Raw genomic sequence first — 230,074 nt, forward strand, 5'->3', positions numbered from 1 at the left:
GGCATAAAAATATCATAACCATTCAACCTTATCAAAACTAAATCAGAACATTTCCCTATTATTTTTGAATCAAGTAGTGATTCGAACGTTAAATAAGATGAAATACACAGATTTATATTCATGTAAATTTTTTTTTCCAGTTATTCAACCCTCGCATGCATATTATAATAGTATGAATTCTATGGTCGATTTTGTTGAGATGAGGCAAAAACCTTTTCCACATTAAACTGGTCCCCATTATCTTTTGTCCAAACTGCCAGCCTATTGAAATCATTCCGCAAATTCTACATTGCTTTGATAAATATACCCAGATTTGCATCATCAAATAATTGAATATTGCTGTTTAATTTGATACACACAAAAACAAAAATGTAAGATGTTTATTACAAGCAGACAAGTCTCAAGAAGTTTTTACAGGTGCTTTCTTTTCATTATATAAAAGAATAGCTTTCGAAAGCTAGTAGTTAAAAAAAAAAAAAAAATTGCATAAGTAGTTATTGCAGAAAAACTATCTTCCACTGATTATAAATAAAGTTATCTTTTATAACTTCTTAACTTTAAACAATGTATTAATAAAATATAATCATTTCTGTTATTAATGTACAATTAAACATCTGTACAGCATATTAAAACATCTTATATGGCAAAAGCTTTGAATTGTGAATAACACTATCTTTAAAGAGTATTGCATTAATTTCAAGGAAAATCTGGAAAGCAAGAAGAATGTATAAAACAATTAAAATAAATTTGTGCATAAATATGATTATAAGCTAGATTAGATTGAAGAGAGAAAATAAAAAAATAAAATAAAAGAACCACAACCATGATATACATTTCAAACAAAATTCATACATTGAGTGACAAGAATTTTACAGGATCTACACACACACAAAAAAAAAAAAAAAAAAAAAAAAAAAAAAAAAAGAGAGAGAGAGAGTAGGTCACAGATTAAATTTACACCACAAATTAAAGTTTAATTTGATGCAGATATATAGTTGAAAACTTCTATATTCTCTACAGATCCCTGAAAGTTTCAGCTAGCATTCTTGCAAGCAACTATGGCTTCTTCTCCAACAGCTGCCAACACAGTCACCTAAAAAAAAAGCCTTAAAATATTTCACAAACTTCAAAATCTAGTTATCATGTCAATTTATTTACAATGGGTAAGATTTTAAGTAAAGTCTTCTCTTATTTTTTAAACCAAGTATTCATAATTATTAGCCCATTTTCTTTACAGAATTCCACTAGCCTTTCTCCTCTCATTTCCATTACATATCTTCTTACTACACTCCTATTCTCTTCTTCTCCTCCCACAACTTCATTCCAGTCTCCCATTATAATCATATAGTATAATCTTCTACTCTAGCTGGTAAAGGGCAGCAGCTCTACTAATGCTTGCTGGAGCACTGCAGTGGAGAAGGCAACGAGAAACCACTCAACTAATATCCCTAGAAAATGTTAGTAGCAATAAAGGGACAACTACCAGCCTGGCAAACCAAGGTATGTCTCTTGGCACAGAGAGGAAAAGAAGGGGCACATTGGAATGGATACAATACCAGGAAATAAGGATGCTTCAAGCGCTGACATTTCTCCCGATCAAACATCTAAAAAGGACTTAAAACAAGCTATAAACAAATTGAAAATGGCACAGCTGGCATGAAATTCTGTCATGCTGTACCATCCATTGTACATTGTCAGCTAAAGCCATTAAGAATAAATTGGGTCGGGTAAATCTTGATTTAACACTTGACATTTTGAGCAACTCTCAGAACTCAAATAGAATGAAGAACACGAAAACTTACCCAAAAAGAACTTGTGGAAATTACATTGGCTAACTATCAAAATATTTATAATAATAATAATTGGTCATTTGAAGGGGATTTTGCAGTGAATGATTTCTAACACACATTATTCCCCCATAATCAAAAAGAATTCTCCATATTAAATAACATTTAATGCTATGATAGGATTAATCCTACCTGCACTGTGCCGAATCCCTATTGCAGAATGAAACACCAAACTTTCCAGGAGGATAAAGCTTGTCACATTCATATCACACTGGTTGTCATGTTTACTGACTAACTATGGATGTTCACATTGTCATTTTCATATTGTTATTTTATCAGAACTTGACCAGCACACTAGGGTGACAGTGTTAATATTTCCTAATCTTGGTCAACCCAACTAAGCTACTGCACACTTTATTCAAAGCACTTACAAAATTAGCATAAGTCATAAATCATGCATTTTGCTAATTTTCTGTTGTAACCATATGATTTTGGTAATCTAGTTTTCTTTTTACAAAGCTCTTGAATCATTTCAGTCGTGGTTACATTAATCTCTGTGTGTGTGTGTGTGTGTGTGTGTAGCAAAACCAGTCCGTTCAATCGTGATTGTGTCATGGTAGATCTTAAATAGGTTTTTAAAAGCCGTAAGTTAGAAAATGACCTTTCACTGACCATGTTGTTACCGGAAGCTTTGCAAATATTTTTAATGATATATCCTAACATCTAATGTTAGGATATATCATTCTGTCACACTTGGAAACTGCATCAACAGCATTTTTGCATGAAGCTATTGCAAACGGTTTTTTCAAATTTCTTATACCACAACTTGAATTTGGCATTCAAAATTGTTGGATTTTGTATAAGGTAAATCACCGGCATAAAATTCACACAATTGACGAAAATCTTCCATTGCACTTGGAGCATCTTTTCCATTTGGAAGAAGAGAAAAAATATATTTCAAAAATGTTGCGGTGCCGAGTGAAACATTCATGAAGTTGAGTCAATATTTAGTCAATAAAGGTACAAACAAATGGTCAACAAACATTAAGGTCCAATGACCATTGGACCTTAATGTTTGTTTTGATGAAGTCCTCGGCTTTTTAATATCAATATTAAAATTATTGGCTTTTATACATGCTTCATTGTAAATATAATGAAGAATCTGGTGTTTCACGAACAGTATTTAATTGAGCCACATCATCATCATCAACAAAATTCAGGACAATTAAGAGGTCACTGTCAAATTTTTGCATTATTTTAGACAATGGTAAGGTGTACGCAAATATTTTTTTGCAAGCTAAATAAAGATATTATAAATCTTAAAAGATATTAATATTATAAACAACAAGGACGACCTGTCTTTTAGGGATATTGAAGAAATTGTGTACCTTTTCAATTATGTTAATGCAATTTCTTATTTGTCACAGATATAGCATTTCCAAGTGCCAAATTCAAACTATGTGATGCACAATGAACATATAAAGCTTGTCGATATTATTATTACATAACACCTCCAGATAGTCCAAAGACATATCGAGGATGGGCACATATTCTACAACTCTCCGTCTTCACCAACCACAACTACAATCACATCATTAACGGCCAACGCTGTCAACCACCGACCACTACCACTAGTATTTTCACAGACAATCACAAACATCCCATGCCCACTGCGGGATTCGAACTCGCAGCCTTTTGGCTGAAGAGTCAGCCAACCAGGCCGGATATATAGATAAAAAATTAAAACAAAGTTTTAATTTTTATTGAACAAATAAATAAAATGATATAATTATGTTACTATTTACTTTTAATCAGATGGATGAGCTTCTCAACCTTGCAGAGTTGCAGGATATCTGGCTCAATATTGGTCAACTTCAGTCGAAGATCGGCATACACACTAAGATGGATTTTGTATTTTGTTTTTATTTGAAGGAGTGATGAAAATCATTTCTCGCAAAGATAGGTTGTAGAAAACATGAAGATTTTCGACTTCTTCAAATAATTCAGGAAATTCACTTCTCACTGAAGCGAGAGATCAAGAATTGAGCCATACCACGATCACAGAATTGCATTTTAAGCCCACCGTCACTTGAAAGCTCAATTACCTGCTCTTTTTTTGATAACGAAAGGTCGTGCTCGTGACTGCAAGCCTGAAATGGATCGTAAAATCACAGAAATTTCTTATAAAAAGTTATTCGGAAAATGTTTCCAATTTCTGTTTCAGAGTTTTGAGGTGGACACAAACCCTTTCCCAGTAGTTAAATTTTAAACTAATAAGTTTCGTGGCCCCATACAAAATAACCAGTTGTATTTACCTTTTGATTACTATCCAGGGAAGCTCCAAACCTCCCTTTCACCACGCGTTTGTAATCAGGCTACTGTTGATAGTGACTTTATATACACATTCAATATAAACAATTGTTGAATAATAACACAATAATGTAAGCATAATTACCGTAAAGGGAGGAAAGTCACAAAACAGAAAAATGTTCCTACAAACTGACCAGTTGTATTTACCTTTGAATGCTACTCGACACTAGTCGAGTGTCCAGCAAGTCAGCAAATCTTTCCTATCATTAAGCGTATTAATGTTATCGCATTACAACTGATGGGAATTCTGTGGATTCATTACAGACCTCTTCAGAAACTGTCATTACAAACTCGTTTTGTATTATCACTGTCATCCGAGATATTTTTCCATTTAAAGAAGGTACCAAATTTACTTATCCATAATTGAAACACTGTACTTACTCGCCTTTAACTCTCACCCCGAATTTACTTTTCGAAAAAAGAAATTAAAGTTTTGCATATACCTCGCAAATGAAAAAAAGCTGAAACACGTTCAGAGCAGGGCGATAGTAACTTGCTCCTGCGGTAAACAACACGCCCTCCTCCAATAGCCACTATATTGCAGAGGCAAGAAAAAGAAGTATTTTTATTATGTCAGTAAATAAGGCATAAGCAGTCTGTGTAATATATTTCTCAATAAACAGAGCAATTAAAGACAACTGGGATAAAAAGGACACTAATTAATAAATCACGTCCACTCATACAGAAACTATGCTGTATATATACTCAAGCAAAACCAATGTTGCACCAGCAAACACAGTATTTAACTAAAAACCATTGTTATTAATTAGATTGTGAGAGTTTGCTCGGCAGCAATAAAATTCAACCGAAAGTGTTAAAATTTGTAAACGTGTTGAAACTAACAATAAAAATCAACCAACGACAAGCAATTGGTTGAAATGTGGCCAAGTGGATAACACATGTTCACTTCAAATCTGACAAAACAGCAAGGGAAGGTGGAAGCAATAAAACCATATTGTTTTTCACTTCACCCCTCTTTTATTACTCGTCATTCTGCCGCTACAAATGAAAATAGTGGCAGAATGTTCATTCCATGAACATTCTGCTGTTATTTTATTATTATTTTTTTTAAGTATTCATTTTATTTTAATAATTTTTACTTATTCAATTTTAAATTGTTTTGTTTGGATAATTAAAACATAATTTATTTGGTTAATTTAAGCGCCTGTAGACCATAGGTTGGGAAACACTGTTATAGGGTTCTCTCACCTTATGTGACCCCTAATTCATAAGTAGTATAGAAATAGAAAATATGACACAACATAAATAAAAAATGAATTTTAATTAGGAAAAGTATTTGGGAAAATTTTCTAGAAAACTCCCCCCCCCCCCCCCCCCCCCAGGTGCACCACTGAGCTATGATGTATGCTTTGGAAACTGTGGCCCTGAGGAAAAATAACATCAGCAGGATGGAGGTAGTGGGAGATGAGAATGCTTAGGTGGATGTGCAGTGTGACCAGAAAGGACCACCTGAGAAATGACTGTAAAGGGAACGGTGAGTTACGAACTTAGGAGCAAAGATTGAGTGGTTTGGTCATGTGATGAGGAGGGAGGAAGAGTATGTGGGAAGAAAGGTCATGCAGATGGCCAAAGAAGAGATGGTGGAGGAGGACTTGAGGATGAAGAACTTGGATGTGGCTACAGCCCAAGATAGGAAGTTGTGGAGGAGACTCACCACAAACAGCGACCCTACTTAAGTGGGAAAAGCTGCAGAAGAAGTCAAGATTTAATAATACAAAACATATGGTAAGTGATAAGCTTATTATTTCTTTGTTATGAATCCTGCTGTCATTACTATTAATCTTGAAATAAAAATTTCTCAAATAGTAACAATGAAAGTGCTGATATTTGTAAATATATTTACACAATTTACTTTTAGCCAGCAGCAGCATGCATATCCTGCTGTTGTAGCAAAATAAACCAATTCTGATCTTAAACTTAAGATCTTATTTGTTCCTAACAGAGAAATATAATGAAATTTTAATTCTTTCTCTTACTCTTTTCCGATTAACATCAAAATATGGTTGCACAAGTTTTATGTTAGTAAATCCAAATAATATTACACTATTATTTTGAGCTATTAGCGAGCCTCTGTAGCTCAGTTGGTATAGATGAAGCCCTTTGGTCAGAAAGACCTGGGTTCGATTCCCGTCAGTAACATGAGGAACCTTTATCTGGTCTCTTTTGACAAAAGGCGAGTTAACCGGTCATGGTTACAATACATACCTTGACACCGCAAAGGTAGAATAGGAGGATTAAGTAAGTTTTCAGCAACCAGAATCTGTTTAGTTGAAAAGCTTTCAACAAGGTGCAAATTTTCATAATGACATATCAAATTATATAAGTAAGCTTGGGCAGCTGGCAAATTAATCTGTGCATGCTAATATTTTTCCCTCCTTTAAAAAAAAGTTATACACATTAAAATTGTTGCAAATATACTTACAATAACTGAAATATCCTCTCTGAGGAATTCTTCTTTTATTTTTTGACCCAAGTCACCTTCAGGAATTCTAAGATCATCCCGAGTTTCACCTTTATCATTCATCAGAGTGACAAAGCCATCATCACTAATATCTATAAGCTGAAATATTAAGTAAGTGTCATTATGCAAAATTAAGTCACTACAGCTAATGAATGAATATTCCATTATGAGATGAAATCACAATTGTGCAGAAAGATGTAAACAACTGATAACTAAAACTGTTTGTACTTATGTGATGGCAAAACAAGGAAATATAAAGAATCAGAATTTTTTTTAAAAATCACTCCACATGTGAGAGGATGAAAAGCCTATAGGAACTAAATGCTGTGTGTTTGTAGAGGCCAAGAGAAAAGTAACATCTTGATATTTTTTTTTGAAGAGTTCAAGGCTATCAAATTCCAGACATATACCCTTAGAGCAGTGTTTCCCAACATTTTTTGGATCATGCCCACCTCAACTCAATGCCTCAAAGATTTTGATGCCCCCTCTAACATAATAGTCAACCAAGTTTTGAAAATAGTATAATATATGCACTTTTGGATTTTGGTATTTTGTTTCTGTCTCGTCAGAAAACCATGCCACTATTCCTTTTATGTTAAATAAATTTCTAATAGACTCATCATTTTGATTTTCTGAGAGTTCTTCTTGATACTGTATGTATGTTGACTGCTGTACTAGTGATGCCAGCTTTTTATCTCGGAAATTCAGGATCGCAACATCGACAATGGCAAATTTTTTGAGTATATCGGTGATGTGATGAATGCAACGTCATTTTCTAATTGCCCCGCGTTGGGAAACACTGCCTTAGAGGATGTACAGGATCTTATGATAGTACTATATGAAAAGTCATTACTAATTTCCTATCAACAATTTCCCTCCAGATTAGCCTTCATCTGTCAACATTTCAATATTATCAGATTATTTCTGTTTTCTAAAAGGCACTTTTTACTGTATCAATCCACCTACATTCTGGTCTTCCTCTGGCTCTTTTTTCTTGCTGTCCTGGGAAAGAACACTTGTATAGCTAATCTGTCCTTGACCATACCACCCCACCCGAGATTAGCTCTGTTAACAATATCAAGTTCTTTCCTAATATCCTCATTTTTAATATGATACTGCCATTAATGCCATCCGTTCAGTCCCCTAATCTTTGTCAGGATTCTTATCTGTGGTCTCCAGATCAAGAATTTTAATCCAGCATTCAGATCCATAAGTTAAAATTGGTTTGAACACTGTCTTGTTGAAACTTGTCTAGTTTAGTACTTTGACTAACCTCTCTCTTATTCCATATAAATTTATTTGCCACTTCTCTTTAATATTTATATTAATAATATTATAAGAGTGGAGGGAAAAAAGCAGTTTTAGCAACTTAGATACAAACTACTAGAATTCATGAATAAGATACTAAAATGTTATGATGATCCCCATCTTCAAAAAAAGCAATATTAATGAATGTTACAGAGGCATTAGGCTTTTAAATACCAGATATTAAAATATACTCAAGTCTCTTAAAGAACAAATTAAACAAATATTATGAAAATAGTTTTGGAGAGGAACAAAATGGTTTCCGTAAAGGCAGATCCTGCACAGATGCTTTTCATTCTCAAGCTTTTGAAAGAAAAAAGAATTCAATTTAAAGACCCATTTAGAGGGATGAATTCTGGATTATTGGAGTAGAGCTCTCAGAGTACCCATATATAAAAAGGGAAATTAAACTGAATGTGAGAATTACAGAGGCATTTTTCTACTGAGTGTTCCTGGTAAGATTTATGCAAGTACAAGTATCGCTCGATTAACGTGGTTAATTAATCCCTTGATGTTACCGTGTATATCAAAATCACATTAATCAAATCTAATAATTAATGGTAAAAATGACAATTCGTCCATGATCGATCACTGTATTAATAAAATTTGTTTTATATGGTACTCTTTTAGGAAAGATAAAAAATGAATGCAAAGTAAAGGTTTAATAAATGCGTGTACCTACATTATTTACTGCAATCTTTTTTTATCAAAAGTCGTTTGAACAGTTTGTTTTTTTCTTATCAACAAGCAATAAAACATTAAGGAAAAACACTGCAAATATAATACATGATGGTATAAATTAAGTGGATATTGAATCCAACATTATTTCATAGCCGAATATAGAAACAAAGTTTCGGCACATGCAAGCATAAGCAACCTTATGGGCAAATCGTAGTAATGGTGGAGTATGCTCCAGATCACTTTACATCATGGAAAATACTAATGAAAACGCATCTCCTAGAGGAGATGTATGATAAATAAGCCTATGGCTCTCTATTTCAATAACACATGATTTATTTATTTTCAGTTACAATCTAGAAATTATTGAACAAATAATAATAAAAAAAAAACGCAACTAAACCATACTATACTGACCTCGGAAGTTGCGGTATCTCTCAGTACAATTTACTGTCAAACCTTTACATAACACGTGTTAAACCCAACTGACAGCAAAAAACAGTGCGAAATATCACTTGTAACATATGAATGCATAGTCACTCATGACCTCCAAGTTATACACTGAATTGTATAAGGATATTTATATTAAACATTTTGCACGTATCTGTGAACTCCGCAGAGTTAAAGGCACGTTAATCAAAACTCTTGCCGCATATACCAAGGGATTGCCACAATTAATTTCGCTGCGTTAAGCAAGGGATACCTGTATACCTGAAAAACGGTTGAGAAGGATTGTGGAAGAAAAGCTTGGATTCAGGCCAAATAGGACTATTAGGATCAGATTTTCACTTTACAACAAATGGTTGAGAAATCATGGGAATATAACAAAAATCTGTATTTAGATTTTGTAGACTAGCAGAAGGCACATGACAAGGTGCCAAGAGGAAAGCTATTCAAATTACTACAGTTATATGGGCATTATACCTAGCAATAAATACTTATTTTGAGCTGTAAGTCAACAGTTAGAATTGAAAGGGGTATAGGAAGATATTTTTATGTCAATCTATATGGATCACATTATGAAGGAAAGTGGTACTAAACCTGATATCAAAATTGGAGATACTAATCTCGGCTCTTTGCTTTATGCAGACGATATTATACTTCTAAATAAATCTGCTCCAAGTTTCTCCTCCACAATTTTTCTTAGCAGTTTTTCAAGAATACCTGCATAAATCCTACCAAGAATACTCAGAGAAATTCATCTCATTTTCATATTCAGCTTTACCCCCCCCCCAAGGATATCCTTTTTTACAGTTTTCATTTATGTCTCCTTTATCATCTCTAATTCCTTTTACAGTACTCTTTCCTCCATTTCTGAGCTTTTTCAATAACCTCCAGAATATTTTAGCACTTTCCTGATATTCATTTTCTATGTTCTCACCAAAGTCTTCTCATGACTTCTGTTTAGTGCTCATTTACACAATGCTTTACTTTCTTACATTCTTGCAGATTACCTCACCACATGCCTATTAGGCTGAATCCAAGTTTTCTTTAGGGATTGAGACTATATCTTCAAGGTTTGGTTCTTGTTTTCAAGTTCTGTTCTTCTTGAATAATATTTGTTTATTTGATCCTACACTTCACATGTGATAGCTGTTCAACTCTGATTTGCTTCAAAAATCTTACAGACCCTTGTTTTCAATATGAAGAAGTTAAATTTTATCCTGCTCAACACCAAATGATGATCACTTCCTCTGTAAACTTGTGTCATGAACCAGTGGGAAAACATCAGTCTACAATAACAGTCTATAGGAATGATTCAAGTCAGTTCTGTTCAACAGCACCTGTGAAAATATCTCTAGAAGAGATACAATGCAGAAACTGGCTATCTAGGAGACAGTTGCCAGAGGGGAGGGGGGGTTGATTTATCCAAACAGTCATTATCTGAACAGAAGTAGTCTTATATGCACTACCAAAAATGTTAGAGCAATATTCTAAGGTCAGGTGGATTTGTGAATAGTAGCTGGAGAGATGAAAATAATGCATGAAGTAAAAAAAAAAAGAAAAAAAGAATAACCAAGTTGTTCTCAAACTAATGATGCTCTAAATGCAATGCAGTTATGGCAGGAAAGGCTAACTGTGTCAAGTCATAAATGAGATCTGGGCTTGACTTAAGCTGACAATTTTGAAAGATAAGGTGAGAACTAAGATCTTTTGCAAAGAAAAAACAAACTAATGTTTTGGAAGCATTAAATGTGACAAGGTTGTTATCACCCATCAAAGGATAGCATAAAGATCATTGCATAGGGCTAACAGTAGCTGGATCTTGAAGATTGAGATGTTTGACCCCTGCAAGGTTTGTTGTATGAGCTGGATGAGGAGTATGTTGTGACCAGCAAAACCGTGGATGGGGTTTGAAGTCAATAAGAGAAGATTGTTGTACAAAAGGAAGGTGAGATAAGAGGAACACCTGAAGACAAAACATCCTCTATCATTATGCAAAACAAAAAACCAAAGAGAAAACTGGAAATCCAATTATGAAAGGCAGACCATAAGATGACAATTTGCTGGGAAGTTGATGCCAAGCTAACAAATATCTTGGAAAAGTTAAGTGCAACAGCACAAATTTCTCCAAACCTTTCCACGACATGCATACAGATATGATGAGGACCTTGACTACCAGAATCTATATTGGTGGTCAGGAATTAGTCGACAGTTTTCCATGTGATGAAAAGGTTCATGACTTTTCCTATTACTTTAGACAAACGATGCGAATGCAAGAAATTCTTATCTCCTATTTTTGGAAATGGATATGAGCTTGATTTCATGCAGTTTATTTATTCTTATGGCAAAAGCAGCTACAGGTCTATGTCCAAACCAGAAAGGCCAATTGAGGACCTCATCTGCCACTTCATGGATGTCCTGGAGGCCACCATCATGAAATTGGTGCCTTGGGCAGTCATTCACAATACGAGTGATCCCCTGGGCCACAAGGGAACAGTCACAGTAAGGGTGGTCTGATAGTATCCATTTATGCAGCAGTTAGCCACATCTGCCCTGGTTAGTTCTGATCCTGTTGATAGATATGAAAAGCAAAACCAGACTGCACTGCACACAGATCTTCAACCAGGAAACATTGTTGAACCTTTTGGATTGTTGGAAGAATGTTCTCTCCACACGTCAGGTGTTGATGGTAAGGCAGCTGAAGAGAGTTCGTCCATGGACCAGAAAGGGTTTCTTGATTTTAGGCAAAGATTAGGTGGTGCAGGGGCAGGATGCTTATTACTCTACTAAATACTTTAATTGAGGCTTATCTTCCCCATATATTTGGGGGAGCAATGTTAGATAGGACAGGCAGCCAGGGGTGCTTCTCAGTGTCCTACTAATTGTGTGCATGGCAGAGTTTAACTGGGTGTCTATAATGGGAGGGGGGGGGAGGATTGAAACAGCCCCCCTACACACAATAATGTCACCCTTGTGGTACATTGCTGGTGCTTCAGACACATGAAGCCCCAGAGATGTAACACGAAGATAAACGTCTCAAACCAGGCACCAAAGCCTCCTGGACCACTTACAGCAACCATGATAAAAACTTTCATGCAGTGATGAAGGATGTGTTAGTTCAGGAGCACAACTGGCAGGATAACACCAGCACTAGACACTTTTTTTTTTTTTTTTTTTGAATCCCACTGGCTCAAGATTTTTCAGTGATGTTGCTATACTGCTCTCTGGGCAAAAATTGCACCCAACAGCTCTTGCAAGGGACTAAAAGGGATAACTTGTTTTCTTAGGGGAGTATTCTACATTTCACAGTCAGACTTAAAAATGTTTCTATTATTTTGTAAGCGTTGAATGCCCAACATAGGCCATGTATGAAGAGTTGCAGTTTGTCTCAAGCTACACTAGTGGCCAAAATTGTGGAAACCTTTTGGAAAAAGTGTATTTTTGAGGTTCGATGGCTCATAACAGCACTTTTTTTTTGGTATAATGGCATAAAATTATATATCAATGGAAAGATAATTTAATCAAAAATGTAATGCAATAACTTTTATGAAGGATTTTTTTTTTTATTAGAACAGCAGTTATAAAGAAGAAAAAATGAAACACAGAAAAAATGAGATATACAAAAGTTCTCACAATGCGAGTTAATACTTAATTGGGTAACCTTTAGTGTTAATTACGGGCTTACAACGCCTTCCCATGGAGTGAACCAAGTTTTTTAGTTCTGCAGCTGTTATTCATTTATGTATTTTGGGGCATTTATATTCCCATTAATCACGCAAATTCTGCCCACACCTTTTGATGTCATACAACCCCAGATCATAACATTAAGTGGGTGTTTCACGGTAGGTGTAATACAAACAGGATGCAAATCTTCTCCAGTTCTTCTTATGTATTTTATGCCATCACTACCAAACAGGGAGATTTTGGTCTCATCACTCCAAATAACATTGTCCAGTTAACATGGGTTTTAGCCCAGTTAATATAATGCAAAAACACATTATATTAAGTAAAATAACAGTATTCAAAATTTTCTGTAAACATTTTTGGAATGAAAGTAATGAAAAAAAAAAAATTTTTTTTAATTAAAGATTAATTTCTCCATCATAAGTTCCTGATATCTGGACCTATAAAAATACCTCCTTTCAATTTTGTGGAAGATAATTCCGGAATTTTATGCACAGATGTATTTAAAACACTCCTTTTTTCGACAAAGCCTTGAAAAATTGCTTCATTAATCCCAGCTTTATGTAAAGCGGGATGACCAGGTAAAAGGATTTTTTCCTGAGCAACCAAAGTTTCGTGTAACACATTTTTTACTTCCACGTTCTAATGTGACTCTTTCTGGCCATTCCTTCTTGATCGACTGTCCCACTAGCACAGGTATTTGGTGTATCCTCTTTGTTAGGCGAATTTTTGCAACCTCTTGAAGCCATTACAAACACCACTTAAAACACAGTTTTAAGTGGTGCTTGTAATGAATTTTAACAAATAAAATCCACACTATTACATGACACTATGTAAAAACATAGTGTCATGTAATAGTGTGGATTACACTAACTTCAGAAATATGATAACCTTAGTAGTCAAAGACTAAAGTTCAACTAAAGAATCACACAAGGAAATGTGTCTGTGACAAAAGGAAAGTCACCCGTTATCTCAGCGAATCAGATTCAAAGTAGCCACCTGCACTTTTATCTGCACCCCCCCCGCCTATCTTAAGAACGAGAAGTTTCATGGAAATTTCTTTATTTACCATAAAAAAGGCACTTATACAACTAAGTAGCTGTAAATAAAGGAGAATGAAAATAAATACGAACATGCTGAATTTAATCCAAATATTAATAAAAAAGATAAAATTAGAAATTGGTGGGTGATGGAAATTTTTTGCACTATTTTTTCTGAACTCAGCACCTAAAACTCTACAAGAATCAATTATTACTTATCAGACTTGTATATTCTGTTTTAAACACTGCTTGTTAGAATTTTAGGCTTCAATCCTGTCTTAATATCAGAAGGTTCAGATCTAGTTCCATTAGCCAATACCATGCTTTGGCTTTTGTATACAGCAGGCAACTGCTGTGGCTTCTTTAATAATTGGGGAGCGGAAGTCCTCCTCTATGTAAGGAATTGTACTTCTATCCCACTCTGTGATATGTGTCGTTCTTGAGAAACAAAAAGCTAACCCCGATTTTTCTTCTCTGTTATTATTGATCACCAATGTGTTCTTTTTGCTTAATTTCACGGCTACTTGAAGTCTGGCCGATGTAATTCAAGACGCACGAGCAGGGTATGTTGTAAACTCCAGCATATTTGAAGAAAGGATGGCTATCTTTTGGAGATCTTAAGAATTGCCTAATCGTTTCTGTGGGTTTAAAAGCCAGCTTCGAATAAGATTGCAAGACTCCTTAGACCACATAAAATAAGAGTGGCCTTTAAACCTACAGAAATGATTAGACAATTCTTAAGATCTCCAAAAGATAGCCATCCTTTCTTCAAATATGCTGGAGTTTACAACATACCCTGCTCGTGCGGCTTGAATTACATCGGCCAGACTTCAAGGGGCCTTGAAATTAGGCAAAAAGAACACATCGGTAACGTCAATAATAACAGAGAAGAAAAATTGGGATTAGCTTTTCATTTCTCAAGAACGAACCATATCATAGAGTGGGATAGAAGCACAATTATTAAAGAATTATTAAAGAAGCCATGCTTTGGCTGTCAGTAGGGCAAATTTTGATTAAACATTATCTTATGAGGTATTACTATTTCAAATACTCCCCAAATGCATTTTCTATAAATAAAATTTGTAGATTATATTCCCTCTAGTCTGAGTATAAAAATTTGGTGACCTGTCGATCTGTTTATTCAGAATCTTACTTGATATTCACCTATATTTTCTTCAGCATAAGGTTATATCCTTTTTAGCACATTAGATAAAAATTTTGTAGCTTGCTGACAGTAGCAATATCCACCTGTAATTTTTCCCCCCCCCATATGAAATCTACCAGCTTATACATGAGTGGCTAATTCACTTCCTCCATATTTAATGAGTTCAGCTACTATTTCATTGGTACCTGGTGCCCTGTTGGTTTTCAGCTGCTTTATACCTTCTTCTACTTCAAGCTAGTGAAGGTTTAAAATATTTCTGGGTGTATTCTGTTTAAAAGACTTATGATCATCACAATTTAGGAGTTTGTTAAAGTACTCTTTCCACCTGTTTGCTATTTCATCTCAGCATTAAAAAAAAGCTGCCATTTAATTACAGGATACCTGAAACCAACACTGCTAAAAGACCTGTATACTTTGGCTAGTATTGCACCCCCTTCAAATTTGAAGATCTGCATTCTCAGTTGACAAAAGAAACAGACAAATGAATGATGAACGCCACCCACTATTCGGCCAGACCACAGTACCCCAAAGACTAAGATCCTGACATAGCTTCCTAGCAACTGTTGAACCACTTAAAAACCCTCCAGAGACAAGACTTCAACAATGGCTTGCACTATATTCTGAGAACAATACTGGTATTCCAACAGCCGAAGATCTTCCACACGGTGCTCGCTTGGACTGGAATACTTGGAAAAGCCTCAACAGACTTCAAACAACAGGATGCTGCAAACAAGACCTCATCAAATGGGGCTACCTCACTGGACCAGACAATTGCGAGTGTGGGACAACCCAGTCCATGGAACACATTCTTTCTTGTCCCTTCTTCAATCACCTTGCACAAAAGAGGACCTTATATCCTGAACAGAAAGAGCAGTTGATACTGCTCTTTCTGTTCAGGATATAAGGTACTGGAGGAACATCTGAACATATTTACTGTATATAACTTATGTATAGTTTCTTTTTCTTCATATTTTATTTATTATTCCCTGTATAATTCACGTACCAAATTTAAGCTGTTCTCATTTGTAATGTATCCTAATTTGTTGTAAATAATGTTGTACTACTGTACCACTTGTGTTTGGATACGAAATAAATAAATAAAACCAGATGAATATTAAACTAACAAGTTTTTACACAGCATTAGTTACAATTTATCTTGTCGTTGCTCAGTTAAACAAGGCCCACGTTGCCTTCGCAGGAAAAACAATGAAAAGTCAGCTACTGGAAGAAATCCAGGAACACATCCCAACTCAACACCAGCAGAGTTCAAGATTGCTGCTATCAACATAACTAGCATCAATGGAATTAGCAGAAGAGTTGGATAAGTATCAGATCGACATAATAGGCATGGCTAAAACAGAGATGAAAACAGGCGAGAACTTTCTAAGCAACACATACAAAATGTTATATTCAGGTAATAATAATCACAGAAAAGGAGACACTACACATGAGGATAATCTTGAATGGCAGGCAATATCAAGTAGAGCGATGTGGGCAAATATCAGAATGGGGAACTGGACAATGAGACTTATGTTGCTATGGCCTGACAGAAGATTCTACACAGAAGGAAGACATGGAGGAATTTTTTGAGACATTAGAAAAGGCAGCTGTCACAATGAAAAAGTTTGTCCTTGTTGGAGATCCAAACAACAGAGTAGGAAATGATCAATAGAAATGTTTTGGGAAAATTTGGAGAAAAGCACGAAGCTAGTAATAACAGTAAATGCCTGTCAGATTTCTGTTCAGGATATGGATTAGTTATTACTAACACCATGTTCCAACATTATGTGTATAAATTCACATGGAGAGAAGATGCAAGAAATAAAGTCTCATTGTTGACAGCAATGTTTTTCCATTGGTTTCCATTAGTTTTTTTTTTTAAATCAAAGTTCAGCTGCTTGCTTTCAGAGATGAACTGCAGACTGAAATATACAAACATCATTAAAGAAAAAATGAAAAAGAGTTTGAAAACAAGAACCAAACCTTGGAGATCCAGTGGCAAATCCTGAAGGAAACATTAATTCAGCTGGAGAGGCATGTGGTGAGGTTGCCTGTAAAGATAGAAAAATCAGAAGTTCATGGCAGACTTGGGAAGTTAAAGAGGCAATCTAGGAAAAGAAGAAACCACATGGAAAATTCCTGGCAAGTTAATTTGCTTGCGCTCTTAGAGAATGCAGAGAAAAAGGTAAATGTCCTTATCAAAGAATACTTTGATAAGGAAAGAAATAACAGGAAGGTGGCAAAATATTTTGGAGGCTATTGAAAAAACTTAGAAATGGAAGAAAAAGTGCTATAAAAGGAATCAGCAATAATAAAGGCAACATGAAAACTGAAGATGAAATATATTCTATATGTCTGGAGTAATTGTTTTGAATGACTGCTAAAAAATAAGCAGTGCCAGCACGATGGTAGAAAACTCCCAAAAGGAATGGACTCAGAAGTGATAACCGTTTAAGTACTGAGCAGGACAAAATTGAATTCCACATTGAAAAGAAACATGTAAAAAAAATTTTAAAGCGAGTCCAAACTGAGCAGCTTTCAGTTGTGAACTGCAGACTAAAATACACCAATGTTATTCAAGAAAAAATGAAAGAGATTGAAAACAAAAACCAAACCTTTGGGATTCAGTCAAAAACCTTGAAGAAAATGGTTGTTGATTCAGCAAGACATGTAGAGTAGAAAAGTTACCAAAAGCTTGAAATATGGAAGGGCAGCTTAAGTAGATGAAATTCAACCAGAAATGCTCAAATATGGAGCTGTAAAAGAATTACAGAGGAATTTCTCTACTGAGCATTCCTAGTAAGATTTATGCATGTATTCTTGAAAAACTGCTAAGAAAAATTGTGAAGAAGACCAGGCTGGGTCCAAGGCCAAATAGAAGTGGTCAAGATTAGATTTTCAGACAAATAGCTGAGAAATATCACGAATATAACAAGGATCTGTTTTTGAGTTTTGTAGATCTAGAAAAGACATATGACAAGGTGCCAAGAGGGCACTTCAAAACTCTACAGTTATATGGTGTAAATAGGAAATTAATCAAGCAACCGTATTTAAGCTGTAAGCCAGAAGTTAGAATTGAAGGAGCTAAAGGAAGATGGTTTGATGTAAAATCAGGATTTTACATCAAAATTGAATAATTGCTGTAATAAATTTGGTAGCTAAACAAGTCATGAGAAGACTTTGACAAGAACATAGAAAATAAATATAAGGAAAGCAGCAAAGTCTCCGGGGAAAGTGTTTTCTGGCATGGCCAGTGGGGGCTTGTTGGTGGATGCTTTCCCTGGAATAAGAGCAGTTCTGCTCAGTGGTAGGATGATCCTGTTACCGAATGGAACCAACGCTCACTTGGATGATCTTTCAGTCATTCATAGGGAGTGGTCCGGGGTATCACCTATTTTTTTTTGAGAGGCCCTTAAACACCAGTCTCTGAAGAGAACCAACTAGTTTGAAACAGGTGTCAGGCCAGCGAAACCTTATCAAAATGGACCAATAAAAGGCAAATATATGGACGCTTGGGCAAGAGCTCATATGGTCTGCACTAGAACAACTCATAAATGCCGACAAGAGTATTTATTCCCATAAGCTCTCTGGTCAACTTTTTTTTTTTTTTTTTTTTTTAAAAACAACTTTCATAGTTTCCACATTTGGCTTTGAAATAATGCTGGATTTAATATCCATTTGATTTATATAATTTTGCATTACTGAACTGAAGCCTTTTGGCTCTTTATTTTAGTATATCAATTTAACATTTAATAAATGTTCAGTTATGAGTAGGTGGATCAAATTCATGTTTTCTAGGAAACATTTGTGTATAGAAAAAATACATACCTGAAAATCAGATCGATTGACATTTGGGACATCGATATTATGAGTTGATGGACATAGGTCTTCATATTTTTTATTTGTGAAGATATCCAATCCTACAAGATGTACCTATCAAGAAACAGAATAAGTTACATTATTCAGAGAAATACAAACAAAAGAGAACCATCACATGTGTAAAGCTTATCCTGCACACATTTTATCTCCATTGTTGCACATCTTTTCAAATTAGCAGTTTGCTTTCTGGCAGTACTTCATAAAGAAAATAATTAATGGCAGTTAACTGAAAATTTTATACTTCCCCCAAAGACAGCTATTTAACAATACAATATTGCTCATTGTTATAGTGAGTCATTATATTATACTCACAGAGATACAGTTTTTCTAAGCCGAGGATTCGCTGAAGTAAATTTCCTTCAGAACATTGATGTTAGGAATATCTGGCAAACAGCATATCTGCAATTCAGATATGCTGTTTGCATATCTGAATTGCAGACCATGGATTCAAATCCCATTGTTTGTGAATGTCTTTAGGCCAGAGACAATTTTTGCCACTCAATGTGAGACCAGCGCTTTGCTTACTGGGAAGTATCCAGGAAGCGGCACATTTGGTTTCAAAACAGTAGTTCTTAGATCATATAATCCTTAATTCACCTGCAGTACTAACAATAAGCTTACAACTTTTTAATAATAATACTTACTACCCATAAAAAATTAAAATTAAGGATATTTCGGTTCATTTGCTATAGCGAGCAAGTTCACTATAACTGTGGTTATTAGAGTAAGACTCGACTACTTACTTTCTCCAAACATTTGCATAAATTTAAATTCAAATTCCATCTGTTAAGCAACTGGCTGTAGGGTTGAATTTCACTGTAATAGGTATTCGTGAACATGCTTGGGCAGCAAATGGATTTCACTGTCTAATGTGAGACCATCACTCTTCTTAGTAGCTCCCCCCCCCCCCCCCAGTGGCAAAAAAAAAAAAAAAAAAAAAAAAAAAAAAAAAAAAAAAAAAAAACCTGATCACAATGTATTTCAGCACTGATCTGACAAAACTCTTCATTCTTTGAGCATTAGATTTGTCACACCAGTGCTGAAATACAGTGTAATCAGTAAAATAATGATGGAAAATGTAGTCAAATCATGATTATTGTTGTGCAAGAGGAAGAGAACATAACAAAATCCTGGCATGCCACATTAGTTGGAGAGAATGAAAATAGCAAACCATCTGTTGTTATTTATGCACTGTGAGAATTAGCAAATTAGCAACTGATTCCAAAAGGCTGAACATTGATTACAATATGGCAGCTAGCTAAGACTAGGACTCTATTCTAGAATTGATTGAAATTATCATTTGCTGGTGTTAACTCATGAGGTGTACAAGGTTATTTCCAATCAACAGGTTTTTTTAGTTTTCAGCATGAGATCACCTACCTATTTAGTGCAGAGATTCTTGAACTTTTTTGTGCCACTTATCAGAATAGTGTTGTTTCGAACATTATTCAAAATGCAAATTTCACACTATTACTCATCATCATCATCTATTGAATTTGCAAGAAAGTGACATTAAACCTTATATCAAACTTAGCCCTCTCCCCTCTCCTTTATCCAGATGTTTTACTCCTAAACAAATCCAGTGCAAGTCTTTAGAACTGTTTAACAAAATAAGAACATCTACAATGTTAAATCTTTATCCAACGAGAGACTTATCTCCTATTTAATTCTAGATCAGGCTCAACAACAGAAGAATGCAGTTTGCTTCCTCTTGTAACAAAAAATACTATCCTAGTTTCCCAGAAAGATGAAACTCCCTAAGAAATAATATCTTTAATTCTAATATTTCATAACCTACAAAATATTGCATCTATAGCTACCCTGGCTTGGCTTCTGGCATTAATTAACAATAATTTCAATGCAAACAATTCATATATTTTGATGACAGCACCTGAAAAATCACCCCTGGGGTGTTTTCTTTTAGCATATTAATAAGGATAATAATCAACATTATTCTGTGCCTGTCTTTGAAAATTAAATAAGTTACAAAAGTGCTCAAGAAAAATCCTAAATCACAAGTATTTATCAAAGGCAATATTATACAGGTTCAAGGCAAATGTTTGTATTTTCATAGATTCTTCATAACTTTCAAAACGTACACATTTTTCAAAATGAAAGTACTACTGCTTACCTAAGTATAAATGAATGATAGATATTATCCTTTTGTTACTTTACATATTTGCTAAGATGTATGAGCCATAAAATTTGAAAATAAGTAGAATTTAACTATAGTTAAGGAAGAATGATTATCACCTTGGCATGTCCATGTTTTCCAGTTTTTGAAGTACTCATTTCCATAATTTTACAAGCACGATTTTTTATCATCACAAAACCATTTTTACGAAGAGAAGAGCACTGCACTGGATATGTTGTCGATGCTCCTGCATTTGCTTCTGTGTAGTCTTCTTCGCCTTCCATTCTTTATTTAATATATATATATTTTGCGTCTGAAAGCAAGAGCTTATTTTGTTAAACATAATAACATCCAAGGAAAACATAAAAACAAAATGACTGTCCAGTAATTCCATTAAAAATTATACTTATTTTTATATTTGAATATCATATCCACAGTAAACCGATCAATAAATAAACATTTTTCATTTGTAAAACATGCAATAAGGTTTTATAAATTAGGTATAATTTGAATGAGACGAACATGAAATGAACATATTTATTTTGCATGTTTGGATTTTTGTCTCACTGTTAAGTACAAGCTGATCACAACGTAAATCTCCATTAAACCGCAATGTAATAATGTGGCCACTAAGACTGGTTCAAGATTCACAGTGCAAATGAAAACTTATTCATTAGCACAGGCAAGAAAGCAAAAATGTGAGAGCATGCAATAATGAACATTGACTTGAAATATTTAAAGAAACATAAGTATAACAGTGTAGTTGTGAACAATAGTGACAAAGGTTGCAAAACTGAAAGTGAGTCAAGGGAGTATACAGATGAAGGCATGAATGCTACTGCAGAGAACATAGGCAAATAATATGATGAGTTTGATAAACAGGTGACACGTAGAAGTGGTGGAAGGTAAGGAGAAAGACAAGGTAGTAGTGATGAAAGAAGCAGTATACTCAGTCTTACACAGTAAAGAATATGGGGTAAAACAAGTGGCATTGGGGTCACTAATGGGCAGAGATGCACAATACACAGCCTGTTTCCACAAAACAGGCGCTGGCATTTGCAGTGAGCATTCCTGTAGCAAAAGGATGTCTTCTTAGTTGGATAAAATCCCAACTAGATGGTGGTTGACATTCACCATCACACTGCTCATCGAGGGCCTATAGTAGCAAGTGTTATGTTTGGCCTCCACACCCCCACCTCCTTCTCCATGCAGTGTGAATAATACCCTTCAAGGGCATGCCTAACATACTTAGAAACCCACACCTGCCTCCATCTCAAGGGTACAGCAGCTAAAATGGTAATGCAGGTTGGGTGCCAGATAGTATCTAGGCTGAACCAGTCAGGAGGCTTTCTGATCAACTGGCGCATAATCCAACTGCCACATCACCTAGTGAAAGTTTGAGAAGTAGTATGTGGAAGGCATTGTCAAAGAGACTAGTCACTCTCTATGTGGGTGGCATATTTATGAGTCTACCTCACCCCCACTCTTACCTTGATCTTTTGAGACAGATAAACAACAATGATGGCAGCACTGTGAACATAATAAATCTCTCTCAATAACCAATTCTTCCAAATACAACATTTCGAATTTACCAGGATCCCTGCCAAACAAAAAAAATTCCACACCCACTTATGCCCAAATGATCCTCTTAATGATTCATTTTGCCACAAAGGAGGTACTTGTGCCTTTGTATGCTCTAAAATTACCTGCCAAAGAATGACAAATTTAAAATCCCCTGCTTTTGACCTTCTCTGACTGAAGGTTTACCATTTACTCCATTTACCAGTCCTCAAACTCGGAAAACCACAAAGACAGTTTCACCCTCCTCTCCTTTCCAACCATGCAAACAGCGAAGCCATCCTAAATATTCACAACTCCAACACTATAGATCAAGACAGACGTCATGAAAAGCTTTTGCTATGCAGATAGTGCAGCTACCCATCCGAATTCCAGATATCCCCCCCCCCCCCCATACACACTCCCAATACTCTTGATCTTTTAATTAATTATCCTTCCAGATACATTGTAGAAGTTACTCCCACCCACCCCTCTCTCTCTCATCTGGATGGCAGCACTGTTACAGCATGGAGGAGAAAAAAAAAAAGCTGACCTAGCATGACTTTTCCTCTAATTCCTGCATAAATAATGACGGCAAATCACCTCCTTCCAGACCAGCAACTCAGCACCACATCTCTCCTTTCGACAGAAAGACAAAAGAAGAATATTTATAACCTGAACACTACAAAGTCATCTGGTCCTGATGGCATCACTCCTATTGTACTTGTGCTCCAGAGCTAAACACTTGTCCTCTATAGTCTCTTTAATCATCTATATTCAGCTGGAACCTATCCATTCTCATGGAAACTAACATATATCCAACCCATTGAAAAAAGAGAAGACAAAAGCCTACTATCCAACTACTGATCAGTTGCCATTACCCCAATCCTCCCCAAAATAACGGAGAAAGTTATTCATGGTCAAATTCTTCACTACCTAAAAGTTCACCAGTGACCACCAGTATGGATTCTGCAATCCAGATCCATGGCTGATATTTTAGCTTACATCACTCAACCACAGTCCACACTGTTAGCCTGCTGGCTATGCACTTTACAACCATATGCCTGGGGAAGGAGTGTCCTAAGTTTGATTCCTGTTACAAGTTAGCTGGTCTTGGGCACGGACAGCAGAGTCCCCCCCCCCTTTTTATCTGGGGTTTTTCATCCCACAAACAGGCTACAGTCATAGGATATACTACTTAATCCCTCATTAGGAAGGCTCAACCAGTCCTAAGGGGTGGGCGAGGAACCGGGAGGGGGCTCCCACACAGGAAAAAAAAAAAAAAAAAAAACCTGGACACATGCCATGGGAAGGTTCGGGGAATTGCGTGCTGCTGCCCCTGACATTTCGAAGGCTTCCCATCATGTTTGGCATCAAGGCATGCTTTGTGAACCACCTTTGTTTGGTTTACCTGCCACGCTCTGTAACTGGATAGCTAGTTTTCTCTGTCTCTAGTCATTCACTATGTGTCATGATGGATAGCGCCCTTTCTTCGAGCTTTGCCACCAACGTGGGAGTACCTGAGTGCTCCATTCTCTCACCTACCTTCTTTCTCTTATACAAAAATGAGCTAAGCTACTTTCAATTACTGCAAATCCTATCCATAACACTGCCAACAATAGCACTCTCCACTCATCCTACTCCTTTGGCAAACCATGTAGCTCTCAGATATCCATTACATCGAGATCATCTGCAACCAGTGCCTTAAACACTGATCTCCATACCACCTGCCAGTGGGGGCAAGGATAACCTAGTTACCTTCAATGCACCAAAATGCAGTCCCACCTTTTCTCTCATAAAAAGGATCTCAGCTCGCCTTCCCTCATCCCCAGTAATACACACATCAGACAGGATAACTTTTCTTGGCCTGACATTTATTTCCAACCTCTCTTGGCACAAACACATCAAAATCAATGCATCTAAAAAACAGGCATTCTTTTCTGCTCATCTTCTGATCTTTTGCTAAGGCTGTCAGACGTAATTTCGCCCTTCCTTGTTTCCTCATCTCTGACAGTACCATGGTAACTACACCTAAGGATAAGACAAACCTCCTGACATCAGTATCTTCCTCCAACTCTTGTTTAGATGACCAATGCAATACCACAAACTGCCAAATGCATATGCCTCCTTTAATTTTCTGCTAGAAGGACATCAGGAAAATCCAAATTAATCTTATACTAAAAAGCTCCTATGTGTAGAAAGGATTGTGTTTGTCATACATGCTGACTAATTTCGATGGTAATTTCTGTGTTCTGATATATTACCATCAAAATTAGTCAACAATAAAGCTCCTAGTCTGGAATTCACACCCATCCTGTATCACTTATATAAGCTGTCATATTCATTTAGAATCTATTCAACAGCATAGAAAAATTTTTTATTCATGTTAAGGGAGATAAAAGCCAGCAATCAAACTATCATCTGATTTCTCTCACTTTGGTACACTTAAAAAGGTATGTGGAAGGTCATGAACAAGAAGCTTCTTCACTTCCCAGAGATCCATCAATTAATTAGTGACCACCAATATGGATTTCTATTCTCATCTACAACAGACCTCACTGAGTGAGATCTGTTGCAAATCTCCATGGAAAGATTTAGAGAAACTTCATATTGTCGCTCTAAATATTTCACATTTGACCATGCCACCATCTTATGTTACCCTCATCGTGCTTTGTGATTGGTTTGCTAACCCCCCACCCCTGGTTGTTTGTTGCATGTCACGATGGATGGCTTCATCTCAGATTTCTTTATCAATGCTAGAGTACTCCAGGGGCTCTGTACTCTCTCTTACACGTTCTTCCTTTAGAACTTTTCTTTCTGACTTCCAACACTATTCATAGTTTTGTTTATGATAGTACTCTCCATACAAGAAATCCTGTAGTACTCAATGATGCAGGATGGATAACCAGATGCCTCAAGGTCTTCCATAACCACTACATAAAACTGGAATGCAAAAAATAAATAATTTACTAACTGAAATTAATTGTTTACAAGTCGATGTTTTACTAGCTGAAGAGGCACTTTAACGATATACACTCAATGAAGAAGAATCTAAATACAAAGAACAAGGCCAGTCATCGCATACGTGCATGAAGTGCAATCTTCTGTTATTAATGCTGACAGGAAGATAAGGTGGTGCACCAAAATCTGCAGAACCTGTGCTGCTTTCCGGAACAGCATCTGATTTAAACTGGGATTTGTAAAACAGATGGGGTTTCTTTTATCTAATGAAATGGTCTTCTTCCAGGAAACATGATGAATTAGTCTGCATTCTGGTTATCCATCCTGCATGTCCAAAATTCCGAGGTCCACACTGGCAGGGGATTCTATAGCCACCTGGGAAAGAGAGAATCCTGGCAATTCTCTCCATAAATACGTATGGTTCTACAGTAGACAACACGTGAGGAATCTACCTGTGCTTGCTTTATAAAATTATCCAAGAAGGCTAGCTATCCAGTCTTTCATTTCCATTTCTAACTCATGCATGGAATCTTTTTAATGTCTGAGGTATATAGATGATGTTACTGCCATTTGGCTGCATGACCCACAGACTGGCTCTTTCTCTTTATACATTTCCAAAATAATATACGTCCCTGGCTTTTTAACTGTATGCTTACAAGTTTTTGTAAGCATACAGTACATTCATAATATGGGAGGGATAAGAATCACCCGATCCATTATTATTACACAGTCCAAAAAATCTCTAGAGACCAAAGAGAACTTTTTCAAGCCACTTCAAACCTCCAATAAGTGAGGCAGTGCTCTCAAACCAGGTGATGAAATTCATCTTTCACCTAAAGACAATCAATCGCAAACATCCATGCCCATATCAGGATTCGAACCCACAACCTGTTGATTGAAGAGTGGATATGCTAACCACTCAGCCAACCAGGCTGGTGCCTAGGTTATTCATTATATTTTTATTATCATTATAGCATAAGCACCTTCCCCACCAAACAGGCAGATACCTACCACTTCACATCACAATCCAGCCCAGAAACTTGAAATTTTCAAAAAAAATTTAGCCTACACAGCAAAACAAATTTCCTCCTCAGGTTAAACATCTGGAATAATAGGCTCTACTTACACCATTCCAACCAAAACACTTGCCAAACTCTTTAAAAAGAACACTCGACTATGCATACACAATTAAACATAACATGAGAACAGTATGCAAACTTCTGAACAATGTTTTCACATTCCTGAGACAAATCAAGGATTACCATGATCCTGTCCTTCCCAGATTTCTATAGCAGCATGAAACTCAGCATTTTTGAAAGACAAGATGGACCATCTTGGTTATAATAAAAAGTCCAGTAAGGAAAACCATTTCATGGAAGAAAGCCTGACTACTTCACAAATCAAAGTTTAACTCTGCGACTGTTTCTGGAAGTGGCACAAGTTCTACAAACTAGGTTAACTGCAACACAACTGATGGCATGATTGTGTGTAGATTTTGATGCATTACCTTACTGTCAAATAACAGAAATTACTCTTAAGAATACAACCATTGCTCTCCATGCATATGGTTGTCCTTGTTTGAAGTCACTGTACAGGGTATTCCCCAAGGCTGTCTTAAGTGTGACACTTTTTGCTATTAGAATTAACTCAGTCACTGAACAGCTTCCTTCCACTGTAGACAATGCTCTATATGTTGATGACTTCACAATTTACTGCCACTCCCGTAACATGAGGGTAATTGAAAGACAACTTCAGCAAGCAATTGATCGTCTTTCTGTGGTCTCTTAGTAATGGGTTTAGGTTTTCAACAGGAAAAAAGTATCTGGGTACACTTCTGTCTAAAACGCACTCTTCACCCAGATCCTGAATTAAGAATGGGATGCACTATTATTCCAGTAGCTACAGAAGCCAAGTTCTTGGGACCCATTTTTGACAGAAAACTTGCATTTCTAGCACACATTCGTCAATTAGGAGAAAAGTGCAAGAGCGCGTTGAACCTTCGTGATAATGCTAACTTGAGCTAGTAAAATGTCAGCTTGTAAATAATTACTTTCTCTCTTCTTGAGCTAACCACCACATCTGGCTTATTCTAACATATATATATCACAAGAGCAATTTTTAGCCTCGAAAAAACATGTTTTTTTTAATTTTGTTCAAAGCACTGCTTCTCTTCTGCTTAACTCCAACCAACCTTAAATATTGTGGTACCTCCCTAAGAATTCTTGAAATAATGATGGGGGCAACCCATTTAACATGCGATTCTTCTCTTAACGGACTCCCTTCAGTTACTATCCCACAGGTTCTCTCTCTCTCTCTCCACAATGCCTTTTCTATAGGTATTTTCACAACTGAACTTCATCAAATCATTACCATTTCTGCACCTTTTTTTCTACTTGCAAGAACTCGAGCAGGCAATGATCAACCTCCATATATTGTCCAACTCCAAACGTACCAAACAAACTTCTCATCTTCCTTCATCCCATGCACATCAGTTCTTTGGAATACCCCCCCATACTTTTTTTTTAAAGCCAACAAGTGCAATCACAGCACTTTAAAATGAACATATTAGTAGATTACTTCTTTCTCCTTTACCAATCATTTACCCCACTCATGGCACTGTTGTAAGTCTTCTGATCTTTGATGTGTGTAACATTATTAAAAAAGCTGAGATGAATTGTATGCAGCTTGAAATTTTAAAAAAAATTTAGCATACACAGCAAAACAATTTTCCTCCTCAGGTAATCTTCAAATGTGATATGGTTGCATATAATGAACACAATATGGTGCTGTTTTGTTCTATTTAACTAATTAGACTAATAACCCAATCCTCCACCTTGGTAACCTAGTCATATTCATGAGCACAAAGAAATATACCAAGCATGTGCATTGCAAGCACACTAGCATGAAGGCAAACAGACCAAATGTAAAAGACAGGCTCCTACAGTCCAACTTGAGCTCTTTATGGGTGCAATGATGGAATGTTGCTGAAGCTCTCAAAATAATTTTCAACCAGATTTTTATAATATGATGCAGCCAAATTTGTTTAGGTTCAGATTGTTATAATGCTAGTGTGCTTGCAATGCACATGCTTGGTATATAATCTGTTTTTTCTTCTTACAAGAGGGAGGTATTTCCCCCTATTGAATCTAGTGATCTGTATTGGTCTGCAATCCAAGAAATCTAATAGTGCAGATGATGAACAGTTTCTGTTCTCCTAAATAACTATTTGCTGTTCTTCCAGTTTGTCGAAGTATGTAAGTTTCCAGGAGCAAGTGATACCCCAAATACCAAGATAAACTTTCTTCTTACTAAACTTTTTTTTATTATTGAAACTGAAAATTTAAATTTTTTGTTTATACAGTATGTGTCTATTGGATTGATATAATGAAAAAATACATTTAATAACTGAAATATTTTTACTAAGTTTTACTTTTTTTTTTTTGAAAAAAAAAAAAAAAAAAAAAAAAAAACGGTGATGGACTGAAAACAAAATTTTCCTTAGAGTCAAAGCTGGATAACTGGGAGGAGACCACCACACACACCTTTTTAAAGAATGCAGCAAACCGACCAGAGCTTCTGACACAATGACCAATTCTCATCTTCTCATGTCTCATTAATTTGGAGGAAAATTGTCAATACAAAGTTAGCAATGATATAACCTTTACATGTAGTACTATCATAATATTCTGGACACCCCTGAGGGTACATATCAAGAATTTGATGGTAATGGATGTAAAATTTTTAGTTTTTTTTTTTGTTTTCAGTCCACATAAATGCAAGTGATGACAAACATTTGTGACAAGATTGTAAATAATATTTCACCTAGAATATATGCATAGAAAGGAGTGGTTGTCTAGACAAAGACCTGGCAATGCTGATGATAGAGCTCTTATTATATCTTCAGTGTTACTTACATATGCAGCCTGGTTGCCTGAGTGGTTAGCATATCTGCTCTCCAACCAACAAGCTGTGGGTTCAAATCCAGTCATGGATGTTTGTGACTGTCGTTAGATGGCAGATGAATTTCACTGTCAGGTGAAACATGAAGTGGCTTAAAAAAAGTTTTATGTTTGGTCTCTAGAGCAGGGTTTCCATATGAGGTAAAACATAACGATAAAAATATAAAATTATCTAATTTAAAACAGAATTCATGAATTTTTCACATATCCCACGCATTCTTGTAGGCACCATTCCAGAGTACCGTGCTCATTAAAGTCATCTATAAGATGTATAGATGACTTTAATGAGGCAACTGCAATATGATATTATCAAATTCAATCTGTGCTAACTCAGAAATCCCACTGAGGTGAATGGCTACCACCTAAGATAGCAACTCCTCCATAATGCACTGGTCAAGCCTAATCAGGATTATTCTGTTCAGATCCAATAATTAGGATTAGAAGAGTAGAAGCTAACCTTGGAGAAGGTACAGAGGCAGATAATAAAAATGATATCAGGATTCTAGAATGCTAGTTGAGGACAGAAATTGTATGCAAACTATGAATTTGGTGGATAGAAGACAAAGGGATAACATGAGACATTTAAAGTGTTGAGAGGTATTTACAGGATTAATCACAGGTATCTTTTCTTTATATTTTAAGGTGTCATTTTGGTTAGAATTTATTTATATTTAATGAAGCGACTGTTTATAAAGAATTGCAGATTATTTGCAATTCATTCTTAAGAGCTTGCTAACTGAAGAAAATGTATACAATACATAGTGTATGTCCAACGGATTAATATACTTTTACCACCACCCAACACAAACTAAATATTCCCATCCCAAAAAAGTAGAGCAACAACAGTTAGCAAGCTCTTAATGAATTAGAAATTAACAGCAAAACATTGGTAAACATTTATAAACAAAGAGGAAAAAAGCAGCATGCTACACAAAAAACAACCTTAATGCCAATACAGAATTAAATTTAACTCTCCCACAGATCCCCATGTTGCTCTATCACTCTTACTATATGGACTTATGCTAGGTGGCACAAGTTAAAACAGCAATCGCTGTGTGGGCTGCAGCAAGATAAGTAAATTTTATATTTAAATGTGTGTCGATATTTCAATGTGAAAAGCAGTGTTTGGAGAAATTTCTTAGGCGATATTATCATAAATTCTGTTTTTGTTAGCACATTGATACAACATGGCAGTGAAAGGTTGTATAGGTCTGCATGGAAAACAAATAAATTAAACAGCGTGGATTTCTAAAAATGGTATAGATTGTAATATGTATGTGTGGGAAGATGCCACAGATACTGTAGAGAGGATAAATAAGAGAAAAGAAACGAGTTACGTATGATATGAATTACGCAGCAAGAATTATGAATATGTTAGCAGAAATATGTGAAGAGAAAGGAGTGCAGTTTGTTAACGTGTGGAATTAGTTTGAACAAAGAATTGAACTGTTGATGGAGTGCATTGGAATAGTTCTGTTGTGGAATGATGCTAGAAGGTAGAGTAATGAGTGCAGAGAATCAATCTGAGCAATAAGTGATGTGAAAGCATGGGACAGTAATGCTAGAAGTATCAGAAACAAGGGAAATGAAATGCCTGCACTGATTGAGTTTGTTCACTCAAAAATTGTTAGAATAAGTGAGACATGGTTGGATAATGATGACATCCCAAAAGAAATAGAGGGAAGGGTATGATGTATTTGCTTAAGATATAAAGCTTGGTGAAGAAAGAAAAGGTAAAAATGGGAGGTAGAGTGCTACTGATGATAGAAAAAGGGTTATGTCCATACAAGGTAGAGATGCGAGAGGAAATAGCGGTAATAGTTTTGAGGAAGTATGGTGTGAGATAGATAAATAGAACGAAATACTTTGTTGGATGTTGCTATAGACCTGGTAATGTGGAGGATAGCGACCAGGAAATGAACAAACAAAGGGGGAAAGGGTGATCATTACGAATGATTTTAATTATATTCGGCATGAACCTCTTTGATTCCGATCTGCGAGTTTCTTATTCGGTTTTGAAACAATGTGGGATTTAATATCCCCTTAATTTAAATAATTTATGGGTGCACCTTTTTGACAACTTGTATAGCAGAGTATATAAGTTCTTTTCACTATACCCTTAGTATTATTTTTGGTCTAGCTACTCACTGAGATCTAAATAAAGATCAAAACCGGTCTGGGTAGTGACCTCCCACCATAATGTATAACATCATACATCTCATAGGAGATGGGTTTTACATAATGGAAAATACTAAGAATAGCGATCAGAACTTTCCCCATCTTTGCTACGAGTTGCCCTAGTTTGTACTACGTGCTTTAGCTTACGCTAGTAGTCGCCGATACTTTTATAGTTACTATATTCGACATGAAACTCTTTGATTCCGATCTGCGAGTTTCTTATTCGGTTTTGAAACAATGTGGGATTTAATTAGTTCCCCCAGAGAAAAAAAAAAATGCTACCTCCGTATGAGATCGGCTAACTCATCTTCGATTGAAAAAGTCCACATAAAGATTCCTCCCGTCATGACGAGAATCGAACTTAGGCATATTCCAATCGAAGGGCGCAATGCCCTGTCGTTCATCCAATTGCGCTACATAAACAAGAATATTCAACTTGCATGCAACCCATCACTAAACCTAAATTAATTTCAGTGCAACAAGATAGCAACTGTAGGTAAAGAAAATGAGTTTTTGAGGGACAACTACCTCAGGCAATATGTAACAGAGGGCACATGAGAAAAGAGGGTCTTGGATTTTATCATCTCATTCAGAGGATGGTATTATAAATGAGGTGTCAAATTTCTCTTCAGTTCGTGAGAGCGACCATGAAGTGATTACCTGGGTGGTTGCTAGCCCATGTGGGGAAAGGGCATATGTGCAACTACAAAGCTGGCGTTCACGAGAAGCTCAGAGCTGTAGAGTTACATAGTTGGGTTGAAAGGAGATCAATGCTGCTTGGGTGATATTCAAGAACTATCTACTGAAAACAATGTCTAAATGTACTCCAAAGGTCAGATGGTTAAATATGGTAGGTGTGAAATAGATGAAGAGATTAAGCATGGAATAGAGAGAAAAAAGGCATTATGGAGGCAACATAACAGGAGTGGTAATAATGAATTCCATGAGGAATATCAAGAATAGGAAAACAGGGAGACTCAGTTGGTAAGAGTAGCAAAAATTCAGTATCAGCAGCAGTTTCCTTTCGATATATAGCCAGCAAAAATAAGAATGATTATGGCAAGATGACCATGATTGCAGAAAATAGTAAAAGGACAACTGCTATAGAGGATGAGATATTTAATGAGCAGTTGATAAAGGTCTTTCATCTGTATGAAAGTGTCATCATGGAGAGTCTGAGAGCAGAGAATAAGAAGAAATGAAGTAAGGAAGAGGTATATGAGGAATTAAGCAACCTAGATATTAATAAGGCTGTGGGACTTGATAATATATAATCTATCTTGAAGGAATGTACCAGAGAGTTAACACCTGCCTTTACATATTTATTTAACGTCTTATTTTGGGTCAAGTTCCAAAGGAGTGGAAGGGAGGCAAGACACTGCTTCATAAGTGTTGTGGTTAAAGTGTTATAAAGGCTGGATCCAGAATCATGTTTTAGTAATCTACTTACTCAGCAACAATGGATGTGGGAGATGGATACACAGTTTTATATTATATTTAGCATTTGCAAAGGCTTTTGATTGGTTACCGCATAGGTTGATAGTCAAACTAGAGCCGATGGGATTGGATATTAGACTAGCGCATTGGATTGGAGATTGGCTGTCTGATGTATCAAGTTGTGTATGGGGGGGGGGGGGGGGAAGCAACATCCAAGACGAGGAAAGTCAGTAACTCCATGGGGTGTTAGGATAATAATAATAATGAATGGGCGAAATAGGGTACACAAATTCAATATGAAAAAAAAAAAAGAAGTCAAACAAGTTTGAGTTAAGGGGTAACAGCTAGATTTTTCTCTTAGTGCAGTGAGTGAGTAGAACAATTTACCCGTTGAAGTGGTGCATGTATCTAGTATGAATGATTTTAAGAGAAGGCATGACATTTGGGTGATGCATGGCCTCCCATAAGTTCTTGACTCCCTGGAGGTCTCATAATAATGATGAGATACTTAATTCAATAATTAAGGAAAATCTAGCTTTTCTGATCCTTATCTCAGCATACTCTAACCTAAGTTGCTTATATCAAAAGATTCATGTGCTTACACAACAAGCAATCAATGCTTCCAAGGAGCATTATGCAATATTTTCTTTAAAATCCTCGCTAGCCATACTTGCTGTCCATGGTTTGATAGCAGTCTCCACCACATTGATAATTCAAATGAATCAATTTACTTTGTTTTTCTTTGTAATTATCCATTTCACATCCATACATTAGAACGCCTATGTAGCTCAATGCAGGTGGCATGTCTTCCATGCGGTAAATCGCGAATTCCATTCTAGTCGCCAACTAGGGGAACCTTTTTGCCAGCCTGGTTGGGTGAGTGGATAGCGTATCTGCTCTCCAGCCAAAAGGCTGCAGGCTTGAATCCTGCTGTGGGCATGGATATTTGCGATTGCCTATGGAAATACCATTGATGGTTGGCGGTAGATGGCGTTGGTGTAGTTGCAGCCAGCAAGTGATTGAACGATGGAGATGTAGAGCAGGTGCCCTACCTCGATGAGTCCTTGGACGGAGGTGTCAGATAATAATAATACATCACCACTAAAATGCAATTAAGAATTAAATTTCATGGTCTATCCATTTTTCAAGAAGCCACCATCTTTGTTTTTCTGATATTTAAATGAACCAGATCAGTTCATTTTCTTAGTCCCAAACTTTCTTAGTTAATGCCATGAAGTTTGTATCAAATGCATACAAATTATTTTTCTCCCTTCTAATCTTACTTCCTGGCCATTCTCAACATATCACTATAAATATAACAGCAACATTGACTGCTAAAATGATTTTTCCATGTGAATCCTGTCCATATTTTCAAAAAATATTTTTACTGAAGTTTATCATACAGAAAAATGTGATGACAAATAAAATAGATGCTTAAGCATATTCTCACGATATTCGACAGTCACACATATTCTTATAAGACAAATACTTCATTTTTTGAAATTCCCTTATTGTTTCAATAATCCACCTCACATTCACTACATGATCTCCAGCTCTTGCTAGTTTTGGCATTTCTCTATTTGCATATGATTAGTCTTTTTTCTGATTACCTCCAACAGAACTTCAGTTGCTTCCAAAATTAAGGTGCAATAGTTTTTTTATGAAGAACTTGGTTGTGGTGACAGCCCAAGACAGGAGGATGTGGAGGAGACTCATCATCAACAGTGACCCGACTTAAGTGGGAGAAGCTGCAGAAGAAGAAGTTCTATAATTCTTGCATTCTCTTGGATTCAATTTTTTTTGTACTGGAAATGAATACTTATATTTTCCAATCTTCCTATAATGCAAAGCAATACACATGCCTGAAAAGAAGTGTGCTGTGCATTTTGAGCTGATACTGGGCAAACAAAGAAGTTATTCAAGTAACCTAGTCATTAAAATACTTCACATGGACTATGCTTATTCTTGGTAGAGGAAAAAAAAAAGTAATTTCTTGTGTATAATTTATGTTCTCATCTACAAACATGTAACTCATTACATGGCACAATGCTATTTGCTCATGGGGGTGTCTGTCTTCTTGCCCAAGAATTTTGTTTTAATAGAAAGAATGATTGGCAACGAGTACTTTCCTTTCTCCACTTCTAACAAGGTTGTTCCAGAATGGTGTGAGAAACAAGACAAGGAAAAAAAAATTACGGCAATGGAGAATGACCCAAAGTGTGGTTAAGATATGTATAAATGCCTCATCACATAACCTTGCTACATTAAAATTTATCTCTTATCTTAATAATATTCATCCTTGGACAAAATTCACTTTTGACACTGAATTCAACAGGTCTTGACCAATGTTGGATATGCTTGTAGAGGTATCTGAGCAGAGCAACATTACTTTGTTTACAGGAAACCTACTGATACAAAATAATACATTTTTTAAAATTTTATTCATCTTTTATATTCTGATGGTGTGAAACAGAAATTTCACAAAACTAGTTGAGAGTTAATAAATAACTTTAGTACCAATTGTTCAATGAGGTGAGAAACCAGCAACACAATTGCATATAGTTGTAGAAAATTTCTTTGCTTGGCTACAAAGTACATTATACTAGACAAAAAAATTATATTCTTGCTTTAATGGAAGCATAAACAAAGCATGCACACATCAAGTATCGTCACAATTATTCTACTTGTATATACATTATAAGCAAGTGAAAAAAACTCCTCACAGCTATTGCTAACCCAGAGTCATATTTTAAATTTCACTACTTGTATGTGAAAAATATGACTTCATTGATTTATTCTTCTTAGTATCTTCATAAGTATACCTCCCACTGATGATACCTCAAGTAGCTGCCAAAGCTCAGTTTCCTTCCCCTCCTTTTAGTATTTATATTTAAAATGTGGAAACTCTTTCATCCAAGGTAATTTTTTTTTTTTTTTTAAATCAATTTGTTTTTCTGGCTGGAATTTTACTTGAAAGTAATTGTATAGTTGCAGAAAATTTCTTAAGACACTTAAAATATTGTTAATAATATTGGCATTAGTATTGAAAAAAAATACTCTGCAACAATTAATCAGCATGTAGTAATTCTAAACAATCTTATTTCAATTTATCAGCACCTATAAAGTTTACCGAGTTTTCGAATTATGTTATATGAAATTAAATTTTCCCATTGGTCGCTAATTACTGAAAAAGCAACCCGACTATCTTACTAGCCGCTTGGTTAGGTTAAAAAAAAGTAAAACACCAATTAATAAACTAGGCAAAAGCTTTAGATATTGCCCAAATAATCATTTAACGGTAGACCTTTGTCAAGCTTTTGTTTGCTCACACGTGGCACTAGGAATGCGATGTCAAGGTACGTAATATTAAAACAATCCAACTATACTAATATAATTAGCATTTTATTATATATTTTAATGATTTAACCATTATTAACACAGTTGTCTGTTACACGTTTAACGCATGAACTTGAAAACTATTTTTCTTCTGAGCGAAATGACGGACACAATATGCTTTACTATCAAGTTTAATATAACCTAGTTTCAAAATGCTTTTAAAACTCATATTTTTGAGCTGTTTCTTGGTGATTATTAAAGCTTACTCAACAACAGAAAAAACACGTTTATGTATATAAATTCGCATAAATACATATATATATATAAAATTGTAACATTACTTTATTGCAGATATAACTATATACTTACATGTGACTTCAAGTGGCGAAAACTGGAAACGAGACGCGCACGCGCTAAACAGGCAACGTTGCAATGAGGTTTAGAGGGGTCCTAAAAATAATCTGCACCACTTCTCCAGCTCAGCAATTAAAAATAATTTTAGTAATGAATGAAAACGAACTATAATTTAATAACAAAAAATTAATTTAATTAATATGAAAGTTCTGAGTTTTTCCAACTTGTGTATCCTATTTCTTTAAAAAATGTGTAATGTATTTAGCATTGTGGAGTGCGTATATGATGTCACCACGGAGATCATTGACCAATGAAAGTCCTCTGTTGTTGATAGCATGCAATTAAAATGCGACCAATGTAACTGATGTATACCGGCGTTCTATGTGCAGCGTGAATGTGTACAAGAAGGGAGGAGAGAACAAAGTGAAGACGGTAAACATCGGAGTTGGAGGAAGGAGGACGGAGGTTGGGATTGAACATCTGAAAGTTAAACACCACCTTCAATAGTCATGTCGGAAACACAGGAAGCAGAAGAGCCAAGCACTACAGTAAATAATGTTGCAACGAAGAAGATTCTCGGTGAGAAAAAAAAAAAAAAAAAAATCTGTAAAGCTTGATGATGGCCGTATTTCCGAGTTATTTTTGTTTAAAAGATTCCTTAAAAAAATGTTCATTTGTTAGCATGATAACCAACTTAAGGATAATCATTTGGATATTTCTGTCATTATTTTCATGCCGTGTTTTTAGTGGACCAATTTTTATCATATACTTTAGTGAGTAATACCATTGCATTCTTGAGATTTTCGTAATACTCTTAACTGCGCGCTGATTCAGGCGGGTTGCAGTATTTATTCCAGCGCTTTTATTTATTTTATTATTTACGTTTGTTTGTTTATATAGATATAGATGGATGCAAATATTTCGGACATATCGTATGTCTTCATATTCACGATTCAAGAATTACAGGACCCCCCCCCCCTTAAAATAGTTACATTACAATTTGAATATTTTGTGAAATATTCAGATCCAAATTATGGTTTATAACTTAAAGGTTCTTTATCGTTAATACAACAGCATTTGAATGTTATAAAAATGTGCAAATCACGAAAAACAATTTTCGGGTATCGTTCATGAACAGATAAACCTCTTTAAACGATATTAGAAGCGAGGAATTCTTTACCCCCCCCCCCACACACACTATCACTACCAAAAAACAAAAAGAGCGAACTCCTTGTGATTGTGTGTTTTTAATATATTTATTGCCAGCAAAGGTTGGTCGATTGGTAGAGTCTCTGCTACTAATAGCTCACGCAAAAAGTTAAGCAAGTTTGAGCACGGTTAGTAGTTGGAGGGATCAGTCATTCGGTGCTGTTGCCACACTGACCCTCGATGAGTCTTTAGACTCCCTGGAGGTGTAACATTATAATATCTATATTTCTGTGTGTATATAGATATACGCACGCACGTGTATGCCATAAACTAATAATGGCAAATCTCTAAGTGCACCTGTTTTGTATGTCTAGAGAAATAGCAAACAGTGTACCTCCAAATACGTGCATACTAAAATGTTATTGTATCTGCCTTTAAATTCAGTTTTGAAGGTCATAACTTACGAAATTACGCCAATGGCATGAAATGCCTTGGTAAAGCCTACTAATAAAAAAAAAAAATAAGCCTTAGACTTCAACATAACACTGATTATAATTGTATACACCATTTGGAAGTTCCCTTATGAAAACTGCATTTCTTTTCAGTATAATAGCAGCTGCAATCAACAGTTGTCAGGTGGATGAATTCCCTAATCAAAAGCACTGATAAAAGCAAAATTCAACTTATGCCAACTGTTTAAGCTCATCTATTAAACATTCAATTTATTAAGAGGACAAACAGTACTGTTTGCATTCTGGGAATAAAATAGTCCAATATTTGTTTTCCCTTTTTTTTTTCCAATTTCAAATTAGCTTCATTGACAAGAAACATTTTAGGTTTATCAGTATTTATTGCATTCCAGTATTACTTCAACTTAATAAAGCGAACGTTTTAGTTTAATGGGTATTGTTAATCATGAACAACTTTTTGTGTTTATTAATTTTTGGATGTAAAAGGTTTCATTATTATTGAGACGAGTTCATTTTCTTCAATATAGAATGTTAAAATTTTGCCTCTTTTGATAACCAGATAAAGAGCACAATTTAGATTACAACTTGTAAGCATGCAAGAACAAAATGATTGCTTGTTTACAAATATACTTTTTTTTTCCTTTCTTAAATGGTAACTCCTGATTGCATTTTCCATAAGGAACGATCACAATTTTGGGTGTCTGAAATTATTTCAATTACGAATTTGTAATGAGAAAATATAGTCTCGAATATATTATTGTAAACATGGTTTATCACATGTAGGACTTCTTAGATTTTTCACTCTGAAATCAGCCATGTAATTTAACTTCACAATATGCCTGATTACCCAAGGCAAAATTATGGGTATACATACAACAATTTAATTTAAGAACTTAAAATGAAGAGAAACTAAATAATTTTGATTCAAATCAACTAAGAATTATCAGGATGAGAATTTTTTTTGCTTAGATAAGATTGGCTGGTATATTCCTTGGCCGAGTGGTTAGCGTATCCGCTCTCCAGCCAAAAGGCTGCAGGTTCAAATCCTGCCGTGGGCATGGATGTTTGTGAAGTACTAGTGGTCGACGGTAGATGGTGTTGGTGTAGATGAAGGTAGTTGTGATTGGTGTGAAACAGAGTTGTAGACTAGGTGTCCTCCCTCGATGAGTCATTGGTCTCTCTGGAGGTGTTATGTAATAATTCCAGTTATTTTGGTTTGGTTGCTTAAGGGTCAAAGCTAAGTAACTGGGAGGACACCTATTTTTAAGGAATGCAGAGAACTGATCTCATCCAATCTTCCCCATTCATGTTTTGTGTCTTGTTAGTAGGTATTTGCCTGAATTCTGGACAAACAAGGATGACTGTGATTTGGAATCTAGCTGACCAATATATGTGATGGTGCAATGCCTGCTGATCCATCACCTGGTTAATGAATACCCTGTTTTGCTGTTTTCTGTGGGCAAACCATCAGCTTGGTTGGCTGAGTGGATAGCACACTTGATCTTCAACTAATAGGTTATGGGTTCAAGTTCCAGCATGGGTGTTCATAAAAGTTTGCTGTATATGAGCTTGTTTAGCTCCTTGAGTTTATGAAGGCTTCTTTTTTTTTTAAAAAAAAAAAGAAAAACAAGCAGCTGACAAATAAAAATTTAGTCCTTGTTGGTGATCTAGACATGTAGGCTAGGAAAATTTGTGGACAAGAGCAGTGCTAATAACAGCAAGTACCTGAGAGGTCCTTGTTTGACAGGGAGCTAGTCATTACTAATACCATTTTCCAACTTTGCATTTGCACAAATTCACATGGAAAAAAAACAGTCTCATTGACTATTACTGTTGATGGTGATATCTTCATGCTATATGAGTGTATAGGGGATATAAAATAGGAAGTGATCATTTTTAGTTTTGAGCAGGATAAATTGAATGGTGGAAAGAAGGGAAAATAGTGCCATTGTGCAAGGACAAATCTAAGTCAGTAGTATCGAACTGTAGCTCAATGTTTATATTTAGTGTAGTGGTGAAGGTGTTTGACAAAAAGAACAAACCTGGATAGTTGAGAATGGAAATGTTTGTAACCTGGTTTCATTGCATAATATTATAAGGTGACTAGTGTATTTAAGAGAGATGCATACAGTGATTCATCTGGATTTTGCTAAAGCATTTGATCACATACTGCATGATAAACTACTGTTGAAATTGAGCAGGATGGATAGTCATTTGCTAGCTTGGTTATTAGGATGGTTTACTAATAGAAGCTAGCAAGTTGTGTATGGGAGTGGGCACTGCCCTGAAAAAAGAAAGTGACAAGTGGGAGTACCATACAGCTCTGTTGTGGGACCTCTGTTTAACATGTTTGTTGTTGTTTATATTATTACTATGCGACACCTCCAAGGAGTCCAGAGACTCGTTGTGGGGAGGGGATACACTCTACTCGACTCCATGCTACACATATCTAACACTCTTTCCTACTACTTAATTCTCCACACACAACTAGCATCAACACCATCACTACCACCAACAGTATTTTTTGTGTAAATTGCGTGTGTTCTGAAGGCCGAGCCTGTACACAGGATGAAAAACTCTGCCTTCGTATGGGATTAGCTAACTTCCCTTCAAATGAAATAGCCCACATAATGATTCCTATTGTAATGACAAGAATCAAACTTAGGCCTGTTCCAAATCAAGGAGTGCAACATACCATCGTTCTTCCAATTGCACTATGGAGACAGTATATCAGTTATATAGTTCATGGTATGAAAAAAGATATTCAGTTGTTTGTTGTTGATGCTAAATTAGGAAGAGTAATGTCAGGAAGTGCTGATGTGTTGTTTCAAGATTTGAATTGGTTGGCATTTTAGGCTGAATAATGGAGTTGTCATTTTACTGTTGCATAAGTGAAAAGTTGGGTGTCTTGGCCAGAGATAATGAAATGAGGCAATTTACCATATTGGAGAAACATTGCTTTAGGAAGTAGAAGAGACAATGGATCTTGGTGGATAGTAAACTGAAGTTGAGGGGACATATTACAAAATTTGTAAGGGTTACCCAGAAAATTGTTGCTATAAATGGCAAAGAATGCTAACATATGTATGTTTTGGATTTCTATGTACAGATATCTAGTCACCTGGCTATATTGTGATGAGGATAGATTGAGAGAATGTGATTTTTGGAGCTTGGCAGATAGGAGGGGTGATTGAGATGCATAAGTTGGTGAGAGGCTGTCAAATAGATATAGGAGAATTATTGTGTAGGGTGATGCAAAAACGAGAGGTCATCTCTGGAAATAAAGGTCAGGTGAGTAAGGAAGTGGAATAGATAGATATACATGCACAGTATATTCATTAGCCTTACATATGGCTCTGAAACATAGACAATAAATGTAAAGGAAATTCAAAAATTAAGAACAACACAATTTAATATGGAAAGAAGCATGCTTGGTATCATAAGACTGGACCACAAAAGGAATATGTGGATAAGAAATCAAATCAAAGTCTCTGACATCATAGGAAGAGTGAAACACAAAGTGGCAGTGTGCTAAGCATATTGTTTGAGGACGAGATCAACAATGGACAAAAGAAGTACTGGATTGGATTCCACCAGAGGAAAAACAACTATAATGCCAACTAAATCACAGTGGATTGATGATATCAGATTTGCAGGAGTGACATGGGAAAGGAGAGCCATTGGCAGACAATTTTGGAGTAATCTTGGAAAGGCCTTAATCCAGCAGTGGATTGACAATGGCTCATGATATATTTTTTTAAAAAAAATTATTTTAATCCTTGTAGGTGTTGAATGTATTCATGGCAAGATGAGTTATTGTTGTCCGAGTGTTTGACTTCTTGCAGTGGGTCTTCAGACTCCATGAAGTATTTTGAAGTAACACTAATACTAGAATCAAAGAGCAGCTTTCAGAAGTGAACTGTAGGCTTCTATATGAAAACGTTATTTAATAAAAAGTTTGAAGATAAAAATCAAAGCGTGGAGACTGTGGCAAACTGAAGAAAACTGATTCAGTGAGAAGCATGGGAAGTTGTGTGCAAGGATAAAAAAAAAAAAAAAATGTGAGCTTCATAATGGACTTCTATGTTAAAGGAGGTTGGAGGAGGGGATGTTATAAATTTTTAGTGTTGTCTAACTTTCATTGTTTGATCTTTCAGAAATAATTACTCCAGACTTTCAGAATAATCTTATCTTAGATTCCTTTTTTTCACAGTATATTCTATTGCATTTCTAAGTCCCCCCCCCCCTCCCCGAATAGCTTCAGGATCATTTTGCTAGTTTTTTATTCAGCAACTTGTACACAGTGCTTTGCTCTCATAAATTTTTCTGTATATTCTGTCAGAACACATGCTGATTTAATTACTTCTCAGATTCCTATATGAAACATTTTCTACTTTAGGGTAGAAAAAGTCATCGGAAATCAACAATGTAGAAACACAACTGGAGTAGATGATATTTGGTCAGAAATGCTCATGTGAAAGAATGCTTGCACTCTTTCATATGAGCATAGTCAGAAGGTAGAACTCCAAATGATTTGGAGTATACAGTTCTTTTTTTACTATTAGTTTATAAAAAGTGAAAGAAAATTCTTCCATAATTATTGTTTTCTTTCTGAGTGTTTCAAATAAGATTTATACAAGCATTCTTAAAAGGCTAAGAAAAATGGTGGAAAGGAAGTTTGGAAAAGAATAAGCTGGGTTCAGGCCAAATAATGGTTGTGAGGAACATATGTTTTAAGACATGGTTAAGAAGTAGTCATGAGAATATATCATGGATCTGTGTTAAAGTTTTATAGATGCAGAAATGACATGGCTTTGTCAAGAGAAAAACTGTTCGAAATGCTAAGGTGTTTAATGGAATGTTTATATCAAGCAATACATAGGCTATATATTATTATGCGACACCTCCAGGGAGTCCAAGGACTCGTCGTGGGAGGGCACACTACTCTACTTTTGCTAATACATCTAATCCTTTCCACTATTACTTAATTCTCCAACTACGACACTACCATCTATTGCCCATCATCTCCAACAACAGTAATTTTTATCTGTAAATTGCTTGTGTTCTGAAGGCTGATTTGTCTATATGTGGGATGAAAAATCAGAGTTTCTGGGAGAAAAAACTCTGCTACTACCATATGAGATCGGCTAACTTGCCTTCAACTGAAAAAGCCCATATAAGGATTCCCCTCGTCACTACGATGATCGAACCCAGGTCTTTTCCAATCAAAGGGTGCAATATTGTGCTATGGTGGCTTATATTATTTCAATAAATATACATAGTCTGTTATTTGGTGAAGATAGCAAATTTAAATATGCAAATAAACAAAGCTGGTATGGTGTAAACCAAATTCTTATGGAATGAGATAGATTGGTCAAATCATCAGTATAAAAGTGTTTTTAATCAATATTAACTTTATCTTGAGAGCTCTTTTTCTTTGGCACTACAGCCCCATGTAGGGCCTTGGCCTCCCATTTTTGGGTTTCATAACTCACTACGAGGTGGGGTCGTTACCCCCATGCTCAACCACGTGTAATTGTCTGTGAAGCATTGTGTTATTAAGACCAGTTTGCTTCTTTGTCGGAGGAAAAAGCCCAGATAAACTGGAAAGAAAAACTCTGCAGACTGGCTAACTTGGCTATGTCTGAGAATGATCCTTAGTTCTTGACATCAGCGACTAGAATCAAATGCAGGACACACCTTTCTGAGGCATATGGTTGTAGAGCGTGGAATTTATCTTGAGAGCTAGATTAGAAATGAAGTTAATCAAAGACTGGAGACTGCAGGTGATAGTGAACAGATAGTATCATTGGTAGAATCATTAGAAATTTATTAAGAAGCAACTTGACATTATTGAGCATTCAGAAATGTTTGAATAGAGATAATCTCTGGTGGTATAGTCATTCAAACAGAATGGCAGTGTAGGTTAGCAAAGTGGTTTTGGCAGAAATCAAAAAAAAAAGACCCAGAGGAAGACAAAGATCTAGATGAATTGATGCAACATGAAGTGCCTTAATCTAGTAATACTGGATTTCTGATAGGCTAATTTAGAGGGAAAAAAAAAACTGATGGGATATTAGTAATAATGTAAATGATGTAGTAGATTTATAGTATTGTGTACCCCTTGAGGGTGTATATCAGGAATCTGAAGTATTTATAGTTTCTGGAAAACATAATACATTAAAACAGTATTTTAAATATGCTTCTCTTATCTGGTATAAGTTGGTTCTTATATAGGACCGTATATAAGATGTAGGTCTGAGACCTGAAAGATTTACTTCAATTTCTTCCCATAAGATTAGGTCAGTGATGGCACCCAGGTGTGTCAAAACTTTTTTTTTTTTTTTAAATATTGACGTTGTTGATGTGCCACTTCCATATATGCATTATAAATGTAACTACATAACCATAGATGGTGACTTATCCTATTAGGCTATTTATTTAATAGGACATTGATATAAAATCTATGAATTCATATTATACAATTAATTTAATAAACTGAAATTACAAACTTGCATTACATTTAATGACTTTTCTGTTGCTGACTACTGGTAGAAAGTCCTTTCAATGAATGAACCTACCTTCATCTTAACTGAGAGCAATTTTGCACGATTTATCGCATTTTTTCATCAGAATACCAATATTTTTCAACATTCAAGGTGTGTCACCTGAAACCCTCAAGTGTGTCAGTGCTGACACGTGTGTCATAGGTTTGCCATCAGTGAGTATTTTAAACATTGTGGATCATAATATGAATGAAAATGAGGTCATACTTTTATATCAAGAGATTTAATCTCTGCTCTTTAGCTCTATTTTCATTATGAATAATTCAGGTTATTTAAAACAGTTGCAATGGTAAAACTAGCAAAACAGATTGATTTGTTAGATAAAGACCTATAAGGAGATAAATCTAGGTTTATTTAAGCCTTCAGAAACCAAGATGGGATCTTTATAATATTGAATGCCTGACAAGCGAATTTGGAGGAAAAGGTTGGTGGTAGATTAGTAATAATGCAAACTTGTCTATCATCATCTTATCCTATGCAGTACTTCAGAATACATATCAGGAAATGGTAATGAAGATGATAGTGAAAAGTTTTTTATTGATATGATTGGAGTTAATCTTTGTACCAGAAATTTCCTTTTAGAGAAAGAACAGAAAATGGTATAATTTTAGCATTTGATCTCAAATGCAAAGCATTTCTGGTAAACATGCTGCCATAAACTAAAAGCAAATTCACATCTAATCTGTGAAACGTTTTGTTTTACAGACTGATAACTAACTATAGGATCTCCTTCTAGCACCTGAATGACATTTGCTACTACTGACAGAAATCCTATTCTAGTCAACTTGCATTGAAATAGTCTTGACTTTTTAGTGGAAAGAAAGTAGGTATTATTTTAGCAGCAAGTGTTGGTATTTGATGTTTTGAACATCATTCATAGACTGTTAATCTAGACAAGTGGTTATTAACCTGTTACTCTGATATATTACTACTTGTAGCCATTGACTTCCTCTCCCAAACAATGTCTGACTTGTACTTCAAAAAAAATTTTTTTTTCATTCACAAACATATCATATGCACATGTGATACAGGTGTATAATTAAGTTTACATTATTAATAATGTAAACTTAATGTGAATGGTGATTTGGTTTGGTTTGGTTCCCAATATAGTTTTAATGTAATAAATTTAGTTTAATCCTTTATCCAAGTGTGAGCAAACAAAGTTTGCACTTGAAAGTATCTTCAGGACTGGGATAAGGTGGTACAACACCAGGGCAACTCCTTGCAAAGTTGGAGCAAACTACCAACACTCCTATCTCAGTATCTCCCATAATGCAAAACACATCTCCTTGCGGATATGTCTAATGTTATGCATTAAGGAAAGTGGGAGCCAGGCCCAATTAACTTGGGCCTGGCTCCCACTGAAGAGACCTCAATAAAGGTCGAAACTAGTTTGGGTAGTGGCCCTTTCCTTAATGCATATCATTAGACATATCTGCAAGGAGATGTTTTGCATTATGGGAGATACTGAGATAGGAGTGTTGGTAGCTTGCTCCACCTTTGCAAGGAGTCGCCCTGGTGTCGTACCACCTTACCCCAGTCCTGAAGATACTTTCAGGCGCAAACTTTGTTTGCTCACACTTGGATTAAACTAAATTTATTATATTCTAACCAAGTGAAAAATAAACCTTTCAACATAGTTTTAATGTGGCTACATCATACAGTTCAAACATACAGAAATTACTAAATTACTGATTACTTTTACAGTTATCTTTTCTCCATTTTTCAATAGCTTCCAGCATATTTTGTGATATGTATCTTCTATGTTCTTATCAGTCTTTTGCTATTTTTAGCATTCTTCTAAGGAATTTTTGAAATGATTTGCCTGGATTGTCTCTAACTTCTTGATTCCATCATAAGTTAAAATTTTTCTATTCATAAGAAATATTGTGAATATTCACAATATTTCTTATGAAAGGGGAACTTGAAGTGCAACTATTATAATTCAAGAAAAGTGTTTGTTTAAATATTTTATTAATTGATAATTTCAACAACGAGGAATATTAAGTAACTTTTCACACTTAGGGGAAAGTGAGTAATTTTTGTCCAGGTAGGAATGAAGAATGTAGGTTGAACAGTTTTCTATATTATTATTATTCGTGACACCTCCATGGAGTCCGAAGACTCATTGCGGGAGGACACCTACAACTGTCTCAACCACTACACCGAACCTCTATACAGTTTTCCTAATAAAAATTTTTTTGCTCCTTTGTAAAATCTTAATCCAGTGAATCCTGTGTTTAGTAGATATGTCCTGACTAGCAAAGACCACACTTATCGAACTTGTGGAGCTTGGATGCATTTGAGCAGACCAAGCTGTCTGTCTATGAGAGGCCTCGTGACAAACAGTTCTTTAAATTAGAAATATTTTATCCAGTATTTAATTGAAAACTAATGCCAGATAGAAACTATTTCTTATTTCAACTAGTTAAGTGAAATTCTTAGTTTTGCTTCATCAGGAAATATCTTATCCAGGGTATTAATCCCTCGCACTACTCGTGAACTAACAGCCAGCGTAATAGTGAATGTATGCTTTCCATTGTTTAAATGAGTTGAGTTCAAATATTTTCACTAGAGATATTCACTGTCTTTCACTTGCTTTCTAGTTTTTTTGTTCATTCATGTTATTTCCTGTTGAAGTGAAACTGCATTTTCATGAAACCAACTTAAATAAAATGAATAGTTATTTGGCATCCTCGTTTTTGTGGTTAAATACCAGAATATTTCTAATTCACAATAACATTCGGTAAACTTGAGGGAGATCCTGGTAACCCATTTAACTTATTCACCAACCACCAAGCAAAAAATATAACCCTAACAACCATGCAAACCACTCAATTACACAATTTCCTGGAGTGATTCCTCTTCATTCACTTCCTATCTTGCTTCCCCCCCCATGTTGGCCCCATATACGAGAGGTTGGTTGGCCAACCTATGGTACATTGGTACCGTACATGGGTAGTGGGTTCAGAAAGGAGAAACTTTTTTACGTTGGCTTTAAAAGCCCATATATTGTATTCCTTGGAAAACGTGTCGGGGAGGGGGGGGGGGGAGATTGTTCCACAGTACAGCAGTAGCAGGGATGAAGGAGGAGGAAAAGAAACTTGTTCTTTTTCTGTGGGTTTCAAGGTGTACTGTGAAAGGATGTTGGGCGTCAGCTGTATGTGTTCCTATGTGCTTAGTACAGAGTGGGAGAATTATTGATACTGTTTCAGATGAACATTTCCCATAGAAATATTTATAGAACATACATCTATGTGAGAGTGAGGGGGAGCGAATTGGTAAGAGATGGGTCATTTATCAGTCTAATTGCTCTCCTCTTGACTCTGTATTGAGTCAAGCATTTTGAAGGAGCTTTTTGGAGCCCCACTCCAAATGTGAGAGCAGTATTCAATAGCTGGGTGGATTTGTGATTTGTATAAGGTTAAGTTGTTTTAGATGAAGTAACGTCTTGAGCAAAAGAGAGAGCCTAATTTTTTGGAAGCTGAGGATGCAATGGTTGTGATGTGCTTATGCCAGGAGAAGCCTGATGTCATGGTAATTCTTAGAAGAGAGATTTCATCTCATCTGGGAATTTGAGCGTTATCAAAAATAATACTGGGGAAAAATGGTTCTATTTTTTGTGGAAAATAAAGACAGAACTGGATTTTACTAGCGTTGAAATTGACGATGTTATCTGAGCCCCATCGGAGGATGTCTTGGAGGTCCAAATTAAGGGAAGTTGTGGTTGATGTTCTGTGGGTTGAAGTGAGTTGCCTAGAGTAGGGTTTGTCAAATGAAAGGGAGGAGTACAATGTGCTGTCATCTGCAAAACTGTGTATTGGGTTGGAGGTCAATTGAAATAGATCGTTGATATACAGATGAAAGAGGGTTGGTGAGAGAACTGAACCTTGTGGGACCCCAGCATTAGTTGGATGGTGAGAGGATAGGGAGCCATCAGAAGGTTGGTTGGTCAACCTATAGTACATTAGTATGTATGGGTTGGGAAAGGAGGAATTCGTTTACATTTGATTTGAATGACTTGAAATTGTATTCCTTGGGAAACACAGCAAGTGGGAGACTGTTCCACAGTGCAGCAGTTGCAGGGATGAAGGAAGAGGAAAAGAAACTTGTTCTGTTTGTTTCTAGGTGAACTGTGAAGGGATGCTGTGCAGCAGCTGTACGTGTTCCAATGAGTTTAGTACTGAGCAGAGGAATTATTGATGATATTTCCGATGAGCATTTCCCATTGAAATGTTTGTAGAATATACATGCTGCAGAGACCATACGTCTATGTGAAAGAGGGGGATAGGGAGTTGGTAAGGGATGGATCATTGATAAGTCTAATTGCTCTCCTCTGTATTGAGTTAAGCTTTTTGGGCCCCACCCCTTATGTGAGAGCAGTATTCAATAGTTGGGCGGATTTATGACTTGTATAATGTTAATAGCTGTTCCGGGACGAAGTAACATCTTGAGCAAAAGTGAAATCCAAGTTTTTTTTTTTTTTAAGGCTGAGTTTTGCATCAAAAAAATCCTAGTTTTTTTGAGCAATGTTTGAGATGTTTATGCCAGAAGAGGTTTGATGTGAGGGTGATTCCAAGGAGTGAGATCTCAAACTGTCTGGCGATTTGGATATTGAAAAAAAAATCGTTCTTTTTTTTTTTATGGGAAATAGTACAGAACTGGGTTTTATTGGCATTGAAATTTATGAGGTTATCTGAACCCCATTGGAGGATGGCTTGGAGATCGGAGTTGAGGGTCGCGGTGGTTGATGTTCTGTAGGCTTAGGTGAGTTGTGTAGCGTAAGGCTTATCAAATGCAAGTGAAGAGTGTAGTGTTGTCGTCTGCAAAACTGTGTATTACTATTATTGGACACCTCCAGGGAGTCCATAAACTCATCGAGGGAGGGCACCTACTCTACAACTGTCTCCACCAACTGACAATATATTGGGTTGTGTAATATACAATTAGCCAAAAGGTGTTGCACCTTATTACTAAAATAATCTGGATTAGAGATTAGATGTTGAAAGTTTTTCCACTTGGTTATACTATAAATTACAATATAACAATCATAATGCTATGTATTATGATTGTTATATAATGCCAGCCTGGCTGGCCGAGTGGTTAACGTGTCCGCTCTCCAGTCAAGAGGCTGTGGGTTCGAATCCTGCCGCGGGCATGGGTGTTTGTGATTGTCTGTGGAAGAAATAGTAGTAGCGTTGGTGTAGTTGCAGTCAATTGGTGGATTGTAAATGGTGGAAGCAGAGTTGTAGAGTAGATGCCCTTCCTCTATGAGTCTTTGGACTCCCTGGACCTGATATGACTAATGATAATAATAATTATGGGAAGGGTACTAATACATGCCCATAAGGATATGTGCTTTGCATTATGGAATACCAAGGCAAGTGACGTGATGTCATTAGCCTCTATATATAAGAGTTGCCCAGTTGTGAAGTTATTTTACTCGCAAACTTTGTTTGCTTGCACTTCAGTAAAGGATTAAGCCAAGAATACCATTTCTTGGTATCTTTTTAATTTATAAGGCTTAAAGAGCTTGGCTAGAGGAGCTGATAACTCCCTTGCACATTCTTGTAATACATTGTCCAATTTTATTTATTTTTTTTGCATCAGGAAATGCATTAACACCTAGATCAGGGATCGGGAAACTTTTTTGAACCAAAGAGCCATTCCACCAAAAAAATTTAATTGAAACAAAATTTTTGGAGCTGCAACTTCAATTCAATTTTTCCTCGTGACTCAAAGTTGCAGTTAGTTTAAACTTAGGTAAATTTTGTTTTTAATTCAGTACTTCCAGATATTAAATACCACATGTTTGCATATAAATTTTTTATATGTTCAATAAATAAAACATCAAGTTTTTAATCACAAAACATGTTTAAGTATAATATTGCAAAAAGAATTAGTCCGAACAAAAACACTATGTATTTTAATAAATTTTTTTAATTTAAAATTCACTAATGAGAATTTGATTTTGCATCTTCTCAGCCAATTTACTTAAATCTAGATTGTATGTCGTGCACTTTAATAGTAATTCGCTTTCAAACTTTCATCAGTCAATTTGTTCCTATACTTATTTTTAATGTAATTCATTGAAGAGAAAAATTTGTTCACAATTGTACGTTGAACCAAAAAGAGTCAAAACCCCAAGTCGCCTGGCATTTGAATAATTAGTTGGGAAAGAATTCCAACATTTAAATATAATTTCCTGTGGTGTTTCTTCCATAGTTTCCTAATTTTCTTCAATTTGTGCTACCATTTCCTGAAGTTTTTGTACCCAGATACTTTTATTCTGAATTTCCAGAAGCTCTATTTGTAGTTTTGTAATTTGTATTAATTTTAATTAATATTAATTAAAATTAATTAATCTATTAATTTTAAATTGCAATTTAATGGATGTAACATAAATTTCATCTCCTGAAGTTTTTTAAAATCCTAAAATCTGCTTGTAAATGAATCTAAAATTACAGTAATCATTTCGGCAAATATTTTGCATTCAACTTTTTCTTGATTTCAATTCAATCTATAATTTTTTAGATTTTCAAAATATATAAATTTTTCTTCAGTAACATCTTCGAAAAACGCTCTTAGTTTCTGTTCAAAGGTAAGGACTTCCTCTAGTAATTGTAAGGCTGTGTTTCTCTTCCGTCGCAGCTTTAAATTTAGCTTATTAAAATGTTCTATCATATCAAGCAGAAAACAAAAAAAAATTGTATCCATTTGGGATTACTGAGAAGTTCCACATGATTTATGTGTGGAAAATTATAAATTTTTATAATTAAAGTGATTTTTATAATTTTTAGTGGTTAAGAAAACTATTACTTCTTTTAAGCATTGAAAAAAAAAAAAAACGTTTTGATGCTTTTCCTCTTAATAACCATCTTACAGATGTAAATGTCACTAAATCTTTATGTTGACTATAGTTCGCCCACCGATTTGAGGTCCCTCGACACTTCTGCGCATCTCAGAAAAAGAAGAATCCATTCCGATAATAGGGTGATCAGTCCGTATAGTGGGATGAGTTGTTTATTATTACCGGTCGGAAAATTAACTTCTCTTTTATGATTATTGTAGTTAACTATGTTGCTTGTATAACAGTTGGAAAATTTTACCTATAAAGCACGTGATTTCGCGTGTTGGCGACCAATTCGGACGTCCTTGATTTTTTTCTCCCCTTCAGCATGAATAGACTATTCTTGGAAAGACGCGAAGCAGGGACCTGGAAACGGTGGGCGAACTATACCTAGTTCCTCTACAAATGTGTCAAAAAGTCTCTTCTGATTCGACGCCTGAAATCGGATGAAATTGATCATTGGCACAACAACATCCATCACTCTTTTTAGTTGTGGTAATAATACCAAAGAATTTGCAACTAAAGCTTGATGCAGAATGCAATGAAATGAAATATAACTCCATGTGGAATATGAATGGAGAATAATTTACCAAACCCCTTTATTTTTTGCAATCATAGAAGCCGCGCCATCGGTCGCAATGCATACTATATTATTTATATTTTTATTCTGTAAATTTGTTAGGTTTTCTGAAATATCTTAACCTGTAGCGTGTCCTTTTAAGTGTTAGCAGATCAAAAAGTTCTTCTTGATTACCGAAAGATGTGATATATTTAACCATTACGCAGCATTGTGCCATATTGGAAATATCATTTGATTCATCAACCGCAATAGATATAAAATAGGCAGAATTAATATCCATAATTCATTGGATTATGGATATTATCGGTAACTCAAGGAACGGATTGAAATTGTTACAATCCGTTCCTTGAGTTCTAGCCGAAAGAGGTAAATCTTTAATTTTTTTACGTATCTTGTCCTTATTTTTCATATCCTTGAATAGAATTTCAGAGACATTGTACATGCAATTTTTTAGAAATTCATCAGTAAAAGGTTTTCCAGCTTTTGCTATTTCAATGGATAACAAAAAAACTTGCTTCAGTAGTATTCGAAGATTTCGTTCAAGTTGACAAATTTCTTTGCTGAAGTAATGTTTTCTTTTGTAATTCATCGATTAGCTTTTTTTTCTACTATCACCCTCAGGATATTTTTTACTGAGGTCTAAATGTTTTCCTCAAATGTCGTTCGACATTACTTGATTTGTTATTTTGAAGTCGTAGATGGCAAATTAAACATTGCGGATTTCCGTTTTGCTTCTATAAATACAAATTTCTTTATCCACATTTATGGAATCCTCTGTTTTCTTCGACTCTTTTTCGTGAACTCATATTAGGAGGGTTAATATCACAAATTTACCTTCAAGTAGAAACACAAATTTAACATAATAAAAATTAATTTGTGCATAACATTTCCTGACACTAAATTAAACAGCAGTTTAGTACCACAATAAATAGGTTAATTAACAGAATATTTATTTTGACAGTTAAAATCCGTATGTATCTAAAAACCGCGGTGTTTGACAGGACAGCTGATCAGTTAGTTCAAATTTTTGCTATGGTGCTAGTTACCTTAGGCAGGGTTAACATTTAGCGATATTTCAAATGTAACGTAGTTGTCAGTTGTTCATGCCATAAAATTTCATGCATAACGCATGTCACATGCATAGTATCTAGCGCCACAAACGTGCTGTATCAAAAAAACAATATTTAGTTGTTTGTATTAATTATGTATCTTTTAATTCAATATAAAAGAGCCGCCGGTTCCCAACCCCTGACTTTGATACACCTTTTTGTAAAAACGATTACTCGGTAAATTTTGTTACTTCTTCTCATCAGTACTTTTTAAAGTCTGCCTTCAGTAGTAACTTATTCTTTAACTTGCCAAATGGCGAAAGAACTCTGAACTTCTGGCTTCCTCTCGTAATTATCTTTTGGCACTCTTGCCTATATCTTGTACTGCTCGTGTGCATGCTGATCACCTTCTTCTTTACACTCACTGCAACTTTTCTTTTTTTCTGCAACTCCTTTTCAATGATGCTATTCATCCATCTAACTCCTTATCTGATTTCTGGGTACATAGTCTGATACCACTTTCTTTAAACTTCTCTTGATCACTTGCATGCACTATCATCTCTCTCTTCCTCCAAATTCTTATGACATTGCACTGCTGAAAGCTGACTTCTCTACTTTGTAATTATAGAATTGTCAGGGGTGAGATTTGAAAGTTTGTTTGACTAATATGAAATCGTAAAGGAACATGGAATAGAGGTATGATATGACAAAGAATTTTGTCATATTGGGTCTTTAAAGAATTGAAGCCTCCAGAAAAGTATATAACAAGACCACCTGGCTAGGTCTGGTGAGGCACATCAGGCATCCTTGTAGAGGTTATTGAACGGGAATCTGGTATTTACTATTTTATTATGACTTGCTTCTATAGTTGCCATGCTATATGGGAGGGCTTGCTCTGTGTTCAGTGTTGTATATTACTTCAGCAATGCATACCACTCATTCTCTCCCCCTTCCATATAAAAAAAAATGTTCTCTTCCTTCCAAAGGCTGTGCTGTAATATCCATTGTGAACTACTAACTCCTATATATAGTGGCAAATGTACCCATTTAATAAGTGCACATGTTAGACAAATTGATCATTTAAATTTCTAAACATTTAAAAAAAAAATCCTTTGTCCTATGCCATCAGGGGTTGTAAAATTTTGTTCTAGCTCGCCAGTCAGAGAAATGTCACATGCCATAATCATAAACTTTGTGGTTCAGTCGTGGATCTAGTCATTTTTTTAAGCTTTGTGCTGTGGCCAATTTTTATTTGTCTAACCACTGGTGAAGCAAATACGTTAACTAATATATTTAGTGTTTTTAGTTCAGGAGACAAAACTTCCTTTTAATTTAACTAGTTCTGTGTGTTTTTTCTTAATTCACTTAAATATTCTCATTTATCACAGATGAGGGTAATTTTCAAGCACTGTGTATGATAACAATTGTGAACTATATGAATTATTTACACGAAAACACAAGGCAAAGGTAATAAAACTTATTTGATTATAAGCCCGTATATTTCGGTCATCTTAAACTTTCAGGCTAATCTGAACCGAAGATGATTTGCAAAAACTATTTTTGCAACCAAAGATGGTCTATAAGTTTGGCCGAAATATATCAAATAAATATTACTTTTTTTTTTTTTTTCTCCTTCCTTCGGTTTTCATGTAAATAATTCATAACTATGGCACAAGAGTCGTATTATGAACTATTGATATATATATGCTTAGTTTCTATCCCTTTTTTATATTAATGCACAGATCAGATATTTTGATCATATAAATTTTTAAATATTTTCTTGAAAAGATCAAACATATCCTTATCTTGCAATAACAGCTTTGAAATCTGTTCACTATCATCCCTTTGCCTTATACTGTTTATCTTAAATATCTGAAGTTTTTTTCCTCCATATCTAGATTGAATTTGTAATGTATTTGGTTTATTTTTTAGCTAGGAAAGCCTATAAACAGAGGATATAGCATTAGAGCCCTCTGTCCCTACTTTTCACTAATTTTTAAACTGTCTTGAAGATCATACTATTTGTTCTTTATGGTAGATGTTAACAGATCTACTGATCTATCCAAAGTAGGCTAAGTTGCAGACACAAGAAACTTTATACACATTCAGGATGAGCAAGTGGATGTTAATCCTTTAGAGAATAGGATAAAGGGTGTTAGCTGCATATGTAGTTTAAAAACGACATGGTGATTTGGGAAGGAATCTGGATATCTTTGCAGATATTCACATCCAAGATATCCAGGGTGTGATTTTGCTGTGGTCTTGTGTGTTGATTGTAGGAGGGCAGTTGATTGCCAAAGTACCAGAGATCAGTAGTAAGGTCACTCGTGCTGGAGGCTTTTCAGTGCTGTTTTTCTTTATTAATCGAGTAACACAATATTGAAAAAAAAAAAAAAAGTTAAACATTATTAGAAAAAAAGATTAAATAATCTTCTAGTATTTCATCAGTCACAAAAATATTTTCAAGGAATACGGTATGAACTTTTTCTCATGTGAAACTTGGTTTCACATGAGACAAATGTTTCAAGTAATGCTTTGAAGGCTGGGCTTTTTTCTTCCCAGATATACCTTTTGGGTATATCTGGGAAGAAAATTGTGATAGCATTACTGGAATCCTTATAAGCTTGTGGAATTGGAGGAATGATTTATTTTATTTTTTTGATTCTGCTAGAACTGTAGCCATTAGACAGGATATAGTGGTAAAGTTCTGCTGAATACTTAAGCATTAACAATTATTCATTTGCAAGAGTTGTATCAATTGAAGTGATACAATTGATTTCCCCACTCTAAGCAAAAAATCTAGTCCTGACACCCTTCCTAACCACATTGATAATACTCTTGTGCATTCAGCATCATCAAATTCCTGCCATGTACCCTTAAGGGATGTACAGGATATGATAGTACTACATGAAAAATTTACATCATTACTAACTTCCTATCTACAATTTTCCTCCAAGTCGGTCTGTTACTTGTCAACCAACATTATCAGATCTTATATTTCTATCATCTTAGGCACTTCTTACCGTATCAATCCACCTATATCTTGGTCCTCTGGGTCGTCGTTTTCCTGCCAATCTGGCAGAGAACACTTGTTTTGCTAATCTTTCCTTGCCCATTCTGTTTAAGTGACCATATCACCTGAGATTAGCTCTGCTAATGCATTCCTAGATGCTGATAGTGTCAAGTTCTTTCCTAATATCCTCGTTTTTAATATGATATTGCTTGATGCCATCTGTTCATGTCTCTAATCTTTCTCAGGAATCTCATATCTGCAGTCTCTAGTCTTTCGTCAAGTGTTTCACTTCTGACCTAGCTCTCTGATCTATAAGTGAACACTGTCTTATATACAGTTAATTTAGTGTTCCAACTAATTTCTCTCTTATTCCATATGAATTTATTCAATTGACTTCTTACCATACCAGCTTTGTTGATTCTGTTGTCTATTTCCATATTTGATTTACCATCTTCACTAAAAATCGTGCCTAAGTAGTTGAAATGTTTTACTTGTTCCACAGGTTCTCTATTCACAATGCAGTTAACACTGTCAATGCTTCTGCCTATTTTCATTATCTTTTGTCTTGTTATTGTGCACTCTTGCATATTCTTGTAAAATATTCATTGATATGCCATCTAATCCCATGGCTATGTTTGCATTAGGGTTCTGCAATATCCTAATCATCTCCAATTCTTCAACCTCTTTTTCTCTCATCAGGGAGATATATCTTGCAAGGATATACCTAGATGGTATATCTTTGCAAAATGCTCACTCAGTAATTAAACTATTTAGTTTGCTTCTGTTACTTTCTATCAGTAGTTTTTTTTTAAATTTTTCCACAATAATTCCTTCTTTTACTTGCTACGTAATTACAAACTCCTTTTAGGATTTCTTTGATCTTCATCATTTAGCTTTCTCTCATTAGCTTTGGGCTTCTTTGCCAAACAACTTACCCTTTTAGTTTAGCCTTGTACTTCTCATGAGCATGCTGATCACCTTTATCTTTATATTGCCTTCAACTTTTTCTGCAACTCCTACTTAATGTTGCTATTCATCCAGTTAACTCCTACTTGATTTATCCTCCTGACTTGGGTTTATAGTCTGTTGCTTTTTTCAAACACCCTGTGACCACCTCTCCTTTCCAAATTCTTCTGCTGCACTGCTGAAAGCTGATTCCTCAGTTTGTCAATAATGCATTGTAATTTTACATATCCTTTAAGACGATTCTGCATGTCTGACAGTCTCCCAGATTAAGATTACATGACTGCACCCCCCCCCTTCCCAAGGCAGATCTATCACTCTCAAACCTCTTGGGCTATCTGTTATGTGTTGTTTCAGTAATTCTCTTGTGCAGCTCTATAAATTCCATTTCCTTCTCTCCCTGTAACCATTCCTTCTCCCAGTCTGTTTCCCATGGTCAAAATCCTGCATAACAAGTACTTGACTTGTTTTGCTAATACATGCCATCTAGATTTTCTCTTATTTCCTGGATTATATAGCTATCAATTATATATTTCATTTGGTCTCTATCTTGCACTAGATAGTCCTAAATAGATTGTCTTTTGCAATCCTATTGTTGAGATGCTCTACCACTTTTTTTGCTTCTTATCATTAAGAAAAACCTTTTTCCCTTATCCTGTTCTCTCTATCTTCTCTCTGTAGATACTAGATCTTTTGCATTTGATCCTTATCACCTACATCATCCACATTCAACCAAGTGTTAGTAATGACTAACTTTTTTAGTCTAGTTGAGCTAACCAGTGTGAAAGTCTCCTCACCCTTATTATGAATACTTTTGGCTATAGTATGCATAAACTGCAATACCCCTTTCATCCTATAACCTCCTTTTTATACCTTGTGCTGTTTAGCTCACTAAATTTAAGAACTCCAAGCTCTACATTCAGTATCATATAATTATTCTCCCAATTAATAACCTCTAACTTGCTGGACTCCCCCATCCCACACTCAGACATTTTAGCTTCCCTGGTTTTGAACTGCTGAGCAGTTACTTTCTTGGGACACCTGACTGCACATCCATTCAAATGCAAGTCATCTGTGTTTATCCCTCCTTCCATTAGAATTGCTCCACACATCCACAAACTCCACATCATTCCTTGTACACAATCTCTGTGCTGACATTGCTTACTAGTGTAAATGTTAATCTCAGTTTTCCTCTTATACCATGGCAACAGATTTGCAGCTATACTTTCTCAATTTTCTAAGTAAAGTGTATGGGATGTGTTTCCTGTTAATACCAAATGATAATGAATCATTTGATAGTTGTCTAGGAAGGAAAGACTCCTTTTTCTATAGTAAAATGTTGTTTTGGATGTTGACTGTCTTTTTAAAATACACTAAATGACAGTTATTAGTCACTGGGAGACTAATTGTTGTTAGTCTCTCACAGTGGTTATTTGGATATAGCTGGCATTCTGATAAAATCCAAACTTCTCCAAGAGCAATATTACATCTAAATAAATAGTAACTTTAAAGATGTATATTATTATCACCCCAAGACCTCATGGAGTCAAAAGGACCTCCCAGATGAGTCTTTATCACACATCTCATCATGAGTCTTAAACACACACAAACTCCTTGCAGACACCACACTCTCAGGCAAGGCATTCCAATCATTCACAACTCTGCACGAAAAAAACCTGCCTCTCACACCCTCTTTATACAGTTTCCAGGGATGACCTCTTGATCTCCCACTATTCTCTGTAGAACTTCTCCACCATTGATCTTATAACAATCCCTTACCAACTTGTAGGTCTCTATCATATCTCCCCTCTTCCTCCTCTCCACCAGACTCTGCAAATTACATCTTCTCAATCTTGCCTCATACTCAACATTCCAGAGGTCAGAAACCACCTTAGTCAGTCGCCTTTGGACCCTTTCCAACATCTCTTCATCCTTCTGAAAACCCGGTGACCAAATCTGGGCACAATAGTCCATGTGTGGCCTAATCAAAGCCTTATACAACAGAATAAGAATCTCCCTACTTCTACACGTCAGTGTCCTCCGCATCATTCCCAGAAGCCTTTGTGTTGTCTTCACAATTTTGGCAATGTGTCCCCTAAATTTTAGATCCTTATCCACTATCACTCCCCGATCTCTTATTTCCTCTACCTCCAACAATATATTCTCACCAAGCATAAATTCTGCATCCCATCTTTGTTTTCCAAATTTTAAAACCTTATATTTTGCAACATTGAACTCGCATCTCCATTTCTGTGCCCAATCACTCAATTCAAGTTTTCTTGCAAGGCACAACATCTTCACTAAACCTGATTGTAACCAAACAGGGTAAAGTAATGCAACTGTCATAATCAAAGGAGCCACTTGACTAGTGGCTATCAGAGATTTTGATACTCTCAATCCAGTAGATCTCCTTTTTTTTTTTTTTTTTTTTCCATGAGTAGTGGAAAATGTTTAGAGAACCTCATGATCACTCTTTACATTTCAAATCATTTCATTATATCTGTCACAATTGTCTACTTAAATATTACCTACTCTGTAATTGGATTACCAGCTTCCTCTTTTTTGTACACTTTAAAATGTTTTCTTACAGCAAGTTGTAGTAATTTGAAGATGACGCGTTTTCAACATGCCAGAACCTACCATAACAAAAACTTGGCCTGTTCACGTTTTCACTTCCATTTACCATAATTTAAAAGGAAATAGTTTCAAAGATATCTGATCTTTAAGTCAACCTTCCAATAACTGAACTTTAAAGTAACTGATCATTTGATAAGGTTAGTGTGCCAGCTGATATCACTAGGATAATTGATAATTAAGCCTTCGGTTATCCTACCAGCTAATTGATTTCCTGCTGCAGTCAGATTACTGTACTATTCTCCAACATTTTAAGTTGGAACTTGAATAAAAGCAGTATGTTTTTTTAAAATAGATTTTGATTTGCTCAAAACTACTGTAAAACCTCGTCTTTCACTTGTTTTGGTCTTCAGGCATATATTCCATCATTGCAAAATATTGCAGGCTCTTGGCTTCTATTGTGGATAGGAAATTTATGTAGAATGAAACTGTTGACAAGGATTTATGATAAATAGAATTAAAGAACAGGCTTCGAACTTAATCTGAACAACTTTAACTGCTTTGATTTCATTTTGAATAATGTTGCTTATCTTCATGAATTAGGTTTTTTTTTCCCCTTTACTATAAAGAACTTTTTTACTTGGGAAACAAAATTGAATTAAGCAAAAGAAATTGGAAAGAATAGTGAAAATCAGTTGTTTAGGACAAACAACCTCAGCCAGATTGAAGATGGCTACTGTTATATAAGGATTAGTTACCCCTGTTTTTTTTCTCAGTATGACTTTCACTTTTTTGTTTTTTTTTTTTAAGATTTATTTGGAACAGATACTACTAAAGCTATTATTCTGTGGAGACCTGGAATCATAAGACTACATGGGAAAACCCAATACAAAGAGAACACATTTCTTACCAATCCTTAACTCTCTCTCATTTATTGCACATTAACTCTTATTTTCAAGTTGGTATCAGGCAGTGCCATGGTACCAATTACCCTGCATGCAAAAAAAAAAAGCCACTTCTCACCCTCCTGTTTACCTTTTGCAACTTCTAGGGACTTCCTATGTTATACACTTTTTTGTCCAAAAAGAAACCGAACTTTTCCAAAATAGAAGAAACTAGTGGCGCCACCTGTTGTATCTTTTTGTCGTAGAAAGCAGCAACCTTCATTAGTGTTATGTCAACTTTGATATTTGTTTTATTAGAAGCAGAGTTAATAGTGCCAAGAGTTGACTGTGTGTTTTGACAAACTGTCGGAAAATGAATTTCAAACAGAGCTGCAATTGACTTTTGTGTTAAACTTGGTAAACGTTTTACCGAAACGCATCAAATGCTTAAAAAAGCACACAGTGATGAATGCTTATCTCGTACTCAAGTTTACGAGTGGTTTAAGCAATTTCAAAGTGGTCGTGAGACGCTTGACGACGACAAAGTTAGTCCATCCAAAAACTGGACTGAGTGAAGTTAACATCCAAAAAGTGCACGATTTCATCAAAGAAAACCCGAAATCATCCGTGAGATTGATTGAGGATTCCAAAATCAACTGTGCACAACATTTTGACTGAGAGTTTGGGCCTTCGTAAATTTAATTCGCTATTTGTTCCCTACAAGTTGACCGACCAAAAAATGTATCGAATTGAACACTGCAAGGACCTCATTAAAACCGCTTGTAAGGACTCAAACTTTCTTGAAACGATTGTTACTGGTGACTAAATATGGTGTTTTGAGTATGAGCCTCAAACAGGCACTAGAGTGCTGAGTGGAGACCATCAGAAGAGGGGAATCTGAAAAATGTCGCTTGGAGAAGTCAAATGTAAAGACGATGCTGATTTTGTTTCTACAATTCCAAGGGCATTATCCACAAAAAATTTTGTTCTGCCTGGCCAAATGGTCAATGGTGAGTTTTATCTCTAAGTTTTGAAGTGATTGATAGCAAAAATTTGTCGCATATGGCATGAATATCAAGATGCAGGTAGCTGGTCACTTTTGCACGATAATGCACCTCTCATCGTTCAAACATTGTGAGATAGTTTTTGAGCAATAACCAAGTTTGTGTGTTGGATCACTCGCCGTATTCACTTGATTTAGCAACCTGTGACTTCTTTCTCCCATCCTGATTTCATTTGCCAATGAAAGGAAAGTGATAAGACACCATTGAAAATGTTCAAGCAGCCAATAACCATGACCCTGAACAAACATATATTTAATGAATTAATTGACCCTGTCAAACGCTGTATCGAAGCTGAGGGAGAGTATATCGATTGAAATAAATAATTTGAATAATTATAATTGGCCTGTGTTTTTTTATTTTCTATCAAAAGTTTGGTTTCATTTTGGACAAAGGGTGTAGAGTATCTGTTTTGATTCTTAAGACCCTTTATATGACAATAGATTGGTGTTTTTTTTTTTTTTTTTACATACTCTCACTCCTAGTTTCCTTATTAAGACATTTGTTTATCTGATCTTTTTCCCATTCCTGTTTCAGTTAGCTAACTAACTCTATTGCATGTTCAGTTTTTATCAGCCTCTCACCATTTGGAGCATAGCTCCTTTTTGTTCTGTGTATTTTTGAAATTTATGCCAAATAATAAAACTATTATTTTTTTTTTGGTGTCGAGGCTAGCTGGTGAACGGACGTGCTATCAGAGAGCTCCTGAGAGATTTGTGTATTTTGTTGATTTATTGATGTTTTGGATTCAATTTAATGGACTTAAGTGTGTAATTTTGGTATATTATTGGAGCTTTATTAGCGTGGTTAGTGTACTAAAGTGTTTTATAACATAATCTATGTCGGGAAGTCGCCGCTAGATGAATTCGTAATGTGTAGTGTTCGTGCAAGCTCCAGATAAGTATCATTTTCAGTTATCGATACAAATTACTTAATATCGTGTAGTTTTGTTTTGTTTGCCTTGCGTATTTTAGTGCGTCTATTTTTGGTGTGTTATAACGTATAATTTGACAAAACATGTTGCAAATAAGTATGGCATCTGGGTGAAGGAAAATGGTGGCCAGTAATGAAGGTTCGCCATCGTTATCAAAGAACGGTAGCATAAAAGAAATGAGTCAGTGTACTAGCTGTGAAATGTACGCTTTGCAGAGTGTGGTTAGATGATAGTAAAGGATTGAATGTGTGTAGAAAATGTAGGGAGAATGAGGAATTGAAGTGTATTTCGGATCGTGAGTGTGATATTTTTGTCAACCTTCAGAATGAAGGAAATAGGGATATGACAAGAAACGGCAAGGTTGTACATGAAAATTGTGAGAGTGTGAATGATAGTATAAATGGTTTCTCAGAGAACAAAAAAGATGAGATAGATGCATTGAGTGAGATCGCGTTGTTAAATAGTGCGATAAAAAGAGCAAAACAGCAGCTAGAGTGCATGAACAAAAGTAGACTGAATGAACCAACCAATAATAAAAGGTATGACAGGAAAAATAGACGTATGAATGTGAACATGAACAAAATGAAGGATAGAGTGCTGTATGGAGACTCGTTAGTACGAGGTGTGTTAGTAGAGGATTTGACAAAATCGTACCAACCTGGTGCGACCATAAAGGACATAACTGAGTCTATTAGAGAGCAAAAGGAAAGGGTGAAAGAAATTATTGTTGTGGCAGGTACGAATGATTTGAAAGGAGATAAAATGGAAATGATAGAAGACCTGAATGAATTGTTTGAGGTAGCAAAAGAAAAGAGTGAGAGAGTTAGAATGATTAGTCTTTTGCCACGGTATGACAGTGAAATGTTTAAAAGGAGGGCTATAATTGCGAATGACTTTATGCGTGGGTTATGTATGACAAGTGGTGTGGAATTTGTGGATGTGTGGAGTGAGTTTGATGGGCGAAAGGATCTATATAAGATGGATGGCTTGCATTTGAATGGTTACGGTGTAAGAAGACTTGAGAAAGTGTTGCTGAATGTAGTGGATGTGCAAATTCAGGGAAACTAGATTTGTTAAGGGGGGGGAGTAGAGATACAGTCCTTATGGAGGCAGTTGAATGTAAGAATGAATATAATATGCCAGAGCAAATAAGGACAACAAATCTGAGTGGGATAGTTAATATAAGGCATCAAGGTAGGGTCGGGGCTAATGGAGGTCTTAAATTCATGTACACTAATACTAGGAGTATTAGGAACAACAAGGAAGAGTTTTTGGCCATGGTTGGCACTTCCAGACCACAGGTTATAGGTATTAGTGAAACATGGCTTACTGTAGATGATATAACTAGTGGGATTGAATGTGATGGGTATAGTGTGTTCAGGAATGACAGAGAGAATAAAATGGGGGGAGGAGTATTGTTGATGATAGCTGATGAGCTACAGCCAAGGAGAATAGAAGTTGAATTGCAGGATAGAGAAAAGAGCACATTTGAGGCCATTTGGTGTGAGATTGTGGCTAGCAGAACTAAATATACAATTGGGTGCTGCTATAGACCAGGTGATGGAAAAGATGGTGGAGACAGTATGCACAAGCAAATAGAAGAAATGGGTGGAAGGAGGGTGATTATTATGGGAGATTTCAACTATGGTCGCATTGATTGGAGTGAGGAGAGGATACACGGGAGGAAGGAACTGGATTTTATGCGGTTATTAAGGGATAACCATCTGCGACAGCATGTAATGGAAAATACTAGGGGTCAGAGTGCTTGACCTAGTAATTTCATCTGAGGATTTGGCTGTAACAAATATGACCACATTGCCACCAATTGGTGAGAGTGATCATAGGGTCTTAACTTGGGAGGTGGCTAAAGGTGTAGAATTTTCAATTAAGACAGGGTACATGTGGAATTATCGGGCTGGAAAGTATGACAAGCTTAGGAGTTTGATTGGTTCAGTGCCATGGCATGTACAACTGCAAGGACTAGAAGTTGATAGTGCATGGGAGGTAGTTAAGAAGTGCTTGCATGAAGCAATGGCTGACTGTATACCTAGAGTCCGAATAATAAATCAAGTAGGGGTTAAATGGATGAATAACACCATTAAGCTTGAGTTGCAAAAAAAGAAACAACTATGGAGGGAATTTAAGGAGAAGGGTGACCGGCAGGCACATGAACGGTATAAAGCGCAGGCCAGAAGGGTGACGAGTGTGGTAAGAAAAGCAAAAAAGGATTACGAAAGAACATTGGCCATGCAGGCTAAAGAGAATCCTAAACAGTTTTTTAGATATGTAGCAAGTAAAAGGAAAAATGTACATGGCAGATTGATTTTAAAGAATGCCGATGGTAGGGAGGTAACTGAATCAGTTGAGTTACTGAGTGAGCACTTTGCAAAAGTATATCATCCAGGTGGTGACATTGCAGAAACGAATAAACCAGTAGATTATACGGGAATTGTGGTTAATGAAGTGGAGGTGAGTAGTCTATTGCATAACCTCAATGTCAATACATCTGTGGGATTGGATGGTATACCAGCTCGTGTTGTACGAGAAGCAGCTAAAGAATTGTCAGTACCCTTGACCATTTTGTTTAATTTGAGTCTCGGGTCTGGGTTAGTCCCGAGCGGGTGGAAAGAGGGGAAAATAGTTCCACTGCATAAAGGTGGTTCCAAGACTGCTGTTGTAAATTACCGACCGATTATCATATCAGGAATCATTGTCAAGGTCTTAGAGAAATTTAGTCAAGAAAAGAATACAGGATTGGATAGATGAAAATGGGATATTGTATGGGGGACAACATGGTTTTGTGAAGGGTAGATCATGCCTCAGTAACTTGCTCACGTTTTATAACACAGTGACGGCTGAACTGGATAGGGGTAATGGGTTTACAGTGATACTACTGGACCTTGCCAAGGCCTTTGATAGGATACCACATGGAACCCTAGTCAGTAAACTGGAGCAGATGGGTATAGATATAGGGTTGGTGAGATGGATAAGAGGGTGGTTGAAGGAGAGATATCAAAGAGTGGTTTATTCAGGAGTGGAGTCTAAAAGACGTCTTGTGACTAGTGGAGTGCCACAGGGCTCTGTTCTTGGACCACTGCTTTTCAATTTGTTCATCAATGATATTGGAAAGGATCTGAGAGGAAGTGTTCACTTGTTTGCTGATGATGCAAAGTTGGGTAGAGCAATTGTGAGTGCACAGGATGTCAAAATTTTACAGGATGATTTGGATAGTTTGGAGGACTGGGCTAGGAAAAATGGATGTCAATTTAATGTGGCAAAGTGTAAGGTTATGCACTTTGGGGTGAAAAGAATAGCAGTAGTATATCGCATTGGTGGAACCATACTCCAGGAGATTGATGAGGCCAGGGATTTGGGAGTGTTGGTGGATAGGGAGTTGAAGTTTAGGGGCACATTGCAAAAGTAACTAAAACAGCTCGCCAAATCACTTGGCTTCTGAAAAATACTTTAACATGCAGAGACGAACAAGTTGTTGTTGTTCCTCTGTATCGAGCCTTGATAAGACCCCATCTGGACTTCTGTGCCCAGCTATGGGCACCAGGGTTTCTTCGTGATGGGGAGGAAGTGGAGAGGGTCCAGAGACGAGTGACCAAGATGATAGCAGGTCTGTGGAATGAACCTTATGAGAATAGGTTGAAGATTTGTGGGTTGCAGAAATTGGACGATAGGCGAAGGAGGGGTGATATGATTGAGACATTCAAATTACTGAAGGGTTTTTATAAGATTTATCCAGAAGATATTTTTGAAAATATGACTGGTGGTGGGAGGACTAGGGGCCATGCATGGAAGCTGGGCAAGAGCGTGGTTGACAAGGGTGTTAGAGCTAGGTTCTTTACTTGGAGAGTGGTAAATGAGTGGAATAAGCTTCCAGAGTCTGTTGTGGGTGCTACGACCATGAATGAGTTCAAGGCAAGGTATGATAGATACTGTGTGAATGTTGAATAGTTGTTCTTGACATGATGTTAGGGCCTCCCTCGATGAGTCTGTTGACTCCTTGGAGTTTCCCGGAACAACAATAATAATAATAATAATGATGATAATAATGATAATTACAAATTGTTTTTCAGTATCCTGAAACTTTTTTTGATAAGAGATTTCTTCTGTGTGAATTGCAAATATGTATCTTATAACAGTACGTTAATTTCAGTAACACTTAAATCTAATTATGCTGTTTATTAATAATGCTTACTAGACATTCCTATTGTAATCAGGGAATGTCCTAATTGATATTAGCTGATACCATATTTAATGGCGTTGCTAATTTCAGAACTTATTAAAATGTCCAGTGTGTTTTTGAAGAAATAACTATTCAGCGCTGTCAAATCCCACATTATGGAGATACATTATTAGTTGTATGTGATGCTAATTGGAAATAGAATACTAATGTGTAATCACTTCAAGGATTAGGATGGACTCCAGTAAGCAGCGTTTATGGACAGTGTGTCCCATTTGAACTTCAGCTGTCTGAGATATAACTTAGAATTGTTGCTCTGATCTGACACATATTTTCATGTTGGGTACTGCTGAACCTCTTATAGTAAGGATCAGACCACCTGTAGACTACCATATGTCTTGTCTACCTCTGGCAACCCACTCCACTCATTCACCACTCTCCAGGCAAAAAAACCTAGTCCTAACACCCTTACTAACCACACTCTTACACAATTTCTGCTGGTGATTTCTTATTCTCTTCCTTCTTGCTATGTATGGAAAAGTCTTCAGTGTCAGTTGTTGGCAGTTTTTCCACTTGGTTATACTATAAATTAATGATACCAAGAAATTATATACTTGGCTTAATCTTTTATCAAAGTGTAAGCAAACAAAGTTTGCACTGGTATTTTCATATATCAAAATATGACTTCTGTATTACTTCAACCTTAGTATCGCCCCTGGGTCTTGCTTCCACTGATTCGACCTCAGTAAAGGTTGAAACCGGTCTGGGTAGTGACCCTTACCATAATGCATAGCATTATGCATATCTGCAAGGATATGTGCTTTACATTATAGGATACTAAGGCAAGTGATGTGACGTCATTAGCGTCTATATAAGAGTTGTCCCAGTCCTGAAATACCTTGGACGCAAACTTTGTTTGCTTTCACTTGGATAAAGGATTAAGCCAAGTATATAATTACTTAGTATCTTTAATTTATAGTCTTCAGTCAATCCTATAAAATCTCTTTTTAATAACTTAAAATGCTTTCATCATATCTCATCTATCAGCTAATTTTTTGAAGCCTACAGACCATAATGAGCATTCCACAGACCTGCTGCAATCTTTGTCACTCGCCTCTGGATCCTCTCCACAACTTCACCACAGAATCTAGAGTCCAGATCTGTGCATTGTAGTCCAGATGTGGTGACCTTATTAAAGCCTTACGTAGGGGAATGGTAACCTCCATCTTAGCTTGATCGTGTGTTCAACAGCCACATAACCTGATGTGCTGTTTTGGTTACCTTCACAAATATGTCCTCTAAATTTAAACTCCCTGGCTTCATCGTTTTCCTGCCGTTCACTTCCATGAATATAATACACTTAAAATCGCTTCCCAAAGTGCATCACCTTACATGTGGTCACAATAAACTGGCACCTTTTGCTCATACTGCTAGTCTGTTTACATTTTCCTGCAGGATCTGTGCATCGCTTCATTTATCATTACTCTACCCAGTTTAGCATCATCAGTAAACAAACAACTAAATATTTCCTATATCACTGATAAACAAATTAAACAACAGATGACAAAGTACTGAGCCATGTGGTACACCACTGGTTACTTGTCTTTCTTCTCTTGGACTCAACTGCTCCATAAACCACTCTTTGATCTGTCTATCAGTCACTCTCTAATTAAAATCACCAGTTGCTCCAAATTATGCAATAGTTCTATTTGTGAATCTTGTCGAATGCTTTTGCAGAGTTTAGCAATATCATTGAGTAGCTGTTTCCCTTTTCTAACTCATTTGTTACTTGATAAGTCAGCAAATTTACTAAGGCAAGACCTACCCTTAACAAAACTGTTGTCCCTTTAGAGCATCATTTCTATCCACCCAGTCCTGAATTCTTTTTACCAATTTCTGCAATACCTTAACCATCATCACCACTCCTGAGATGCCAATTGGCCTATAATTTGCTACTTCTGTCTTGGAGACTCCTTTATGCAGTGGAACTATTTTGCTCTTTCCACTCTGTTTGCACTTTCCCACTACTGAGGCTTAAATTATACAACTTGGTCAGAGGAGCTGATAATTTCCTTGCACACTCTTATAATACATGGGCTAATATGCCACCTAATTCTATGGCTGTTTCTGGGAGGAATATTTTAAGCACCTGCTTTCTCCTATTAGCCTATGTCAAACCTGGCCTTTCAGTGTTGCCACCTAGCTTGTACACTACTGCAAAATGCTCAGTCAGTAATTCAACTATTTGGTTTGATTCTGTTACCTCGGGTAATTACCGTATTTGCTGGTATAAGACGCACCCCCTTTTTTGTACACATTTTTTAGGAAAAAAACTTTATCACTGAATATTATAATGAATTTACAGTATTTCAAATATAAAGTAATAAGTAGGTCTACTTTCAACAAATACCTAATCTAACTCGGAAAGAGTCCCATCTTTTAATCTTCTTTGTCAAAACCCAGAAATTCATCTCCAGAGCTAAATAAAGAGACACTTGAAACCTCTTCTAAATCAGAATCTGAGTCCTCATACATACAACGAACTCTCCTCTGTACCATCCAGTGCACACTTGTTAAATCATTTAAGCACTGTCTCGGTTTTCGCAGCATCCCATGGAACTTTGACCCACTCACAAACTTTCGAAATGCTAGGCTTCTTCCTGATGGCGAGACCTCAAAATCTGACGACTGCATCTAGCTGTTCTACTTCCCCTTCATAAACCTCTTAAATGGTTTATTAATACAGACATCTAAAGGTTGAAGCTGACTAGTTTGACCTCCTGGAATTATTGCTAACAGAGTTTTTAACATCTGTTCTGTGAGAATGAAACTGATCCCATACTAACAGGGCAGGCTTCTTCAACAGGGCACCTAGACCAAATTTTATCTATCCATAACTTTATTCCTCCTCCATCCATCCAGCCCTTTGCATGAACATGTACAAACACTCCTTTAAGCAGTTTTTTCTTTGGGTAGCTTCTTCTTTTTAAAAAATCAATAGTGGCGGCAATTTTATCCCATCAGCACAGCAGGATAAAACAACCGTGTAGTGAGTTTTTTTTTCATGTCCAGAAGTTTAACAGTAACACTTATTTGTGCCCTTGGAATCTACAGTTTTGTTTGAGGGCACATCAGAAGTTAGCGGAACCTTGTCCATGTTTCCTATTTGCGCAAGTTCAAAATTTTCTCGTTTCCTTGTGTTAATGACGAATCGATGAAATTCAATTTGTAGACACTGAAAGTCCTGCTTTTCTGTGGTCTAAAATCCAAGTATTCAGTTCTATCTCAAGTTCTGGCCATTTTGCAGTTCCACTTTGTAGATTGTTTATTGTGAGTTGCTTTTTTTAGATACTCTTCCTGATTCTGTCAAATTCTTATCATTTTCTCAGTTGGGGGTAGCCCGAAATGCCTCTCTGCAGTCCTGTTTCCATGTTCTTTTAGCATACGCAATCGCACATAGCTTGTATGCAATATTGTAGCAATGCCGACGTTTTTCAGCCATAATTTGCCAAGAAATTTTGAAAATTTAACAGCAGAAATTTATTGCTGTTCACAACAACCGTGACAACAATTGGAAAGTTTAAACGAACAGGAACACAGCTGTGATAGTCTAGTCTATGACAGCGCATGGGCATCCACTGAACTCCACATAACTGGAATGCTCTCGCACACCGCAAGGAAGCAAGAAATAAATTGCGTAACTCTGAACAGAGAAAATTTCTAGAAATGAAAGTGATAAAATACTGAATATCGGCATATAAGACTCTCCCTGTTTTTCGGACCTATTTTCAAAGAAAAAAAGTCTTATACACCAGCAAATACGATTAGCTCTTAATAGCTGTATAAATTCTATTTCCTTCCTTGCTTGTGACCATTCCTCCTCCCCAATTTATTTCTCATAGTTGAAATCCCCTATAATTATTTGCCCTTTACTCATCTTAATTTAAGAGTGCATGTCATCTGTGTTCTCCCATATACCCCATGAATAATAGCAGCAGCCAATTACATATTTAGTCCTGTTGGCCTTTATCTTGCAGATAGCCTCAAATGAACTGCTTTATGAACCCTTGAGATACTACCCTTTCTGGCCTCTATCATTAGCAACCCCCCCCACACACATACACACAAACCCATCCTGTTCCTTCTGTAAGACCCTATATCCCTTTCATTCTATTCTTATGATCATATCATCCTCAGTCAACCATGTCTCTCTAATGCCTATAATACAATTTTTGGCATTCTAAGTTGTGCTAGCCAATGCCAAAATTCCTCAGCCTTATGTGGAATACTTCTGACATTTAGTATACATAAACTGTAATACCCCAATTAGAAAATGTTGGATGGCATAGAAGCAAAATTGCATCAACATAGAACATTTCATCCTTTCGATCTTCATAACCAATTTGCAGTGCTTAGCAGAAATGTCTCGATCTCTGTTTCAAAATTTTAGAAGATCTCGTGAATTAAATGATGGGGGGGGGGGATGTGTCCTGTGGTGGGAAAACAGATAATCTCAGGAGGGCTCTTCAATGATCTTATGGATCATCTTCCTGCAAGCCTGGAATAGTAATATGCATGATATTTAATTGAAAAGAACACTCTTAGTCATGAATTCAGTATTTTGAAGAAATCAGTTTTCCACCATTCTTAGTCAGTTTATAGTACTGACATTTTCTAAATTTTCAGTGGCTTGTGCAAGGGAATTTGCTATTTTTTATATATATATATATATATATATATATATATATTAAACTGTCATAGGGAAGAAAAGCTGATTAAATTTAGATTTGTTATTCTTTATTAGTAATGTAACTAATAGGTATATAAATACCTTGGGTGAGAGGCATTCTTGTTACTTCAGAGGGAAGTTAACCAGTGAGAATGACTCTTCCATACCAGAAACTAACACCATAGTTTCTGGTTGGCAGGTTGCCTGGATGGGATGCTGTCAACATCTCCAAATTTTGGCTAGTATTCAAAATCTCAATTTCTATTTTGGGAATGGACATGAGTATTCTTCATGTTTAGCAGTGTGTATTGTTGATGTCTGCATTACATGTGCTCATCTTTCTTGATTTAAGGTATGCATGAATGTTTTGTACTCTTTTCTCTTGTTGCAAAGAATTTCATTTTTGCTTTTTTATGCAAAATACTAATAACTTGGTTCAGTAGATTTTTTTTTTTCTTTTTTTTGATTAAACATCTGAAGTGAAATGAACTGAATGGATATTTCCTGTCCATAATGTCGGACATTTTAATTCAATGTATAGTCATTTGAAAGACCTAGAGTGGAGAAAAAAAAAACTTTCAAAACGCCAGTGAACTCGTTTTTTGAAAGTTTGTTAAACTGATTGATGGTATGCCACTTTTATACCTTGTGCATCATCATTGTTGTTGCATATAATTGTATACTAGTTTTTACTATTATTTCTATTGTCTATTAAGGACATTTTAACTAACTAGAAGGTGGGAAGTCTAAAACTCGACAGTGCTCAAGTTTTCTGGATAAACTGCTGTAAATTATCTAACTTGCAGTTTTCCAAAAGGTATTTAAGTGGTTAATTTAAAATAAAGTATATTTGTTTTTAGTACTTGCATATTTGTAACTTTCTGAATTATAGAAATTTTATAAAATAAGCTATGATTGCTTTAGAATGAAATTGCTTATAGTCCATAATCTTTTTGTAGCACAGACAAGTCTGCCATTTGACAAATTCTGGTATTGAGTTATGGGATTAGGGATGAACAAAACATCCCCAATGCTGTATTGCAAAAGAAGAAAAAAAAACACCAGTACTGGATCCTTCTCTTACAGACTTGTTTAGGTTTCTTTCTCACAGATGTTTCTACCTTGTTCCTTTTTGATAGCTATTTTCATAGTGCTGTTCTACTGAACATTCTTATTCTAAATCTTTTAAAAACAAACTGAAATAGTGATTCCATTGAACTTAAACTAGTAAACCAACTTCTCATATTTGCATTTTTTTTTCTTTTAATTTGTCACAGGTTTGCAACTTGAGTGTAGAGTTTAATGTTAGTTATTCGTTGTCATGTTATACCATCATTATACATTGTAGTTTAAGTCAGTAAAAATAGTTTGGTCGGCTAAATCCCAAATTGCCAGATAAACCTCATCCATTCATTATCTGGATAGATACTTAACAGGATGCATCACAAAAAGGTGAGATTGGACATTAAGTCAGAAGTTTCAGTTGCTTCTCAGCCTTATAAAGCTACATGGAGGTCTCCACTCAGTTATATAGCTCAGACTCATAAGCACCTCATGTTAGTTATTTAGAACTTAAATTCATTTTTTTAAATGTTCAGAGTGCAAGTTGCTTTTGTGTGTGTGTGTGTGTCCCATAAAGTTAATTCACAGTACACTTTTATTGGTATGGAGTGGGCCAAGGTTTCTGGAAACCTTTCTCAAAAGGCTGACTTAAACATTTTCAGCCTTTTTTATGTAAGGTGGTAGTTTCAGATCAGGCAATTAAAACTGCATATTATCTAAATAGTGAGTTTTCAGGTGTCAATTTAAATGTTTTGAGGAGCATTTCTATGTGCTTCTCAAAAATAATTTCTATAGTTTTGTGTTTTGTTCATCCTTTATAACTAGTAAACTTGGATATTTACTATGGACCCACCTTTTATCACTTAACTGACTCTTTGAAAACAAGCTGATTTAAATCTAATTTCTTGTGGCTCACTCTCATGAATCATTCCACCTGAAATAATTCCATTGGTTGGTATAGATTCTCTAATCGAAATTAATCTTCACTAAAGAAATATCAATCAGAAATAGGAATATCTATAAAAATAAATGAAAAATCAGATTGTAAAGTTATACAAGTTTGTCCCAATTTCAAATAACCCAGATGAAGTTTAAGAATTTTTTAAAGCCAAAACAGAATCTTTTATAGTGAAGAATTTTATACAATTATCAATGATAACAAAAATGAAAAAATAGATAAACAGTACCTAAATTCAATAGGAAAGTTTAGCTTTGAAGAGAAATGAGAGAGAATTTGCTAGAATTTATTGAAGAGAGCAGGCTTTTTTAATAATAAGAAACACTGTAAATGGACAAGGAGAAATTCTAATAGCTCATCTTTAATAAATAGATTTTAGAATAAATAGCTAAACAAGTTTTTATATTTGGTAGAGCATCCTTCTTTGACCCTCTCTTTTTTGTTATAATTATATGAAATATGATCTAGTCTATTACAGAAATAGAAGCAGCTCTTTAAACTTTAGTGATAGACAACATGATGGGCCTAAAGTTTTGTGAGAATGTAAATTTCTTCTACTCATTCTAGTATATGAAAATATAAAAACCTAACCTGTGTAGTATACACTAAATTAGCTTGGTACTAGGAACACCAACCTAATGCATTTGGTCTACCTCTCTGTGTAGTCATGGCTTGCAGATGCCTAGAAACAGATTCCACAAGGTGTTTGAATATCCTCCATGCATAACTTGACATGAATTTCTGAAAGGGTGCTTTTTACCTTTTTCTGGTTACCTTTTATGCAATAGAGTAAAGAGCAGTGGATGAGGGTAAGGCAAACATTTTTTTCCCAAAAAATATTTCGCACAACAAATTGATTTTTAAGTTGCATCATGTGGTGCACTATCAGGATGTAGTAAGGTTACGAGTGAGTTCCATACGGTTCAATCCTTGGGACCGTTACTTGTCACATGACTATAGGGAGATGTTCAGTTGGATTTATTAGTGATAGTGCTGATGTTTTGGCTCTTCAAGAAGATTTGAATAGGTTGGAAAGGTGGGTCAACAAATGGGATGTCTGTTTAATGCAATTACAGTCATCCCTTGACTTACGTCCTGCTGGATGGAACGGAACCCAGACATAAGTCGATACATTAAATCAACAGAGTTTTATAGGGGTTAGGGACTTAAGTATACTGTCATTTTAATTTTTAAGCCTTATTATAAAACTGTACTGTGTGTTACTGCCACTATAAAACACGAGAATAATCACCTAAATCTTCCTCCACAATCACATCTTCATTACCTTCCCTGCGTGAACGATCAGGTTGTGGCTCTTCTGGTGTATTCTTTGTTTTTTTGATAAAAATGTCCAGTGTGCTTTGCTTATTCCTCTCCTTCTTTTCATCATAAATTTTGTTCATAGCAAGCAAATGCATCATGCACTTTTGTTTCTATTATTAAGTAGCGTTCAACATTGGGGTCCATGTCTTCAGCCATTTTGAGAACATCGTTAACTGCAAAGAACACTTCTGCAAGAACCTTCACTGTAAATTGTTTAACTACCTCTTCCAGATTCTCGTTTTGCCTCTTCTGTAACAGTTATTCCTCGAGTTCAACCAATTCTTCGTTGGTCAACTCTTCAGGGGAACTTTCTACGAGTTGAATTATGTTGTCATCATTCACTTTGCGATTCAGATTGTTTGCTAGGCCCACTATTACAAACCACAGCAATATTTTTAATAGCATGATAAATATTAAATGTTTTCCAGAATTGCATGAGTCTGGTCATTTTCTTCAGTGGCAGAAGTGGCTTGTGAAAAAGTTCTCTGTAGATAGCCTTAAACACTGCAAGAACTCCCTGATCCCATTTGTTGGATCAGTGAAGTAGTTTTTAGGGAGAAACATGACCTTGAACTTGGTGAAGATGACTGCTATAAGACGGATGACCTGGAGCATTATCTAGAATTAATAAAATTTTTAAATTCTACATTTTTCTTTTACATGATAGCTTTTTATTCACTCGCATAACAGTTGATTAAAGCATCCTTAAACAATTTGAGTCATCTACGACTTCTTATTGCTTCGATAATGAACTGGGAGTATGCTTCCTAATGTTTTTGAAGATTCGTAGATTCTCACTGTGCCATATCACATGGTTTCAGTTTATATTCAGCCACATTACTCGTAACAGAATCATAATATGGGCATTGAGGTTTGAAAGCTATTGAATACTGTTCTCACATTTGGAGTGGAGTCCCTTAAATCTCCCTCAATGTTTGACTCAATACAGAGGAGATCAGTTAGACTGATTAAAAAAAAGGAAAAAACCATCTCTTACCAACTCACTCCCCTTAGTTATAAATAGACATTTGGTCAGTGCAGTTTGTATATTCTATAAATATTTCCATGAGAAATGTTCATCTGAAACAGCAGCAATAATTCTCCCACTCGGTACTATGCCCATTGGAACACGTATACCTGCCACACAACATCCTTTCACAGTACACCTTAACCCACAGAACAAGTTTCTTTTCCTCCTCCTTCATTCCTGCTGCTGCTATACTGTGGAACAGTCTTCTCCCGACGTATTTCCCAAGGAATGCAATATACAAATGTCAAAGAGTTTTTCCTTTCCAACCCATATACGGTACTAATGTACTATAGGTTAATCAGCCAACCTCTCGTGTATAGGACCAGGGCCCAACATGAAGAAAAAAGAAAATTCGCAACTCTGCATGCAAAAAAAACTTGCTTCTCGCTCCCTTGTTCACACCATCGTTATACAGCTTCCAGGGATGACCTCTTGTTCTCCCCTGATCTTCCATTTAATGAAAAACCTCTTCAACATTGATCTTATAACAATCCTTTACCAACTTGTGTGTATCTATCATATCACTCCTATCCACTAGACTCTCTGTAAATTGCATCTTCTCAACCTTTCCAACATCTCTTCATCCTTGTGAAAACCAGGTGACCAAATCTGCACAGTAGTTCATGTGTGTCCTAATTGTGGCCTTTATACAATGGAACAAGAATCTCCTTACTTCTACAAGTCTGTCCTCTGCATCATTCCCAGAATTCGTTGAGTTCTCACAATTTTAGTAATGTTCTCTATATTTTAGACCTTTATTCACCATCACCCTAAGATCACTTATTTCCTCCACATTGAACAATATAACCCCACGAAGCATAAATTCTACATCCCATCTTTGCTTCCCAGAACTGGCATCTCCACTCCCATGCCTATTCACTCGATCTATTCAAGTCTTGTAAGGCACATCTGCTCTACTTTTCGTAGTTCGTCCCAACTTTGCATCATCTGCAAACATCTATAGATTACCATTCAAATCTTCTCCCAATATCAATAACATACAGGTTAAATAGTAATGGCCCAGAAGCAGATTCCTAAGGCACACCATTCGTGACTTTCCTCTTCTAGGATATTGCTTCCACTATAAACAACTTGTTGATACCTATCAGTCCAACTAGAGCATATCTGGTTGGATATTAGATTAGTGCATTGGATTGGAGATTGGCTGTCTATCAATCAAGGAGATGGATACACAGTAATCTATCAAAAGCCTTTGCAAAATCTAAGTATGCTACTGTGTATCCGTCTCCATTGTCCAATGAAGCTGCCACCTTATGGTAATAAGTGAGTAGATTACTAAAACATGACTCTTTTAGCAAATCCACGCTGTTCATCCAAGATAATAGCACTGTTGTCATCCCAATTCGGGATCCTGGTTCTCGCCAGCCTCTTCAACACTTAAAGCACAACTGACACACAGATAGGCCTATAATTTAATGCTTGAGTTCTGTCACCTCCGTTTTATGAAGTGCCACAATCTTGCCTTCCTTCCACTCCTTTAGAACTTGACTCAGTGTAAGACTCGTCATCGTCAAATTCCTGACATGTACCCACAAGGTGTGTACAGGATATGATAGTACTACATGAAAAATTTTACATCATTACTAAATTCTTATCTACAATTCTCCTCCAAATCAATCTGTTTACCTGTGAAGATTCATTGTCAGATCTTATATTTCTATCTTCTAAGGCACTTTTTATGATATCAATCTGCTATATCCATTCTGTTTAAGTGACCTTACCACCTGATATTAGCTCTGCTAACACATACTTGGATGCTAACAATGTCAAGTTCTTTCCTAATTTCCTCAGCTCAGTGGATGTGCCGTTGCACACCATGGCACTTGATCACATGGAGGAAGACTTCTTGGTTTCCGAATCTAGTCGGGCGTTAGAAGAAATTTTTCTAAGCCTTTTTTCGACCGGTTCCCGAGTTAGTATATCTCTGGCACAGGCAAGTGGGTTTTTCGTCCCGTAAACTCGAGAAAATCGAATGCAGTACCCACGTTATTTCAGACATTAAATAAGATTGTTAGGGACCACGAGATGGCTGCGCTTGTTGAGCCATCTCTCTTCACTGTATGCAGTTTAATTAATGATAGCCTTGGGCCAACTATTTTTGATTGGGTACCAGTGGAGATTGAACTGCCCACTCTGTCTCCAAAAGTTAGATGGGGCTAAATGGCCTCGCCTACTCCCTATATACAGGAATAAAAAGGCGTTAGCTGATTTATTGACTTTTTTTAAAATTGCCATTGATGCCATCTGTTCATGCCCCTAATCTTTCTCAGGACTCTCATATCTCCAGTCTTTGGTCAAGTTCTAACCCAGCTTTTAGATTCATAAGTTAAAATTGGTTTGAACACTGTCTTGTATACAGCTAATTTAGTGTTTTGACTAATTTCTCTCTTCTTCCATATAAATTTATTCAGCTGACTTCCTACCATACTAGCTTTGATTCAATTGTCTGTTTCCATAATTAATTTGCCATCTTCACGAAAGATCGTGCCTAAGTTGCTGAAATGTTTTACTTATTCTATAGGTTCTCCATTCACAATGCAGTTGGCATTTTCACTGCTTCTGCCTATATTCATTGTCTTTTGCCTTCTTATTGCTGACCTTCATACCATATCTCTTACAACAGTTATTCAGTTTAGTCAGGAAATCTTGTAGCAGGTTTATTTGGAAGTATAACATCATCCACAAAGAGCAGAGATCAACATCTCCAATTTTGATATCAGGTTTAATACCACTTTCCTTCATAATGAGATCCATATAGATAATGAATAACAGAGGGAATGATGTAGATGCCTTTCTGATACCAGATTTAACATTATATTATCTTCCTGTACTTCTTTCAATTCTAACTGCTGACTTACAACTGAAATAAACACTGAGCATTGCTTGATATAATCCCAATTTGACACCATACAACTGCAGCGTTTTGAATAGCTTCTCTTTTGGCAACTTGTGATATGCTTTTTCCAGATCTACAAAACTTAAATACATATCTTTTTGTTATATTCCGATGACTTTTCAACTATTTGTCATAAAGTGAAAATCTGATCCTGACAATCTCTATTTGGCCAGAATCCAGCTTATTCTTCACCAAGCTTCTCTTCCAGAATCCTTCTCAGCCAGTTTCTAAAGTATACTGGGATAAATCTTAACAGGAACACTCAGAAGGGAATTACCTCTGTAATTCTCACATTGTTTTATTTCCCTTTTTATATATGGGAACTATGAGAGCTCTACTCTAATAATCTGGAATTTGTTCTGTTCTCTGAACTATGCCCTGCATAGTTCAGAAGGCCAAATATCATCTACTCCTGCTACCTTTCCACATCTCCACACTTTTGATAGCTTTTTCTACTTCAAGTATGGATATGTATTCCTGACTGCATGTCTGTCGAGTGTTTTTTACCACTGTGCTATCACTGCTTGTTTCATTTAGCAATTTTTCGAAATAATTACTTCATACTTCAAGGATATCTTTTTCTCCAGTTTTCATATCACCTTTATCATCTCTTAATTCCTTTTTTATAGCACTCTTTCTTCCATTATGTTCTTACTGAAGTCTTCCCATGAGTTTTGTTTAGCTAGTTTTACAGTGTTTAGCTTTTTTAAATTTGTATCTATATTCTCTAAGAGCATAAGCTGACTTATTTGCCAGGAACTTTTGTTATGCTTTCTTCATTTCCTTCGCTGCCTCTTTAACATCCTGTTTCCACCATGGAGACAACCTCACCTCATGCTGAATCAATCTTCTCCATTAATTCCATCTACTTCCATTTCTTCTTCCTCCTTGTTCTTCATGTTTTTTTTTCAGGATTTGCCACTGAATTTCCAAGATTTGGTTCCTGTTCCCAAACTCTTCATTTTTTCTTGAATAATGTTTGTTGTGTATTTTAGTCTACAATTTGCATCTGAGACTGTTCAACCCTTTATTTACTTTAAAACTTTCTTATGTTCTTGTTTTCAATATGAAATATGAAATTCAATTTTATCCTGTTCAAGAATAAATAGCAATAGCTTCCAATTTCAAATCCTCTGTATTCTCTGGTGTCCTGCACCAGAGAGAAAACATAACTATCGACAATAAAATAGTCAAATGAGACTTCTTATTCCTCGTCTCTTCTCTCCATATGAATTTGTGTGCACATTTTTATGCTGGAACATGTTGTTATTAATAACTAGTCCATGCCATGAGCAGAAATCCAACAGGTATTTGCCATTATTATTAGCTTTGCTCTGTTCTCCAAATTTTTCCAAAACATTTTTGTATGTCTGACAATCATTTCCTACTCTGCTATTTAAAAGTTGATCCCCAAAAAGGATCAGCTTTTCATTTTTCATTGTCATTTGCTTTCTCTAAAGCCTCAAAAAAAAAATTCTTTCATTTCTACCTTTAGCAGAACCTTCTGTGGGACCATAGGCAAAAATAAGTCTCATTGTCCAGTTCTCCATTCTGATATTTGCCTACATCACTCTACCTGATATTGCCTGCCATTCAAGAATATTAGCCTCGTATTTAGTGTTGAATACTATGGGTACTCCTTGATTGTCATTGCCCGAGTATAACATTTTGTATTTATTGCTTAGAAAGATCTCTCCAGTTTTTGTCTTTTTGTTTGTCACCCCTATTTTGTCGATCTGGTACTTATCCAATTCCTCAGCTGGCTCCATTTCATTGCCATTCAGGCTTATCAGTGCAAAACTCATATTATACAAGCATGTCAAGGCAGATACCAACTCTCTGGCATATTTCTTCAAAATACATGGTTATATATTATCAAATCCCACAGCCTTATTGATATCAAGTTTGCTCAATTCTGCATATTCCTTTTGCTCGCTTATAGTTGGTTTCTTCTCATCAGCTGCTCTCCATATCACATTCCCAAGGATGAAAGATCTCTATGAACTGGTCATTAAATATCTCAGCTATAACCTCTACAGCAGTTGTTCTTATACCATTTTTCTCCAGTCAATGTCATCTCTCCTTTTTTATTAGCTAACTGCTACTCGTATTTCACTTTTGCTACCCTTACCAACTCTCCCTCCTTGTCTGTTCATTGTAATCCTCATGGAATTGATTATTATCACTCCTCTTATGTTGTGTCCATTATGCATTGCATGCTTAATCTCTTCATTCATCCATTTTACACCTGCCTTATTTAACCTTCTGACCCTTGGAGTACATTTAAACATTGCTTCTACTAGATAGTTCTTGAATATCGCATAAGCATCATTGATCTCCTTTCTACCTAACTCATTCCATTCTATGCCTTCCAGTTGTCTCCTGAGCTTCTAATAATCACCAGCCTTGTAGTTGCACATACATGATTGGTAACCACTTTATGGTCCTTCTTGCCAACTGGAGGGAGATTTGACTCCTCATTTATAACATCCTCTGAGATGATCACATCCGAGATCCTCAGTCCTTGTGTGCCCTCTGTTATATACAGCTTGAAGTAGTTTTTCCTCAAAAACTTACTCATTTTCTTTACTTCTGGTTGTTATCTCGTCTTCCCAGTCTATACTGCCATAATTAAAATTGCCCAGAATGATCACCCTTTTCTTATTTGCTTTGTTAATGATTATACATGTCATTATCATCCATATTACCAGGTCTATAATAACATCTGATTAAGTATTTCATTCTGTTCACCTCTATCTTGCACCATTCTGCTTCACAACTATTACCACTATTTCCCCCCCTTGCATCTCTACCTTATATGGACATAACTCTTTTTTTCTCATTAATAGCACTCTTCCCTCCCTTTTTAGCCTTTCTATCTTCATAAAACACATCATATCCTTCCATCTCTAATCCTGTCAGAATGTCATCCTCATGGTACTAGAAACTATGAAATATGCAAGAACTGTCCAGCAATTGCTGCTATTTCTTTACAGAAAATTGACAATAGCTCTAGAAAAGCAATACTGCAAAATTCAACAGATTGTCAAAGCAGTTCTACAGCCCATGGTCATATCTAGAAGCTCTTTAACGGACTCAACGACAACATGTCATCCTTATCCAACCATGTTTCATTTATTCCAACAATTTTTGAGTGAACAGACTCAATGTAACCATTGCATTTGCCTTGTTTCTTACACTTTTAGCATTTGTATACAAACCTAATGATTCATTCCTGGATCTATGACATGCTTTACTGATACCACATATTAGATGAGACTTCTCCATGTTTAACTCGAGCCATTTTTTTTTTCTCCTTATTCATCTTAGAACTTTTTTCAAATTCAACTGTTTTTCTCTTGTCACAGGTCATCCCCTTCCTTTTGTCTACACATGCATTGAGATGCTCTTGGAGCATTGACCTTTCTCATGCTATGTTCCCATGTTCACCCTGAGTATCCCTGTTTTGTCTTGCACACTTTTCGCTCATTCTCTATACCCATGCTACCCATTTCTTCATTCTACTGCTTATCAAGTCCTCATTCAGATCACACTTTGTGTGCACACACCCTCCTTCCATCAACCTTTAAATATCATAATTTATCTACATAATTGAATGAATCCATATAGCACACCTTGCATTTAATCTAAAACTGAAAGCAAAATTAAATTGCTGCAAAGACAAAGCCACTGCTATCTTTCATTTGTCGTTACTATACTCTGCTCTAAGTTTAGCAATTTCATAAACAGACTTAAACAAGCTTGCATCTTTTACTGCAACTCTTACTCATAAACACACTTATTTACAATTATTCAGAAAAACTTATTTGAAACAGTCTTATTAAAGGATTTGCATAAGAGCCGTCATATTGAGTAAGAGGGAAAGGTTGTTGGGAGAATGAGGATTTAGTTTCCTGGATAGTGGATAGATAATTTAAATATTGCTGATATATCTAATACTTCCTGTTCTCCCTTGATCTTTGGAGTTAGAGAAATTAGTTTGAAATTTTGAATCCTGCTGTTCTGAGTAATTTGTCTATTTGGAAAAACTCCTTAGATAATAAATTTGAATTTATTCAGTGATTTAATATCCAAAAGAGGTTTTCACCTCTTGAATAATATTCAGTCTAATTTTGACTGAAAATGTCTTGGCTTCAGCAAAATATTACCACTTAAAGATTAATGAATGTAAATGAATTTGACAATTATATTGCCAAAATAACTTCTCCGTTTTTTGCTAAAATTTATTTCCTTTTTTAGCTGCTTTGCCAAGTGGTTTATTAGATTCCTATTGGAAGATTAGCTTCTAGAGTTTGATATATCAACCAGCTACTAATGACTTCCTGTATCAAATTTGCATATTGCCTGTAAACACATTTCCACTTATTGTTGTGTTATTTTACCAGATATGAATTTGTGATTATACCAAAATATTGATGGTACTCTGTGTATGGTATTTCCATTTATGGTGAACATGCATAACAAAGAATGTTTTTATTTAAACCTATGCCTGTAAAATGTACTTTCCTTGATTAATAAAGAACTGAAGATTATTGTTGTCCCTCTAGTATTAAAAACATTGCCAAGCATACACTAGTTTAGAAGATTTCTTAATGCAAGTTTTAAAAAAAAAAAAAAAAAAAAATGTTAGTTAGCAGTCAGAGTATAGGATAAAGCTTTTAATGATCAGATCTGGCCACCAATTTAGTCTGATTATACTTTATGCCGGAGACATCTTGCTATGTGATCTGCAAAAAATTATGAAAACAGTTTCCCAGATTTCAGTACACATCTGTTCACCTTTTTGATTTTGTACATATTGCTACTCCCAATACTTACTGAATGTGACATGGTGGTTTGTACCATTCCTCCACTAAAATAGTTATTTTAGTAGAGGAATGGCATCCTCTCCTGTACAACAGTTCTGCAGGAGAGGATTCAGATTGAGACAGAGTAGTGGTCATTTTTTTTTTTTCCCCCATAAGTTTCCAAAACATCATGTATGGTAAGTTGCTACTGAATCTGATAATTTGTTGAACTTTTTCATATTAAATTAGTTAACAAAACATTTCTGAACATCTTGTATTGAACTAAAGAAAAGATGCAAATCTGACCTTGTAGAACATGGAATTAATAAAGCTTTAACCTCTGCATAGAAGCACTTATAATGATTAAATTTTTGAAATTTGAATGTTTCACTATTCGAGAAAAGTGCTGCAGTTAATCTAATTCTCGTGAATAAATCTTCTTGCTGTAAATATCTTTAATACAAAATAGCAGTCAGAGTAGTTGTTGTACTTGTTCTCCAACCAACATGCTGCAGGTTTAAATCCTACTATGGGCATGGCTGTTTTGATTGTCTTTAGGTGGAGATGAATTTCATTGCCTAGTGTGAGACTACTGCCCTGTTCATTGGTGGCCTAAAATGGCTTGAAAAAGTTCCATGTTTGAAGAGAGCAGGATTTCCAGACTTTCAAAAAAAAAAAATAAATAAAAAATACAAATGAATTAAAAAAAAAATAGCAAAAAAAAATCTTTAGCCTCATCTATGGTACAAAATGTACCATAGTAAATTTTACAAATCTTTTCTTGTCGGAAGCAACATAAATTGTGATGAATCAGTGCTGCAATTTCAGCTATGGGTTGTTTCTTCTACAATTAATTACCACTAAATCTCTAAAATTAACTCATTGTGGTTGAGTAAATGCTATGACAACTTGCTGACATTGCATTTCACTGTGTTAAGTCCTTTTCTTTTACCAACCCTCTTCTAAAACCTCTAGGGGTTGCTATTCCTTTTTTCTTAAGAAATATTTGAAAAACTTTTCCTCAGCTGGAAACAAGTTACTAGTCTTATACAGATTGTATTTTTAAATCTTAAATAGGTCAAAAGAACAAACACTTACTTACAATTCTGTTCTTTCATGTATTACGTGTTATTAGTGTCTGATTCAGTGCATATGCTGGCTTCTTATACTTTCATTAGTATAAGAAGTATAACAAATCTGTTAATAACATAAAAACATGTACAGATAGTAGTGTAAAAGTATTGTCTGTTGTTCCTTTATAATATTATGCTTTATTTTACTTTGTTCTCTTTTACTCTTTACCTTAAATTACTACAGGTTACCTAATTTCTAATACCTTGGGAACCTTCAAATTTATTTAATGTTACGACTGCACCACCAAGATTCCCCTCTATATGTATTAAATATAATCAAGATTACCTGCAGAATCTCTAGATCTATCTCAAGCTTTATTGACAGTCGTGGCTACTCTTATTTACCTTTGCTCACAGGTTCGTATTTATTTAGAAACAGTGCATCGGATTAAGGATCAGTGAATACACTTTTTTTTTTCCATAACAAACATTTATTTAACTACGATGCAGTTATATAGTATTTTAAATGAATTGGCTCTTTCTAAAAATCGGAAGCTAAGAATTATAATATCTCAATAATTGTATACACATTAAAACATGCATCAGTAACTATCATACAAAATCTATGTGCTCAACCAATACTAATATGTTCATGCAATATATACTTCAATTAACAAGTTTCTCATATATCTAAATTGTACAAATTAATCTTCAGCCTGTTTAAACTAAAACATATTTGGTCGTTTTATAATTAAAATACAAACTTATTTATTACTGACCATTTGCAAAACAAACTTACATTAGAGCCTACCAGTTTCGCCAGCAAACTGTCTGGCTTTTTCAAGGCGTTTACGGAGACATAAAAACTAGTAAATGCAAATTGAAAGGAACATAAAAAAACGTTTCAAACCAACTAGTAGCTAAGGTTGCACGTTCGCGTGACAGAGAGGACTCATTGTTCTTATTCGTTATCACGCATGTGTGTTTGTTGTAAACGTGTAATGTGACTACTGGCTAGCTGTAGTTCAGATTGATTTAGAGAGAGGATCAGGTTTTTCCACGAACTGTTTAGGATTGCACCCTGATTTCTGTTGAGGTTTACACCGGTTATTAACACTATTGTGGCTTCCTTGAATAAACGATGTCTGTAGTTGTCATCCAGATATGGCATGGAGCTGTTTTGCCACTCTATCGTGTGGTTAGATGTACAGAAATATGTGCTAAGCTGGAAGAGATACTTCTGTTGTGGTTTACATCGCCAACATGTTCTTTTTGTCCGATTTCTAAACTCCGTGAAGTTTGTCCAATGTAGGCAAGACCACAGGAGCAAGGAATGTAATATACTCCTGGGTATTTGTAGAAAGGCACCTTATCTTTTGGGGATCCTAAAACTTGTCTGATGCTGGTGGTTGGTTTGAAGACCACTGATGTTGTAGGCTCTTAGTATTCTGGCTATTTGATAAGTATTTGACTTGATGAAAGGATCACTACAGTGGAAATGTGCTGGGAGCTTGATTCTTCTTGTCTGGGGTTTCACCGTCTAGATATTTTTTGATGTTTTGAGGATATCCATTTTGTGATAATGTGTTGGCTATTAGTGAGAGTTCAGTCTGTGTATCCTCCTCTTCTGATATAAACTTTCTGGCCCTATATTTCAACATGTGGATAATGCTCAGTTTGTGTGTCTTGTGATGGTTTGAAGTATAATGAAGATATCTTCCAGTATCTGTAGGCTTTCTGTAAATAGATAATTTGACACTATTTGATTGTTTCTTTATCAAGATGTCTAAAAAAATGCAGTTGGTTGTTGTTTTCCACTTCCAGAATGAATTTTATCTTGTTTTGTATTGAGTTGATTTTATCCACAAATGATTTTAGGTTTTCTAAGCTGTCTTGCCATATAATGAAGATATTGTCAACATATCTCCACCATGTAGATGGTCTGGGGGAGATTGTGGAGAGAATTTTTCTTTTTCAAGTTTTTCCATGAGAAGGTCTGCACAAAATGGTGACAGTGGGCTTCTAATTGTTGGTATATGGTGTTGTTAACCTTGAAGAAAGTAGATTGAAGGCAGTGTCTAAACATCTGTATGATGTCTAGAGGAAATAGATCTTGGATGATGTTTGTTACCTCTTCTACTGATACAATGGTGAAAAGGGATATGACATCTAGACTGGCTAGCATGTCTATTGGTGCAATTTTGGCTTGGATTGGAGTTTATTTACAGACTATTCTTGATATAGGATTCTGTTGATCTTATTTTATTATTTAATAAGTTTGCAAGATGCTTTGCCAAAAGGTAGGTTGGTGATGATCTTTCATCAACGATTGGACGGAGAGGTATATCCTGTTTATGTATTTTAGGTGTCCCATATAGTCTTGTAGTGATAGGATTTTAGTGTTCTCTTTACTTCTGGCCAAATGTTACAATTTCTGATTAGTTGGTTTGTTTCATTATGATTTTTTATTGTGGGGTCTCTGTCTAGGATCTCATAGGTGGAGTTGTCTGATAGTAATACATTTAACTTATCATAATAATCTTTAGAGTTAAGGATAACTGTAGAATTTCCCTTATCAGCCTTTGTAATAATGATATCTTTTTGTTTTTCTTCAAGTTGAGAATTGCCTTTCTATCATAAGGAGACTTGTTGAGAATAGATTGTTTGACTTTGGCTAGGGTTATCGTACTTCTGAATCTAATAGTGTTGGCTACGTTTTGCGGTAGTAGATATAGGCCTTTTTCAATTCCACACATGAAATCCATTTTAGGAATGTGTTTGGGCATAATCACAAAGTTAAAACCTTTTTTGAGAATATCAGATTCATTTTTTGCGAGACTGTGATTTGACAAATTAAAAATCACTTTGTTGTCAGGGAGGTTCTTTTGTGTCTGATATTTTTTCTTGTGAAGTTCATTGAATTTCCTAATTTGATTGTCCTTATAAAGTTTTTATGTCTCCGTAAATGCCTTGAAAAAGCCAGTTTGCTGGCGAAACTGGTAGGCTCTAATGTAAGTTTGTTTTGTAAATGGTCAGTAATAAATAAGTTTGTATTTTAATTTTCAGCCTCTTAGTTTAGAAGAAACAATCACAATTAAACTTTTTAAGTGTCCCGTGGACTATCAATCTATCTTCCATAATGTTAAACAAATGCATAAAATTTTACTCGCAGTTCTTCTCTGACACATATCTTAACTGGCTCTCTTATCTCTTTACTGGTTCCACTGACTGCTTTTCCATCCTGGGCCTCAACATTTGTGCAGGCTTCTTTCCTTTAGTGGTGTCGCATCATGGACTCCCGGGGCTTCAGGCATGTTACACCGATGCACATGGCAGATTATTTTGCTGGCAAGGCATGTTGGTCTGACTTCTCTTCTCCTTGATATCTCCCGGTGCCCACAGCTTCTTTCCGAACTTCTAATGGACCTGCGTCCGCAATGCTGGATCGAGACACTACGAGAAGAGACTGCCTTCTTTCCTCGTTTCTGCATACCCTGGAGTTTTTCCTGATCCTTTCTTATACTTTTCCTGCTGTCCATGGATTAAGGGTTGAGAACCCCTAATATTCCTGTGCAAAAGGGGATGTGACCTTCAAAGTTGTTGATTACTTCTCTTTCCCACAGAACACACAAAAACAATCTTATTTACCAATCGTGGGACGTCCTCAGATGTTTGCCACCTTTTGTTGCACTGTCCTTGAGACTTGCATTTGGTTAAGCTCGAACACAATTGAAAGCTTTGCATTGTACAAACAAAGTTTCTAAGCTATTTCTTAAAAACCAGAACCACATCAAACGCTGGGCCGCTTTCTAAGGCATTGCCCTTGAATTATACAGTTTTAACATATACGTGCATGGTTTTTCATCAGTCACAAAATTATAATTATAGAGTTAATATATACCTTTTTTTATATACAAAATTCGTAACAAAAATTTACAATCAGTGTTAAATTACAATATCCTTCTTTATACAATATTTGTTACCTATGTAAAAGTCAATGCAAAGTTAAGAAAAAAAAATTCTACTACATCGAATTTTACAGTAGGAAGCAGTATTTCATCGTAGCAGCTGAACACAGGTGATACGGCAACACAATGTGAACTCGGCGACTTTGAGAGAGATGTCGTTGTGGACCATCACATTGGTGGCATGTTTATATGTGCCATTGCTGCTCAACTGGAGCATCTAAAATCAATGGTTGACGAATGTGATCAACAATCTAGATGTTCACTAGGATTGAGATCAGGGCTCTGTGGAGGCCAGTCAAGTGTGATGACATTCGTATCCATGTAGTTACAGCAGCCTCATGATATAGTGTGCTGTCTTGTTGAAAGAGACACTGGTGTTTCTGTAGAAATGCCACAAAGTAGGAAGCATTGCATTATCCAGAATGTTCAGATACCTCTGAGTTCAGTGTTCATGGCACCACAAACAAAGGTCAGAGACAAAACTAGAAAAAATGGACCATGAATTAAATAACTAGGGGTTACACTCTGTTAAGAGACATCTGCATGGTAGGTGTAGTGTGATTCGATGTTCCATAACACAACATTCCATTGTACGTGCTCTTTGTACCACTGAAGACGAAGCCACATGTTGATTTGGGTAATGTGCAGCTTGCATATTGCAGACCATGGAATACCATGTTGTTGAGCCTCAGTTCTGAATGTTTTTGTGCAGATCCATGTTACTGGCTACAAATAAGTGACTCATGTATGTACTTCGGCTGCTGAACCACATATGGTAGTGCTCTTTGCAGTCCAATCACCACAAAATTGGTATTGCCAATGTACATTTCTCAAGCTTTCTTCTGCTGAATGAGATCTGTTCTGTCAGCCTTTATAGCTATTCACATAACGAAGTGAAGTTCAAATATACCGTTTTTTCTCTGTGCTATGCTTCTTAAATTTTTAAAATTACCTAAGTTTTTTTCACATTCAGTTAGATGCTTAGACTTTTGTAATTACTCTCCCTCATGAGAAGCTGCAAAGATCATACACCGCTTAACTTGAAAGTTTCACAAATATGGCAGTTACTTTTTGTCTTCAAGAATATTTAGCTGTATTTTGGTTGTCAGTATTCTAATATAAAATTATAATAAATTTTCTTTCATTGCTATATGTAACCAGCTCCATTTCCACTAAGCTTTGGCTGTTATATATGGTGCATCTGTGGAAGACAATTTAGAAACTTCATTGGAGGCTGGAGAGTTTGTGAGAAAGGGTCATCAGTTAGTCAAACTGCCCTCTTCTGAACATCATAGAGTTAGTTTTGTTTTTAAAAATTTTAATGCAACTAGGATATAAAAACATGCCATGTTTTGTAAATCTGTTCTAGTTTCTACAGATCATTTTATTCTCATCTGCCTTATCAATATTTATGAACCTTTTTTTAAAATCTTAAATATTATTGGTATTTGGGCAGTACTACTTATGCAGTGGTTAGTATCTTCCAGTTCAAATTAAATCTGACTAGATACTTCTAGTCCATTCTGAGTTTTTTTTTTCCCTTTTTCTCTTAAAATATGGATGAAATTTATTGTCTGTTCATCTATATTAATGTTCAAAATACTTGTCTTTACAAACATTTACTCATTTCTGAACTGTTTTCATCAAGTATAAATTTCATTTCACTAGAATGAACTGTCTTATTCTTAGTATGAAACATCTCCTCCCGAAGAGTCTTTGGACTTGTTGCTTAACAGTACTCTACTTCAACCAGTTGCTGTCTGCACTTATGCAGGATAGAAAACCAGAGGATTTAAAAAAACCTGCAATCTCTGATATCAGCTAACTTGTCTTCATTTGAGAAAAAGCTAAAATAAAAATTGCTCTCATCATGAATTGTATTTAAATCTTTTCCAATCAAATGCTGCAGTATTCCATTGTTTTTCCAGTTGTGCCATGGAAGTACTTGCTTGATAGTTTGTTTTCATCCTTTTATCTATATGTAGACATTTTTACACCTGGGTAAAATGAGGATGAAAACAAATTTCTGCCCATTGCTGCAAAAAAGTCATTTGATATAATGATTATTAAATTGTTTTCTCATTTTATTAATTTCACCTTTCTTTGTACTTGTCATATTACTAGCTTTAGTCTTGTTGCACCTATAGTTACATCAGTACTGTAAGTGGGCTAATAAGGGTTTGAATAATTTAGGAATGCTGTGTAGAGGTTTCTTGATCTACTTCAGGCTTCCAGTAAGTGGTGACCACATGCTGGGAAACCAATTACCACAAATGGACTTTCATAAACATTCAAGCTTGTAGCAAGATTTAAATCCAGGGCTTTGTTGGTTATAGAATAAACTATTTGGCTAACACTAAGCCTGCATTGCTAGACATCATTATTTCCTAAATCTGAATCTTTAATAAATTCCCATAATTGGAACATCCTTTCTTTTAAACTAATAACCGTAACCATCAAAAACACCCTCATTATTCTGTTTGTTGTATACCTCTTATCTCTGATCATCTGTTCTATCCCTCTTATGGTGGCTTCTGTCACAGTCTCAACAAATCTGTTGATGAAACCTGTCTTCATGAGGAGTTTAACATCCCTGCATAAATTTCTGGACCCGTTATGAGCTGTTACATATGATGCACTTCTTGCCATAAACAGAATACATCTTTTTATGGATGTCCTTTGCTTGGAAGTCTTTATGCCCATAAATGACAGCATGCTGTTCAGTTTCCATTTTAGACTGCTGAAAATAGCTACAGAACATGCATGCATGCATGCATGCATGATAGTATACCTGTATCTTCTAGAGCAGTGCTTCCCAAACTCATGAATGTGAAGGAACCCTTTGGAAAAATTTAAATATTTCACGGCCCCCATCAAAAAAAAAAAACAAAAAAAAACATCGTAATACAGACATATTATTATAATATTTATTGTATTTATATTCAAGATTTTGCATTTAAGCTTTTTGTGCTTCTTATCAATACCTTTTTTTGAAATGAAACTTATATGAATAAGCATATATTTATTAAGTATCCAAATGCGTAGGAAGCAAAATTTGTGAACTAACACCAATGTGTGATTTTTTTTCCATTAAAATATAAAAAATAACAAAAAAATAATAAAAATTAAATACTAAACAAACACTTAATAACCACAGTAATAAGTTTTAATAAACAAAAAGTAAATATTTCACCAAATATTGGAAATATATATTTAATTTAATTTATATTCTAGTGTACGTTGTGAATTCCTTAAGTTAATTAATAATTCATCCTAAGTATATTAGGACATCGTCAGTACATTTAATTCAAACAATACTAGGAATACATTACAGTTAGGGTATGATTACTGTGGTTATATGTGTTTGTTTAGTCATGAATTCTCCACAGGTTGTCCCCCCCCCCCAACAAAACTTATTTTGTTGGGGGGGGACAACCTGTGGAGCATGCCCACCCCCCAGGGGGCTGCAGCCCACAGTTTGGGAAGCACTGTTCTATAGGTACTGTCATCATCCCAAACTGCGCTGCCAATATGATGACTTGAGTTTGCAGTTCATGTCGGAAAACTGCTCAACTTTTGAAACAAAATGCATTTAAGTTTAACATTTATATTGATTCTTTTTAATTCTTCTAAAAACTAGATAGATTTTGTATCATGAATCATCTTTAAAAAAAATATCAACAAATATCATTAAGCTTTTGTTTTCTGTGAAACATGACTGGACTAATAACTTCACATCAATTCCCAATAACCTCTGATGCAAAGTACACATCCTTTCGGGTGTGTAATGCTACGCATTATATAATAAAATATATAACAAAATAAGGCTTCTCTGTCATTCAGAAGAGTTCATACCAGCTCATTTTCATTAAGAGGATTCCAGTAATGCAGATGTTTAGTAATAGATTATTATTTTAAATACTGACCAGGATGAGATTAAATGAACACCATTGCTTTAACAGGTTGATATTCAGATTTCTGATGATAACCTATATGATCAGTAGCTAATAATCAGCATAACTAGCTGGCTTCAACTATTTGCATTGACTTGTCATATCTCTGGCATCAAAAGAGCGAAATACATTAATATTTCCAAGAGAAACTAGTTCTGCATGTTGCAGAATTTATCAAGCTATTAGAAACATTTTCTGAAAACACATCTGATTATTAAGTATATTTTACGTAATTTTTTTTTTCTTTTCACCCATGTTTTACCTTGGCTTCCCGATGTGTTGTCAGAAAAACTTTTCCTCACGAATGTTGTTTTTATCAAGGGGATAGGGAGTTGATCCTAGATGGTTTTTGGCACCAGCACAATAGAAATGTTTTAATTTGGCACCAGCACAATAGAAATGTTTTAAAGGAAAGGAGTGGCTTGTATTGTGATGTTGTAATTACTCATTGTTATGAACCACCTCTCACGTGAAATTGATATTCTGCTTTACGATATAGTCTTGTGTAATATTTTGTCTGTTAGTGCTGCATAGCAAGTAAAATGGCAAAACATTTTAAAATCTGAGGATTTTAAGCTTCTGATAATGATATTTAGTACTATATATATTTTTTTTAATGCATTTCTTATTTGTGGTATGTAAGCGGGGGGGGGGAGTATATATTGACAAATAAGTTTTATTTTTGATAATGCTTATATAGATTAACTGAACACTTTATACTTACAGCATCTAGAGTTCAAGGTACTGTGAAGTGGTTCAATGTCAAGAATGGCTATGGCTTCATTAATAGGTAATTCTCCTTTACCAAATCATGTTAAATTGAATTTCTAATTTTAAAAAAATGCAAAATAGATAATTGTGTAAAATAGTTTTAGTGAATTCATACTCACTAGGACAGAATACTAATATTTCAATGTTAATGACATTCACATATACATAGCCCACCATCCATTTTTACAAGCTGCTCCTTTGTTTCCCAAGAGTTCACTAAGATTGACTATTCTGTATTTTCACTGCACTTTAAGAGAATCAATACATAGCGCATACTTTTTTTTTTTGCAACTATAGTTTCTTTGATCTACCATGTGATTCTTAGTTCTGTCTTTGATATAAACTGGATTGTCAGGTATTATCATACTTTATTTATTTCTTTTTCACCCATCTTTTATCTTATCTTAATCAGTTTGCACGTGAAGTATCTTCATGAGTAAGCTAATTGTATTTATAGTTGATGTCATATATAGAATTATGCATTGAATCCCATAACAATGCATACATCCCTCCCTTAACTGGGGGGTGGGGTGGGGAATGTGTAATACCATACATGCCTTGTTAAGGGAGTGTCGAGTGACATTGCCATAATGTACATTATGGTAAGTTACAATCCAGACTAGTTTAGACTTTTCTTGTGGTAGGAGCTAAACCTGTCTAGATGCAGACTTCAAATTGGTGTTGGTCATTTCTCTTAGCACAGTGGTGTGTTACCATGTTATTACTATGCTTTGGAATTAAGAACCTTGTAGCAAGTTTTTTTTTTTTTTTTCTTGATTGAAAAGTGTATTACTAAATGAGAAATTTTGTCCTGCTGAAACCAGTGGATAAAAATCAAAACTGGCCTGGATAGTGACACTACCACAATGTCGTCCTTCTCTGAAGGAAGGTTGTGCTGTCCTTCATTTGTCATATACTTTCCAGTCTTCCCTTCCCCCTCTACCCCAATTGCTATAACTGTAAAATCCAGTATATATTAATATGAGCTATCATTTTGCTGATATATGAAAATCCATCATAACACTAATTATGGGTATAGACCATATTGGTCTGTTCCAGTCTCATTATCCATCCAGTATCCTTTTTTGAGGTCTACTTTGCCTTCTCTTTCCAATTGGCTTATATTTTAGTATTTGTTCAGGATATCGGGGTTTACATGTTCTATCCATTTTGCAAATCCTATTTCATTAAAATATTGCTCAATATTTATATTGGTCTATCCCAAATGACGACCACAATAAAAGCATCTTGAAGACATTGTCTGAGTAATAAGCTATATATTAAACAAGTGCTTCAGCTTTGGAGTTGCCTTAGGTAAGACTTTTTCTACAGGCCAGGTGCTTTCTGATTATCTGCTTCTTAGCAGTGATTTTTGCTTCTTGGTTTACAGTAGTTCTCTGCCGACATCTTAGATAATACCAACAAAATGCAGTCGCCATTTTATTGTTATTATCTAACCAATATAGAACTATCTTTGCTAGAGTTTGCTGCTGATATCATCTCTGTTCACTTTCACTAATTTTTCTTAGAAGAATGTTTTATTTCTAACCTAGATCCACAGGTTAAAATTGGTTGGAACACTGTCTTGTCTAGTAAATTTACAACTTTGATATTTTAGCTAATTTCTCCTATTCCGTATAAGTTTATTTAACTAACTCCTACCACATCAGCTTTGTTTATTCTGGTATATATTTCCAGATTTAATTTATATCCATTAAAAATATTTTACTTATTCTTGAGGTTCTTCACTGAGAATGCAGATATTTTCTAATATTGGGTTGGCAAATAAGTTCGTTCGGTTTATCCATTAGCACAAGTTTATGCCGCTTTGCCTGTCGCTATTGTTGCGCTACCACGCAACGCTATTGCGCAGTTGAAAGGCGACATTTCACATAACCTTTCCGTGAATTTTTCGTTCGGCCTACTTCAGTTGCGTGTGTGTAACATATTTTTAGAAATGGAAGGAAACAACTTACATTACTGGCATGTTTTGCTTTTTTATTTCAAAAAAGGCAAACGAGCTGCAGAGGCCCATAAAAAAAAAAAATAATAATAATAAAAATAAATAAATATGCAGCGTATATGGGGATGGTGCCTTAACAGAATGCGTATGCCAAACGTGGCTTGCCAAATTCTGTTCTAGAGATTTTGACGTCAGTGATGCGCCGGTTGCCCGACTGAGGTTGATTCAAGCGTTGTGAAGGATATTGTCAACAAAAATCCGTCGAAAACAGTGTGGGAGATTGCTGCAGAACTGAACATTTCCCATACAAGCATTTGAAAACCATTTGCACAAGCTGGGATATGTTTCAAAACTCTGTTTGGGTGCCGCATGAATTGACTGAGGCCAATATGACTGCTCGCATATCTATCTGTGATTTGCTATGACATTGGCAAGAAAACTACCCATTTTTGAAGCGGATGATTACGGGAGATGAAAAATGGGTTGTGTACAATGTTCTTTTACATACCATGTTATTGTTAACATGGTATGTAAAAGATCATGGGGGAGCACAAGAGCGAACCGCCGCAAACAACCTTAAAAGTGGGATTGCACCCAAAGAAGATCATGCTCTGTGTTGTGGGATTATAAAGGTGTTGTCCACTATGAGGTGTTACTGTCAGGCAGAATGATTGATTCAACTGCCTATTGCTCACAGTTAACATGACTGGTGTGTGTAATTGGCAAATCGGAAAGGAGTTATCTTTCATCACGACAACGGCAGACCCCACACATGGTTAACAACCCGGAGTAAATTGTTACATCTTGGCTGGGATGTTTTGCCGCATCCTCCGTATTCAATGCACCTGGCACCTTCTGATTACCACTTATTCCGATCATTGCAGAATTCTCTGAACAGGAAAACCTTTTCTAACGAGGAGGCTGTCAAAAGACACCTGGATCAGTTTTTCGCCAGTAAACCTCAGGAGTTTTATGAACGTGGTATAATGAAATTGGTGGACAGATGGCAAGAGGTCTTTGATAAAGAGGGTCAATATATAGCTGACTAGTACGTATTTTTTTTTTTTATATATATATATATATATATATTAAAATAAAACGTTTTTCATTCCACTCTGAAAAACTGAACAAACTTATTTGCCAACCCAATAGTTTTGCCATTTTTTTTAATGCCAAATTTTACTGCAGTTAAAGAATACCAAAGACTTGCACTTGATTTGTTTAGAAGTATGTCACCTGCATAAAGTCAGTATCTCAATTTGAACATTTTTGATGTCAGATTTAATTATGCTTTCTGTCATGATTTGATCAAAATAGAGTATGATGAATAACAGTAAAACTTGATTTTGCAGCGAATTGTCATTCTGTACCTCCCTCCTTCAAGTCTGACATATAGGCTGTATATATCTCCATATAATACTCCATTTATTCTTTAATAAATTCATGCATGCAAGATTTGTACAAAATCATCTCTTGTAGAATAGAATATGATAGGATATTTGTCTAATATTTTCTGTATCCGTGAGGCTCGCCACAAATTGTTTAACCAAACTTTCCATTTAAAACATGTGGTGTCTAGTTTGGATATGTAACCAATTAATTAAGAACTTATTGAAGCAATTACTTTTTTAAAATAGGCATTCATTTTTATGTGAAATAAGGAACAGGATTTTTACTCACTTAAAACTTCTACACTTTCAGGAGATGTATGAAACTGACTGTATAGTGGATGCCCCTACTCTTCCCAGTATTACAGAAATGTTTAAAACATTTTGTTGTAGCAGTAAACATAAATTTCTCACAGTAGTGTGTATGATTGAGTATGAGGCTGGCCTTTTTGGTATGATTGTGTCTTTAATTACATGTAACACATTTGAATGCATAAATTTATACACATGGTTACATTCATATATAATATAACTAAAACTTTAATGACTTTAATGAATATACTACTGATTATTCTTTTTCTTTAAGTGTCAATTTGAGTGAGAAATAAGTTTTTTTTGTTATTTTACTAACTTTGAAATTGAGTAATCAAGATTAATAATAGGAGAAATCTTTAAATATTAATTTAAAAATCTTAAGAGAGGAATCTTGATAAAACTAACTGTTTGGTGCACAAACAAAAATTCAAGAGTTAATAAATTTAATTTTAGAATGAAACAAGGGGACTCAAGCTGGAGAGGATCAAAAAAGAGAGGATTTTGACAATCACAACTCCTTTTTTGAAACAAAAATGGTTCATATGTATAATTGGGAAAAAGAGGGATAAGTAGTGGTTGAAGATGTTAATAGATGTGGTTTTAGAAATGAATATTAAGTTTAGAATTGAGACTTTATATCTGCAAGGTTTTAAAGCAATATGACATTTTTCTCACATGTAATATTAATGGATTTCTTTTTATGGTGAAATTTTAATAGTGAAACTAGAATTATTTGCTTGCTGACCTGGAAAGCTAAAATTACCATGTTTATTCCAGTTTATCTAATGGTGTGTACAAAATAGGTTTTTTAAAGCTGTTTTCTAGAAAAATTTCAGCTTCCTATGATGCTTGGCAACTCAGAAATAGCTCTCATACTGCACAGTAAAATTGTGATCCAAATAGTTTTTGGCAACTTCATCTTGAATGCACCAGGTGGTTTTACACTGAATTTTAATCGCTTTGTGGTTCCTCCATTGAATTGACTTTCTGTAAAGTGAATAGCAAACTTGGTTGTGTTTGCATTACTTTAATTTTGGGTTTCTCTAGCTAAGTTAGATAACCAGTAGCCTGAAAGTTAAATGCTTTTGTGGAATGAATTTCATTGCCACTGATGGGACTCACTGGTGTGAAAGTATACTTACAGGATAGCAAGCTATGAGTTTTATGGCATACCCTACTTTGACTATGATTTATTTAAAATTAAAACATGAAATGTTGTTTTAAATAAATTGACCAAAAGAAGGCATCTACTCAAAATATGAAATAATATGCAGGATGTTTATTTGGAAATTGTAAATTCTTTTACTCTTTCTACTGGATGAGCATAATTTAAAAAAACTGGGATACATAATATCAAAAGTTAGTAAGTTACCTAAGAAGTAAAAACCATCTGGGAAAAGTAAATCCAAGCTATAATATAAGTGAATTAAATTTGCATAATTAACAGTAATTTGTGGGAAAATAATGAACTCGTGAATAAGATACTATTAGTGATCATTTTACCAATAACGAAGGGAAAATGTGGAATCTTTCAAAGGAATAAATTGAGCTAAGTTAAGACTTTTTCATTGTTTGTCTTGGCGAAAACAACAGGGGCCCTTGTTTAACTGGGCGACGACCCAGCAGGCATGAAATTTTGTCATGCTGTACCATCATTTGTATTTTGGTTTAAGCCAATAAGCATACAATTTGTTCGGCTAAATCCCAAATTGCCAGCCCATCCTCGTTCGTTCAGTATCCAGGTAAGATACCCAACAGGGCGCACTGCGAGAAGGTGAGGATTGGACATTAGGTCAGAAGCCCTGGTTAGTTCTCTGCATTCCTTTAAAGGCTGTGTGGAGGTCTCCTCTCAGTTATACAGCTTTGCCCTTAAGCACCCCACCTCCCAAGTTTTCGCCAGAAAACCAGGGCAAACAGCGAAAAGTCAGCTACTGGAACAAATCTGAAAACACACCGCAACTCGACGTCACCAGAATTAAAGATCGGTACTATCAACATAAGAAGCCTGAATGGCAAAGAAATGGAGCTAGCTGAGGAATTAGGTAAGTACCAGATCGACATAATAGGGGGTGACTGAAACAAAAAAGACAAACTGGCGAGATCTTTCTGAGCAATAAATACAAAATGTTACATTCATGCAATGACAATCAAGAAAAAGGAGGAGGAGCCATAGTATTCAATACGAAATACGAGGCTAATCTTCTTGAATGGCAGGCAGTCTCAAGTAGTGATGTGGGGAACTGGACAACGAGACTTATTTGTGCCTATGATCCCACAGAAGGTTCATACAAAAATATTTTGGGAAAAATTGGAGAAAAGACCAAAGCTAATAATAATGGCAAATACCTGTTGGATTTCTGTTCATGGCATGGACATGGTTATTACTAACACCATGTTCCAACATAAAAATCTGCACAAATTCACATGGAGAGAAGACGCAAGGAATAAGAAAAGTCTCATTGACTATGTTATTGTTAATAGTGATGTTTTCTCCCTGGTGCAGGACACCAGAATGTACAGAGGATTTGAAATTGGAAGCGATCACTATTTAGTCTTGAGCAGGATAAAGTTGAATTTCATATTGAAAAGAATAACATGTAAGAAAAAAAAGTTGAGAAGCTCTCAGATGTGAACTGTCGACTAAAATACACAAATATTATTTATGAAAGAGTTTGAGAGCAAGAACCAAACCTTGGAGATTCAATGGCAAGCCCTGAAGAAAACACTGATTGATATGCTTTCTTCTTTTCCTTCACTGCCTCTTTAACTTCCTGTGTCCACCATGGAGTTCTGATTTTTCTATCCTTGCACACAATCTCACCACATGCCTCTCTGGCTGAATCAATCGATGTTTTCTTCAGGGCTTGCCACTGAATCTCCAAGGTTTGGTTCCTGCTCTCCAACTCTAATGTAAGAAAGCTAAACACTGTGTAAAACTAGTTAAACAAAAGTCATGGGAGGACTTTGGCAAGAACATAGAAAATAAATATCAAGAAGGTGGTAAGATATTCTGGAGGTCGTTGAAGAAGCTTAGAAATGGAGTAAAGAGTGCTGTAAAAGGAGTTAGAGATGATAAAGGTGACATGAAAATGGGAGCATAAGATATCCTTGAAGTATGGAGTAATTACTTCAGAAAATTGCAAAATGAAACAAGCAGTGATAGCACAGTGGTAAAAAACACTCAACAGTCATACAGTAAAGAATGCATATCCATACTTGAATTAGAAAAAGCCATCAAAGGCTTGAAATGTGGAAAGGCAGCAGGAGTAGATATTATTTGACCAGAAATGCTGAAATATGGTGGTATAAAAGTCTTACAGAGGCTGCACTGCATAGTTCAGAAGGACAAATTCCTGTTGACTGGAATAGAGCTCTCATAGTACCCATATATATAAAAAGTGAAATAAAACTGAATGTGAGAATTACAGCGGTATTTCTCTACCAAGTGTTCCTGGTAAGATTTGTGCAAGTATACTCGAGAAACTGTTGAGAAGAATTGTGGAATAAAAGCATGGTGAAGAACAAGCTGTATTCTGGCCAAATAGAGGCTGTCAGGATCAGATCTTCACTTTACGCCAAATAGTGGAGAAATTATGAAAATATATCAGAGATTTGTATTTAGGTTTTGTTGATCTGGAAAAGGCATATGATAAGGTGCCAAGAGAGAAGCTATTCAATACGCTACAGTCATATGATGTCAATGGGGCATTATATCAAGCAATACTTAGTCTTTATTTGAGTTGTAAGTCAGCAGTTGGAATTGAAGGAAGTACAGAAAAATGGTTTAATGTTAAATCTGGTGTGAGACAAGGATGTACATTATCCCCTCTGTTATTCATTATCTATATGGATCATATTATGAAGGAAAGTGGTATTAAACATGATATCAGAATTGGAGATGTTAATGTCAGCTCTTTGCTTTATGCAGACGATGTTATACTTCTAAATAAATCTGCAACAAGTTTACAAGATTCCCTGACTAAATTGAATAACTGTTGTAATAGATATGGTATGAAGGTCTGCATTAAAAAGACAAAGACAATGAAAATAGGTAGAATTGTTGAAAATGTCAACTGTGTTGTGAATGGGGAACTTGTGGAACAAGTAAAACATTTCAGCTACTTAGGCATGATTTTTATTGAAGATGGTCAATTAAATATGGAAATAGACAACAGAATCAACAAAGCTGGTATGATAGGAAGTCAATTGAATAAATTTGTATGGAATAAGAGAGAAATTAGTCGGAACACTAAATTAGCTGTATATAAGACAGTGTTAAAACCAGTTTTAACTTATGGATTTGAGTCAGAAGTAAAACACTTGACCAAAGACTAGAGACTGCAGATATGAGAGTCCTGAGAAAGATTAGAGACGTGAACAGATGGCAATGTCATATTAAAAACAAAGATATTAGGAAAGAACTTGACATTTTCAGCATCCAGGAATGTATTAGCAGAGCTAATCTCAGGTGGTATGGTCACTTAAACAGAATGGGCAAGGAAAGATTAGCAAAACAAGTGTTCTCTGCCAGGTTGGCTGGAAAAACTACAGAGAGGAAGACCAAGATATAGGTGGATTGATGCTGTACAAAGTGCCTTAGACGATAGAAATATAAGATCTGATAATGTTGGAATCTTGACAAGTAACAGACTGATTTGGAGGAAAATTGTAGATAGGAAGTTAGTAATGATGTAAATTTTTCATGTAGTACTATCATATCCTGTACACCCCCATGAGGATAAATGTCAGGAATTTGATGATGAAAACATCTACTATCATCTTCTATAGATCTCCTTCTCTTAATAATACAACAGAATACTTGGCATAAGTCGGTTGTCATTGCTATCCCAAAACCAGGAAATGATCTATCGCAATCAAATAATTAGCTCTGACCAGCTGTTTTTGTAAGATATTAGAGAAAATGGTTAATGCCAGATTTTTCTGGTTTTTAGAAAGAAATAATCTCTCTAGTACAGTGTTCGTAGTCATTGTTCAACTTTAGACCATTTGGTTTGTTTAAGAGATGCATTTCTTAAGCGCGAACATCTGGTTCTAGGTTCTCTTTGACATGGTAAAAGCTCATGACACATCTTGGTGATATGGTATATTAAAAGTACACAGAGCAGCCCACTCTTTCTTGCCCATCTATAGTATGGTTGAGTAAGTAATAATTACTGATTGCAGTAATTATACAGCAAAGTTGCATGCCATTCAGCTTGCACGTACATATAAAAGAAAACTGCTATGAAAAGTGTGTAATTTATACAGCCTCCTTGAGCCCTTTACAGGTCATCTTCTCTCCTGTGTATAATCCACACCCTTAATTTTGATGTTCAGTTGTGCTGGATTCCCATCCACAGTGGAATTAAGGGAAGTGAGATCGCAGATGCGACTACTGGATCAGCTAGTAGTCACATCTGCATACTAGTCTACATATATAGACTACAGGCAATTTATAAGATAAAAGCTAATTGCCCAGTGGCAATTAGCTTTTATCTAATTGACAGGAAGCATTTCAAAACAAATTACATGACAATTGCAATTCAGCCCCTTAAATATCCCCTTTGTTCCTACTCTGAAGTGTCGGTGATTACCCTCCGGTGTGATGTCACTTGGGTTCTCCCTTGCAGAAAGTCTTTAATTTAGTTGCCTGATCTGTTCGCAAGTTGTTGTGAACTTTTCTTTTATATTTTTTTGCTGACTCACTATATTAATAAGGCATAATCCCTTTCCTCTATTTTTAAATACTACAATCACGCAAGTAATAAGAATTTACATTCAAATAACATTTATACATCTTATTTTCCATATATTATTTTTGATTTGATACCCTCGTAAAATTGAGCCTGAAAAGTTAACTAAATTAACTTATCGTGCAAGATTTTGCGCCAGTATGTATTAGACTTCACTTATCACATGGCCTCACACTCGCTGCCTTATGAAAAATTGTTACTGGTATTGAATTCATAGCTGTTCACACCTGTTTTCTCAATCCTGTGTATCCTCGTTGTAAAATACTGTATTCTTGATGCTCAGTACCAGTTGGTATATCTGCCTCTGATAGCCAGATCTCACTAACATCTACAACCTGAAGTCCCAAAATGTTTGGGACTTCAGGTTGTAGGGTCCCAAAATGTTTGGGACTTGGCAAACATTTTGTCCCAAAATGTTTGCCAAGTACATGAATTCCACCCCTTTATTTCTGATGCTCCTGAAATCGTGTACAGACATTCTTTTAAAAACAATGTGCATGACATAAATTTGCTTTTTTTTGGCAAGTTAGGTAATTACACGTTCTTACAATGAATTGCAAGGAAATTACAAGTAATATATTAGCAGAGATTTATGCCATGGTGCATCATCTGCAAAAACATCAAACAAGGTGATCAGTGCAATTAGTAGTCTTCCCCCCCCCCCCCCCCCCACACACACTCCTGTTATCTCTAGTTGGATAGCACTTTCACATGGTAATATGTTAAACTTCTGCGAGCTGTATTTTCTATAATAAATTTAGTTTAATCCTTTATCCAAGTGTAAGCAAACAAAGTTTGCCCCTGAAAATATCTTCAGAACTGAGGTAAGGTGGTGCAACTCTGAGCAAAGGTAGACCAAGCTCTCATCACGCCTTGTCTCAGTATCTCCCATAATGCAAAGCTCATCTCCTTGCAGACATGTATCCTGCTATGCATTAAGGGAAGGGCCACTGTTGCACCACCTTACCTCAGTTCTGAAGATTTTTCAGGTGCAAGCTTTGTTTGCTTACACTTGGATTAAATTAAATTAAATTTATTGTAGTCTAACCAAGTGCAAAATAAACTTGCGACATCTTTATCTAAAGCCAGAGTAATTCATTAAGGTGGTACACCTGTTGGCAACTCGTATAGGTAAATATGACCTCTCCTATTGCTTCTATTTTGTATCTCCATGTTTGGGTCTGCCTCCAACTGACGAGACCTCAATAAAGGTCGAAACTGGTCTGGGTAGTGGCCCCTCCCTTAATGCATAGCAGTATACATGTTTGCAAGGAGATGTGCTTTGCATTTGGGAGATACTGAGACAAGGAGTGATGAGAGCTTGGTCCACCTTTGCTCGGAGTTGCCTGATGTTGCACCACCTTACCTCAGTTCTGAAGATATTTTCAGGCGCAAACTTTGTTTGCTTACATTTGGATAAAGGATTAAACTAAATTTATTATAGTCTAACCAAGTGCAAAATAAACTTCAAACTGTATTTTCTGCTTTTGAACTTTTTTTTTTAATTTAATAAAACATCGATTTGAAAATTGTTTATGAATTTTCAATCGATTCTTTGAATTTGTAATTTTTTTATATACTGGTGTTGATGTTATCATCACAAGCTGAAATATAATTATTGGATACTTATGTTTCTTGAAAGCAGCAAATCTTCTCCCTTCCAGATTGCTCTGATTTCTTTGCAACACACATGTAACGATTTGCCATGTCAGCCAGGTGGCAACTACGAAGATGATTTGTTTCATTCCTACCTAACACATTCACATTGGGTATTGTATAAATTGTACTGTTGTATACTCGCATACTATTATAGTATGCTGCATACTTCTTGAGAGTACATATCAGGAAATTGGTTCTGAACATGCAAGATTTTGAAGAAATTACAGTTCATCACCTTTAAACCTATCAACCACATCAGCAAATCTTTGTCCTCCTCCAGTGTTGTCACATGGTATTTCTGAAGGTCCATGTTATTTGATCTTGTCTTACATTGGTCAAGCAGGATGATCACCTAATCATATTTCAAAATACCAGAGCCATATCCAGCTTATCACACCTCAAACTTTTGCATACCTATACTTATAAGTATGAATTTTTATTCAAAGAAAGTGCCAAAGCCTCGCTCCATTGGACCAACTTCAATTATAATGATTGCTTTTCTGTTCCAAAAGTTATGTAGATTATTAAATGACTTGTTTAATATAAAATAAATGCACATCTCAATAGTATTTTATCCTGGCTACTCTACAACTGCATGCATTTTTTCTGTTCTTTTGTGTTCATTTAATTTTATTTCATTTTATGAAATGCTTGATAAATATATTGCAAACATTCTTCTGGCTATTTTGCAATATTTTGAGAATGGATAAGGCATACTTTTAGAGAGGCAAAAACCCTATTATCTCTATATGCAACTGCTGATTCACCTTCTGATATAGGGTAGGACAAGGTCTTCTTTGCATCTTGCACAAGATTCAAGGCCACATATTTTCATCCAAAGGGCATCATTCATATTGGCAGAACTATGGAAGCTGTTAAGACAAATAGTGAGGCATGTGTAGCTGGGTGGTAAGATGATTTGACACCACTTCTAAAGATTTTGCATTAGTCTTAGGTTATATGCACATTTCTCGTGAATGTATTAAGAGAAGAACTGAACTGGAAACATACCAGATGTCTGAAATTTTATCCTTTTGAATAGAAAAGAAAAATTATTTAACCTTTGATAAGATTTTATCAACTAGTCAAGTAAATGCAGTGTAGCCTGTTATTATAATATCAGTTATGTTTTTAAATAAACAGTTAAACATTGAAATGCCTTTTTATTTTATTGTGAGATTAACCAGCTATACCTCCACCATGTGGTGTGTAGATATCAACCAAAGCATGGTTGTTAAAGTTCAAATCAGTGACAAAATAAAATGGGCATAAGGTGTAAGTGGGTAATACACTTCATCTACTGTGGTTGGTTTCATGATCATTTCCTTTCTCTTGAGACATAACCTAATCAGATTATTCTTCCAGAATAATGATACTACAAAGTTGCCAAGTTACTAATGTTTTTTATGACAATCTTGGTTACACAATTTAAACTTTCAACACGCTATTACTGGGAAGGCCAAGCATTATATTATTTTGAAGTTAGTTTTCTATAAGAAAATTTTGTTTCCTAACTTTGAAATATTAAAATTTTTCATGTTTTCTTAAGGAATTATTTTGAGCTTCTTATTGTAATTTTTTCTTGGTTGGGATAGATGTTACCATATCATTTAAAAGCTTTTTTTTCCTCCCACCTCTTTAGGAGTGATACAAAAGAAGATATCTTTGTTCATCAGGTAAGAATTTTCGATATGTTTACTTTTAATAAATTTGTTTTAATTTTGTATATTGAAATATAACTTTCATGCTTTACATGCTGCTAACATAGCAGTAATCTAAAATTGCCCCCCCCTCTCTCTCTCTCTCTCTCTCTCTCTCTCTTTCTCTAGCGTAGTGTTACCTGTATCTGTTAACAAAGAAAAGCCAACAATTTAGCAACTAGCATAAAATTGCCTGCTGGTTTCATTTTGCCATTTGCTAATAGAGAATTTGTCTTAGTTTTTTTTTTATAAGAACATATGAAAGGAAACTATCTTTCCATTTCTTGCAAGAGGTATAATGATTTCAGGAAGAATAGAGAGATTACAAGGAGTATTTGCTGATGATTGTAGATGAATTGCAGCAATAAAAAAGCATGCTGTCAGCAAGAGGGAAGAAATCTGCAAGTAGTAATAATACTCATCAACATGGAGTAAGATTGTTAATAAGTAAATTAACATACAAAAATGTACTCAACTTTATTCATTTCTCCAGGCTAAGCAATCAACATTGATGTTATACAAGTATATGCACCAACTACAGACAAGGATGATGCAGAAATTGACCTTTTCTATTCTCAGCTGAAAGAACTTCTCAAAATGACAAAGAAAATGACATCATCATCATGGGAGACTATAATGCAAAAGTAGGGAAAGGGGCATCTGGAGTCGCAGTAGGACAGTTTGAACTCGATAAGAAATGATAGAGGAAATTGCTTAATACAATTTTTTGTCAAGAAGACCTAATAATTGCAAATACGTGGTTTGAGCTTCCAAACAGAAGACTCTACACATGGAAACCTCCGCAATAGCAACAGTATGGTCAGAAACCATATTACATCTTAGTTAATCAGTGTTATAGTAATAGTATAAGGAGTGTGAAGACCTATTCTAGTAGCAGAACTCAAATTAAAACTAAAGAAAATTGAAAACAAAACAGATGAAAAAACTAAATTTAAAAAACTTTAAAGAATGCAAAAATAGAAAAAGAACTTAAATTAGAACTTAATTGAAATTCATCCAATGATGATGAACAGGAAGTGAATGAATTAATGGAAGAAACTAAAAGAATTATTGAAAATAACTACAGGAATACTGGGTTATAGTACACCTCACAAGCAAAAGGATTGAATAACTGCTGAGATCTTATCCCTTATGGACCAGTGCAGACTGCACAAAGATAGATACTATGAAATATAAAGATACATGTGAAGATAAAACTAAAATAAAAGAAGCCACAGGAAAAACTGGATCACAGAAAAATGTAATGAAATTGAGGATCTACAAAAAACACATGACTTCAATCTTCACAAAAAAAAAAGTAAAGAATATTGGGATTGATGAAACTACATCCTATGCTACCTAGGACTAATGAAGGAGAAATAATCTTAAAAACATCTAAAAAAAAAAAAAAGAAGTTTTGACAGAATACATTTAAGGCACTATTTCTTGATAATGGACAAGACTTGACAAACTCAAGGAATATAGTCACAGGTCCCACGTATCTTGAAGTCCTAAGTAGTAAAGATGATCAAATTATAAAAAAATGGTAAAGCATGTGGTGCCAGACTGCATCTGTCTTAACAGACAGCATCAGGACAAGCAATATCAAAATTGGAAGAGGAGTGAGACAAGGATGTGTACTGTCTCCACTTGTATTTAACATCTACTCAGAAGTCTTATTTTGCAAGGCTGTAGAAGGAAGAAAGGAAGGAGAAATCATAAATGGCCAATTAATAAATACTTTACACTCTGCAGATGATACTGTCTTAATTACAACAAATATTCAAGATCAACAACTCTTAGAATGTGTCAACAAAGAAATCACAGAAGTGGACTTAAAAATTAACACCAAAAAAAAATTATGATAATAAGCAACAACCCTTCAATAACAGCTGACTTAATTCGAAATGGAAATGAAATTCAACAAGTAAACAAATTGAAATACCTGGAATCATGCTAAATGAAAGTCTGGACTGTAAAATGGAGATAAGATCAAGAATTGAAATTGCAAGACCGACCTTTATCAACATGAAACCCATTCTATATAACGACTTAAACATTGAAAGTCAATTACAAATGATGAGTTTCCATAGCTTAGTCGGTATAGATAAAGCCCTTTGGTTGAAAAGACCTGGGTTTGATTTCCATCAGTGACGTGAGGAACCTTTATATGGTCTCTTTTGATGAAAAGCAAGTTAGCTGGTGTCCTACGGAGGTAGGGGGTTTTTTCACCTGGAAATTCAGGTTTTTCGTCCACCAGAACAGGCAAACCGGCCCCGTAAACACGCAATGACTACAGTCAGGAGTGGTGGCCTGGTTGCATTAATTAGCTGTAAGTCCCCTTGGTGTTGGCAGTCGTAACCCGTTTTAGGATAGGATGGACAAATAGATAAGATGATGGTGAAGTGCTATGGTCAAGTTTATTATATGGAGTTGAAATATGGACGTTAAAGGCAATCAAAAAACTTAGAAGCCTTTGAAATGTGGATATTTAAAAGCATGCTCAAGATCCCATGCACAGAAAAGGTAAAGAATTGAAGAGGTACCGAAAAGAAGAAAAACTGCCTATTTAGGACAACTAATGAGAATAAACCATGAGTGTAACATTCTCCAGGTAATACTAGAAGTTAAAATCAACGGAAGAAGAAAAATATCATGGCTAGATGATATAAACTGGACTAAACTGAACATTGAGCTCTTAATCAGAGCCACTAAAGACCGAAGTAAAGTTGCCCCTGAACTCAGTCAGGAACTAGCACTTAAAGATGATGTGAGTAGCGGTCAATAGGAGAAAAAAAAATTGCTGCTGCAAATGGGGAGGTTCAAGAGAAATGGGAACGATACTCATTGTGTGAAGGTGACATAATGAGTGTAGGATGAGTAATTATTATGTGGGATTTAATCTACATGGATGTAGATTGGAAGAAGTAAAAGCATGAAGGTGTAAGGAAATGGAATCTTGTACATCTAACAAATAATTACTTGAGACAGCATATTATGGAGGGCACTAGGGATTAGTGTGGTGAATTTAGTGGTATATTATGGATTTAACCATAAGTAAGGTTGCCTTCAAAAACCAATTTGGTTGGTTTATGTATTTGAAAAATTGGGGGGGGGGGAGATACAAGAAGGACTTATTGAGATATAAGAAAGATTAATCTTCTGTACATTGCCTTATTTTCTTGATTTTTCTTATAAATTAACTTTAATACATACTTATTTCGCTGTTTTTGCTAGCTAAGCGAATAGTTTTCTTTTTTTAAATATTAACCCATTATGTAAGAGATTGCAAAACCTCTAGCACTATGTATGTGTGCAAAAGGTTATTAAGGAGATTGATCTTCGAAGGAAAACAGAAGTAGGTTTGGGTTGTTTGAAGCTGGATAGTCAACAGCTATTGACCCAGCAGTTTATTCATGTCTAGTCTTAGGTTGTTGCCCGGTTGGCAGAATGCCTAAGCAGAAACATTATTATCCTATAAGAATATGATTAAATTGAATCTGTGGGGGGGGGGCTGTTAACTTGGTTGCTTTCTTCTTGATAAATTGCAGCTTTGACTGTAATACAGTCCATTCCAGTTGATTGTTGACCTGTTATTTTTTAATATTTTAAGAGAACTCAGGTGAGGACAGGTGGCTGAGTTTTCTCTTTTTGTGTAGTGGATATATCAGTGGTGTTGTGTTGCCCATTTTGGTTGGGTGTGCTGTCATGTGGCTTATGCAACCCACACTACAAAATTCACATCAATTTGATTGCATTTTTGTCGCTGTGTGTTTTAATAGTGCATCGGTGCTCATCTTAATCTGTCCAAAATGCAATTAATTGTATGATAACTTTGAATACTTTTTGAATTAAATGTAACCAAATCTACATAGAGTGGGGGAACAGTATGTTTGTTTTAAGATATAAGAGGGTGGTCTGAAAAGTTTTTGGCCTAACAATGGAAAAATGAATTTATAATTTCAAAATTTAATTTTTTTTTTATTTTGGTTTAACCAATAAGAATACAATTTGGTCGGCTAAATCCCAAATTGCCAGCCCATCCTCGTTCGTTCAGTATCAAAGTAGATACCCAACAGGGTGCACCACGAGAAGGTGAGGATTGGACATTAGGTCAGAAGCCCTGGTCGGTTCTCCGCATTCCTTTAAAGGCTATGTGGAGGTCTCCTCTCAGTTATACAGCTTTGACCCTTAAGCACCCCTATCTGAAAACAAACCCCAACTCAACATCACCAGAGTTAAAGATCGGTACTATCAACGTAAGAAGCCTGAATGGCAAAGAAATGGAGCTAGCTGAGGAATTAGATAAGTACCAGATTGACATAATAGGGGTGACTGAAACAAAAAAGACCAAAACTGGTGAGATCTTTCTGAGCAATAAATACAAAATGTTATATTCAGGCAATGACAATCAAGGAAAAGAAGGAGTAGCCATAGTATTCAACACAAAATACGAGGCTAATCTTCTTGAATGGCAGTCAGTCTCAAGTAGAGTAATGTGGGCAAATATGAGAATGGGGAACTGGACAATGAGACTTATTTGTGCCTATGGTCCCACAGAAGGTTCTACTAAGGTAGAAGTGGAGGAATTTTTTGAGGCTTTAGAAAAAGCAACTGACACAATGAAAAAGGAAAAGTTGGTCCTTGTTGGGGATCTAAATAGTAGAGTAGGAAATGATTGTGAGACATACAAAAATATTTTGGGAAAATTTGGAGAAAAGAGCAAAGCTAATAATAATGGCAAATATCTGTTGGATTTCTGCTCAGGACATGGACTGGTTATTACTAACACCATGTTCCAACATAAAAATGTGCACAAATTCACATGGAGAGAAGAGGCTAGGAATAAGAAAAGTCTCATTGACTATGTTATTGTTGATAGTGATGTTTTCTCCCTGGTGCAGGACACCAGAGTGTACAGAGGATTTGAAATTGGAAGTGATCACTATTTAGTCTTGAGCAGGATAAAATTAAATTTCATATTGAAAAGAATAACATGTAAGAAAGTTTTAAAGCGAATAAAAGTTGAGCAGCTCTCAGATATGAACTGTAGACTAAAATACAGAAATATTATTGAAAAGAAAATGAAAGAGTTTGAGAACAGGAATCAAACCTTGGAGATTCAGTGGCAAACTCTAAAGGAAACATTGATTGATTCTGCCAGAGAGGCATGTGGTGAGGTTGTGTGCAAGGATAAAAAAATCAGAACTCCCTGGTGGACACAGGAAGTTAAAGAGGCAGTGAAGGAAAAGAAGAAAGCATATCAAAAGTTCCTGGCAAATAAGTCAGCTTTTACTCTTACAGAATACAGAGACAAATGTAAGAAAGCTAAACAGTGTGTAAAACTAGCTAAACAAAAGTCATGGGAGGACTTTGGCAAGAATATAGAAAATAAATATCAAGAAGGTGGCAAAATATTCTGGAGGTTGTTGAAGAAGCTTAGGAATGGAGGAAAGAGTGCTGTAAAAGGAATTAGATATGATAAAGGTGAAATGAAAACAGGAGAAAAAGATATCCTTGAAGTATGGAGTAATTACTTTGAAAAACTGCTAAATGAAACAAGCAGTGATGACAGCACAGTGATAAAAAACACTGACCAGGCATGCAGTCAGGAATACATATCCATACTTGAAGTAGAAAAAGCCATCAAAGGCTTGAAATGTGGAAAGGCAGCAGGAGTAGATGATATTCGACCAGAAATGCTGAAGTATGGTGGTATAAGAGTCTTACAGTGGCTGCACTGCATAGTTCAGAAAGCCTGGACAGAGGGACGAATTCCCGATGATTGGAGTAAAGCTCTCATAGTGCCCATATATAAAAAAGGAAATAAAACTGAATGTGAGAATTACAGAGGTATTTCCCTACTGAGTGTTCCTGGCAAGATCTATGCAAGTATACTTGAGAAACGGTTGAGAAGAATTGTGGAAGAAAAGCTTGGTGAAGAACAAGCTGGATTCAGGCCAAATAGAGGCTGTCAGAATCAGATCTTCACTTTACGACAAATAGTCGAGAAAGCATGGGAATATAACAAAGATCTGTATTTAAGTTTTGTTGATTTGGAAAAGGCATATGACAAGGTGCCAAGAGAGAAGCTATTCAATACGCTGCAGTTATATGGTGTCAATGGAGCACTATATCAAGCAATACTTAGTCTTTATTTGAGTTGTGAGTCAGCAGTTAGAATTGAAGGAAGTACAGGAAGATGGTTTAATGTTAAATCTGGTGTGAGACAAGGATGTACATTATCCCCTCTGTTATTCATTATCTATATGGATCACATTATGAAGGAATGTGGTATTAAACCTGATATCAAAATTGGAGATGTTAATGTCAGCTCTTTGCTTTATGCGGATGATGTTATACTTCTAAATAAATCCGCTACAAGTCTGCAAGATTCTCTGACTAAATTGAATAACTGTTGTAATAGATATGGTATGAAGGTCAGCAATAAAAAGACAAAGACAATGAAAATAGGCAGAATCATTGAAAATGTCAATTGTGTTGTGAATGGAGAACCTGTGGAACAAGTAAAACATTTCAGCTACTTAGGCACAATTTTTACTGAAGATGGTAAACTAAATATAGAAATAGACAACAGAATCAGCAAAGCTGGTATCGTGGGAAGTCAATTGAATAAATTCATATGGAATAAGAAAGAAATTAGTCGGAACACTAAATTAGCTGTATACAAGACTGTGTTCAAACCAATTTTAACTTATGGATCTGAGAGCTGGGTCAGAAGTAAAACACTTGACCAAAGACTAGAGACCGCAGATATGAGAGTCCTGAGAAAGATTAGAGGCGTGAACAGATGGCATCAATGGCAATATCATATTAAAAATGAGGATATTAGGAAAGAACTTGACATTGTCAGCATCCAGGAATGTGTTAGCAGAGCTAATCTCAGATGGTATGGTCACTTAAATAGAATGGGAGAGGAAAGATTAGCAAAACAAGTGTTCTCTGCCAGGTTGGCAGGAAAACGACCCAGAGGAAGACCAAGATATAGGTGGATTGATATGGTACAAAGTGCCTTAGACGATAGAAATATAAGATCTGATAATGTTGGAGTCTTGACAAGTAACAGACTGATTTGGAGGAAAATTGTAGATAGGAAGTTAGTAATGATGTAATTTTTTCATGTAGTACTGTCATATCCTGTACACCCCTTGAGGGTACATGGCAGGAATTTGATGATGATGAAATTTAATTTTAATTTTCAGTATAATCTCCCTTAAGAATAATACATTTATTCCAGCGATGCGCCAGCATCCCGTCCCTGTAGTGGTTCTCAGTAAGATATGCAAAATACCCTTCTAAATTTGCAATCATCTCTTGATTTGAAGAAAAACGCTGACCAGCAAGGAAGAGTTTGTTTTGGGAAGAGATAGAAGTCAGAGGAAGCCAAATCTGGGGAATAGGGTGGATGTTCCAACAATTCATAATGCAGTTCCCTTAATTTTCCCATTGCCAAAACACCTTTGTGGGCAGGTGCATCATCATGATGAAAGATGATTTTTTTCTTCTCCAAACTGGGTGTTTTCTCATGAATTTTTTCATCTAGTATGGTTAAAAGATTGGAATAATATTTCCCAGTTATTGTTTTATTTACCCTTTTCAAGATAATTAATAAACAAAAATCCAAAAACACTGATGCCGTGACCTTTCCTGCTGATGGAACAGACTTTTCTACTTTGGTGTTCAACAACTGGGTTCTGTCCACTGTTTTGACTGCTGTTTGGATTCTGGTGTGTGTAATGGTGAATCCAAGTCTCATCCATAGTAATAAATCGGTGCACAAAATCGGTTTTATTCTTGTTGAAATGCTCCAAGCACTGTTTAGAGATTTTCATGAACGTGTTTTTGATCTGCTTTGAACAAGCATGGCACCCATCTTGCACAAAGCTTTTTCATATGCAATTCTTCATGCAAAATATATCCTACATGTTCTTCTGAAATGATTATAGTCTCAGCAATTTCATGCACCTTGACTCGCCAGTCAACCAATACCATATCTTGCACTTGTTCAATGATTTCTGGTGTTGTTACTTTTTGGATGTCCTTCACGTGGATCACCTTCAAGGCTGGTACAGCCACCTTTAAACTCAGCCCATTTCTTGATTGTCGAATGAAGCAGAAGAGTGCCCATAAACCTTTATAAACTTTGAATGAATTTCTTTTGCTGTTAAACCTCTTTTACAAAGAATTCATAACCGCACGATACTCAATTTTATCCATTTCAAGGAATACAGACAACACTTTTGCTTCAGACAGCTGTATAAAACAAACCACTTGATAGAATGACTTTCAATTTCACATGGATGCTCATGACAGATGTACCAACTTAGAAAAAAAAAAATCTTTCCGATAGTGTTGACATCTATGGTTGAGGCCGAGAACTTTTCAGACCACCCCCTTGTATTAGAAATCAATAATGAAGGAGAATGCCATATTTGGTTGGTATATTTAAATTACTCAAAGGCGTAAATATGTGAACCATCTTTAATAAATTATCTGAGAATGGGAAATGTAAAGGAAAGAATAAGTAAGAGTAGAAATTCTTTCATTAATGGTAAGTGAATTATTAATCATCTGTGGTATATATCCTGTAAGTTACTGGGTAGAGTGAATAGTATGTGATCCTATGAAGTCTAAACATGAATAAGTGAATTTATGATGCCATAATTTAAAAAAAAAACTTACTGGGAAAGGGAAAGATATTTGTTTGCAAAGTATAACTAACCAACCAATAATGAGCATTCACTATATACATTTAGTAGTTCAGTTAAAAACTATAGGGAGAGACTAATCCAATGAACTAATAATGTTGTTGAGGTGATTTGGTTAGGAATGGTTTTTCTTTACTTTAAAGTTACGTGGTGGTCAGCAATCATAGTGAAGAATTTTTGGAGACAACTCACATGTTAGAATAATTACTTGTCATTAGGAAAGTAATATTCAATGTTTCGACCTCTGTATTCAGGTCATTGTCAGGAAAAATACATACAAGATACATGATACCACACTATATAAAAGTAAGATGAATCTAAATGCTTGTTAATTACAGCCTCGGTTAATGCACCTAATGCATTCTTTAAAACAGGTGCAGTAATCGAATATAATAACCTTTGGGAAGAAGTATAATTTGTTCCTCGAATTTCTTTTTTGACCCTTAATTTTTTTTTTATAAAAGAATTAGGGTATATATCAGTGCCTAGTTAAAGGAAAACCATGAAACTGAAAGACAATAAAACACATCATCAAATTACTGATTATATATTGTCCGACCACATAAATGAGAGCTATCATTTGCAGACTGCCAAGATACTATACCCTCAAGGGATGTACATGATACGATAGTACTACATGAAAGATTTACATCATTACTAACTTCCTATTTACAGTTTCCTCCAAATCAGTCTGTTAAATGTCGAGACTCGCATTATCAGATCTTATATTTCCAGTTTCTAAGGCACTTTTTACTTATCACTCTACCTGTATCTTGGTCTTCCTCTGGGTCTTTTTCTTGCTAACCTGGCAGAGAACATTTATTTTGCAAATCTTTCCTCTCCCATTCTGTTTAAGTGACCATACCACCTACCTAAGATTAGCTCTGCTAATGCATTCCTGGTTACTGACAATATCAAGATCTTTCCTAATATCCTTGTTTTTAATATGATATTGCCATTGATGGCATCTGTTTATGCCCCAAATCTTTCTCAGGACTCATATCTGCAGTCTCTAGTCTTTGGTCAAGTGTTTTATTTCTAACCTAGCTCTCAGATCCATAAGTTAAAATTGGTTTGAACACTGTCTTTCATATAGCTAATTTAGTGTTTTGACTAAATGTCTCTCTTATTCCATATAAATTTATTCAGTTGACTTCCTACCATACCAACTTTGTTGATTATGTTGTCTATTTCCATATTTAACTTGCCATCTTCACTAAAAATCATGCCTAAGTAGCTGAAATATTTTGCTTGTTCTATAAGTTCTCCATTCACAATGTAGTTGATATTTTCATTGTCTTTGTCTTTTTAATGCTGACCTTCATACCATATCTATTACAACAGTTATTCAATTTAGTCAGGGAATCTTGCAGACTTGTAGCGGATTTATTTAGAAGTATAACATCATCTGCATAAGGCAAAGAGCTGAGATGAACACCTCCAATTTTGATATCAGGTTTAATACCACTTTCCTTCATAATATTTCCTCTCTACATCCTTGTCTGACACCAGATTTAACATTAAACCATCTTCCTGTACTTCCTTCAATTCTAACTACCGACTTGCATCTCAAATGAAGACTAAGTATTGCTTGATATAACTCCAAATTGACACCATGTAACTGTAGTGTATTGAATAGCTTCTCTCTTGGCACCTTGTCATATGCCTTTTCCAGATCTACAAAACTTAAATATAAATCTGTTATATTCCCATGCTTTCTCAACTATTTGTCGTAAAATGAAGAGCTAATCCTGATAGCCTCTATTTGGCCTGAATCCAGCTTGTTCTTCACCAAGCTTTTCTTCCACAATTCTTCTCGACAGTTTCTCAAGTATACCTGCATAGTATCTTACCAGCAACACCCAGTAGATAAATACTTCTGTAATTCTCATATTCAGTTTTATTTCCTTTCTTATATATAGGTACTAAGGGAGCTCTACTCCAATCATCTGGAATTTGTCCTTCTGTCCAGGCCTTCTGAACTATGCAGTGCAGCCACTGTAAGACTTCTATACCACCATATTTCAGCATTTCTGGTCAAATATCATCTACTTCTGTTGCCTTTCCACATTTCAAGCCTTTGATGGCTTTTTCTACTTCAAGTATGGATATGTATTCTTGGCTACATGTCTGGTCAGTGTTTTTTTTTTTTACCACTGTGCTGTCATTACTGCTTGTTTCATTTAGCTTTTTTCATTAGTTTTTCAAAGTAATTACTCCATACTTCAAGGATATATTTTTCTCCTGTTTTCATGTCACCTTTATCATCTCTAATTCCTTTTACAGCACTCTTTCCTCCATTTCTGAGCTTCTTCTACAACCTCCCAGAATATCTTGCCACCTTCTTGATATTTATTTTGTATGTTCTTGTCCAAAGTCTTTCCATGACTTTTGTTTAGCCAGTTTTACACAGTGTTTAGCTTTCTTACATTTGTCTCTGTATTCTCTAAGAGCACAAGCTGACTTATTTGCTAAGAACTTTTGATATGCTTGCTTTTTTCCCTTGACTGCTTCTTTAACTTCTTGTGTTCACCATGGAGTTCTGATTTTTCTATCCTTGCACACAACCTCACCACATGCCTCTCTGACTGCATCAATAGGAGTTTTCTTCAGGGCTTGGCACTGAATCTCCAAGGTTTGGTTCCTGCTCTCAAACTCTTTCATTTTTACATGAATAATATTTGTGTATTTTAGTCGACATCTGAGAGCTGCTCAACTTTTATTCTTTTTTTTTAAACTTTCTTACATGTTCTTCTTTTCAATATGAAATTCAATTTTATGCTGCTCAAGACTAAATGGTGATCACGTCCAATTTCAAATCATCTGTACACTCTGGTGTCCTGCAGCAGTTTTTTTTTTATTCGTATGGAGTTTCCTCCCTTTTTCTCCCTGCCCCTATTGGGGCGAGTTGAGCCCTCTCATGGGAGTTAAGTATTTATAGCTGTAGATCCGTGTGTGTTTATGGTGCCGGTATGCCTGCTTGCTGGATGAAAAATGCCAAATAAACTGGCAGAAAAAGCCCTACTGCCTGTGCCCAAGACCAGCTAATTTGCTATGGCTGAGGAAGATACTCAAATTCCTTACATCTTCGACGATGGGAATCGAACCTGGGACACTCCTTCCCTCATATGGTTGTGAAGCGCACAGCCACGAGGCTAACTACGTGAACTCCTGCACTGGTAGGAAAACATCACTATCAACAATAACATAGTCAATGAGACTTTTCTTATTCCTTGTCCAATAAAACATTTCCAGAATATAAATTTATTATTCTACTTCTTAACAAAAATTGAGCTAGTGTAGATAGGCAGGCATTCTGTTTCTTTTTTTTTTTTTCCATACAACTGATGGTATGACCATATTACCTCTTTTACTGCTTCTCTCTTCATCAGGTTCAGCTGTAAAATCTCTCGCGATAAATTAATTTCTCGAGTTTGATTTTACCGAGGTTTACAAACATAGAAAATACAAATTATGTCATAATAAAATAGATGTGATAATTTAGCTGTAAAAATGTATAATTTAATTCCCATTGAGTTGTATGTAAATGGAAAAGAGGGGATTAACCCAGATTAGAACAATGACTAAGCAAAAAACAAACATTCTCAAGGTCTTGTGAACATAAAAAAACAGAGGGAGACGAACTGACATCGTCATGCTGGTGGCTGATACTGGAAACGTAGTAACAAAGGATTAGAGAAGATATAAAAGAGGACTGAGATGGACCAGTGAGGTTCTTGATTTTTCGGTGCTAAGTTTTTTCCCTTCCCAGAGGACGGAGTTCCAAATGTGTGTGGAGGCGAGGCCGTTTTTGATGGAACTCCTGTTTGGATGCATGGACGTGCTAGGAGAGTTAGGCTACTCGCGGTCATAACGGTTCCCCATCAGTAACCGGAAAGTTCCTTTCCGGTTACTGATGGGGAAATTGCCATTAAAAAAAACTTTGTAAAAGGTTTTAAATTGGTAACCAAATTATTTCATCCCGGTGAGCGATTTTTTTTTTTAAATAGTCATTCATGAAAATGTATAGATAGAAAATTTTTAAAATCTGTAGCATTTACTTTCAAGATGTATATAGGCACACTAATTCTTTTTGTGTATAGAAAAAAAGAAAATGTTCGCCAGCTTGATTTAGCATTATTAACTATAGATTATTAAAGGCAATTTAAATGTGCACTCAGCAAAGATAATAAAATGACCTCAAGAACAAGAATAGTCACTTTCATGGAGGACAGTAATGGTGTTCTTTGCAGTGATCACAGGAGGATAGAGCTTATGACCAAATTTGTGTAGGATCACACCATCAAAATCTATTGCCATTAATTAGATTCTATAGATCTTGAGCTACTCTCAGGAACTGTCTGTGATTTAAATTGGGATGTGTGTAATAGCCTGGTTTCTTCCACTTGATGAATGGTTACTATCCAAGGCATGCTGTGCTAGTCTTTTAGGTTGCCCATACTGAATATACCCTGTCTTTTCTTCTTACCAAGGTAGTCTTGCCCTGTTTGTCTAAAAATGAGTTCCACATTGATAGGAGATACTGTAGAAACTGTTAAGGAGAGATCTTGATTGTCTTAGATATGTCTTGGGAAAGTGGAAACTTTGTTCAGAGGTTTGTAAACTGTTCTAATTTTGCGTTTTAGCAGTGAGATCCAGTCTGTTGTTCCTTTGATATAGGGTGCAGTGATATGATGTATATGTAGTCTGGTTGGGTTGGGGGCATTTATAGTGAGGGTGATTGGAATTATGGCTGAAGAAAGTAGGGCTATGGGATCATGTGTTATACAGTTTGGAATTTGTGGGGGGGGGGGGATATAAAACCATTCATCTCCTATTAAACCTTTGTCCTTTTTAAGGAATTTAGCCAAAGATTTGTTGGTATTCAAGCTCTTCAGGATTCTTCCAATTTTCCAATAAAAGACCAGAAAACCCATGTAATGATCATTTTGCTTGATTTATCTGGTATTAGTATCCCCACATGATTCTATCCATCCTGCATATGCAAATATTTCACTAATGACAACATTACTTAAATTAAGGGGATATTAAATCTCACATAGTTGATATTCGACCAGAAATGCTGAAGTATGGTGGTATAAGAGTCTTACAGTGGCTGCACTGCATAGTTCAGAGAGCCTGGACAGAGGGACGAATTCCCGATGATTGGAGTAGAGCTCTCATAGTACCCATATATAAAAAGGGAAATAAAACTGAATGTGAGAATTACAGAGGTATTTCCCTACTGAGTGTTCCTGGCAAGATCTATGCAAGTATACTTGAGAAACGGTTGAGAAGAATTGTGGAAGAAAAGCTTGGTGAAGAACAAGCTGGATTCAGGCCAAATAGAAGCTGTCAGGATCAGATCTTCACTTTACGACAAATAGTCGAGAAAGCATGGGAATATAACAAAGATCTGTATTTAAGTTTTGTCGATTTGGAAAAGGCATATGACAAGGTGCCAAGAGAGAAGCTATTGAATACGCTGCAGTTATATGGTGTCAATGGGGCATTATATCAAGCAATACTTAGTCTTTATTTGAGTTGTGAGTCAGCAGTTAGAATTGAAGGAAGTACAGGAAGATGGTTTAATGTTAAATCTGGTGTGAGACAAGGATGTACATTATCCCCTCTGTTATTCATTATCTATATGGATCACATTATGAAGGAATGTGGTATTAAACCTGATATCAAAATTGGAGATGTTAATGTCAGCTCTTTGCTTTATGCGGATGATGTTATACTTCTAAATAAATCCGCTACAAGTCTGCAAGAGTCTTTGACTAAATTGAATAGCTGTTGTAATAGATATGGTATGAAGGTCAGCAATAAAAAGACAAAGACAATGAAAATAGGCAGAATCATTGAAAATGTCAACTGTGTTGTGAATGGAGAACCTGTGGAACAAGTAAAACATTTCAGCTACTTAGGCACAATTTTTACTGAAGATGGTAAACTAAATATAGAAATAGACAACAGAATCAGCAAAGCTGGTATCGTGGGAAGTCAACTGAATAAATTCATATGGAATAAGAAAGAAATTAGTCGGAACACTAAATTAGCTGTATACAAGACTGTGTTCAAATCAATTTTAACTTATGGATCTGAGAGCTGGGTCAGAAGTAAAACACTTGACCAAAGACTAGAGACCGCAGATATGAGAGTCCTGAGAAAGATTAGAGGCGTGAACAGATGGCATCAATGGCAATATCATATTAAAAATGAGGATATTAGGAAAGAACTTGACATTGTCAGCATCCAGGAATGTGTTAGCAGAGCTAATCTCAGATGGTATGGTCACTTAAATAGAATGGGAGAGGAAAGATTAGCAAAACAAGTGTTCTCTGCCAGGTTGGCAGGAAAACGACCCACAGGAAGACCAAGATATAGGTGGATTGATACGGTACAAAGTGCCTTAGACGATAGAAATATAAGATCTGATAATGTTGGAGTCTTGACAAGTAACAGACTGATTTGGAGGAAAATTGTAGATAGGAAGTTAGTAATGATGTAATTTTTTCATGTAGTACTGTCATATCCTGTACACCCCTTGAGGGTTCATGGCAGGAATTTGATGATGATGATGATGAATTAATCAATATACATCACACAGTAATTAATACTACAAAAATATTATGTTCAAAGATTCAAAGCTTGCGTTCTTAGATTATAAAACCAATAATGACTTTTAGGTGTTAATCAAGCTGTCTGGATTAGACATATCTTCAGCTCTTAAACATAGCTAGCGATCAACACAAGTACAATTATAATACATAGCAAATATTGCTCACAGACTACAATTAAAATATCACAGTTCTGTCTTAATTTTAGATAGTCTCAAAACTTTATGAAGGTCTATCATTCTTAAGTTACAATTTCCTTCCTTTCACACATTACTTGATTAAAGGTTTACTATACCGAACTCGAGGATTCCTCATGCTTGTCCTTTCGATTCTTGGATTCCTTTCCTTCGAAACATTTTTTTCCCTTTATGTTAAGGCTAAAATTCCTGTCAGCTTAGGTTGGTCCTCATGGAATCTGCATACCGATCATCTATGCCTAGAATATTCTTAGCGCGAGGCGATTCTGCATCCAAAAGGCATGCTATCTGGACACTATCTTTTCCGGGAGTTGCCTGTTGCTTCGAGAATCCTGTAGTCATTCATCGTAGGGCTTGGAATCTGTGATCCCTCAAATCACAACCCGACATATCTGACTTCTGCCACCGAGAGAGAACAGACTCCAGACAAAAAGCAAAAAAGTCCTTTTGGGGGTTTTTTCAGCCCTTTTACATCAACCCCTACCAGGACTCCTTGTAACCCTAAATTTTCACCCAACACATTATTCCTTTGCACTCGTGGGCCTTGCCTTTTCGTAGCATCTTCCCTGAAAACTTAGGTCGGCATGTGCCGTATGCGCGTGACTGCTTGAGGCAACTTACTAATCCGGTGTCTTGCCCACGTACTTTGACCTTATAATCTCAGTTGGTTATATGCAATTTACACAGAAATTCTTTTATATCAATTCTAACAGAAAATATGCATATAACAGATTCATTGTCTAACATACAATTTAGTAGGTATTTTACACGGGAATATTCACAAGTTTTACACTAATTACGGTATCCAATATTTGTCAGGCTATATACAACTTACTAAAATACGAGCATATCCTTTTCAAGGGTTTTAACTTGTCAAATTATGAATGAAACATTCCTTAGTGAATTGTATTCATTCACAATTTAACACCTCTGATAAAATGCCTCTGAAATTTCGTAATTTGGTTATACGAGTTATTATTACATGACACCTCCACTGAGTCCAAAGACTGATGAGGGAGGGCACCTACTCTACAATTGTCTCCACCTGAATCCACCAACTACCATCATCATCTACATCAATGGCATCTACTGCCCATCACCACCAGTATTTTCACAGACAATCGCAAACATCCATGCCCATGGTGGGATTCGAACCTGCAGCCTTTCCGCTGGAGAGCGGATATGCTGACCAATTAGGCCAGCTCAATTAATTGAGATCCTGATTGTAAAAATCCCACATAAATGTTTCACTTATGTTTGCCTTTTAGTTTTATATACACTGAGTGGAAAAGTCATTAATAAGGAATAAGTTTTTATATATAAGAAAAAGTAATCTAAAAATATATACAAGTATGTGTGTGTTTGCATTTAGTAATGATTATATGCTTAGTATTATATTATGAGCTGCCATGTGGTTAAACGGTAGTGACATAAAAAAAACTTAAATATAGTTATAAGTAGTAAACTTGCTCACCGTATGTTGTAATCCTTAAGGAGTTGCATGAAAATAATGATGTATGTATATTTTGTATGTTTGTTTACAGAACGTGCAATTCATTACTAAATGCACATACATACTGTGTGTGTGTGTGTGTGTGTATATATATATATATGTATATATTTAGATTACTCAAAAAAAAATCAGGTAATGCTGCTTTTATTCCTTTATAAGAGAGTAGGCAGGGGCTTTTAGCCCTGTTTAACTTTTTGGGGACTGAGCGGGCAGTTTGATCTTCAACAGTAGCCAATCAGATAGCTGGTCTATGACTGTCACTAATTATAAGCAGCAACCAATGAAGAGACTGGCAAATAAGTGCTGCTGTCTCTGGTTCCTAATCATAACACTAAGTTTATGGGATGAAAAACTTATAACTTCATGTATGTATTTATGATACTCGGACATTAGCTTGTCTAAAGTACAATTTTCATGATCCGGATTGTTATCCTGTTGATTTTTATTTTATTTTTTTAATCCAGTTTTTCCTTTAGAGAACTTCTTTAGACTTAGGTACAGATGTTTTGCAGTTATTACTATTATGGATTGGTTGTCCTGAACTTTCTGAAGAACTGGATATTTTGTTTGACTGTTAAAGGATTTTACTTCCTTATTACTTAGGTTATCAAAATCCTTTAATATTCTATATAGATAATCTCCTAAGCATACTGTCATTCCTTAATACATTATAATCTTAATCTATCAGGATGTGCTATTAGTATTTTATTATTATTATCTGAGACCTCCAAGGGCTCGTCGACCAAGGGCACTCCACCTCTTGATCTCCACCATTTAATCCATCATCTACACACAACACCATCTACTGCTCACCACCACTAGTATTTTTTGTCTGTAAACTGTGCGTATTCTCAAGACTGATTTGCCTGTATGTGGGATTAAAAACCCAAATTTTCTGGGAGGAAAAAACCCTGCTGTCTCCACATATCAGCTAACTCGCCTTCAATTTAAGAAAAAAAAACATATAAAGATTCCTCTTATCATGACAAGAGTCGAACTTTGGCATTTTCCATCTGAAATGTGCAACGTACTTTCATTCTTCAAATTGTACTACAGAGGCATTTTAGTTGGATTGTTTATATCCTGTATTTTAAAATTTGCTGGAGATAACTTTTTTAATATTCTACAAGGACCTGAAGCCTTTTTATCTAAATTACCACCCTCTCTAAGGCTGATCATATTACCTAAAAGTACTAAATCGCCATGATGAAGATTCTTATATTTTTCATTTTTTGCTAAAAATGTTTTAGTGGGCATTTTTTTCCATAATAAGCCTGTTTCATCAGCATTAAATATCTGATCATCGGTATAATTTCCTTCTTCAGTGATCTGTTGCAATTCACCAGGAAAATTAGCTGCTGCTTTTTCATTGGCACTTGCAATTTCACCTTGTACACGAACACTATGAATGCTCGATCGCTTTTTGAACCGATCAAGCCACCCTGAACTTGCAGAGAAAGTTTCTTCCACTACTGATGCCGAATCATTTTCACTTTCTAATTGTTTTCTTTTTAAAGTTTCAAACAAATTCAATGCTTTTGTTTTTAGTCATTTGACTAAGAGGAATTCTCTTTTGGTTACAATCTTCTATCCACACTGACAATAGAGTTTCCATTTCAATCATAAGATTGCTTCTGTTTCTTGTAGTTTGGGACACAGACGAAGTTGGTGCACTTTGTCCTAGTTGCTTATAGTTTGCAGCGTGGTCTAAAATATGGCAAACAGTTGATTCATTTAGACCTTACTCTCTTGCAATTTTGGCTTTGGTTATGCCTGCTTCATACTTCTTTATCATATGCAACTTATCTTCTAAGCTGATCACTCTGTTTCTTCTTGATAGCTGTAGACTTGAAATCATCCTTGTTTTTTTTAGCATTCATTGTAGGGGTAAATAAGAAGAGAAATTAATATCCACATGTACTTCAAGCAAGGGCGGATAGTTACTGGTAAGTGGTGAGAAGACTCCGTCGGAAAAAACAAAGCGCTACAAGAGAGTAATACCTGGAGAATGGCGACTTGAACTGGTTGCATATGTAGTGGGCTACATCTCGCGGCTGCGATAATTCGAATTTGGAGTGCAATAATTGGAATTTTGGTATCAAATTATAAACCACGATGAATCGAGGTATTCCTGTATTATATTTATATATATGCATCTTTAATTATTCTCCAAGGATATAGAACTCTAAAATTAATAATTGAAGGACAGTGTAATGTATCAAGCTTTCACAGATTATTGAGAATATTTTGTGCTTAACAAAAAGCAAGTGATATTCCAAGGATTGCTCCTTGCAGATAGAATCTGCAGTGAATTTCTTTTTATTGGAAATGTAACCGGAACTGCTCAATTAAATATATTCCTATTGTCTGAGTGATTATTGACACGCTTGCTTCAGAAAAATGAGGAAAATATGCATTAAGGAAACTTCTTTACTAAAAGGAGACCATATGCCAAGTATATTACTTGAGGCTTTTTAATTGAATTTAAGATGAGATAGGCTGAATGCAAGCGACTAAGGAAGATATATAGAACAGTGATAAAATAGATGCTCCAAAGGAAATTTCCATATGGCCAAGTGAAACTGCAGAACTTTCAGCTTGTTTTGCAAAGTGCTGAATGTTATCTCTCAGTATTGAATTTAACTGTGCAAGTTAGAGTATGAGACACTGAGCTCATATCGAGTAATTCTTAGAATGGCCATGTATTGTCTTAAGTTAGAAATTAAATACTTTTAATCTTATAAAGAATGTCAGATCTTAGAGATCTGACATTCTTTATAAGATTAAAAGTCTCCTGTTTGTATATATGTTTACAGTAAATGGTTTCAATTTTTTATATTACAGAGCTTCATTCTTTAGAATACATGCTGATCCTTGAAGTCAGTGCACCATCAAGAATACAAATCTGAAATATTCTAACCAACTAAAAATAAAATTATAATAGTGTTACTTTACTCCATGACTAATTAATATATAGGTTTGGGTATAAGTGGGGAATAACAAGCTGGAGCAAATTAAGCCCACTCCTTTCAATTATAACAACTTCAAATATATATTTAATTGGAATACATATATATAGGAAATTAAAACAAATAGTGTCGAAAATGAAGAGTTTTTTTTAAATTAACACTTTGCCTATAATACACAAATCATAACTGATATTGCACATGTGATGGCAAAATGTTAAACTAGATGTCTCTGAAATTTATAATTTGGTTATGAGTTACTAAGTTAATTGTAGTTTGTAAATAATACAGAGCTTACTTACATTATCAACAATAGCATAGTCAGTAAAGCTTTTTCTATTCTTCTCTGCATGTGAATTTATGTATGCCTATGTTTGAACATATTGGTAATGACTAAACTCTGCTGGGAAATTCAGTATGTTCTTATCATCATTAATTTTGCCCTAATTTCCAAATTTTCCCCAAACATTTAAGTATATATGGTATTAATTTCTTACTATGCTGTATTAGATCTCTAACAAAAACCAAATGCTTTTCATATTTCTTTGTCACTCATACTCTAATTATACAGAATTCTTCTACTCTTTTCCTATTATAACATTGTGTGGAATATAAGCACAAATGTCTTACTAATTTTAAAATTTGACCACTCCACTGAAAACTACCGTTAATGTGCAAGTTTACCTTCATATTCATCATTGAGTACCATAGGTATTCCCTGAATACAGCATTTTTATAGTTTGTTAATTAGCATTGGTTATGCTGAGTTTGTTCCAGTGGTCTTTCACTGTTTACCCTGGTTCCTGACAGATAGAGGGTGCCTTGGTTAATCATACAATATTCTATCTGGTATAGTATAGTATTTCATCATGTTTTACTTTCACTTTATTTTGTGGTTTGAACCGATTAGTTATACAACTTGATTTAGCTAGATCTCAACTTGCTATGGATATTCATCATTTAGATACCCAACCCTTGGCATGTGTGCCAAACGTGCAGTGGCAGCTCGTGGCCTGAAATCGTGGGGATGCTGCAACTTTTGAAATATACATACAGTGTGTAAGTACAGTGTATATGTGTTTGGATAAAATATCAAAATCATGGTACTGACTGATATTAAGTTTTAAAAAGTTGCTTGAATTAGAATAAGTTTAAGAGATATTTCCGTGTTCTGCTGAATGTTTCTCTTGCATGTATGGGAAAGACAAACAATTCCTTTGCACGATCTTTATCCCCCAAGTGCAGTTTGTATTTCATCAGTAGTTGTTAAAATTCTGGAGAAATTAATGAGGGATCATTTACAGCATTAGGCAGATGAAGGTAATGTTATCTGTGAGGGTCAGCATGGATTTATTAAGGGGGGGGGGTTTAGACTTTGATGCCTTCGAGTCGACACTCTGGTTGTTTACACTGCGGTTATTTTCCACATTATGACATATCACGAAAATATCTGGTGTAGAACATTTATTTATTATTATATAAATATAGTTCACATATTAATGTGAACAGAATACTAAACTCTAATTATTGCAATTTTTTAAAATGCAGTATTTTAATTGAGAGGGGGGTGTGGATTAAATTGATCTTAACCATTAGAAATTCCCCTATCCTTGCTTTTCTTTATCCTGTACTTTTGGAAAATAGAATATTTTCTGAACTTTTTTTTTTCACTTTCAAGTCATTCATATTGATAGCATGCCATGTATATTTGTAATGTTTACATTTGCAATGAGCTGGTTATAAAAGTATATGCTTTTTCTATTTGGAAGCTTCAAAAACTTATTTTTTATAGTTTTATATATTATCTTAAGCTGCTTTATATTGATAAAGTAATTTTGAAATGGCTTTTCTCTTCTTTTTTCTAAGATTGTAACTTATCAATCATAATTGAAGTTAACCTTAGAACACTACATGAAATATTCAGGAAATTGTCAGAAGACACTTGTGTAAAAATAAACTGTATGGTTGTGTTTTTGAAATTTTTTTCAAAAAAAAATTATTTTTTCACAATTATGAATTCATTGTTTTTCTTTAAAGTACATCATTAACAATTCCTATTTTGAAATATTAGCTGCACTGCACACATTTTTTACTGTGTTTGACATAATAGGCTATGCTTAAAATTTCATCCTTCTCTTTTGTGAAAGACTGCGAGGAACATTTTGCTCTTTTCATTAACATCTAAAAATGTAATGAAGGGGATACAAATCCTTTGATGTTTATCTGCCTTACTGGCAGATAAACACAACATATTAGCCTTTTGGCTATTATTCTATATCTAAAAATGTATTTTGATTTCCAATCATAGAACAAAAACTCGGGAGTAATAAGGTGGCATATATAGAGCATAAAACAAATGGAAAGTTACCTTCATAGAAACTTACATTATCTAACTGTATTTTATTGTTTTAAGAACATAAATTGCTAACTTTTTGTATTTCGCTCAGCTACACTTTAAGTTCTGGTCACATAAGATAGTAATATTATCAATATGCTGACTAGGAAAACAGGTCAGCATATTATCTTTCAGTGATTTGGATGGAATAATTAATATATTTACTTACAGAATGCTTGGAAGTACTAATAATACTGCCAATCAGTGTTCATAAACTTGACAGCTGCATTGGGGGGTTTTTCAGCCCTTTTACATCAACCCCTACCAGGACTCCTTGTAACCCTAAATTTTCAGTTTTCATAAAAATTTACAAAATGGTAGAATTGTTTTTCACAGTAACTAAATGCCCTTTCGATATACTAGTTCTGTCTACATTTTTTGGTGTGACCATTTACTTTATCCTGTGGCTTGGTGTTATTCTAATATTCATTTAGCTATAAAGTTTTAACATCTTATTGAAACAGCATTTGAAATGTTCTCCTGATTATCAGTTCTCTGTTAGTATTAGATGCATATTAAAATATTTTTTATTGTTGTAGACTGCTATAAAAAAGAATAATCCAAAAAAAATGGTTCGAAGTGTTGGAGATGGAGAAGTTGTGGAATTTGATGTTGTAGTTGGTGAAAAGGTAAGTACAACACTAAGTAATGCATTGCTTGATAAATATAGCTGTGTATTTTGAGGGATCTGCGTAATGTATTAAATTTAAATCTGAGTAGAATAAGTAATTCTGTATGTGTGTGCACACGCACAGTGGTTACACTGCATAATTCAGAGGGCCTGGTCAAAGGTAGAATTTCTGATGATTAGAGTAGAGTTCTTATAGTTCCTATCTGTCAAAAAAAAAGCTGAATGTGAGAATTATAGAAATTTCTCTACTAAGCATTCCAGCTAGGATTGAAAAAAAGAGGTTGAGAGAGAGATTGTGGAAGAGAAACTGGCTGGGAGAAGAACAAGCTGGCTTCAGGCCAAGTAGAGTTGGTTAAAATTAGATTTTCACTTTACGACAAATAGTTGAGAAATCATGGGAATATGACAAGCATCTGCACTTAAGTTTTGTGCAGATGCTTGTCATATAATTGTAGTGCTTTTCAAAGCACTACAATTATATGGAATACATGGAACATCACTTAGAACATTACATAGTTTTAAATATAGTCAGCAGTTAGAATTGAAGGAAATACAAGAAGATGAGTTGATGTAAAATCAGGAGTAAGACAAAGATGCACATCATCTCCAATCTTATTCATCATCTATATGGATCGCATAGTGGCCCTTCCCTTAATGCATAGCATTATACATCTCTGCAAGGAGATGTGCTTTGCATTATGGGAGATACTAAGACAAGTAGCAATGAGATCTTGGTCCATCTTTACCATGAGTTGCCTCAGTCCTGAAGATACTTCAGGTGCAAACTTTGTTTGCTTACACTTGGATAAAGGATTAAACTAAATTTATTATTTGTTTTATGCAGACGATGTTGTACTCCTAAACATAGCCAACAAAAGTCTGCAAGGTTCTCTAACTGAATTGCATAACAGCTGTAACAAATTTGGAATGAAAATCAGCAACAAAATGACCAAAACTATGAAAATAGATAGGAATATTGAAAACTTCAACTACATTTTCAATGGAGAACCTGTAGAACAAATAAAATATTTTAGTTATTTAAAATGGCAAATTAAATTTGGAAATAGACAACAGAATGAACAAAGTTGGTATGGTTGGGAGCTAGTTGAGTAAATTTATATGGAATAAGAGAAATTAGCCAATCTAGTACTATATAATAGTATTCAGACTAGTTTTAAGTTATAGATCTGAGAGTTGGTTTAGAAATAAAGCACTTGATTAAAGACTGGAGTTCTGAGAAAAATTAGGAGAGTGAACAGATGACATCAATGACAGAATCATATTAAAAGTGAAGACATTCGAAAAGGACTTCACATTGTTAGCATTCAAGATTGTGTGAGCAGAGCTAATCTAAGGTGGTATTTCCACTTCAAAAGACTGGGTAAGGAAAGGTTAGCAAAACAGGTTTTTGATGCCAAGATGTCAGGAAAGAGATCCAGAAGAAAACTAAGGTCTAGGTGCAATTCACTCAGTCAGAATGCCTTCATATCATGAAATGTTAGATATGAATATAAGTGCTGGCAAATAATAAACTAATTGGGAAGAAAATTGTTGATAAGAGATAACATGATTGTTTATTATTGAACCTGAACCTTGAGGGTACAAACCAGGAAATTGATGGTGATGGTCATATCTGGAATAATGATCAAGGAAAGGAGTAGCAATAGTATTCAACACCGAACATGAAGATAAACTTATTGATTGCCGGTATTTTCAAGTATTCATGTAGGTAAATTTTGAAATGATGAATTGAGTAATAATACTGTGCCTCTAAAAAAGATTTTCCATAGAACCTTATTTGGGGCCATAGGCATTATTAGAAGAGGAGAATTTTTCATTTTAGCAGAATAACTGGTCCTTATTGAATTGAAGAGTAGGATAGGAAATGATTCCCTGACATATGGAAATTTTTGGAAAATTTGAAGAAAAGACAAAGCTGATAATGTTTATTGACAAATTAAATTTGGAAGTAGACAACCGAATGAACAAAGTTAATATGGGTGAGAGCTAGTTGAGTAAATTTATATGGAATAAGAGAAATTGGCCAAGCTAGCAGTATACAATAGTGTTCAAACTAGTTTCTAGTTATGAATCTGATAGGTTAGAAATAAAGCACTTGATTAAAGACTAGAGTTCTGAGCAAAATTAGGAGAGTGAACAGATGGCATCAGTAGCAGAAGCATATTAAAAGTGAAGACATTAGAAAAGGACTTCATATTATTAGCATTCAAGAATGTGTGAGCAGAGATAATCTAAGGTAATATTTCCACTGTTGGGACAGACTAGTACTCATCGCTGAAACCATGTTTCATTATGATGATGTGCAGAAATTTGTATTTAATTGATGCAAGAAGTATCTGATATCTTCCTCCCAGGATAATGGGATCATTCATGACCATTCTGAAAAATGTTATCTCCTGGCCAGTAAGGTTGATAACAAATTAAAACTTTATAACCTTCCTCTCTCAGATATGTGAAGTTCTGAAAATTCATGAAGAATATATTACATCCCCCCCCCCCCCCAGATGTATATGGCATAGGCTTACCTACCAATTAACCAAACACTTTGCATAGTGCTTTCTTATTACAGTCAGTCAGTATAGTTAATGTCTTTTCTATTTGTAAATATCATACTTTTGACCTAATCAAAACAGAATTTCTCCTAGTATTTCAGTTCATGAACCTGAACTTTTGTTTGGCAAGGCAAATTTTACAGGCAGAGGATAAAGCTATGGGCTCTCCTCTTCCTCCTTGTTGAATTTCTTTATGGAGATCTTTGAAAAGAATTCCTTCAACTCTAGTTACACTATGTGGGTGATTGATTTGGCCACACGGTGTCCAGACACTCTTAAATGCTATGAAGGACAATAGTTTGTCTTTCTAGCTACCTTAGTTTCTTAGCTACTTTTTTTTTTTTTTACAACAGGCATTATAAAAGCCCTGGTTAAGAGGACAAATTTGATTTGCTCAGATAATGTCTTGCTGCTGATCTTAATCAAATATAGAACACTTTTTTTTTAGCCATTGGCTACAACCTCAACATTCCCTTATACACCTGTTTCCATGACTGGCTGCTCAGGTTTAGTAAGACTGTGTCTTGGATAGATGACACAGGATCTACAGGAAAAGCCACCTTACTCAATCGAAGTAAATTTTAAAGACTTTTCCTTCAATCTTCTGCTCTTACTGTTCTGATCTCAACAAATACAGTTACATTAAACTGCCTCTCATGTGGGAAATTTATCTGCAGAGAAATCAGCCCAGTAGCCAAGAACTGTCAAACAAATAGGTGGCATAATTTTAGAACTATAGGCCTCCCTCTATTTCTCTGTTCATTCTCACTGATGGAGTGCCTTTGTGCATGTACTGATACTAGCATTATTCTCTTGAAGCCGATTTGAAATATCAGAAGTAAGTAAATCTGCTTAATTATTACGTTATCTATGTTGTGTTAATTTCCTTAACATACAAATAAAAATCTATAAGTTTGAACACCAGAAATCTCCATGTCAAAGAAGTTGACTAGCATTGATCTCCGATATGGATTTTACCACTCAGTATCAATAGTCTCCTTGCATACACTTTCTTCCGACATGCTATGGAAAGGTTTGGAGAAACCTATGATGTTGCACTTGACATTTCCAAGGCATTTGATAGGTTTGACACAGAGGACTTCTCAGCAATTGGTCATATCATGGTCTTTCTTTCTCCCTTTGTAATTGGGTCTACCAACTTTCTTGTTTTTTTGCCACCATTACTCATAGTATAATGGCGGACAGAGTTCTCTTTTCAGATTTTCCTATTAATTCAGTTGTTTCTTTGGTGCACTGTTATTTCACACACCTTCTTCATATACATAAATGACTTGCTTTTACTCACTCTCCTTGCAGTTTTACTGATGATTGCATTCTCCACTCATCCTACTCAAGGCAGCTGTTGTAATATGCTTTGACTATCTACAATATTCATCCTAAACACTGGTCTTTACACCATCTTACAATGGGGCAGTGACCTAGTCACCTTCAGTAATTTCACTTTTTTATATCAGAAAAGACCTTAGTTCTTCTTTGACAGTGTTAACTTAGCAATCAAGATAAGATCATTCTTATTTCTAGCCTTTTCTGGCATAGCAACATCACTTCTATAGCATCCAGCAAACTTGCCATCCTTTTTTGTTCAAGACATTGCTTTATCTTTCTCTGTGAAATCCCAAATCTTTCCAACCTTGGAATACTGTTCCACCATTTGGGATGGTGCACCTAAAACCTCTAACATCCATTGTCTCCCATTTCTGCTAAACCTTAGCAGCAGAATGAACAGCTACCCATTATCTCTTTATAGTTGAACTGCTGCCTCACTGAACCAGCTACTCCATCTTTCATTCTATCTACATCATTTGTCTGGAACAGCCTTCACTGAAGTATTTCTCAACTACAGTCTCCAGCTCTTTAAGATGAACATTAAAAGATTACTTTGCTCTTGACCTCAGTACACTGCATTTATTTACTATAGGCAAACCTCTCATGCATGGAGTGATGTCTATTAAAAAATGCTGTGAAAAAATACAGTGAATAATGTGATAGTTGAATTTCGTGGAATGACTGATATTAATATAGAAGTGAAATATGAAGGTAGCAAAATATTCTGCAGGTATTGAAAAAGCTTGGATATGGAGGAAAGAGTACTGTAAAAAGGAATCAGATAATGATTATAAAAACTGAAGATGAATACTTTCTAAATGTCTGGAATAATTACCTCTTAAGATTATTAAATTTACACAATAAGCAGCGACAGAAGTGTGGTGGAAAAATATTCCATAAGAGTACATGTTAAACTTTCAGGAATTAAAAAACCATCAGAAACATCAATTGTGATAATGCAGAGTATATGATACTCAACAAGAAATGCTTAAGTGTGGCATTATAAAACATTCAGTGGATACTTGAAATTGTATAATTCTTGACCACAGAGATTAATGAATCACCAACTCTTATTTAGAAGTATTGGTCAAGTGTTAATAAACTATTTAATAACCAACTAGTTTCGCCGGCTATTGCTGTCGGCATCTTCAGGGTACAAATAAGGTAGGCAAAGTAAATTACAAGCTAGGTGTTAACTGACAATTCTAATTCAATAACAAAATAGTACTGAGCGGGAAACAATATATGTGTCGCGAATACATGATTTACTTGTTGAGAAACATTTTGTAGTTGGTGCTGAAGTTAATTTCATGTGTGTTTAGTGATTTGATTAAGGTCTTTCATATATCAGGTAGGATTAAACCTTGATTCCTGTTGAGGTTTTTTGTGGAACGGGTTACTGTAGCTGCTTCTTTGAAGATTCTGGAACGGTAGTTTTCTTCTATATAAGGCATATAACTTTTATTCCATTCAATAATGTGGTTGGTTGTAGAGAAGTGGGAAGAAAGGCCAGATATATCTTGTCTGTTATTTCTTACATAACCGATGTGTTCCCTTTGTCTCATTTCGAAGCTTCTAGACGTCTGACCTATTTATGGAAGATCTTGAAACTAAAATCTTATCTCAAATTAACCCAAAACCTACAGCATGGTTTAAATATGTAGATGACATCTTTTTCATATGGAACCACACAAAGGAAGAGCTATTGGATTACCTAAGCAAAATCGATTCGTTCCATCATACTATCAAATTCACACTAGAACTTGAAAAGTGCAAACAACTACCATTCCTGGACATCATAATAAAGAAACAAGAAAATAACACTGTCAGCTTATCTGTTTATAGAAAACCTACAAATACTGGGCATTATCTACACTTCAGCTCATCATACCACATCTCCCAAAAACTTAGCATTATTCATATGCTAAAGAAAAGAGCTATACAGTTTACTACAGACTAAAATGATCTAAAAGAAGAATTGCCTACAATATCCAATGACCTATCCTTAAATGGCTACCTTAGAAGACTCGTCAACAAGATTCTCTTCTCTGACATACCACAAAGACAACGTGATGTCACCCAATATATCACCACTATAACTATTCCATACGTTGGTACCATTTCCAAAAAACTGGCTCTCTTCCTAAAACCACATAACATTATAGTGACCTCCAAGCCAATTGTGAAACCATTCAGAAATTTCTAAGATCACCGAAAGACTTCCATCCTTTCTACAAGTATGCTGTAGTTTACAACATCCCTTGTTCCTGTGGTCTTAGTTACATTGGTCAGACGTCTAGAAGCTTCGAAATGAGACAAAGGGAACACATCAGTTATGTAAGAAATAACAGACAAGATATATCTGGCCTTTCTTCCCACTTCTCTACAACCAACCACATTATTGAATGGAATAAAAGTTATATGCCTTATATAGAAGAAAACTACCGTTCCAGAATCTTCAAAGAAGCAGCTAGAGTCGCCGGTTCCACAAAAAAACTTCAACAGGAACCAAGGTTTAATCCTACCTGATATATGGAAGACCTTAATCAGATCACTAAACACACATGAAATTAACTTCAGCACCAACTACAAAATGTTTCTCAACAAGTAAATCATATATCTGCGACACGTATTGTTTCACGCGCAGTACTATTTTGTTATTGAATTAGAATTGTCAGTTAACATCTAGCTTGTAATTTACTTTGCCTACCTTACCCTGAAGATGCCGACAGCAATAACCGGCGAAACTAGTTGGTTATTAAATAGTTTATTAACACTTGGCCAATACTTCTAAATAAGAGTTAGTTGTTCATTCAGTGGATACATTTTATAATTCAGAAACATGGTCAGAAATTGTTCTACATGGTTAACTCATGGTTCCCATCTATATAAAAATCAGAATCTGAGAATTACAGTAATTTCTCTACAGAGTGTTAGGTAAAATTTGTAGAAAAAATTCTAGAAAAACTTGAAGAGCAGTAAGTTGGGTACAAGTAAAGCATAAAAATGTAAAAATATATGATGAAAGATGAGATAGATTTACAGTTTGAAGTGTGCAATTTCGAAAATCATTATTGCCAAAACGTACAACAAAAGATAGACAATAAATACAATCGCATCATTAAATTTTTAGTTTTAATTAAAAATAGTTAGTCAAAAGATATGTTCTGATCTAGGGTGCTCCATAACATAAGTGTTGCTTATCTCATTATATCATCAGAGATTAAAAAGGAGTGTCATGAACCATATTTTTGAATCAATCTTTCTTTGCAAAACAGCTGGGGTCAATTTCTGACTAAGTCTGGGGCACATTGTTTTTGTGAAAATTGAAGGCTCGTTAAACCTAAATGCCTCCACTCTAAAAAGACCTTCAAAATATTGGTGTAATCCCCAGATATTCTTTATACATTACAGAATGAAACTTCATCTTCGTAGCACAACCACTTCAATTCCTTGAGCCATTTGTCTTGAAAGGAAGTTTTTGTTGTTTTTAGTTGATGACACAACAGATCCCTTTTCTTCAGTGTTTGTTAATCCTACAATGAGCTGAAGGCAGAAGCGTGATTACCGAAGTACAATCTGCCATTTACCTGACCACTTCTGAAAGGTATCGACGGGTCAGATAATTGAAGTACATTTTTGTTGTGAAAGTTGGATAAATGGTGATTACTGTAATTATATTCTTGTTTTGTTGTAAAATTTTAATTTTCTGGTGCTGAATTGTCAGATGAAGCTAATAATTGAAAGATGACTCCATAATCTATATGGGCTGTATAAAACAACTGAGGCCTCTTGCCCATTGTCAAGTCCTTGCTTTCCATAGTGCAGGCCATTACTGGGCAACAGGCTGGTTGTTTGGGACTTAGTTCCATGCACAAATACATCTAGATATATCTTGTGGTCCTTCGCTTGTTGATTTCATAGTATTGTGCAAGTTTTTACCACATCAAGACCAGTGAGAAATGCCAGTATAGCACAATCAGATAATAATATTTGAACATTGTCGAGTTTATTCAAGCCTTTTATCTGTTGCTAGTCTTGGTCTGGGGAACTAAGATGAATAGTCCAAACTCACCTGGAACATCAGCAGAATTGAAGATTGACAACATCACTAGAAGAGAAGTGGAGCTAGAAGAATTACAGAAATATCTAGTTATCGTAAATAGTATTACTGAGACGAGAAGACAAGGTGAAAATCTGAGTTATTTTGCATTAATTATATTAGGGAATCAGTAGCTATTCAGTTTTCATAAAGAAAAGTTGTATAGCAAGTCTTTGTGTTTCTTTGACTGAAAGTTTTAGTACAAAGGAAGTCGGTCATTAGAGTGCAGCTGATATGAAGGAAAAGCTAGTTCTTGATGGTGACCTAAATACTAGAATAAGATATGAATCGCATATATGCAGAAGTGTTTGGAGAAAAGGGCAGAGCCAGTAATAATTGCAAGTACATGGATTTCTGCTTGCATGTGGGCTGATTATGTACATTTACAAACAACTTTATTTTTCATTTTTTGCATCTGGCGAAGGAAATTTGAAATGGAAAGTGAACAACACTTGGTGCTGAACAAGATAAATGTATCCCATTCGAAAGAAAATTGAACAGTGATTTTGAAAAGAATCAATTAAGCAATCTACAGATTTTTTTTTTTTTTCTTCTTGGTCAAGAAGTTTTGATGTTCTAAACATGCCATGAATAGCTTTAAGGGTATTGTGCCCTGTCTTATGCCTGTTAATATTTCTATGCTGGAGATGTTGGGTTAAAATGAATTGTTGCTAGTGCGTTGTGTATGCTGGTTTGATGATCCTTATTTGTGGTCCTCCACTTGTTGATTTCATAGTGCCTTAAGTATTGCACAAGTTTTTACCACATCAAGACCCTCATAATCAATATAACAGACGGAATGCATCGCACCACCAAAGGCTAGCTGTTCACAGGCTAGAGGTGCATAAAAGCTTATAAACAAAGACATCATCCTCAATTTCCTGATATGTACCCCCAAGGGGTGTCCAGTTTACTATGGCAGTAGTACATGATTAAGTTTACATTACTAATAATCTCTTATCGACAAATTTTCTCCAAATTTTTCTGTTGTCAGCATCTCGATATTATGATATCTAACATTTCAGTCTTCTAAGGCTTCTGACAGAATCAATCCACCTAGAACTTGGGCTGTTCCCGACATCTTGCTATCACACACTTGTTTTGCTAACTTTTCCTCTCCCATTCTGTTTAAGTGACCATATCATCTTGGATTAGTCCTGCTCACATTCTTGAATGCTAACAGTGCCAAGTTCTTAGTTTCTATATTTTTAACATGATTCTGCCATCTTTCTCAAAATTTCTTATATCTTTGATCAAGTGCTTTATTTCTTTCCCAAATTTGAAATCTATAACTTGAAATTGGTTTAAATACCGTCTTCTATATTGCTAGTTTAGTGCTTTTGCTAATTTCTTTCTTATTGCATATGAATTTATTTATCTCTCCACCATACCAGCTTTGCATGTTCTGCTGTCTATTTCCAGATTTAATCTTCCATCTTCACTAAACCCCATGTCCTAATCGCTGACATTTTTACTTGTTCTATAGATTCTCCAGTGAAAATGCAGCTTGAAGTTTTCTATGTTCAAAAATATTTTCATAATTTTGTTGCTGATTTTCATTCCAAATTTGTTACAGCTGTTTATGCAATTTATTTAGAGAACCCTAGAAACTTTCACTGGATGTGTTTACGAGTACATAACCTGCATAAAGCAAAGAATTAACTTTGACATCTTGAATTCTAAATCAGGTTTAATGCCACTTTCATAATGCAATCCATATAGTTGAATAAGAGTGGAGATAGTGTGTACCCTTGTTACACCTGATTTTACCTCTCTTCCTTCAATTCTGTCTTACAACTTATATTGCTCTGTGTGATGTTTCACTTACTCCATTTAGCTTTAGTTTGAAAAGCATTTCTCTAGGCACCTTGTGATATGTCTTTTCCAGTATGGATCCTTGTTATCATGATTTCTAAATTGTTTGTTATAAAGTGAAAATCTGATCTTGACAACCTCTATTTTGCATGAACCAATCCAGGTCCTTCTCAAAGCACCTGGATTGGTTCATGCCATTCTCAAATTTGGCTTTATTCTCCTTTCTACAGATGGAAACTATGAAAGCTTTACTGTAATCATCTGGAATTTGACCTAATCAGGCCATCTGAATTATGCAGGTCACTGCAAAATTTTTATACCTGCATACCTGGCTGAATATCATCATAGACAATCCATGCAGTAATCTCACATCCAGGCTACAAGATCATCTATAATCAATGCCTTAAACATTGATCTTCACACTATCCTTCAGTGGGACAAGGACAACCTTTGTCGTATTCAATGCCACAGTCTTCTCTTTTCTCTCTTCAAAGGAGATCTCAGCACACTTACCCTCAGTAACACATAAATCACCTGACAAGATCAGATCTCTCTCTCTCTGCTTGGGCTGTTTACCACCAGTTTCTCCTGGCACGAACTCATCACACCGATAGCCTCCTCTGTACCCAAAAAACTAGGCATTCTCTTTCATTCAAAAGGCTATTTTATGCCCAATCAACTTCTACGTATATGAAATTCCCAAATCTGCCCATGCTTAGACTGCTGCTCACATGTTTGGGGTTGTGTACCGAAAATTTCCTTAAAATCTCTAATGCTGTCCAGAGGTGAGCAATTAGGCTCATTGATCCTGCTCTTATCAGCCTCTATTTCATACATGTACTGTTTTAGCCCTGTGTCTGTTCTATAGGTACTTCCATGGTCACTGCTCTAGTGAATTAGCAATTATTACTCTTTCACCTGTTAATACAAGAACAGCTGCTGCCCATCATCCTTTTACTGGGCAAATGCAAACACACCGAACCTGCTTCTTCTCTTCCTCTTTTATTCCATCCACCTCTGCTCTGTTCTGTCTTCTGGAACAGCCTTCCTCATGAAGTTTTCCCAAATAGTTAAAACTATTTTAAAAAAAAATGTAAAAAAATCAACAAACTTCTCAGACCTGTAAGCACTGATGTGTTTATAGGTCTCTTTACCTCTTCTGTATAGGATCAATATAAAAAATAAAAATAATTTACTTCAGCTTCCTTTCCGACATTTCAAGTTTTTGATGGCTTTTTCTGTTTCAAGTATTAATATATATACTCCTCTTTGCATTCTTCTTGAATATTTTCTACTACTGTTCTGTCACTGTTTGTTTTGTTTTTCTTTCAAAGTCATTTCTCCAATATCTTCAGTTTTCATACCACCTTTGTTCCTTTTACAAGCACTCTTTCTTCATTTTCTAAGCTTTTCAGTAGCTTCCTGAACACTTCTGCCTCCTTCCTGATATTTATCTTCTTATCAAAGTTTTCCCATTACTTTTTTAGCTACTTTTACCCTCAGCTTATCCCGAATATTTTTCTTTATTCTTTTAGGGCATCTGCTGACTTATTTGCAAGGAGCTTTTGACATTTTTTCTTTTTCAAGACTTCTTCTTTAGTGTTTTATATCTACCATAGTGTTCTTATTTTTTTTATCTTTTGCAGACAACTTACTGCATGCTTTCCTAGCTGAATCAGTTTTCTTCAGTTTGCCACTTGAATTCCAAAGTTTGGTTCTTGTTTTTGAACAGTTTCTTTTTTTTTTTTTTTCTGAATAATGTTTGTATAGCTCAGTCTACAGTTTACTTGTAAAAGCTGCTTAACTTGAATCATTTTTAAAACTTTTCTTTTGCATTGTTATTTTCGATTTGATATTAATTTTTATCCTACTTAAAACTTAATAAATGATGACTACTTCCAATTTCAAATCCTTTGTTCATTCTTGTATCCCGAAACCAGCATGAAAATATTAACGGTAGCATAGTCAGTGAGGCTTTTCTTATTTCTTGTTCTATCTTCACATGAATTGGTGCACATCTTTATGTTGGAACATGGTGTATAGTAATGTTTAGCCTGTATCCAGACCAGAAATTAGGTACTTGCCATTATTAACTTTTCCCTTTTTCTCCAAATTTTCCTAAAATGTTTCTGTAAGTCCAGTGGGATTAATTTATTACTCTGGTGTTTAGGTCTCCAAAAAGAACAATTTTTTGCATTTCCTCTGTCAGCTGCCTGCTGTGATGACTCCGAAAATTTCTTCACTTAGAAACTTCTGTGGGGGCTGTAGGTACAAATAAATTTCATTGTCCATTGCCCACAAGTGAAGACTTTAATGTTTTGAAGAGTCATCCACTATGTCATCCACATGTATCCTATTTAACTTGTGTGTGTGTCAGAACAAGGATAGCCTTTCCCATTCTCTTGATACATCATCTCTCTTCAGAAATAGGGTGAAATGTTTCTTGAAGATTTTGTAGATCATTTCCCCACTTGCTCTTAAAAGTTCGCCTATGACGTCAAACCCCACCTCTAGCTTTTCCTTTTTGCATGCTTTCAATACTTCACATAACTTCAAGTTGAATTTGTGGTTCTTCAGTTACTTTACAAGTTTTTTGTTTTCATTTCTTTTGTCACAATGATATAATGATAAAATTCTTCAGTTCTTTTTGCTATACCATATCAAGCTGTGATTATACTTCCATCTTGTGGTGTGACTGCAGGCAAGGCATTTGTTTATTGTTATTGCTGCTTTGGTATAGAGACTGTGGTTATCTTTAGGTGTTTTTTGTATGAGTTTACAATTGAATCTTCATGCTGCTTTCTTGATACATTTTATGATTGTTTTATGCAGTTCAGTATATTCAGTTTTTTCATTAAGCTACCAGCTTTTCATTTGTTTATTCATAATCTATCTTTCTTCAAAGGATTTGTGTTGGCCCTAGCTATTTCATCTGAGCATTGTCATCTATATTAAGATTTTTAAATCTGTTGTTTATTTCCTGTTAGAATATTCGTTTTAATAGTGAGTTTCTCTGCGTTTTGTTTTAATCCTCGATTCACATTTTTTTGTTCTGTTTTGACAATTTATTTGAATCTAGCTGCATATCATACAGTGGTTACTTCCAATGTCGAGGCTGCTGATAATAAAGCAGTTCTGAAAGATGTTTTTTCTGTTTCTGAAGATAGTCAGTTCCACTAATTATTCCATTTAGACTTTTCCATTTCTGCCCTGTCTGTTTTTTTCCTTGAAAAAAGAATTCATTATCAGCTATATATGATGATGAACAGCCTATTTTTCTACCCACTAAGGTGAAAGCCTCTCTCATTGCGGGAGGTTTGGGTCTACTACTCCCATGGTGAGCCAGTCCATATTGGGAGAGTATATCTATACTTGGGTGAAGGGATGTATGAAGGTGGAAGACAATCGCAGACATCCATGCCTATGTGGGATTCGAACCCGCAGCCTATTGGCTGGAGAGCGGATACGCTAACTACTCGGCCGGCCAGCTATATATATTCACCTTTAAACTATTTGGATTCAACTCTTTTCTCTCAACTGTTTTAATGTCATAATCATGGATTCAACTCTTTTCTATCAACTGTTTTAACGTCATAATCATTTCATTTTTGGAGCATTCCATAATTAAAATTGCAAAAATTGGACCCTTTATAGTTGAATGTTCTAAATAAATTTTCGTGACTGCCACAGTCTTTGCTTTCCTCTCACAGCTTTGTCTGGTTGCTATTTAATTAGAAAAGGAAGGATATATTCATTGAGAACTCGTCTTTTTTTATAGTATACGACACCCATCAAAATTTACAGGCAAAAAGAAAAACATATTTTAAATAATCAGTTCAATACTTATTATTTCACCTGATTGGAAACATTTTATACCCTTTTTTTTTTAAATAGGGAAATGAGGCTGCCAATGTAACAGGCCCGAATGGTGCTCCTGTGAAAGGAAGTCCATATGCAGCAGACAGACGTCGCTTCCGTGGTGGTGGACGGTGGTTTCCACGTAGACGGCCACAACCAAGGCAGCCACGCAGGGTAATTGCTCTGTTTATCCTAAGAAAATTTAAATTAACATTTTTATAATTCCTAATTAATATTTCTCCAAATTTTAGGTAATGTTCCAAATAATACAGAAAAGAATCTTTTGTCAGGAAATATTAAAGGCACACATACTATTATTGATGCTCATGTATGATTTCTGTTCTATATTAAATGAAACATTTTATTTTATCCATACTCCATAATTTTTGAAACCAAAATTCATAAATTTATTCTCTGTATATAGATAATCATTGTTCATAAATTTAATGTTGATATAGAAGCTTACCATTATTATTATTATTATTACACCCTCCATGGAGTTGGCAGACTTATCGTGGATAGTTCATTCAGCTGACTATATTCATCATCTGAATCTTAAAATCCTTAACACTTACTATATTAGCAACATTTTCTGGTAATGTGTTCCATTCACTCAATTCTTCATATAAAAAATCTACTCATACCCTTCTTTAGCACACTCTTCCAGGGATGGCCTCTGATTCTTCCCCTCTTGCTTTCTACTCTTTTTATAATCCCATCTGGATTAATCCGATATAATCCTCTCACGAACTTAAACTTCGATCATATTGTTTCTTTTCCTCCTATCCACCAAACTTAGCACTCCACATTTCTTCAACCTCTCTCTCTCCATAGCCAGCATTCCCATCTTAGTCACTTGTCTCTGGACCCTCTCCTGTGTTTCCACATCTCACTGAAAACTGGGTGACCAAATTTCGGCAGAATAGTCCAAGTGTGGTCTGACCAATGCTTTATACAGTGGCACCACCTTCTTTATCCCTACGTGTTAGAGTACAGGTAACCCTCGTATAATACCAATATTAGGTTCCATAGAAATACCACGTTATGTGAGACTCGGGTCACATAGAAAAAATAGGGTTATGTTCCAAAATCTTTTTTTTTTTTTTAATTATATAAACAATGACATATCCAACAAAAAAATCTTTATTTAAAAATATTTTTTTAAATCAAATATTTTTTATAAAAATTACAAATTGTACGTGAACTTCATTGCACATAATGCATAAATATTTTAGGCAAAATAAAATAAAGTGCATATTGTAATCGTCATCACTGTCTTCAAAATTAACATTTCATAGACGTTCTTTATTTACGAGTGGCTGGACGTCGTCATCACTTAATCTCTTGGACATCATTTGTATAATTCTCATTGCATACTTTGGCTGGCTTAGTTATCAAGAAGTCAGTAATAAGACCTTGCTTACCACTATGCTGCAATTTTTTATTAACATAATATGGAGCTAAACAAACATCCAATTGTTCCTTTGAATTTTCTGGAGCACTCCATTGAGAGATCATTATCCGTTAAAAAAAAAAAAAAAAAAAAAAAAAAAAAAAACTTCCTAACTTTCTTGCCAAGTCCGATCCTTCTGCTAATTTCTTTAAACTGAATTCTTTAACGGAATCATCACAATCAGAATCTTTGGTAGTACTTTCCCCACAATGTAGTTCGACGTTCATCTATTAATTATACCAATTCTTCATTTAAATCTATTTCCTAATCAATTAATTCACTAATTTCATTTTCAACCATATCGCAAAAGCCCTCTAAGTGGCCATTACTATAAAAAATAATTTTTTTACACAATGAAAGCATTACATATTGTATTTAACTCACCAGAAAATAAAGTGCTCAGAGCTTGAGATTAACACACTTATGATTTTTAATGCACTTTCCTGGCAGAAAACGAAGACAATTTTCAACAGTAAACAATTGACGTACAAGCATGCTAAAGGAAATTTCCCCTAATATAAATTCGCTACTTATAACTACATGTGTGATACAGGCAGACACAAATTTAACGAAGATAAAACTTGATTTTTAAGTCGCGCAGTGAAAAATATATGAAAAGATAAAGGGTTATTACAATCTGTAGACCATGTTATATCAAAACCGCATTGAACAAGGGTTACTACAATCTGTAGACCGTGTTGTATAAGTACTGCGTTATACGAGGGTTACCTGTACTTATCATAACAGCACTATGATGTGCATGCTTTGCAACACTCGCAATATGCCCTCTAAACTTCAGTCTACTCTCAACTATCACTTCCAAATCTGGAATTTCATCCACTTCCTGCAGTACAGTGCCATCAATATAGTACGCAGCCTTATATATTTTTGCACTCCAAAATGCAACACCTTGCACTTAGTAATATTAAAACTACAACCCCACACCTTTGTCCAAGTCAAGTCTATTCAAATCTTCCTGAAGGCAATTAGCATCAGCAGTACTACTTATAAATCACTCCAACTTTGCATCATCAGCAAACGGTTGAAGATCCCCAGTCAGACTACGTGATATATTATTTACAAACCAATTAAACAGGGGGGGGGGGTCCCAAAAACAAACTTGAGGCATGCCACACTGGTTACTCTTTTCTACAACACTGCTCCATCACACTCAACTTTCTGGTATTTTTCAGAGAGCCAGTCTACAATCCATCTAACCAAAATACTATCCATTTCCATCCTCTGCAGCTTGTACATCAATTTATGTTAGTCTACAAAATATCAAATGCTTTTGCAAAGTCCAAGAATATCACTGTATATGATTGTTATCTAACACACTTGTTACCTTATCATCAAATGCAAGTAAATTGCTAAAACAAAACCTACCATTTATAAATTCATGCTAACCATTATAAAGAATACTATGTCCACTGGGTTCCTTTCCCTTGATAACTAAAGATAACAAAGATTTTCTTACAAGTTAGCTTTTCTTGCTATTGATACTGTTTTCTTCTCAAATGTTTATAGTGTGTAATGACTCAAATTCTCATAGGTTCATGTAACAATTACAATAAGACAGTTTTAGTTGGAATTAAGTGATGTGATATGATTTTTTGGGGGGGTGGGGGAGAGAGAAGGGAGAGGGTGCATGTGAAATAAAATCCAATGGCTCGAATAGCAATGAAGCATAGCATTGTTTTTTCCCAGTAACACAATTTCATAGTATTGGCGGAAACAAATCTAAATTTAATATTTACATACACATCTACATCATGTCAGCACTAGTTGTTTTATGGCTGAATGTGAAAGTTTGTTTTTATCATTATATATATATATATTTTTTTTTATTTATTTATTTATTTTTTTATTTTATTTTATTGGCTGTATAAATTACATGTTGTGGTGTGACCACATAGCAATATTAACTATGAATTTCAAATTCAATTATTGTCAGAGTGAAGGTGGCGAGAGTAATCAAGAGCAAGAGGATAAAGAAGAAGAAGAAGAAGGCCACCCACCACAAAGGGAACCAAGACATCCTTTTCAGAGGCGTTTCTACCGGGGGCCACGAAGGTCTCAAAGAAACATTGATCAGGAGTTATCAGAGGTAATTTCTCATTGCAGTTACTATGTATAGATTTTTCATGTAATAGTACTCTTAACAGGATTTTCAGCTAATCTCTGAGCCTATTTTTGGAAAGAATAGGATTGGATCTTGAATAGAATTTTGATAGGATTTACACAGGCCTACAAATGGACCTGTTTAATGGTAGTTGCTTTTGCATAACTTACTTGGCCTAAGTTTGCTGTTTGCTGATTTTAAAAATGACATCCATTTATTTGATCATGTGAAGATTTTTTTTTCTTTCATAGTAGGAAAATGTGTTTTTCTCAAATATTTATGTTTTTAAATCTAATGACCAAATAAACACTTTATAAAATTATGAAAAATCTTATGTCTTTAAATAACTTTTTTCTTCCATCATGCTGATGTATCCTTGATATTGCCTTTGATCTTCTATCCTGGTAAAATCTTTTGCCCTGCTCTTTGCTTGCCACTGAATATTCTTAGAAAAATATTGAGCTAAAGAAATAGATAAACCTACATAGTTAACTTGCACACTTCTAAGTAAAATGTATTAGAGTACAAGAAATGCAAGCAAACTTAACAAGCTCATGTTATGACCTAACGTGTCAAATTTTTTGAATATATTTAATTATATTGGTTAATTTTGGGAATAACCTTTGTTCCCAAGAAATGTTGCTGTTCTATCTTTAAAACCAATCCATGTTTTTTCCAGTTTTAAAATCCATTTGTCTGTAGTTGATTATAGTTGTCAAAATTACCAATTTTGTCATTGTCATCTGAAGGATTTGGGAAATATATTTACACTGCTTCATATAAAATTGCTTAAATTTATATGAAGCAGTGGTAAGAGAAGTTTACTTGGAGCCACTAAACTTATGGGAATATTTCAAACTCCTGAATTGAAGATTTCTCTTCTTGGCTGCTGCTGTTTAACCACAGTGACTTTGCTCTTATATTTTACATGTTCTTTTGGATACAAATACTTGTTCATAAAGTAAACTGAATGAACAAAGCAAGTGATCACAGGAAAAATGCTGATTTTTAAGGAACAAGTTGTTTAATTATTTGAGATATGGGCGAGACATTATGCCAGGAACATGCTTAGAGGGCAGGATTGAGGTAGAGGTTAATTTATGGCTTTACTGCATAACATGCAATGCTCTCCATCTTTCTACATTGGCAAATTTCCATGTTGCTAACCTTAAGTCAGTTGCTACCACATTCTTTGCTGGTGTTTAACCACAGTGACTTTGCTACCTGTTATTAATTGACTTGGTCAGTTTCACAAAGCAAACACAGTATATTCATGTAGGTTATATTTTAAGATTTACAATAAAAATGGAAGATTATTATTATTACATAACACCTCCAGGGAGTCCAAAGACTCATCGAGGGAGGGCATCTACTCTACAACTCTTTGTCTTCACTAACCGCAACTACCTTCATCATCTACACCGACGCCATCTACTGCCGACCACCACCACTAGTATCACAAACACCCATGGCGGGATTTGAACCCACAGCCTTTTGGGTGGAGAGCGGATACGCTAACCAGGCCGGCAATGAATCGGCCTCCATTTCTTGACTGCTTAATCACTAAGTTTCCTGATGGAATTATTAAAACTGATGCACAGTGCCCATATTTGCATCTTATGCATAACCTCAAAGTATTGTTTATTATTTCATTTTGAATATTTTCAGTTTTTCTTTGATTTCATTAAAAAAAAAAAAACACTACAGGTATTCATCACATTTCTCTTGTATAAAAGCAACTATAAGCAGTATAGTTGCTTTTATAAGAATGTAACTGCATTTTTTTTTTTTTTTTTTTTTTTTTTTTTTTTTTTTTTTTAAGGAAGTTGGCTGCATATTTTATGTGTACAAAAGACCAATGTGTCATTCTTGATTCTTACTTATAGTCTACAAAATTCCATAGTCTTGAAACTATAAAACTACTTCGGACACTCTGGCAAATCTTCAGGAAGTGACCTGCCCCTCAAAAAAAAAAAAAAAAAAAAAAAAAAAAAAAAAAAAAAAAAACCATACTATGTGCTGGAATCATAAACTTATCCATTGCTGTTCATCCAGTATGAACCTGCCTTCAGAGAAGCATGTGAAGCTCAAACCAAACTAACTTATAGAAAATAATTTTTGTGGGAAATTATAGAAATCAATTATATAAATAAATTTAATTTACATAATTGATCCATATAAGCTATTTTCTCTGAAGGTGATGTTTGGCATAGTTTTAACATCAGTCCCACACATGGTTGGTTATATTACATTTACAACTGAAGAACAGGCTATGACCAGTGTATTATGTCTTTTTATTAGTGTGTGTTCTTATAGCCAGTTTGTCTGTTTTGAAAAGTGAAAAACCAGTTGCATTGCTGCACATGAGAAGTTGTGAAACCTGTAGCGCATCAATGCCATGTGTAGACAAGTAGTCAAGAAGGAAGAAAGAACCTGTCATGGTTTGAGAACTCAAGTCCATACGGAAAAATGTATGGGGGAAACTTCTGAGGTACAGAGATTGAAGATATGAAAGAGATGTTAGGTTCTATGTATGGAATATTTAATCAGTCACTTTGTTAAAATACTTTGTTTCCTGTGTGACGCTTTTTTTTTTTTTTTTTTTTTTTTTTTTTTTTGTCAAGATACACAAAGTTAGAAAGCAGCCTCTTATTCTGAATGTTTCACTTCTTTTTTTGTCTGATAGTTTTTTTATTTTTTATTGATACCACTTGGGTTGGATGTTGGAAATGAGTGAAATGTAATCTTGTTGAGCATAAAAACAAACTTTTTTTATACAATCTTTTCATAAGAAACCTTTTTTGTGTGTGTGAAAAACTATTTTCCAGTGAACTCTGCTTGGGGGTAATAGCAAGTTGTGCAAGCCTAGATCATTTCATAATTTGTTCCTTGTGATGAAGCTATAGATCTTCTGGCCAAAATAGGATATGTTACTGAGCTAATGCTGTGTTCCAATGTCAAGATGTGCTCAAATTCACAAGGAGAGAAGATTCGATATCTTCATGCTAGTTCAGGGCATATAAGCATGTAGGAGATTTGAAAAAGAGACTAATTATTTAGTTTTGAGCAGAATGAAATTGAATATCATAATTTGTGGATCCTGTTGACTTATTCGGACATGTCATTAAAATAGTGGGTAATCTTGTGTGAGTAGATTTTTTGTGTGGTGAGTGGGGGATTTGCATGATTTGTTTACTTCTGAGAATTGGTGTTACCCGAACAAAGAAGACAAAGAGGCGAGACTGTTCTAAATAACAAATGCAACATGTTATTCAGGCAGTAATGAGTAAGGAAAGGAAGAATTGGTTATCAACACTTTAATCTAAGGAATCTTGAATTGCAGGCCACATCAAACAGTGATGTGGGCAAACATCAAAATGGAAAATTAGACAATGACACTTATTTGTACCTGCCAGAAGTTCTACTAAGGAAGAAATGGAGGGATTTTAGAAGCTGGAGTTCTGAAGCATGATAGGAAGTCATCATCATCAAATTCCTACCATGTACCCTCAAGAGGTGTACAGGATATGATAGTACTACATGAAAAAATTACATCATTACTAACTTCCTATCTACAATTTTCCTCAAATCAGTCTGTTACTTGTCAAGACTCCAACATTATCAGATCTTATATTTCTATCGTCTAAAGCACTTTGTACCGTATTAATCCACCTATATCTTGGTCTTCCTCTGGGTCGTTTTGCTGCCAACCTGGCAGAGAACACTTGTTTTGCTAATCTTTCCCATTCTATTTAAGTGACCATACCACCTGAGATTAGCTCTGTTAACGCATTCCTGGATACTGATAATGTCTAGTTCTTTCCTAATATCCTCGTTTTTAATATGAATTGATGCCATCTGTTCACACTTCTAATCTTTCTCAGGACTCTCATATCTGCGGTCTCTAGTCTTTGGTCAAGTGTTTTACTTCTGACCCAGCTCTCAGATCCATAAGTTAAAACTGTTTTGAACACTGTCTTGTATACAGTTAATTTAGTGTTCAGACTAATTTCTCTTTTATTCCATATGAATTTATTCAATTGACTTCCCACCATACCAGCTTTGCTGATTCTGTTGTCTATTTCTATATTTAATTTACCATCTTCAGTAAAAATCATGCCTAAGTAGCAGAAATGTTTTACTTGTTCCACAGGTTTCCATTCACAACACCATTGACATTTTCAATGATTCTGCCTATTTTCATTGTCTGTCTTTTTATTGCTGACCTTCATACCATATCTATTACAACAGTTATTCAATTTAGTCAGAGAATCTTGCAGACTTGTAGCGGATTTATTTAGAAGTATAACATCATCCGCATAAAGTAAAGAGCTGACATTAACATCTCCAATTTTGATATCATGTTTAATACCACTTTCCTTCATAATATGATCCATATAGATAATGAATAACAGAAGGGATAATGTACATTCTCGTCTCACACCAGATTTAACATTAAACCATCTTCCTGCACTTCCTTCAGTTCTAACTGCTGACTTACAACTCAAATAAAGACTAAGTATTGCTTGATATAATGCCCCATTGACGCCATATAACTGTAGCGTATTGAATAGCTTCTCTCTTTACACCTTGTCATATGCCCTTTTCCAAATCGATAAAACTTAAATACAGATCTTTTGTTATATTCCCATGCTTTCTCGACTATTTGTCGTAAAGTGAAGATCTGATCCTGACAGCCTCTATTTGGCCTGAATCCAGCTTTTCTTCTACAATTCTTCTCAATCATTTCTCAAGTATACTTGCATAGATCTTGCCAGGAACACTCAGTAGGGAAATACCTCTATAATTCTCACATTCAGTTTTATTTCCCTTTTTATATATGGTACTATGAGAGCTCTACTCCAATCATTGGAATTCGTCCCTCTGTCCAGGCTTTCTGAACTATGCAGTGCAGCCACTGTAAGACTTTTATATCACCATACTTCAGCATTTCTGGTCGAATATCCTGCTGCCTTTCCACATTTTAAGCCTTTGATGGCTTTTTCTACTTCAAGTATGGATATGTATTCCTGACTACATGCTTGGTCAGTGTTTTTTACCACTGTGCTGTCATCACTGCTTGTTTCATTTAGCAGTTTTTCAAAGTAATTACTCCTTGCTTCAAGGATATCTTTTTCTTCCGTTTTCATGTCACCTTTATCATCTCTAACTCCTTTTACAGCACTCTTTCCTCCATTCCTAAGCTTCTTCAACAACTTCCAGAATATTTTGCCACCTTCTTGATATTTATTTTCTATATTCTTGCCAAAGTCCTCCCATGACTTTTGTTTAGCTATTTTTACAGTGTTTAGCATTCTTGCATTTGTCTCTGTATTCTCTTAGAGCACAAGCTAACTTATTTGCTAGGAACTTTTGATATGCTTTCTTCTTTTCCTTCACTGCTTCTTTAACTTCCTATGTCCACCATGGAGTTCTGATTTTTCTATCCTTGCAGACAACCTCACCACATGCCTCTCTGGCTGAATCAATCAGGGTTTTCTTCAAGGCTTGCCACTGAATCTCCAAGGTTTGGTTCCTGTTCTCAAACTCTTTCATTTTTTCTTCAATAATCTTTCTGTATTTTAGTCTACAGTCCACATCTGAGAGCTGCTCAACTTTTATTCGCTTTAAAACTTTCTTACATGTTATTCTTTTCAATACAAAATTCAATTTTACCCTGCTCAAGATTAAATAGTAATCGCTTCTAATTTCAAATCCTTTGTACACTCTGGTGTCCTGCACCAGGGAGAAAACATCACTATCAACAATAACATTGTCAATGAGACTTTTCTTATTCCTTGCCTCTTCTCTCCATGTGAATTTGTGGAAATTTTTATGTTGGAACATGGTGTTAGTAATAACCAGTCCATGTCCTGAGCAGAAATCCAACAGATATTTGCCATTATTATTAGCTTTGCTCTTTTCTCCAAATTTTCCCAAAATATTTTTGTATGTCTCACATTCATTTCCTATTCTGCTATTTAGATCCCCAACAAGGACCAACTTTTCCTTTTTCATTGTGTCAGTTGCTTTTTTTTCTAACGCCTCAAAAAATTCATCCACATCTAACCTTCTGTGGGACCATAGGCACAAATAAGTCTCATTGTCCAGTTCCCAATTCTCATATTTGCACACATTACTCTACTTGAGACTGACTGCCATTCAAGAAGATTAGCCTCGTATTTTGTGTTGAATACTATGGCTACTCCTTCTTTTCCTTGATTGTCATTGCCTGAAAATAACATTTTGTGCTTATTGCTCAGAAAGATCTTACCAGTTTTTGTCTTTTTTGTTTCAGTCACCCCTGTTATGTTGATCTGGTACTTATGTAATTCCTCAGTTAGCTCCATTTCTTTGCCTTTCAGGCTTCTTATGTTGACAGATTTGTTCCAGTAGCTGACTTTTCGCTGTTCGCTCTGGTTCCCTGGCAAAAACAACGGGGGCCTTGTTTAACCGAGCGATGCCCCAGCAGGCATGAAATTTTGTCATGTTGTACCATCATTTTTTATTTTGGTTTAACCAATAAGAATACAATTTGGTCGGCTAAATCCCAGCTAATTGCCAGCCCATCCTTGTTCGTTCAGTATCAAAGTAGATACCCAACAGGGTGCACCACGAGAAGGTGAGGATTGGACATTAGGTCAGAAGCCCTGGCCTGTTCTCCGTATTCCTTTAAAGGCTGTGTGGAGGTCTCCTCTAAGTTATACAGCTTTGACCCTTAAGCACCCCTAGAAACGTTTTGGAAAATTTGGAGAAAAAGCTAATAATGGTATGTACCTGCTGGACTTCTGTTTCCAACATGGACTATTCTTTAATACCATGCTCCAGTGTAACAATGTTTGTGCACAAGTTCATGTGGAGAGAAGAATAGAAAAGTCTCATTGACTGTTGATAAGGGGTCATGGTAGTTGAGGACAAGAGTATATCGTTGACTTGAAATAAGTAATCGCCATTTAGTTTGAAGTGGGATGAAAGTAAACATCGTATTGAAAAGAAAAACATGTATGAAAGTTCTGTTAAAAACAATGAGTCGAGCCACTTTCAGAGTTGCATATTCGATACAGTTCAGCTATTATTGAAAACAAGAACCAAACTGGATATTCAGTTGCAGATTCTGAAGAAAACATTCATTCATCCAGAGGCATCTGAAGCTTTTTGCAGGAACAGAACAATCAGAACTCCAAAAGCAAGTTACAGGCAGTCATGGGAAGAAGAAAGCACATCAGACATTCTTAGCAAGTCAGCATGTGCTAAAAGAAAATGGAGAAAGGTGTAAGAAAGAAGCACTGAGTAAAAGTAGCTAAACAGAAGTCATGGAAGATAAATATGAGGAAGGCGACAGTTTTCTTGAGGTTATTGAAAAACTTAGAAATGGAGTACTGTAAAAGGAATCCGGAATGTTATTTATTATCCTACAAATCGGGAGCCACATGGAACGTATTTCAAAATATTTCAGTGCTTATGTAGTTTCAAAGATGCTCTTTAGTTGGAAAAGACTGGGATTTAAATCTTGTCTTGGACATGAACCTTTATCTGAACTTTTCAGTTGAAAGTGAGTAGGCTTTGCCTCATATAGAGGCAGTATGGTTTTTCTCACTCTTGGAAACTTGGATTTCCAGGACAAACAGGCAAACTAGAGTAAAACGCTGAATAGCCATAATGTGCAATATAGATACAATTAACTTCCATTTATCATAACATTAATTAGGTTCAAAAGCCAAGTTACTTGGCTATGATGAGCCATTCAGCCTAATGCAGACAGGGAATGGGGAAATTGAAGATAAAGATAATTCTAGATGTCTAGAGTAATTTCTTTTGAAATTACTCTAGACATCTAGAATTATCTTTCTATTTTTTTTTATTATACCACTATTTCTATTCTCTATATTATACCACTATTCTCTCACTTGCATTTCAAAGAAAGGCAAGTGAGAGAATAGTGGTAGAAGATATTAAAAGAATGCAGTCTGGAGACTATCAGTACCTGAGGCATAAATCAATAACCTGAAATATGGAAAGACTGCTAGAAAAGATATTAGACCAGAAATGTGCAAATGGGTAAGTTTTACAGCAGCTGCACTGTATATTTCAGAATACCTGGTCATATGATTTGAGTAGAGTTCATAGTACCTATCAATAAAAAGGAAAATAAAGCCATGTTAGAACTAGAGAAATTTCTCTACTACATCTTCCTATTAAGATTAGGCATGCATACTTCAGACAAGGCCTGGGAAAATTGTGCAAGAGAAACTTAGAGAGGACCAAACTGTGTTCAAGCCAGATAGTTATGATCATATTTTCACTTATATTATGGGAATAAAACAAGGATTTACTTGTTTTATAGATCTGGAAAAGGCATAGAACAAGGTGCCAAGAGCAAAGCTGTTCAGAACCTTCAATTATGATGTAAATGGAACATATCACACGATACAATCTTCTTTGGGTTATAAGTCAGCAGTTGGAGTTACAGGGATTGTTTTGTTGTAAAATCAGGTGGGCACATGGTCTTAAACGTATTCATCGTCCGTATAGATTACATAATGAAGGGAAATGGGATTCAGTTGGATATTAGAATTGGAGATGGAAATCATTTTGTGCTGATGTTATTCTCTTAATAAAGTCTGCAAAATTCCTAAATTAGCTCAAGTAAGTGCTCTAACAAATTTAGTATTGAAAATAAGACAATAAAAATAGGCAGGAACATTGAAAATATCCACTAAAAATAAATTTAAATGTTAAGAAACCTTAATGTTTAAATGATAAAACAAATAAAGGGATAGAATTAATTTGAAGAGACATCAACTCAACTAGTACATGTGATATAACAATTGATCATCGTATAGCAAAGGCACAATCTAAGAAATTAAAAGGCCACATGATACACAAATCACTAAAGGGCACAGAACAAGAGGAAAGGCAAAAGGCGACAATAAAACAATATAAGACAAACAAAAAAAAAATGAGATATAGCACAAGAATTGTCATAATTTACATTTATGAATCTTTTTAAAATTGCTTCTCTACATTAAAATTTTTATTAATTTTGATGTTTAACTTGGCACTTATCACATCTCCAATTTGAAATTGATATTTATGTTAAAGAAAAAATGGAAAATATTTGAAATTAATTGTACTTACCAGATATCTGATACTATCCAGATTTCTTTATTTTAATTCACAATTTAAGTGTATGGTAATAATTGTTGTTGGCCGTAATGACATTCATTCTCCTTTTGAAATGATAATGTTGCTGTCATTTACTGACTTCTTGTTAGCTGCTTAGTTGAACAAGTGCGCATGCTCACTGAAGAGATTGACAACAGACAGAGAGAGAGAGAGAGAAAGCATTAATAACTAGTTAATGAGAAAAAAAGAGGGCAAAATTTGGAATGAAGATCAGGGAATTTTCTTTTAGGAAGTTTTTGTGAAATTTGACAGTTGGAATGTATTACCAGGAGATTCTGAAAAGGAACTTAATCAGGTGAATCCTTTGACTAGCAAATCGATACTGTAAACAAGTGAATAGTAGGAGCGAGAAAGTAAATAATTCATTGATATCGATGAATGAATTATTTTTGTGAGAAAGTAAAGGATTAAACTAAATTTATTATTATGTCAACTGGCATTGATGTGCAAGTGCTTCTATAATTAAATTTCTCGGGTAATTTAATTATAAAGAGCATTATCACAAATTCTTAACCAGAGAAAATAGTTTCTTTTACTATTTAATAGGCAAAAATGTATCAAATGCGAGGATGAATGGAACAAGATACATATATGCTAAATAAGGAACTAATGCATAGTCCCATGGAAGTTAAGCAAAAACAGTTTTATACATTGAGAAAAGGTCTGATACAGAACTCTAATGAACATTGATTTCTTTTGTAAGAATCTTGTGTTTAAAATATTATAAAAAAAAAAAAAAAAAAACCAAGGTGCTGAGTCTAGTTGAGAAATATGTAAAACAAACCATTAATAGAATTGTCAGTAAGTAATTCTCTAGATGATAATCTTAAAAGCTTAAGATTAAGATTAAAATCTTAAAAGCTTATTTAGGCCTTGGATTCAAATAGCTTATAGTTATTAATTTATATTTACCTTTTATGTAGTGTAATTTTTATTAAACAAAATATAATAAATATATATATATATATATATATATATATATATATATATATATATATATATATATATATATTTGATCTTGATTCAGTCATTTCCTGGAGTCTTAAAAGAATTAAATTAGATATCATTGCACCAATTGGATATGAACTCTTGTAAATTTTCTTCATGCCTGGTATATATGATGTATGTTCACACTTTTCAGTATGTACAAACAAAACAATCTAGAGGAAGGCTAAGATCTAGGTGGATTGATGCAATTAGACCAAAATATACAATCTGACAATATTGGGGTACTACTGACAATTTCAAATGAAAGTTATGCTGAAAGTGATCCAAGGTAGAAGCCATATGTGAATAGTTCTATCTCTTTTTATTGATTATTAGAAAGCTCTTGATTGTGTGGATCATAACAGACTGTGGATTTTAATGAGATCAATGGTGGCAATACCTGAACATGTAATTCTCTTGATAAGAGAGCTGTATGATGATCAAAAAGCTTCAGTAAAAACAGTCTTTGGAAAAATAGTGTTTGAGTGGAAAGGGGGGGGGGGGGAGTTGTGTACTCTTGCCCTACTTTTTAATATTTATAGTGAATATGTTATGAAAATGGCTGATTTAGAAAAAGATATGCTGATGATACAACTCTCATAGCAGAAACTAGGGGAGATCTGGAGCAGTTGATTCTATTGTTAAAACGGAAAGTAACAAAACCGGGCTTAATTTAAACATCAGCAAAACAAAAGTGATGGTTTCTTTTGTTTTGCAATTGCAGTGAATTTATAAGAGGAAGATAAAATAGAAATCATTTAAAGTTATGATTTACTGGGTCTAGAAATGATGGTAAACATGAAGATGAAATTAAAAGAAGGATAGCCATGGGAAAAACGATGTTAAACCTGACAAAAATTATGGAAGACAGAGGTGTGAGTAAGGCCGTGAAAATTAGAATAGTCAAAGTAATGGTATTTCCAGTAGTTATATATGGATGTGAAAGCTGGATTATTAAGAAGAAAGATGGAAAGCGATTTGATTCATTTGAATTATGGGTGCTGAGGACACTATTAAGAATCCCATGGACTGCATAAATGACCAGTAAGAAAGTTTTAGAGAATATAGATAGAATGCTCCTTGGAGGCGATGATCACTAAACAGAAGTTGATGTACTTTGATCATATTATGCGAGCTGATGAATCATTGGTAAAGGCAGTTATGTTGAGGAAGATTGAGAGAATGAGAAGTACAGGAAGACCATAAAAGAGTTGGATGGACAACATGAAAACTTACCAACTAGAACTTACAATTACTGAAAGGAAGGCCAAGTGGGATGGACAGCCATTGTTTACAGTTCATCAAGAGTCACAAATGACTGGATGGCACACAACTGACAATTAAGATTGGAATCAAAGTTGATAGTTAGTACTGCATGAAAAATTTACATTATTTACTATCATGGTATCATGTACACGTTGAGGTTATATCAAGAATTTGATTGATGGTCAGTTGTAAAGAAAAATGGTTGAAATTTGAAAGCATTTGATAACAATAGAAATGCAGTTATTTTACCTTGTTGCACTTTTAATTTTCATATAAAAATGCATACAGTATGTGACTTGGTAAATAATGATTTTTTGCTTTCTAGTCCTTGAGTTTTCAAATTTATTTCTTTTAGATAAGTCAGCAAACAGATCTCATTGACTTAGATCATGTACATTTTATATAAATGTATTGAAAGTCAAATATTGCTGCATTGCTCTAATGAATCTCTTGTAAAAGGTATCAATTCAAAGGATCCAAATGCTTTAGAATCCTTTGCCAAGCCTTTGTAGCTCAGCTAAAATCAACAATGGCTTTGGTTCAGAAGGAACCTATTTTCTGAACAGCTGGAGTTGTAGTTTTTGGGAAAAACAGTATGTAGAAGGCCATTCGAAAGAACAGAGTAGATAAATGCAATGAAGAGGAGAATGTGAAGCTTCTTTTGCAAATAATTTTTTTTTTTCCATCTAAATTTCATCCACAACAACATGTAAACTTCTTGTATTTTTAGTACTATGGTCATGAATGGGCAGAAGTAGGTAATTCTAGTTCATCTGCTTTAGAAACTGAACATTGTAGTACCTCCAGTTAGCAGGGTGATCTTGCATGAGTGAACAAATATATTCACTCATATATTTGTGTAACAAATATATGAGTGAATAATACTTAAAAAGATCAATGGCGCAATGGAATTCAAATCAAGATTCTAGATATGCCATCTATTGATTGAAATCAGTAGAGATCTGATCAGTAACCTTAGCCAGTGTGGATGTTGACTATTAGCTGCTTGTATTTTTACAGGTTTTAAGGAATGCTGGTAGTCTGTTTGGCAAAAACATTTAATATTCATCCAAAAAAATAAACCCACAGAAATAATTAGGAAAATTTCTCTTTGTCACTGTGAGATATTTCTTGGAAGAACATTCATAAGTTCTTCCAAGAACTTGATATTATTTATGGAAATTAGCATATACTATATTAGAAAAATTTCAGCAAAGTCAAATGACCATCATTAGGAAACCATCACAAATTGATATGCATGCAGACAATGTATGAGTAAATGTGACCAAAGCAGATCGACAAAGGTAAGTGTTAAGTCCTATATAGTGATCCCTAATGGGCTAAGATTGGTGTTCTTCTTGGCTTTTGGGCTGAAGTTCTATGGGCAAGAGTTTCTGAGATTGGAGGCAATTTCATACAATCAAATTTGTTGAGATTTGGGTAGTTCCTTAAGGCTGATGTAGCTTTCATGAAAAGCGTTTCATATTTAAATTTTCTCCTGTTGAATAAAGAATAAGAAAATAGAATCGTGTGAAATACGAAAAAAAAAAAATTCTTTTTGTGCATTATAATCTGTCCTTAGTGCAATGATAATTTAAATAAGCACATTGCATAGTATCTTCAAATTTGTGTTAGGGTGGATTGCAGGAACAAAATGATGATGATGGAAGGAGTGGCCAGCGAGGAACTGGTCAGCGCCGTCCTCCTCGGCGCTTCTACCGGCGCTACTTCCGTCGTAGACCACGCCGTCCTCGCAGTGATACAGAAGGAAGTCAGAGTGGTTTGGATGCAGATCTTCCAAAGGTAAGAAGTTTTAATGTATGAAACTTCATCATCTGTAATCAAAAGGATTAAATTCATTCATCAATTTTTATAATTTACATAATAAAATCAAAACTGCATGTAAATAAGAATGCTAATGTTCTCTGTGAATTAATGAGACTTTCATTCATTTTCCTAACTTTAATTTTAAATATTCATTTCACATACAAAAAAGTTTAAAAAAAAAAAAAACCTACAGAGTTATCTTTGCATTAGCCCCCCCCCCCCCCCATTTATATATTTGGCTTGTTAATGAAGTACCACATGATATCAACGTCGTGTCTGGCTACTATAAATGGGTACACCTATCCTCTGTACATAATCAGCAAACATTTGCTAGTAATGGAGAAACGTGGTGGCATAAGCTAAGTTGACTGCAGGCATATGATAGTTGAGGGCAGGTGCCAGTATTTTGAAACAGCTGCACTTGTTGGTTGCTCCCATACTACTGTATCAAGGTTGCACTGGATTAACCATGTACAGATATCCAGCAAAAGGGCTCACGTTGGTCAGCCATGCCTGGTTGATCCTAGATGTGAACATTGGGTGTCATGACTGTTGCATGTCATTGCTGTAACTCATCAGTACAACAGCGGGGCAGTTCACCTCATTTCCCACATGCATCAAGCACTATATCTTACCTTGCTTGGGTTCCACAGTTGGAGACCAACAAGGTTACCCATGATGACCAGCCAGGCATCATGAACAAGGCCTAATATGGTCCAAGGAATGTCAGCAATGGACTCTTGACAAATGAAAGAGTATTCTAGAGTAATTAGTCCCATTTCTTGCTGTACCATGCTGATGGCTAGGTTCATATTTGATGTAAACAGCATAAAGCCCTATTCCCTGGTTGCACAGTAGGAGTTCAACATTCCAGTGGAGATGATGTTATGGTCTGAGAGCTTTTGCCTGGCATGCCCTAGATCCACTGGTTATCATCCCACAAACACTGAATGGTGAACATTATAGCAACCTGTTAGCCGACTATCTCCATCCATATCTGCAGGAAATCTACCCTGACCACAGTGCCATATTTCAATAGGACAACGCACTGTCATTGGGCTTGTACAACTATTGAGTGGTTGGAGGAACATGACAATAAATTTGCCACAAAATTGCTTGGCTCCCAAACTCCCCCTGACTGTAACCCAATTGAACATGTGTGGGATATGTTAAATGGGGTGTGAGAACTGCTGATTCTCTTCCTCCACAGAATGAGCATGAACTGACTGAGTTGCTGCAGCAGGCATGGGTCGAGTTATGTATGAAGGATGTTCGACATCTTGTGGAATCTGCTCCTGGGCTTCTGCGAGCTGTGATTGCACAGAGAGGTGGACGAATGGTGATTGTTCTTAATGCAAAGCTAACTTGATGTATATCACATCAGTGCTATCTGTGACAAGTAGTTAAGTATAAAGAAGACTTGTTCCTGTGTTGCTAGCTTGAACAACTGAAAATAGTTTGAGAGAAACTGTTCCTGAGAACACAGAATGGGGGAAAAAAGGAAAAAAAAAAAAAGATAAGTTTGAAGCTCGACTCTGTATGGATGTTGACCAACAGTTCCTGTTTTTATCGATTTAAAGAAAGAGGTATAATAGTGGTCATTTCGACAGTATATAGTACCTATGAAAATATATAGGAAAGAAACTGAAACAGGACTTCAGAGGGCAATCATATGTTAACAAAATTGTCTTTCTTAATAGCAGTGTCATTTTAAATATATTTTAGCACTGTCGTCAAACATGGTGAGTATTCTTGGTTGAATACCAGGTAAAATATGTAATTTATATAGTGTTAAGGTTGATACTTGTGAAATCTTGCTGAATAATCGGGACAAGACCTCTAAATGTAGCCTATAAGGAATGGCAAATTGAGCAGATGTCTAACCCACTGTGCAATACTGAACACATGAAGAACCTCTTTACTAGCTAGAATTTCACCTGATTTAAACTAGTTAAAATTCGGTGTGTGTGTGTGTGTGTGTGTGTGTGTGTGTGTTAGAAACCAAAGTGAACAGTGAAAACTACTCACCTAGCTACTTGAAATATTTTCATCAGAAATGAAAATAAGCATCAACACGGAAGCCTTAGTGTAAAGAAGTGTAACTAGTTGAAGAGTTATATCATGTGAAGAATTCAGTCTAGATATTGCTAGATAACTAAGGTGTTGATATTTTGGTGATGCTTATCAGTAAAAGGAAGGAATCACATGAATATTCAATGCTAAATGTGAAGATAAATTCTTGAATAGCAAGCTATTTGAAGTAGCGTGATATGGGCAGGTTTCAAAATGGGATGGACATTGGATAATTAAACTTATTTGTGCTATGGTCTTACAGAAGGTTCTAATAACGGAGAAGTAAAATTTTGCTTCAGAGAAGCAGCTGGTTCTTGTAGGTAATCTAAACAGTAAAGTAGGAAATGAATTCCAGCCATATGAAAATGTTTTGAGAGAACTTGAAGTAAAAGCAAAGCTAATAAAGTACTTGCTGGATTTCTGTTAAAGATGTGGACTAGTCATCACTGTCACCATTTTTCAGTATAAACATGCATAAATGACACAAATGCATTGCTTCTATATAATCCTCTGCTTCCAAGAAACCTTGGCCTCCTCTTTTGCTAAAGATGTCACTTTTATCTATATAGTTATCAACTCTGTACAGATCTCAAATCTGTCCTGCCTTGGAATACTGCCTTCACATTCTGGGGTAGTGCACCAAAAACTTTTCTAAAAATTCTTGATACTGTCCGGAAGGGAGTGGTTTTGCCAATCTGACCCCTCTCCAGCCACTCGCTCACAAATGTTGTATCCATATATCTCTTCTGCAGATATTTCTCTGGATGTTGTTCAGCAGAACTGGCATTCATCATGGCTTTTTCTCCCATTTCTCTTAAACCTATAATAACATGAGCGACAGCTGCCCAACATCCTTTTACAGTAGAATTGTTTACTCTGCAAACCGATACTTCTGTTCCATGGAGCAGCTTTTCCCACAAAGTACTCAGACTACTACCATCTCCAGCTCCTCAACAAAAATATTTGCTAAATTCAAGGGGGAGAGGTTTTCATTTTCATTTTATTTTTTTATATCTAGGTTTGCAATAGGGTAAATGGGAGGTTTCAAATTTCTCAACATTAAATTGTTACTTAGTGTTCAGCTGGATAAAAATTGAATTGCTTCAAAAAGAAAATATATACCAAAGGGAAATATCTTCTTTTTCCATTTATTTTATATCCATATAGTATTTTGGTAGTCTGCTGTTGTCCATTCAATTTAGATGTTCTAACCCATTTTTGTTTTTATTTACTTATATAGTAATTAATTGGTTTTATATTCATTTCCCATCACAAAATGAGACCATTTGGTCCTATTTTATGGTCCCATATTTCCAGCTGTTTCAGAGAAATTTCATTTCTGCTGTTTGAATCCGTTTTTCATTCTTCTTTTTTAATTAATTAGAAGAAACACACGTATAAACCACAGTGAAAATTATTTAATTGTAAATATTTCATCCTAAGTATCTTAGGACATCATCAGTACAGTGTTTAAACAAAAATTAGGAATAACATACAGTTAGGGCGCATGATTACAATGGAATCTCATGAAAACATGCATAACGTGCTAAAGTAGTACAAAAAAAAAAAAAAAAAAATTAATTATTTAACACATTTTGTATAAACGTTCATGTTTAAATATAGATCTATGTAAAAGTTTAGCCTTTTCCCAGTGGATCCTATGGTTTGGATTTTCAATTCCGTGTTGAGAGAGGCCAGATTTCTGCGGTTTAAGAAGACGAATGTGGTCTTGATGTTCCGAGATGCGTTTCTGAACAGACCTACCTGTCTGTCCAAAGTAAGATAATTTGCATGAGCAAATAAACACCAGGTAACATCAAGGGTGAGAATTTGTCCTTGGGAGAAGGTAATAAGTTGTAAATTTGGTTGATAGGTTTGTAAGTAGTGGCAAAATTGTATTTCTTCATAATTTTAGAAAGACGTTCTGAGATGCCTTTAACGTAAGGTATGGGAATCCTATGGACTTCTTCCTGTCTGGTTTGATGTATGCAGAAGTGACTGATGATTTTTTTTGAGTTGTTTTGGGATTATATCCATTTAGGATGGCTGTATTTTTGATAACTTCTAATTCCTGGTTTAAAGATTCTTCAGAGGAGCAGAATTTGTGTGCTCTGGAAACTAGTGATTTAATAATGCCAGATTTCTGAGATGGATGATGAGCAGAAGAATTGTGAATGTAGCGACCTGAGAATGTAGGCTTGCGAAAGACGGAAGTGGACATGGAACCGTCTTTTCTTTTGATGTGTAAATCCAAAAAAGAGATACTGTGGAGATTCTTTTTCTAATGTAAAGTTGATGTGATGATGAAGAAGGTTAATTTTATCTAGAAAGTTGTAATTCAGGTTCGGGATGATTCCATACTGCAAATACGTCATCGACATATCTTAGCCAAATTTTTGGTTTGGGTTCAAAAGTGAATATTTTTTCCTCAAGGTGTTCTAGAAGTTATCAAAAATACAGCCATCCTAAATGGATATAATCCCAAAACAACTCAAAAAATCATCAGTCACTTCTGCATACATCAAACCAGACAGGAAGAAGTGCATAAGATTCCCATACCTTAGGTTAAAGGCTTCTCAGAACGTCTTTCTAAAATTATGAAGAAATACAATTTTGCCACTACTTACAAACCTATCAACCAAATTTACAACTTATTACCTTCTCCTAAGGACAAATTCTCACCCTTGATGTTACCTGGTGTTTATGAGATTCCATGCTCATGCAAATTATCTTACTTTGGACAGACAGGTAGGTCTGTTCAGAAACGCATCTCGGAACATCAAGACCACATTCGTCTTCTTAAACCGCAGAAATCTGGCCTCTCTCAACACGGAATTGAAAATCCAAACCATAGGATCCATTGGGAAAAGGCTAAACTTTTACATAGATCTATATTTAAACATGAACGTTTATACAAAGAAAGTTCTGAAGCCCTACTACACAGACCAAACCTAAACAACGTTCTTACTATTCCTAAAGTATGGGAAATTATCATACAAAACTGTGTTAAATAATTAATTTTTTTTTTTTTTTTTTGTACTACTTTAGCACGTTATGCATGTTTTCATGAGATTCTATTGTAATCATGCGCCCTAACTGTATGTTATTCCTAATTTTTGTTTAAATTCTGTACTGATGATGTCCTAAGATACTTAGGATGAAATATTTACAATTAAATAATTTTCACTGTGGTTTATACGTGTGTTTCTTCTAATTATGAACGCACCACAGGTTTCGTTATTTAAAAAATTCTTCTTTTGTATGATTCATGTTTCAATTCCATATAATATAGGTGGTTTATACAGGATATTATACAGTCTGACGTGTGTGTTTTTGTACCACGGATTGGCTTAAATATATTATTTATCATGCCATTTGCATTAGCAAAATTTAATATCTGCATCTTTTTCATCTTTATATGATGCATCACATCCAGATATTTGAAAGTATTTACTTTCTAATATTTTATTATATATATCACTGTTTTACTTCTTACTGGGTTTCTTCTTTGAAAGTCATTATTTTTGTCTTTACTTTAGATATTCTCAATATTGTTCTGAAATTTCATTTAATGATTTTGCTGTTCATTGTAAATCATCTTATGATGTAGCTAATACAATTTGATCATCTGCAAATAATAGTGTATCTGTCTTTATTTGTGGGTTTAGTTGGATACCAAATGGGTTATGCTGTTTCCAGATTGTTTTAATTTCTATTTACACACATGCACACTGCTTAGAAAGAAGTCACCTGTGCATTGCACTTTGCCCATGAATTGGAGGAATATGATGTTCCCAAGTTAGTGCATCTGTGTCTGGGTGAAATTGCTTGAAAGAGGGTGTTGTGATAGGATGCTGTGTTGCAGGCTTATCTGTTCAGAAAATTTTTGACAAATTGGGCCATCCCAGGTCAACAATCAGTGATGCCATACTGAAATGGAAGTACAGGGAGTCAATTTCAAGTGCTACCTGCAATGGGTGACCCATCACACTCACCGAACATGACCGTAGGGTGCTATGAAGGATAATATATAAAAACCACCATTTGATGGCTGATGTGTTGACACAAATCCACACAAAAACATTCAGAACTGAAGCTCACAACATAGGTTTCCATGGTGTAGGACCTTAAGATGCATCTTCCCCTCATTATCTGACCCAGCATACAACAATGCACAGTGTCATAAAGCTGCTGCTGTAACTGTGTGGTTTGTGGACATGAAAGTCACCACACATGACTAGCCTCCACAGAGCCCTGTTCTCACCTCTGAACATGTAATGAACTGGAGTGTCAGGTGAGGTCAAGGGACATCCTCCCCACAACAGTCCAGAACCTCGTTACATGCCTATAAGAAGAATGGTTCAAAATTCCCATTGATCACTATCCTACACTTGTGGAAAGTATGTCCTATCAGATTGCTGCAATCATTGCAGCAGAAGGAGATCCCACATCTTATTAAGGTGGGCCAATGGCTGTTTCCATGTGTTTAGGTTCTACGCAGACATGTTGGAGGTTTAATGGAATATTGACAGCAGTAGGAAAGGATTAAAAACTAATTTTAATGCTTCCAATATTTTGTCTGTCACTGAGACATCTTCAGGAAGTACAACTAACACTTGTAACACGCACGCACGCACACACAAAGACAACACAATACTTAATGAAACATGTGGATGACATTAAAGTACTATCTAGGTGGTGCTCCCTCTATGGGTGTTTTGTAGGTGGCCTAGGATGTAAATTGGGACCTCTGACGATTTTTTCCCGAATTTTGAGTAGTTTTATGCATCTGTATTTGTTTAGATTTGGTTGATTTCTGAGTGCTAACAGATTCTAAAAATAGTATCCTTTTTTTAGTGTTACATGGTGATCAGCATTCATTTCGGAAATTATGGGCGTTACATCAATGTTATAAATAACTATTTTAATTTCCTGACGTTTAAGGTCATCATCTGGAGTATATACAAGGACAAGCTGAGTTGCATTTCATACGTTATGCTAAAGAAACAATGATTTCATGAACGGCTATTCTACTGCCATGACATCTAGTGACTATATATATATAAAAAAAAATTTTAAAAAATAGATAAAATTAATTATTTAGAAACTACATCAAAGCTCAATTCTATTTAAGATAACATAAGAGATTCTTTTATAGATAGTTTTCTTACAGTAACAATGATGTCCTATTTTTAACATCACAATTGTTAAATTAGATATAAGATTCTGGATTATCTACAGTCCTGTTTATAGTTAACTCTTAGGGAGAACGGTTCCGTGGTTTGAATCAGAGCCGGGCCTAGAGGTATTTTCACCTGAGGCAGGAGGATAAATTTCCGCCTCTATGTATATAGTTTTTTATTTCTAATAAGTATTAAATAAAAATAAATGATTTTGGGAACAAAATAAATTTATTAAATAAAAAAGTCACAGAATGCAGTAATAGTACAATAGTAATAGGAACATAAAATTACACATATTAAAAATAAAATCACATCAACCTTAACAAAAGAAAAACAAAATAAGTATTACACATGAGATGAATTAGAATATTAAAAATTTTTCAGTAATTTAATAATAGAGACAAAATAATATTAATAATACTTATATAAATAAATGCCCACTATTATTATTATTACGGGCAGCTCCAGGGGTCCTTAGACTCGTCAAGGGAGGCCCTGAACATCATGTCCACACAACTATACGACATTCTCACAGTATCTATCATACCTTGCCTTGAACTCACTCACCATCAGCACCCACAACAGATTCTGGCAGGTTATTCCACTCATTTACCACTCTAAAAGTAAAGAACTCAGCTCTAACACCTTTGCTAACCACACTCTTTTCCAGCTTCCATAGGTGCCCCTCAGTTCTCCCACCACCAGTCCTGATCTCAAAAATATCCTCTGAATTAATCCTATAGAATCCCTTTAGCAATTTGAATGTCTCAATCATATCTCCCCTTTTCTGCCTATCAACTAGTTTCTTCTACCCACAAATCTTCAGCCTGTTCTCATATGGTTCATTCCATACACCTGCTATCATCTTAGTCACTCTCCTCTAGATCCTCTCCACCTCCTCCCCATCAAGAAGGAATCAAGGTGACCAAATCTGGGCACAGTAGTCGAGATGAGGTCTTATCAAGGCTCGGTACAGAGGTACAATAACTTGCTTGCCTCTGCTTGTCAAGGTATTTTTCAACAACCAAGTGAGTTGATGAGCTGATTTAGCTACTTTTGCAATGTGCCCCCTAAACTTCATCTCCCTATCCACCAACACTCCCAAGTCCCTGGCCTCATCAATCTCCTTGAGTACAGTTCCACCAACGTGGTATACTGCTGCTAATCTTTTCACCCTAAAATGCATAACCTTACATTTTGTCACATTAAATTGACATCCATTCTCCTTAGCCCAGAACTCCAATCTATCCAAGTCGTCCTGCAAGATTTTGACATCTTCTGCATTCACTATTGCTCTACCCAACTTTGCATCATCAGCGAACAAATGAACTGTTCCTCTTAGATCCTTCCCTATATCGTTAATGAACAAATAAACAGCAGTGGTCCAAGAACAGAACCCTGCGGCACACCACTAGTCACAGGCCGTCTTTTGGACTCTACTCCTGAATAAACTACTCTCTGATATCTCTCCATCAACCACCCACCTATCCATCTGACTGACCCTATATCCATTCCCATATGTTGTAGTTTACGGATTAGAATTCCATGTGGTATCCTGTCAAATGCCTTTAGCCAGGTCCAGCAGTATCACTGTAAACCCATTACCCTTATCCAGTTCAGCCGTCACTGTGTCATAAAACGTGAGCAAGTTACCGAGTCATGATCTACCCTTCACAAAACCATGCTGTCCCCTGTACAGTATCTCATTTTCATCAATCCATTCCTGTATTTTTCCTTAACTACCTTCTCCAAGACCTTGACAACGACTCTTGATATGCTGATTGGTCGGTAATTTGCAACAGTAGTCTTGGATCCTCTTTTATGCAGTGGAACTATTGTCCCCTCTTTCCACATCTTCGGGACTAAACCAGGCCCAAGACTCAGATTAAACAACAGTGTCAAGGGCACTGATAATTCTTGAGCTGCTTCACATAAGACCCGTGCCGGTATACCATTCAATTCCACAGATGTATTCACATTAAGGTTCTGTAATAGACTATTCACCTCCACTTCATTCATCACAATTCCTGTATAAACTAATGGTTCCTTCATTTTTTTCAATGTCACCACCTAGATGATACTCTTGCAAAGTGCTCGCTGAGTAGTTCCACTATATCGACTGATTCAGTGACCTCCTTACCATCGTCATTCCTTAAAATCATATTGCTGTGTACAGTTGCTTTTTTTTTTTTTTGCTTGCAGCGTATTGAAAGAACTGTTTGGGATTCTCTTTAGCTTGCATAGCTAGTTTCCTTTCATAATCCACTTTTGCTTTTTTTTTTACCACACTCATTATCCTTCTGGCCTGCACTTTATATCGTTCGTGTACCTGCAGGTCACCTCTTTCTTTAAATTCCCTCCACAGTTGTTTCTTTTCTTTTGTAGCTGAAGCTTAATGGTGTTATTTCCATTTAACCCCTACTTGTTTTACTATTTGGACCCTAGGTATACAATCAGCCATATACAATCCCTAGGTATATCAATAATCTCCTGTAAATGCTCCTTGACCACTTCCCATGCTCTATCGACATCCAGCCCTTGCAGTTGTACATGCCATGGCACTGATCCAAGCAATCTCCTAAGCTTGTGATACTTGCCAGCACGGTAATTCCACATATACCCTGTCTTAATCGAAAATTCCACACCTTTAGCCACCTCCTAGGTCAAGACCTTCTGATCACTCCCACCAATAGGTAGCATGGTCATATTCATTAGTCAAATTCTGAGATGCTATTACCAGGTCAAGCAATCTCACACCCCTAGTATTTTCAATTACATACTGTCTCAGATAGTTATCCCTTAATAATTGAATAAAATCCATTTCCTTCCTCACACGTGTCCTCTCCTCCTTCCAATCAGTGTTACGATAGTTGAAATCCTCCATAATAATTGCCCTTCTTCCACTCATTTCATCAATTTGTTTATGCATACTATCTCCACCATCTATTCCATCACCTGGTCTATAGCAACACCCAACTGTATATTTTATTCTGCCAGTCTCAATCTCGCACCAAATACCCTCAAATGAGCTCTTTTCACTATCATGCAATACAACCAATTCTCCTTGGCTGCAGTTCATCAGCTATCATCAATAACACTCCTCCCCCCCCCCCCCCATTTTATTCTCTGTCCCTCCTAAACACACCATAACTTACACATTCTATCCCACTAACTATATCATCTTCTGTCAGCTATGTTTCACTAATGCTAATAACCTGTGGCCAGGAAGAGCCAATGAAGGCCAAAAATTCTTTCTTCTTGTTCCTAATACTCCTGGCATTAGTATATATGAAATGCAGAGGTCCCTTTGTCTCACGCCTATCTTGATGCGTTATTCTAACTATCCCATTCCAATTTCTTGTTCTTAGTACTGGCTCGGGTACATTATATACATTCTTACACTCAACTGTCTCACTGATGTCTGCATATCCCCCCACCCCACCCCTTGGTAGTTCTAGTTTCCCTGGTTCTGCACATCCATTTTCACTTCATTCAGCAACACGTTTTCCAGTCTCTGCACACCAAATCCATTCAAATGCAGGACATCCATCTTGTATAAATCCTTTCGCCCATCAAACTCATTCCACACCACACTGTGTGCATAATGTCATTTGTGATTATGGCCCTCCTAAACTCCTCCCTGTCATACTGCGGCAACAGACTCGCCATCCTAACTGCTGTCACTCTTTTCTTTTGCTACCTTTAACAATACTTTAAAGTCCTCTCTCATAAAAAAATTTATCTCCTTTCAATTCATTCGTACCTGCCACAGCTATCAATTCTTTCGCCCTCTGTTTTTGCGCTCTAATACTCTCACTTACATCCTTAAACTTCGCACCCGGTAAGTACGATTTAGTTAAACTCCCATCTATCACTCCTCTTAATAACGAGTCACCATGCAACACTCTCCCTTCATTTCAGAAACTCTCCCACTCTTACGCTTATTTTTCCTTTCAAACACTTGTTTATTTCCATTAGCCGAGGCACTCTGGAAAGAGTTTTGCAGGTGCTCTAATTGCTACTGCACATTTTGTATCACTGCACGCAACCTAGCGATCTCACTCCCTACAAATAATTCCTCATTTTTTTCATCATTTAAACCATTTTCTCTCTCTCTGTTTAGTTGCTTTCACTCTCTCTGATCAATAAAATATTTTTTAAAGTTTTGCTTTTAGTGAAGGCCAATTCATCAATTATTTTATCAAAATTAATTTGTTTTGTAAATACCTGTTAGATTGATAAAATTGTCATATTTGACAATTTTTCCTGAGAAAGTGACGATCTTAAATATGTATTGATAATTTTTAGTTTACTGAAGCCTCTTTCACCAGAAGCTACAGTAGCAAGTAGTGTTAAGACTATTCTCATTGCATCTTCTAAATTTGGATAGGACTGAACTAAACTATATTCATGAATCGTTTTTAAAAGATCTAAACATGTAGCTGGTTTAAGGTCTGGAATTAACGTCATTGCCTGAGTTTTGAAACTAATTATTTCTGATAATAATTCTACAGAATTTATATTGTTTGGATATTTAAGGGATAAATCACAAGCTGCTTTTTTTAAATTTCCTGTATCCATCGACTTTAATTTTTCACCTGTTAAAAATTCGAAGTCAGATGAAATCCCATATAGTTTTTCATATCTCCATCTAAGTTGTGTTATTAAAATATCTATTACTCCTTTCATTTCTACTGTAAATAAATATTTATCATTATAAGGAACTGATTGCTGAGATTGATCATCTAATTTAATAATTTGGCTTAGTTTGTTTTCAAAATCTGTAGACAATTCCATTTCTGAAGTCAACTTTTCACTCTTAGAAAAAATATTTCCCCATATGGTGTCTCTCATTTGCTGCAAGTAATTAGATAATCCTTCTATAAAACGTGAAGCTTTAATTATAGTTATCGTTTTTGATTGCAAAGCTTTGTTTATTTTATCAACTTCTTGCAATATTAAATTCCATGTAGATAACGTACATAAGAATTTAAAATTCATTTGTTTCAATATGCTTTTAATTTCAGCGCATTGCAATGATTGCTCATTTTTCAAATCGATTAATATCTTTTACACCTGAGGTGTTTGTTGGTGCAATTCCAACAAACACCCCAAGATGGCATTTGCTCTTGAGTCCATCGTGTGTCTGTATGACCTTTTAAAGTTGTTTTTAATACAGACATTAGTTTATCCCATCTAGTCCTCGAATTCACAAAAAACGTATAAAGTCTCTGAATGATTCCAAAAAATGTGATCATGTTAGCATTTGAAGTAGCAGCATTTTTACAAACCAAATTAAGGCTGTGAGCAGCACAAGGAATGTACATAGCTTGTTCATTTTTTTGAGAAATTATGGCTTGTACTTCATTATAAACACCTGGCATGTTCGCCCCATTGTCATATCCTTGACTTCTAATGTTTAGAATATAGAGTCCATCTTTTTCTAATTTGACAATTTCCTAGGCTAAACCGGTACCAGTTTTTTCTTTTATCGTTATAAAATCTATAAAGCTTTCTTCAGTCGTAATAAAATCGTTCCTCATAACTACATATCAAATAATTTGGCACATTTGTTCGTGATGCGATACATCAGGTGTACAGTCAAACATCAAGGAAAAGTATTTAGATTCTTTAATTCTAGAAAGAATTTCAGTTTGAACATCTCCTTAAGAGTAAAAGAAATTCATCTTGAATCTTATTAGATAAGTATAAAACAGACCCCTTCTTATGATTACAAACATGTTTTGTGATGGTCATATTGTATTGGCTTATTAATTCAATCAAGTTTAGAAAAATTCCTGCATTCGGATTACCAATAATTTCTTGCATACCTCTAAGAGGTAAATCATTCTTTGCACAAAATAAAATTGCATCCAACACAACACGTAAAATATTTCGCCATCTTTCCTTTTCTGTCTGTATTGATTTTTGCAACAAATCGTCTATAAAACCACCAGTTTTAAGTTTCTTTTCAAAGCATTTCCAATGGAGATGCACGTCACGATGAAATACAGAATTTTCATGATCGGAAATTTGATTTTTCCAATTTTTAAATCCTCTGCTTTGATTGCAGATGGCAGAATCCGTTTTACCTTCTTTACCAAAAAGGATACATGGAAAACAAAATATCAACAGATATTTTTGAAAAAATGAGCCAGTTACGATGGGCTCGCTCTCCATTGGAACATTTTTTAGAAAACTATTCCTTTGAAAATCTCCTGCCACCCTCTGAAGCAGATTCCCTAAAATCTGCGTCTTCTCCTTGTTCTGGTCTATGTTCAATTAGAACACATCTGATTTTATCCGTAATAGACCTCCATGAAGGAGGATCATTGAAATTAATAGAATTAAATACCTCTTTTTCTTGTTCTGTCGAATTTTCTCATATTTCAATTTCTTCAACTTCCCTTCCTTTTTCTTGATCTTCAATGGTAGTGTTTCCTTCAAATTCAATCGTCTTTTCTTGAGCCTCCACCGGTATTGTCTCGAGTGAACTGCTTGTATTTGTAGTACTCAGTTTTTCTAGCCAATTTTGCAACTTTATTACACTATGTTGATTTGTTTCATTTCTCAATTTTATTCTTTTCCTATATTCAGCACCACTGGGTTTTCTTGACGGTATTAGTTAATCTGAAAAAGAAAAATTATATATTTGTAATGTAATCACTTTTGATTACATTACAAATCAAAATGGAAAATAATATTGCAGTCGTAATATAATGTAACATACAATGAAACATTTTTACAAATTTATATAGTAGAAAATGTACCTTAAGTTTAACGTATTTAAAATAATACCTTCTGCTTGCTGTCATACTAGCACACTGCACAAATAATGCACGTTAATGTACAATGAACATGCCCAAACTCGCGTACCATAACGCTTACTAGAGCGATATCTTACAAGGAAACGAGTGTATCAAGCGTCCGACGTAAATCATTAGTTTGCTTAAAGTATTTGACGAACATTGCAAGATGCATTTGGCTTTTTGTTTTATTTTGCAAGTTATTAATTTTCATTTTTCGCCAATTTGCTGCCCTTTCCCATTGTTCACCTGAGGCAAGTGCCTCGTTTGCCTCACCCTTGTCCCGGCTCCGGTTTGAATATGTGCACTCCATATGCTTGGGAATTTTAGACCATCATTATTGTTCAGATTGGGGTGGTTGATAAGAATCTCACTGGCTTCCTTAAATTTATGTTCATACCATGTTTTGGTGTGATGTAAACAACTGGCACTTTTCCAGTCAGTTTTATGTCAAGTGTTCAGGGCATAATCAGAAAGGCCAGCTTCACCATAGTTATTACATTTAATATGTCGTTTATGTTCATTTTGTCTGATAGGAATTGTGCATCCTGTTTCCACTATATATGGTAGATTACAGGTGCAATAAATACGGTATACTCCAGGGTGGGCCAGCGGAGGGAGTGGGTCTTTGAATGAGTTGAGTAAGCTTTTTAATTTTGCAGGAGGTTTAAAGGTGTCTTTGAAGTTGTATTTCTGTAGTATTCTGTTTATTTTATATGATGTCCCTTTAATGTAAGGAATGGTTATAGTTTTATTGTAGTCTGGATTTATCTTTGTTTTTTATTGAGATCTTGTAGAGAAATTTTGTTAATAGTGTTTTGGCTGTAACCATTTTTTAGAAAAGTATTGCTGATAACTTTAAATTCATCTTTCAGCACTTATTCATTGGAGCATTTCAAAATCCTGTTTTTTAGAGTATTAATGACACCTATTTTTGGTGTTGAGTGGTAGTAGGAATTTATGTATATATATTGGCCAGTATGTGTCGGTTTCCGGTAAATAGTGAAGGAAAGATTGCCAGAAGGAAGACGTGTGACAAGTGTATCTAGAAACGGAAATGTACAGTTATCCCTCGATTAACGCGGTTAATTAATACCTCGATGTTACCACGTATATCAAAATCGCATTAATCAAATCTAATAATCAATGGTAAAAATTGCAATTCGTCCATGATCGATTACTGTATTAATAATTCGTTTTATGTGGTACTCTTTTAGGAAAGAGTATACCAAACTAAATGTTTAATAAATGCTTGTACCTTCATTAGTTACTGCAATTTTTTATCAAAAGAAGTTATCAAGAGTCTTTTGAACAGTTTTAGGGTTTTTTTTATCTGCATCAATTTTACTGTAACAAGCAAAATGACTCTCCAGACCTCGGCAAACAAGCAATAACACATAAAAAAAAAAAAACACTGCAAATATAATACATGATGGTACAAATTAAGTGGATATTGAATCCAACATTATTTCATAGCCTAATATAGAAACTACAAGAGTTTCGTGCTGAATATATAGAAACTAAAAGTTTTGGCAGATGCAAGCATAAGCAACCTTATGGGTAACTCGTAGTAAAGGTGGTGTAAGCTCCAGATCACCTTCCTTAGTATTTTCCATAATGTGAAGCACATCTCCTAGAGGACATTTATAATAAATAAGCCTTTGGCTCTCTATTTCAGTAATAAATGATGGTTCATTTATTTTCAGTTACTATCTAGAAATTGTTGAACAAAGAATAAAAAAAAAAATCTAAACCATGCTATACTGACATCAGAGGTCATGGTATATCTCTCAGATACAATTTACTGTCAAATATCACAAACCTTTACCTAACATGTGTTGAACCAAACTGACAGCAAAAAACAGTGTGGAATATCATCGTAACTTATGAATGCATAGCTACTCATGACCTCCAAGCTATGCACTTAGCTGCGAGCTCCACACGGTTAAGGGCGCATTAATCAAAACTGTTGCTGCATATATCAAGGGATTGCCGCAATTAATTTAGCCGCGCTAATCAAATTCCACGTTCAGCAAGGGATACATGTATTCTGTTTTTGAATCTCAATTGTGAACTGTTTGTGTTGTTTGTCACCCAGATATCACAGTGCTCTTTGCGCATGTATTATGTTCTGGTTATTTTGTATGGCAAAACACTTTCTACCTACAAAAAGAAGACACAGCCATGGGCTCACCATTATAAACCCCCCCCCCCCCCCCCCCAATTGCTAATAAAAACCAAAGTCTGGTTTAGATAGGTTGATGTTTTCGCAATCTGGCCACATGGCAGCCAGACACTAGACACTTTCCTTAGCCACCTAAACAAACAACACAAACACATACAGTTTACAATTGAGATTGAAAGATTAAAGACGAATTTAAAGTTATCAGCAATACTTTTCTAAAAAATTGTTATAGCCAAAACCCTATTACCAAAATTCTCTACAAGGCCTCAATAAAAACAAAGATAAACCAGACTACAATAAAACTATAACCATTCCTTACGTTAAAGGGACATCGGAATACTACAGAAATACAACTTTTTAGGTTGTATTTCTGTAGGTTAATTTTGCAGGAGGTTTAAAGAAATACAACCTAAAAGGTTGTATTTCTTTAAACCTCCTGCAAAATTAAAAAGCTTACTGGACTCATCCAAAGACCCACTCCCTCTGCTGACCACCCTGGAGTATACCGTATTTATTGCACCTGTAATCTACCATATATAGGGGAAACAGGATGCACAATTCCTGTCAGACAAAAGGAACATAGACGACACATTAAATGTAATACCTATGGTGAAGCCGACCTTTCTGATCATGCCCTGAACACTTTACATAGAATTGACTGGAAAAGTGCCAGTTGTTTACATCACACCAAAACATAGCATGAACATAAATTTAAGGAAGCCAGTGAGATTCTTATCAACCACCCCAATCTGAACAATAATGATGGTCTAAAATTCCCAAGCATATGGCAGGCACATATTCTGCCCACGGAACCGTTGTCCCTAGGAGTTAACTATAAACAGGGCTGTAGATAATCCAGAATCTTATATCTAATTTAACAATTGTGATGTTAAAAATAGGACATCATTGTTACTGTAAGAAAACTATCTATATAAAAGAATGTTTCTCTTATGTTATCTTAAATAGAATTTAGCTTTGATGTAGTTTCTAAATAATTAATTTTATCTGTATTTTTTAATTTTTTTAATATATTTTCACTAGAGGTCATGCCAGTAGAATAACCATTGATCAAATCATTGTTTCTCAGTTACATACTGTTTGAAATGTAACTGAGCTTGTCCTTGTATATTTGTATATACTCCAGATGATGACTTTAATATGAAGGTCGAAACGTCAGGGAAATAAAATAGTTATTTATAACACGGTTGTAAACTCCATAATTTCTAAAATGAGTATCCTTTTTAAATTTACTGTGGTTGAGCATGGTGGTTTTCTTCCAGAAGATCCTATGAGTTGTGTCCAATACATGGCCTTCAAGACTAGATTGACCATTGCAGATGTAAGATTTGTGTTCAACTAAATGGACAGGGGCTGATCTACCTGCCTGTCTGAAGTAAGTCTGTTCTTGCAGGAACAGTGTAATATCTGAGGGGGTTTTAATCCTGTCAGAACTGTGCCATTGTAAACAGGGTGGAGGGCTATCTTTATTATTTATTTTCTTTATGTCTCTATCTTATCTTTTATATATCTCTTTTTTCTTATACGTTAATTCTCTTTCCTTATCATCTTTTTAATCTCGTATATGTCTCCTTACGCTAAACTGCCTTCCGCACTTGCCTTCTTCATTTTCTGGTATTCTTATTCTTCGAATACCAGAAAATTTATTTGTTTAAAAGCTGCTCCACTGATGTTTGTTTTCTATTAACAAGAAGTGTAACATGCGTCAAGTAGTTTTCTAATTACCCTCAAATTACCCCCGATTAATTAATATCTCTGCAGTCGTGGTCTATTATCTATTCTTTTTCCTGGGTTTCCGCTAATAGGCTCTAATATTTTTTTTGGAACAGTGCATCAAATAATTAAGAATCAGGCGACACTTATTTAATATTTAAACAACAAACTTTTAATTCATATAAGACAAATTTACACTGCATTTGCAATAATGGAAAAAACATCTCAATTCAAATCTGCATAAATAAATTAGTTAAGTTCCTGCATTTTACTCACACAGTTCATATCACATATAACTAATTTTCTTAATATAACATAAATCATTTATACTGAGCAATGGTACTTATTACTTAATTGTTAACTCATCGAACACATAAAACAATCTTTTACACACAATTGCTCCTTCCTTTCTATGCTGGGAATATTCTATAGGTAAGTTTCAGCAAACGGTTACACTATGACTTATTTCAACTACAAATTCCTGACAATTAATTACTTTATAATCTTCAACTGTTAAATATGCCTATTTAGATCAGCCTCTGCTTTACAGTCCACTAATAAAAGTTCTCTTAAAAGCTCAAGAAAATTTAACAAACGGGTCAACTCACTTTATAGCTGCTACCCACTGTGCACTTGGCTTCGAATTGGACTTCTGTTCCCTTTACTTCCGTGTCAAGTTTTTCTCTCCCTCTTTATGCTGGCGATAGATTTATTTGACGCTTCTGGGGTGCTGTACTCGCCACACTTCAGACGAAAATTATCGACTTGTGGGATGCTTGCATGCGCGTTGGACTAACAGAACAATTTCTTCCCTCTGGTTAACAGCTCCTGGCGAAGACTCGTCAGTTCGTCATCAAATATCTGCTTTGCCTGGCGGATCGGCTCCTCGTCATCTTTCTTTTAGATCTCTGGCATGATTTCTCCTGAAGTCGCGATTCTGATGACGTACATCTGTCTGATAACTGCCAACGACCTCTGGATTACTGGCGAAAATTTTTGGAACTGATGATGCGATCTTTTCACCAACGCCTTTTATTTGGTCACTTGCGAATCCTTGCATGGAGATATGTGTACCCAGAGCATTTTGGTGAAATCCCTTGATCCTTTTTCTCAGACTGACCCTTCCTTTGTTTTTCTCCAACACTCCCTAAATCTTATTCGTTTGAAGCCTTTGTCTGTCCACCTAGCACTGACCTTGAGCTTTTCCACGTAGAACACACGCAGAAAATTTGATGTCTTTACAAAGAGCTAAAAATATACTGTTTAGTAGTGACAAGGTATTGCCTTAATACTACACCTTCTAGAATATTCCCTTATTTGGTAGAGAGCATATACAATTCCCATTGGGATTATTTACATTTAAACAAACATCTATGTACAAGTTACAATTCTTCCTGGGTAAAATTTATGTAAAAATATTTAGACTTTTTGGAGCTACATAAATATTTTTAGAACAGGGTACTTTATATACTCTAAGCACTGAGAGAGGGATGGAGCTGATCTTTGGTAGAATGGATATCGGTAGAAAGTTTCTGGTGGGGCTTAAAAGCTGTATAGAGGTTCTACTTTTATAATGGCTGGCTATTTTTTCTGATGTGCCATGGATATAGAAGATTGTGATGGCAGTTCTGAAATCCTTCTGAAGAGATGGGGAGGAAATGATTATTTTTTAATTCTGTAATCACTGTAGTCATTGGATAGGAAGGTGTTGTGTATATGGTTGAGTTCACTTGAAAGAGTGGTTCCACTGGAACAAAGATTATAGGCTCTATTAGTTAGCTTTGATGAGGGCATTTTGTTGAGGATCGTGGTGGTGGGAAAGTTTAAATGTACAGTCATACCCCAACTTACGCTACCTGGAGTTACGTGGTTTCTTATATGTACGTATTCCCGTCCAGCTTCATGCCTCACCACTAGTCGTATCTTTCAGGAGCCGGCCGCATTTGCCAGTGTTTCACATGCTGTGAATAAGCACTGACGTGTTTCATGCGGTCTCCATTCATACACGATTTTTATAGTCTACAAACTTTGCGATGTTTAATGTTATGTTCTATATAAAAATTTTATCACAAAAAAAAAATAGTAATGTCATCCAAAAGAAGCAAGTCTGATTCTTCTACAGCTAGCAAGAAAAGAAAAACATTGACTTTGGAAACAAAACTCAACATTATTAAGGATTTTGAAGGCGGAATGAAAATGTGTAAGCTAGCAAAGAAGTTCGATCTACAGTAAGAACAATCATAAAAGAAAGGTTTACAGATTTTGGAGGACATAGATACTAACGAGGAACGAATTGTAGCCACAAGGCAAGGGAAAAAAAAAATCATTAGCTTGCTATGAAGAAATTTTGCGTGACAAGAAAAAGACATTATGCCGTCAGACTAATCTATTAGATTTTATGAAACCATCGGCATTGAAATAACTTTTTTTTTTATGTACGAAAAACTACAATTATGATTATATTTCTTAAAAAAAAATACGTGTTTTTGTAAACCTTTTGTCCCAATTGTATTTGTATATATAAATTACATGCAAAATTATACCCTGAGTTACGTGAATTTGGCTTGCGTGCTTTATGTTGGTCCCACCTACCACGTAACTTCGGGGTTTTACTGTATTTCTGTGCAAGTGGGTTTTCTATATACAGTGAAGGAAAGGTTACCATTCAGAAGGTGTGTTAGTAAGGTGTCTAGGAATGGTAAAATATTGTTATATTCCTTTTCCATTGTAATTGGGATTCTTGGATGTAGACTATTGAGGTAACTGAGGAAGGAGTCTAATGTATCTGGCCCATGAAGCCAAATGGAGAACACTTCATCTACGTATCTTAGCGAGATAGAAGGTTTGAGAGGGAGTGAGTCTAAGGCTTGTTTCTCAAAATTTTTCATGTAAAAAATTGGTAGGGAGGGAGTGGGGGAACCCATAGTAGTTCCCTCTATCTGTTTGTAAATTTTGTTCTTCCAAGAAAAATTTTTGATTTTTTTTCTTACCTAACGAACACTGCAAGATTTGCAAAATTTGTAATGTCGGTGGATTCATCTACCTGCAATGCATAATAACGACTCTTACGTATATCAGATAACAATGTTTGTTTTATATTTTCAGCCATTTCAGTGATTCTTCGATGAATGGTATTATTTGAAAGACAAATCCTATCAAAAAATCTTTTTGCATTATCTCTGATCATAATTTCCGCTATTATTTTTTGCTGCACCACTTTTTGCTATTAATAGCGACACGCGATATGAAGCTTCTAAAGCCTTCATGTTTTCACCTCCTGACACGATCGACATCACTTTGAGATTCTTTTAAATTTTTTAGTTTATTTTGAAAAAATTCGACAGGTTTGTCCTTGCATTCATTATGTTTCGATTCAAAATGGCGATTTAAATCACATGGTTTCATGCTTTCGTTTTTTAAAGTTTCACCGCAAATTACACATAATGGAATAGGTTCCTCTTCATTTCCTGTCCATGAAAATCCACATTTCAAGTAATTTATATCGTACTTACGAAGTTTCTCATTTTCTTCCTAGTTGGTTCTTTAGAGATGTCAGACGACACACACTTATCAATTTCACTTGATCCAGATACAATATCAACATTTTCTTGTTGCTGACAGCTACTTGTATCTACTATGTTCCTCTCTTTTACGCATTTTAAAAATCCAGTCTTTAACCAGTGATCCATACTTAAGAATTTGAAAGCTAAAAAAAATTACCATATTTAATGAACAGTCCTTCAACAAATGGCTAGTGAAAGCAGAACTCGAAACAGACAGCAATGGTAGGCCAGTAGAGATAAAGCAGCTATGAAGACGTCCATATGATTGGTGCGGTATTAACAAAAGATTGCGCTACTAATTGACAAAAGCAAGCCGACAGATCAGTTGAAATGCTAATTCTCTTCAACCAAATTCCTTATATAATATCTGAAACACATTCACTATATATTTCTTAGTTTTAACACGTTCACTCAAACAAAACCATATGTTGCCGGTGCACCATATGGTTTTGATTGTCTACTATACAGCATTTTATGTGGGAGGGGTCATGAGATTCATTAGTTCCATTTTTACCCAGTTCTCTAATTGCACTATTTGTTGAGAAACATATTACACAGCCTGCAGATGTCTCTGTACCTTATTCAGTGATACAATAGGAACGTTTTAAGATCTCAAACTTAAATTTTATTCCATGCGTTAATGATGCATAGCTGAAAATTGCCACAGACCCCCTGAAGACCTTTTGCGGACCCCCGGGGGTCCGCGTACCACACTTTGAGAAACACTGCCCTAGGAGATGCATGTTGTGTTATATTAAGGGAGATAGGTCACTACCCAGACCGGTTTCAACCTCTTTTGAGGTTTCATCATTGAGTAGGTAGACCAATAAATACCAAGATTGTAGTGATAATAGCTTTAATACTTTACAGTACGAGTTGTTAAAGAGGTGCATAAATAAATTAATGAAATAAACAGCCAAAAGGCTTCACTTTGGCAATGTAAAAATTATTTAAATTAAGGGGATATTTAATCCCACATTATTTTAAAGCCGAATAAGAAACTCTAAGATAGAAATCAAAAGAGTTTCATGCCGAATATAGCAAGCTATAAAAGTTTGGAGAGTCCAAGTGTAAGCATACACCTGGGTAGTACAATACCGGACAACTCTTAGTAAAGGTGGATAAAGCTAGGATCACTATTCTTAGTATTAACTCTAATGTAAAACTTTATCCACCATTACTACGAGTTGCCCGGTATTGTACTACCCAGGTGTTTGCTTACGCTTGGACTCGCCGAACTTTTATAACTTGCTATATTCGGCATGAAACTCTTTTGATTTCTATCTTAGAGTTTCTTATTCGGCTTTGAAATAATGTGGGATTAAATATCCTCTTAATTTAAATAATTTTTACATCGCTGAAGTGAAGCCTTTTAGCTCCTTATTTCATTAATATATAAATGTTAGTTTGGGAGTAAAGGTCTTTGCATGTTTTACATACTGGTAAGTTCTTTATAACAAGACGTCATTCTAAGCAACATAGTTTGTTTTTGTTTTCTTGGAAATTAATAATAGTGACCTTTCCAAACACATTAAAGAAGTCAATATCACCAGACAAAATACCCTTTGATGCCTCGTCTTTATATACTAATATTGATATTTCCAAAACCCTGGGCATTTTTCATATACTCCTTAAAATAAATAAACCAACAGAGCATACAAATTATCACATTGAGATATCCACACACCAACATAATCTCAGCCATTTTTTAATTCATCAGATTCCTTACATGTACCCTCGGGTGGTATACAAGATATGATAGTACTACATGAAAAGTTGCATCATTGCTAACTTTCAATTGATAATTTCCCTCCAAATTAATCTGTTATCTGTCAAGAGTCCAATATTATCAGATATTGGACTCTTGGATAATATTGGAATCCAATATTATCAGAACATTTGCCAGGCTGGCAAAGAACACTTGTTTTGCTAATCTTTTCTCTCCCATTCTGTTTAAGTGACTGTACCACTTGAGATTAGCTCTGCTAACAAATTCCTGGATGCTAACAATATCAAGTTCTTTCCTAATATCCTCATTATTATGATATTGCCATCGATGCCATCTATTCATTCCTTAATCTTTTTTAGAACATTCATATCTCTGGTCTCCAGTCTCGTCAAGTGTTTTATTTCTAATCCAGCTCTCAGATCCATAAATAAGTTAAAATTAGTGTGAAAACTGTATTGTATACTACTAATTTCTCTTATTCCATATAAATTTATTCATTTGACTTGCTACCATATCAGCTTTGCTAATTCTCTAGTCTATTTCCATATTTAGTTTGTCATCTTCACTAAATTGTGCCCAGATAGCTGAAATTTTTACTAGTTCTGTAGGTTCTCCATTCAGGATGCAGTTGACATTTTCAGTGCTTCTGCCTATTTTTGTCTTTTTATTGCTGCTCATCATTACCGAATTTAAAGGAAATTATGTAAAGAGCAGAGATTAACATCTCCAATTTTAACATCAAATGCAATACCACTTTCCTTTATAATAGGATTGATATAGACTATGAATGACCGAGGATAATGTACATACTTGTCTCACACCTGATTTAACATCAAACCATCTTCCCGTACCTCCTTCACTTCTAACTGCTGACTTATAACTCAAAGATTGATAAGCATTGCTTGATATAATGTTCCATTCACACTATATAACTAACATTTTGAATGACTTATCTCTTTAGTACCTTGCCATATGCCTTTTCCAGAAACTTGAATATAGATCCTTGCTATATCCTGTGATATTTCAAGTATTTGTCTTCAAATGAAAATCTGATCCTGACAACCTCTATTTGGCCTGAATTCAAGCCAAATAGAGGTTTTCTGCAAGGATAGCAAAATAAGAACTCCATGATAGACTCAGGAACTTACAGGCAGTGAAGGAAAAGAAGAAATATCAAAGGTTCCCAACAAGTAAGTCAGCTTTTGCTCTTGGAGAATAGAGAGAAAAATTTTGGAAAGCACTGTGTAGAACTAGATTAAAAAACAGTCATGGGAAGACTGGTAAGAATGCAGAAAATAAATATCAGGAAGGTTGTAAAATATTTTGGAGGCTATTGAAAAAGCTTAGAAATGGAGAAAAGAGTATACTGTAAAAGGAAAACAGTGTCAGCACAGTTGGTTGAAAACTTTCAACAGGAATGCAGTCAGGAATATATATATATATCCATGATTGAAATAGAAAAAGGCATCCAAAATTGAGCACCTCCATAGCACAGTTGGAAGAGTAACTGTATGTTGCTGCCTTCGATTGGAAGAGGCCTAAGTTCGATTCTTGTCTTGACTGGAGGAATCTTTATATGAATTTTTTTCAATTGAAGGTGAGTTAGCCGATCTCATACGGAGGTAGCAGGGTTTTTTCTCCTGGGAACTCGGGTTTTTCATCCTGACTTACTGATAGACAAATTGGCCTTTCAGAATGCACGTAACTTACAGACAAAAAATACTAGTGGTGGTGGTGAGCAGTAGATGGCGTTGATGTAGATGATGATGGTAGTGGAGATTTGATATAGTGGTGGAGGCAGAGAATTGTAGAGTAGGTGTCCTCTCTTCATGACACCTTGGAGGTATCACAAAATAATACAGGTATCCCTTGCTTAACACGCCGAAATTAATTGCGGCAATCCCTTGATATATGTGCCGAGAGTTTTGATTAACGCGCCTTTAACCCTGCGGAGCATACAGCTGATCTGACAGATACATGCAAAATGTTTAATGTAAATATTCTTACACAATTCAGTGTATAGCTTGGACGTCATGGTGCATTCATATGTTAAGAGTGATATTCCAAACAGTTTTTTGCTGTCAGTTTGGTTTAACAAATGTTATGTAAAGGCTTGTGATATTTGACAGTAAATTGTATCTGAGAGATACTGCGACTTCCGATGTCAGTATAGTATGGTTTAGTTTTTTTTTTTATATCAATAATTTCTAGATTGTAACTGAAAATAAACCATCATGTATTACTGAAATACAGAGCCAAAGGCTTATTTATCATACGTGTCTTCTAGGAGATGTGCTTTACATTATGGAAAATACTAAGGAAACTGATCTGAACTTACTCCACCTTTACCATGAGTTGTCCATAAGGTTGCTTATGCTCTATATATTCAGCACGAAACTCTTGTAGTTTCTATATTCAGTTATGAAATAATGTTGGATTCAATATCCACTTAATTTGTACCATATTTGCAGTGTTTTTTCTTAATGTTTTATTGCTTGTTTGCCGAGGTCTGGAGAGTCATTTTGCTTGTTATCGTAGAATTTATGCCGATAAGGAAAAAAACTAAAACTGTTCAAACGATTCTTGATAACTTCTTTTGATAAAAAAAAATTGCAGTAAATAATGTAGGTCAAGTATTTATTAAACATTTACTTTGCATTTATTTTTTATCTTTCCTAAAAGAGTACCATATAAAAAGAATTATTAATACAGTAATCAATCATCATGGACAAATTGTAATTTTTACCATTGATTATTAGATTTGATTAATGAGATTTTGATATACGTGGTAACATAGAGGGATTAATTAGCCACGTTAAACGAGGGATACCTGTAATCGGAAATGCAGCTGGAGCAGATATTTGACCAGAAATGATCAAATATGAAAATATAAAAGTTTTCCAGTGGCTGCACTTTAAAATCCTGAAGTCTTGGTCATAGCATCAAATTCCAGATCATTGCATTAGAACTCTCATAGTACCCATCTATAAAAAGGGAAATAAAACTGATATTGTAGATTTAGGTGCTGGTTTACACTCATTTAATGAATTAACTACAGCACAAAGAGGAATAATTAAACAGTGGTTTAATCGTTTCAATATTTCATCTGTCACAGAGACATTTTCAGGAGTTAGTTTTTAAAATTGCTAGTGGATGAAATAAAATTAGACTATGAAATTTAAAGTCTTATCAGTTAACAGCACCCACTGACTTTAAATTTAAAGTCAGTGGGTGCTGTTGGCTTGCCTTAGGTGTTGGGCAGGGGGCCTAAAAATTAGTTTGCCAAATCTTGGAACATTTTTAATATAATCATATTTATTAAAATTAGGCTAGTTTTTTTTTAATTTATGCCACTGATTCTAAAAATAGGCTTTTAAGTTTGTATTTAACTTGTGATGGAGCATGATAGCTTTTTTTTCTTTTTTCCCTCCCCAATCTGATTCTGTACAAGATATCCAAGGCATGGTCTGCTCAACTTAACTGACTATAGTTGTGGCAGTGGATGTATTTTTTTGTTTTCATCTATGTGGTTGTTAGCAGATCTCCTATTCTGGCCATAACATAAGTTACAAGACCAAAGAATCTTGTAAGCACCTGGAATAGAGGAGAGGAAGTGGATCCTAAGGAGAGTGGAGAAGGGAAGCCAGCTTAAAATGAGGTTTGAAAGCAGTGCAGAGATTATATTAGAATCAGTAGCAGAGCAGATTTAGACCAGCTAATCTTAATAAATATAATTGTATTAAACTTCTTAAGATTTGGAAAAGTAATTCTTAGGCCAGGCTTCTTAAGAATTACTTTTGGTGGTGGCTAACCAAAATCTAAGGTTAGCCACCAGCATCCATTGTTGGCACCCCTCATGACTTTAGTCTTCATATAGCCTAATTTCATTTCTTCCACTTATTGTTTCTGGTGTGTTTTTGTGTATGTTATTACATTTTAAACATTGTATTCCTGAAGATGTCTCTGTGACAGACAAAATATTGAAACAATTAAACCTGCTGTTTGATTATTTCACTTTGTTTTGTAGTTATTCCATTAAATTGTATTGTGAAGGAAATAAAAACTGAATGTTAGAATTGCAGAGGTATTTCCCTACTGAGTGTTCCTGGTAAGATTTATGCAAGTATACTTGAGAAATGGCTAAGAAAAATTCTGGAAGGAAAGCTTGGTTAAGAATAAGCTGGACTGAGATTTGATTGTCAGGATCAAATTTTCACTTTGACAACTAGTTTAGAAATATTGGGAATAAAAGTATAACAAGGATTTGTATTTAAGTTTTGTAGATCTGGAAAGGCATATGACAAGGTACTAAGAGGAAAGTTCTTCAAAGTGCTACAGTTATATAGTGTAAATAGGACATAAGAAGTAATACTTAGTCTTTATTTCAGTTGTAAGTCAGCAATTAGAAGTGAAGGAGGTATAGGAAGATGTTTTGATGTTAAATCAGGTGTGTGACAAGAGTATGCGTTATCTCTACTGTTTTCATTATCTATATGTATCACAATATGAAGGAAAGCAAAACCTGATATGAAACCTGACAGAGTTGGTGACATTAATCTTAGCTCTTAACTTTATACAGATGATGTTATACTTTTAAATAAATCAAATGCATGCGTGTAAATTTCTGACTAAATTTAATAGCTGTTGTCAATAAACTTGGTATAAATATCAGCAGTAATTAGACACAGTGAAAATAGGCAAAAACATTGAAAACATCAACTATATCTTGAATGGAGAACCTATCGAACAAGCAAAACATTTCAACTATTTAAGCACTGTTGTTAGTGAAGATGGTGAACAACAGAATTAGTAATGCAGGTATGGTAGGAAGTCAGCTGAATATATTTATATTGAATAAGAAAGAAATTGGTGAAAATACTAAATAGCTGTATACATGACAGTGTTCAAGTTAACTTCTGGGTCCTGAGAGCTGAGTTAGAAATAAAATATTTGGTAAAAGACTGGAGATAACAGATATGAGAGTTCTGAGAAAGGGAAGTGAACAGATAGCCTCGATGATGCTATCATATTAAAAATGAGGATAGTAGGAAAGAACTTGACATTGTTAGTAGAGCTACTCTTAAGTGGTATGGTCACTTAAACAGAATGGAAGAAGAAAGATCATCAAAACTAGTTTTCTTTGGCAGGTTGACAGGAAAAAGACCTAGAGGAAGACCAAGATATAGGCGGATCGGTACATGAAAAAAATTGTCATGGAAGACTGAGATATAAGTTGGACAGTTTTGTTTTATCTGTCAAGACAATGTTGGAGTCTTGACAGATAAAGATTAATTTGGAGCAAAATTGTTGATTTGTAAGTTAGTAATGATGTAACATGTTTAATGTAGTAATATCGTAACCTGTACACACCCTGATGGTACATATCAGCAATTTGATGATGTTCTGACACATTGATTGCTATAACAATCCTTCAAAGTTATTATTCTCTCAGACATCTGAAATCTTCAGCATTTGGTTCCTTTTATACTGATGTTTCCTCCATTTCTAAGCTTCTTCAATATCCTCTAGAACTTTTTGTCACTTTCGTGATATTTATCTTCTATAAGTCATCCCATGACATTTGTTTAGTTACTTTTATCCATTGCTTTGTTTTCTTACATTTTTCTCTGTATTCTCTCAGAACATGTTTGTACTTCCCAGGAACTTTCATTATGCTTTCTTCTTTTCCGTGACCACCTCAGATTTCCTAAGTCCAGCATGGTGTTCAGATTTTTGCTATCATTGCAGAAGACTTCACCACTGAATCTTCACGGTTGATTCTTGTTTTCACTCATTTTTTCCCCCTTTGAATCTACAGTTAACCTCTGAAATCTGAAATTTCCTTTTACAAAATCAAGGGGGAAAAAATACATATTTTGCTCTTCAGTATATTTTTTTTTTTATCCTGCTTAACAATTAATGGTGATTGCTTCCTGTTTCATATACTCTATGCATGAACCGACATAAAAATATCACTATGAACATAACACCTAATTTTACATTAAATCAGGTCTTATTTCTTGCCATGAATTTGTGCACACATCTTTGGAATATGGTATTAGTAAGCCTATGTCATGAACAGAAATTCTTTTCCTCAAGGATTAAGCATTTGCCTGTTCTGGCTTCATTGGTCTTTCCATCTTGCAGCTGGTCTCTCTCTCTCTCTCTTCCTCCTCCCCTCCCCTTTTGTCTATATCCACTTCTTTGGTAGCTGATAAATTTATCCTAAATGGATGCTCTTTCCATTTCTCTCTACAGCAGGTACATAGCATTATTGTTAGTTTTTTTTTTTTTTTTTCTAACAAACTTTTCCAAAACATTTTCTAATGTTTTCATATTCATTTTCTGCTCTGTTGTTTAATCTTCAAGGACTAACTTTTCCTTTGTCATCTGTCTTCTCTGACTGAAAAAATTATTGCACTTTACTGCAGTATAATCTTCTGTAGGATCATAGACATAAATGCCTTTTGTCCAATTCTATTTCTTACATTGATGTGATCAACTTATTCTTCTGATGTTTAATTGATTCTAGTAGCTGATTTTTCATAGTTCATTCTAACTATGAAATCATGCACTTCTTTGAAAAATCAGTTGATTCCTCATGAAAACAGTAGGAATTTTGTTTACGTGTTCCCTCCCTCCCCTCCTGCTAGCATGGCATATGTTATACCCTTTGATTTTGGTTTAGACCAGTACAGAATGGTTGGCTGAATTTCAAGTTGTCAGCCTATCTGCTTTTTTTTTCATTATCCATATGAATACTTCCTGATGGGACTTACTGAACAAAGTGAAAATTGCACATTAGGTCAGGATTCCCATTGTTTTTATTATTTAAAGACTGGAGGAGGAAAGAGCAGGGGCGAATGCTGGTCTTGAAATTCACGCTTGCTCTTGTTATCATTCGGGGAGTGAGAGGTGTGATTGAAGTCTGATTAGCGGAATAATTAATTACTGACCATTTAAAACTATATATTTAGAAATTTATGTACATTTAATCATACAAATACAACATTTATTTTACAAATGATATTCTATCTTTTTCAATTTAGCTACTTGAATACAAATTCTACCGGTTCTTCTTTATGAACAGGTCAATAACATCGTCATAAAAAGTTGGTTGTAACCTAATTTTCTCAAGCAACACGCATATTGTAAAGGCTGTCTGAAGCTCGCTGATTAGAGCTACTTTGACTTCGTGTGGCCTGTGTTTAAGACGACGTGAAGCGAGCGGAAATGGCAGTGCGCACGCAGGAAATCACAGTGCTGCAGCAAGGACCTGGAAGCTCCTACAACCGAGCAAGCCAAGGTAGCTTTGACTAGACGAGCAAACATCAGCCTTCGATACACAATGCAAAGCTCAATTATTGCCATGCAAGCTTAAGAAGTCTTCTGTCTACAAAAAATAAAAGCCTAAATGGAATGCTTATAAATGCATGCATTTATTAACAAATAAATATTACTTTTTTCTCAATTAATGAGCTTGCACAGCAAACATGGAGAATTCGCCCCTGGGAAAGAGTATTGCAAAAGGAATTGGATTGTAAAATTGAATTCTGAATATCTGAAGCAATTGCTTTGAAAGATTGAAAGTTTTTACAATGAGCATTTATCATATAGATAGTGATATTTTGTTTTAGAAAATATTTCATGATATCTCCTTGAAATAATTCTGTTTTGTGATATTGTTTGTTCTATGAGATTTGTTACATGTATATTGCACTATTCTGCATGTTCTGTGAATAAAACCATGGCAGCAAAGATTCAGAGTGTGTAACATGAGAAATATTGTGCAATGTAGTGTGTGCTAAATCTTCTCATTATCAAGGGTGAAGGACTTTTGGTATGATAGTGAGTGCATGTCAAATGATTTGTGAGCAAGTGCAAGAAATGAGAGAGAGAGAGATGTTGATATTAGGAAAATGAACCATGGATGTTAATGGTGAAAGGCACAGAATGGAGTGTTGTAGACAAGGGAAGTGATAATAGATGAAATAAGAGTATGAAGATAATTGTAAATGATGTGGCAGTGAGAAGAGAAATAGCATGCTTACAAGGAGTCTTTTATATGACAAAATATAAGCTCAAGCAACTTGAAGTGACTGATGTATGGTGCAGCAGGAAGGAGAATGAAAGGAAAAGTGAGTAGGAATGGTATGAAAAAGCAAGAAACTGGAAATAAGTGTATTATAAGGTGTGTTTGATGAGAATGTGGTTCAAGCATGTTTTCCCTATTGCCAAGCTCGAGGATGTCATTGAAGTTACGCAAAGAAAAGTATTGTTTTAGCAGGTAGGTATGAGTTTGAAAGCTGAGAAATATACAATGAGAGAAGATATTGAAAAATTACTAGAAGTGAAAAAAGGAGTCAAGATTTTAAATGTGCTGCCACAATATGATAGGAATGGATTAGGAAATGCCATGATTGCAAAGGAATCGGTGAGATGGTTGTATAGACAGAATAGTGTGCAGTCTTATAGATGCCCAGAGCAAAACTGGTGGATGAAAAGACTTATGCATGCTTGATGGATTATATTTGGATAGTTTGGGAATTAGATGTTTGGAGAAAGTGTTCACTGAGATCCCAGTGTATGAAATTAGGAATTTTTTTTTTTGGGGGGGGGGGGGGGTTAAGCACTGTTTGGTCCACCTTATGTCAGTTTGTAACAGCAGGGAATACTGTTGGCACTGAGCTAGATGGACAGGATCTTTTGGTGAGCAGAAAAAATAGATAATTTTTGGTTTTGTTAAAAGGAAGCCTGTATATTTGTACCTTAAGAATACACATTTGAGGTGCTCCATATGTGAAGGATACAGTAGGGTTTTTTTTGGGGGGGGGGGGGGAGAATGATTTGTGGAATAGATAGTTCTGTTTATTTGGAGTGGGGGGGGGGGAACCATTCTCCTGTATGCACAGTTCAGCAGATAGACTAGTATGGTTCTAAACAGTCATAGCTTTATATTTACTAAGGTTTTTGATAACATTACTGCTTGGGAGTGGTGATGTGATTGATGATTAGGTATACCTTTTAAAAAAATTTCAATCCATCTGGTGGCCAAATGGAGAATAAGTTATCAACGTAGCATAGCCATGTTGTGGAGCAGAGCAGAGCTTTTTAAGATTGTTCATGTTTCATCAAAATATTGGTGGAGAGGAGAAGGGGGAACCCCAGAATGCAAGGTAAAAGTAAATAAGGTTGCTATGCCAGATTTAATTTCTTTTGGAGTGTATTTGTGAATAGGAAAGCTATTTCAAAACTGATCATAATGTTTATATCTTTAAGGATTGCAAATAGGATTTGAAGTGCACTGAATTTTTGACATGTATGCTGTCTGTCCAGTAACGAGAGCTCTTTTGAGTGTATGGCCAGTTTATATACCAGGAGAACCAATCCTGTCAGCTATATGAATCTTGAAGGGAGTGTTCTGTTTATGTATTTTTACAATAATAAATGAGTGTTTTTGAACTAGGCAATTTGGGATTTAGCTGACCAAATTGTATTCTTATTGGTTAAACCAAAATAAAAAATGATGGTACAACATGACAGAATTTCACGCCGGCTGGGGCGTCGCCCGGTTAAACAAGGCCCCCGTTGTTTTCGCCAGGGAACCAGGGCGAACAGCGAAAAGTCAGCTACTGGAACAAATCTGAAAACAAACCCCAACTCAACATCACCAGAGTTAAAGATCGGTACTATCAACGTAAGAAGCCTGAATGGCAAAGAAATGGAGCTAGCTGAGGAATTAGATAAGTAACAGATCGACATAATAGGTGTGACTGAAACAAAAAAGACCAAAACTGGTGAGATCTTTCTGAGCAATAAATACAAAATATTATATTCAGGCAATGACATTCAAGGAAAAGGAGTAGCCATAGTTTTCAACCCAAAATACAAGGCTAATCTTCTTGAATGGCAGTCAATCTCAAGTAGAGTAATGTGGGCAAATATGAGAATGGGGAACTGGACAATGAGACTTATTTGTGCCTATGGTCCCACAGAAGGTTCTACTAAGGTAGAAGTGGAGTTTTTTGAGGCTTTAGAAAAAGCAACAGACACAATGAAAAATGAAAAGTTGGTCCTTGTTGGGGATCTAAATAGCAGAGTAGGAAATGAATGTGAGACATACAAAAATGTTTTGGGAAAATTTGGAGAAAAGAGCAAAGCTAATAATAATGGCAAATATCGGTTGGATTTCTGCTCAGGACATGGACTGGTTATTACTAACACCATGTTCCAACATAAAAATGTGCACAAATTCACATGGAGAGAAGAGACTAGGAATAAGAAAAGTCTCATTGACTATGTTATTGTTGATAGTGATGTTTTCTCCCTGGTGCAGGACACCAGAGTGTACAGAGGATTTGAAATTGGAAGTGATCACTGTTTAGTCTTGAGCAGGATAAAATTGAATTTAATATTGAAAAGAATAACATGTAAGAAAGTTTTAAAGCAAATAAAAGTTGAGCAGCTCTCAGATGTGAACTGTAGACTAAAATACACAAAGATTATTGAAGAAAAAATGAAAGAGTTTGAGAACAGGAATCAAATCTTGGAGATTCAGTGGCAAACTCTGAAGAAAACATTGATTGATTCTGCCAGAGAGGCATGTGGTGAGGTTGTCTGTAAGGATAAAAAAATCAGAACTCCCTTGTGGACACAGGAAGTTAAAGAGGCAGTGAAGGAAAAGAAGAAAGCATTTCAAAAGTTCCTGTCAAATAAGTCAGCTTTCTCTCTTACAGAATACAGAGACAAATGTGCAAGAATGCTAAACACTGTGTAAAACTAGCTAAACAAAAGTCATGGGAGGCCTTTGGCAAGAATATAGAAAATAAATATCAAGAAGGTGGCAAAATATTCTGGAGGTTGTTGAAGCTTAGGAATGGAGGAAAGAGTGCTATAAAAGGAGTTAAAGATGATAAAGGTGACATGAAAACGGGAGAAAAAGATATCCTTGAAGTATGGAGTAATTACTTTGAAAAACTGCTAAATGAAACAAGCAGTGATGACAGCACAGTGGTAAAAAAAACATTGACCAGGCATGCAGGCAGGAATATATATCCATACTTGAAGTAGAAAAAGCCATCAGGCTTGAAATGTGGAAAGGCAGCAGGAGTAGATGATATTCGACCAGAAATGCTGAAGTATGGTGGTATAAGAGTCTTACAGTGGCTGCACTGCATAGTTCAGAAAGCCTGGACAGAGGGACGAATTCCCGATGATTGGAGTAGAGCTCTAATAGTACCCATATATAAAAAGGGAAATAAAACTGCATGTGAGAATTACAGAGGTATTTCCTTACTGAGTGTTCCTGGCAAGATCTATGCCAGTATACTTGAGAAATGGTTGAGAAGAATTGTGGAAGAAAAGCTTGGTGAAGAACAAGCTGGATTCAGGCCAAATAGAGGCTGTCAGGATCAGATCTTCACTTTACGACAAATAGTCGAGAAAGCATGGGAATATAACAAAGATTTGTATTTAAGTTTTGTCGATTTGGAAAAGGCATATGACAAGGTGCCAAGAGAGAAGCTATTCAATACGCTGCAGTTATATGGTGTGAATGGGGTATCAAGCAATACTTAGTCTTTATTTGAGTTGTAAGTCAGCAGTTAGAATTGAAGGATGTACAGGAAGATGGTTTAATGTTAAATCTGGTGTGAGACAAGGATGTACATTATCCCCTCTGTTATTCATTATCTATATGGATCACATTATGAAGGAAAGTGGTATTAAACATGATATCAAAATTGGAGATGTTAATATCAGCTCTTTGCTTTATGCGGATGATGTTATACTTCTAAATAAATCTGCTACAAGTCTGCAAGATTCTCTGACTAAATTGAATAGCTGTTGTAATAGATATGGTATGAAGGTCAGCAATAAAAAGACAAAGACAATAAAAATAGGCAGAATCATTGAAAATGTCAACTGTGTTGTGAATGGAGAACCTGTGGAACAAGTAAAACATTTCAGCTATTTAGGCACGATTTTTAGTGAAGATGGTAAATTAAATATAGAAATAGACAACCGAATCAGCAAAGCTGGTATGGTGGGAAGTCAATTGAATAAATTCATATGGAATAAGGGAGAAATTAGTCGGAACACTAAATTAGCTGTATACAAGACAGTGTTCAAACCAGTTTTAACTTATGGATCTGAGAGCTGGGTCAGAAGTAAAACACTTGACCACAGACTAGAGACCGCAGATGTGAGAGTCCTGAGAAAGATTAGAGGCATGATCAGATGGCATCAATGGCAATATCATATTAAAAAACGAGAATATTAGGAAAGAACTTGACATTGTCAGCATCCAGGAATGTGTTAACAGAGCTAATCTCAGGTGGTATGGTCACTTAAACAGAATGGGCGAGGAAAGATTAGCAAAACAAGTGTTCTCTGCCAGGTTGGCAGCAAAACGACCCAGAGGAAGACCAAGATATAGGTGGATTGATACGGTACAAAGTGCTTTAGACGATAGAAATATAAGATCTGATAATGTTGGAGTCTTGACAAGTAACAGACTGATTTGGAGGAAAATTGTAGATAGGAAATTAATAATGATGTAATTTTTTTTTCATGTAGTACTATCATATCCTGTACACCCCTTGAGGGTACATGGCAGGAATTTGATGATGATGTTTTTGAACTATTTCAGGAAGACAGGAATATAATTCTTGATGTGAGGGTTATCAGCATCATTTAAGCAGTACATAGATTTACTCATAGTTATACTTGAGCAATCAAGAATTACCATAGCATTCCCAGTATAGTATTCCTCCCCCTTCATGGAGGACACATTACAAGACCCTCAGCAGAATACCTGAAACCGTAGATAGTACAGAGCCCCCCCCCACACACACACACTATGCTTTTTCCTATACTTGCATACCTATGATAAAGTTTAATTTATAAATTAGGCACAGTAAGAAATTAACAATAATGTTAAAATAGAACAATTATAAATATCGCTGTAATAAAAGTTATGTGAATGGAATCTTAGCAATCTCAGCACATGATTTTTTTTTCTTTCCTTATGAAATCAAGAACTTTCATCTTTTCACTTAAAGGAAATGCTTTGACTTCTTTTTGGCATATCCAAATTGCCAGCATCACTACTGCTCTTGAACTTTGGAGCCATTAAGTTAAATAAGGGTTACCTGAACACAAGCACTGCGAAACCACAACAGTTGATCTGATAACTGAGATGGCTACTAAGTGACTAATGGGCAAGTAGCATATACAGTACAGCGTGGATATGCAGCAGTTTTTTTTTTTTTCCCCAGACATTTAGAATGTTAGCTATTTCTAGCCAAATAGTATTCCAGTGTGAAAAAGGAGGTTAAAAAGGAAAATAAAATATAAGCTGTAGTAATGATTTTTAAGAGTAGTTAAAGGATGCACAAAATTAGGCTGTATAAAAAAAAAAAAACGAAGACATTAGAAGAAAGCTAGATATTTATAACGTAAACAAAAAGATCAAGGAATAGAGAAATGGAAACCCTCTATTTAGGATGGAAAGATATCTGCTACCCAGAAGAGGGGGATAAATATAGACCAGGGGGCGGATTAGAGTTAGTGAGAGAGAGAGAGAGAGACCTGCTGCAAGATGGAAAAGACCAGTGAAGTTCAGAACAGGCAAATACCTGGTTCTTGAAGAGAAGAAGAAAAGGAAGCAAAAGAATTTAGATTCTTTTGATTCATGATTTTGTAAATTGCTTTTTTTAGTCTCTATTGCCTGGGTGTGTCTGAAGTTGAGAGCATTGATAGTTCTTTACTTGAAATGATAGAATCATACACTGATTAGAATTTTGAAATTCTATGTGTTGTCGGGTTCCAAAGCTAAAACCATACAATTCCTCTCCCCAATTTATGGATTGCAAAAATACACAAACAGTATACACTGTCGAGTGACAATATCAGCTATGCACCAATATTGTCACCTTTTCTACAAAAAACTGACTGGGACTTCCTCTCATTACTGGCCATGCTGCCTTCTATGTTAAAAATTCCGTGCACCTAAATCAGGGTTGTCAGGCATAAGTCATACGTTGGTCTTATGATCAGTTTCGATATAGTCTACCTATTTGCAAATGTGTCACTGAAAGAAACTTCAGAACTTATTCAGACTCTTTTCCTCTGACATAACACCTTATTCACTCTTACTCCACACTCTGGTTATTTCACTTAGCAGGAAAAACCTACAAGCAGATCATAACTGCTTCATGGATTGTGATCCTACAATATTTCAGAGTATATAAATGCTTAAAGTTGCATCTTCTAAAGGAATTACCAAAAAAGCCAAGACCTTACCATGTTAAATCAGCAGTCTGACCTCTAACCTTGAAAATTCCCAAACATTTAAATTACTTTTTCCCTTCATGGGCAACTCTCTATTTGGAATATATTCCGAATAATATTACACCTGTATTTGGAAAATATTTTTGGAAGAGGAATGTTACACACCAGCTAGAAGAATAGAAGAGTAAAACCTTATTTTAGGGTTAGATTATAACAAGTTAACCAGAATAACTTTTAATAAGGCTGACTGCATTATGAGTTGCTTTAAGTGCTTTCTAAAAACCATCAGCTCTGATACATTTATTCTGTCTTGCCAGCCAGCTTTTGTATTTTTTGGAAGTTCAGAATTAAGGAGAAACAACCTGCATCTCTTTTGTACACCTGACTGAGATTTTTCATCTTGTAAAGTTACTTATCACTGCATAAATTTTTGCTTTATGCCTTTGACTGTGTTAGTTGAATTTTTAAAAAGTATTACATTATTAAAGCAGTTTATTTTCCTTTGCAGCAGGAAAATGATATGGATGACACTATTGATGATCAGGAAAATAGTCAGGGCCCTAGGAGGAGACCTCCCTTCTGGCTCCGTCTTCAGCGACGCCGTTTACGTAGAGGTCAACCCCGTCCAAGAAATCGATCTGCATCAGAAACGGAAGCAACTTCTGTTTCTAACAATGTAGAAAGTGCTACAGCTACTTCTAGTGAACCTGCTGCAGGTGACATAGCTATTTCTAATACTAATATTACCAATTTAATGGGTACTGAGCAAGAACAGAAAGATGAGCTTCAGCGTAATCCAGATGCACAAAAAGAGCAAGGGGTTGTTCAGAATGTATCTCCTTCAGAGTCTGCTGGGGGTGGTGAACCTAATAATTCTTCTGTTGCTTCTGCTTCTTTACCAGTTGAGGAGACAGTGACAGAAAAGCCTCCAGTTGATCAGGCAAGAAAACAGTTTTCATTATAGCTTCTTCTAGCTGAATAATAAGATTAAATCAATCCATCTGGATTCTTAAGTTTTTGATTTTTATGAATTAAGCCAGAATGCACAGAACTCGCCAACAGTTTAGCAGGGGGGGGGGTTAGTTTATTAGATTAATGGCTAAAAAAGATTGTATGTAGGCTTTTTTTATGTTGAGCCCATACACGAGAGGTTGGTTGATCAACCTATAGTACAGGCTGGTGTAATTATTTCTTTAAACAAGAAATAATTTCCTTGCACTTGTTTCAGTGAAGTTTAATGTGATTATTACAATTAAGTCATTAAGTAAATGGCTTCGTTTTCAAATAATGATAATTTGACTAAGAGTGGTTATAAAAGCTTTGATATGAAATTGTTGAAATGATCATATTTCAAGTAAAAATTTAGATTTAATAATCTAAAGTTATAAAATTTCATTGAATCTTACCTACTAAAAAAACGTGCATGGAACAAACCAACATGTATTTAAGTTCGCACAGTACTTAAGTACTACATTGGCACAACCTGTTATAGCTGTGCCAATGTAGAAATTTTTTTTCTGTATTCAAATTCTGATGACTTACACCAATTATTTGAATATTCCTGACTAATCCTGTTATAGATGAAGCCGTCTATGTGTATTTGATGTTTTACTATGCTACATAATTGAAAACCAAGTTTTTTTATAACAAACATGGACAGGCACACAAACACATGTAAGCACAGCATAAAAATATAAAATTATATTATGATTGCAATGATCTCTCTCACGCGCACACACACAATGTTAAAACTTTGCGAAATCTGTTCTGACATCAATTACAAAATGTCTGCAAAGGCAGAAATTAAATTTCAATCACAGAATCAGACACGACATAAAATTTGGGAAATCATGTTCTGGAAAGTCCAAACATATCTTCTACATTAATCAAGTGCTCTGAGTTATTGGAAGTTCTCTAAGGGAAAAAACAAATCTCTTTGAACACAGTCACACAGTTGCAACTGAATGTTTCAGTAAGGAAATACCGTGAGCAGACATATTACTTACTATTATAATAACTGAATTAACTCTCGTAAAATATTCTTTATTAGTAGAATTTTCGCCTGAGTATCACAGGCATCATCAGTACAAGTACAAAGGCTAATTAAAGAATAACTAACTGATATATTCACAAAGCGCCACCTAAGTAGCTAAGGGTAAATTTCCTAAATTTATTTCCAAAAAAAATATATAAATAAAATTTTAATTTTATTTTTGTGTGTGTGTGTATATATTATATACACATATATAATATATCATCATCATCAAATTCCTGCCATGTACCCTGAAGGGGTGTACAGGATATGATAGTACTACATAAAAAAATTTATATCATTACTAACTTCTCATCTACAATTTTCCTCCAAATCAGTCTGTTACTTGTCAAGATTCCAACATTATTAGATCTTATATTTCTATCGTCTAAGCACTTTGTACAGTATCAATCCACCTATATCTTGGTCTTCCTCTGGGTCGTTTTGCTGCCAACCTGGCAGAGAACACTTGTTTTGCTAATCTTTCCTCGCCCATTCTATTTAAGTGACCATACCACCTGAGATTAGCTCTGCTAAAACATTCCTGGATGCTGACAATGTCAAGTTCTTTCCTAATATTCTCGTTTTTTAATATGATATTGCCATTGATGCCATCTGATCATGCCTCTAATCTTTCTCAGGACTCTCACATCTGCGGTCTCTAGTCTGTGGTCAAGTTTTTTACTTCTGACCCAGCTCTCAGATCCATAAGTTAAAACTGGTTTGAACACTGTCTTGTATACAGCTAATTTGGTGTTCCAACTAATTTCTCTCTTATTCCATATGAATTTATTCAATCAACTTCCTACCATACCAGCTTTGTTGTCTATTTCCTTATTTAATTTACCATCTTCACTAAAAATCGTGCCTAAGTAGCAGAAATGTTTTACTTGTTTCACAGGTTCACCATTCACAACGCAGTTGACATTTTCAATGATTCTGCCTAATTTCATTCTCTTGGTCTTTTTATTGCTGACCTTCATACCATATCTATAATGCCCCCCATTAACACCATATAACTGTGGCGTATTGAGTAGCTTCTATCTTGGCACCCTTGTCATATGCCTTTTCCAGATTAACAAAACTTTAAATATTGTGTGTGTATGTGTGCTGTGTGTAAATTATTTATTAATTTAAGTAATTGATTAATTTTTTTTTTGGAAATGTAGGAAATTTAACCTTAGCTACTTAGGTGGCACTTTGTGAATATATCAGTTATTGTTTAATTAGCCTTTGTACTTGTGCTGATGATGCCTGTGATACTCAGGCGAAAATTAATAAAGAATATTTTATGAGTTAATTCTGTTATTATAGTAGTAAGTAATATGTCTACTCATTGGGCCATAGAGTCTTTTCATTTCTGGCCTTACAACTATGTCCTCTCTATAAACCTTACTATATTTCTTCTATAATCTACCCTTTCCCCTTAAATATACCCTATTCCTCCTATGGGTTTAAATTCGGAAGAAGGCGAGTTCAGAAGCCTTAAGGTAGCAGCCCTACCACTGAACTATTCCATCGTCAGGCTAGTACCCTGACATGGAGAACATAACCATACTTTTAAGCTGACAGAAAAAGATAATTGGATTGAATCTATGGGAAACGACCCTGGAATGGAAAAGGGAAAACGAAAATGGAAACGACAAAATATAATACACATAGCAAACTGGAATGTAAGAGGAATAGCATATAAAGAAATAGAATTAGACCAGTTATTAAATGAAAGAAATTTTAAAATAGCAGTAATCACTGAAACAAAAAAGAAATTAAAAGGAACTATGAGAACTGAAAATTTTAATGTGATATACAGTGGAGTCGACAGAGACCAAAGAGCACAAGCAGGAGTCATGATTTGGATTCATAACTCCCTTTCAAAACAGTTAAAACATTATAAATTATGGAATGAAAGAATAATAGAAGCTAGAATAAAAATAGATACAGGCCTATTTAACAATAATTGGTTTATATGCCCCAGAAGAAGGAAGAGAACAGGATAATATTGATTTTTATAATCGGCTACAAAACATATATAATAAAATAAAATAAAAATGACTACATAATTTTAGCCGGAGACTTAAATGCAAGAATTGGAAACACGAAAATTAATAATAATATAGGAATACGTGGAGAACACACTCTAAACAGAAATGGTAAAAAATTGATTGACTTTGTAGTTTATAATAACCTAAAAATAATGAATTCCTTCTATAAACATAAAGACATACATAAATATACTTGGGCAGCAAGAGGATGGAAATCAATATTAGATTACTTCATATTAAATGAAAAGACATCAAAATTTTCACTAGATGTTAGAGTTCACAGAGGATATGAAATAAGCAGTGACCACTTCCTTCTTAAAATAAAATTAAGATTACCACCTAAATGGCTACAAGTAACAAGAACAGAAAGAAAAATTGAAACATTTGTTTATAAAACTAGACTATTGAATGACACAAATGTACAATGGCTATATGAACAAAGAATTAACCAGTATCTAGATAAAATAAAACAAAATGAAGAAATAGAAATAGAATGGCTTAATATAAAAACGATACTAAATGCAGCAGCAAATGAAAGCTTAGGAAAGACCAAAAAATTCAATAAAAGAAAAATACTGAAGATCTTGGATGATACAATCAAAGAAATAATCAAAAAGAAAAAAGAAGCCTATCACAAATGGTTAAGCAGTAAAAGATTAGAAGATGAAATAGAATATAAAAGAATAAGAGCCATAGCTAAAAGAGAAGTCAGAAAAAGACATAGAGAATCATGGAATAAATTTGTTTCTAATTTAGAACATGATTTATATAAAATAAGACCCAATGTATATAAGATTTTGAAACACCTAAATGCAGATACCAAAGAAAACATAAAATTAAACACTGAATTGAAATTAAAAGAATTTCTAAATTACTACACAGAACTGTGGACAGACAAATATTTTAAAAAAGACAACTGGTAAACAATTAACGAAAATGAAAAGGAAATAACTGAAGAATTAGAAATCGGCCTGAAAGAAACAAGAAACGGAAAATCACCTGGAGAAGATAAGCTAGGTTCATAACTATATAAATACGCAGGAACAAGATTCAAAGGAAGACTCTTATTATTTTTAAATAAAATTTACTCAACTGGTATCCCCCCAATAGAATGGAAAAAAGCAATTGTGATTCCTATCTTTAAGAAAGGTAATAGAGATGACCCTAAAAACTATAGAGGTATCAGTATACTAAATTCATGTTACAAAATATACAGCAGAATCTTAAATAACAAACTAATGAAATATTCCAAAAACTTTATTCTAGAGGTACAAAATGGATTTAGAAAAGGACGATTATGTATAGACCCAGCCTTCTGCCTAAAATTAATAATAGAGAAAAGAAGAGAATATAATTTAGAAACACAGATTGCATTTATTGACTTTGAAAAAGCATTTGACAAAGTTAAAAGAAACATTTTATTTAACATTAAAAGAAAGACAAATACCAAATAATATCCTAAAAGCTGTCACAAGTATATATGAAAATAATCAAATACAAATAAGATTAAATCATGAGCTATCATATACAAGAGAGATAAACCAAGGGGTCCGACAGGGATGTCCCCTCTCAGCAACTCTTTTTAATATCTACTTAAATGAAATAATAATAAAATGGAGTAAAAATTTACATCAAGGAATTAAACTTTCACCTACAGTTAACTTAAACACTCTCCTTTTTGCAGACGACCAAATAATTACAAATTCTGAAGATAACTTACAGAAAGCTATTTTAAATCTAAATGAGATATCCAAAGATTATGGTATGATAATATCAACGGAAAAATCAAAAACTATGGCCTTTAAAGGACAAGATTCAGCAAGAACGAAAATAGTATTAGATAACAAGATCTTAGAACAGGTGAATTCATTTAACTACCTAGGATGTATGATCACTTATGAAAATGAAAAAGATATAAACATAAAAATTGCAAAATATTTAAAAATAATAGGAGTAATTAACTCTATATTTAAACCAAACCTAGTTCAAAAACAAACCAGGCTAAAAGTATACAATACATTAGCCCTACCGGTCTTAATGTATGGAAGCGAAATCTGGACAATAAAACAAAGACAAAGATTAACAACAGCAGAAATGAAGTTTATGAGAAAAACTGCAAAGTATACCCTATTTGATCACAAAAGAAACGAAGATATTATGAAAGAATTAAACCAAGAACCAGTAATAGAAAAAATTAAAAAATATAAACATAGATGGATGGAGCACGTTCAAAGAATGAAAACAGAAAGATTACCAAAACAAGCCTTAAAGTACAAGCCATTAGGAAAAAGAAAACCAGGACGTCCTCTTAAACGATTCAACGATGACTTCTAAGGCCGAAAAGGCCATGCTAGGCCTAAATCCTTGATACGTATGATGATGATGTCTACTCATTGTATTTCCTTACTGAAACGTTCAGTTGCAACTGTGTAACTGTGTGCAAAGAGATTAGTTGCTGATGTTATTACAGAAACATATCAAAATTGAGGCAGATGAACAAGAGGTGCTTAGCATATTAAAAAAAAAAAAATGAATGTGAACACAGCAGTGAGACTTGACTTGATAGCATATCAGCCAACAGAGTGAAAAAAAAAGGATACAATAATACCATTGCATAAAGGTGGCTCCAAGATGAGAAGTAGCAAATTACAGACTAATTGACATATCAGGAGTGGTTGTTAAAGTATTGTAAAAGTCGGTGATGCAATACTCTATAGTGGGCAGCATGACTTTGTAAAAGGTGGGTCCTGTCTTAGTAACTTATTCACATTTTATAATAAAGTGACAACAGACTTACTGCTCAACTTTGCCAAGGCATTTGACAAAAATACCACATAGAAAACTATCCCAAAAGCTGGAGCAAATCGGAATGGATATGAGACTAGTAGTATGGATTGGGGCAGCGCGGGGGGGGGGACAGATGCCAGAGAGTAGTGTGGTGGAGTTAAATCCAGGAGAATGATGGTGGCTAGTGGAGTACCTCGGGGGTTCGGTACTACTGACTACGGTCAGTACGCTTTAATTTGTGTATCATTGGCATACGGAAAGATTTAAGAGAGGTTCAGTTTTTACTGATGATGCAAAATTAGGGCGAGCAATTGTTGATAAAGGTGATGTATATATCCTTCAGGATGATTTAAATAAATTGGCATTGTGGGCAAAGGAAGATTGTTTTAATGTTGAAGAATGTAAGATTATGCACTTTGGGTCGAAAAGATTGCATATCATATTGATGGTATTGGATTGCAGGAAATTGATAATGGTGGACAAAGAGTTGAAGTTCAGGGGGTTATATTGCAAAAGTTGGTAAAATAACTCGAAGGATTACTTGGATGTTGAAAAACATCCTGACAAGTGAAGATAGGGAAGTTATTATCCGTGGAGATGCCGTAAAATAATAATAAATTATAAACATTTTTACAGAACTTTTATTCATACTTACAGTAACTAACAGTAAAATTTTCCATAAACAAACACCATAAAAATATTGCTAAAATTATGTCAATATTATAATGATATTTTAACATCTTAACAATATTGTTGGAGTGGGGGTTGATGGTAAAGCTTTGTGAATGCACATACCTGTATTGATAGGTTTTCTCTAAACTTGAGAAAGGGTGCCTTTGGGAAGTGCAGTTTGTCAAGAAAAGACAAATTATTGTTTTTCTATAATGAACTGGTTCTGGCTGGCTGTTAAGGTGGAGGAGAAAGAGCAGTGTGTCTGAGTTATGTGGCCAAATGGAGAAATCTTAGCCATATAGAAAGTTTGAGAATTGCAGTATTAAGAACATGTTTTCAAAATGTTTTACATAGAAATTGGCTATGGGGAGGAGTGAGTCCATTGCTGTATCATCTGTTTTATAGATGGGAGATGATCAGTGTGATGTTGGGGGGGGGGGGTACTTAAGTTGTTAAAAGGGAGATATTGGTGAATTAAGACGTGCTGTCAAAACTAACGACATTAGTACTTCTAGAATCTAAATTTTTAATTAGATTTGAAGTGAGTGAATTTTTTTTTTTTTTTTATGTTTATAAGATTATATGACCAGTAAGTGTCACCCTATATGTTTGTCATGTCTAAGAGTATCCTCTTACTGCATATCCCTACTTTATCTTTTTACCAAATTCATAACCAATAATGAAACATACAACAATGATAGTGTCACTATGATCAAATTAAACCTCTTTCAAAAATCAATTTCAACAAATAAGACAAAGAAAATGCTCAAAACATATCAGAACCCTTTGCAAAACACTGTCATATCCACTTCATGAGCATCCTTGGCTTAAATGCTGAAATAAATGACATCCAGATGAGATCTGCTCTTGGCATAAACCCAAATCACACTTATATCATCCACAGTCCATCTTCAATGTCCAAATTACACACTTCATTTTGCCATAAGGATGGCACCTTGCCTTAGTGAAATAATACATTGCCTGCCTCATATGCCCCAATTTAGAATCTCCTGATTTTGACCTCTGGTTTAAGGTTTCCTTGCTCCATTCAGTAACATTCATCTGATGTGTATTTACTGCTTTTCAAACCCCCAAAACCATTCTAGTCTCTTCACCTTCCTATCCATGAAGCTTAACCTTCTACAATCTAGCTTTTTAAATTCAATGAGGTTAAATCATCTTCAGCCATTTTCTGTCCACTGCCAGACAAATGCATCCCCCCAATTCATTCAGCCCTATCAGAGCTGCTTTTTTTTATGCCATATAATTCCAGCCATCTCTTTAATCCCATCCTCTCATCATCTCTTTGGTCTTCTTGTAGCTCTCTTTCCATCTCTGGGATACCATTCAGATATCAACTTTGTCCATTTTTCAGTGTTACTTCTAGCAATATGACCTGCCCGTTCATTTGGCTCTTTTAATGGCTCTCATAATGTCCCTTACCTTAGTATGAGCTCTAACCCAAGTATTGCACTTTCTATCTAGAATGGTAAGACCAAGTAATAATCTTTCCATTTTCCTCTGGATAATCCTCAGCTTGTTAGTAAATTTTTAAAAGTTGACATTATACTTTCATATGCCATGACTGGAAACATACAACTGTAGAATATTTTTCCTTTAAGGCAGATTGGGATGTATCCTTTGAATACTTCATGGCATTTTCCAAAAGCTATCAACCAAGTTGAATTCTACATATAATTTTTTCTTCTGTCTCCCTCGACTGTGATCTTTTGTCCTAGATAAGCAGAGGTTACTATTTCGTGGTGTTCCATTTGTATTGGCTTTTTGGTGATGTATTTATTATACATTATTTTTGATTTGTCTTTTGTTTTACTTTCTGCATTCAGTTGACTGATCATTTGTTCAAGCTCTTCTGCCAAATTTCCTAAGAGAACAATGTCATCAGCAAATCATACTTGATTTAGGTCTTTCTCATTAACCATAATTCTTCTGTTTTTATAATCCATATTTTTTAAAAGTTTTTTTTCTTCTAGGACTGCTATAAATAGTTAAGGTGAATTGACATCTCCCTTTTTTATAGGAAATTTCATATTGTGGCTGATGTTTTATATATATGTGACTTTTTTTATATATTTTTTTATATATAATTGAATTTTTATATATGTGACTAGGGCTCCAGAAATGCAACTTAAAACCTACTAGCCACAATAAAACTTTACTCGCCCAAGGTCTACTTTATATAAATATTGTTTGTAGCAAGATCCTTTTCTTTAATAGAGTTTAAAATGTACACCAAAAGATAGCTCACTGCAACTTGTTTATGTATTCTATCATTGATCATATTGAGTGGTAAATTTATGTAAATTAGCCACAAACAATAATTTAACAGGAAAATATTCTTACAAATAAAATTCATGAAACAGGAAAGTAGGTAGCACTTGCTGTGGAGCCAGACTTACTTTTCACTATATACTCAGTCACATGATCGGTTTTGACTTGTCTTTTGTATTATGTAAAATGTTCAAGTATTTAATTGCACTGAGCTAGCCTAGGTTATGAGCTGTGAAAATAAACTTATGACAAGATTATACTATTTTACAATTGCACACCTAAGGAATAAGTTGTATGGGTGTAATACTATAATTAAATTGTGCCAATTTTAATTTTTGCATTTAATTACCAGTTTATTTTGTTAATGAAATTGCACAATATAACATTGTATAAGAACTTTTTTTAATAATAGATTGTCTATTACATATGTTGTGCATACTGTAAGGCTAATATTGAACTAAATGAATGCATTGGTTTGATTATAATATTTATTTATTAAACATATTTAACCCTCCGGAGCTCCCAGCTGATCTGACAGATACACACAAAATGTTTAATATAAATATTCTTACACAATTCAGTGTATAGCTTGGAGATCATGAGTAGCTGTGCATTCATATGTTATGAGTGATATTCCGTACTGTTTTTTGCTGTCAGTTTGGTTTAACATGTGTTATAAAGCTTTGTGATATTTGACAGTAAATTGTATCTGCAAGATACCGCAACCTCTGATGTCAGTAAAAAACCATACCATAGTATGGTTTAGTTTTTTTTTTTTTTTTATTCTTTGTTTAATAATTTCTAGATTATAACTGAAAATAAATAAACCATCACCTATTACTGAAATAGAGAGCCAAAGGCTTATTTTTATTATACATGTCCTCTAGGACAGTGGTCTCAAAGTGGCGACCTGCTGGCCGCATCCAGCCCCTGAAGCAATTTTACACAGCCCGCGAATACATTTTGATGATGTATTTGTTGTAAATACGGTGCTTACAGTTTTAGAGATATGGACTGAGCTTATGTGTGTATAAGCTCAGTCCATATCTACAATTTACAATCAGTAAATTTAGTTCGCCAGCCGACAGTTGTTTCTGATGCACAGTTGCACGGTTCATATTGCAATATAGATGGAGACAAACTAACGTACGGCTTATAAAACCTGTTTATTTGTGCTTGTTGTTCATCATCAAATTCCTGCCATGTACCCTCAAGGGATGTACAGGATATGATAGTACTACATGAAAAAATTACATCATTACTAACTTCCTATCTACAATTTTCCTCCAAATCAGTCTGTTACTTGTCAAGACTCCAACATTATCAGATCTTATGTTTCTATTGTCTAAGGCATTTTGTACTGTATGAATCCACCTATATCTTGGTCTTCCTCTGGGTCATTTTCCTGTCAACCTGGCAGAGAACACTTGTTTTGATAATCTTTCCTCTCCCATTCTATTTAAGTGACCATGCCACCTGAGATTAGCTCTGCTAACACATTCCTGGATGCTGACAATATCAAGTTCTTTCCTAATATCCTCGTTTTTAATATGACATTGCCATTGATGCCATCTGTTCATGCCTCTAATCTTTCTCAGGACTCTCATATCTGTGGTCTCTAGTCTTTGGTCAAGTGTTTTACTTCTGACCCAACTCTCAGATCCATAAGTTAAAACTGGTTTGAACACTCTTGTATACAGCTAATTTAGTGTTCCAACTAATTTCTCTTTTATTCCATATGAATTTATTCAATTGACTTCCCACCATACCAGCTTTGCTGATTCTGTTGTCTATTTCTATATTTAATTTACCATTTTCAGTAAAAATCATGCCTAAGTAGCAGAAATGTTTTACCTGTTCCACAGGTTTCCATTCACAACAAAGTTGACAATTTCAATGATTCTGCCTATTTTCATTGTCTTTGTCTTTTTATTGCTGACCTTTATACCATATCTATTACAACAGTTATTCAATTTAGTCAGAGAATCTTGCAGACTTGTAGCAGATTTATTTAGAAGCATCACATCATCTGCATAAAGCAAAGAGCTGACATTAACATCTTCAATTTTGATATCATGTTTAATACCACTTTCCTTCATGATGTGATTCATATAGATAATAACAGAGGGGATAATGTACTTCCTTCAATTCTAACTGCTGACTTACAACTCAAATAAAGACCAAGTATTGCTTGATATAATGCCCCATTGACATCATATAACTGTAGCGTATTGAAATACCTCTGTAATTCTCATATTCAGTTTTATTTCTCTTTTTATATATGGGTACTATGAGCTCTACTCCAATCATTGAGAATTCGTCCCTCTGTCCAGGCTTTCTGAACTATGCAGTGCAGCCACTGTAAGACTTTTATACCACCATACTTCAGCATTTCTGGTCGAATATCATCTACTCCTGCTGCCTTTACACATTTTAAGCCTTTGATGGCTTTTTCTACTTCAAGTATGGATATGTATTCTTGACTGCATGCCTGATCAGTGTATTTTACCACTGTGCTGTTATCACTGCTTGTTTCATTTAGCAGTTTTTCAAAGTAATTACTCCTTACTTCAAGGATATCTTTTTCTTCCGTTTTCATGTCACCTTTATCATCTCTAACTCCCTTTACAGCACTCTTTCCTCCATTCCTAAGCTTCTTCAACAACCTCCAGAATATTTTGCCGCCTTCTTGATATTTATTTTCTATATTCTTGGCAAAGTCCTCCCATGACTTTTGTTTAGCTTGTGCTTGTTGTTGGATCTACATTATATCAATACCTATCGTTTAGAATTCTGCATAACTTTTGAGTATTGCTTTCATACGAAAATTCATCTTGTTGATTAAAGTTGTAAATAAAATTATAATAGTGATTTTAATTAAGAGATTAAACTGCAAGAGTAAAAGAAAAGTGGACAAAGAAGGATGTGTTTTTCAAGATAAATGGGAAATTATGTACTTTTGTGGTATGGTTGGTTAAAAAAAAAAAAAAACGGTGTTGCAGTAAAATTAAGAAATATAGTGAAAGAAGAAAAATTTCAGAATAAATTTTGCACTATACATTGCATTATTCATCAAGAAGCACTTTGTACTAAAAGTTTGTAGATGGAAAATGTTATGGAAACAGAACTTTATCCGTGGATGAGCTCCGAATCATCGAATTTGTTGCATTGCTTGAAGAAATTGAAAGAGAGTATGGAGAAATGATTTATTATAACGAGGTGAGGTGGTTAAGTCGAGGAGCTGTATTGAAACAGTTTTTTGATTTAATAAATGAAATCAAAATTTTCATGACACAAAAAAATAAAACCATCGAGCTACATAATGATACATGGATAACAGATTTAGCATTTCTTGTTGACTTAACCGGCCATTTAAATATTCTCAATGAATAGCTGCAAGGAAAGAATAAACTTATCACTGACATGTATGCTTGTATGAAAGCTTTTAAATTTAAATTGCAATTATGGGAAACACAACTGGAATCAAAAAATTTCCTACATCTTAAATCCTGCCCTATTATTTCAAATGAAAAATCTCAAGAATATGCAAGAAAAATGTCATTATTATGACAAGAATTTGAAGAAAGATTTAAAGATTTTAATGATTTGGAGTCTGATTTTGCATTATTTTCATTACCATTAAAAACGAATGTGAATAACGCACCAGAAAATCTACAAATGGAGCTAATTGATTTACAGTGTGATATAAATCTTATTCAAAGATTTGAAGATACAGATTTGATTAACTTTTATTCATACTTGTCAAAAGATAAATACCCTCAGTTACGAATTTTTGCAGTAAGAATAATCGCTTTGTTTGGGAGTACGTTTATGTGAACAGTTTTTTTTTCGCAGTTGAAAATTAATAAGTCTAAGAAAAGAACCCGATTGACTGATGAGCATCTACAATCTGTGATGAAGATAGTTTCTAGTAATTTTTCTCCAAGGTTTCAAGCTTTATCAGAATTGAAACGCCATCAAGTGTCAAGTTGCACTAAGAAATAAAGAAGTTTATAATTATTTACATACAAACGTGTATTTTTTTTCTATATGTGTCGAAGAAAAATTTAATAAATAAAAAAAGAGAATAGGTTGTCATTATTTATTCTCAAGTTATAAAGGTTATAAAAGGGTTTCATGGTTATAAAGGGGTGGTATCCATACATTAGGGGTAAGTATGGTTCAATATATACATATATATTCACTCTCATTTTGTTAAAAAAAATAAAATATAAAAAAAAAAATCCGGCCCGTCAGCTGCTTTCACATCGTGCATTCGGCCTGCATGCAATTTGAGTTTGAGACCACTGCTCTAGGAGTTGTGCTTCACATTTATGGAAAATACTAAGAAAAGTGATCTGGAGCTTACTCCACCTTTACTACGAGTTGCCCATAAGGTTGCTTATGCTTGCATCCGTCGAAACTTTTAGTTTCTATATATTCGTCACGAAACTCTTGTAGTTTCTATATTTGGCTATGAAATAATGTTGGATTCAATATCAGTTTAATTTTTGCCATCATGTATTATATTTGCAGTGTTTTTTCTTTGTTTTATTACATTTTAGCACATACTAGTAATGAATGTATGTCTCAGATATACTGCAACCTACTCTGCAATTTTACCACTGCGAGCTCTGGAGGGTTAATTTACTTTAGATGTATTTGTAATATGTAAAACTTCCTTTTTGCTTGAAGTGTGCAATATTTATGGTTTTCAGGTGAATTTCTGTAATGATAAGACATAATGGAGGCTCATTTTTCTTGCTTTATGACTGAAACGAAAAACAAAAGTAAGTCGTGGTGCATACTTGGATTGTATGCACCACGACTTCTTTCTTTGCTTCTGCTGTGAAAGAAATTATGGGGTTCTGGAACTCACATAGTGGATATATGTGAAGTCTTTCATATATAAAGAAAAATATTGAAATTATGATAATAACGACAGCATAACTGTTGAGGGAAAAAAGTTGACACTTTAAGCTTTTAATGGCTATTTTTCTTTCTACATGAAAGTCTACAAAAAAAAAAAAAAAAAAAAAAAAAAATGAACAAAATCATGAACCTTAAAGGAGATAAAAAGGATGGAAGAGAGTAGAGATGACTGGCTTACTTTATGACTTTTGGAGAAAACCAGCAACTAAAATTGAGTGTTTTTTGTGATTCTTTAAAAGGAACATTGTACTATTCGAACTAAGGATTCAGATCTAGAAGTTTTATTTTCAGAGAAGTGGAAATAAAACTTCACAGTGAAGATGTTTTAAAATGGGGGGAGATTATAAATTACGCAAAAAAATTTTTTTGAATACATTTAAAACAAGGCTTGAAAATTCATTTGCCACTTGTTTCTCATAACTTGCTTCTGTCAAGTGGGCGAGTGGATTTCTGGAGCTTTTGTATATGACTAAATTTAAAAAAAAAAAAAAAAATTAAAAATCAGCTAACGCCTTTTTATTCCCGTATACGGGGAGTAGGTGAGGCCATTTTAGACCTAACTTTTGGAGACTGAGTGGGCAGTTCAATCTCCACTGGTACCCAATCAGAGATAGATGGCCCAAGGCTGTCACTAATTAAGCGGTGCACAGTGAAGAGAGTTGGCTCAAATGTGCCCCCATCTCGTGGTCCCTAACACAATATATTTAATGTCTGAAATAATGTGGGTTCTACGGTCGATTTTCTTGAGTTTACGGTGCGAAAAAACCAGAGTTTCCAGGAGGAAAAACCCGCTTGCCCGTGCCAGAGATCGACTAACTCGGGAACCAGTCGATAAAAGGCTTAGAAAAATTTCCTCTAGTCGCCGACTAGACTTGAAACCAAGTCTTCCTTCGTGCGGCGCTTGGCCACACGAAGGAAGACAATATATGACTAAATATATTGATATAAATTTTTTTTCAATTCCTTGAATTTTTAGGGTTTCTAAAATAGCTAACAATGAAATTGAATTAAATGCCAGACCTGAGGGTTTTTGGTATTTGTCTTTACAAGGTTTGATTTGTCTTATTACATATACAGTATATTGTTATGTCGTTACTTTCTGTTATTTTATCCATTATTATCACTCTAGAGCCTTCTAAGATTATCTGTAAACTAGTTCTCTGGAGGCAGTTCCCCTTTTTGGACTCTGACAAATTTGTTTGATTTGCTGCACCAACCAGAGCCTAAGGACAGAAATTTCTTGTCCTATGAAAGTTTCTCAGAAATTAAGTGTCACCAAAATTTGTAAAGTAAATTAGGAAGCTATAGATATCTTAACTTTGAAGTCATGGCCTATTAACTCTAAAACTGTTTATATATTCCTCTCACACATTGGAGTCAGTCTCATGCTTAGATCACACACAGGCTTACATAGGAAAACATATTTATTATATGGCTAAAAGGATTTACAATAAATTAGATACAATACGAGGTTAGCATTCTACCTCAAGTAAAGCAATACTAAAGGAATGACCTAAATCACACGCACAAAATTCACACTTTAGGCATATAATTCACTATTATACACAATTCATCTACTAAATATTTAGTATATTATTCACATATAATTTGGTATGCATATGGCACAAGACATTATTCTAGTTCTGAACTTTTGAATTATTAACTAATAATCCCTTTACAATATTCTTGGAACCATACAATACTTGGTTTCTCAGACTACTAGTCTAATAAGGTTAGAGAGTCACTGAAGATGTATTGTCATTAAAGTTTTCCTTCTTTCAGCCAGGTTCTTATTCCTTCCCTTTCACAAAATCTTATCAATATAAAACAAGAAAAGTCACAGTACTTTACCACTCTGCAGTGTTGACGTTGAGACCCTTTCGTTCATCCTTTGTTGTGGGATATCACCGCTTCTGCACACTGCTACCACGTGGAGGTCACGTACTCATTTCGAAATGGCCAATCTTTCTTGCTGGACATTCGCTTATCACATAGGTCACTGTCACTTAGCTCAACCTTCTTCAAAGGGGATCCTTTGCTGTCTTTCATTGGCACAATTTCACCGATGGCCTGCATTTGGGATCTGCCATCATCTTGTGCATAGCCTTGCTGGACTTGCGTTAGCCATGGGAGAGTTGATACTGGTCATCGCAGTCTGCATGTGCGAAACAGGAACAGAAAAAAACAGGGGTGGGGGGAATACCAGACCTGCATAACCGTATTTATCCCCCTTTCTAGCGCCCTCTTTCCATGCTGGAAACTTATTCACTGGAGCCTCCCTATTCATCCCAACGAGCTGATGTCACTCCGCTGCCTTACGGTGTCTGCTCCTTGCCCCGTCCGCCTTCTACGAATACTCTAGCTTCGGGCGTTACATCACCGATGGTGGTTAGTCTGCAACCTTTGAACTTTTGTTGGCAGTACATTTACTTTTTTGCGTAGGACACAGTTTTAATACTAATGTTTAACATATGCATAATCCAAACATATTATTTCAATAGCATCGTTTCAGATGACAGATTCAAATCTCAAACTTATCTCGTTTTCTATTTTACACTTTCTGTGTTAAACATGACCATGTTTTCTGATAAAATGAGCTTGATTGCTAAGAGCACAAGTATGTTCTTATTCAGTGCTGTGCTTTCTGATAGATCCTGTATGAGTGACTCTTTTGTTGAAAGAGTCCCCCATTCAAGATCTAACAATATGATCTTATTATAAAATGGTGTTGTAATTTTTGCTGAATTTTGCTTGTTCTGGAGGTTTGCAAAATTCTAGTTTGTTTTGTATTCTGCTGCTAATGAATTTTGTGAAAATTTTGTATATTGTTGAAAGGAGGCTGATAGGGCAGTAATTTTTAATATCTTCTGTCTCCCTTCTTAAAAATTATAATAAATAGCATTATTCCAACTCTTTGGTCTTCTATTGTCTTATTTAGGATATATAAATTTTACTTAATATAGTCATGACTAGTTTTGCTACCTGCTTTCAGAACTTCTGTTGGTATCTCATCTTCACCTGGTGTCTTTCCACTACTCATGCTACTGAACTAGCTGTATACTGAACTTCTTTTAAAATTTGTCAGGACAGATTTCTTCCATTTGTGGTATTATGTTTTTCTTTCTGGTTCATACTGGTTTAAGTCTTGGGAGTTATCATGTAATTTGGCATAAAAAGATTTTAGTCTTCTTGTGATCTGTTCTTTATCTTTAATTAGTACTCCATTTTCATCTTTAAGGACTATAAGATATTAGAGGATATTTCCTGTAAATGTAGCAAGCCATGGCAATAAATGCTTGGAGACTTCTTGTCTCCAAGTGGAACAATCGCTACAATAAATAACTGGTCTAAATGGAATACCAGATCTATTGAAATTGGAAAAACAAAAGTAACAGCAGAAATTAAATTTCTTACTTGATTTTAACAAGAAGCTTGTTTCTTGCACATTCTTCATTTAAGAGAAAAAGTGCATTGGAACACTGAAAATTCTCTGTACAGGTTTGGCACAGTCAGTTTTCTACATTCTCTTCTTTCTCTGCTTATTTAAAAAGCTTGATTATGGATCAGTTTGTGTGTGAGAGAGAGATGATGATGAAAACAGTTAGCACTGAAGTGTGTTCTATAAATAATATAATTTCCTAACCATCTTATGTGGACTAGCATTTTCCTCCTATGTTGGAACATAAAATACAATGCACAGTGGCCTACCAGTCACCCATTTTAGTATCTGGGTGAAAGATATCATTCACAATAATGCTGCAAGTTGATATCCACACTCCACATTATCTTCTACCTTATGAGATTTGTATTCCATCATGCTGCCTCTCACTGTGTCATCTAAGGAAGTTGCTTATTTAATCAGTCTGCAGCAGCTCTTTATTGGCATTCTGAATTTTTACCACTTAGCAGATAGTCAATATATGTCATCTGTTGGCAGATGTTGAACCATATGTGCAGAGCTGCAAGTTATACAACCTTGCTTTTCTTTATAGGCTATATGTTCTTTTGTGTATGTATAATCCACATCTGCTACTCCATGAAATTCTACAATTCTATTACATAAAGGCAGTGAATCTAGATGTTTGCTTGCTAGATCCGCAGCCACGTTAGAATCAGGAGAAACAAGACTGCAGCTGCTAAGTCAACTCAGTTTCTCTAGTTGCTGTTTGTCTTTTATATAGGCCACAAAGTTAATAAAAGCATATTTAGTTGGTGGCAGCTTCGTTTGTATAGCAACAGAAGACAGCAAGTTTTTCTTGCCAGGGCAAGGTCATCTTAAATAAGAGCTGCTGATCTTATGTGCAAGCACTGTAATTTTTCTTATATTTCATGTTTTGCAGGAGTAGACCCAATTTTAAGATCAGTACATATATTATACCATTATAGCTGAGCCATAGTAGATTTCAGAGCTCAAGTAGATTTTATCAAAGTACATAAAGTTTAATTTTAATAGAAAATTAATTTACATATTGTAATCTGAATCCAGATATTTTTCAACTGTGTATATTGCTTTTCTGAGATTTTATTTACACATTTTTTTCTCCCATGTGTACTGCTGTAAACTTGAGCATACTGCAATTTGGCCTTAGTTGTTGTGGTAGAAAAATCCAAACCAACCAACCACGCACCCTGAAGATGACAGTATGACCTTCACAAAGTAATTATTTTACTTTAGTTATGAAAATCTGGTTGGAGGTAATAAGGATGAACTTTCATGTTATTACTATACTAAAGAGCCAAAAGGCTTCGGTTCAGTGATACAAAATTACACGCTAGGGTGGTCTGAAAAGTTCTCGGCCTTGACCATAGATGGCAATGCTATTGGCAAGATTTTTTTATTTTTGTTTTTTTTTTTCTTCTTCTCTAAGTTGGTACATCTGTCATAAGCATCCATGTGAAATTGCAAGTCATTCTATCAAGTAGTTTGTTTTATACAGCTGTCTGAAACAAAGGTGTTGTCTGTATCCCTTGAAATGGATAAAATTGAGTATCGTGCGGTTATAAAATTCTTTACAAAAGAAGGTATAAAGGCAAAAGAAATTCATTTGAAGTTCATAAAAGTTTATGGGCACTCTTCTCCTTGTTTTCGACAATTAAGAAATGGGCTGCCGAGTTTAAACATGGCCATACCAGCCTTGACGATGATCTACCCACCCCCCCCCCCCCCCACCCCCCCCCCCCCCCACCCCCCCCCCCCCCCACCCCCCCCCCCCCCCACCCCCCCCCCCCCCCACCCCCCCCCCCCCCCACCCCCCCCCCCCCCCACCCCCCCCCCCCCCCACCCCCCCCCCCCCCCACCCCCCCCCCCCCCCACCCCCCCCCCCCCCCACCCCCCCCCCCCCCCACCCCCCCCCCCCCCCACCCCCCCCCCCCCCCACCCCCCCCCCCCCCCACCCCCCCCCCCCCCCACCCCCCCCCCCCCCCACCCCCCCCCCCCCCCACCCCCCCCCCCCCCCACCCCCCCCCCCCCCCACCCCCCCCCCCCCCCACCCCCCCCCCCCCCCACCCCCCCCCCCCCCCACCCCCCCCCCCCCCCACCCCCCCCCCCCCCCACCCCCCCCCCCCCCCACCCCCCCCCCCCCCCACCCCCCCCCCCCCCCACCCCCCCCCCCCCCCACCCCCCCCCCCCCCCACCCCCCCCCCCCCCCACAATAAGTCATTTGTCCAACTGTTGACCCATTGCCTTATCTTAATCATCTCAAAAAAGGCAGGGAGATCATCAACAGTCATCTTTGATACCTGGAGGCCTACCAATTAGTGACCATACATGTAGATTCCATCTTGCTCCACACCTGATCTTGCCATATAATAGTATGGCAAAACCAGCTGTGGATGCTTTTGGAAATAAATCATAACTTATGTTCTCTTAACATATGCAGGACATTTTGTTCAGGTTTAACAGGCCTGCTTACCAAGCTGCTGCCTTATTTTCTGCATTCTGCACTGCTGTGCTGTTGGGTCACTGGTTTCCTCACACACCATGACAGATTAACTGCTGTTGTGGAGTATGATTTCCCTTGCCAATGCTTGAAGTATCTTGGTGCTCTGTAGTTTTATCCATGCTCTTCCTCCTATACGTTAATGTATAGGAGGAAGTATAGTGATTCAATCATAAGAGATGTGATTGATGAGAGATTGACAAAATCATGCTTTCCAGGTGCAAAAATTAATGATGTTATTGAGGCTATTAGAACACAAAAGAGTAGGATGAAAGAGATGATTGCATTGGCTGGAACGAGCGATTTGAAAGGAGAAAAGTATGGCATGAGAGAGAAAGGGCATGAAAGAATTACTGGAAGTAGCAAAATAAAAGAGAGAATTAAGATGGTGAATCTGTTGCCATGGTATGACAGTAGAGCTGAGGAGAGGAAGGGGGGGTCATATTAGCAAATGACTTAATGTGTAGGTTATGCAGGAGGAATAGTGTGGAGAGAATTTGATGGACGAAAGGGCTTATACAAGAAGAATGATTTGCATCTGAATGGATTTGGTGTTTGGAGACTGGAAAAAAGTGTTGTTGAATGAAGTGAAAGTGGATCTGCAAAATCAGAGAAACTAGAGCTTTTTTTGGGGGGGGGTGGGGGCTGTTGAGTGGGTATGCAGACCTCAGTGGGGCAGTTGAGTGTAAGAATGTGTATAATATGTCTAAATTGTTACCACTGATAACAAACCAGAATGGGGTAGTTACTAGGAATTCAAGAGTGGTTGATCTAGTAATTGCATCTGAGAATTTGTCTATAATGAATATGGTGAAATTTACCATACAAGGTGGCAACTTTCAATTTCACCAATTGAAAGTGACCATACAATCACTTTCAGTTGGTGAAAGTGATTGTATGGTCTTGACCTGTGAGGTGGCTAAATGGTGTGGAATTTTCAGTTAAGACTGGGTATATGTGTATACAGGGCTGATAAGTATGACAAGCTTAGGAGATTGTTTGGATTGGTGCCATGGCATGTAATACTACAAGGGCTAGATGTTGATAGTGCATGGGAAGTGGTAAAGGAGTGTTTGAGGGAAGTAATTGCAGCCTGCATACCTAGAGTCAGGAGACTAAATCAAGTGGAAGTTAAACAGATGAATGTCATCATCAAGCTGGAGCTAAAAAAAAAGAGGGAATTTTAGGAGAAAGGTGACCAGCAGGCACTGGCCAGAAGGGTACTTAGTGTGGTAAGAAAGGCAAAAGCAGAGTATTAAAGGAAATTAGCAAGGCAGGCTAAAGATAATCCCAAATGCAAATAAAAGGAAGAATGTTTATGGCAGAATGATTTTAAACAATCAGTCAAAATAGTAGAATTACTAAGTAAACACTTTGCAACAGTATATTCCAGGTGGTGATATTACAGGAACAAGAGAGGCAAAAGCTTATATGGGAACTGAGAGAAGCGAAATGGAAGTGCATAGCATGTTACAGAACCTTAACGTGAATACAACTGTGGGAGTGCATGGTATATACCTGCTAGATTTTTATGTGAAGCTGTGAGAGAATTGTCAGTGCCCTTGATCATATTGTTTAATCAAGTCTCAGCTCTTGGTTAGTCCTGAGAGGATGGAAAGAGTGAAAATAGTTCCATTGCATAAAGGAGACTGCAAGACTGATGTAGCAAATTACTGACCAATCAGCATGTCATGTGTTATTAAAGTATTGGAGAAGTTGGTCAAGTGTGCAACATATAGGAAAAGGATAGATGGGAATGGGATACTGTATAGTGGGCAACATGGTTTTGTGAAAGGTAAGTCATGCCTCAGTAACTTGCTCACATTTTATAATACAGTGATAGCTGAGTTGGTAATGGATTTAAGTGATACTGCTGGACTTTGCAAAAGCCTTTTGACAGAATACCACATAGAATTCTAATCAATAAACTGCAGCACATGGGGATGGATATTGAGGTGGATATGAGGATGGTTGATGGAGAGATATCAGAGAGTAGTTTATTCAGGAGTAGGGTCCAAAAGAAGGCCTGTGACTAGTGGCATGATGCAGGAGTAGGGTCCAAAAGAAGGCCTGTGACTAGTGGCATGATGCAGGAGTCTGTTTCTTGGACTGCCACTGTTTAATTTGTACATTAACAATATAGGAAAGGATCTGAGCAGAACTCTTCAGTTGTTTGCAAATGATGCAAAGTTGGGTAGAGCAATAGTTAATACAGATGTCAAAAATTTGCAGGATGATTTGGATAGATTGGCAGTTTGCCAATAGGAAAATGGGATAGGAAAATGGATGTCAGTTTAATGTGGCAAAGTGTAAGGTTATGCATATTGCAGTGAAAAGATTACCAGCTCTATACCACATTGGTGGAACTGTACTCCAGGAAATTGACAGTCTAAGACTTGGGAGTGTTACTGGATATGGAAAGTTAAAGTTTAGGGGGCACATAGCAAAAGTGGTTAAAGCAGCTCATCATTTTACTTGGTTATTGAAGAATACTTTGACAAGCAGATTATTTGTTCCTCTTTATCAAGCTTTGATAAAATACCATCTTATGAGGAAAGCCCTAAAATGGTTGCTTTGAATAAAAACTAAAAAGGTGTAGAACAAGGAAATCAATGAGTAGTCAACGGTTTCTGTGGAAAGAATCATCTGCAAACCTATCACTTTTTCCAGCATTGAGTCAAAAATTCTAAAGTACTTGTATCTGTTGATACAACTACTTTTATCTGCTGTATCTGTTTTTGGTTGAATCTGTTGGTAGAACTACTTTCTGTATGCAGATCTGGGCACCAGAGTTTCTTGGTGATGAGGAGAAGATAGAGAGGGTCGAGGCGAGTGACCAAGATGGTGCAGGTCTCTAGAATATGCCTTACAAGAACAGATTGAAGATTTGTGGATTACAGTGGTTGATAGGCAGAAAAGGAGTGATATGATTGAAACATACAAATTACTGAGAGGTTTTTACGAGATTAATTCGGAGGAAATTTTTCAGAAATTTCCTCTGAATTAATCCATAGAAACTGAGTAAGAAGGATTTTTTGCTCCATAGAAAATGTTTTCTCAGTACACATTGTTTTGCTGGCTTGTTAACCTTGAGTTCACAGTGCATTATAAACTGTATGCTGCTTTGTTTTGCTAGAAAGGCATTAAATAATGCAAAGCACCAAGCTCACAGTAAGCAAGAAGGGAATCTCAGTTATTATATATAGTAATGCTCACTGTGGTGAATGATTTGGGATTAGAGAAATAATTTCTTATAGTGCTGGACCTGCTATAGAAATCTAAGGGGGAGGGAAGTCATCATACTTTAATGACAAATACAAAAGATTAACAGGAATGCAAGAAAAGCACAAAAAACAAACCATACAACATGAAAAGAAATACAACTTCAAATAATAATGGGAGATATTTAAGAAAGAACCAGATGAGTGGAATTATAAAAATGGAAATCCACTATTAATGTTTAACAGTAACTTTTTTTAAGTTTAAATGTCACTTGCTTGATCTTCATAATGAGTTAATCGTGCAGACTGTTTCTTTAAAATCAAAAATAACACCTGTAAACTTGTAATTGGTCACCTTTAATAACAAAGAATAAGGAGACATAAGTAATGAGCAAGTCAGTTTGATGAATAAAGATAAAATTATACAGCAGTGGACAAGATACTGTAGTGAATTATATGAAGAAAAACTAGATTTAGATAGCGTTGGGAAACTGGTTGAAGAATTGAAGCAGATATCACCACCAGGTAATGAGTATAATATGGACATTTTAAGAGGAGAGGTAGAAAAAGCAATAGGATGGCTAAAACAATAAGAATCCTGGTAATTTTAACATCACTGGAGAAATGATTAAATATGGTACGGAAAGAAGGGAAAATGCCGCAGGAGTGTGCGAAATCGATATTAGTGACGTTATACAAGAAAGGAAATAAGCTAGAATGTAAAAATTATAGAACAATTGCTTTGACAAGTCACCTTGGTAAGGTGATGATGGTATTGACAGAAAGATTGAGAACACAATTGGAAGCATACCTTGCAGATGAGCAAGCAGGATTTAGGAAAGATAGAAGTATAATTCAACAGATTTTGACAATGCAGTTAATAGCAAAGAAAGCTAGGAGAAAAAACAAACATATACTTGCTTGGATTTTCAGAAGGCATTTGACAGTATCGAACAAGAAAGTGACATTAGCAGTGCTAGAATCCTATGGAATTGATAGAAAACTAATACACATCTTTCAATATAGCTATAAGAATGCAGTTGCAGCAGTTAGAATAGATGATTTGGAGAAATAGTTTAGAACAAGCAGAGGTACTAGATAGGGAGACCCATTATCACCAAGCATTTTCATTGCACATTTAGAAAGAGCGATTGATGAAATGAAGGAAAATGCAAAAGGAATATCAGTACGTGGGATGAGAATTAACAATTTGAGATTTGCAGATGACATTGTTATTATTGAAGAAAGTGAAAGAGAACTACAAAAAACATTAAAACTGTTAAGTGAGGAAGGAAAGAGATTTGGACTTGTTATGAACCTGAAAAAAACAAAGGCAATGGTATTTGGTGAGAAGAACATGAAACAAAAGATCCAAGTGGATGGAATTGATATAGACAATGTAGAACAATTCACGTATAGTAAAATGACATATAATTTGGACTGATCTTTATTTCTTTTTTTTTTTTACAGATTGCAAAAGGAAGAACAAATCTGAAAGCCATGGATAACATCTGGAAAAGTAAAGTGATCAGCTTGCAAACAAAACCAAGAGTGCTGGAAACATTCATCTTTAGCAGTGTACTGTATGGATCTAAAATGTGGGTGATAAATAATAGAGAAAAATAATTTTGGCATTTGAAAGAACTTGTTACAGGAAGTTTCTAAGAATAGGATGGGTACAGAAAATTACAAATGAAGAGCTCTATCGAAAGATACAACCAAAGGAGAATCTAATGCAGAAGATTATAAAACAGAAGCTGCAATTATTTGGACACATCTGCAGAATGAGTGAGGACTGGAAAATAAAGACATTCATGTTTGGCATTATGGATGGTTTAAACAGAAGAGGTAAACCATACAGAGAATGGATAGATGACGTAAAGGACTGGTGTGGAATGGGTGTACAGAAACTGCGACAATGTGCACTGGACAAAGAAATGTGGAAGAAGACAGTGAAAGAGGTGTCAGACACCAACGGGCAGTAAGCCCATGGTTCGTGATGATGATGAAGAAGTCAGCTTCTATATATATATATATATATATATATATATATATATATATATATATATATATATATTTATCCCACACATGAGAGATACAAGAGCGTATAGTACATCAGTGCCGTGTGTGAAGATTGAGAAAGAAGAAACCTATTTACATTCTTCTTAAAGAGCTATAGGTTGAAATTGTTGTGAAACATCATGAGGAAGGCTGTTCCAGAGTAGTACAGAGGTAGATGGAATAAATGAGAAAGATGAGAAGCAGGTTTGAATTTGCAGTTGTACTGTAAAGGACTGTTGGGCAGCAGCTTTTGATTTTGCAGGCTTAACAGCAAATGGGGAATGTTTGCCAATTCACTGGAACAGTGACCATGGAAGAACCTGTAGAACAGACACAGCTGAAACATTGCCTCTGTGAAGAGGTTGAAGTGAGCTTGTGAGGGAAGGATCATCTATGAGTCAAATTGCTCTCTACTGGACAGCATCAAGAATTTAAGGGGATTTTAGTTGCACCACCCCAAATGTGTGTACAGTATTCTACAAATAGGTGAATGTAAATAGTTTCTTGAGCAGAAAAGAATACCTAGTTTTTTAGAAGCTGAGGAAGCTATTGATTTAATTTTGATGTGTTTGTGGCAAGAGAGGTTGGTGGTAAATCTCAATCCAAGAAGAGAGAGTTAGTTCATCCTGTCTGGTGATAAGTGTATTATTGAGCATAAGGGAAGTGAGCTGAGATCTCTTTTGCAAGAGAAAAGGCAGCACTGTGTCTTGGCAGAATTGAAGGTGACTAGGTTATACTTTCTCCACTTGAAGGGTTGTTATGGAGATCAGTGTTCAAGGTTGCAGATGATCTTGATGTAAGGGATGTTTGGGAACTACATAGTTTGTCAAAGGAGTAGGATGAGTGGAGAGTGCTATTGTCGGCAAAGCTATGTTGTAGGATTAGTAGTGATTGAGAGTAGGTTAAGAGGAGGGTAGATTAGAGAAAGGAGCCCTGAGGTACTCCTGCATTGTGGCAAAACTTGAATAGAGGAAACATGTCCACTGCGACATGCAGTGAACAACCAGAGAGAAAGCCAACTATCCAATTACAGAGGGTGGCAGGTAGATCGAAGGAAGGCAATTTGCAAAACAGACCTTGATGTCAAATATGATTAAAAGCCTTGAAAATGTCAAGGGAAAGAGCACATGTATCTTAATCTTCGACATAGATGTAGTTGAACATAAACTGATACCATTCTCTTAGAACTAAAATAAGTGTGGCACAGTGTACAGTATTTCTTCAATTTGAAGTTTAAAAGTTATGAAGTTTGTGTGGCTACCAGCTTGGTAGAATTTTTGATCCAGATTTTTTATTTTAATGTTAGAGCTTGCTCATATTTAGGTCATTATGAAGATTTTAGGTATATGACAGTTTAAACTAATAACATTCCAAAATTTAAATATTAAAAATGAAAATCAATAAATTATAATTTCATACTCTTCTGATTCTTTCTTATGTCTCATTCATTACATTTGTGCTTTAAATATAGTTCTTATATCTTTGTGTTCTGTTATTACTATGTGATTTCTTGCCTGAATTCAGATAAGAATTGAATATGAATTTAATGTTTTATCTTGAAGATTTCAGCTTTTACTGTTTGTAACAGTGAGCTTAATAAAATTAGTTGCTGTAGTGTGTTCATTGCTGTATCAGTTCATAACCCAACAAGCTTATTTCCATAATATGCTAAGCTAAATTTCCAAAGGCAAAAAGATACAATACTTGAATGCGTGCTGTCTATTCGTTATTACTGATACCTAAATTTTTGTCTTTCTTTTTTTAAAAAAAAAAAAAAGTTTATAAAATTATTAACTAGTAGTTAATTTAATAATAATTAAATTGTTAAAAAATTGATTGAAATGTTTTTCATGTCTTATTGAATGGTTGTTATATCTTTAAAACTTTTCCCTCTTTCCCTTTCCCAGGCAGCCTCAAAATGTGAAAGTAATGCATCTCCTGTAGAATCCACTCCAACTGAGGGTACTGTATCTGCCTGAATCTCTTCAAGCTGCAGATGTTGTTATAATTATTCAGTAGCATTCAGAGTTAGACCGCGTGCTTTGACATCCGAAGTAATACCTTAACACCCTGGAGGCAATTACATTGCTGTGATCATCAAATTATAATGCGACCAAATGCATAGTTCTTTTTTGAAAGGTTGCAATTAATGATTGAAAGCCAGTGCTAATTTGAGTTTTGTATGAATGTTAAGATTGAACTTTGTGGATGGCCTTCTTTGTTTGGCTTATCCTTCCAAGCATAAGAGGATAAACAGCCACCTACCATCTTTCAATTAACTTGATTAGTCATTCAGGCTGTCTCTGATAAGCAGCTTTTTTAAAACTAATGACTGCACTTTTACATAATGAAGAGATTTATCTAAACACGTTAGATCTATGTTGGTTCCAAAGTAACTTATTTCCCTGAAGAAAACTTCCACTGTTAAGGAAACATGGTTTATTTTGTCAAAATATTTATTTTGACAGGTGGCATACTTTGTATACAGGTAATTAAAAAAAAAGTTTCTAAAACTTGTATTTGAAATAAAAGACTTCAGAGTAAATTGTTAATCTTTTATTCGTCTGTACTTAGGTCATTACATGCTTATATATAGAAGCTGGGAAAAAAAAAGGATGGTGACATTGAAGTCAGAATAAACTCTAACATATTTAAATTACAGTGATTATTAATTCTTTGCTGAAGTCATTTTATCAAGTAAGTCATTTGCTGTGAGCACTGGAATTTGCATTCAATGTAACATAATTGATATAAAAATTGACAAAAAAAAAACCTGACCTCTGTCAGATTTAACTCCTTGCATGGAACTTCATATACTTTTCTGGTTGTGAAAAACCAACTTCTGCCCAACAGTGGGTATCTTGCAAATGTTAATTAAAACAATGGAATTATAATTTTGGAGTGATTACACTGGACAACAAAATTTTACACAAGTCATTCCTCCCCCCCCCCCCCCCCCCCAGATTAATTTAGTCATTTCTTGATTTCAAGGTGCTGAACACAAATATGAAAATGCAAAATTGGCTAGTGAGAGATCCTCAATAGAATCTTATATAATATAGTAATATGTATCATCGCATATACCAGTAAATGTCCACTTCTACATCCAATGTCACTTGTATAGCTGCTCAGGATCATTTCTAGCAAGCGACCAACAGTAGTCAGCCAACATGCTATTGGACCACTTTCCCTGATATTGTTTCTCCATCATTGCAATTTCCTGATGGAAACATTCACTGTTCACATTCATAACCATACCACAGCTGTTGGGGAAGAAATCCAAGTGGGAATGGAGCAGGTGTATTTTTAAGGACATATTGCATCCAAGTTTGTGATACAGAGACAAGTCTTCAGCCAGTTCCTTGTATTTTTCTGGTTTGACATTTCTGAGGAAGTTAGTTGACATCACACAAAGCGTATCCCAAACTTTTTTTCTCATCACTCTGTAGCAGGTTGTTGAACAGCTTGTCAATGAAGAGCTCTTGGACCTGTGGACCCACAAAAACTCCCTCTTTAATTTTTGCTTTGCTTAGTCAAGGAAATTCTATATATATATACAAGATATCTTATAAAATATCTAACGTGGTTGGATGAGATGTGGCCCTGACACGAATAGATGGAGAGATGTGTTTTATGTGAGGATAGTGCATAAAAGGATGAGTACTGTTAATGGTAGTAGATGAGCTATGCTCATCCAAGGTAGAGGTGCAAGTGGTAACTAGTGTCAGTGGTGTGAGGTAGAGGTGGACAAGACGAAATATTTAGGTAGATGTTGCTAAAGTCTTGTTAACGTGGAGGGCAGTGAGGGGAAAAAATGTAAGGAAAAGTATAACAAATTAGCCTGGCAAATAAGGGCAATTCCGGTTATGGTAATATTGATTGGAACAGAGAAATGACATCTGGGGGCAAAGAGAATGTGTTTCTTGCCTTTGTGAGAGAGACCTTCCTTAGGCAGTATGTAATGGCACCCAAGGATTAAGTGTTTTGGATTTTATCATCTCATCAGAGGATGTTTGTTATAAATGGGCTTCAAGTCATCTACTAGTTGACCATGAAGTGATCACCTGGGTAGTGGCCAGTCATATGAGGACTTTCTGCAAGAAAGGGATATGTGGATCTGTAAGGCTGGTGATTATGTAAAGCTCACAGCTGTATCGTGGAATTGGGTGGAAAGGAGGTCAGTGCTTGGTCTCCTACTCAAGAGCTGTCTGGCAGAGGCAATTGTCTAAATGTATTCCAAGGGTCAGGTGGTTAAACAAGATAGATGTGAAAGAGGACAAAATTGTTCTGCTTCATAAGAGAGATAAGATTAATACTTTTCTTATAATTAGCTTATAATAATAAATTATAAGCTAATCTTATGTGTCTGGAGTTATAGTCAAGTGTTAGAGAAGTTAGTGAGGACCAGTTCAGAATTAGGTTGAAAAAGCATTGTTTAATGGACAGCATGAGTTTGCTAAAAATCATATTTTGGCAGTTTACTTAATATAACAAGGTGACAAAGACAAGATATGCAGATGTTGGTATATTTTGATATACCAATTAATAAATTGCCACGTGACAAAGTCGTAATTAAATTTTAAAAGATAGGCTGGATAGTAGAATTGTGCACTGGATTGGAGACTGATTATATAAGAGACATTAACAGGTTGTCAATGGTGGTGGGAAGGGTAGCAATATCCCAGAAAAAAGCAAAATCACTAGTGGTGTGTCCCAAAGGCTATTGCTTGTACAACTTACATGTTAATATTGGCAAGTTTGAAATGATGATATTCAGTTTGTGAATATTTTTTAAATTGTAGGTATCTCAATGGGGTCAATTCATCACAGGAGACCACACTAATCATTATTCACACAATACGTGTAATTCTTTCCTTAAACTTATTCTCTATCAGGGCATTCACAATTACCTCTGACAATCCATTCTGCTCATTCACTGCTCTTGAAGCAAAAAATCTAGTCTGCACATCCTTGTGTGGTTAATTAGGGTCACTCCTTCCAGGGGTAACCTATTAGGAAATTTCTTTCGTGTCTATCTTATAGAATCCCTTTTGTGACTTAAATTTCTATCATGTTCCACTCTATTATGCCTGTCAACTAACCTGCACCCCATACACCTTCAATCTGTCCTCATAGTGAGCATTCCATATACCAGCTTGGTCGCTCATCTCTGAATCCACTCCCCCTTTTTTGTGGTACTAATTTGGTCACCTGCCCAAGAAACCCAGGTGACCAAATCATAGTTTTATAAGGGGAGATAACCTCTATCTTTACTTGTCAGTGTGTTCATCATCCAATTAATCTTTTGAGCCATTTGCAAATTTTTTCACTGTCTTTTGAACTTCAGATCTGTTCACCATCACCTCCAGATCACTAGTCTCATTAATTTCTTATAATCCAGTATCCTCATCATTATGATACAAAGTACATAATCTTTTCATCCTGAATTGTGCAGTTTATTTAAACCTTATTGACTATTACAAAATCCTAGTTTTGCATTAGCAAACAACTGAATATACCCCCTTTTAAATCTTTTCCTATATCATTAATATACAAATTAGAGTAGTGGTCCTAGTATGGAGCCCTGGTGTCTCCACTAGCCACCCTCATATACCTTGATTCCACTGCGCACACCCTTTTACTAGCCACACTTTTACACAACTTCGACCCTTGTTCTCTCCTTATTCATGTATTGGAAAATTTCTTTTCCGACCTCATATATGTTTCTATTTGCTCTAGTTTTTGCCAACTCCAGCAGTATCATGGTGTAACCACTTCTTTCATATGATTGTCATATTTATTATAAAATGTGAATAAATTAAGCAAGACCTACCTTTTACAAAGTTGTGTGCTGTACCTCCTCCCACCTCCATATTCCTATCCACCCATTGCCGAATTAAAGTAAAATTTCTGATTCTCTGACCACCATGACTCCTGAGATACTAATTAGTCTGTAATTTGCTACTTCTGTCTTGGAGCCGCCTTTATGTAATGGAACTATCTTATCCTCTTTTCACTCTCCTGGAACCTTGCTAGAGCTGAAACATAGATTAAACAATTTCATCAGAGGCACTGCCAGTTTTCTTTCACATTCCATCCTTGTAGCAGACAAGCCAGCATACCATCCAGTCTGACTGCTGTATTCACATTGATCTTTTTCAGTGTGAGTACCTCCAGTTTGTCTTCCTCAATTTTCACATCAACTGCAAACTACACCTGGAAGTGATAGTTTAGTAGCTCAAAATTCTTCTGCTTCTGTCACCTTCTTACCATTAGCATTGATTAAAGTCATCAATCCATAATAATTCTTTCTTTTTACTTGCTTTATAACAAAAAAAAAAATTTTTTTTTTAGTTAGGCCTAACTTTTTCTCCTAATCTGCTTTAGCATACCTTACCATATTAGTTGTCCTTCTTGCCAGTGTTTCTCATGAGCATCAAGCATGCTGATCACCCCTTTTTATCTTCTGTAGTGCTTTCTTATTTTTGCAGCTCCTGCCTTGTATCACTACTCACCCATTTAATTCCTACTTGATTTAT

The 230,074-nt window shown here is 35.3% G+C and overlaps 2 protein-coding genes across 4 annotated transcripts; one reads left to right on the plus strand and one right to left on the minus strand.

Annotated features, from left to right (window-relative positions):
- Positions 1–366: 366 nt before the first annotated feature.
- LOC150105387 (eukaryotic translation initiation factor 5A-1-like) lies at positions 367–36,980 on the minus strand. Its single transcript, XM_090394127.1, has 5 exons — positions 36,766–36,980; positions 21,088–21,281; positions 18,784–18,888; positions 6,601–6,738; positions 367–1,093 (listed from the first exon to the last, which is right to left on the minus strand). Exons 2-5 carry the CDS (start codon positions 21,250–21,252, stop codon positions 1,034–1,036), a joined length of 468 nt encoding a protein of 155 aa, XP_090250253.1. The 5' UTR covers positions 21,253–21,281; positions 36,766–36,980; the 3' UTR covers positions 367–1,033.
- A 128-nt stretch (positions 36,981–37,108) lies between these two features.
- LOC150105388 (uncharacterized) lies at positions 37,109–226,080 on the plus strand. Of its 3 annotated transcripts, none has more exons than XM_090394125.1 (9): positions 37,109–37,329; positions 93,583–93,646; positions 106,348–106,381; positions 129,368–129,457; positions 143,191–143,328; positions 146,562–146,714; positions 159,804–159,971; positions 198,066–198,497; positions 225,447–226,080. In XM_090394125.1, exons 1-9 carry the CDS (start codon positions 37,260–37,262, stop codon positions 225,477–225,479), a joined length of 1,182 nt encoding a protein of 393 aa, XP_090250251.1. In that variant the 5' UTR covers positions 37,109–37,259; the 3' UTR covers positions 225,480–226,080. The 3 variants fall into 3 exon arrangements, with proteins under 3 accessions (XP_090250251.1, XP_090250250.1, XP_090250249.1); XM_090394124.1 differs by having other exon boundaries at positions 198,069–198,497; positions 225,443–226,080; XM_090394123.1 differs by having other exon boundaries at positions 37,111–37,329; positions 225,443–226,080.
- Positions 226,081–230,074: the final 3,994 nt, after the last annotated feature.

This window comes from Typopeltis vanoorti, chromosome 6, assembly GCF_054136105.1.
Source record: "Typopeltis vanoorti isolate ZY-2024b chromosome 6, IOZ_Tvanoo_1.0, whole genome shotgun sequence".
In the NCBI taxonomy this organism is placed as follows: Eukaryota; Metazoa; Arthropoda; class Arachnida; order Uropygi; family Thelyphonidae; genus Typopeltis; species Typopeltis vanoorti.

Coding starts and splice junctions, on each gene's coding strand:
- LOC150105388 (XM_090394123.1), top strand. CDS start 37,260: ATGTCGGAAACACAGGAAGCAGAAGAGCCAAGCACTACAGTAAATAAT. Junction 146,715..159,803: donor TTGATCAGGAGTTATCAGAG/GTAATTTCTCAT, acceptor AATTTGTGTTAG/GGTGGATTGCAGGAACAAAA. Junction 198,498..225,442: donor AAAAGCCTCCAGTTGATCAG/GCAAGAAAACAG, acceptor TCCCTTTCCCAG/GCAGCCTCAAAATGTGAAAG.
- LOC150105387 (XM_090394127.1), bottom strand. CDS start 21,252: ATGGAAGGCGAAGAAGACTACACAGAAGCAAATGCAGGAGCATCGACA. Junction 6,739..18,783: donor TCAATCGATCTGATTTTCAG/GTATGTATTTTT, acceptor TTAATATTTCAG/CTTATAGATATTAGTGATGA. Junction 1,094..6,600: donor GAGAGGATATTTCAGTTATT/GTAAGTATATTT, acceptor CTTTTTTTTTAG/GTGACTGTGTTGGCAGCTGT.